The 288358-nt window shown below is 40.8% G+C and overlaps 1 protein-coding gene across 1 annotated transcript; it reads right to left on the bottom strand.

Moving 5' to 3' along the window:
- Positions 1–86863: 86863 nt before the first annotated feature.
- On the bottom strand, positions 86864–280622 carry LOC117267646 (leucine-rich repeat and fibronectin type-III domain-containing protein 2). Its single transcript, XM_033643663.2, has 6 exons — positions 279940–280622; positions 203397–203526; positions 171090–171214; positions 143344–143431; positions 93555–94951; positions 86864–87982 (listed from the first exon to the last, which is right to left on the bottom strand). Exons 5-6 carry the CDS (start codon positions 94928–94930, stop codon positions 86992–86994), a joined length of 2367 nt encoding a protein of 788 aa, XP_033499554.1. The 5' UTR covers positions 94931–94951; positions 143344–143431; positions 171090–171214; positions 203397–203526; positions 279940–280622; the 3' UTR covers positions 86864–86991.
- Positions 280623–288358: the final 7736 nt, after the last annotated feature.

The raw sequence follows: 288358 nt of genomic DNA, 5'->3' as shown, positions 1-288358 counted from the left end.
ATGATTATTTGGTACTTCAATTTTGCAGAGCTGGCAGTGAGAGCAAACAAATCTGTCCACGCACTACTACATTCTCTATTTTATTCAATTTACTTTTTTGGATTTGGCATCCATAGCTAACCAGCCACTGCTATCAAGGTTCAGCAACATTTGGATTCATAGAATGAATTTCCATAGAATTCTTTTCTCAAAGGCTCAAGGAGCCACTGGACAGGGGCTAAAGAGCCACATGTGGCTCCAGAGCCACAGGTTGCCTACCCCTGATCTAGTAGGTAAATATGAATTGTTACTTTTCAAGCAGGCAATGAATGCCATTAATGCTGCTGCAAACCCAGGTCATGGTGTATATGTGTGTGTGGGCATGGCTTCGTCCGTTTGCCCAACCCTAGTAGATAATATAAGTTTATCAGTTTGAATGGCAGTGTGTTCCATGTGATCCCAAGAGATTTGACAAATGTAGAGAGTTGTGTATTTTTTTGTTTTTTTGTTTTTAAAAAGTGTGGTTTAGAACCACAGTCTGAAGCCCCTTTTACACTGCCAGATTTTCTGTGAATGTTGGGCTGTTTTGCCGGCAAGCTGCGAGTGTTTAGACACACAGAGCCGGATTGGCAAGTTGATCCGAGGTGCCCAATTTTCCGCCTTGTAGGGTAGTCATATTGGCGGAACCCTTTTAGTTTAAACAGACCGAGGCGGCCTTCTGCAACGGGAGGGGCTGTTGATGACTTGTGGTAGGAGCTGTTGAAGACGCTGCACATGCAAGCCACTGGCGGTGGATAAACAGGAAACAGCTGATAGCAGGAATTAGCGAGCAGCTAGTAGCAAGAGGGAAACGCAAACCTGACAGACACTGTAAAGATGAGCAACTGGGGAGACAAGGAATTGTGCGCCTTCCTTGTCCTTGCAAACGAAGAGGCCATTAACCGTCACATGACGGGGACGGTGAAGAACGGGCCGACTTACGAGAGAATCGCAGAAGGACTGACCAGCCGCGGTTTCCCTCCCACGTCATTGTTTACGTCACGCGCTGAGCAACACGTTTTGTTACTTGCTCACGCCCCCCATTGTCCCAAAAAAGGTGCATTCTGTATAAACAAAAGTAGGTAGGCGGCATTTTGCCGCACTCCCCGATTTGTTTTTAAATTGCCAATGCTGAAAAAAGACTGATTGGGCTTTCCTGCAAATTTGCACAATTCCTATCTAAAAAGGGCTTGAGTGTAAAGCAGGTAATGTGCTTGTATTTTAGCTGAATTGGTTCAGGGGGGTTGGTACATGAGTTGCAGGTTTTGGTCATTGCGTCTCAACCACCAGTGTTAGTGTGTAAACAATTGAGAAAAACTGTAACACCAACAGCCAAGTGCCACTAAAATGGCCTCGAATACTACTAAACCTGCTCTCAGAACACTTGTTCAATCAATTCAATTCTCCCTCAGTGCATACAACAATGGACAATTCTTCCTCTCTGCCCACCTGTGAGGGAATATTCAAGTAAGCCCTAATGTGGCACTTGGTAAAGCTTCTCCCAACAGTTCCAGAAAAAAAATAAAAGGCATCGAATGTTGCATCAAAAAGAGGAAGAAGCAAATAGCGAAACTCCCAAGAGGCAACATCCTGTTTTCTTTACAAACTTGCTGCTAAAAAATAAACCATTTCCAGTAAAGTGGTGCTGCTTTGTGCTGTAACATTCTCGCTGAAAATGATGGCCATTGCAGCAGTACCTATTTCCTTTTTGATAATGGTGATGCTGACATACTTTTTCTTATAAACCTGCAAAATGCTCTACTCGCGTTATACAGCATGTGCCGGAAGCACTGAATTTTTAAACCAAAACTGTCGTTAAACTTTCATTTAAATCAAGGATGCAGCCATAATGATGGATCATAAAGCTTTGTCTCAAGATTTAAGAAGTGGAAGGTACCTTCATTATGTGGTCTTACCTGAGCACATACAGATGAAATACAGTATATATATGTAGTGTCTTGGAAACCTTTGCAGCACTTTGTCAGTTCAGCAGTACAGTGAAAAGATGTGAAACAAGCAGGTCTGATTGTTTGGACAAATGGGGGATAGAAAAGGGCAAGAACAGAGGGTAACGAGGAGCGGTGGGCTGGAGAGTGTTACCCCTCAGGTGAGTGTATAAATAAACGACAGGGCAGAAAGCCTATGGTGGCAGAGACTGATTAGTTTCATTTGGCAAAGGACACACAGCTGGAACAGATTAGATTAGAAACATCAGGACACAACAGAATAGTGCAAGAAAGTCAAGAAAATGTAATCTGCTATTGTTATCTGAGAGGATGGCAAAAGTAATAATGATATCTAATCCAGGACCATCAAATTCCACCTTGACAGATCTAACTGAAAAGTAGTCTGCACATTACCCCTTTTCATTCCTGATTTGCGAGCCATCATTTGGACATTAAAGTGCTGAGTGAACTTTCATGTCATTACCAATGTTAGGATTAGCACGCTAGCTAGTTTAGCTTTGGATATGAACCAGCTATTTCTCTCACCCATTCAGTGGCACGAACTCAAGGTTATGAGAAGGGACCTTGTAAGGTGAAAGACAATGTAACAGCATCATGCGTCCTCCCAGAGCTCTCATTAAAGCCTGAGCCTGGGATTACAGCAGACATAGGCTGTCTTCTCTGTCTCCTCTCAAAGTCCTATCACCTCATGCAGAATAAAGAATCCCTCTGACAGTGTCAAGCCATGTCCTAGCCATTAAATACAGTATCACAGTAGTGATTGAAGCGAGCAGGAGTGGGATGCACATAAATGATTAAGAGTGGATCCTGAGAAAGAGGAGTCTCCCATAGGATACACAATGTAGAAGAGTGGTCCCCTTTTCTCTATAACCAGACAACACTTACTGTATGTAGACAACATTCTGTGTCCAAGATAGTTTAAACTTATTGCAGTTAAATTAATGAAAATGTACTTGTTTAAGAAGTAAATCGATTTTGAAAAGCTCTGTAGCTCTGCCGAAGTAGCTACAATAATCATGACTCAAAAGAGCTCATTTTCTAAAAGCACATTTTTATTGATACATGATTTCTCTTCAGTTCTGCAATGCAATACCCCAAGTTATACTTACCCTGGGGCGGCACAGTGGTGTGGTGGTTAGCACTGTCACCTCACAGCAAGAGGGTTCCTGGTTCGATCCTTGGGGTGTGGGAGCCCTTCTGTGCAGAGTTTGCATGTTCTCCCTGTGTCAGCGTGGGTTTTCTTTGGGTACTCTGGCTTCCTCCCACAGTCCAAAGACATGCAGGTTAATTAGTGACTCTAAATTGTCCGTAGGTGTGAATGTGAGTGTGAATGGTTGTCTGTCTCTATGTGTCAGCCCTGTGATAGTCTGGCAGCCTGTCCAGGGTGTACCCTGCCTCTCGCCCAATGTCAGCTGGGATAGGCTCCAGCACGGAGGCTCCAAAATGGATTAATGAATGGATACCTACCCTACCCATAACTTTGACAGTATTATCCTGCTTAGTATACAATGGCTCTTGCCAAATAAATCTACTAAACAACTGTTTAAGCACTATTGACCTGTTTTTTTTTTTAAATCTCTTTTTTTGTTTTAAATATCTTGAAATATAGTTCCTGTACTTCCAAATTAATGGTCCTATTGCAAGGCATTGCACTAAACAAGAGGTTTGTTCATAACCCAGTCCAAGAAATAGAGTTTTCTTTCTTTGTATGAATTAATGAATGGTTAAGTTCATCACACATTCACTGCACTTGGCGCTCTGCTAATCACTCTTCTCAGACAGAGTGTCTGCCTCTCCAAGAGTGTGGTGCTCTGAATGGTATATTCCAAAAGTGCTCCAAACTAATGAACTGTCCAGTTTGTGTCAAAGTGTGTCCTGCCTCTTGGACGATCTAAGAACGCACCCAAGAACAAGTATGTTTCACAAGTTTTAAATTCCTCACACACCTTGTAATTAGGAGAGAAATATGGTTTTAAGTGCTTTCAATAGATAGAGTTGCACTGCATCCAGCTATAAATGACATTATCAAAGCTATCTTTTCAGCAGAGATAATATTACAGTATGTAACACTTCCTCTCGCTGTGTCACACATAGACACATTAACTCTCTATCTCTGTCCTTCTGTCGTTCTCATACTTTTACCCGCAAGTAGCCTGCAGCTGTCCCTCAGACTTTCAGGCTACTCGCTTCACCATAACGCAAAAGTTCAATGATTTTGGCTAGATTGTAACATTCATTCATTCATTTTCCGTAACCACTCAACCTGTTAGGGGTCGCAGGGGTGGTGCAGCCTATCCCAGCTGACATTGAGCGAGAGGTGGGGTACACCCTGGACAGGTCGCCAGCCTATAGCAGGGCTACAATGTAACAGTTAGAATTCAATAGTTAGCTTACTTTAGTGCTACATTATTATAGCTATACTGCACACAGACTTGCTCTCTCCTGGACTCTGTGGTTTACTCTCCTCCAATCACTAGCACACATTTGCCCACTGAAATTTGCATAAACATAGCCAATCAGGATGTGCCTTCCAAAACATGTGCAGATCACACAGTGTGTAAAGTAATACGACATTGTCTGTCATCCTGTTTTCTCTTCAATCATGGTGATTGGCCCACAGTCTATTGCTTGTTCTTCAACCCCTGCTTGTTTCTCAACCCCTCAACAGGGCATTCATTCATCAGGCTAAACCCACTGCACCCATGTAGTCCACTAGAGGAGGAAACATGTGAGGAAGACTAAAGGCTACAATATTGTAATCCTACAGATGAAGCCCTCTACCTAGGTGTCCTATCGTCCTTTCGTGATACTATCTATTGGCAGTGGTAGGTCGTCTTTGCTGGGGCTTTGTTTTAATTTGCTCCGTGCAATAAAGCGATCCATTGTCCCACTTATGGCTTTCTCCTTTTAATTGTTATCATCCCTCACACTGGCTGTCAATCAGGGCTTCTGATTTGCCACGCACTTATAGTTCCCATGCACGAACATTGCAATGCATTCATTAGCTAGAGTTTGCCTCAATATAAACGGGTGCGCACAACAAACTGATACAGTCAATTAAAAATGAATTCATAACTTTTTGTATAGGCCCAGTTGAATATTGCAGTAATAATGTGTGGTTATCCCAAAATTTCACGGCACACCTGGATTGGCATTATGGCACAGCATTTGAAAAACACTGGTGTAGCAGCATTCCCTTATATACCATGTGGTCAGCAGGTATTTGGGACGCACATTCTGACTGGGCGACCAGGTGTATTCAAGTACTGGTGGGTGAATGTGTATGTGAGTCCAGTAGAATTAGGGATACAATATCAAACTTTAGTTACATAAACAGGTATCTAAGCTAACTGTTATGTTGGCTACTCCGCTTTTTGTGTCCACCTCTTATTTATTTGGATGTCCAGATTCATGACCTGAGCACCATGCTCTAAGCCTTAAAATTGCAACTTAACTTATATTTAATACTAGCACATTGACTGACAAATGTGTCAAAGGTGTCCAGTTATACTACCTGCCGACAACCAGTTAATTTAGTGTTGCCAATACTTTCTAATAAAAGTAGCCAGCACAAACCCCAAAAGCCGCAAAAAGTTTCAAGATGACATCATCACACATTTGCATATAGGTGACATCATAGAACATGGATTTGCATACATCTTAGTGACTGTGTCGGTTGCAATGAGTGAGAGATCACCTAAAGCCATATAAAAGGCTCCACAACTTTATAATGCAAACACAGTCCTTTTTTGATGTGCCTATATATTTTTGCCTAATTTATAGTGTTAAACTGACATATGTAAATTCCAGTATTTTTAAATGCTGTTTATTATGCACGCTGTACAACTAACGAATTACATATTTACAAGGCTTTCAAAGACCTGCGTTCCATCGACTCCAAAGCAATTAGAGGTTGGCATTGGCAAACCGTTTATTTAAGGTATGTAATTAGCTGCATACTTTTTTTATTGTTGATAAATTACATGCACACGAAAGCATTTTGATGAGGCTACGTTTGCTCCTACATCCCAACAATTAATGAGGAGCGCAGCACCCAGCAGCTCCGCCAACGTGTTGTTCCTCATTATGTCATCCAAGCAAAACATCTCTCCCATTTGCAAGAATATCTTGACAAAGCAGTCAAAGCAGAAAAGCTGAAACATTGCAGGAGGGAATTTCCATCAGCTCAGAAGAGTGGGCCAAAAGATCACAATCAAGGACAAATCCAGCAGTGCATGAAATTGCAGCGATACACTCCGCTAAATTAAAAATGTCTGTTGTCACAATGACAGTTTTTAAGAAACTCGAGTTCATTTTATTGAACTGTAAATCAAGCAATGGTGCATTCATTTTTATATGTGAGATGACAGGAAATTAGCTTGTTGATGCAGGTGTTACATCACATTACTCACATGTTATGTGAGTAATGTAATGTCATTAAGTAAGTGACACATATGTATATGAAATATTGACCATGTAATATACAGTTAATATTTACTAATGCATAGGTGGCTTCACTGTCATCCACATCAAAGGTAGTCCACAAGGGCACATCATTTATATTGTGAATAAAATTTCCCTCAAGCTCACTTATCTCTGAATATTTCAAAATCATATATTTCCTTTGAGACAGTTGTCTATATCTATAAATCCCTGGTCCATATCAAAAAGTACAACTCAAAGGTAGTTAAAGGATTTCAGCCTTCTTACTCCTGCCTCGAAATCTACAATCTTAAGCCTGTCCATTTTGAGAGGCCGTCTATTGATCACTGCTCTCCTTGTCGAGTGTGGAGCTGTGCTGCCGATGCAATCAGTTCTGATATAATGGGCCCATGCATTTAATTGGGCCTGACCTCAGTGTTCTCCTCTATTGATTAAAATCTCTGGACTAAACCCCTAATCAAGCTCCAGCATTGGTTAGACTATTACTTCTTGACAAAACCTTATAAGACAGTCTTTAGAAAAATCCTGTCATGTTAAGGTGGCACATTATGGTCTTTAATGGCGACTTGATTCCTTGGTACTGTATATTGTTAAACTTTGTATATTGGTGTATGTGGTTAGACATCCTTAAAAAGCAACATAACTATGATCTGATATTGCAGGAAAAAAGTTATATGAGAATGCACTCATCTACGCCACCTGGCCACCCAGTAGCAACAACTGTGTGCCCACTGTTAGAAATGGCCCACAGGCTTAACTTATAGGCAGGGATGTGACTGAAAAGTAAAGTTAATTTTATTCATGAGGTTAAAGGAAAAGGACTGTAAATGGCTTTGGTAATAACAAAAATGAATACAGATTTATGAAAGCTGGGGCCGAATGCTTAGTGATGTAGTTACAAGGCTACTGACAGGGTTAATTGGTGAACTGCTGCCTTGGCATTTTGCTCACCATTTCACACATTTTGCTCAATAAAATTATTGTAAAGGGAAACTGAAGCTCTCCAAGTTAACTAGCTTGTTGAGCAAACTCCTAGATTAGCTTAGTTGCTAATAGGACAGCATCAACTCTTGTCTGTTAACTCTCTGCAAACCAGTGGTCTTTTGTGAACCAGTTTGTGCTTCGACAGGGGAGGATAAGTGAAGGGTGCAATAAAGCCTCTAAGTTATGATAGCTTCTTTTGGACACTCCATTTTTTTCCTACCTCTCAAAGGTCAGCACTTTCAAGACAGTTAGCTGTTTGTCAGGGTTCACCAAAGTTACAGTCTAGGTGGAACATTTGCACACATTAAATTTCCCTTTTAGATTGTGGCGAGTCTATTGGAATTAAGTGATTTCACTGCCAAATTTTGCCATCCTAAATCCTAATGTGTCCAGGCCTTAGGGCCAAACAAAGCAAAACTAGTTAAAACAGCATGAGGTAAAATCAGACAGAACAATGGAATACAGCATAAATACAGGAAAGCTGACCATGGTAAAACAGCCGTAGGTGGAGAACTACATGGGGGTATAGCAGTGGATAATATTGTTCTCCACCTGTATACATAAAACAAATCACAAAGGGGACTTACACATCAGGAACTTGGGCTCGGATCTGATTACGCTTGACCCAAAAGTCAGGTTCATTTGATTGGTGTAAACACTGTGTACGTACACTACTGGACTCATGCATGATACGCCAATCCGCACTCGAAAACGGTGGACAGTGGCTCCTCCTCCACTAAGCAGCAGAGCTTTGCCTCGCTGTAATGCAACAAAAATATCATGTAGACATTGACTCAAGTGTACTCTGGTACAAAGCAACATTACTAATGTGATAGCTGAACAGCAGGGGATGGATGGGGGTTCAGTTGTACTTTGGCATGGTACGAATCAATGGTACGTCACATGAGAACGCCGTAAGAGTTTGCCCCGCAGCCATATACCACCTATGCATGGAAGCTACAGTAGATACTGTTGGCTATTTGAATCTCACAGTGAGAATACCACACTTCATACTGTACCCATGAATGACACCTATAGCTAAAAAGCCCCGAGGCACTGCAAGACATGCAAGAGCAAAATGAAGCACAGTATGTCTGAAATATTCCTGACACTAATTTAAAATGGACGGCCTAGTGCAATCGTTCTCAACCTTTTTTGTGTTAAGGACCCCTAAATTGATACACATAAGGTCACAAATCCCAATTTGATAAGAATTTGCCTCAGGAATGTCCATTTGAAAAGACTGACCAGAATTCTGTAGTTGTCAGCTGCAGTGGACGAGATAACACTGGAGGAATTGAAATCTATGATAAGAATGTCACACTTATGACCAAGGGCGTAGGTTCTTTTTCAACATTTGGGGGGGCACAGGCATAAGCAGAGAGCCTGGGGGTCTTCTATATTTTGAACATCAAACACTTCACTCCCTGCATTCTGCACCTTTTGTGCATCAATCTATGATGGAAATGTCAAAGTTATGTCTGCTTCAATTTTACGTAGTTGCTTCATCTTTTTTCCATTTTATGGCAACCATTGCTTATGAGGCTGCATACTACCACCACTTACTTTACCTGAGGCATTGTTGCATCTTTAACTTGCCTTCAACCAGTTTGTCAAAATGAAAGTACAGCTACTTCTCTCATGTTTTCACTGGAGGGTTCAAATGCTTGGTTCTTCATATTGAGGGGGACATGTCCCCTGCATCACCCCCAAAATCTTCACCTATGCTTATGATTCTTATCCACATTGGGCTCACTTTTATGGTGAATTAAATAGTGAAAATAAACTATTTTCAATTTTTCTGGGGATCCCCTGTAACTCCCTCAAAGACCCTTGGGGGTCACTGGACTCCTGGTTGAGAACCACTGACCTGGTAAACAGGGCAGGACTTTGTTAAAAAAACAATGAAGGTATATGCGGAGAGCAAACAATACAACTTCCACAAGTCATATTTAACATGTCTAAACTCATAGTGAAGTGAGACTGAGTAGTCTTATCTACTTCACAGCAGTGCCATACATTCAATTAATCAGGTTTACGGCTGCTGAAGTCAGGCATCACTTAGAAACGTCAGTACTAATTGCTGACACACTGAATTCTGGTCCATGAAAATGCGCTTTAGCAAACAAACTCCAGGCAGACACTTTGTCAGTTTTGCTGGCTACAGCAAACTCTCCAATCTTCCATCAGATATAATAACACGTATATATGATTATTGATCCCTTCCCCTCCCCTGAGATCTAGCTGGACAGTTGATAAAATCAAAAACAATTTAGCTGCGGCCATTTCCAAAGCCTTTATCTTGATTGTTTTTTAAGAACTCGGTTTAGTACCACATCTCATCCTCCAGGGAGGCATCATTGTCCAGCGCAGACCTCTGAAGAGCAGGGCAGATACAACATGATTGCCTGCAGTACACATAATGTGCACTTTAACAAAAAAAAAAAGAAAAAAAAAGGCAGGTAGTTTATTGAGCATGGAAAACAATTACAGCACCCTTTGCCGCTAGGTTACCATGGGTGCGAAATATGCTTTGTATTCACAGAAAGTGTATCTATTTTTCATTAAGTACAGGCTTTCACTAGTTTATATAGTCATTATTCTGCATAAGCTCTTTTTGCTTGGAGTACACTAATGGAACATTTTAATGGTTTTAGTAAATCACAATGAATTTCTTCTAAATGTACTGTTTGTTTACTACTGTATTTGCAGTGAATACAGAGTGAACAGGCCTGCTGCCAGGGAGGCATCAACAACAAGTAATATGAAGAAATATCAAACAGCCTGCATGATTTCAACTCAGAATAAACAAGCATAAATATTCTTTATTCCACTCTGGACACACAATGGAAGAAAAAAAACTGTTACATCAATTATTCATCAGAACATTGAAGTAAATAATCCTAAATGACTTCTTTGAAATGGGATTTGAAGAACATTACATTTATATGCTTGATGAGACTCTCCATAAAGCTCAGTGGCAGCAGCCGAGGACACCCCCCATCCCTCTTCCCCAGAAAACAAATAAACAGAAATAAATAATTTTTTAAAATCAAACATCAGAGAAGAATTGATCAAAGTGTATTGCTAACAGTCAGCGGCCAGTCTGTAGTACGGGCACCCCCTCTTATCCTGCCAATGCACCTCACCCATGAATGAATTACTGAATAGACCTAAGGGGGCCCAAAGTGTCAGGGCTCCTATGACACACACAAAGACACAGACATGTACTTGAGACACGTACTGACAAGAAAGAGACTCGAAATGACCACAAAGAGATGCAAAACAACCACAATGAGACACAAAGTGGTTACGAAGAGACGCAAAGCAACTACAAAGAGTCACAAAACGACACCAAAAAGGCCACAAACAACTACAACGTCTGCGTGTCTTGTTGCAATGTAGGAGAAGTGGTGGGGTCTTCTATCTCTGTGTTTATCTGTGAGTGATCATCACAGTCAGAACATGCAAGAGCACTGATGGGTATGGTGGAGCAGAGTGTATGCGGAGAGCATTAGAGTAAGTGACAGTAAAAAGGCAAAAGCCCTGCAGGGTGCAGTATGAGAAAACAAAAACAAAAGAAGACAAAATCTGCACATTCCACATTGTTGGAGGGGCCTGCCTCGGGCACCAGATCTGCTGGGTCTGGCACTGAGAAAGCTATACCATAACTTGATCTGGGTACTGCAGCAGACTTAGCATGATAAATGAGTGCTGTGTAGCAATCTGATGACCACACACTGCATGCCTCGCCTCTTCCTCATATTGGCTTCACACAACACTGATGCGATGAGTAAATCTCGGTTTCTGCTGGTACGTCGGTTTTTATAACATTTATCTTTCATCTGCTGCCCCATATGTCACCACGACCCTATTTTAAAACTGAGTAACAAAATCAATACTTCAATAAATCAAGAGATATTGCCTGGCGCACCTGGTGATTATTTCTTTCATGCAGGTCTCAGGTCAGCGTTTTACGGTCCATCACAGACTCGGAGGACGGGCTGCGGAGAATCATCCGTTATCACGGTTGCATCTCAAAAATGCATTAAGGCCAGCATTCTTTCCTCATTAACTATGTTGACACTTTCCATTAGTCATCTTCAGATAAATTGATTTGGGAAACTGTCATAACTTGTCAAACTTGTGCAACATTCTGTGTTTCTGCAAGGCCCCAGAAACTGAAGTATAGGGAGCTAAAAGCAGCATTTTCTTTCTTTCCTCTCCTTTTTTTTAACCTCAGCATACAGCTTATTACAACCCAGAGAAATTAGAAGTCTCAGTGTCCAATCACGTGTAGAGCAACACTGGCATGAGAGCAAATAATTGAAATTCAGAAGGAAATTGTGCAGAGTACCAAAAATGCAGGGAAGTCCAATTTCATCAACGTGTCAGAAACATTACTTTGAAGTCACCCTTGAACTTTTTTTAAGGACCTTACTTCTCAGCACAGACCAGTTCTATAGTGTTTGCCAGCAAATGTTCCTGTCAAATCCTGTTTTTCTGTTTGCAGGGACTAAAATGAGTCTTCACATGGCATCTTTTTTACTGTGGTAGTGAAGGCAGTGGAGATTTCTGATACTTTTTTGCAGGACTAAATGTACGTCAGTCGACCAGTTTGGCTTTTTGATTTGTCTTTCTATGTGCATATAATTTGTTTTGTGTGCTTTAACATTCTTTACTCTCAAACATATGTGTCATTGACATATAAAATTATTTGCCCTATATCCCCTAACCTTGAAGGAGTACCTCTGACCTCATATTCCCACTGACTTATTTATGCCTCGAGCATTCCTCTCCTCTCTGTTGACAGATCTACACAAAGTGTGCCAACTTGCAAAAGCTGCCCTTCTAACTGATGCATTTGAAAGCGGAGATGGAGGTCAGATCAACAGCAGTGCGGTGTGCCACAGTTCAGTTACATCGCAGCCTCTGATCTTGAGAACCTTGCACTGACCTGAATCATTTAGAAATGACCCGAACTGTTTTCTTATTCAGCAAACAGACTACTTAACACAAAGATACTGGAGACAAGGTTATCATCCCAAATGCAAAACCCTGAGTGCTGAGTACTAGATTGTGACTTTGCAACACCAACATCTCAAACAAGATCCATCAATCAAATTAATTAACAAGGCATGGAATTGGAGCACTGTAGCCACACTCTAATGTAGAAACTTTTTCTCTGCACATTTTTGCTGTATAGCTATATTAGAGAAGCATCCTTAAAAGCTCTTTTGAATTTGAGTTTTCAGGTGACACATTTTACATTTGAATTCAGCAAAATCTAGCAGTATAACATATAATGCAGCAGAGACCAAAACTTGAATCTTGGATCTTGATGGTCTCTGTTTACCACTTGCAGGAACTTGTATGTCTCCTATGAGGTCGCTTTTTAGTGCAAAAATAATCCCACTCACATTCAGACACTCAAATAATATGACAGACAGTAAATGTAGTGCACTATATAGTAATAAAGATTGATTTTGAACAAGCCAGAGGAAGCACAAGTGCACATTTCAGTCTTAAGAATCTCCTGCATGTCCTCCGTGAAAGGCACAGTGAGCAAGTCTCTTTTAAAGGTTAAAGATCTGTTACTTAAACTAAAATAACTCAGCCAGATTCTTTCTGACAGATTCTTGGCATGGTGTGTTCAGAATGTGAAGAGGCACCTTTCAGTGAAATGCAGTACCACACAGATTGACCTCTCGTTACAAGTTTCAGTACGGTGAATGCATTTACTTTCATTTAGCCCCTCACGTTTAGGTTGAAAGTCACTTTAAAAGTGAAACTATGATGGCCGCATCCAGGGCTGAATGTAGAAGTACCAAAAAAACAGCAGGTCCTCGGCTGACCACTTGAGACTGGCTCCAAAAGTGAGTCAATCCCCACAGACACCTGTGATAAAATGCTTAACTTTCCAGCAGAAAGAAACACATTTACAGCCTGGTACAAATAATGGTTTTGGTCTTTGTAGCAGGAGTGTAGTGCTATTTGTTTAAGCATCGCAGTGTACCTATGAAGCACGTGCAGATATGCACATAAACAGTGAACTTGTGGCTTGTTTTGAAGGTTATGTAACCACTGTTCCTGTGTAACCACTGTTCCTGTGGTGGTAAGTTTACATGTTAGTCAACTATAACTATAAAATGAAAGGATGTTTTGCTGCCCTTTTATCTTTACTATTTATTTGTTATGAGTTTGTCACTGCATAGAATAACATGTCGCCAACCACCCAGCCAATGTTGAAAAATTACAAAACACGCAGAATGAGCCGCTGTGCAGCGACAGACTCTCGTTAGCAGCTAACTCAGTAGCACAGAGGCACACACTCCGAGCTTAAGAATGAGCCACCATACAGTTGCGTACTCCAGTTCAGCAGCTAACGGCTGCTAATGTTAGCACAAAGCACATACCCCACAGTAGTGAGCAATAAGACTAAAAGGTATGTTCATAGCAGCTATGTTGCTTGAGCTTGTTCAGTAGAGAAATCTGCCTCTCACACATGGGGTGAATGACGCCATTGATGCTATGTGCTCTAAAATTAGTTTTACTAAAGTGGGGGAGGGGTTATGATAAGAACCCCTCCCATGTGTTATCAAGTCATGATTTCAGGCCTGCCCGAAAGATCCTGGACTCAAAAAAAGTGAAAATGGTCTAACTCCACAACTCAGCACTGTATAGTTCAGTCTTTTGACAGGTTTTCAGTAATTATTTCCAACACGTATAAAGTGTTACAAAAGAAATCTTTGTTTTTCCTTTCCCCGGACTTTTAAGTTAGTAGCTATAGTCTGAGAAAAAATTCACTGTGCCACTCACAGGCTACCGCTACCTACTTTTAAGATGTTAATCAATGCATGAGTTGACCTTGTAAATCAATCAACACGACTTAAATATCAATGACCCCCCCCCCCCCCCCAAAAAAAAAATGTACACAAATTCCTAAAGCCGTACATGATAACTGTCTGTCAGGCGCCACCACACAGGTCACAGATCTACCTCCTGCTCCTCCACAGCTCCACCCTCTCGACCAAATATGGTCACCTCAGTCAATTCTGGCTCCAAAAACCCAAGATGGCGACGGCAAAAAAGTGCCAAGGCTTCGTCCATTAGTTTTATACAGTCTATGTGCAGAAAGGGAAACATGTAAACACAAGGAATGAGTGCAAAGACAAAATTCAAGACTTGTTGGATCTCTGACATATGAACCATTCACAGTTTAGTGGCATTTAGTGGTTTATATATCTAACCTGCTGTTTGCCCATTGTCACATTCCACTTTCAATGATCTGTAATTTGATGACGCAGTGAAACATCAGCTTTAAAACCCTTTTCCATTAGGACCAGCGTTTAGTCTTCAATTACTTCACCAGGCTAGATCCCATAACTCTGATTGGCAGAAATTCCACAATACGTGTCCTTTATGTGTATTTCTATGATGCTTGTCACGCCCCAGCCATTTGTCTTCTAATTTCTTCTCGATGTCTCTCTCCTCCTTTCATAGCTGCACTTAATCAGAGGAGACAGGTTAATAGTCAGTGGCCTGTGGTAACAGTAATAGCTTCACATATATGAAGAGCCATTGTAATGGCTGCATCTTCATGCCTATTAAGTTAAGACATTGTACTAATAACCTTCCACTCGGAGCTGCTTGATCATGCTCGGTGCTTTGAGGGATTCACAGTGGTTCCACTATCAAAGAGATATGTAGCATCAGTGCTCATTTTTTCCTTCAATTAAATTAAGTAATGCCTGGCTTAGTGATATCAAGCAAGGACTGTGCTTATCTAGTGTGAATAGAGGTGGACCAAATGTAATTTTTTGAGGTGTTAAAAAAGTTGAGGCCTCCTTTTTATTGGATCAAAAAACTGCAAAGGAAAAAAAAAATATTAGTTTGTATTGACTCTTTCTTTGCTTTCAGGTTCACTGTACCGGTGATTGGATTTTTCTCTTTCACATCTCAGTCTATGATCTCTTTTTCCAAAAGACATTTTTTCCAGCACACCAGCTGTATGTATTCATACTTTGTGAGATTAAATGTATGCTGTTTGAGCTGCCAGAGTTACAAAGTGGAAGTGCACAGCCGGGTCTTTCATGTAGAACATTGGAATGAAAGGCCTGTTTCAGCCAATTGCTATGAAATTACACTGTAACCTTCTCCTCACCACCACTAACTCACATGTGAACAACAGGAGCCTGAACTCGCTGCTTGAAAAGAAATGCCTCAAATGCAATATCGTCCACGAGAAGGGCGTGAAGAATAAGCTGAGGCGAAATCTCATTTTTTTTGGTGATGGTGTTAAATCAGAAGATGAGGCACATCATAGGAATTAGGCCTGTATGAAGACAAATGACCCAGTACATTTAATTCACATCATTACAGATCAGTCCTAACTATGACAGAGGAGATTTGTGCAGTGGTGCAGGGACTGCAGTGAATCACAGTAGCGGTGTTGTTTGGTTTGGTTGGTTTGGTAAAACAAGCCATGCATTTATTTTTATGCTTTAGCATAAAGTGGAAGCGGGCAAAGACCAACTGAAAAGGAATGTCTCAGCTCGCTTTGAAGTGAACCCTGGTGTAGTTTGTTTGTGGTGTGAATGTAAATGGTAGATATATGATTTTAGCAAAAACTCAAAAGTTAAAGTACTGATAAATCCATTTGTTGATTGATAACTGTTCAGGGAACAATCATAAAAGAGACATATTATGCTCACTGTCAGGTTCATGCTTATGTTTTGGGTTTCTACTAGAACATGTTTACATGCTTTAATGGTAAAAAAAAAAACTATTTTCCTTGCAAAATAGCAAACTATATTTTTCACATATTGTCTACCTTAATATATCTGCAATCACCCTCTGTTTGAAACCTTTGTTTTAGGGCCTGTCTCTTTAAGCCCCCTTTCCTGAAAAAGTAAAGTTGGCTCTGATTGGCCAGTGCTTGGAGTGGTAGTAGTCAATCCATAGGAACTTGGCTTGGTACTCACCCTACGGACCAAATATGGAAGTGGGACTGGTAGCTGGACAGGTGCCAGTTTGCCTCGTGGGCACTGCCGAGGTGCCCCTCAGCAAGACACTGTACCTCCAACTGCTCGGGCTTCTTATTCCAGGTCATCCACATCTGTCTGTAACATCGTATCGCGCCACTTTCTACTGTAAAAAATAACCTGCAAAACTTCTAAACCAAAACCTTCACAACCACACATTCCAGCAGGAATTTGATCCGAAATCTGGGAGAAGTTAACAACAAAGGCAACCAAGATTACAGGTTTTTGGTGTTAGCATGTGGCTACATGTAGCAGTGTAAGCTACATCATGTAAACACTTGCAGTAGCATGCCTGGAGCAGATTATCATATACAGATGCGATTTTAGCTCACAGTGATTACTTTTACATTCATTTATGTCATTATTTGAGACATTGTAACATTAGAACATCTATCTCTCCATCCATCCATCCATCCATCAGCCATCCATCCATCCATCCATCCATCCATCCACTGTTGCAGACCAAGGTCCCCCTCTCATGAGGAGGCCCCTCTCCCATGACAGTGCCCCCCCAGGAGGACAATGCACCATGCCACACCACAAAAACTGATCAGGAATGACCTCAGGCATGTGACAAAGAGCTGAAAGAATCAACCTGGCCTTCAAAATCCCCAGATCCCAATCTAATTAAGGATCTGTTGGATATTTAACAACTGGTGAACCAGGTGAGGGTGGACTCTGGAGACACTTCAGGTAAAATCACACAGTCTTTACTGGTCAAAAGGTAGGTTCAGTATACAGAAAGTTTATCAGTGGAGGCAAACAAATCCAATATGAGGCAATCAACAGGCTAAATCCAAAAGATCCAAGAGAAGGACACAGGGAAACAAAAGGCTGGACCGCTAGACACACAAGGTGCTAAGACAAACTGGCATATAGAGACAACAAGACACACACCAAGTACTTTGGTGAGGGTAAGGATAACGAGACACAGGTGAGGCTCATCAGGGCGGGACAGACAATCAGACACAGGTGAAGTCATCAAAAGGGAGGGAAAACACACAGGGGCAGGAAGTGAGGTGATCTGAAACGAGAGATGTGAGTCTCAAAATAAGAGGCCGTTTACACGTGGCCGGCTATTTTCATAAACGGACATTTCACCGTCTCCGTTTTCAAAAAGATCTTTGTTTACACTTACCCGTGTATATATACACAAGAGCATGCCAAACCTGTAGGTGGCAGTGTAACGAGAAGCTCAAGCCTTCCATGTATCCATTGTCACCATAGCAACATAGGTCGCACTTTTGACACAGGCGCAAGTTCCGGCACATACTGTGACGTCGACTGCCTATAACTCCGTTTATCTCCGTTCATCTCAGTTTACATGCAAACGCTCAACCGGAGTTTTCCAAAATCTCCACTCTGGCTGGAGTTTTTATAAAGACTCGTTTTCAAAGGAGAAATCTCCGTTTGCGTGTAAACAAAGGGCACAAACGAAGGAAGATGTCTCTGTTTATCAAAATCACCGTGTACGTGTAAACGGCCTCTAAAACAGGAAACAAAATGAATGAATAAAAAAAAAGAAAGCATGACCTAAGAACCTTGAGCTGTGACAGGATGTGCTGGTGCCCCACATCGCAACCCACAGGACTCCAAAGATCCAGCCTCAATGTCCCAGTGCCAGACACTACAGGACACCCTAGAAGGTCCTGGGTCCATGCTTCGTAGTGATTACAGTAGTAGATACAATACTTAATACAACTGATAACTAATTAATACCAAGATCTGTAACTATTTTTCATAATTCAAAATTACGAATTAGAAGTACAGCAAGCTAATCTATCCTACAGAATGCTAAAGGAAAGGATACCTGGAGAAGCCTGATCAGAGGATAACCCATAATTCCATTAACAGGAGATCCTAACCTTGGCTTAACACTTCCTATGTTCTCCTAGTACGTTTGAGCATCTGGCCCATTAGCACAGGAAACATTATTCACCTTCCTCTGAGCTCTCAAATGCCAGGGAAAGTTTTGCTCTGGAAAAGTGGCAGTGCAGTCTTTGTGAGGGCACTTGATGGCGTGGGCAGACGTGCGTTGGACTTGGTCAGTTTCAACACTGCAAACTCAACTCTAGTTTGTTTCTCTATCTCTCTCTCACAGTGGACAGCTGGATTATCTTCTGACACCTCATGTGGCTGAGGTGGGGTTGTGGTGGCAACCTATCAGACTTTGTTTCATTTAGAAAGTGTTTTGTACCACGGCTTCTCACGTCCTTTGCTCTGAATTGTCGTATTGGAGCACAGATGTTGCACAGGCTTTTCATACAGTTCATTCTTTTAAGGTTAAACAAACACAGCTGTCTGCATCTCTGAGCACAGAACAGTTCGACAGAATGACAGGCATCCCACCCCTCCTACCAAGGGAAGCAAAAAGCAAAAGCCCAAAAAGCCCAGTCTCCTGACTTCTTCTTGGTTATAAAGTCCTGTGAAAGGCACTGTGGTGGTTTGGCGCCAAGGAACGAAAAGTATACTACTCCGTCTATATCAACATTCAAAAGCATGATACATTCCACTGCTGACAAATTCCAAACCCTTTGTATAAGAAACCAAATCATCCTTCTGTAGTAGCTTGGCTTAACTGTCTAACATGGTAAATATGTGTGAACCTTGTTCCACAAACCTGTACATACATGATTATACACAGCAAAAGAATGACGATTGATAATACAGTGCTTAAATACTCTGTAATAAATAAAGGTAACCCATTAAAGTAAAGGTAAAACAGAATTAGCATCAGAATATACTGAAGAAAAGTACTCATTATGCTCAGTTGCCTAGAAAACGAAACATATACTTAGCACATCACAATTTGTATGATTATACAACGATTACAGCAAAGGCAAACAAAGATGTATGGTATGGATATAGATCTAATTAATAAGAGGATGATCAAATACAAAGGTGAGGCGTAAGAACTTGTATGCACATAAATGAAATGCGTAACTCAATGCAAGAGTCTATGCTCTCCAATGTGAGACAGCTGTATGTCTACCTAATACTTCAGTTAAAGTGATTTTAAGACTAGCGTGTTGGGGGGTTTGTTACTGCTCAGATAATGAATTGCCATTTCTCTCGGATTTCTGGCGCTTCGTTGCGTCTTCTAAAGAAGTTTGGTTATGGAGTCAGAACCTTATTAAACTGTCACTTTGGGTCCTGGACCTCCCTAGTCATTCTCTGTGGAGTCTCCAGAGCCAGTCATAAGGTCAGCTGGGCACTAAACTTCCATTAGTAAGAGTGAGAGGTCACGTAAACACCCTCTGAAAGAGATTTTAGTTTAACTAAGGATTTAAATTTTTTCCTATATTTGGTAATTTTCATCAGCATCCACTACAGTCTCAATAGGATCAAAGGTACCTCTGAGGTACCAGCCCAAATTACCCAGATCCCAATCTAGGGAATTCAGAGGCCAGTTTGTTGCCTTGAGCTCTTGGTCATGTTTCTCATTCCACCCCTGAACAGTTTCTGTGGTGTGGCATTTGTGCCTTGTCCTTCTCTGGGGGAAACTGCCATCGCTGAGTGCCGTTGCCACGAGGATGGGTTCTTGGTCTGCAACGGTCTTTGGGTGAGTGGAGTGCATTAAGTGGCATTCACATGAATGCCAACACCAAAGATTTCCCAGCAGAACATTGCATTGTAACAAGATAATCAATGTTATTCATTTCACCAGCTTTACCTGGTGGTTTAAAGGTTTTGGCTGATCAGTGTTTACACATGATAGAAAATAAGGAAAAGTGCAAAAGGTCCCTTTTTAATCAATCTGTACAAGTTAAGTGTATATTTATGTAAATCATTTGGTAACCACGGTTACACATGTGCATGTCAGCCCATGAGAGTGCAGATTTTCCCCGATCAATCAGACAGTCTGTAGCTGTTCAAACTCTGTGTACTTTGGCAGTCCATTGACTTAATTAAGAAGTATGTGAATCGCCCAGTATACCATCCCCTGAAGTAATTCTGCACAGATCGCCTCTTTCATCCTGTCTACTGGTTATTTTTCAGAACATACAGTGGATCTGCAGTCTAATTATACAAGCAAATATAAATATAGACACCAGAAGCCTGTGAGTTCCACATGAACCTGCTGTCAGTTACCTGTCAGTCTGTATGACTTTATGTTGACTCCTCTTAAAAGTCAGTGAGAACAGAAACTGGACCAGAACTAAAAGGCAAAAATGTGTCTTTTTCTTCTCTTTGTCCACACCAAATGAAGTTAACTACAGGTGTGAATGCACCCGCACTGTCAATAAGTGACCTTCAGGTCGGGATTGGACTGTGCTGTAGGTAAAGGGAGAATTGGAAGAATCTGTAATTTAGAATATTTATAATTTAAACCTTTTTTTGTAGATCTCTGATCAATATAAGCACTGAAATTCTATGATTCTCGTATTGTATGAAGCATTATAATAACCCCATATAGCATTAAGCAAGAATCATACAGTGTTACATCTTATTTCATTACATAGTGTATTAGTTAAAACTATATTGTTTAATTATGTTGCACTAGTATTACACATCCTAGCATGGCCATGGAACATATACATCTAATCACCCACAGATTATGTTGTAAAAGGTTGTGCCATATTGTCCCATGTTCAGCAGTACATATATTGTATCATTTTTATAGATTTGTATCAGCCTCATACATGTGATCATGTGCTACTGTATCATATGTCATATCTCATACAGTGTTATCTCGTACTGCTGTAGCAATGGGGTCGCACCAGTGAAACACAGGAACATGTTATTTGTTGAAGACACATAACTCTCAGTGGAGTCATTTATGAATTCACACAGCGTGCAGGTTAAAGGTCTTGCTGGGATGCTGATGGAGGGTGATGCTTGCGCTCGGAGGATGTGAGCTGAGCGGGGAGGGAAGGAAACACACAGTGAGGCAGGTGGTGCAAACTCCCTGGTGGCCTCAGTGTTTCTCAGCATTCTGAGCCTGTGTAAAGATGGAGAAGAGGATGCAATGCAGACTCATCATGGGGTGACTTTGCAGCAGGTTCACAAGCATATCTCACAATTTTCAATGTATCTTACAACATTTTGTGATTTCATCCACATAGTACAGTGATGTATTTTAGTGAAAAAAATAATTTGGTCATTTTATTGTGATATTAATTGTAAAAATTACAAAGAATTTTGATGACAAATCTGCCATCTTATCTTACTATCTTACTATATAATGACGAAAACTCTGTCTGTGTGTCTGTTCCATGTTTTTCTCCTAACTGTCAATCCATGTGAAATTTGGCACAGTGGTAGAGGGTCATGGGGAATGGGGAAATGCTGAATATGGGAGTATGTACATAAACATACCTTTCATTCACATAAACCTTTCCACCACCCCTCGCCCTTCTACCTCACCCCCTCCCTCAGTCCACCCTCCCTCACCCACCACCTCTCCACCCTCTTATCGTGTTAGATTAAGAGCAGCACACTGGCTCAGTGATTACCACTGCAGCCTCACAGTGACACCTCCACCTGTCCTGCTGTGGGGAGTGTGTATATTCTCCCTGTGTCTGCCTTTAATACAGGTGCTATTGGGTTTTCTCCTGGTGCTCAGGTTCTCCTGCTACAATCAATTTGGCAAAATTAAAAATTGGAATCATATTTCTGCATGTGTCTGCCTCTAAATATAAGACATACGGTTTATATGGAGTTGTATGACATTGTTTCTACAAAGTATCTCATCACATATTGCTCTTTGAGTTATGATTTAAACACTTAGAGGGTTTCACATGTGAGGTGCATTTTTGTAACAGCACAATCAATCATTCTTTGAGACGTAAATACAATGTAGACGTTCTAAAATCATGTCTAGCATCATGTTGATAGAATGCTGGAAAATGAATTAAAACTAAAGAATGCAATTTCTGAAGAAATTGCAGATGTGAATGCCGCATGCTGAACAATAATAATAATAACAATACCATTAATGTATAAATGATGTGGAATATTTAAGGTTTTTTTGACAAGCTGATGCTACACTGCAGTGCTGGCGTAAATGTGTGTGAATGTCATTAAATTGTTGCATGATACCAATACAGTGGAATATTCCAAGGTTTTCAAAAAGCTGACACTACACTGCAATGCTGGCTTAAACGTATAAAAAGAAAATGTAGAAATGGGTCCAATTAGTATAAATATCATTGATAAGTTGAATTATACCCATGGAATATAGACAATTAACTTCATAGAGATTGAGCTGAGGCTCACCTTCCATGTTTCAGCTTTCTAGTCAAAAACATAGCTTGTCTTGCTTTTATATAATATTATAAGAGAGAACACACCCTGATGAACACAGTGTGTGAAATGTGTGTGTGTTGTGTCAAAAATGTGATCAGGACAGCAGGTTAACTGCTAAGTGACTCCTGGATGAGGCAGTTAATCCCAGAGTTTTTGTTAAAGCACATCTCACAAACTACTGACCTTTCCTCAAACACAGTAACTCGGATCACTATAATTTGTATACTGTGAAAGAGAGGACAACCTGATGAATAAGCAGTGTGAAATGTGTGTCTGTAGTGACAAAAGTGTGAGCATGGCCGCAGGTTAGAAAACTGGTATGATCTGCTCTCCTCTAGAGATCTCTGGTCTCACTTGACAGTGAGTTAACTGCATCAGTTGATGGACTTTCTCTCACTTTCAGGCTCACTGTGACAAATGTGTACGTCTGTTTGCTTCTCAAGCACCATGTTTTAAAAGAGCAGTTTTACTCAATTTTGACCAAAAATGAAGTATGTAGAGTGACCTGTTTCAATAGCTACACAAATCTGAGACATGGGCAGTGATTCTGAACTCTGAAATGTTGCTAATATGATATGCCCTAAATGTATGAGGTCCTGATCCCACACACTGCTTTTTTTATTGTTGCTAGGCAACCAACCCATCACATTTTTACATTAACCTTCCTGTGTAATCAATGCACCATTAATTTCCCCAGTAATCTAGTAGCATCCAGTTGGATAGGCAGAGGGTAGGTACATGAGACCCTAATACAGAGGGTGAATCACCAGTTGGTCCAGGAGCTTCGCCTCAATGTTGGCCATTTCCAGGCATATGTAGCCCTGGCTAGAATTCATCTAGACATCAGGATATAAATAGTTTTCTAAAATGTTAAAAATCTCTAAATATGGTTAAAAATTACCTATGGATGGTTAAAAAGAATTAAAAAAGAGTTGTAATGTATGGTTAAAATACATAAATAGGAATAAAAATGTCTAAAAAGAGTTGTAATATGTACAGTTCATAGGTCAAATGAACATCCATATGTGCAGTCGGGAGAAAGTTTGTTGTGTCTCACAGCACAGTCTCAAGAGCATGGAGGAGATACCAGGAGACCGGCCCTTACATGAGGAGAGCTGGATAGGGCTGTAGAAGGGCATCAACCCAGCAGCAGGACCAGTATCTGCTCCTTTGTGCGAGGAGAAACAGGAGGAGCACTGCCAGAGCCCTACAAATGACCTCCAGCAGGTTACAGGTGTGCATGTTTCTGACCAAACTGTCAGTGGGACCTGTGCTCACAGCCTTGCACCATGCAGCTCGATTGTCATCTGCCAGAGAACATCAGAAATGGCAGGTCAGCTGTTGGTGCCCCGTTATCTTCACAGATAAGAGCAGGTTCACACTGGGCACATGTGACAGGCATTAAAGAGTCTGGAGATGCCATGGTGAACGTTATGCTGCCTGTAACATCATCCAGCATGACCGGTTTGGAGGTGGGTCAGTGATGGTCTGGGGGGGGGGGGCATATCCTTGGAGGGTTGCACAGACCTCCATGTCATAGCCAAGGGTAAACTGACTGCTGTTAGGTACCAGGATGAAATCCTCTGAGCGATCAGTCAGTCCATCATGACATTTCATCATTTCATCTCATATCATCTTATATCATATGAATTAAGCTACTTTATTTTTGGTCCTGATGACTTTGCTCATAATTAACAACTCCGCCTCGTACACATAAATGCACTTGTTGCTGGAGAGGAAAACCCAGAGTCCCCTGAACTAGTTCATAAGCAGCTTTGTGACACTGGTTATGCAGACAGTCAATGTTAGGGTTAGTCAAGCCAGATAACGAAAAGATATACTGGGTAAGTTGAACTGGTTTCGTAGTAAAGGCCTCAGGTTATTTAGAAGCAAATTTACATGAAAAAAAATTATTTTTCTGACACTGCTCTTCTTGGCAGGGACTGCTAACTATATTGGCTGACGCAAAAATGCAAATGTCAGTATGCAGAGCCAGTGTTTGGTCTGTCCAATCTGGGCTACTGTGGAGGCATGGCTGTGCAACATGGCAGACTCCAAAGATAGGACCAGCTCTCTGTGTAGATATAAATGGCTCAGTCTAAGGTAACAAACTAAAGAAAACACACTTAATATATTATATTTCATTTCTGCCAATGTACCCCCTAAATCCTACACACAAGACCTTTAAAAGACTGATACATTTTATTCTACAATATAAAATACGTTGGTAAATCCCCAACTCGTGAACTTGGAAGTTTTTACAGGTGTTTAGACAAGGTGGTTGCCAACACGCAGCTAAATGAGACTATAGAATGTCATCAGGCACATTATGTGAAAATGATAATGAAACCACAGACTATATATTTCTCTCATGTAGTGTAATACAAACATTTTGGCATGACATTCACTTGACTTTGGTATGATCTTAAAATAAAAAAAAGACTTTGATGTAATTCTATGATATCATTCCCAAAATGTATTAGCAGCCGTGATGTGATGGGCCAAAACAAGCCAAAAAATATTTCCTGTGTAAAAGGGATGGGCTTCAGGCACAAAAGCAACTCTTCACATCATAAACAGCTGACAGTGGCATGACACATATTTACAGCCGGTTTATTTTTTCCTCCTTTTTATTTTTGTTATGTTTTTTTTTTTTTTATATAATTTATTTGGGAATGTGGTTCTTGGAAATGTTTTAACTATCAGAATGGGGCCTTAGGTTGCAAAAGGCTGAGAGTCCCTGGTGTGAGATCACTTGGGCCTTCTCGGCACAGATTAAACTGAAACTGAAGACGTAGCTTTGATGCTTTTATATCATTTTTATGTGTTTTTTTATGATAATTCTTTCCTGTGACGGAAGAGAGTCAAAGTGCTGTATGGCAAAGATTCGGCTAGAATAATTCATGAACGTGGAATAGCTCAATGATTCTTCCTCTACCAAAGCAGGTGATGATAGCACGTGGAAAAACCATCATTGCTGCACTGAAATACATTATGCAAATATTACCATTTCCAGCGCTTAAAGGTTTAGAGGGAAGTAAGACACAGACAGATCAGGCTATCAGCATCACCTTTGGGTCCTCAGTGTACAATATCCTCTGTCTGGTAGAGAAAAACAAATGAGTCCACATCATTGACAGTGGCAGTTGGCCCATAAGAGCAGCAGGAGATAAGGAAGATGTTGAGGCTGGATGACTGAGAGGCATTGTCTGTGAAAACAAGCGAGTAACCGTTCAATACCCAAAGCTCAGATTCCCGGAGAGCGCCTAATAATGAATGTTCTCCTGATAATATTCTGCAGTGCTTACAATCATTTTATGAGTGCGAAGAGGTTCCATCAAATTACACTGGCCTGTATTATGCATGCAAAGCAACTCAGGTCTGATGACTAAACAAATGAGCACTGGTGTGAAGTCTGCACTCTCCCTGTCTCTCTAACCTACACCATTTCCCCCGTAGAAATACACAGAAATAGGTCCTTTTTTTCACTCTTTCCTTCCTCCACACTCACTGCACCTGTTCTCTCAGATGCACCTGTGCTCTCTGTCACTTTAACTGTTTTCATTGTTTTTTTTTTCTCTGGTTCATAGCATAGCCAGGGGACATGTTGTCATGCTGCAGCACCGGCCGGAGCACCAGAGGTGTTTTAAAGTGGGCCGCTAACTTAATCAAAGTCAGTGCTTTGTAGTGTACTTGAGTCTGGAAATGATTGGTGGGAAACTGTTTGTAAAGGTAAGGAACACCTCGACGTTTTGCCAGTTCATCATAAGGCAAACACAACTACAAACATACACACTCCCATTTATCTCAATTGGCTGTTTACAGCAGTTGTGTACTAGAAATTAAATCAAACTTAAATCAATCTGCTGTCTGTGCTAACAGACAGCATACACGTGACTGTATGATATGGCCTCTTAGCCCGTGAATACTTTAACAGCAAGAATCTTTGCTATATATTATTTTGGTTGCCAACCAACCATTTGAGGAAGTACAACATGACAGTTTTAGCTTTTATTGCTAATTCTGTCTTAGTTCAGCCCACTCACCAGAAAAAAATGTTCGCCAACCATAAATTCATAGCATTTTATACATTTTATTAGTACTGTACTAACATTTCTAAAGTGATGCAATACATAAGCAGTATTTACCAGCTGGAGGAGATGATGGATGGCCCATCAATAAGGCAAGATAATATGCCAAGCTGCAGACCACTAACCTGGAAATCCAGATGCCCCGCCCCTCACAAATTCGAATTTGCTCTGCACGGGAATCTGGCCCCAACGAGCAGAGCCCGTTGAATTGCCATCGGACCAATCAGATCAGTCTATCTGACAGAGGCGGGCTCTGGGCGGGAGTAACATGATGATGACAGCGCTGCGCCGTAGGAGTCGAAAAGTAAACAGCCAAGATGGCAGCTGCCGAAGGGCCGCGTCCATTCAATTTAGCTTTGGAAGAAACACTAAGCCAACTACTCTTATCTTTTTCCTTGAGAGGGGAACAGAAGACTGCCCTAGAAGCCTTCACTTCCAGGAAGGACGTTTAAAAGCATAATATATCAGTTAGCCCCACTGGTCGGCAAACAAATGGGGCTTAGTGCAATGAATACGTCATCTTGTTTTTCGCTCTTATTGGCCATCGTGCTATCCAATTGCGTGGAGCAGCATTTGAAATGCCTCAGTTAGTGCCGTCCTTTGGGTAGGAAGGGTGTATCGGTGAAGGCCAGACTCAAAATCTTTCTAGATTTGAGTCTGGATGTCCAGGCTAGCAGACCACTGTTCCAGACCAACAAACAACAACACCGGGTCTTTTTTGGCGACCCTTTGTCACATTTCCATTGGTGTTTGTGGCACCAAAACTGGGTGTTCTGGCAGCACATCACAGCATTTCCCAGCGGTGTTTGTGGCACAGAACCTGGGTGCTTTTTACCAACACATAGCAGCGTTTCAGAGAGGTGTTTGTGGCACCAAATCGGGGTGTTTTTACCAGCACATTGCAGTGTTTCCCAGCTGCATTTGTAGCACCATACCTGGGTGTTGTTATCTATCTATCTATCTATCTATCTATCTATCTTCAAAATAGTGTACTTAAGTATCATATACGTGGTTTGTGGGAGTGTACCATTCCAACATTTTTTCTGCCGATTGGGTTGCTTAATTTGACTCTCTCAGAAGTATGGCAGAAGAGCCCAGAGAAACCTAAGATTAAATTGGGCAGAATTTTTGAATTCCATCCAAAAAAAAAAAGAAAAATGCAAGATTGGTGTATGACAACAGTACTAGCCACTGTTCTGCCATCTATTCTCCTGCAAGCAAGCATGTATATTTAGTGGTTAGAGACACACAAATGAGCAGTTGCATTAGGAAACAAACAAACAATAGTCTTTTTACAATGACAAACATCCGCTGGCTGATATGTTAGTTTAGTATTGCTCCATATTCACTGAGCCATGCCTACTCTTGAGCAATTCAGTTAAATCTGTAGGATTTCAAATCTGTATTTGATTTTTTTCCCTCTCATGAACCCAACTCACACATCCTGTTTCACTCAGAAATATGTCACATTACAGAGGCTAAAAACACTTTAAAAGCCACTTCATTGTGCCTTTAAAGACAGCTCACAAGATATAATATTGCCTCTTCCTCAGTTATCTGCTTTCTTATATGGCAACACTGTCCTCTTTTATTAATAATCACAAGTCAGTATATGGTTCCGCATGGCTCTGCTCCTCAACACTTTGCTGAACATCTGCAGTATGGGCTTTATGTAAGTATTGAGTTTATCATTCAATTTGTAGATGAAGTGAAGCCGTCAAGTATAACCGCATGAGGTGTGGAACTATTTTCTTTTAATTTCTATATCAATCAATATGTAAATCAGCTTGAAACTGTTGACTGGATGTTAAATAAAGGAGCAGAAAAGGATGGCTTAGTAATACTGAAATACCTGTTCCATAAACACCTTGCCCATTTCTGCACTCAACATTCAAAAGCACTACAGTGCACTCATCTACGCTACCCTGTATTTACACTTAAGCTTACAGCTAGTTCACAGCCAAATACAAATGGCTGTGAGTCAGAACCTCTTCACAATAACTTAGCCAAAGCACTTTACGCCCTAGGAAGCCCTCTGCATGCATTTGCTAAGAATCACTCCAATAGCAACTGAAGTCACACTCACTGATTGAAAACATTATTACATTTCTCTCAAAACTGTCGAAAAATATTTTTCTCTGCTCATTTTACTTCATGCAGAGGAGTGGGCAAGAGGCCAGTTTGGAATAAAAAGAAAAAAGATTCCTACCAACAAAAAGCTAAACTTAAGCATAATATTCAAGGACTTACAATTGTAAGCTTGTAAACACTTTCAGAAAGCTGGAATTTGGATATTTGTTTGAAATATTTTCAATACAGAGTCAAAGATCTGGACCCAAAGTGGAGAGAACTGATATAATCTCATTCTGTAAGTTTCAGCAAACAAGCCTGTGCTTCATCATATCACAATCAACATAAAGGCCTTGTAACCAACCCTGTCTTCAAATTATGTTTGTATAATTTGCAATAACAACTTACAATCAATGCTATTTCAACACATTTTTTGCCAGTGCAAGAAGTTGTGTAATGTCCATATTTTGCACATGTAAATAATGGTGTGAAGGGTAACAGCAAAGCTTTTGACTTTGACACCAGATGGTTTATGGTGTGTCTCATAATGAAGTTCATAATGACTAACCTTATCCAATTGATTTTTGTTGCCTATCATTTAGCCTACTAACCATTCTTCAGTTACTGGGGTCCTAATCTTTCCTTACAGCTGAATTAAGTTAAGGTTGTTGTTTTTTGTTTTTTTTTACCATTTGGAGCAGCGCATCAAGCTTTACACACAAAAACACTTACATACTTTAAAAAGTTGATTGGATGAATGTGTTGGCAAACAGTTTATTTACATTTCCAGCAGTTGTGGGGCAACATTAGCGTTCATTTGAAGCTGTATTGTGTCCACAGGATGAACTAAAGTCCAATGTTAACTTTTGAGCTCTATTTTGGTCTCCACCAACTCCTGGGCAAAATATTTGACTTATTAGTTGCTAAGTGCGCCACCATATTCATCAGCTAGCCAACATTGTGGGTCTGCCATTTATGTCAGACGTGTAGCAAACAGTTTTTAGAGCTTTTTGCTAAAAAACTAACAAACTAAAAACATAGAAATGCTTACAAAAATGGTAAAAGTGAATCAAGTGGGTATTTCTCTGTGGGATCGTCACCACAAGCGACTCCCTTCGCTTTAAAGCCTACATAGTCATTTCAGCCCATTCTTAATCCCAAGTCATCAAATACTGCTGCTTTGTCAGTGACTTCAGTATCAGACACCAATTCAAAAAGGCACCTTTCACAGACATATAATACGCTGCAGGATGGCATCAGTCTATATTGCCGCCAGAAGGCATCAATTTGAAATACTGCAGGTAACATTGTTAGTACGATATGCTGCCGGGTGGTGTAAGTTTATAACACCACTGTACCGCGTTAGTTTGAAATGCTGCCTGAAATACCATAATATAAGGAGCTGGGAAGTCCCCATGGGGTGTGTGGGAAGGGGGGTGGACAGATCCAGCAAACCCTGGATTTTTACCCAGAAGGCCCTTGTTAGCTTTCCATGTGAATGTTGAGCCATAACATTATTTCTTTTTCTAAACCTAACCATGTGCTTTTGTTGCACAAGGAAATAAACATAAATACGACAAAAGTTTAAGTTGAAAAAGACCATGTATCTAATGAGCAAAAACTGTACATGCTCTGCGAAAATGGAAGTTTATTTTGAAAAGACACAAAGCGTGTAACAAGCTTTATTGACACGGCATCCCGGAATGTCAACAACAGACACAGGAGGATACCTAGCGCGTTATATGTAGATGTGAAAGTCATCCAACAAAACAGTGATATTTGAGGAGCTGAGATGAGAATGCGTTGGTCATTTAATCCATTTTCTTTAAAAAAATAAAACCACACCAAAAAAAAAAAAACTAACTTTACTACCTTTGGTCACCTTTGGTTTGACATTTTGGGAAATTCACTATTCACAGTCTTGCTGACAGTTAAGCTGTGTTTCCACAAAACATGCTTGGTACAGTACACTGGTACATAACCCGTACAGACATGTACCTAAACCCTAGATCTCTTTAGCTTTTCCACCACAGACAGTACCCTTAAATGTAGGCAGGGTTGTTACTATAGTTACTATAGAGTACTAGCCACATTTTCCTCTTCATGGTCAATGCAGAGAAACATCGACATTTTCAGAGAAGGCTGCAGTGTTAACAGTTACTGTCGCAATCAATTGCATATTTAAAAACAGCGGTTGTGTGCATTGAATCCTTGTTGTGCAAGAGTATGGATTCTCTATTGACCAATCAATGAACTGCAGTGTTTCTTGCTCCACTTTTTAGTATCGGATCAGTGCTAGGTACGTCAACAAAAAACGAAAAGGAACAAAGAAGTCATTGCCAAAAGATTGGTTGTACTGGTGCCATCCACAACTTTTGACAATGGAAATCTAAACCGTTATAATTTGTAGCCTGGAAATCCAGACCCAAATCTAGAAAGATTTAGGGTCTGGCTATGAGTAATGAAAATGGCCCAACTCGAGGGGCTGCACCAAACATGCATTTGAAAATATCACTGCACGCAATTGGATAACACTATGACCAATCAGAACAATACACGGGGTGACGCATCCAGAGCTTAGCTACCAGCGGAGCTAACTGGTAGATTAGACTCTTGCCATATCCGGTCGGTAAAACAGCAAAAACGTCCTTCTTGCAAAGGAAAGACTTGAGTGCCGTCTTCTGTTCCTCTTTTAGAGAAAAAGCCAAGTCTAACTCGTTCATTGTAGCGGCCAAAGCCGTTTCAAACAACTGGTGTTCATCCGTAGCCATCTTGCAATGTTTACTGATTGATTCCAGACTTCGTCGTCACAGCGCTGTCGTCATCTGTTTAGCTCGCCTCTGGCCCGCCTATATCAGATACACCGATGTGATTGGTGCAGCTCAGCTCCAACAGCATGGGTAATGAGCATCATTACTGATTGCCAGAGTGACTCGCTGAGCAAATTCAAATTGTGCTCTCACGAGAACTCTGGATTTCCAGGGTACTAACTGAACCAGATTGCTTGGAGATAATGAGGCTTTAGATAAGATAGTTACCTCTCTCATACTGTATCTGTGCGCTCAGTGTGAAGCTACATCCAGCAACTAATTAGCTTAGCGAAGCAAAAAGACTGAAACAGTGGTAAACTGAGATGTAACAATTCAATTCAATTCAATTTTATTTATAAAGCCCAATATCACAAATCACAATTTGCCTCACAGGGCTTTACAGAAAACGTTTCTGATGTGATGAGTGAGCTTCGCGGGTGCTGGTAGCCAGATTTTTGTTTTCCTTCAAAAGCAAAAGCTGTTTCCCTCTGTTTCCAGTCTCTTTTGCTAACACAAGCTAACTGGCGGCTCACTATAGGGTCATATTTAGCATATATACATAAAAGTGGTATCCGTCTTCTCATCTAATTTAAAACAAGTTCCCTTTGTTTAATATTTTATCAGTGAAGTTCAAAGTTGCTGTGATTTAGGTATTGCATATTACATTTATAGTGTCAAATCCTTACATTTCAGTTGGCTTTAAATCTCCTTTCCCTCACATTTAGACTTTTCCTGCGACAGTCAAACTGCAAATATTCCTCGAAGTACTTCTTTTATTCCGTCTTTAGCTTTTTACAGCATACAGTATATAAAACAGCTTTAATTTCCCACTCTCCTCTTTAGTTCATAGCCCTTGGACCCCTGGGAGGCAATTAGAAATTGTAAGACTTCACCTGATTGCTCTTTAATTAGCTCCCCTGAGTCTGTTGCTTGTTAAATGAGCCAATACCAGATACAGTCACCACTTGAGTCTTCAGTGGCTACTCGGAGTGGCTGGACATGACAATAGATGCCTGACTCCCAAGTTGGCAGCATTTTTTTCTGATGTCTCACCTACATCCCATGGATCTAAGCGGTAGATTTAACCCTTCACTCCTCCCTAAGGGGACTCCTCTTTTGTGAATTTCCCCTGTGAATTGATTTAGCTGGAATTGGCAGTGAGGAATGAGGAAATATTTAATGGTCCGCTGTGCTGCCATGGAACACTTTTCAGATCCCTTTTACATAGACAAATGTAAATCCTCTCCATATAAATCCTTTAGTGGTTGAGGTAAAAGGCTTTCCAACTGATCAAGCAAGCAAGACAATTGAGTCAAGTGGTAGAAAGAATAATTGCACAATGCAGGTTAAAGCCAACAGTCTGAAAATGATTGATGGTGTTTCTCTTTTATTCCAAATAGCACTAAGAGCCTACGGTTCAGAAATTGCTAATGAACAGTAGGAAAGAGTGAGTGCTGCATCAATCTGTTCTCTACCTCCAACCCTGTCATGTTAATTACTGTACTCGCGGTGACGTCCTCCTCTCACACCGTTCTTCATCTTGCTTGGTGAAAGTTTGCAGATCTATTTATGCCATACAATTCAATAGAGCATAGCGTGCCGGCTGATTGAGATAGATGTGGCGAAAGATGAGAGGGAAAACTAATAACCACCTCACCTGGGATATGCCGAGAGAATTATCAACTTTATTGTATTTTTTTTTTTTTTTTTACTTTTCCAACAACTTAAATCATGCATGCACTATATCCGACTTTGAGGCATTGCTTCCATATGTCACAAACATTTTCTTCACCGAACAAGACTTACATAGTCTTTTTAAGTTAACGTCATCTAGCACACTTGGATGGATGAACTAGACTGTTCTTTTTAATTTCATTTTTCCCTGCCTCCTGCTAGGTATAAAGACACACTAAGGTAACTAACTTTCAGCATGTCAGCAGCTTTGAACAACAAGTTAGATTTCCTCAAGACCTGTAAGGTCCCTGGGCTGCCCTTTACCACCTACCTTTGATCAGAAAAAACAAAACAAAAACAGAATAAAGACATCATGTTATCTTGGGCTAACAGTCCACAGCCACATTCGCGGCCTTAGTGAGACTATACCTTTGACTGTCATTATTTTTGTACATTTTGTACATTTATATTGTTTTTTTTGTTAGTTTAAGAGATATCTGTGCTATTTTGTTTCTGATGTGATTGTGGTTCATGGGTTGTAGCACTCTAGTGACAAGAGTGCATGTCAGTGGGGCAAGCCACACAGGGTGATCGAGGCAGGTGGGGCTGTGTTCTCTCGAAAGTCCAAAACCATATCAACTGTCTTCAGGGCATTGAGCTCCAAGTTGTTCTGGCCACACCAGGTCATTTCCCACCTGTAGACAGAATCTTCCCTCAGAGATGAGTCTAATGAGGATGGTGACCTCTACAAACTTTGAAAAGTTGATAGACTATTGTACATCTGTTCTAGTTTAAAGGTTCATGTGCCTTCATCTTTTCATTGCCTCTTTGCACTATTAAAGATGACAAATCTATTGGTGTGCTCCAGTCGCTGTTAACATATTCTCATTCTGAGATTTGGTCATGGACTTTCCACATCGAGATAAGATGTGCAAGGTACCCTGGGTGTGTTAGTTGTTGATATTCTGGGACGCTGTGCCAATTTCGGCCTGTTACATGCATTTTCTGTTTTCAAAATACACTTCAAAATACACATTCATTCATTCCTTTTCCTTAACTGCTTATCCTGTTAGCGGTCCTGGGGGGGGGCTGGAGCCTATCCCAGCTGACACTGGGCGAGAGGCGAGGTACACCCTGGACAGGTCGCCAGACTATCACAGGGCTGACACATAGAGACGCATGACTATTCATGCTCACATTCACACCTACAGCCAATTTAGAGTCACCAATTAACCTCACCTGCATTTCTTTGGATTGTGGGAGGAAGCCAGAGTAGACACGGGGTGAACATGAAATCTCTGCACAGATAGGCTCCCCCACCCTTGAGTTCGAACCCCCCACCCTGGGTTCGAACCAGGAACTCTCTTGCTTTGCGGCAGCAATTCTAACCACTGCAATATCATGCCACCCTGTTTGCATACAGTCTCCTCCAAAATAAACACACTACGTTGGTACAACACCTCAAATTGATGTTTTTTGTCCTTCAACAACAAATGCACATGGTTGAGTTTAGGAAAAATGAACAGGGTTTGGATTTAATAATACGGGAATCGAACACTGGCATTCCAGGTGAGTGGCTGTTGGACCCATCTATCAGCCCTCCTGCAAGCTCTACTCGGACTTCTGCTGCCTTAACTTTCGTTGTGGTCCCGCCATGTTTCTCCCTGACACCACCGGTTGCTGTTAAACAATAACGGCAACTGGCTGCGTATCATGCTGACGTTAAATGTGTCTGATGCTGGAAGTCATTGACCAAACGCCGGATTCTGATGACTTTTGCTGTGGCTCAGGAGGTCCAGCGGTTCGATTCCCAGCTCCTTTGGTCAGCTTGTCGGAGTATCCTTGGGCAAGATACTGAACCCCAAATTGCTCCTGATGGCTGTCCCATTGGTGTGTGAGTGTGTTTAAAAGTGGGTAGCAGGTGACACCTTGTATGGTAGTCTCGGCCACCGGTGTATGAATGTGTGTGTGAATGGGTAAATGTGATGCGTAGTGTAAAAGCGCTTTGAGGGGTCAGAAGACTAGCGAGGCGCTATACAAGTGCAGGTCCATTTACCTTCCCTGTTACCCCCAAAACTCAACAATTATGTAAATGAAAAGATTAGAATGAAATTCTATTACACAAAAATGTCATAATACACTCCAGGTTACAAAATATTTTGCTTACATTTTTGAAAATGACCAAATAAGGTTGGTTAGCTTGCATCTCTGATATTTCTCCCTCACATTAAAAGGCATTTAACTACTGCTCCAAAAAATATTTTTTCCCCAAATGTATGAGTAGATTAGAAGATAATGCATTTGTGTTATCTGAAAAAGGTGTAGTCATTATGAAAAAGCCATAGTAAAATAATACTGAGGTGTTCTGTTTTATATATAGTGCTGGACAGTGGTGAATGATGGAAGAGTCCCTGTGACACTGTGACCCGGATCATGTCAACCTATCAGCTCACTGTCTCCACCAATTAGTTCCCATCACAGTGTTGGACTCCCTTGTCTGCTCCTCCGCTCACGCAATATGTATCCCATCCTCGTGTAACTTTTTTTTTCAGTGTGTGGACAGACTGAGACAGGAGCAGCTGGTATTTCGGCCTATCTAAAGTAGAAAAAAAAGTGTCTAATAAAAACCCTCCTCCTTTTGAACGTCGGCATACCTGCAGTTGATCAATAATTGGGTCTGTGTGATAATTACATTAGGATTGAAAATTAAATTAGGGAGTTAAGAGAGATGTGGATGTCAGTCGAACTCGTTAAAGCTAATTAACCACCGGTGTCTGAACCTTCCAATCAGTAAAATAATCCACTGGCATACAGTCTATTATGGGCTAGATTAATTGGTTCTGAGGCATGAAAGCTCCTGGAGAAATTTGTGCGCGCGCACACACACACACACACACACACACACACACACACACACACACACACACTTCAATGTGTAACTTTGCTCAAACATTGCAAGGAATAGTATAGTAATAGGAGTTGTCACTTATAATTTGGGATGCATTTGTACACGATTCAAATGCTCCTCACAGCTCTCCATTAAAATTCACTATGGCACCGTGATGAAAATAGCATACGGATATAGTCGCTTTATTAACTACCTGTTCTGACAGGCACACGGTCAAAATAAAGTCCAGAATGTTAAAGTACACATGAAAGAAGTGTTTTTATCCCCAAAGTGCTGAGAAATAATTACTTAAAATGTATCATTCCCAATCTCTCCAAGTGTTATCATTTTCTTTATCTCAACGTAGTATACCTGCTACTCTTCAGAGAGCACTATAATTATCTGTCTAACTCTTATGCTGTCAGTCATCTTAGTCATTTTAATTAAGCTTCTGTTTGCGACATGGTAGATATCATTTTGAAAGAGAATATATCTCAGTTTTACATCCACAAACCCTCACATTTATTCAGTGGTAATGGTAATTGTACCATTCTCTTTGCTATAATACTGATGTGGTGTGGCTTTCTTTCATGATGTCTTGGTGAGAGAAGAATGGACGGTTTAATTTTAATTTTCAGAATCTTTTTTCTCACCTGAAATGAGAAAAAAAGAACTGCCTGCTGAACTGCTGCTGATTGCAAGGCGGTTTATTGACCTAATAAAGCCTATTTTATTCCATCCTCCCTTGTCTCCTTTTGGATTCAAGTTAAGTACCCCTTTTGTTGCAGTCATTTGGGTTATAAAATGTGTCAAATGAGATGTGTTCCAGCGATAGGATCAGAGACATTCATTGTTCTTGTAGTTCTAAAGATACGGCACCAACAAGTCCTTACACCTATATGACAAAATGGGCTGTTTCTAGGTTCTCCAAAGCCACCCACATGCCTGTTATAGACCCCTTTAGGGCTGACGTCACAATGAAGTCTGTTTGTTAGCTGCAGACAAAACATGACTCGCAAACACAGGGCTGTAGACTACACAGGAGTCTTAAAGGCACGCTAAGCACCGTTGGGCGTCACTTCTGTTTACGTTCAACAATGTTATCAAACTCAACAGAGCTAGCTCGCCCCTCCTCCTCCCCCTCCCCCCCTCGTCCTCCGTGACTCTGTCATGAACGCGCACTCAGACAAAGTACGCGCCAACCTGATGCTTTCAGGATTCAAATCAAACAAACTATGAATATGATAAAAGAAATCATACCGACAAACTGTCGCGTTAGTAGCTTGCCTCTACGTTGTTTAAATCCACTTCAATCCCCTTTGAGTGAAGGAAGGCAGCCACCTGTTGCTCTGCCGATCTGTCATCCTGCTCACCGGGCTCCCCCCTGTCGTCAGTTGTCACCATCCAGGTGTATGACCGGGGTTTGATGCGGAGCCCAGTAACAATCACGTCATTGATCCTGGAGTACTGCTCCAACTCCGCCACTCTGTTCTCCAGTTCCGCCAGACGCCGGTCCTTCTCGGCTAGAGCCTTCACCTCCTCCACCAGCTCCAGGATGCCTTTCTGCTGCTGTTTAACCGCAGAAATCTCCTCAGCCAAAAACTCCAGGGTCTTCTTGAGTTCATCTCCCTCCTCGGCTGTTGCTAGGTAACGCTGCCCAGCATCTGTCAGCCGTTAGCCTAGCCACTGGCTAGCTAGTTTGCAAACTAGCCGACTTGTGTTGCACTTCAGTCCGTGATCCAAAATCAGCGTTGTAAACCAGGCAGTGTCCAGAAGCAAGGGTATCAACAGTTAGTCCGATGGCCGTAATCTAGAATCAGTAGTAAAAAAAAAAACCCAGAATAGTCCAAGCCGAGCACCAAACACACAAGCGCGCGAGCACCATACAGGAAACAGGAAACTGTTTCTTACTAGCTAACTTTCTTCTTCACGGTCCTCTCATCTACTCTACTCCCCACCCCCCTTCATGTGCACGCACGCTAACCCCCAAACCCCACCCCGCAATCGGTGATTGGCTGGTTGGTGCAGCCTGGACCAAAACGTTTTTGTTGCCATTTGCAGACCGGACTTTTTCACAGCATATTCAGAGGACATGCAGCTAGCAGATCGTGAGAAGATGTTTGCTGTATGTGACAAAAACTTTTCAAGCTTAGGAAGACTTAGAGAACCTTTAAAATGTCGTCTTGTTGTGTTATTGGGTGCCAGAATAGAAGGAGTCATGGCTCAAAACTAGCCGACACTGCCCATCAACAAAAACAAAGACAACAATGGTTAAATGTGGTAAGACGACAGGACTGGATGGAGGTTATCATCAAAGATGCTCCTATGTGCAGTGTACACTTCATATCTTGTTAGGGAAAAAGAATTTAATGTTGTAGGGATGTATAATGTTATGTGTATTAAGGGTTATCATGTCCACCTAATCAGACATTGTGGAGGTATTAAGAGGAATATTGGATTTCTCCATACCGCTAACATTTTAGCACATTAGCTAACATTAGCTTAGATAGCAAAACAAATCACAGGAAACGCTTTAAGTGTCATCCTCCTATGTAAGATTGCCACACTAATCAACCACAAAGCTGGTCATCTCATCTTCAGCAGTCCTGTCAAATCATCCATTCACTGAGTGAGAGCATACGAGTCAGCCAGTCTGGTCCAGTTGGTCAGTGTTTACTTATTCAAGTAACACTCGCGGTCCTGGAGAGTGAGTGACCTGACATGGTGTGTTCATAAATTCAGTCTGATGCTCTATGCTAAAATGATAGCACTGTTGGTCGAATTTCTACATCAATTAACAAAAAGTTAAGTTAATCACACATTCACTCTGCTCTGCGCTTTGCTGCTCCGTGACTGTGATAACTTAATGGTACATTCGTGCGCTCTGGTACTAAATATTTTCAAACGCACCACTCAAATCATCTTTCTCCATTGTCAAAAACAAGCCAACAGAACTTGCTAGGTAGCATTAACTAATGTCTGTGGAGAATGGTTTTGCCTCCAGCTAAGCCCCACCCATAAAAAATGTTGTACTGTTTACTAACAGTGAAAGTGTCTATAGAAACGATTCATGTAAATAAGTTCTAATCTGCACCACTATGGCCAAGGTTTGGTTAGATACCAAAGTGTAAAAACGACAATTCGCCATTTTACTGGAGATAAAGCACCATTGAGTTGCAGTTGTCTTCAGAGCATCTTAAATTGATTATTTTTTATAAAAACCCTGAATCACACGTCAATGTGAGAACAATGCGACAGTGTGAAAGAGAATTATCACCTGAATCTGCAGCTCCCCACAGCTTTATGGAGCTTAAAAAGACTATTAATTGTTTCACAACTTCACTATTTTGGTTCACTGGTTGCTTTCTATTGCCATTTTAGACCACAGATGTTTTCAGAGAAAAAGCTGTAAAAACTCACACCTGCCCAGCACCCAACAATAGACACGTGCTTAGCGACTAGCTGGTGAACATTGTGAATCATTTAGCAAATAAAGAAGCAGATATTTCCCTCAGGAGTTGGTAGAGACTGAAAACAGAGCATAAAGACAGTGAATATTGTACTTAAAATAATCAAAACATTAACAAAATGAATAATAATCTTGCTCTGTAGCAGCTGGGTGTGTTAACAAGCAACTATTTGCTAACAAGGTCACCATATTATACGCTGATGATAGAGTGCTGCAATTAGTTCTAAAACACAGAAATAAGTTAGCATTTCTACACTTGTTCCCTTGTCTCAAAGTCAATGGGTTTGTGGTTTGATACCTAAAATAAGGTCTATTGTTAACACCAGATTTTCATGTTAGATTTTACAATATAAAATACGTCACCAATTAACCACTTGTGAATTTTCAAGCTTTGAGGTGTCTTAAAAAAGGCGGTAACGAGTGGCGAAATGAGACAACAGAATGTCACAATGATGAACATGACTTTACAGCCTAGTTGTGGTGGCAGCGTTAAGTCTTCTGATCACAGTGTGATTTGTTTATAGCCAAACCTTATCTTTTTGCTTCTGGCAATTGCAATTATACTTCATAAATCATAAAAGGAGTGTACATCTGTGAAGGCTATCTTTCTCAAAAAACTGTGAACTATCATGAACCTTTATTGCCACGGATCTTATTTTCTGCAATAATCCAAAATACAAAAGATAAATCCCATCGTCTTTTTGACGAGGGGACCAGGGTGATGTTTAAACTTATGTGTCTGCCCACAGCAAAACATCATCCCTGCGCTAGTCTATGTCCATGTCCTGTTCACAACTGGTTTCTGCTGCCCCCAAGTGGCCAAAAAATCAGCTATGTTTGCAGGTTTATCATTAAAGCAGTTAAAGTAATCTGTAAAGACTACATTTTTATTCAAATTTATTTGTGTGAACATCAGTTTCTTTCTTGCCTGTTGTTATAAACTGTATCAATAAAGAGTGTGGTCTCACTCCGAAGTCGTTGAACTCTGGCGCTTGGGCAGTGATTTGCGGCATTAGAAACCAATGAAAAAAAGGCATCCTTTAACGTCAGCATGATACGCAGCCAGTTGCAGTTATAGTTTAATGGTGACTGGTGGCACTAGGGGGAGATGTGGCAGTACAAGGATGAAAGTTAAGCCGGCGAAAGTCCAAGTGGGGTGGGCAGGAGGGGTGGTGGATCGGTCCAACAAACATCGACTTTGACCCAAGAGAGCAGTGTTCACGTCGCGTAAGATTCTAAAGCCAAACCCTGTTCTTTTTTCCTAAACCGAACCACTTCCTTTTGTTGCCAAAACCCAACCATGCGCTTTTGTTACCTAAACCTTACTGTTTTTTTTTTTTTTGTTGAAGGAAAAAAAAAGTCAATTTGTGGTGCTGTACCAACTGAGTACGTTTATTTTGAAAGAGACTTTATGTAAACATTAAATTTCCTGTGAAAAGGGAAGTGTCCCAGAACCTCAACAACCAACGCACCCAGGGTACCTTGCACATTGTATGTGGATGTGGAAAGTCCATGACCAAGCATGTCAATATGAGACGTGGTCGGATTGAGAATGTGTTGCAATTCCAGAGACTTAAATTCTTTATGAAGAAAATATGAAGTGCTATAAACATAAATTACATTGTCATATATATGTATGTTGTACTAAATATAGTGTGTGTCTTGTAATGTTATTTTACAGATGTAAATTCCATGCTTTAACTTAAAACCCATTCAACATTATGAAAATTCCTAATGCTGTTTGAACGTGTGTCATCGCTATTCCTAGTGCTTGTTCAGCACAGCAGAGATATTACAGAAAGTGCGAGTTTGAAATGTAATTGTGAATGTAAAGCCCTTTCTATTCTCTTGTGCTGCACTGTTGTATGAGATTAGGTAAACAAGTCGGCAGCACAGGATGAGATTGGACTGTTAATGACCTGCTGGTAGTGACTGTGGCTAGCAGATGAAAAAGAGCTAATTACATTCCCTTGGAAACCTTGTGAAAATGTATTATGATGGAAAAGAAGAAGATTGAAAAATTAAGTAATGACACCTCATAACACTGCAAGATTCCATGGCAAACTAATTATGAAAGTGTGTGAGAAGGTCTCAAACTGCTTGGCTTGTCCCACACAAACCAGCAGCACCCTTGAATTGTGTGAAATGTCACACAGCAAGAAGGGTTTACCCTGGACAAATTGCATTTTTCCAATTCAGACTGTCCTCATGTGCTCGAGGTCACTTATTACATTTCTTTCTTTCTGCTGGGAGAACCACAATGAGTCTGCTGCCTTTGTTTGGCCCCTCATAATTTACCCAGACACACAAGCCAGGGTATGATACTCATGTGTCTGCATGTGTGTGCTTTGCTGCTGTGCTGAGGTGCCTCTCAATAACTACTCTAATTCCTCATAGCCCAGAAAAAGGTCACGGACTAAGGTGTCAGCATCAAAAACAATAACAGGAAGTACTTTTCTAACCCCTACCCTATTGTCCCTCTCTGATGCCTTGATAATCATTTCAACTCTGGTGGCCCTTTTTTTGCTATTGTGACATTTTTGAAATTAAAAAACGATCACCATTTGTCATTTTTTGGTTAGATTGCTTAAAAAAACATTAGCCCTGCCTTTCTGTGTGCTTTTAGAGTTTTCAACAATCATATTAGGTGATTAAACTTTGTGGCTGGGAATGTCTGAGTACATATTTCTTTTCCCTTCCTGTTTTTTTTGCATGTGATTCTATACAAGGTAATACTTTCAGTTCATGCTCAAGTCCAGATTCTGTGTATTTTTCGCTCTTTGCTCCATCTCTGGGATTTAATCTACTCAAACCGCCCAGCTCAGCTGAAGTTCTCTGTGTCACGCTGACCCTACATTCTGTGCCACAACTTCCCTCTCTTTCAGATGAAGTTGGTAGCTAAAGCTGCAACCTGGAAAGCCACTTTAGGTTGTTCCCCTTAAGGCATAATTACAAAAGAGGAAAAGAAAAGTAGCCATAGGTAGAAGGGCCTTGGGTTATGCTCAGCTCAGACAATCTGTTCCCTCTACAGGAGCTTCTTGATCCATTATATCAGAGGAAAATAATGGAGCCTGAGGGAGGGTCGCCGGCTCCATCGGAGGGCAGGTTTAAGACGATGAGAAGGTTGCTAGTGTCACAGCACTGTCTCCTGACTCTGCAGGATTCAGTTGACCTCTGCTTGGCGTGGAGTGAGAATGCAGTCTTAAGCAAGGAACACAAACTCCCAAATGACTTTCCCAGAAAGTACTGAGTGTTGGTGAGATGAGCAATGTGGATTAAATATAGTGAGCACATGTTGTCCTTTTGAGAGCAAGTCATGGATGCTGATTCTTATATCAAATTATTTGCCATTAATTGCAACATTTGCGGAGTTTGCACTTCCTCCCTCAGTCCAAAGACATGCAGGTTGGTGACTCTTAATTGCCTTTAGGTATAAATGTGAGCATGACTGGTTGTCTGTCTGTATGCGTCAGCCCTGCGATAGTCTGGCAACCTGTCCAGGGTGTAACACGCCTCTCGCCCAACGTCAGCTGGGATAGGCTCCAGCCCCCCTGCGACACCTAACAGGATAAATGGTTACGGAAAATTAATGAATGCCACATTTGCATCCTATCAGGAGATTAGAACAATAGAATGACTGCAGACCTCTTGTCTGGGGACTCCAACTCAGCAGGCCAGTGGTGATAAGAGTAGGGTCCCCAGGGTGCATCTGCATTTCCTAAGATAGTGAAGGCATGTCCCACCCCACTCTACCTCTGATTGGCTACTATTCATTGTCTTTGTTGATTGGGTTGGTTAGATGTAGGCAAAAGGAGTGGGACTGGTTAAGGTAAGAATGTCAGGGTAAGTCAATCAAAGGCAGAAGGCAGAGAGGGGTGGGTCATACCTTTTCCATAGTAGGAAATGGAAATTTGTGTCCCTAGGCCTTGGATGCGTCACTTCGTTTAGGGTCCTCAAAACTGAAATGCATCATTTCCTTATCTGTCACAAAAGTAAAGTAAACTTTGCAGGATAAGAGAGTACTGTAACTTCTGTGTAAACATGACTAACATCTAAAGTCATGCTAGCAGCCATGTGAGACTTTATTTAGCCACAGCAGTCCTTTTACCAATATGCTAAGGCTACCATGCTAACATGCTGATGTTCAACAGATGAGTTTACAATGTGTGCTATCATGCTAACTTTTTCCTAATTAGCACTCAACAAAAGTACAGTTGAGGTTGATGGGAATGTCAATAGTTCTCCAGTATTTGGTCCTAAATCAAAATATAGGGAGGAAAACGACATGATGATGATGACACTAAAGGAAGCATCAAGGGATCTCCAAAGTCACTGGGATACTTTGTTTGAGAATCATAAATGTTTGTACCATGTCTCACTAAACAGGTGAGAACTTTTACGCACTAAACATCAGGGGATCACCGGAATCATTAGGAGTCACCATGGACATCCGTACTAAATTTGTTGGCAATCCATCTGACAATTGTTGAAATATTTCAGTCAACAAAGTGGTGGGACAACAAAAACTAGAATATGCTATGAATGAAGTAAATTCTGAACTTTAAGCCACAAAGAAAGAGAAATGATCAAGCCCTTCAGAGCAAATAGAACTTTAAGTCTTTGATGAACATGTTTGTAACCGATGCTAATATTTAGCATTAGCAAAGTATAGAAAAAATGGATCAGAGTTCAAAGAGCCAGCTAATATGCTGTTGGTGTGATTAGCTTGTTGTATACAGTGATATTGTGTTTGTCACTAAAGCAATGGTATTAACATCGCCTTCTCACTCTGAGTGTGAAGGAGATAAAAAGAGTTCAAGCACATCCTTAATTCACCAAAACACTGACAACACAAGAAAGGATTATATTTTCAGTTTTCTTTCAGAGGATATTAGATTCTGTTACACATTGTTTTATAGCTCTGGACTGACAAAAGCGTTAACTTATATTTTCAGAGAAAGAAAAACCTTGAAATAAAAGGAACACTCTAACAACTCTGTCATTGTGTGTTTGACAACAGCACAAAAAAAGTTATGGCCTGTCCAACTTGATTCTCCTCCATATTGGACATGTGTCTGAAGGGAAGGTCATGGTGGGTGTTTTAACTCTGGAGCTGTGCCCGGCTGTACCGTTCTGGCCACTGGTGTGAGTCAGCACTTGGGCCTGGTGGTCGCTCAGATTATCCTCATCCTGTTAAAGACAGGAGACTTTGGCCTTGGCCAATGACTTGGGAGCAGTCAGAGAAGATTTATTAAAGCAGGTTTGATGTAGTTGCTTCTCTCTGGCCCGGCTTGCACGGCAGGAAATGCTCCAGCACTCACCAAAATTGAAGTTTGTGTGCGATCCTGGAAACAGCCAATGGGAGTTAAGCTCAGAGAGGAGATGCAGGACTGAGCAACTTCAGTTTATTTCACATCAGACCACTTGGTCCTCTCTTCATAACTTGTTACACAATTTTGGAGAAATAAACCAGATATATATTGTTATAAATATATAAGTGTGCAGTAATGAGAATGTGCCTTTAAATAAAATAGTAATAACTGTGTTCCTATAGTAATTTCCCTTTTTATATACATTACAATATTGATGGAAATATGCATGGGTAAAACTTTAAAGGAGCTGTATGCGACATTCAGAGCATTAATACAGCAGCAAATAACTATTTTCTGCATAGAGATATGGTGGAGTAACAGCGCCCTGAGCAGAGAATGAAGTCATGCTCCCTCTCTGTTTGTTGTTGTAGCAACTGGTATGGTGGTGTGTTTATGCCAATTCCTAGCAAATAACAACCACTTTGCATTACGCTTATGTGATATTTATAATTGATAACGCAATCCCAACCCATGGCATTGTCTCGGAAGCATAACACCCACCCACCAGTTCCATCCCAGGTTAACACCATTATATCTGTCAGCAATATATCTGTTGTTAGCACTGTTCTTGCTGTCAGCACTGTTACGTGCTCACCGCCGACTCAACCACATCCATGTTGTTATTGTAATTATGCCCATTGTATTCATTAACAAAGTATTTTTTTTAAATCCCAAATACTCGTTATTTACCATCCAGGAAAACTAACTATGAGATGTGACTGAAGGCCCCAACAGAAATCCAGGAAGTGGACCTTGAATAAAAAGGTTTTTATCAGATTTCTTCCAAGGTCAAAAATTAACGTAGAAGCTTTGTCATTAACATGAACAAACATCTTAAAACCTTTGTGTGGAGGATTTGTGCAGTATAAATACTAGGGCTGTAGTCAACCAAAGAAAATCTTGGTCGACTAAAGTCGTGCATAATCTTCAACTAATCGATTAGTCGTGGGGAAAAAAATCTGCACGTTATTTTTACTTCTGCCGTGGTGTCTGTCACTCTGCAGTTACACCTCCATAACACTAGTCGGCGGTGGAGGACTCTGTTAAGTGATGTAAAGTTTCAAGACACACAAGATTCAAAACACACATTAAATGTCTTAATAGAGACACTTTCAAACACAAGTACATAAATTGGCTTCGCTATAAATCACAGAATTGACAGACAAACACTTGTCTTTATCTGCACACATTTCCCCCACCAATACAACATGCTAACATTATTAGCACAAGTCTATGGCATTTTACATTGTATAAATTAGCCTAGCGTCGAGCGATCTTTTCCTCTTCTCATATAAAACCAGGGACAACAGCAACATTCAACAAAGGTAACGGCACATAATTTGGCTCCATTACAACTCACTCAAATACAACATGCTAACGTTATTAGCACAAGTCTATGGCATTTTACATGGTATACATTAGCCTAGCAAGTAGTGATCTTTCCTTTATCTCATATAAAGCCAGGGACAACAGTAACATGTAACAAAGGTAACGGCACTCAATTTGGCTCCATTGCAGCTCACAACATTCACCGATAAATCAACCGTCACACTAAACACGTTTACCAAGCAAATACAACATGCTAACATTATTAGCGCCAGCCTATAGCATTTTACATTGTATAAATTAGCCTAGTGACGAGTGGAGATTTCCTCTGTTCATATGAAGCCAGGATAAACCCCGAAGTATTTAAATCCCTGAAGGATAAATCACACACACGACTTAAAATGCTATTTAAGTGGAGGCTTTACTGTCTTCACAATGTATTGTTTCTTACCTGTGAAATACAAGTAAATACAAGCTTCATTTCCACTGAGGGAAATGGTGTTGATACACAGAAACTGACAGGAGTTCTGCGTCACCTCGACGCTGAGCAGGGTGGGCGAGTTCAAATTTCTGTCAACAACGGAGGTGTTTTGAAAACACCCGCATTTTCACAGGTAACTTAGCCTGTCCCCCCGCCGCAGGAAATAATGGATTAATCCTGGAAAGCTGTTGATGTAGCACTTTCTCCTTATGAAAGTAACACAGGGATTATTCGACCAATAATCCCTGTGGTTTTGGTCGGACGAGAGCATATCGACCAAATAATCAACTAGTCGACTACTACAGACTACAGCCCTAATAAATACTTAACAGATATTTTGTATTGCACTGTAAGGATTTGAAAATATGTGTAGCTGTATATCATCATCATCATCATCATCATCACAGTTATAGCATTTGTGGATGCTTTGTAGGAGAAATTACAACAAACTGTTAGTAGTGAAGTACGTGTAATCAAACTAGCAGTTGAACTACAATTTGCAGTAGCTTGCTGGTAGTTCAGCTATATTCATATCTGCATAGTGATAAAAAAAGTTAAACTACTTTTTCTTTTGCCATTTTGCATGTAGTAAACTACTGAAATTCCCCCAAAAATTGGGCCCTAGAAGGAAAGGAAATGTTTTTAAATCGTATTTAACCATTGCTCTACTGTATTGAACCCCCTTTGACTGCAGTTGGTTAGAAGTATTGATTATTGCTATTCATTAGCAAATATTCAGAGAAGTCGTTGCATGCTATTTTAGAAGTTACCTGGCCAACTAGCTATCCTGCTTGGTGCAAGAGCCCCACCTCGATATTCCTTGCACTTCCCATGTTTTTATTTTATTTTATTTATTTATGTATTTATTTATTTGGTTTATGACCTCTAAGCAAGTAAGTGCAGCAGTGTTTTTTTACTGGCATGTGACTGATTTGTATTTATATGTTGTTATTATCACATTTAGTTTTGCTGTAATTCAGCTTCTTCCAGTACAAAGTATGTGGTCGCTTGTAAAGCTCTGTTTTTAAATCAGCTTCCCCAACACTGTTGACAAATGTATCATTAATTCTTTATTAATTAACACTTAATGCCCTTATTGCTGCTGCTAATAACAACATTAAAGTGTGTTAGAAACAGTTGTGTGATTATATACAGCCTATTAAGTAAAGGGCTACCAAAGATTCTGGAAAAGAATATGAACAAATTAGTAATTTATCATTATGTGTGATACATCTTCCTCATGTGTGATACTTTTTATTATCACCTTGCACTAACATGTTTTGATTAGCTGCAGTTCCTGTTTTGTCTTGAGATCACCTGACTCAGTTCATCCTGCCCTTGTGACTGTGATGGAATAGGAATGTGTTTTGTCCCATTCCAAGTCTATTTATATGGAGACTAAATGATTAACTACTGATTTATTCCTGCAAGAGCAAGCTATTGATGAATACAGATCCATTCCAGGCTGCTGGCTGCCTCAGTATTGAAGACAGAGAGACACAACATGGTAAAGTTCAGCTAAACTTCTGGTATCGAGCTGATCTTATTTTCCAACTGGCTAGACAGGATTTAGCATTAATGGAATTCTGTTAGAGGCATTAATAAAAAGATATTACTGTATGGATTACTGTCCCACCATGCCTCTCTGGGACCCGTGAGGCCAAATGAGTAATGATTTTCTCATACATCCTACAGTAGTATAGCTATGATCATCTTTGCTATGTACAGTAGGTATAAAATATTACAATATGCCATATATTTATTACCTGGCGTACACAGCAATCTTATCCCGCTGCTGCTTGCCAACAACGGTATAAAATAAGGCCATCAGGGCTTATGGAAGCTCATAACTGGACTGGTGAGCCTCATAAGCAATATAAAGTAATCTTTTTTCAAATGCAATAAGCAAATTCTCGCCAGTCCTCACGCATTTTAATGTGGAAAAAGGTTATGGATTTCATGGAGGCAGGCACGCAAAGACAAAGTCATTCAAAGTCCAGTATGACTAAAGTATGAATACAAAACTTGACCTGCTCCTTTTAGACATGACGGTTTTAATATGCTACGGCGGAGACGTCCACAAACACTGATCTAATAACACTATGTATGCCAGACTTAGATTGCCACACCTAGACTGCAGCGTTAGTCCTCACTAGAGAAATTCATTCTGTCTGCGTAAACATCATGCACGAGCTCTCTGGGTGAAATTAAAACATGGCAGCGCGGAAAAATAATGTTTGATTGATGATTAATTGATGTAGTCAGAACTAATCTCCTGAGGTGCACATCACCATGAGGACTTCCACCAGCTGTTTGACTGACAGCATGGGCCTCCATTAGTATACAAGATAAACACATCATACGCAGCCAACACCATCCGCGCACCGCACACCTACACTTCTTGCTAACGAAGCATGTTCTGTGTTTTAGGTGAGCATCCTTCAAAGCCTTCTATAGATCCATTGCATCTTGTGCTAAAGCAAATTAAGATGATCCTCTCTTATCCTCAAAGCTTTGTCACCTGGTCTATTCCCTGTCATTATGACAGCTATGAGCTGTGGCCTTTCCTTAAAGGGATTATCCCACATGTTCACCATAGGGGATGTGTAGGCTGCTGGGAATTATCTCGTCTGTGCACTGTGTGACCACATCTGTCTGCATCATCACTGCATAGGCCTCTGTTGATGATGAATTGCTGTAAAAACAGAGTCCATCTTCCTACATAACATACTTCCCATAAATTCTTACATTTATTTACCTCAGCTGCAGAGAGGACCTAACCTGTAGCGCCAGATGGTTTGTTACACAAAAACATTCGAGAAGCCATTATTGGAGACTGTTTGGAAAAGGGTAGGCACTTTCAAAAAATACTGGCAGGTGATTGGATGAACCATCTATTAACACCATCTATGACAGGCCAGTTGAGATAAGAGCAAAAACATCTTTTTCATTGAGAAAGGCCTGCAGTGCCATTCTTTGCTCTTCTTTCAATAAAGTAAATAAAACAAATATATTCTTTACTTCTGATATAACTGATGCTATTGTAGCATCTATGCTAACCTCATCAGGAGCAGGTATGTTGTTTTGAGCAGTCACGTCTCTCTATCGTGACACCACAGACATAGATTTCAGTGTTTCAGATTTCAGAGTGGACGAAGGGGACAAAGTCCCCTCAGTATTTACAACATGTGCATTTGTGTCCCCCAATCTAAACACAAAAGTAGCTGATACTTTTGTTTTGACAAATTCCACCATAAACTGCTGCAGTAAAGGCACAAATTGATGCATAAATTCACCAGAATGCAGTAATATTAGTGTTTGACACAGAATTTCCTGGGGGCAGACCAAGTGGCAACCTCCAGGGATGACGAGTGAAGCCAATGCTTAAGTGCCAAAAACTGCAGTTTGTTGAATTACCACTTGAAGTCAATCCCCATAGACCCCCATGTTAAAATGCTAAACTTTTCAGCAGAAAAAAAAACATGTTTACAGCCTGGTACAAAAAAACGGTTTTGGTCTCTATAGCTAATTTCCCCTTTCATGACAACTGTACAGGGGGTGAATTTTTTTATAACTCATCCGTTTAAATTTAATTAAGGCTTAAAGTTGCGCATAATAAAGGGCGTGGTCACTTTGAGTGACAGCTGGCGCTATCACAGGTGACTACCTAGCCGCTGGCTGTCTGCTAGGTGTCATCTCAGCTAATTCGCAAGTCATTGAACCTGACCTCTGAGCCGTGTTTGTGCCTTTTGGATATTTTGTTTCGTGAGGGAGCTGGCACCAAGCGAGAGCATGAGCGAGAGCAGCCAAATCACAGGGCTAGCCAAAGTAGTGTAGCTTGTTACCCTTGCTTGTTAGCCTTTGCTAACTTAGCAGCTTTGAGCGAGGTGGCCGTGTTTAAGCAACCAGGCTTCATTTGGCCCGCCTCTTTGCCCATTTTTGATTGGCCGGGAGTTGGGCAGAATAAGGCACTACTAAATTGCATGCATAATTACACTGTGGTGATAAAGGTTTATGTATTGTAAAAACATGGAGGCGGCTGATGACAGACACACAAAGTGCAGGACTATTACATAAGGACCCCATGTTCATGTCCAGACTCCTGACTGTTGTTAGTTTTATATATATATATATATATATATATATATAATACATATATATTCATATATATATATATATATATATATATATATATATATATATATATATACATATATATATATATAAGTGTTCGGTTCTTGTTCGGTTCTTGACGTCATCCAAATGTGAAGCCGGGTGAGACAGACACTAATGAGGAACATCCATAATAGGGTAGGATATCTGAGCCTTTGCTACTTTAATCTTGAGCTTTTTTCTTTAATGTTTCTCTTGCGAGTCCATTAACTTAATGGAAGTGCAACAGCGAATCCTCAAGTACTGCTTTGAGTCATAATGCAGGACCCACCTTGGGTGATTTGTGATAAAAAATACTCCAACAAATTCGCAGTTAATCAAATTTCTATGTGTTAATTAAAAAAAACAAAAATCAATTAACACAAAGCCTCTGAGGCAGGCTGGGGCAGTTGCCTATTTGCCTGGTCAGTAATCCAGCCTGGAACATACGTCTGCCGCTGTTATCGATTCATTTGCTTGACAGAAATACTGTCCATTCATCACAGCTTATTCTACTTTGTAGTGACTGAGACTCAAAATTTCCTGCAAAGCTGCGCAGATGTTTCACATTAAAGGCTTTCCAGCAGCTTAAAGGATATATTTTTTCACTTCCCCACTAGACTGATGAAAATAGTGTTGTGGAAATGTATATTATGCTTAATTTACCATGTAAGCCATTATGCTACAGGTAATGAACCTCTCCAAAATGTTCTTTATTAAGAGTCCACCTTTATTTGCCCATGTAAGCCATGAATACAAACTTTCACTTGAGTATACGTGTGTGGTGTTTGATGAAGCCTATTAAACGTTTAAGGGACATTCAGTCCTCTCTGACCTTTACTGATCTGTCTCCTGGCAGAAAGATTTCAAACAACCCCTAGAACCTCCACAACACAAATATGGCCAACCTTGACACACAGGTGAAAGACAAAAACCTCAGTGCCAGTAATTTGCTGTGTCATTAGTATTGATCAACTCCTGCAGATATTTTATGGTAATTTTCTGCTAAAGGGCAGGAAAATTTGTACTCACTGGCCCTTTCATACGCAGTTCACCCAGGCGCTTATCATGTGACATCATCTCAATGTCCTGCAGCCACACATTGAAAAACCACAGGAGGGTTTTCAAAATCTCTGAAGGACCTGAGGTGTTGTTTGTATTCTCATCACACGGTGCTGAACCTTGTCTCTCTTGCAAGTGGAAAGTGGCACTGCTGTCTCCATTCACCGTTATTTGGTATTCCAGCGGTCGCGCGGGCAGCTAGAGCTTGTCCGCAACTTCTTGTCTTTGGCGGCAAAGAAGGAGGTTTTAATGCCAGGGGATGGAACAGGCAGTGACAGAATCTCCCCGATGACTCTTTATGGAGTCTTCCTGAAAAACAAAGTCAATAAGACTTGGGACGCCGAGCCACGGATATTGATTATCTGTCTCTGAGTATGAGGCAGGGGCAAGGGTGGGGGTAGCGTGGGGAAAGGGGAGCGAGAGTAAAGCATGGTCAGGGATATGAAGAGAGAACGTGAAGGAGAAAGGAGAGAACAGAGAGGGAGGGTGGATGTTTTGATGCGTTTGGAATTCACAGACATCAGTGGGATGCAGGTGCTTGAGGGGGAAGCACACTGCTGTTTTCAGTTATGATCGTGGGAGAGGTTGAGCTGGAGGAGGAGGCTTGCTGGTACAAACCAGAGCAATGTGTAGATAGTGCAAAACACAGCATTCTAAAAATAATGTGGCAGCAGTGTGCTTTGTAGGATAGCATCACTGCTATCAGTTTAGGCTAATGATACGTTTGCATATGTACTGCTGACATTTTTAACACAATGATACAACCTGAACCCAGTCAATTAAATTTACACTTCTTTCTTGGCTAAAGTAGCATTAGCAGTGATAGCAACTATAGCTGAGCAGAAACATCTGAGTTTGTCCAGGATGTCCCAGCTCAGTTTGCTGTTTGTACGTTTTCCCTACGAAATGTAATGCACCTAAATTCGTATCCATATAAATTCATATTTTGAAAGGCTGCGATCATGTAACCAATGCGCCGAAGGAAGTAAAGAAGCAATCCCAGGCGGTCACAGACAGGTGAACTTTCCATCTGGACTTTCCCATGGACACGTGTTCAGAACCGTGTGAACTTGGAGCTATTTTAAGGCATGTTCCCATCATTTTCCTAAACCTAACCTATGTAACTTTACATTAATTACGCAACTGAACGTAAAGAACATAATGTCATGTCAGGCACTAATTCATAGGATATTTTTCAAACTGTTGTGTCTGCTTTTTGTAGGATATCACACGAAACGAAATGTTCTATGAGGGTACGTTGCCCAGTTTCAAGCTGTGTGTCCCAAGTCCCACCAAATATCTGTTAAACACTACTCACTTTTACCAAAATTAAAATAATTCTATAAGATTGTACTTGTTGATAGTATTTACATAGCATTCATGTTACATTCTGCACATACTGCACATCAGTAATTAAGACAGCCAAACATCACTGGCTACAAGCAGGGGGAATGGCAGTGACATCTATCTGAAATGGACAACCTGGACCGGACCAGACTCTCTGGTGAAACACAAGTGTTGCTTGACAGCTTTTAAGCAAAGAATGTTTTGGTTGATTTTATGAGACAAAACACAATTTTTTATCCATTGAGGAACTGTCCATGGTGTTTAATGGTGCAGTGGGCATGCTAAGCGCTAAAATGATTGTGCCTCATACTGATGAATATGCCTGTGATGCGTCTCCACAAACGTGCGGTGGTTTTGGGATTTGAAAATATGGTCACCCTAATCGTGCACTAGAATGCCAATGCAAACTGTCTTAAGTTGCAGTTGGCCATTTGTGGATGTGAAGCAACTGTAAACTGCTTGATCAGGGTTGGGGAAACATTGTGGTCATATAGACCCTTTCACTGTTAGTAAACAGTGTGACGTTTCTTGGTGTGCGGGGCTTAACTGGAGGCAAAACAATTCTCCATAGACATTAGCCAGCGCTAGCTAGCAAGTTCTTTTGGCTTGTTTTAGACAACGGAGGAAGATGATGTGAGTGGTGCACTCAGAACTACTCATTCTGAGTGCTGGAGCGAACTCTAGCACAAACTGGACCTTTTGTAAATTCAGGGCACTGTCGCAATGTAGTGTTCGGTTACTCCCAGAGTGGCAGAGCGCCAACCGCAGTGAATGTTTGATTGACTTGACTGTTTGTTAATTTATATAGATATTTAGCTATATATTTCTTTGTTCTGTAAGGATCACATTTTAGACTGTTGGTAAATTCACAGCACTGTCAGAGTGTACCATTGGGTTATCAGAGTCTCGGAGCAGCAAAGCGCAGAGCAGAGTGAATGTGTGATTAATTTAACCATTTGTTAATTGATGTAGAAATTCGACCAACAGTGCTTTCATTTTAGCATAGAGCGTCAGACTGAATTTACAAATGCAACATGTCAGGTCACTCACTCTCTGGGACCGTGAGTGTTGAATAACTAAACACTGACCAACGGGACCAGACTGGCTGTCCTGTATGATCTCACTCAGTGGATGGATTTACAACAGTAAATTTTTGATGATTGCCTTCGTCCAGTCCTTTCGTCTTATCACATTTAACCATAGTTGTCTTCATTTTTGTTGATGGGCAGTGGTGGCTGGTATGTGATCAAATTAAAGTTTTGATCCATGACTCCTTCTATGCTGACTCCCAGTAACACAACAAGATGACATTTTAAGACTCCTATGTAGTCTACAGCCCTGTGGTGGAAAGTCATGTTTTGCCTCCAGCTAACAAACAGACGTCATTGTGCCCTCAGCCCTAAAGGGTCTATCAAGTTGTCAACAACTTGACTGTCAGCAGAAGACAGGTTGCAAATAGTGTTCTGTGGTAGAAAGAGCTGTACTATACCAATAATCTGCATGTAACGCTGCATAAGCCATTGCTTCTCAGAGGCACCAGCAGCTCTTTGCATACCCTCAAGAAGTCCATGTCAGGAAAGTGTAAACGAAGGCTGTTTTCAGCATTTAAACCGATGACCAGTGCTATTGATTTTCTAGTGAGGACAGTCTCCAGTAGGCCCACACTGTTTGACTAGAAGGTGATTTCATGAAAGTGCAGTGTGGAAATATGACAGCAGTGAGAGTTGAACAGAGGTTGACCCTACAGCAGCACTGCATCTTGCTGTTTCATTTGAAAATCAAGCCCTGAAGACAAAGGAAGACAATAGAGTCCTGCAAAGTTTTACTGCAGCATTTAAGGATAATGAAAGTGTTAGTTCTTTTAGATTTTTCCACACTGTAATGTTTGCACACAGTATTAAATTGACATTGAGGATTGGGCTCATATTCCTTACTTTAGATGAAGCAATTTTTTTAAATAAAGAATCTAAGTCAAGTAAAAAATTTGGTAACAATCTGATGAAACCAGTACAACATCGTAGTTTAACTGATTACTTTAAAGGGGGGTTGGTGCAAAGTCAGCAGCTCACTGGTATTTTCACACATTTTGTCCCTTTATTTCCTGTTACTCGAGGCATTTTCTGAGCTGTAATCACTACAAAAGGTATGGTGTTTAATTAGTCTCAAAACCTGCACATATAAACCAGGCACATGCATGTGACACTAGCACACAGAAAATGATCTGCAAGCAGGAAAACATCCTCTTGAGGGAGTCTTTCTGCTCCAGGTGCAAAAATGGGGTCCCACAAGCATGGGGCATTGACAAATGCAAGACTGACCCTCCCTACAAGCTTGCTACTGCTGATCATTTGCTCGCTCTGACAATGACAAGCTGAAAATGGCTGATGTCTCTCCCTCTTGACTGGTTATGGTTTGGAATATGGTTCAATATGGTATCTTCAACTTCTTGCTGTTGGAAATAAAACAACTTGGATGTAAAAAATAAAATAAAATAAAATAAAACAGACCGAAAATCTGTCACACCCTATATTCTCCCTCTAAAGAATCTGGGAATTTTTCAATAAACATTAGTGAAAACTACAAACAGCCCTCTTAAACATATTGGCTCCTTGCTGTTGCAGTTTGTTTTTTATATCTGTGCTGCACTGCGCCACTTGCTCGTTGTCAATCAGCTGACAACGACAGAAAGAAATGGAAGTGTCAGTGAGAAAATAATCCCTCACAACATGTCACTTCACAGGCTTTATTGCCACATGTGTGGCTTCTTATTTAGGGTGTCTGTGAGCCGGGGCAGCAGGTAATTTATTTTGGCACTGTAAAATTGTTATCCTTTAAGGTGATGAGATGCATGAATGTCAAGAGGTTCAATTACATACAGCATGTGCTGGAAAATGATTGGAGAAGGGCTGAAACATAGACCTAGGAAAAAAGGAAAATGGGCTCAGAGGAGATTCACATTTTATTTTGAAATGCTAGATACGCTGTCACTGTCTCAGTTAGATGCAACCTCACCATACAGCAGGCTTTTATCTAAATCCAGATGACCAGCTGAACCCATTGTCTCTCCACTGTGACAATATCTCACAGTTTGAGTGGCTGCTTGAGAGGTCAGGCTCTGATATGGTAACTCAGAGAAAATCATAGGACCGTCTATGATGTGCGAGCCCCAGCATGGCTCCAATCCACTGGAAGTCTTAGGAGGCTCTATTTAAAAAGCACACTTCCTCTCATCCCTGGAAATCTGAAGGAAATAAAGAGCTTCCACTGCCCATGGCGTGTGAAATAAGAGCCAGGTGAGATCAAAAAAGTGAGCTGATGTGAAAAGAAACCACAGAGCGGAAAAGGGTGGAGGAGGTGTGCGGGCTGGATGAACCTGTTTCCCTGTCTATCCCCCAAATGATTAATCTGTAGCGCTCAGCTGCTACTCGCCAAGGTCACGTGTCTCAGTGTGACTTAATAAGTGTGAGATGTCTCACACTGAAAGGCAACACAAAGCGTTCGGATGGAAGATGAATAGTGGATGTTGGCTGCACATTCAAGGACCAAACAATACGTTTTGTGTCAGTTATTGTGCTTTGAGGAATAACAACTGTTTTTTATTAGCCTGCACTCTCCCAGTCTGATTTTATATTAACAGGGTCAGTCATCTGACAAATTTGGTTATTAAATTATTGACCAGTAATAAATGACACCAGGTTTTAACACGTACTGCACATACCAGTGATCATATGTCAGTCATAGAATGGATTCTGCTCTTATGTATTTCCACTGGTATTTTCTGTTGAACTGTTGATCCTTCATCTCTTTTCTTTGTGTGTTTGGTCACTGTGGCTAATACAGTTCATGCTAACTATTATACACTTCTAAATTATTGTCCCAAAGTATCTTCTCAAACACCAACGGCAATGCTTTCACATAATGAAATACAAATTCATTCTTGACCTTAGAAACAGCAGCTAAAAAGGTCAACCATGGCAATAGAGTGCTGCAGGGATGACGTTTAGTCATAGGCCAACAAGTTAACATTGCCCTGGCTCCCTCTGCTAAAAGCCAAAGAGATTTTTCGATTGGATTTTGGATTATTGCAGAAATTAAGCTCTGTGGCAAACAAAAGTTTAAGATACTTGCATATTTGTTCAACAACATGATCTTGACAAATGCAATCGCCAGAAATAAAAAGCGATAAACGAACTACACCACGGTTCCATGACACCCCCACAGCAAGTCTGTGAAGCTATGTTCATCGTGATAACACTCTGTGGTCTCTTTTAGCCACTTGTTAGCTGCTGCCTTTTTTAAGACTCGTAAAGGCTTCAACATTTACAAGCGGGGTATTTACTTACTAACCTTTTGCGTTGTTACGATTCATTGCCGGTCGGCCGGCACCATGTCTTGGCAGTATGATAGTCGCTAGATGGCATCAGGTTGAAACACTGGTTGTAACAAAGTACTATAAGTCCCAGTGGGGTGGTGGAAGGGTCCAACAAACCCCTGACTTTCACTTGGCAGCCTGGTGTTTGGCTCCCGAATGCCAAACCAAGATCCATGTGCTTGTATTACATCCCAGCACTGGTAGCACATCCTGAAACATCAACAGCAGATTCAGAGGGATAACTGGCGTGTGATATGTACATGTGAAAGGCCACTGACAAAGCGGCAATATGTGACAACTTGGGATAAGAACATGTTGACTTCTTACCCAACAACAGTTTGTATGATATCCTATGAATTAGTGCCCCATGAATGACATTACATTTTTGATGTAAAGTTACAGAGGTCAGGTTTAGGGAAAAGAAACATGGTGAGGATGTATATTAAAATGAAGTTCACATAATTTCAAGTGGTTCTAAACACTGGTATCCAAGGGAAAGTGGTGGGGGAAGTAAGTCCTGTGTTTTGTGACCCATCCACCACCCAACCTGCCTCCTAAACCACCACTCCTGGTGGCAATCTACCAAAACACATGCAGGGATTACTGGCTTATTATTGCATACAAAACATAAAACTTTAAAGCTACTTTCCGACACAGGGAACCTTTTAAGACAGGGCTCAAGTATAAAGTAGGACTTATCTTAAGGCCCTCATAATGTCAGTTTGTATTTTATTTAGTTGCACATACTGCGGTGCAAACTTTTCTTTGAATTAAAGAAACTAGCCAACTGCTGCTGATGGATTTAAGTTAGTACTGTCACTCAACACTCCCTACTGTGCTAAGCTACATGTTGACTTGTGGGGAGTGACAAGGTTAGTGGCTATTAGCAGAATATCTTTGCTCCACAAATTCTATATTCACATAATTATCCATTTTACATGAGCTGGCGGACTGAAATGTGCTCATGACATTGTTGATGTGGGAAATCTATTGGCAAGGCCACTTTAAAAATAGTGGTTAGATACTGTAAGAAAAAAAAAAAAAAAAAAAAAAGAATCATAATGGAATCAATGGTTGTGCCCAGAGAGACAAATTACAGCTACATGGTATGGTGTCAGTACTCATGTCATTGGTGCATTTTTCCTTATAAAAAAGAACATGAGGTTAGTTGATGTCAAAAGAAAAATTCCAAGGACTGTCTATTAAAGTTTTGTGGTGAATTAGTCAGTCTTTTGAGTATATTTCTGTAAAAAAAAATTACCTTTATTTTTAGTTTGATTAAATTACTTGTGAACATTTTATTATGGTGACAGATGTGGAGCATGTAGTCATACTGGTTCCATGTCACATGATCATTTCTATGTTTGCACTGCGAAGCATTTTCTCATTGAAAACCTTCACTTTTGTTGTTGCCCTTGCATCTCCACTCCTGCGAGGCCTGACCTTTCCATAACAAGTTAAGTAATACACCCGGGAGTTTATACTCTATATGGAAAAAGCTATACCCCCGCCCCACCCCCTAAACCCCAGCTGCACCATTACTAGGCTCGTCTTACACAGGGCCTTGGCGTGCAGTTCAATTTATTCTTATTTCATAAAGAGCCGTGGTGGGGAAGAGCCTTGGAGGATGGAAAAAAAAACATTCATGCTGCGAGATCTCTGGGTTCAGCGCTGCGGAGATCATAAACGAAAAGGTCATGACACTTGGGAGCAAAGGGTTCCCTCTGCTTTTGTTTGATGCCCTCTGTTATCACTGATTCAGCAGCAATTAGGTCACTTCATAAAAATTCTGTAAACATTAAACCTTGATCACAGAATCCGCATGTACATACTCATATTTTCCGCAGTCCTTTGAGATGAAAAGAAAAAACCTGACCTCTTTCCTGCTAACTGTTGCTTAGCTTTCCATTCATGCAAGTCAGTGCACAATAATAACAGTGGCACATATGTAACTTTTGAATTTTTTGTGTCTTTGATATCAGACAGAAATAGCCTATGTTTCATTTGACAATATTGTACCAAAAGCAAGCTTCTCATCTCTAGTCTCTGACTTGCAATCTTGCCAACTGAAATAACAACTGTTGCTGGCAAAGGTATTCAGCCGTAGCTAGCTAGCTAAAAAAGCTGATGTAAGCTCTATGAGTTGGTTGTCTCCATCTTATTAGTGACTACATACAGTATGTTCTACTAAGACTGAGGCGCCTGCATGTCCCCAAAAGTCAGCATCCATGTGGTAGCGATGGTGTAGAGCTAGTTAGGCCAAGCATTATAAGCACAATAAAGGGAAATGTAATTATTTTGCGCTAACATAACCCTGTTTGGCGGCATGGTGGTGTGGTGGTTAGCACTGTTGCCTCATAGCAAGAGGGTTCCTGGTTAGATCCCGGGTGTGGGAGCCCTTCTGTGCGGAGTCCGCATGTTCTCCCTGTATCAGCGTGGGTTTTCTCCTGGTACTCCGGCTTCCTCCCACAGTCCAAAGACATGCAGGTTAATTGGTGACTCTAAATTGTCAGTAGGTGTGAATGAGAGTCTGAATGGTTGTCTGTCTCTATGCGTCAGCCCTGTGATAGTCTGGTGACCTGTCCAGGATGTACCCTGCCTTCTACCCAATGTCAGCTGGGATAGGCTCCAGCCCCCTCACGACCCTCAAGAAGATAAGCTGTTAGAAAATGGATGGATGGATGGATTACCCTGTTTGGATGCTTAGTGTTAGACTTAAAGGTCCAGTGTAAGATTAAGGGGGGTATATTGGCAGTACTGAAATATAGATGTTCTCTTTAGGGTATTAACACCTGAAATAAAGAATTAAGAAATGTTTTCGTTACCTTAGAAGAAGCTGTTACATGGAGTCCACCATGTTATTTCTAGAGTAGCACAGAACGGACACACCAAACAATAGTTTGAGATGGGCAGTTGGTGTTTTCTCATCAGCCACCAAGTTATCCTACACTTTTGGCACATGGGAGAGATTTCATTCGGTTGCAATCCACAACCTCAACCACTAGATGCCACTAAATCATACACATAAGACCTTTAAGTTTTTTAAACGGTATGTTCCAGTAATGTTACCAGAGAAAAGCTTTGAGGATGTGATCTAACCAATGTATGATGATGTTCACAATCACGTCCATCCGCTGTCGACCTTACGTGGCCTCAGGTGGAAGAGAATCAAATCAAATTTAGTTTAGTTTAGAGCACATTTAAACATACACTTATTACACACAGATATGCAATGATGATTGCTGGGTTATATGCATGTTGATGTTAGCTAATGTCAAGACTCTGATCATGTGACGAGACAATACGTGCATGATAAAGCGCACTAGGGCTCATCATTACTACCTTACAATACTGGACACAAACCAAAGTGTAATTTTATGCTTCAGGCCCATCTCCTTCTGTTTCACCCACATAGCTGCAGTCATTGTGTTCTGGGCTCTGAGTGCTGCCAAAACACAGGTGACCTACACTCAATTATGTGCCTGAACGCATCCTGTGTAAAATCAAGTGGAGGAGCACTCAAGCTGCTGCTGCTGTTTTCGCTAACATGCTGCTCACACCATGCGGGCTGTGTAGACACAGTGTTGGGCAAACGTAACGCTATTTCAGATGACCAATTTGGCTGGGGTTGCTGGAGTGTAAGCTCCCCCAAATCTAATTAAGACACAGAACTGTGAATGCAATCTACACTCTGCACTAGGACTAGGACACCACCCTCCAAAGTCTTTAAATGCAAAGCATCGGCCTGCTGGAGCCACACTCACACTGCTTCAACATGTGGAGAAATCCAAAAGAATCTCAGGTCTGCCTGACAGTCAGTGTTTAGGGGACGGCTTAGCGAGCAGTCAATTCCATTTCATGATTTCTGTCAGACATGATGATCTCATTAAACCTTACAGGCACTACAAAAGATAAAATGAATCAAAATCCATTTGAATAAATTAAATTATGATCAAGATTTTCCTTCATATTGCATATTCAACCATTCCCACATTGCTTTTTCATTACAGGTTAATTCATAAACACACAGCTACAGACTTAAGCCAGTGATAGCTCATTGACTTTTAAATTCATTGCTCATTAGTGCTTCTTATTTGCCATTTTGAGATCCTTCCAACTGCTTTATTGAAGAATTGATTGTTTTCTTCAACAACCCCAAATATATGCTAATTTGTCATTGATTTTCTTAAACAGTGCTCGGGTGAATGTCTGGATTGACCTTTTGATAAATGACTTAGCTGGCACAGCTAAGAAGCATCATCTAGGATATGGATTTGAGCTGATCCTTCCAGGCCTTTTGTCATTTTTTTGGGTTGTCTTTAAATAGCACCCATTGGTTGTAGCAGTAATTTATTTTCCTGCGTTGCTCACAGTGTGCCAAAATAATACTTTCCTCTACATTTGTCCCAGTTCTGCCAGGAAATGCTGAACTTTTACTTGAGAGCGTTATGACTGTACAAGATTTTAAAATCCGGAATGTGACCTGCTCTTTTCAGTTTGAAGAAAAGTTGACTCAGTTATCTGAAATACTCCAATATTTTATGCATCACTGAAAACTGGTGGAAGGAAAAGTTGCTTTGTAGAACATAAAGACATCGCAAGTACATTCGCAAGCTATACTCAGCAGACTGCTGTGGGATAACACTTCACAATAAAGGCACTCGATGTCCCGCGGCCCCCTGTGGTTTTAGAGCTGCGCTGTTTTCCCAGCATGCACCATTAATGCTCAGTTGCCGGGGACCAGTGTCTGCTGGTTCCTGAGGAAAGGAGAATAAAGACAGATGTTCAATGCACCGTCTAATGTGAGCCATTAGCGCTGTCAATCAATAATTTAGCATTAGACTTTGGGACAGGAAAAAACTCATGAACAGCTGGATCCCAGAGTTCAAGTGATGTTGATGAAAGAGACGGGAGAAAAGATGGTTTTTCCTCTCTCACATACTTGTTACATATTTTCGAACTTTGTGTAGGCACACTGCAAATATTAGATATTTAAATATTGAACGTTGTTACAAATACAGAATTCATGACTGCTGCTGTGACTGCTGCTGCTATGCTTTTGCTTTGATTTGGTTTAGGCACAAAACTACTTTGTTTAGATGAGCAAAACATCATGGTCATGATTAAAAGGAGCTAATGTTGGCTATTAGTAGGGAATGGGACACATACAGTGCAATTGTGCATCATATGCTATTTGCACTGCTATGATAATGTTGTGCTTTTTCTGCCTTTTTGTCCTGACAGACTCACGAGAGACCCAACAGGTAAATGTCAACATGTCAGCACTTATTTTTGGCATATGAACAAAGAAAAAGATCTAATGGGGCTGCATTAGGTGCAGGGACAGTGATGAAGGTTAACAACATTTAAGTTCTAACTAGGAAGCTGTATAGATTACAACTTGTGGACTGTTGTAAGCCCGCTAACCACGCTTCCGCATCTTCCACAGTTGCTTACAACCATATTAGCACTGTTTTGCTGTACCTGCTCTCAGCATTAAACTTCAGACAAATTGAAATTTACTCATGTGTCATTTTCCCAGCCCTGTATTCTTTTCTTTACATCCATATTGGACTATCCCACACTTCACAATTTACATCCTATGCCAACACTCAATGCCAGAACAGGAAGTAATTTGTTCTCATGAAGCATATTTAGTTAATTTTTACCTGTGCACGTGAATTTAAATATATTTAACGCCTCTGCGCGCCTGTCGCCAGACTCTCTCTGCACCTCCTCAAGGACTGTGCACTGTGGTTTTGTTTTTTGAATGTTGCTGTTTAGTATCATGCTTGCAAATGAGGCACCAGAAACAGGGTTTGGGATTGTGGTTGATCTCAACCGCAGTTTGATTTCTCAGGAACATTCAGTAAAATCTCTGCTGCTGGCATCCCATCCTCAGCCCTACAAGGCAGGAGACAACTTTTTTAAAGAAATACATTTCTTACTTAAACAATAATTAACATAAAGAACATCAAATGAAAATAAACATAGCTGTCAAGGTAAACTAAACATTGACTAAAAGGAAAAAATTACATAAAACATAAAACATACATTCTTAAATAAGCTTAACAGCTAACAGAAAAGCTAACGCTCCGTCCCGCCAGGCTCACACAGCTCACTGTCTGCTTGTTTACAGCACACTAGCCACATTCGTAGCCTCACCTCATTAACATGTATTTTATTTATTTATTTATTTATTTAATTATTTATAGTCAAACCCATGGTGGACTATTTTCATGTGTTAATAAACAGCAACAGTGAACAAATTAGCAAAATGTGTGATATTAGCACTAATGCTGTAATATAATGCAGGACGCTGTTACAATGCTTACAGGACAAGAGACAATTAACTTTGAAGAACATGGCATCCTAAGCAAGCGGCAACCTCCAGGGATGACGAGTGAAGCCAATGTGGAAGTGCCAAAAACTGCAGTTTGTTGAATGGCCACTTGAGGCAGGCTCCAAAAGCGAGTCAATCCCCATAGACCCCCATGTTAAAATGCTCAACTTTTCAGCAGGAAAAAAAATGTTTACAGCCTGGTACAAAAAAACGGTTTTGGTCTCTGTAGCTAATTTCCCCTTTCATGACAACTGTATGGGGGGTGAATTTTTTTGTAACTCATCCGTTTAAATTTTATTAAGGCTTAAAGTTGCGCATAACTAAGGGTGTGGTCACTTTGAGTGACAGGTGGCGCCATCACAGGTGACTACCTAGCCGCTGGCTGTCTGCTAGGCATCATCTCAGCTAATCCGCAAGTCATTGAACCTGACCTCTCAGCCGTGTTTGTGCCTTTTGGATATTTTGTTTTCTGAGGGAGCTGGCACCAAGTGGGAGCATGAGTGGGAGCAGCCAAATCACAGGGCTAGCCAAAGTAGCATAGCTTGTTAGCCTAGCTTGTTAGCCTTAGCTAACTTTGCAGCTTCGAGAGACATGGCCGTGTTTAAGCAACCAGGCTTCATCTGGCCTGCCTCTTTGCCCATTTTTGTCAGGCACTGCCAAGATGGCAACGGCCAGAGTCGCCTACTTTGAGCTTCAAACCCGCTCCTCAGAAACCAATGGGTGACGTCACGGTGACTACGTCCATATTTTTATACAGTCTATGGTCCTAAGCAGAGAAAATCTCAAAGCTAGGGCGTCCTGCCAGGGACAAACAGTGCAAACTGCTACATTTGCTGCGAAATAGCAGGTTTATGCAGGTAGCTGCCTTAATCTACATATTTTTACCCATTACACAGTTTTTTGTGGGTTACCCATCGAGTACCCGACTCAGTGCAGGACTCTGATCCGGGACTCTGTAGAATCATCCAATATTAGTATATGCTTGTTTTCTTGTACTATGTTATTTTGTTCTACAGTAATAACCAATTTGTTTATCCTGCTTTTTACAAACTTTAGTTCCCCTTTTAAGACCTTTTCTAATCTCCAGATGTGGCTGCTACTGTGTATATTGAGGGATCTTCCGTGCACATCGCAGTGCTGCCATTGCTAAAGATGAATGTCAAAAAAGAAAACAAAAGAGGTGTAAACAACTCCCTCGATGCACACCACACTTGAAATTAGAATATTTTAATCAAAGAATTATAGGTGTGTGTGTGTGTTGGGGGGGGGGTTGCCTTCTTTCCAGTCGCTTGCTTGAATACAGTCCAGCTGTGACCCTGAACTGTGATTAGCAGGTATAGAAAATAAATGAATCAGCGTGTCAGGAGTTCAGCCTTGTGAAAGTGCAATTATGTTCCCTTGGCGTCAATAATGACGCAACTGAACCACAGTAAGCAGTAAGGTCTCTGCAGACCTATAATTTCCCTTTCCCACTCCAAGTTATGTTTGTTTCTCTAACTTATAAATCCGCTGTGTTTGTCAGCAGATTCCTCAGGTAGACCAGAGGGATTTCAGAGATGGCCGCAAGGTATGCTTGCAGGACAGAGGAAATACAGACAGCTTTATTCTGACCCAAACTGCATATCTGTCTGAGACACTCTCCTAACCTCTGCTGCTGTCTCAGGGGACCGGGAGATCTGACTGCTGCTGGTGGGTTGATACTTGATATACCCTGGACAGGCAGTTACTGAGTTGGTATCCATTTTGTTTCTAAAAGTTATCTTGTTTTAGGTAAAACTTTGTAGATGTTGCAGGAGATATTTGTAGCTCCTGGAAGTGTGCCCCATGAGTGCTCGAGAAAATCATACCATTTTGTTTGCTGAATGCTCTATTTTTGGATTGATTATTTGTGCACACCCCAGTGATATGCTTACTACTGCAAGTCTTCTCGAATGCTACTGCAGAACTGTTGAGGGATAAAAGTGGGGGGAGTTTTCTGATCTGATTTTGTTAAATTAAAGCCTTTACACATGACCACACATCCAGTAAAGTTAACATATAGACTTGAAATAAGAAAATATCACAGCACTAATTACGCACATGCACTGTATAGATGCCTGCTGTAGCTAAATGCTGCAGGGTTAATGACGCGAGGAACAGCACTAAACATCAGCCATATGGAGCTGGAGAGTGTGCGTTAATATCCTTATGTCTTTATTTCTTTGCCACACCAGAGACAAACTGTGTTATTGCATCTTGTAAGATTTTTCATTAGTGCTCATGTTGCTGCACACAGAGATGGATCATTAGTTATTGTTTGGGTTTCTGTCATTATCTCTCATCACTGTTTGCCAGAAGGATGTGTCTTCGGGAAATGTAGATACATTACGTCAACATTTTTGCTTTAGTTAAACTTATCTAAATGTGGTTTGAAGAAGAAAGGTCGACATCACAGCTCTAATGTACGAGGAGCAGTAACTACATAATTTAATTTGAGATGAAAGGGTTTGAATTGTTCAGGCTGGGCAAACTGCATCATAGAAAGGCTGTAATGCCTTCATTTTATACCTTTAAGGAAAATGATTTTACCCACCACAAAACAGTGACACAGACCATACACATAACACTTTAGAGAAACAGACACTGTGCACTGCCAAATCCTCATAAAACTGTAGTATACACAGGGTGTGTTCAGTTTTTTTCCCCACTGTAATAAGAAACTAGTCCATACCCATTGGTAGCTTTGTCACCTTCTACCTATGCCAGTCCTCAATGCATATGTGCAGTTTCACATAGATTGACCACGTCAGTGAGTAGAAAAACGTGGGACAGACAGAATGACACACTGACAGTTTCCGTGATTATGTACAGCATACCATACCATGACTTAGTCATACCAAAAGTTAGAAAAACAACAACATTGGGCCACAGGGGGAGCCACAGCAATCGGTTGCATTTTAGCCATTTTTAAGCATTTTTCTGTTGTTATAGCGCCACCCAGTTGCCAATTAGAGTTAAATTTCTCCAGTCACCTTGAGGTGTCCTGTTCTACATATCTACCAAGTTTAGTAAAAATCGATATGGTGGTTAGGCCTAGATAAGAAATTAGCTCTGTAGCGCCCCCATTTTGTTTGATGGGGTCAATAATGGAGGGGTCCCCTCAGATTATGTGTGGTCATATGCCTACAAAGTTGCGTGGTGATCAGTGAAACCCTTGAGATGTTATACACCTTTATGTGATGAGCCACGCCCTCTGCAATATTCATTGCCTTATAGAAGCTCAGTTTTAGTAAGTTTTCCAACTTTTGCCAAGAGGGAACTTTAGATATTGGTCCCTAGATTATGTTCACTGAGTTTCATGGAGATTGGTCAAACTTCCTAGGAAGAGATCGATTTGAAGTGTTTTTCAAAACATTCAAAATGGCGGAAAATCTGTATAACCAGAAGTTATGGGTTCGTGAGGCAAAATTGTTCCTCATGAGGAGAGGCATCTCTGTGCAAAGTTTCATGTCTCTACGACATACGGGGCATGAGATATGCCCATTCAAAGTTTGCAATTTCAATCGGTTGCTATAGCGCCCCCCTTTGGCCAACTGATGTAATATTGCTTTATTCGCATCCTCCCATGACCCTCTACCACTGTGCCAAATTTCACATGGATTGACCAAGTCAGTGAGGAGAAAAACATGGAACAGAGACACAGACAGAGTTTTCGTCATTATATTGTAAGATAAATTTAATCTAAGTGTATCTGTTTTGTCTATCCATCCATCCATCCATCCATCCATCCATGGGGGGGGGGGGGGGGGGGGGGCTGAAGCCTATCCAAGCTGACATTGGCCGAGAGGCAGGGTACACCATGGACAGTTCGCCAACCTGCATGTCTTTGGACTGTGGGAGGAAGCTGGAGTACCCGGAGAAAACCCACGCTGACACGGAGAGAACATGCATCAAACCAAGAACCCTCTTGCTGTGAGGCAACAGCGCTAACCACCACACCACCGTGCCGCCCCCTGTTTTGTCTATTGCTGATATTTATATTGAAATCAATACAAAAATGAATCTACACCTTTCTTACATTTTAGTATGTGATTTAAAGGTGACACACCAAAATGTGTGAAATCTACAAGTCATAGCAAGAGCAGATTATGAGACAAAGATGTGTACCACAAGGCAACACAGTCCAACACGCAGTACAAGCTGTGCGACCTTCTTTCTGAGCTACCGATTTCCACCATATTTGGATGTCCAGTCCACCCTGCTGTGGATAAGCTGTACAGCAAAGGCAGATTATGAGACAATGGGTCCTTGGGCACACATATGCAAAAGGCCCCGCTACTTCGCCAACATTGGAGCAAGACAAACAGACTTTGTAGGGGTTTTGCCTCTTTTATGTGGTTTGTTGTCACTTTGAGGTCATTCTGTGTCTCTGTGGTTGTTTTGCTCCTTGTTGTAGTTATTTTGTGTCTCTTTACAGTTCCTTTGCATCTCTTTGTGGTCTTCTGTTTCCCTTTGTGGTCATTTTGAGTCTCTTCCTGGTCGGTATGTGTTAATATGAGTGACATTTTGTAGGTGCAAACCAGGGGGGGCCCTGACGCTTTATGCCACTGGGCCCATTGAATAATACATCCATGGTCAAAAGCTAAGACTGCAGTTACTGCTCTGCTAAGCTCGGTTAGTGCTTTGTAGCTGAACTTGTTAAGCTGTTTTTTGTTGGGTGATAGGATTTAGCTACTGTCTCATTTAGTTGTATTGGGCAAATAATTCAAGATGTTGGTGATATTTCTTTTTTATGACAGAGACAGCTAAACTTTAACTTTAGCTTTAGGACAATCCATGGCTATCATACCGACTGCAGATTTCCTGTGGTTGATGGGTTATTGATTGGGGCATGTGCTAGCAGCACAAGAAAAAGGTGTTAGTTGCACTGGGAAATTCAGAGAGTAATATAAGTCGGGATTAATGCATGATTTAATATATCATATGATCCTGTGTTGCTGCAGTATTTATCATTACTCTACAATTCTCAGTCAGTGGGTGAATATCATATCATAACACGGTGGGGTTTCTTGCTAACAAAATGGCAGCAGAGAGATGAATTCTGAACAAGAAAGAGCTTTTTATTTCACCATAGCACACCTTCTTAATTTTCAGACATCTGCACAAGCAGGAGGTAACTAACTGTGTGCACAACTTAACTCATGGTGCAATATGTCTTACCACAACATAACCCATTACAACCATTGTGAAAAGCATGAACATTAATCACTGCATAATAGGTCACGTGAATGATTTAGAATATATTTAAACACAGTTTCCTTTGGCTTATAGCCTTAAACACATTGTCTCATGGCATGCTGGGAAACTGTTCATTTACTAACAGTGTTGTAAATGAACATGGCTGGAGGGTCCTTTATGTGGGGAGAGCCCTGTGGTGGCAACGTCACGTGCCTGGAGTGTGGGAAAACAACAATCTGCATGCCTGAAGCCTTTGACAGTGGAATTGGATGGCACAGATTTGGTGTCAAGTGTGGCTTATTGCCTGATGCCCGCTGCAGTTTGACTGGCTATTTGCCAAGTACACCTGCTAATGCTAATTGCTTGTAATTGCTAGAAGTAAGTGGGAATTTCTTTTAAAGAAGATAGTAACTGAGGTCACCATGAACAATGGGGATTATCTACTACAGCACACATTTAAAAGTCATCTGAAGAAATCTTGCCACACAATATTGTTATAAACCAAACTGTGGTAAAAAATAAGTAGATTAAGCATAGAGTGGTTCTCCAGGGGAAATGGCTGACTGCACCAATAACTACTTGGATAAGATTTTTTTTTTTTTCCTCGTGTGTGTGTAATTCAGAGAGTATAGTACCTGGTCAAGAATAAGCTTGTCAGGGGGCCAATTTTGTAGAAATGCAATTATGTGCCATTGACGTCAATGACACAAGTGAAATGCAGTAAGCGTTCCACACTGAGTCTCTGCAGACCATTAATTCCACCTTTGGAGTTCAAGTTGTGTCCTGTTTCTCTAACTTATCCTTTGTGTTTGTCAGCAGATTGCACAGTTAGTCCAGAGGGATTTCAGATATGGCCGGAGGGTATGCTTGCCGGACAGAGAAAGTACAGGCAGCTTTATTCTGACCCAAACTGCATATCTGTCTGAGAGACACTCTCTTACCCTCTGCTGCTGTCTCAGGGGATTGGTACATCTGACTGCTGCTGGTGGGTTGATACTGGATATATACTGGCCAGGAAGTTCCAAAGCTGTTATCCAGTTTGATCTCAAAATTTATATCCCCATCTTTTTTTATATAAAACTTTGTAGACGTTGCAGGAAATTTGTCACATGAGTGCTCTTGAAAATCACACCATTAAGTTTGCTAAATGCTGTATTTTTGGAGTGAATATTTGTATGCACCCCAGTGATATGCTTATTACTGCATGCAACAACAACAGGCTTTCAGGATCTCAAGCATCTTTCTGAGAGGATTACCAAGCATGAAAACAGCAAGACAACACAGTAAAATAGGTCTTGCATGACAGACTACCCAAATTGACTGAGCATACAAAGGGGAATCAAGCGGAATAACAAAGGAGAACAGGTACTGTGTGTGCCCAGTTGGATTATCACCTGTGATAAACTGTGTGGGAAATGTAGTTGTTGCTCCGCGGTATCAAGACAACACTGCAAATTTCATGGGCTGTTTTCCTAGAAATGATACATTTTGTATGCATACTATATTTCATGGTAAATACAGATGTCACTGAGTCAGATTCTGGTCTATTTTGATCAAATATGTGCTCTATACTGCATTCACTGGACTTCAGATGAACAAAGCCTGATTATCAATAATAACACAAAGTAGAGAAATAGAAGAGAGGAAAATGACAGGGAAAATATAAAAGAGTGTCCACAGTATAAATTTGTCTCCTGTCACCTGAGCACACAACAAGCACATTGGTCCTAATTAATTTTCCTGCTCATTTTCCTCTTTGGGAAATATGTGAAAACACCAGAATAAATCTGAATCGTTGCTGGTCTCTGTCCAATTTCCCTGCTGGTAAAGGCAAACAAAATAGATATAACGAGAGGATGAATGCTTACCTGGCAGATAGGCCTGAGAAAATATCATTTCAGTTAATACAGTTTCTGGATGGAGCTTATTTCCTGGACCATTTACGACTTGAAAGTGTGCCATAAAATATTCATAATGCTTGTTGTTGTTGAGAAAGAAAATCTCCCTCCTCAATTACAGAGGAAATTTTTATGCATGAGTTTTGCAAACAAGTTTACCACATATACCTGCTACAGTTGGATGCAATGATTTAGTCCCATTCATCATCCCAACCAGCTGGGTGACACGGAGGCGGATGCAGCCGCGCTGGGGACGGGAGCCACAGAGTGGTTCAAGGTTACACACACTTCCACTGCTCTATTTACTGAGTGACATTTACACAATGTTTTACAAAGGGGTGAGCTGAGGTGAGCTGCTGAGATGCATCATGCCGCGCTTCAGATGTCACACTGAGCTACATTATACTGAGCTCACTGTTGGTTGTTTGAGGTACAGCTCAGACATGAGTCAATACATTTCATTACTTTTCTTCTTTTCAAATAAAGCCTTGGATAGTACTCATATTTCATATTTCAGCTTGTGATTCTGCAGACGTGTCTCTGTCAACGGTGTTTCAGCAGGAAGTGTTAGCTGATGAGGGGTGGGCGGCTACATCAGGCAGATATTGACTGAAAACCTGCAAATCAGCTGGCACATTTGTGTAATCCGTTGCCAATATGACAGTCCCTTTTAGATAGTGGCAAACAGTGAAACCTAAAAATTATTTTCATTTCTGTATTGAATGTGGTTTGAACCCAATAGCACCAAAAGCAGGCAAGACAGTTTGTAATGGCCATTAATCACAGAATGAGCAGGCAGGTAAAACAACAGTGAGAGCCAGTTTCTTGGTTCGAGGCCTTCCAAGACACAGGTTCAGTCCAGCACTTTGGCGAAAAACCAAAGCAGAGAGCGGCTGAGTCACTAGTGTCCGCTGAATGCACACAAACAGCAAACAGATCAAAAGTGTGCAGTGGTGCCATCAGGAAGCAGACAGGAGACTATATCAGACATGCAGAGGATCAGACACCAGGAGAACACACGAAGAGAGCGAACACACCTGTTATGAGCTGGCTGCAGGTTGGTCGGAACCAGCGAGGAATCCTGTGGCGCAGGTAATTCACAGCACAAGAAATCACAAGCAGCAGAATATAGAGCTGACTGGCAGTCTCTCCACACAGCTACAAGAAACAGGCAAACAGAAACCAGGAAGGTGGAGGCAGAGCTCATGTTTAAGAACGGAGGGCTGACTGGTTTACCGGGGAGCAGGCGAAACAGGAGAGGACAGGAAAGGCAGGCAAGGTTGGCAACAAGGAAGCAGTCCATGAACATACGCTGGAAAGTCTTGCATAGGTATGACAAAGAAGAATCTGTCAAGCAGAGTTAGTGAAGCTGCAGTATTTATAGTGACAGAAAGTAATGATTCACAGGTGAGCGGAGTTAGCTTGATGAGGTGGGTGTGGTGGACTGGCAGGCAGTGCACACTGTGACACATTTTTACACACATCATTAGTGGAGGAAATGAAATTCTTTAGTTAAGTAAAAGTAGCAATATCGCACAAAAAATATATTTCAGAACTCCTTAATTTGAACTGTACGTCAAAACTGCAGTTGGTAACTTTTATCGAAAGTGAAACTGTCATTATATTCACACAGCAATAAATGGGACAGATAATCTTTAAAAAAAAAGAAATAGAATAAAATCATTCTCTCTGCCTACTCTATCTACCCTTGGAGCATTTCTAATGGCCTCCCTGCATGTGAATGAAAACAACCAACCAGAGCTGAGGAGTCTTTAACGCAGCTGTCAGGCATGTCAATGCTGGTAAAGTGTGGTCAGACCGTCAAACTGCAGCGCTGATCAAATATGAATTAAGATTCTGTTACTGCGTTGCCTATTTCTCATCTCAAATGAAGAAACATATTAATGTGACTGAGACTCCTTGGCTCTGATTGGTTGTTGCTGCTACGCCGCTGTCTGACACTAGAGGATGCCATAGAAGCAGCAGTACGGAAGGAGGGACATGATTTTTTTTCACAGATTATCTGTCTCATATACTCCTTTCGGACAATAGTGACAGTTACAGCTAATATGACACAAAGTTATTTTCATAAGAGGTACCTGTAAGTTAAAAGTTAACTTTGAGTCAAAATTGAGAAGTATGAACAAAATCTTTATTTGAAGAGTTGTGAGTATCTACAGATGTTAAAGGTACAATGTTTTCCTCTTAAAAGCATAAAGTAGCATAGTAGAAATTAAAATTGCAATACTGTTTAGATGTAAGATCATGTTTTCCTAGATAAATGAAAAAGACATTAAAGCTACATGAAGGGTTTTTTTGTGCCATTTTAGAGCCCTGGAACAAGCTGAACACACATTAACATGTTAATAACCTTTGTTATGACTCAGCAACCCAGTCTCACTCCGAAGTCATCAAAATCTGGTGCTTGAGCAGTGAGCTATGGCATCTGACATCGACGAAAAAAGGGGTCCTTTAACATTGGCAAGACACGTGGCCAGTTGCCGTTATATTCTAATGGTGCTTTCCAGCGTCAGGAGGAAACGTGGCAGGACAGCAACAAAAGTTAAGGCGGCAAAAGTCTGAGTGGGGTGGGCGGGAGGGGTTGTGGATCAGTCCAACAAACAAGGACTTTCACCCAGGAGAGTAGTGTTATTGTCCCATAAGATTGCAAAGCCAAACCCTGTTCTTTTTTCATAAACCCAACCATGTGCTTTTGTTGCCTAGGGAAGCAAACGTCAGTTCTTGTTGTTGGATTGATGTGGTGCATTTATTTTGAAAGAGACAGTATGCAAATAGTAAATTTCCGGTGAAAACGAAAGTGTATTTTGAAAGACAAGGCATGTAACATACAGACAAGGCATGTAACATACAGAACTTGACATGGCGTCCCAGAACGTCAACAACCAATGCACCCAGGATACTTCCATGTCAGAAATGTACAATGCCTATTGTTCTGGCAATTGGGCTGCAAACAGCTGTGGTCATTTAGAAACGTATTTCTTCTGATGGATAAATTAAGGTAAATATCCACCCTGCTGTTTGTCTCCACAAACTGCTGGCTCTTGTGCCATTTGTTCACCAACTAGTTGCTAACTAGCACTGCTGTTTGGTGCTGGGCAAGTTGAGTACAGAGGATTTTTTTCTGGAAACAGCTGCCCACTGCAGCTGGATTTTCTAATCTTGTTGCCATAACACACATGTTAATCTTCTTCAGCTCAATTAAAGTCTCACAGATTGTTAAACAATCCTTTGTCTCAAATTCTCTCACACAAAACTCACATCTCACTGATTTGCTGCTGAATGTCAACCTGTGTGACCTCTTACAATCTGTTCCAAAAGGAAACACATGAAATAAGAAATCAAGATGGTGTCCAAATGCTCTTTTTACTGTCACTCAAAGAGTTTTGACAGTTTAATATTCCAGTTTTCACTCCCAAACTACATGGCAATAACTACACTTTATCCTCTTCTGGGCAAATTCAGTAAACACAAATATTTGTAAGCTTACCTTTCGTCAGATTGTTATGATCAGCTGTCAAGTGAATGATGTATTAGCCAAATATTTATAGGTTGGGTTGGCAGGTGTGAAACTGCAAAACGGAAAAAAGATAAAGGGTAAAACCTTGTACCCAAACAGACTTTAATTTATCGAAATGTGTGTTTGTTGATAAGACTATTTGACAGGGAGATTTATGTTTTAGTTTAACGGAGATAAGAGCTTTACAAGTTGCTAGTTCATAGTCCGCAGCCAGCATTGACATGCTCACAGGACAGAGCTATCGACAGCAGGCAGAGGTGATTTCAGTGCCAAATCTCTCATCACATACGAGGTGAACAAAGGGTCAAAAATATTGCAGTAGTCCTTGAGCTTGAACATACTTTGAGTTGAAGAGAATGAGAAGTTGGAGGTGGTGAAAGAAGAATCAATTGAGGTGGAGAGGTGTTGATGCAACACCAGGCACACAATGATTGGATATTTGACGACTGAACGTCTCCCTGCAGGGAGAGGGATCTCAGGCGTAATGGAGGTGAATCGTGGAGGGGAAGTCTATCAGTCACTAGTATGAATCTCTTCCCCTGATTCTGAAAACTCACCAGATTTTATATAACTAAAGGAAATAGCTAAATAAAATAAATTAAAAAAACACCCCTTTCAATGGACATAAACCAGTGGGTAATAAAGTGCCTCACAGTGGTTGTGATATTAAGTGAGTGATGCCTGAGTTATACTGTGGAAACTCTGAGGTATTTGCTTTTTATTCCTTTATACTACCTCACTGCAGTTATCTGACAGATAATAATTCCAAGTTACTTTGCAGACTAAGGCTTTACATACAAAACATGCAATACGTTTACAGAATCTGATCCATTGCCATAGATACAAGAACCTAACAGGATATTTGGTCGTTAAAACGAGCTTCAACTTGACTAGCAGCAATATAGTTATGTTGCCAATAACCAGTTACTTTCAGTGGTTGTTGGATTGTAAAGGTTGTAAAGCTAAACCCTGTTCTATTTTCCTACACCAAAAAATGTGCTTTTGTTGCTTAAACCCAACCACGTGCATGTGTTGCCTAAACATAACCACGTGTGTTTATTGTTGAAGGAGACAAAAAGTCAAATTGCAGTGTTGTACCAAAGAGACAGGATGTCAACAGTACATTTCCTGTGAAAACAGAAGTGTATTTTGAAAACAATGCATGTAACAGGCTGAAGTTGATATGGCATCCCAGAACGTCACCAGCCAACACACCAAATGTAGCTTTCACGTCATATGACGACATGGACAGTCCATGACCAAACGTTGATTTGCAACCGGGTTGGAGTGAGAATGTTTTGGTCTGCTGTTTGGTGCTGAGCAGGTAGCATACAGAGGGTTTATCGGAGTGTTGACCCTGAAAACAGCTGCTTGTTGCTGCCAGAAACAGGGTTGAACAGAATAGTTAGACTGAACGAAAACATTAAAGTTATGCACCGTAAAACCATAACAATAACCTGAAAGTTGCTAAAAACCAATCAGCAACCTCTGGGGCCTGAAAAATGAAGCTAATGTGAAAATGCCATAAACTGCAGTTCCTTGAATGGCCACTTGAGGCTGGCTCTAAGAGCCCTTAGTCAATCCCCATAAACTTCATGGTAAAATGGCCAACTTGGCAAAAGAAATAAACAGGTTTACAGCCTGCTACAAAAGCAGATTTGGTCTCTATAGCTAATTTCCCCATTAATGAAAACTGTACAGGGGATGAATTCTTATATAACCTACCACTTTACATTTTATTGAGACTTAAAGATATGCATGAGGGCATGGTCGCTGTAACCCCCAATTTCCACATACTCCGTCTGCACCGCACAGTGCAGCGCACTGCGTAGCAGATACGCTCCCATTCTAATCAATAGCTTCATTTCCACAGTACGTGCCGCGCAGTGTCTCTGGAGAGTCCCAGCAGCCCCACGGTGCTCTGCTTCGTCGGAGATACGTGCCAGGTCTATTTTCCAGCGACTGCGCTTCCATTGCATGTCAAGCCACGTAGCTCAGAGCACACCAAACCGGAAACGGAACGCATACAGCATCCGGTAAATTTCAAAATACAACACAATGCACAGACTATGGATTGTAAACTCTCGATTTTTTGAAATTCGTGAAGTAATGTTGATGTGAACAGCAAGGCGATCTCAAGTTAAACTTGTTTTTTCTTGTCTTTCTCCTTCTGAATGAACTATTGTTTTGGTCTGGCTCACACTCTATCAATTGCTTTTTATGGCGTGATTTTGCAGTTCCCACGTGAGCTTGCGGCTCCGCTATATGGCGCGGCGCTCCAGAAACGCATCCAGTAGGCGAGGGTACGTGCCGTCGGTTGCTCTAGATCCATGGTGCTGCGCAGCGCGGCGCAGACAGAGTATGCGGAAATTGGGGGTAAGTAACAGGCTGTCCGGGAGTTGTCACCACAGGCTATGAGTCAGATCTGCTCCTCGCTCTTCCACAGGTCCACCATCTTGTCTTAAATCCAAGATGGCGATGGTCAAAACGGGAGTCCACAAACTTTGTGACACCATGGTGACTACATCAATTATTTTAATACAGTCTATGGCTAAAACACTTCGAAGAGCTGAGGGGAACGGCAGAGTTGGGTGACACCATTCTTTAACATATTGTTAACATAAAAATATTGACGATTACAGCTTTAAGTAAAGCTTTGAATGCTTTACTTGTCACAGTATTTTTACACTGTGGTATTATTACTAAAAGTAAACTATCTGACTATGTCTTCCACCACTGATTTTTCCATTAGTAAACATATTCACTGAGACGGATTAAAAATACTGCAATATTATTTATTCATGATGCCAGATGTGAATAGGTTTGGAATTACATCCATTATGATTACACCATTATGAAGAAATACCTTAAATGACAGTTAATGTAATAATGTGGCGATGTGATTGCATTTTCTCACCATCCAGAGGAGAATTTTATTGCATTCTGGCACATTATTACGCTATCCAGCAGGTATCACTTAATAGCTTGTTACAGAGAGTAAGAAAGAGTGACAGCGGATGAGATACTTATTAAGACAGAGAGGGGGGATACCAAGTTTCAGACAAGACTAAATAAACTCTGGCAGGCTCAAATTTCACTCTCCAATACTGCTGGAGAACTTTTCTCCAGCCAGAGAAGTTTGTCGGGGAAATAAACAAACCCCACACAGAGTCAGCCGTTCCCTCGGGCATTATTAATAATGAGGTTATTAATACAGGATTTTTTGAATAAAGAATCCTCATGGAAGCAGCGATGAGGCTGCAGAAGCAAACGATAGATAAGGTTTGCTTTCAGAGAGCTTTCTGTAGTGGACACCCACTTTTATGGGGAATATGAGATTCCCCCTGTGCAAACTTTTTTTGTCATGACCTCCAATAATGTGTGCTTCCCTTCTATGAAAAGACAAAATACACTGCTGTGGGCCGTGTTCAGGCATAAAAGATGATGGATAGCTGCACTGCGGGACTGCTGGTGTGAGAATGCTGCATAAAAGAAACTGCAGAAAAAGCACTTCAGAAAACCTAAAAGGGGTTACTGCCCTGCAAAACAAAACTGTGTTGTAGTTTTTAGCATAAAACGCTGACAGTGAAGGTCAAACATAAGAGAGGAGTAAGATAATTAGTGTCCCCAGTAGACAGCGCAGTCAAATTAACAATGATAGTCAACAAATGTACTGTTCTTTTTCTGTATGCATCAAACATCTGTTGTTCACAAAGAAGTATTTATTTTGATTTGTCCAAGCAGACGGGAAATCAAACCATTAATTCCGCTCAAGCGATGGCACTGACTCTGAGTGTGTGTTGGCACATGTGCAAGAGTGCTGTCAAATCAGTTGCCTCATGCCAAATAAATAGACTCAGGGCGTTTTCTCTTCAACATTTCTCTTTGACTTAGACTGAACTGAAAATGGCAACAATTTTCATGTTTTTAGCTGCGCTAACAGTGGGGCCCCAGGGATCGCAGTGTCGGCTGGTCAAGAGTCAGACTGAAATATCTCAACAATTATGAGATGGATTGCTGTGAAATGTACATCTATTTAAAGTCAGGAGAGACTGAATCCTAGTGAACTTTGTCATCCCTTCACCTCACACCTAGCATCATCATCAGACCAAAGTTTCACAATATGCTTCCGAACAGACTGAGCAGAGTGAACACCTGCCAAACATCAGCATTTTTAGCATGTTTGCATGCTGATGCATTTAAAGACCCAGTGTGCAGGATTTAGGGGGAAATACTGGCAGAATTGGAGTATGATAATACAAAAAGTATGTTTTCTTTGGTGTATAATCAGCTGGAAATAAGAATTGTTGTGTTTTTGTCACCTAAGAATGAGCTGTTTATAGCTACATAAGGAGCAGGTCCTTGTCTACAGAGATTGCCATGTTGCACAGTAGCCTAGAACGGACAAACCAAACAGGCTCTAGATAGGGCCGATAGTATTTTTGCATCTGCCACCGTAGTTGAAACCCCCTCCATGACAAGAGCATCAGAAAAACACAACTCTTCTTTTCTTACTGGTTTAAACCACCAGGACCTCTGCGGATGATCCAGTTTCCAGTAAAAACCTCCTGAACGTCTGCACCTTAAGTCATTAGAGAAAACAGGTGAGCACATATCAGCAAGTGCTGGGCTGGTGGCCTCTCTGCGACATGCCAAACTAATTTGTAACATCAAACTGCTTTAACCGATTTTAATCACCAGAGGTCTCATTTATTAACATTGCGTACGCACAAAACGAGGCCTGAAAGAGGCGCACGGCACTTCCCACGCAAAAGCTGTGATACATGAAATCAGACATTTGGTTTTTGTCGATATATACATTTTAAGAAGGGATCCTACGCATTTTTTTCATAAATGAGACCCCTGGTCCTTTTGTTTTGGAGAGGAAGAGACCTCTGCGGATAATTTGGAGAGTAAAAACCTGCTTAGGAGCACTGAAGGAATTCTAATGGAGGGAAGTTTCAGCTGGTGGCAATCTACAATTCATTAAACACTGCTGTACCTAAGTATAGCCACATGGAGCGCTAGCATGACTGTAGACCAGGGAGCAGTAACCTTGGGCTTGCGTGCCGCTATTGGCAAGTGGTAGCGTAACTAATGGTACACGACCAATAAGTATGCAAGAGTATTTTGAAGTGTTTAAGTGCAGGGTTTCCCACACATTCTTTTTTTTTTCTTGTTGCCGACCATGATAACATCTTCTGCCACCACGCTGACTTATTAACTGTCTAGTTTTGGAGCTGTTCACCAGGGGCTCTGTTGAAATTTATATAGCCTACCATTCGGTTATGTCATTGCAAATGTACCCTGGTCACAGACAAAGCAGCAGAACTCAAGGTGCAGTGAAAGTGAAATTAAGCTGTTCATTGCGTGGGGTCTAAAAGTTTGCTTTCACTCACAGTCAGCCGCTCCTCTCATCCATTGATCTGATCTGATTAACTGTTATTGGGTTGACTTGATCAATTATCCGCCCCGCAACTCAAACTACACAAGCTGATGCTGAGGATAAAAAGAACTCAAGAAGAGTTCTGCCAGTGCTGCGTTCACTGACCCGCAAAAACCTCAGAATTTAGAGAGACTACACAGAATAATAGAAAGGAAAGGACACACACACACACAGAAGGAAGGTGTTCAGCTTCAGCATTGCACCGACTAACAAGGAAATCTAAAAAAGGCACTTCATATCACAGGGATCGACGACCCCTGCTGTAGACTCTTACACCATATTTGCACTTGATGCACAAGAGCGGCGATATGACAGTTGTTGAGCAAAGAGTCACATCACACCAGAAGCACTTTTAGCAGGTGTTTTGCTTCTTTGCTCTTTTCTTATCAGACGTAGAGCTCTGTCGCTGTCTGCTTGTGTGTGTGTGTGTGTGTGTGTGTGTCTGCTTGTCTTTCTTGCTCTCTGTTTAAACACAACTGACAAATATGTGGAATAAGTAAGCATGGGATGCATATTTTACACTTTAAAAGAATCAGATCATTTTTACATTATATCCTTTATATATTATATTCATTTATGGATTATCAGATTGTTTTCTATGGACCAGGTGCCAAAAATATCACTGCAGATCAGGAGTCAGTCTGAGCTTGGTGCTTTTGAGTGTCCAGTGTGAACAGCCCATTTGATTAACACATGTGCCAAAGGGAAGTGTGAAGCCGGCGACCTTTTTTAGGTCCTTACACACTAAATACATGTGCCAGTAAATGGAAGAAAAGCTGCACTGTTGAAAATGTTCTCATGTAATATGTATTTTAAGTTGTTCCTGTTAAAAGGTGCAGAATCTGGGAGGATGAAATAGAAATTTATGCAAATAACCTCTGCACCTGATTCATCACCACAGACTGATCGCTGCTGGAGACAACAGTTAATCTGAGATGTAACGTCTGGGAAAAGCAGGTGTCAAATCCACCATATTTTTTAGAAGACACACACATGGAGGAAGAGAGACTAAGCGATGAGCAAGATGCACAATAACCTGTTTGTCACCTTTTTGTATGGATGTGACTAAAATACCCATTAGTGCTTGAGTTAAGTGGATCACTTGTTTTACTGAAATACTGTAGCTAAAGGATCTGATCTTGTTAAGCTGACGTCACAAACAGCCTTCCTCTTTCAAGATGAATGCACACCTGCAATTCCACAAGACAAGGTTTAAAATAACACAGCATCGTCAAGTCTTATCAGTCTTATTATCTGGGCTATTTATGTACTCTTCATAAATAACACCCTTAACTGAAACAACATGTCTGTTCCTTTGATGGTAATTTGCGACAGGCTTGTGAAACACCTTTTGTTGAAATTGATATTCTGGTTTTTTTTTGCAGCCAACCCAGAGAGAAACAGAGAGAGACATTGTGAGAAAAAGCAACAAGAGTGTTGTCAGCTTTGTTAAAGGTGCATTCTTACTGCCAAATCAAAAGCGCTTTCACATCAGGCAAGGTGAGATGTTCACACCTGCTCGCAAAATTTACCCGAAAAGAATGATGCAGTCACTGCTTTGAAAGTTGTACTGGTGAAGGCAAGTTTACTGAACTTCTTATAAGAGTGGTGTTGCTGCCAGGTGACTTCCAAACACACATTTTCCTTGAGCTGAATGTCTTCTGTATCTTGACAGCACGATGCCTGATAATAACAACCTTTCTACAAACATGTAGTCGTGTTCCTTCTAAGCCCTCAGCAGGTGCATATCGCTGTCTTATCATGCAACGCTTGGCCCTTATGGAGATTATATTTACTCTGTGCTGCCGTAAGCACCTTTCCTGACAGATTATATGAATTAAGGCCTTATTATGGGCTCTAGCCAGGAGCTGCATGTACCGGTGATTTGTAATAAGGGCAGCGCTGAGGTGAGTCAGCAGCGACTGGCCTGATTACAGCAGCTGGACCTCAGGAGGAAAACCCTTGGCTCATCCCCGGTAAACAAAGACAGCAAGACAGAAAGGACACTCCATTAGCTACTTTGTACTACGCAAGTAGGAACAGTAAGGTAACACTTTAAGCTCAGAGGGAAGAGGGCCAAAATGTGATTAGTTATGTAATCCAAGGCACATGCAGTAAATGAAATGTTACAAGAAGAGAAAACACAGAAGAGCCAGTTTGGTTCGTAGGAATGCATCAATGTTTTATATTCTTTTGTAGCAAAATGTTTTCACACAGAAACAGTTTTTTTTTTCTTGTTTTTGTCCTAGAACCTCAGGTGAGAGTCATGACTATGTCGAGTCAAGTACACACTTAAATTGTATTCTCAGTTAGCAGAGTGGAAGAGGATGTTACATGATTTCACAGGTAGAGAAAGCAGGTTTCGGGTGACTTCAACGAAATGACAAAAAAACATTTCTCATTTATCTGTAGTGGTATCCATCCATGAAGAAGCTTTAGTTTTATCCCTCCAGGTCGTGAGATATCTATCTCTGAGACTTCTGTGTCCACACATTTCAAATCAGGTGAATGGAATTTTGTCCCTGCAGGTCAAAGTATTTAAGATTTGCCTTTAAATGTTTTCGGAAAACAGTTCTTACGTTAGCAATACTCTTAAAACCCAATAAAGTTTCTTGGAAATTATGTGTGATTAATTCAAAGTTCATTTAGTTGTTAGTTTATAAGTTGTTGATTTCCAGAGGAATTTCTTCGACAGAGCTGCTCCATTTAAACTCAAGCCAATATTCAAATATTATCATGACACTTAATTCTCCATGCTTGCCTTTAGAATAATTTCACACTTTTACATGTTGAGCTAAGCACTGGCTAAAAGACTCTCATTACACTATCAATTATCAATTGGACACTGTCTCACTTCCCTTATTATTACTATTAAATTGAAGAGGTCGTTCCAGGAACCTTCTTATGAATATCCAGTTAGATATCAGTTAATTCATCAGAAATTATGTAAAACTATGCATGTTTTGTGGACGCCTCCATCCACCATTTTAAGAGTGGGCAATATGGATAAAATCCTGTGGATAAAAATCTTATTAACCAACAATGTGTTCGTCCATCTCTTTTTCTAACTTGTCTTCCCTGACTGTTGTACTTTATGAGGTCACGCTAATAATGAATATACAGTTTGTTCTTTTGACATTTCATAAAACAGCTGGGCACTGCTCAAGCAGGAGTAAATGGCACATTTGTTGAGGACTATTTTCAGTGGTGGATGAATACACATTTTGTATTTACTGCAGGAGCACAGTGTTGGGCATAGAAACAGAATGAGTGGAAAGGATATCAAACGGTGTCACACTCATGAGTTTGAGAACTCTAATTTGGCTTACCTTTATTTAGTTTTCTGGCAATCTGTTACTTACTTTGTAATGGAACATTACTATAGCTACCTTAGACGAAGAAGTGAGTGAGTATATTTTCACATCTAAAGGCCTTTGCACATTGAGTCCATTTTGTTTCATCTGAAATTGTCGCATGTCTGAAAATAAATACAACCTCATCTTTGCACACCGAGTCTAAAACTTTAGTCTGTCTTTGAAGCTTTCTAAACAGGTTCAATTTTGTGTGTTTTTCGCATCCATCAGAAGCCTTTAGAGAGTTGTTTGACCAAGAATAAGTGAAGAGAATGTGGCAGTGGAACACATCTGTAACAAGACAGAGGTATGGGTTGTACAGTATAGCTCATGTTCTACAGATCAGATGGTAATACTCAGGTGGATGATGATGACGAGGAGGAGGAGGAGGATGTGGACTGCGCACAGACAGAGAGACAGTGTTGAGACAGAGATGCAGCTGCAGTGCACAGAGAGAGAAAGTAGTGACAGATGAATAACTCCACCGGAAAGAAGCAAGAGAGGAAATATGCCTTTTCATCTTGTCTTGTATTGCGAATTTTCACAACCCATAGAACCAAAAAACACATCAGACTCAGTGTGCAAAGTTTCTGTGCGTTATGATGTTTTTCTGGATGACGGATTAAGAAAACGTATCCGGGAAAAACTTAACGTGCAGCGGCCTTAATTCTGTGAATTAAGGATTTATTTTAACCAAACCAGAGTTGGTGAGTTTTGGAACAGTGGACAAACTTAATAGATGACTAACACTAACACTAAGATGCCATACTGTCCAGTGAGTTCACAACTTGCTGCAAGTCAGCAACAAGTCATTTAAATGAAGGTTTATATGGAAGTTAGTCCGCTACAATGGTTACCATGGTGCACATAAAAAAAGGCTGATGTTGATTTGAATGGGAATGTCTGTTCTACTCTCATCATATTTCTATTGTGTTGGATCCACTCCAATTAAACTACAGTTGCAGTGTTCATGGTAATGAAGGGACATGTCACCTGCTTGTGTGTCTGGACAACAACTCTGTGTCTCAGAGGAATAAGATATCAGCCGTCAGATACAAACACAATACTTGTTAGGATACGCTCATTGATGGTTTTGATCTTTTCAAGGGATTTGTTGACAATGAGAAAAATATAGAATATTACCATCCTTTAAGGTACTTCATCACATTGATGCAAAAATTGAATAAATTCCAATATGGCTTTTAAACAGCCCTGCTCATTGATCTGCAAAATTGCCCACAAAGAGTTAATATACCCAGAGATGTTGAATAGATAGCTGCTGGCAAAATAACAACTGACAAATATTATGTCATGGTATATACTGTCATGTTACACACCCCAGCTCCACTGTATTGTCATGGAGATAAACATCCCATGAAAGGATTTCCCAAAATCTGGGCAAACTAAATCCAAGAGCATCTGCATGGCTGGATACCACTCGAGGTAAATTAGAAAATATGTATTTTTATCATTTGGGTGAACTGACCCTTTAAAAACAGCCAATATTTTACATGTAGTATCATGTAAAATCCCATTTCAGCGAGCCAACTAACAATGACCAAGTTGGTACACCACGGTTAAGCACCTTCTCACTGTTTGCTTCACATGAAAATAAAAGTACTACTGCACGATTTCCCCCCCTTTACATTCTCACCCAGTTATTGTACAAAAAAATGCCAATATACAGAACAGTACACCTAGGAATGGAAACAATAATTAAAAAAAAAAAGAAAAAAGATGACCACCCCACGTTTTGAAATGCAGCAGAGACCCACAAGATATTGAGAAAGGCATCAAAATGTGATTGAGATGTCTTGGTTGATCGTAGGCAGTAATCTGAAGAGCCACTAATTCAAAGTACCTTCCTGCAATGTACAGCTCCATATGAAAGACAGTGGAGGATAAATGATTAATTGATGAATCAGTTTAAATAATACATAAACCAAAAAGGGTTCTGTATCATGCAATCTGGTGAAACTGATTTCCAGAGAGTTTTCAGCTTTTTGGCCGTTAAAAAGTTTCTTTCTTTCTCCAATTTTCTCCACTTAACATCCTCTCATGAGCAGCGTAATGACCTTCATCAAGCTAATAAGAGTCAATTTGGACTCATTCGGCCATTTAACCTGGCTAAATGAGTAATTGTCATACTCTCTTGTTTGTGTTACCTAAAGAGAATTAGAGCCGAATAATACATCCTGCTGTGGGGATAAGCGAATGATTAAGTGAGCCTGATGGATTTCAAAAACTATTCCCATCTGGTGACAGTAATATGTGCTGATAGCATCTGAAACCATATCCTGAGGCAAACACTCTGTTTATATCAATGGCCTTAGAGCCTACAGGGACCGCTGTCACCAGCATTAGCCAATGGGGAGCATATCAAAGCATCCAGAAAGACATTTTTGCAACAGCAGGAATTCAACCTGAGCCGGAAACATACTCAATCTGATTGGCTGGAGACTAAATCATTCTTTGAAGCGTTTGCAAACAAGTAAAGAACATTGTGTTTTGAGCTGTTTGTGATCCTCTTGTGCATTTGGGGTTTTGTTGTATTTCCAGTCGCTTTCATATTTAAATAACCTCATATGATACATAACCTGAGGTAGAAATACAAGCCTGGCTTGTTGTGGTTCAGTGGTACTGATATCCAGAACACGAGACCATACTGTTTGAAAATAAGCCGTGTTTTCAGTTTGTGACTGATTGAAATTTGACTTAACTGTTGAGAGATATGAAATGGTTGTATGTGAGGGGGTAGCTTCTGTGTGTATGTGTTTATTATGACCTCATTAAAGAGCTGTGCCTCTGCCTGCTGATGAATCACCTCAAATAATAAATAGTAAAAATGATAGAAAAACCAAGATGAAAATAAAAAATGACTTTGTTTTAATTTTCTATTCGCTCCGCTGGTCCTTCTCTCTACTGTCGCAGTAGTCCCATTCATGCTGAGGGTCCAAGACATTGTGACGCATGTCCAGTTCACCACAGTCAAGGCAAATCCTCTTGGCATTCAGTTCTTTTGATAAAGACGTAGTAAATCCACTTTGAATTTCTCATCTTTCTTTTCCCTCTTTCTCTTGGAGACACTCTCACGTGCCCTGCAGATTGGAAATGATTCCCTCTGCACAATCCACGATTCGGCGTTGGTTTGAGATGAGAACAAGATTTCAAATACAGTTAAACACTGTCAGAGATTTGAGATCATGGCCAGGAATCTATCGATTTGAGTGTCTTTTATCACATAGTTACTTAGACAGTATTCACATGGAACTTCATGCAATACCCAAAGGCAGGTCCCCTGTGGATCATCCTGCCCCTGCACTCATCTTCCTTTAGTTCCTGATTTTTTTTGGCCATGGACCTCGCAGATAGACCCACTCAAACTGTGCTTTCCATCACCCACTCCGAGCTCTCAAAAGTGGGCTTCTCATCCTCCCTGTCATCATACTGCAGCAGCATGCCGTTAACAGACAGACTGCGCTTAGTCCAGATGTTACTGATCCTGCGAGGGTAGTTGCTGCGACACTGTGCAGCCCCAACATGACCCATGTCAAACGAGTGGCTCCTCTTGGGCTTACCCTCCTGGGGCATCCCTAGTAGACGCCCCAGCATGGTGGTGGACTCTGCCCTCCCGAGCAGGGGTTCTTTATCGGACGGGGGCAACATGGCCACCGTCATCATAGCACTGGAAGTGGTGGCGGGACCAGGAGCCCCATGGTGGTCCCTCGCTACTCCTCTCAGCTCCAGTGAGGTGAAAGCCCCTAAAAGGTGGTCCAGGTTTTGCCGTGCTTTGGCGCCGTGCCTGTGCCTCCTGAACTTGCTGCTGGGCAGAGTGCTGCATTCACTGCCCTGCATGCTGTAGCGGTCTCCAGTCCCCCTTCCTGTTTGGCTATCTAATGAGTTAGAAGAGGATGATGATGAGGAGAGACTGCTCTGGAGGGATCCACACTTGAACTCTACCATTTCCTCACGCATGACCACCACCGTGGATTTGACCTGTGGTGGAGCACCGTTGAACCGGTTCAAACCCCCATTGGTCTGTGAGTAGGTGTTGCTCACAGTGGGTAATTTATTAGTCTGGATGCCACTTGTCACCTTATATCGCACCATGAGGATGATGATGAACACGAGCAATGTGGCCACAATGATGCCACCAATGACCAGGATCATAGTGCCACCCAGGAAGCCACTGTGGAGAGACTGGCACTGCGGGTAGTCCTCCCTGGTGATAAACTGGACACAGCCTACAATGTTGGTGGCAGTGAGGGTGGTGGCGGTGTCATCCCAGATGGCCAAGACACACAGGTCATACTGCATCCCTGGGACAAGATTTGTGACTACAAAGGCTCTGTTATTCATGGGAATCATCCTGACAAGAAACAGAGAGAAAGAAAAATACAGCATTAAAAACACAGACCTCTTGCTGTGGGAGTTCTAGACAAGAGGAGAGAACTTTAGTGTTTAAAGCACCACTGGCTTACTGTATTATGCTGGGGCAGATCAAAGAAAGAGCCAAAATGAAGCATGCTAAGTAGCTTTTTATATGCATGGAGTAATTCAGAAAGATGACTCCATTGGTCCCAGTATATCCCATTCGATATGCATGAAGCAATAGTAATGAGATACGTATTCAATGGCCACTTTTTGAATACTGTTTTGGCTAAATGTAATTTCTTGTACATTCCATTTAACATGCATTCAGTTGTTTCAGCTCACTCTGTTATTATTCCAGTTGTTTAAATGTGACTCAATAACTAAGCCTCGCTGCTTTAGACTGAAATAAAAGTCAATGCTGCAGTGTGGGTTAATTCTCTGAGATGTATCGCCAATCAATGAAATGCTGTAGGATCCTTTGTGTTGTGTAGACAGGGAGTGATAGAAGCTTTCATCCATGAAATTCATCTATGTAGACTGCAGAGACAAACACACGCAACACGCTCGAGCTGTCACATGGCATAATAAGATATAAATACCCCAGACAATATTTCCTTGTGGTTGTATAAAAGGCTATGTATCAAAGCCTATGGATGTCAATTGGAAAAGACATTCTTTTTTTCAGATATTTAATGTGTTTATCACCATGTAATGGAACTCAGTTTAGATATTTTACCCCTAAAATCATGAAAGAATTCAATAAATGTAATTTGTCTTGACGTGCACTTTCTCACAGAGCTTGACTAGTCAAACAAGTGCCGTCATTACAATTTGAAACAGGGTTTTGAAGGATTCAATCAGAGCTGTCGCTGTTCTAGTTTTTGTACTGTCAGCAGTCTGCTAAGTGTAATTAACTCTACTGACCACATCTCATTAAATCAGAATGAAACCACTTAGATGTCAAACTTACATGGACCTTTGTAAGATATACTCTGTATGCAGCCCATTGCCCATTGCTCAAATTCGTACATGCTGGACAAATTGGATGACTAAGATTTTAGTCCATTGCCAAAGCAAATTCCTTGTAAGTGAAAAACCTACTTGGCAATAAATCTTACAATTCTGATTCAGTGCCACTTCAGGAATAATGTGTCCAGGTGGGTAACGTGTCTGACTTGCATGCAGAATTTGTGTCCTTGTGTCACAGACCTACAGCTAGTGTTTGCTTTTTATTAGCAGTACCCATGATGTTTCCCAGACCTTAATCTTAATTTATACTTCTGTGGCTACATTCATCGCCTCCATGGTTATGCCACAGATTACACCATAGCTACAACCAGGCTGATCTCATGTGCGGTTTTGTATGCATAACTACAAAAAGTAATCCAACAAAATTTTTATGTATCTCACTTAAAGGGATAGTGCACCCAAAAATGAAAATTCACTCACTATCTACTCACCCATATGCCGAGGGAGGCTCAGGTGAAGGTGAGTCCTCACAACACTTCCAGAGATCCAAGGGGAGAGTGGGTAGCAACAAAACTCCACCTAATGGAGGCATATGGTGCCCCAGATTCAAATGTCCCAAAACACATAGTTGAAACCACAGAATATCTCCATACTGCTCGTCCATAGTGATCCAAGTGTCCTGAAGCCCCGACATAAAAAGTTGTTTGGAAAAACGTCATTTGAACTCTTTTAGCTTGAACTTTTTTTGCCTCATTGTAGCCTGCAGGTCTAACTGCATCTCTGTGCACCACGTTCACGTGTGTGCCCTTGCGCTAGACTGTTAGACATGGGCACCGCGTTCATGTGTGTTTGCTGGTCTCGCACAAGCGCACACGTGAACGCGGTGCACAGAGAGGCAGTTAGAGCTGCAGGCTACAGTGAAGCTAAAAACAGAGTTCAAATGATGTTTGAACTTTTTATGTCGGGGCTTCAGGACACTTGGATCACTATAGACGAGCAGTATGGAGATATTTTGTGGTTTCAATTATGTGTTTTTGGATGTTTGAATCTGGGGTGCCGTAAGCCTCCATTAGGTGGAGTTTTGTTGCTACCCCCTCTCCCCTGGGATCTCCGCAAGTGTTGTGAGGACTCTAAAACTTCACCTGAGCCTCCATCGGCATGTGGCAGAGTGGATAATGGGTTAATTTTCATTTTTGGGTGCACTATCCCTTTAATCCTGAGCCAGTAATTCATGTCTAACTCACACATTTGGAAGGCTGTGATGACATGACCAATGCGGTGATGGGAGTAAGGAAGGAATTAGTTGGTGTAAAGAGGCAGGTTTGAGTGATGGATGAGACTTTTCCACAGGGAACCTGTGTTTGGAACCAACCTGCTGTTTCCCACTGTTAAGCAGACACATAGCGCCCACCCTCCAGCTTAACACTGTTAGGCAACAATTACTGCAACAGTGCTGACAGAACCATGGCCAGACAATTTATACTCTCTGACTTTCACATAGGGCTCATTTAAATTCTGCTCATTTAACTTGATGAAATGTAGAACATGATTGCTCAGACAAATCTATAATCAACAACCAAAGTTAAGTCTACCTTCAGTCATTAGAGGGCCATCTCAAGTCACAACTATGACATATCAACAGAACTACCCACCTGCCCCCCGCTGCATATCTGCTGTAGATGCATTGCCACTGCTTTATTACTGCACTGTGCTAAAACCACAGATGAACGATTAGTCTACAACAATGTGCTGTGTCGATTAGTGGCTTTGATAGTCGAATAGACGACTATTCTAAATTCTGTATATCAGAGATTCTCAACATGGGATACTTGTACCCCATGGGTTACTCATGCAATTGCCAAGCAGAGAAGTTCATATAAGAAGCTAAATTAATGCTTGATGGGTTCAGGGTATGTCATGGCATGTGGTAGTAGTAGGATTGCAAGCTTGACCAAACTCCACTTTTATGTAATTAATAGTGTCAAAATAAATTGGACATGGTGGATGGTATCAGTAAAGGGGGATTTGAGCTTATCTGATTAAGGCACATCTGACAAGGCAACCAAGTGGCTGAGAACCACTGCTATATATAATCCACTTAGGCTGTAAAACATTAAGTAACAATGTCTGTCACATACTGTAACTGTGGGTTAGGTATCTATAAATAGATTCTTCAATTATCAGTCGATTGTTGGCTTGCTGTTCTCCTAGAGTACATGCATCCATATCTTTGAACCCTCTGATTCGCCTCCACCACAGAGCCCAGACCCCAGTGGGGCCGCATTCCATTATTCATCCCTAATTGCCTTTTTCCATAACTAGGAAGAAGCTGCGTTGGCTCACATGTTGAGAGAACTCATGCAATATTTCTCCTCCCCCACGTGGCTCTGATTGATTTTTAATCATGCCATCGCTTGAGTGTGGGCAGTGCCCTGGGAAACTGTGTCAGCCAACTAGAGGAGCGCAGTAGGAGTGCATGTACGAGCAATGAAGTCATACCAATATTAATTCAAAAACAGTAGTTGGCCTCTCTGTGCACGTTATCTTTTCCCTCCAGCTCCTAATTTGTCTTCTGACATGCAAAAGGACTGCACAGCCGTTATTGTATAAGAGCATATATATCTATTGCTTTAGGGTCTGCTGCATACTGAGTGCACTCATTATGAAGTTGAAAATATTTTAAAGCATCAAATTTGTAGTAATGATTCTTGACTAACACCAACATTAGGAATGCCATTAAAATAATCACTTTTCAGGGAAATAATGTAGGTGCTGGAAGTCAGTGAACAACGGGGGGAAAAGTGCATTTCATAAAACACACATCAGTGTTATATTTGCAATTTTGTAGGCAGTAGATAAAATTTGTGAAAAGCATTAGCAAGAAATGCAGATGAGTCATCTGACGTTTTCATCACCAGGAAAAAAAAACAGGTACTGAAAATTCATATTGTTCTCCTTTTTTTCTGGCATGACAATCTGGCACAGCAAGCTGCGTGCAAGCAAGGAAATCAGATAAACACCTTATTACTGAATTCACAGGGATGGTGAGTTGCATCCACAGTGTTTGAACAAAGTAATATCTCTCTTCAATATTGTGCACAGTTCTAATCTCATATTCTCAGCTAATAACCAGACTTTTTCCCTTCTCTTATTCTGTCAATTATCTTTGATTAAACATCTTGCAGGAATGTGCAGTACAGGTGAATTGTGTAGGACTTTGGCATAGTATAAGTTATTGTGCTGTTGTGTTGTTGCTAAAGGGATTCAGCATCAATTGTCAGTGTTGAAGGAAGCATGAAGCTGACACAAAATTGCTGTAACTACTACTCACAACGGGCTACTTTAACAATTTTACACTATTCTGATGCCGTAAATACCATCTTTAGCATAGGGTACTCATTCTTTAAGTGCACTGAGCCTAAGGGGATACTGAACTCAAAAACAGTGTGATATGTTTTTGGCAAATATGGGAAAATATCTAAAAAGCTGTCTGATAAAGTCAAAACAAGGCTCATAAGAAATGGATCTATTTGTTCTTGCAGCACAGCATATTTGGCATTTTTTAACATCTTCCTCAAATTGATTTCATGTTAAACGGCGCGGCTGTTTTCTGTATTTCCAGCTCAATTATCTTGGTTGAATGTCACTACTTTTACTGTCTCATTTGACTTTGGAAATTGATTTCACAGAGCCCAGAAGATCTTCAGCTGCAGTCTCCAAGCTTACACTTTATGGACTTGAGCAGCTTAGGAGGGATACATTAAAATGAGGGTCTATAATCCTTTTTCTTCTTGGATTTCTAATTAATGGTTCAGGGCAAGGATTTCACTTTGGGCTCCACTGTCCTTAAAAATGTACAAACGCTGTTCATTATTTTTGGTGAAAGCAATTGTCAATTTAAAGGAAAAAATAAATAAAAATCTCAGGGATTAAGAAAAATGAATGTTGATCTCTGAGTAACCCTTCAAAGAAATTGACTGTCTCAAGCACTTACGCAGTAAACATTAGCAACTGACTGAAGAAGCTGAGCAGTGAGTGTGCTGAAGTTCAATATTATACCTCGGGCTTAATTTACCACTTTGACCAGAAAGGTCTCAGCTCTGTTTACCTACAAAAAGTAATGCACCGCAATTCGTATATAAACCCCATAATCATTAACCAGTAATTTGTGTATATCCCACATAATCAGGGAGCCTGCGATCATATTACCAATGCACTGACAGGAGTAAAGAAGCAAGTATAAAGACTGAAAGTCTGTGTAAGAAGGTAAGTAGAGTTGGTGGATTGGTCAAACAACACAGGACTTTACCCCAGAAGATCAGTGTCTCGTGAAACCATGTGAACATTGAGTTTGTAACTTTACTTGCCTACATCTAAAGACCCCCTAAATATATTTCTTCCTCTAAACTTAACCTATGTAACTTAATGTTTAGTACATAATTTTATGTTAAGTACGTAACTTTAGGTTAAGTATGTGATCTCATTTGTGGGGCACTGATTGATAGATATCATACAAACCCTTGTATATTCATTTTCGTATGATATCATATGGACAACTGTATGAGGATATATAATAAAATATCATTAATTATTCTTACCTATAAATGAGAACTTCATCCTCTGAACAATTGTACTGAAGCTGATACATTTTGACCTTTGGAGTTGATTTGCTTACAGTCCACTTGACCAGAGCAGAAACGGCAGTCACTTCTGACACAGACACCACCTTCTCTGGTAAAGGTTTAGGCTCCCCTTTGCTGATCTTAGTAGAGCTAGTTATGTCCGAAAGCCCTGACTTGGACTGTGTGGTACGGTTTGTACCATTATTCAGATGGGGGAGTTGAATGATTGACAGCTCAATGGAGGCTGTAGATTCTCCAGCAGCATTGGCAGCAATGCAAGTAAAGGTCCCGTAATCCTTGGATGTGGTGATTGTAATGTCCAGGGTGCCATTTTCGTAGACCGTTGCTCGGGAGGAGTTGCTGATCAAGCGGTCATCAGGAGCAACCCAATGCACAGTTGGCATTGGATCACCGACTGCTTTGCAGCGCAGGCTAGCCGTTTGGCCTTCCAGCACAAGCAACTTGTGTGTATGTTGTGTGATCAGAGGGGGCTCACAAACAAACTCCTCTTCACGAACAGACCAAAAGTAGCGCCCCTTTAGACTAGTTGGAGAAGCGCAGGTTTCCATGTCATCCTCACGCTCCAGTCTTCGAAGCCAAAGCACTTCACAGTTGCAGTGCAATGGGTTTCCGCCAAAGCTTAGAGAGAGAGGAGGTGCATAAGGAGTGCTCATTACTACATTGCTCTGAGAGCGCGCAAAGATGGGGTCTGGAGGGAGCTTTTGGAGACGGTTGGAGGTGAGGTCCAAGCGGGCCAGTTTATCCAGATCTGTAAAAGTCCCCTCTGCAATGAAGGCGATGAGGTTATGATCCAGACTCATCTGATGGAGGTTGACCATCTTGCGGATGGCTTCCCAAGGCACACTGCGCAAGTTGTTATATGACAAATCCAGATCCTCCAGTGTCAATAACAAGTCATCAAAGGCTGCGCTGGAGATCCGACTTAGCTGATTGTTGTTGAGGATCAGGTGCTGCAGGTTGACCAGCCCTCGGAGGTCATCCGGTCCCAGCTCAGTCAACCGGTTACTGTCGAGGTGCAGCGATCTGAGGGTTTCCAGGTCGATGAAAGAGAAAGACTGGATGGCGCTGATGGTGTTGCGAGACAAGGTGAGATCAACCAGACCTGTCATATTGGCAAAGTCCTGAGTGGTGACCTTGAGGATGAAGTTGCCGCCCAGCCGTAGCTCCACAGTTCGCCGGTCGATGTCCGGTGGGACGAAGAGCAGACCTTTGGAGGGGCACAGAGTCCCCAGAGACTCAGAGAGATTCTGGCAGACACAGTATTTGGGACATGCATGGACCATCGTAACTGCGGTTCCCAGAAGCAGGAGACTGATGACCACTTTGTCCATGTTAGTTCATACAAAGGGGACCTGCAAAAACAAAAGAAAAGCAAGATCAGTTTGAATTCAACCTTGAGATCAGCTTACATATTTTTGGTTGCCTATGTCAGGCAACATTTGGTTGAACATAGCTGCATGATGATTTTAATGTTTGATGCATAAGTCTAATCATTACAGCTTTAACATTTCAAACATTAAAGTCTTCACACCCAGAAAATTCTTCACTTAATCATCCCTCTTCCACAAAACTGAAACACTGCTGCAGTTTTGTGTGCTTGTGTAATTGCCCCCATTAACACAGGTCAGATACATCTCACCATGGACCTTGGACCACGGAGGCAAAAATTGCTCAGTTGATGAGCTGGTCTGATTATCATCCTTGAGGATTTTTTCATATTAATATTCTCCATTATAGCATTCATATGCATGTACTTTGCAATGCAAAGAAGGTGTGAGAAATCACATGAGGATTCTCTGAATGAAGCCTGGGATTAAACAGCTAAGAAGCTATTTTTAATGACGCACATACTTATAAGCTGTCATTACCGATATGCTGCTATGCATGCAGTGGAAAGTAGATCAAGTGGAGCACATGCATGTGTATGCTTTTAGCAACGGATGAATTATTAATGGAATGCTGCATCACCTTGCCAGTTTAAATGTGAAAATGGTGTAAGATTAAAGTTCTGGTTTGCATGTTTACTGGCAGTGTCTTCCTCTTTGGGTATCTCTGTGTATGTCATTTTCCTTTAGGTCCCCTTTCTCATTATAGCTGCACCCTTTTGACAACAGATAGTGCCGTTTGGAAAAAAAATTCTACATTCTGCAGGTGTCAGACTTGGCTGACGAAATCAGCATGCCTCCATGAACGTCTTAACAGAACTTTACACCTGGCTGACTCCTCCAAATGGCTTTAATTCCCCCAGACATTTGTATCATTAATTCCTAATACACTCAAAACCTAAAAATCAATTTCAATCTTTTTTCTTTTACACTAGCAACTTTTATTATTGGGAAAACTCTGCCTTATAGCCTGTGTGGTTCACACTAGAGCCATGTGGAGGAACTGTTGTAATGTTTTCATGTTAACCACATTCTTGTGCCATCATTCATCATTAGTCATAAGTGTATGAGATACTGGTCGCAGGACTCCTTATCTTCAACCACCTTGTAACACCCCTTCATGTGTAGACTCTATTTTTCAACAACTCATAATTACAAGAGGAAGTATGTATAAATAACCTCTTTCCCTCTCGATACCAATTTGCAATTATATCATGAAGTGCCACTGCATCTGGACTGTGTGTTACACAGAGATAATTGGAATGAAATTGCAGGCAGGAAAAAAAAAGAAAGTGAGTCATGGAGACTGTGCAATAATCATTAAAACTGAGGAAATTAATAAATCACAGCCGAGGAATTGACATTTTCACAAATAGTATGTTCATAAAATGAGCCATATTTACGATTGGACCAAATGGTAAAGACATTGGACAGTACTGTGCCACTATTTAGTGTTGTAATACCACAAACATGCTTTACAGTTATCACAATTACAAAGGGGCTCAGCCTAATACAAAACTTAAAAGGAGGCTATCTCAAAAGGAAAAAAAAGAACATTTGACAAATAAACAGCCGGGGCACACCAAGCTGATGGTCAGCCGTCGGTCAATGTCTGGCCATCGGTAAACATCTGTCGCTGTAGTTTTTGCTGCATATTACACACCATTAGCAGTAATCGGCCCTTGCCAGCTTTTTTTTTTTTTTTTTGCCAATTCAGCATGTTGAACATTGTGCCATCGTTGGCTAGCGCACAGTAAATATCCTTTAGTATTTCAACACTGGATTGTGTTATTAATGTGCTAACAGGCTAACTAGCATCTTGAATCCGTCCTGTCCTCATGCTGGGTTCCCTTTTTGAATGATGAACACAGACTACTGCCACCTGCTGGTATGTAGAGTTATTTCCTTTAATGCAGGTGAAGAACGAAAATGTTAGTTGGGTGTTGACTGTAGTCTTTGCTATGTTTTAAGCGCAATTTTTTGGCTGAGACACAGGTGACTTCAGGTGATGCAACAGTCAGACTTCATGCAATCAAGCATACTTTGTGACAGTACATTTACCCAAGGAGTTATTTAGCTTGGAGTTTAACTAATAAAACCTCCACCTTTAAAGCAACATTTTCAACAGCAGTCACTGTGGCTTTGCTGTAAAGTTGCAGTCAGTACCAAAAATTTACATTGTCCGAGAACACATTTTGGGGATGCTGTCACTGTAAATCTCTTCTCTTTGGTAATTACTACTAAAACAAATAACAACAACAAACACAGCATGTACTTATTTATTAGCAAAAAGTTAAATTTTGACTGAGGTGAAACAGGATAAATATAAATTGCCGTTTTACATTCATACCACAAATAGACCCTTTGTCTCAGCTGTCATGTTTCTGAGCAGCCCATTATATTAGGGTTCAATCAGCACTGCAGAGAACTGCGTGAAACTCTGTGAAAAAGGTGTTTATTTTAGCCAAATAATTGCAGACTTGATGCATACTGTTCTGACCCTCTCAGCACTCTGAAGCTAATCCCCACAAGGCCTCACGGTGAGAGCTGTCAGTGATGACAGACACTTTCTCTCATGGACTCATTTTAATGGACAGCATCTAGAAAAAGCAACTGAAAAGCCCCGCAAAGCCACAGAGGCTGCCTTTTTTATTTTCTTTTGATCTTCCTTCCCCCTGAAAATGGACAATTGTGGTGGGTAAGCATTTTTTTTAAAATATACAAATTTGCAGAAACGCACATAGTGCTGGCTGGAAGCAGTTGAAAAGTTCAGTATAATTCCAGTCTCGCAACAGTTTCCCATTAGAGCATACGTGTGTGATATGTTGTGGGGGTATGGTTGCTGGGCAGAGGAAGCCAGGCTGGGGAGAGGCAGAGGTGACCTTTAGGGGATAGAGGAGGTTCAGTCACAAAGAGATGGGAACCATGGATGATGTTTAAGGTCTGCATTCATTTACTCATGGCCTTTACCAGGCCTGCTACACTATCTGCAATTTAATGTAGGGGACAAAGATGCTGCTGAAATACCAACAAGCACACATTCTATACAGTTACACTGTGCATTAGCGGCGATGGCATATAGAAATAAGATTCCCATTATTAACCCATTTGAATGGTTTTGACATTCAGGCTTCTTTAGTCAGTACTGTGCCTGCCTCCATCTCCTCCGTGGAAAATATAGTAAGGTCCCCTGACTTTTCACGTAACATGTGGCATTTAATGCATAGCATAGTTATTTGTAAAATGTTGTGTTTATTGAATATCACAAGATTTAGCTTCACAGCTCACTTATTGTGTTATCAGTGCATCCTAGCAGTTGGTCCTTCTTAAAGCTCCTCCACTAATGAACAGTAGGTGTCTGACTATAGCTTAGCAACCGTGAAGTAGGCACAGCAGGGTTCTTAAGCTTTAGATTTCTCCACATGTTGCATAGTGTGTAAAGGGTGATACCCTGCATCTAAAGGGTTTTTTAATCACCTTTGTATATCCAAAAAGAATAAACATAGAGTAAATTAAAAAAAAGAGTAAAGAGGAATGGATTAAAATGCATAAGGGAAAAGAAAGGACTGATGCACACTGATCAGTTTATAGCTTTTAATAGTGTAAACTGGCTGAATGTTTCAACAGCAGTCATTAGAGTCAGTAAAAGCAAAGACTAACAGGTGACACATATATGGTCAACCTACAACAGGTGAGTAATTCTCACTGGATAATTGAACAGGATTTCAAATCTACTGGATGGTGAATCCACAAGTGTCATTGTCCATGCCATGTTTGCACACTCAAAGGCTGTAAATTGATCAGCTTGCTCCTGTCCCTTATAAAGTCTCTATGGCCACATCAGGTGCTTCTCAGCTCAAGAACATACTGATGGAACCCTATTTCAACTTAACTGTTCTAGTGAAAGCTACAATCAATTAACAATACAATTAGCATGTTTGTCTGACTGGCTTTGCACTTGTAGTGTTTTCTGCTCTGTCACTGCAGAATTATGAGTGCTGCTGCGAAAATTTCACACGATCATTAATATCATCAGCTTTCATGTTTCAACAAGGGCAAGGCTTACCCCCTCCACACACACATGGAGAGGAGCAGAGAAAAGACAGGTAAAGTGAAGACAACGTTGCTTGCACCAGTTACAAACAGGCAAACAGGTAGTGAATGACATGCCAAAATACTGACAGAGTTTATAGCCCTTTTTAGATAGGAATTGTGCAAATTTGCAGAAAAGCCCAATCGGTCTTTTTTCAGCATTGGCAGTATAAAAACAAAATTGGGGAGTGCGGCAAAATGCCGCCTACCTACTTTTGTTTATACAGAATGCGCCTTTTTCGGGGCAATGAGGGGCGTGAGCAAGTAACAAAACGTGTAGCTCAGCGTGTGACGTAAACAGTGACGTGGGAGGGAAGCCGCGGCTGGTCAGTCCTTCGGCGATTCTCTTGTAAGTCGGCCCGTTCTTCACCGTCCCCGTCATCTGATGGTTAATTGGCTCTTCGTTTGTGAGGGCAAGGAGGGCGCACAATTCTTTGTCTCCCCAGCTGCTCATCTTTATAGTGTCTGTCAGGTTTGCGTTTCCCTCTTGCTACTAGCTACTCGCTAATGTCATGCATTTCCTGTTTATCCACCGCCAGTGGCTCGCACGTGCTCCTCTCACAAGTCATCAACAGCCCCTCCCGTTGCGGAAGGCCGCCTTGCTGTGTCTATGGGCCCTAGGCATTTCTGGGGTATTTTTTACTGCCTTTACTCTTAAGCTCATATCACAGTCATTATAAAGGCTACATACACATGCTATATCTTTTTATCTTTTTTTTCCAGGACAATCTGGGCTAACCAGATTTGCCATCATTTCATGTCCTACTATGTGCCTATATTTTATATTAATTTTTATATCAATGAAAGAAACAAATCCGTGTTACTAAATTCTTACATTTGTATATGTATCTCACCATAGCAAGTTGGAAGTTGACATATTCTGCTATATATGAAGAGGGGAGACTCTTTGGAATCTGGCAATATAAGAACCATGATGGTGGGACATTCTGTCACTTCACAGCTGTCCAAAACATGTGGTCTGTGACATGATTGCCAGTATTTTTTCATTATTGCAAAAATGTGTTTTATCTGAAAGAAACATGCAATATTTACATCTAAGATCATAGAAAAATAGTCAACCAAGTGCAATGATGTCCTCCAAGATAATATTTGCCACTTTGTTTGCAGTAAACAAAGTTTGTTGTTGTTTTTCAGTTTCAGTTATATATTGGGGGGGCATTTTGGACATTGGGGTTGGGGGGCATGTCCCCCTCAGTGTATATGGTGACTACGGCCCTGTCAGATATGCATAATTAGGCTACAGTTGTCTGGGTGTGCAAAGGTGAAGTGGCTGGTCTTGTCATACAAAGTTTGATGGAGTGTCAACTGGACAATATGGAGATATTTGCATCTGGAAAGCCGGACTACAAATGTGGATCGACAGGGAGAAACACACGCAAGCCTAAGACGTGGTAAGATACGATATTCCTCACTATATGAAGTGACTGATAACAAGATGGATTGTAAAGAAATTCGTCAGGTTTTTATTTTGTAGACAATCAATCTGGATTTAAAGCATGATGGGATGACAGCACAATGATGTGTGTGGTATCACTGGAAAGCTCTGCTCCTGCACCTACATGTGATATGCGTGGCATTTCTGTGCGAGCCTGCATTTGCGAGTAATCCATCTAAGAGTAATGTGTGTGCAAAGCTGTATGAAAGCTCTGTTATACATCATTTTAGTGTAACTTTATCATTTTTTTTTTGCTGTGAAAACATTGGACTACCATCTTGTCGGAAAGCTACGATTCCACTGTTTCACATGATATGCGTGGCTTCTCGCTGTGACGTACGGTCGCGGAGAAAATCAATAGAGAAGAACAGGTGTGAATTTGGACGCACTATGCATCATTCGGGCCCATAGGGTTAAACTAAAAGGGTTCCACCAATATGACTACCCTGCGAGGCGGAAAATTGGGCACCTCGGATCAACTTGCCAATCCAGCTCTGTGTGTCTAAACGCTCACAGCTTGCCGGCAAAACGGCCCAACATTCGCGGAACATCTGGCAGTGTAAAAGGGGCTTGTGTTTAGCTGAGCTAGACCAGCGAATATTTGGTTAAAACAGATCCGTGATGCTGTTTTAGACTTGTTGTTCTGCATACATTTTGTTGGAAGTGATTTAATATAGCCCGGGGTCCATTTTATCTGACCACTGCACCAGACTACATTCAAAAAATAGCTTTTTAAATGCCATATTGTTTGTCAGCAACTGGTCATATGGTAACTGAGGAGGCAAATTGGTCCATGTGCTCTGATCAGTTTGGCATGCAGTGCACACCAGTCATAATTTTGTTTTGATAAAACCTCAACTCACGGCATTTGCTTCTGGTGTTCTGTTTGGAAGAAGCAAATGGCAAACTAGCTTTAAAAGTGACATAGTTCTCTTTAAGCAAGTGCTGTACACTGGATCTAATTGATGCTGATGAAAAGAGTGGTTCATGTGGATTCTGAAAAGTATTTTGATAAATATGTGGAAAAGTCATGAATTAATAGCCTGTTTACAAAACTAGTATTCAATTTGAGAATGGACTTGGTGTCAAGGCCTCAGCCTTTAGACTTTCAAAAGCTGATGCGCACATTATTAGGTAACGTTATATTATTTTTTGGAGTTGCTCTGTACAGGACTGGAAATTTTACAGCTTAGTCATTTGCGTGGGAGCCAGTCCCTCAAATACGACAGTTTAGGCTAATGTAAGCTCTATCCTAGTGCCATGCTGTTTTTCTAATGACTCATAAGTCCCAATAGTCCCAATATTCCAAAAAATGGACAACTGGAGTGGAAGGCCATGTGTCTGACAGCCCTGTTACCCTGAAAACAAATGTGCATTGCTCCAAATAGCCTTTTCCTCTAAAATAAGCCAACCAATCATCTAACCAATCTAAGCCTGACATTCTTACCCTAAGTCTAACCAATCTCTCTCCTCATGCCCATGCCTAACCAACCAAGACAACAAGTACTAGCCAATTAGAGTCGATGGCATCATTCTGGATAATAATTGTTTTCCATGTGCTTCGAAGAAAGCAAGGCCCTTCAGAGCAATGCACGTTTCTTTTCAGGATACAGGGCCATCAGACAAATTGACTTTTGGCCCATTGGTACATTTGTTGGATTATTGGAGCTTTGGAATTATGAGCCATGGGACAGTTTACACACCTGCATCTACAACCAAACTGAGACCCAAAGAGTGTTACATTTTCCAAACTCATACTCTCAAAATATGAATATCAAAGCATAAAGATAAGCATGTTTTTGTTTAGCAAGCAAGATTTCAGAGGAAGCATCCATCAGGAAACATTTGCATTCATTCATTTCCATGCAAAGAAAGTACAAAGACTGCAGCTTGTGTTTGCATATGAATTGCTCTAGTTCTTTTTTCAACACATTATTTCACTCACTTTAACAATAAAAATCAACTTGTATTCAGCAGTATGGAGTTAGACTTTTTACCACCCAGTACACTTTAGAAAATACAAATAAACACACTCAGTTGAACTAAAATGTACTTATTCTCAATTTGGGCAGCAACTTTGTTTATATGCATTCATTGCTTTAGTGTTTGGTGCAACGCTGTGAGGACACTGTATAATAGGCCTCCAGTGCAGACTGCAAATTGTTACATTAGGCCCTACTTCTGCTTTTGTGCACTCTATTAAAGTAAAATAAAATGTGCTGTTGTTGCTTCTGTGAATCTAAAAGGACATCACTTCCTCAGCAAAACAGGGGCTTCTTTCTCTTTTTTCAGAGAAAGTACCTCACTGGAACAGCAAATATAAAAGCTTTTAAGAATTGGCCATTGGTTGAATCACCTGTGGTGGTATCAGAGGTGCTTGCATCAATCAGATGGCGATGTAGAAAAGAGTAAACATATTTATTGCACACATCTATGGCTTATTGCTTTAAAGTACACTCTGACAAAATGGGAATTCAAGCTTTTTTTCTCTCTTTTACAAATGCTGATATTCTTTGACGAGGATAACAGTAATAATTTGATTCTTGATTGCGGGTTTCATCAGAGTCCAGAGGTCAAACTCACTTATTTCCTTGGTAGATTTTGAAGTCATTGTATTAGACTCATAGCCACATGATGTCTGATCTATTTAATCTGTACTTATTATACTGCAAATGCCACACATACACTGAAATGAACCCCCCAGCACTTAACATATTGTACACATTACAGTTACTAATGGATTAGTAATGTGTGCTTAGGGAGAAAAAAAATCATGAATAGTAAAGCCTATTCATTTCTTTAAAAGCTTTATGACATAAAATTATATCACACCATTAAGATGGTTTCAGAGTAACAACAGGGCATTCATCCTGCCACTCAAACATTGTAGGCATAGCTTGAGTTCCTGACTTTGGTTTCACATGCCTGTCTCCACACACATTTTACTCTTGTATAATAAATTCAGGTTACACACACGGAGAAACTCTGGATTACACTGATCAATTTTTCTTTGTCCATTTCCTGAAAGGGAGCATGTATTTATGGAACTGATTTCCTGTCAGACGGAGCAGAGCAGACAACTGTTATTGACTGTTGATGGACATCGATTGCTTCTAAGTTGACCAGTGAGTTTGTCAGGTCAGCTGGTGGACCAGAACGGATATTCAGTGAGTCTGAAACAGTGTGAAGAATACCCTGCAGAATGAAAATTGGTAAGTTCTTTGTCATGCACAGTCATTTCCTGTCTTAAAAAATATTTAAAAAATTGTTCTAAATTTTGCTAGCTACAGAGCTGTCCCTGCTCCCAACTAAGCTAAGTTAACATTTGCTTCATTTGACAGACATGGAAGGGGTATCCATTTTCTCATTTCACTGTTGGCAAGACAGGGAATAAATTCATTTCCTAAAACTGTTCTTTAAATGAAACTAGTCCATACACATTGAGTGCACAGTTGCCCACGAACAGTTTCACATGGTGTGTGTTTGGGATACAAGTCATAGGAAATTGCAGATTAAATAGTCAACTGAACCCATTAAGAAGAGCAATGTATTCAGACAGAGTTTTTGTGAATTTAATACTACGATTGCTTTATTGAAAGTACAGTAGTACCATTGCCAATAGTGGGATAGTTAGTGGGCTAAAACTGGACATTAGTAGTCGAGGTAGCACGTTGAAAGGCACATAGTTTAAGTGTTTATATGTGATATAGCACCCCCATTTTATTTGATGGGGTCAATAATGGAGGGGTCCCCTCAGATTATGTGTGGTCATATGCCTACAAAGTTGCGTGGTGATTGGTGAAACCCTTGAGATGTTATACACCTTTATGTGATGAGCCACGCCCTCCGCAATATTCATTGCCTTATAGAAGCTCAGTTTTAGTAAGTTTTCCAACTTTTGCCAAGAGGGAACTTTAGATATTGGTCCCTAGATTATGTTCACAGAGTTTCATGCAGATCGGTCAAACTTCCTAGGAAGAGATAGATTTGAATTGTTTTTCAAAAAAATCAAAATGGCGGAAAATCTATATAACCGGAGGTTATGGGTTCTTGAGGCAAATTTGTTCCTCATGAGGAGAGGCATCTCTGTGCAAAGTTTCATGTCTCTACGACATACGGGGCATGAGATATGCCCATTCAAAGTTTGCAATTTCAGTCAGTTGCTATAGCGCCCCCCTTTGGCCAATTGATGTAATATTGCTTCATTTGCATCCTCCCATGACCCTCTACCACTGTGCCAAATTTCACATGAATTGACCAAGTCAGTGAGGAGAAAAATGTGGAACAGACACACAGACAGAGTTTTCGTCATTATATAGTAAGATAGTATGAGAGCCCTACATACCCTGACCTCTTTATATTACATCACCTGACTTCCTCCTTTGCACCTGTATGTGAGGGTTGACAGCCTGCAGCACATAGGTGACATGATCACAACCTCCTGGATCACAATTTAGTGGTTATTTTTATTAAAGTACATTTCATTCATAGATATAAGTGCAGACTGTGAACGAGAGCCAAGTAGCCTTTAACCATGACCACTTGCATGAATCCTTTTTTAACATGCAGGTATGAAAAGTTATTGGAAAGTAGCAGGAGTGAGAGAATAAGAAACAGACCATCAGAGTAGTATCTGTACATAAGGTACAATTGCAGAATGGGGGACAGAGTGGTCTTGCCATTAAGAGGTAGAGGAGGTAGTAACAGTGCCAAAACAGTGTCTGAATTAACAGGGCAGTCTGAAGGAAAGGATCATGGGTGGCATGGGTGTGATGTTTTGACGACATATTATCCGTGCTACCCACTGCAGAACATTTAAACAGCAGCTGTTAGCAATTAGTGGCTAACTCAAAGAAGAAGAACAGCTGCCGCAAAGTGGGAAAACAGTGAGGTCCAGGAGCTCCTCACTCTCTGAGCAGACCAGATCAGCCGTATATAACAGGAGCAGTAAATTATTGTTATTGACACAATAAATTATTGTTGATGCCATTATTATATGTCACACTGGAGGCTGATGCTGCTGTGTTACATGTCACGCCTCTTTTGATTATGCAAAGCCGCAATGCAGTATATGATCACACACTGCAGCGGAATGATGCAGCCGTTGTTTGTGTCTCTGTGCAAAGGTGGCATAAAGAAGGGACGTCGTAGTGGCCCTATAATGCAATCTCTGGGTAAGGAGGGCTACGACAGGCAGGTATTGCAGAGAGATGGTGAGAGTTTGTCAAAAACAAGGTGTATTTTGTGAGTGGGAGTTTGTTGTACAAGGTTTAACCTTCACGTGAACATGACTGCACAGCTGTGTTGCCATCTGTTAGACAAAAATCCAAGTGTACTATTAGGCCCTGAGGGAGAGGAGGACGGTCATTCTGATAGCCTCTCCTTCCCTCAAACTAACAGACCTTCTATCTATCCGTCGAAGCATGACTGTGAACATACCATGCTGGAGAACCAAATAAATTGTTTGGACCCAATCTGAGTTTTAACAAACTTTTATTTCTAATGTCCTAAATCACGAAACGAGGCTGCAGCAGTGAGGACAGCCCCAGTCGTCCTAACTGAGACTGTCCCGACTGAGCTCTGCCCACTTTGCCTCAGTGCTATTTGCAGTTGTCAGCTGTGCTCAGTGGCGTAATCTACCAACACACACAGTGAGACGGGGGGGTGAAATACACTACCGCTGCCTCCGAAACAACAAGAGTGAGCACTCACCGGCATTACGTCTTTTACCTTTCTCTCTCCTCTGCTACACTTTGATGAAACGTGTCACAGGATGACAGCTTGGTAAACCCAAGTGTGATGTGTATAATCCACTGATGTCATGTTGCATCATTTGTCGGTGCTGACGCTCAGACGCTCACAATTGTGACAACATTTATCTCTCACTGCTATTTGGAGCTGCCAACACACATACAGGTGCCTCCTGCAACTTCAACCTGACAAACCAACAGTTTGTTTTCTTTTGTATGATTAAATTACAGTCTGGCGTCTTTAGGAAAACTACACTTGTAAACAAATATAAGCGCAAAGTGCTCGCAGAATTTATAAGATGAATCTTGGCAACAGAGAAAGTCTTGATGAAAGATGGAGATTATCAGAGTGGAAAATGGAAGCAGCACATCGTGGCTGAAACCTGACGCTTCTCTGGATGATAACCAAAGTAATCTGTCTGTTCGATCAAATGTAGCCTCACTCACATTGTGCAGAATCAGCTGCTGGATAAGACAGAACTACCTGAATGGGTCTACCTCTCTAGAACAGCAACAGGATTACATCAACCAGCTGTGAGCCGATCTTTCTGCTACCTTTTCTGACAAGCTTCTCAAAAAAGACTGTAAAATAGATGCAGAATTTTATCACTATAGAGCCTATAGGATAAGTTTGTACAGGTCTGATTGAACAGGCTAAGGATAGGCTGTCTATGAGCACTGGTAAAACTAGAGTTTGTATTTTGCTGAGAGAGAATCTGTTATTCTAAAGGCTGCTCCGATACACTTATGTTACTATATATAAGGTATCAACAGTGCCAAATGTTTTCTGGGCAGCATGCAAGCAGGTCATCATCAAGAGCATTAACACTAGCCTACTTCCATCCTCTTATTTCTGTGTAACCAAAGTGCTGTGGTACACTCTTTTCTCACAAGTGTGGAAGGACTTATTTCAGGCATCTAAAGTTCCAAAAGTAAATGACCAATTCCTTTGCTTGATTAGCTGTTGGAGCACTTCCAAGGACTGATTGGCCTCTCCCAGTTGAATTACCCATACAAAAGATTAACAGCTGTTTTAGAAAATATCTGGTTATATGATAAAAAGTCAAAAGGCACAAGACTGGGTATAGAAAAACACGAGGAGACAAGTAAACTATGAAGCTGAAAGTGTTTTTCAGTAAGAAACATCGAATCACAGAGCTTATGATTCTGTTGTTTGCACAGCCTATGGCAAGAGAAAGAAGTTCATACTTTATAGAAACTACATGATGCATTTAGCAACTTAAATGAGTTCAATTTCGGATTGTTTCCAACTTCAACTTTAAAGAACTTTGAAATAAAATTGAAGCTTTTGTTTGCTGGTATGGTTATGGCCTCTCAGTCCTGTTTCAGGGACATTTAAAGCCACACTGAATCCAGATAAGGGCAGTTTTATCCTGAGGGTAGTAACTATTGGTTCTAGAACCTGAGGACATTACATCCTCCCCAAGGATCCCATTAAAATAAAACACTGAAATAGGAATTTATATTGTAGAACAAGTTCAGACTATGTGATTTTTTGTAGGTATTAGGCTTTCGTTGGCCCTCAAGACATTACTATGAGTTTTAGGTGGGTTGGAGGTTGCAACTTCTCTACCTGCAGCACTGCTTTGTCTTTGTCTCTCTCTGCCTTTGTAAGAGTCAGACTTTATTATAATACATCCTTGGTCTTTGTATGATGCAATACAACTGAAAGAGCCAAAATGTCCAAAATGTTTAACCATCAAAGAAAACTCACAATACTCAAATTTGTTTTCCACAAGTCATTTGAAAACTCTGTAATCAGCCTTGAGTTTGCTTGTCTTTGACAGCATCAAAGCCTCTGCGGCCTGGTTGCCAAAATCATGATATGGTTGAGAGGGGCTCTGTAATTGTGTCTACATTTTTTAACAAAAGAACTGGATGAAGCTGAGGCTACAGTTCTATACTTTGTGGGAGTAAGGTAGATTTTCGTGAAGAAACGAAACTTTGTCCTGGCAGTTCTTGACCTGTTCCTCAGGGTTCCCACTGAGGTCTGACCCCAGATATCCTTCAGTAATTGAGAACTCAAAGGGAGTCAAAGTCGAGACATCTGCCCCCAAACCCAATGGTAAGAGTTTGTGTTAACATAAGTGTTGACGGGACTTAACAATGTCAAACAAATATTGAGAGTGCAACATGAGAAAAGTTAATATTAATGGATATAAATGGATTTTGACAGTCTCATCACTATCATTCATCGTCATACTTCTTTTGGGGGGATATTCATGCTCTAGGTTTTCAAACTCCAGTTCGTCTACATTTTTTGAGGGTCATATACAGGAAGTTTAATGTCTTCATAGAGTTTGTTAATTATGCTGTAGGCAACAACTTTTATTCCAACCTGAAATTATTATGACTTTATGTCCTTATGTTTTCAAGTTGCACGTCTGTTCATCTAATTCCCATGGTCCTGATGCCTTGTGATAATGTAAATTTCGCACAAACCTCCACTTAGACTCAAGGATGGACTGATTAGAATCTGACGGTCAAAGGTCAAGGTCACTGTGACCTCACTAAACATATTTTTGGCCATAACTCAAGAATTCATGCATTAAATATGACACCACACATGTCCAATAGAATAAAGTAAAGAAGTGGTGACGTTTTATTTTCTAAAGGTCAAAGGTCAACTTCCCTCTGACATCATAATGTTCTGCAAAAAGACTTTTTCTGTTGATTCAACACCATAACTCAGATACAGAAGGGGAAATATTTGGTTGGATACTGGATTGGTGACACTTATCTTGGGTGCCCACCTTGAAACCTTGATGATTGTATAGATTTTTTTTGGCTGCTGGGTTGAGGATGTGTGTGAAGCATCCACCTTTTAGCTTCTTTGGAGCAACATCCATATTTAAAGTATTGTCTACCGTCAAGGCTACATATGAGTCTGCACAGACATGGATGTAAACTGCAACTTGACTGGCTGACAGAGGTATCCAACTGTGATGCGGTTACATTTTGGCAAAGTCACACCATTGGAGGTATGCCTAATTAGCTATCAGTCTTTGCTTGCATTGAGCCCATGGATATACTGTCAGACAGCTCTCACAGGATTACTTGATTGCAAGTTGTGGAGTTACAAGCAGTGTATTTTTTTTTCTATGATTTATGGAAGTTTATTCACAATATAATCCTTGAAGTGTAAATCACGCAATCTAAAAATATCTCTATCATGTGTGTGTTAACATTTACTCAGGTATGTCTCAGAAAAAGAGTGTAATTTTTGACATAAATTGTGGCAATTGGGCGCTAAAGCATCTTAATTGCCTCCATGGGCTGTGTGTGACAGCCGCTGGTGCTGCTACGACTGCTCACTATGTTGATAAGCGGGCCAAACTACAATAACTAACTTCCTGTTGTTTTTAGAATAGTGGCATGCACTTGTACCTTTCACCTCATGCTGTGGCATTGCCTCACATCTCTTGAACGAGTTACTGAATTGTCTGCATGAGATGAACTTCAAAATGACACCAGGTATTTTCACTTTTCCTTTTAAGACTTCTTGTTTTGAAGTACGATCACAAAGATAATCTAGTTTCCAGATTTAGGAATGGGAAGGTCTGTGTTTGCCTGTCTCAGCTTCCAAATTTACACATTTGCGCAGGCTGCCATGTCAACATCTCCTCAGTATCATGACATTTGCTTGGCATGGAAGGGAATTTGTAAGAATTGCATGTGAACTAATGATGAGCACTATGTTTCATTGTTCATGTCTGATGTTTTCATTCATCAAATGAGACATCTGCCTCCTTAACAAGCCGTCATGGTGGGAAAGGTCAGACGTATTAAGACTGTGTACCCTCTTCATTCCTCTAGTTTACCATTGTCTTGAGCTAATTACATACATGCCTCTGACATCTGACTGCAAACACACACTGTCACACACACACACTGATTAATTGAACCAGACTTCACAACCCTACTTGGTATTTGATGAAAGCCCCCTGTGCACAGTAATGAATGCCAGCACAGGGGGGAGGTCTCCACAGCCCAAAACAGGATCAAATTAATTGATGCTGCTTGAGGCCATGCAGCAGTTAATAAATAAAACTGTTTTTTTTTGTTTGTTTTTTTTTAACCATTGCCGACCTAATTAACCTTTATCGGGTTAGACTGTGTCTATTTATCTTTGTTGTTTTGCCTGGCATAATATTTAGCTTGCTGTGGCTGTTATTTTTTTGAATGCACCTCATTCCTTAAATGTCTCCAATGCTTCATATCAATTTCCAACAGAAATGACATGACACTGTTTTGTATAGCTATTTAGAAGGGCCGTGTTAAGGTCAGAGAAGCAATTCAGAAATGCTGGTGGCTTTCAGATGAAAAATAATTAAAATGAAAAAATGAAAAAAAGGTGAATAATTTATTAGAGAAATTAAGATACAAGAGCTGGCGAAATCTAAGGTTAATGGCAAAGTAAGATGGGCTTTGTCGTGACGATATTACAATGTGCATTGGCAGTCTTGGATGTCTGATATGAGCTTAATTCATATTCACCAGCAAATGTTCCAGTGGAGGTAAGCTGATTCATCTGAGTGGAGCAGGTTGCACTAAATTGTCAGGGATATTCTGCAGCAAAGGTATGCCAGCGGCATGATTAAGACGTGGATCGTGCAGATGGAGAATTGGGCTTTGAGAGGGTTTTATTTTATTTTCAACCACCATAATGATGTAGGTTGCTCAAACCATCTGGAGTTTGTCACACGTTGACTGAACACTTGGCGTTACTCTACCTTGGTAATGCAATTAGCTGGAACTAGATGTGAAATCCTTGTTGGTCACTGGCATTTCAGGAACGTCACGTCAGTTTTTGCACATTTTAATTAATCTGATCATTTCACTGAATGTTTGACTGTTAGCAGGAGTTACCTGTTGTCAATAGATATCAAATTTTAGTATGTGTGTAGCTTTTCTGGAGCAACAAATTGGCTGTCAACACTTTCATTTGATGGCAGGCAGACAACGCTAACAGATTAAAACCAAAATCCATAACCTAACTTCAGGAATTCAATTATGTCTTTAAAACTTATGGGCTAGCTGAAAACATGCTGATATACTTTGATTTCTTATTTTACAGTTAATGTCCAATGTGCATAGATTAATACCGGTTCACTTAACCACTGGTGGAGGGTATACCCAGTTAAATAGGGTGGACCCAGCCAGCATTGCCAGGTGTACGATAATTATCATATTTGTACGATAATTTGACCCTCTGTACAATGTACGATCAATAATCCCAAAAAAGGCCAAATGTACGATAATTTGACCATTTCATGAATGTGTGGTTGTAATCAGTATGCCAGAGTATTTTTTTTGTGAGCCCTGAAGGCATCTGTTTCCATGTGACGTGTTTCCAGCCAATCGCACTTTGCTTAGCATGAGATACGGGTGACGTTTGTCTCTGAACAATGAGCACGATTGGCTGAATGGTCAGCTGTACCCGCCCCACGAGGCACTAGGACCCGTCGGGAATGAGATTCAAAACAGAAGAAGAAGAGGAAAAACAGAAGCAAGGAAAATGGAAAAAAGTAAACCAAAAAAGTAAACACTAGAGTGACTATATTTGCCTACAGAGCATCAGTAGGATTGTTATTTTGGTTATGACGGATGTACGATAATTTCCTAGCCTGAGTGTCAGACTGAAGCTCCCAGAACCTTCAGTCTGACATCGCCTCCATTGAAGGCGATTTACAAGGGGGAGGGAACTGGATTTTTCCCTAACCAATCAGTAGAGATCAACGACTCACCCAGAATCTGACATCATTAGTATCCATGCCTCGGGGATGCCGAAAAAACAAGCGAGCATTGCCCATTTAAAATGTCTCCGTCGTCGTGCATGCCCAGCTGCATCGCCGTTAAATCCAGTTTAGCAGCTTCCTTAATTTGGTCCTCCATTAATGCGAGTAGTGGCGAAATACCTCGATAGCATCGTTAATGTGGTCTGTAGGATCTGTAGCGGTCGCCATTGTTGCTATCCTCACCAGTTACCCACCAGTGGACAGCTTGACATCAGTGTGGCGCTGATTGGCTAATCGCTAGACCTGCCCCCACCCCTGGCGTTCATTGGTCCGTCCATCGTTTGGACAAGATAAATTGCAAATTCATTGCAGTATGCCAGACCAGAGATGCAAGCCTACTCAGTTGAGTGGGCGGGGTCTATGGTCTGGAACCAGGCTAATAATTTCCCTCAAAATACGATAATTTTGAGTCTCTGGTACAACAATCCTACATTTCCCACCTGGCAATGCTGGACCCAGCTCTTTTTCTGGCTGTTTACAGTATACCCTATTATCAGCCATAAAGCCACTGGAATATATGGGAGAGTACTACTACGTAGATGGGAGAGTACCCATCTACCTAGTCATACAATCACCTCCTCAACTACCACTACACTACTACAACAATCCTGTTTTAATGTGTTATGTGTTGACATGTTAGGCTATTTACTGTTCTTCAAGAAGGCACAATGTTCCTTGTGTAAAATCAGCAGTTTGAGGGGTGGTGGCCCAACCAGTGGCCCCACTGAGTACAACTTTGACTGTGAAGGGGAGCCAGTTGGTCTGATAAGGCCACATGTATGTGACAGGCAAACGATCTCTGGTGTAGATTCCAAAATGCTTTCACTTACTACTTAAAAAAAATGGTTTCAGATGATGTTATGTTCATTTGCTCAGTGTGATGGTTTCTCCATTTTATGTTGACAAAGAAAACCTAGTTAACTGACAGGGAACAGGGCATGCAATGCTTTGGATGGACAGTGTGTTTTAGGAATTTACAACCTGAAAATTTGAATTTGAACAGATAATTGGGAAAAAATACACATTCGTTCCTCAGTGTCTGAACAGTAATCTGAATTATGAAAAATCACTCTTTAAGCACTAACATGCAGAGATGGAGAGCGACTAAAAATATCAAAGTGGTTCCAGTTTATCTTCAAAGTATAAACTGACGACTTGCACATCCAAAAATGATAAATACTGGGTGCTGGACAGAAGAACAAGCACAAAAATACACACAAAAAAAACAACGATCCGTACACTAGAAACTGCTCCTCTTAAAATTTTCAATCGTATCACCCAGTGTTTCCCACAGGATTTTGGGAAACTATGGGGGGGGGGGGGGAGTTGTATACAAAATGGTAAAATCATCAAGTTTTGAAAAAGTATTGCAATTTAATTTTGTCTTTAATGTTATTAAATCTTATATTATCTTTGTAATATGATTATCTTATCTTATCTTATCTTATCTAAAACATTCTCTAGGTCCTCTGCAGGACTTATTTCCACCCTGCCCAGCAGCAGTACTGTGGCGAACAGTCCCTAACTGCGGGGAGAACGGAGCAGGCTTCCCCGGAGGTCTGCCGCTTTTCCTGGTGTCTCTTCTCCACACTTTGGGCTCTAGTTTCGCAGACCGGGCGAGGCAGGGGCGCAGCGCACCTGCGCTTCGCCAACTGGGTGTGGCCAGGCGGATTTTGCAAGTTTGGCACACCGTGCGTGCTGGTGCAGCTACTCGTCTGTCCCACCTCCATCCCTCCTACCTGCGCAAGTCGGAAAGAGGGAGGAGAGAAGGCGTGGAGTGGGTTTTACACACAACACACCAATCAAATGAGCCCCTCTCCTCACCCTTAAATGTGCTGCACAAAGGCATAATGAGAGTTTACTCAATTCGCCATGGCAGAAGAGAGCAGCAGCGTCAGACAGCCAAACTTCTCCCAGGAGGAAACTGATGTTTTGGTCCGGGAGGTCCAAGCTCACAGTGTCCGAATATACGGAACTGCGAGCAGACCTCCACGGGCTGATGATGCAAAGGTAGCCTGGGAGGAGATCACCACAATTGTAAATCAATGATGCGTTTCTCTCGTGCGCGCTCTCTCTCTTTCTCTCTCGCAGTCTCACTCTGTTTCTTTTCTTTTGACTTTTCTAAGATGGCAGATGCTGAATATATACTCCCTATCTGATGCTGTGGCTGTTTGTGGTTGGCTGAGAGGGATGTGAACTCATTAGTTTCCAGCTGTGTTAATCAGATCAGGTTGGGTTTCCATTACGCGTGCCAAACGTGCCAAACGTGCCAAACGGTGCCAATCCCCTTTGATCTGACATCAGATGTGACGGGACAGTCGATATAGAGATACATTTATGTGCTGATTGCAGATAGTTGCATTGAATAGTGGTTTTGGGTATTTATTGCATTTTTAATGTGCCTGATATTCTGGAAACCTGCCTGTGAGGTTTTGGTGATGTGTGCGCACTGTCCGCCGGTCAGCCAAACTTCGGCTTACACCGGCTGCGCTCCACCTGCGTTGACAGTAGACCTGGTTTCAGCTGGCAAGCTTTTAGCGCACCTTCGGCGAAGCCTTTTGGCACGAAACTGTCACTGCGCCAAGCTGCATCTGTCGACACCTCCCCCTGCTGCGCCACCACACCCATCTCAGCGCACCTCAGACTGCCAAACTACCAAACTGAGCGCACCTCGGGTTGCGCTGCTCAAAACTAGCTCTGCGCGGGGTTCGCCACCCTGCGCCACCCTGCGCTGCGCCGGGAAACTAGAGTCCTTTGACTTATTTCCACCCAGCCGACAGTGGGACTTAGATTCATTGTGCCGACAGTGGCTTGGAAAACCGCCCATAACCGTGTCACACCGGGAAGAGGGAAGAGGGAAGAGGGAAGAGGGAAGAGGGAAGGCGGCTGGAGTTCCTCCAACATTTGCGGTTAGATTATCATATTTTTTTATTGACAAAAATATAGGCTGCTTCGGCTGATTTTTTTTTATGCGCACATGTGCCCCTAAATATTTTTTACAGTTCGCACACACGTATTTTTAGTGGAGTGAAACGCTCCCACTGTCGAGCGCTGGATCTGACAGCCTGAGCACATCGGCACAAAACGCTACGGCATTCGAGATATTATTTATATCATGAGAAGTCAATACTTTCGGCAGCCTAAATCTTTTATTTAGAAACTATGGCGGGTCAAATTAAACTATGGCGGACCGCCATAGTTTTGTTAATTAATGGGAAACACTGTATCACCACATGTGACATTTTGGGCCCCAGCCAGGGCTGGTGTCTGAAACGTCACATGTGGTGATATGATTACAATTTCCAAAAGGAGCAGTTTCTGGTATGAAGACTTTTTTTTGTGTATCTCCAAAGCATGATTTGCTGTCTGCATTTATACGTTTCTGGGTCATCAAAGAGTTTTTTGGAGGTCAGGAACTGTAGTCCAGGAACAAAATGTTTCCTGGTTACCCCCACTTCCTCCAAAACACATCTAAAAGAGGTTCCTGCATTCTTAGAAAGTTCCCTGTTGTGGGAATGGTTATTTCAAGGCAGATAAATCAAATATTATCTGTGCTGTAACACTCTAGTTATCGCTACATCACTAACTTACTTTATTCCCCCATAGCTGCTCAGTAAGGGTGACTGTAGAGGTGCGGATATGTAACCTGCATATGGTATAAACCAGGATAAATATGTAGGGATGAGTCAGTTTGCCGTACAGTTTCAGACAACTCCCACACAAAGCTAGTCACATATGGTATAAAGCTGCAGTGGTGGATACGCTCCTGTATCCACCACATAACACCCCTCACACCTCCTGAGGCAAGCCACAGGTTCTGTGCTATATCAGCCATAAATGGGTAATTGACAAGTCATTGGCTGCGCCTCATGCTTTTTGCTCCCTTTATCCAGTCAAAGCATCTCACTTGTGTCTCTTCTTCATTTAATATTTGGTTGGCTCCCTGCCCGGCACATCGCATCTCTCCTGACTGCTGAACTTTCCGGCCAGAGACTCTGAACCTTTCAAGCATGAGATGGAGCAAAGGGTGAAATACCCAGGGCCGGAATTGTGTGTGTGTGTGAGTGTGTGTGTGTGTGTGTGTTTGCTCACTATTTGTGTTCTTATGTGCTCTATGATGTGTTTAAACTATGTCTAGCAGGAGAATCAAGACTCTGAAACAAAGGAGCCCTAAGGATGAGAGATGGATGAAGATCCTGAAAGGTTATTCACGAGGTGATAATGCATTTTATAGTGATTTGACTAAGAATGAATGGAAGGCCAGAGATCACAACTGAATGACATTACTATATGTAGTCTATTCTGCAGCTTCTGTGTTTGGGTCGACACTAATAAAATAACATTAAAGAAAAAATTTCAAAATATCTGTAACTCAACATACTGAAGTATTTTTGCCTTTATTTTAGAAATAGATTATAGTAGGATGACAAGAAATAACTGATGACATGTTTAAATCCTTTAGGCCCCCAGTGGTACATACTTTTCCGTTTTTGATACACACAAAAGAAAAAGGAAATGACATTGCACATATCTGGCCAGCTAACACTCTTATTAATTCAAGGCACCCTGGTGGCCTAGCGGAAATACTTCATCCTTAGTATAGAGGGATTCATATTGAACAAGACAAAAACCACTGACTGCAGACTCCACTAGTGGCAAGCTTATAAAATACTCTAGAGTTTTATGAATTGGGATATTGGGACACGTTTGAGTGGCCGATGGAGCCATAAAATGAAAGTGATGTAGCCAGCCAGTCTGACACCCCTCCTCTCCGATAACACTGCCAGCAAAACCACGATCTGTGGCCCATGATGCCTCACATTCCCGTGTGAGGCCTCACATGGATATGATTATAGCAATTAGGTATGTCTGACTCTTTCCCTCGAGTCACATTTGCAATTAATTGCAGAATGACATGGGGCTGTGGTTGTGGGGTATAGGGACTAACATTATTTGTCAAACACAAAATTAAGCCAGTGAAAAAGTGTAACAGGGGAGATACTTTCATTAAGAAGGGGCATGTACGCTATTCAGCAAAGCGGGGCCTCGGAGTTAAATTAATATACAGATGTTGCAGTATTTATCCACTGAGGTAAGCAATTAATTCTAAAACTTCCTAGAAATAGATTTCTAACTGTAATAAACAACAGCCTATGGCTCAGATTATCTATTCACAATCAGTTAGTGAAGGAAGTATGTGGCCAGGCTTTGCCTGGAGCATGTTCCAGCGAGACGTGAGTTGCCAGAAGCTGAAGCAGTATCAGAAAGATCTAGACTCTCCAAGGGCACTCGAAATCAAAACTTAAGTTCATGTTTTTGTAATAATAAAGTTAAGCCATGTATCTTTTTTTTCACCTCTGCGACTAAATGTGATAAATAGGACACTCTTAAAGCTGCACTAATTAATAATTTTATATTAACAAGGGATTAAAAGGCTATGTTTAATGTGCAACATTCTCACTCCCATCTCATCAAATATGTCAGCTTGGTCAGTGGCCCTCCACTTTAAACTTTGATGCCCTAGGTACCCCTATAGTGTCAGTTATGGACACTCAAGGGCAGTGTGTTAGGTTTTAAGGCAACAAAACTACTTGGTTAGGTTCAGAAAAAAGATCATGAATTAGGTTAAAAGAAGCATATTAATCACGTAACTTCACTGATGTAAGTATGTTAATGATTAACCTTGTTATGGGACTTAAAAAAAAAAAAAACCTCAGCAGCAGCAGACTTTTCGTTTCGCACGGGACACCAACAGCTGTCTCCTGGGTAAAAGTCCTGTGTTTGTTTGACCTGTCCACTAAATCCGCCCACCCCACCACCCCACACTGACTGTCTCGCTCTTTATACTATACTCTGTCATTGCTAGGAATGGGTTAACAGTGGAGCTAGCTGGCCCGGTTCTTCAGATGCTAAAGCGCCTTGTGCGTCTGTGTCAGATGGCCACAGACCAAGCTGCCATATTTGATGCCCGGAGAACGAGAAAGTGTTTCAGTATGAAAGGTAAGATGTCATTCTTTAGTGACAAACCTGCAAGGAGTTATCACCAAATATGCGGGCTCACATACCAACAGTGTGGTACCCTTTGACTCTACTTATCTTTATGCATCTTTCAGCTTTTAGCTTCATTCAGCTCATTGTTTTGCTTCAAGATCTCTGCCCAATTTCAAGCCACAACTATATGCTACTCGCCTAGCACAAGCAGGTTGCTGTAAAACTAAGTTAACTGGTTAAAGTAGAGAAGTATTTATCACCTAAAGGAGAGTTGGTGGAGACCAAATCAAAGATAAATGAAGGTGAATATTTGACTTGTGGTAGTGGACAAAAAACCCAAGTGAACGCTAATGTTGCTTGTGTTTTCATAAAAATGAGTTAATGCAGCTTTGAGATTTGGTTCAGTGTGAGGAAATCATCAGAGGAGAGCAAATAATGACATACCCTTACATGACATTTTTTAGTGGGGGCACATGTGGTCACTGCACTAACTCTATTGTGTAGTACTTTTTCTATAAGGTCCTTCAGACACAGTGGTCTCCCTGGACGACCAAAAAAAAAAAAAAAAAAAAAAAAATTAAAAACATCTCAGAAGGAATAGCACCAGCTCACTCGCTCTCTTATCAGAGGCTGCCAGATGCCAGCCCACAACACCATCCCACACACAGCCTGAAGGTGCAGCGCAACACGAAGCCATCGCATTGGGGAGGGAGAGTGAGGGAGAGAGGGAGATACAGTAGAGGGAGAGCAAGAGGGAAACCGAGACGTATAGCCTGGGAACATTCGGAAGGAAAAGTGGATCACCGTGCGGAGGAGGGTCGATTGGAGCAGAGGGAGGCTGGGAAAAAAGTGGATCGGTAGCGTCAAAGACCAATCTCTCTTTTTCCCCACCATGCCTGAGAGGCTGAAGACGAAAGAAAGGAGAAACAACTTTAGATGGGTTTTGACAGTGTGATCTGTTACCGTGAAAAAGGAGAAAAAATGTGGTTTGCGATGGTTCCCACGGCAGCTTTGTGGCAACAGTAAAGATGCAAATCACTTGTGAGTAACAAGCTCCATCCATCACCCTTGTTACAGCTCCAACATACACCACGGGCCCAGCGGCAAAACCAATCATGCACACATTGTATGCAAAAGCCTACAGGCAGTCTTTTCACTGTGGGTGTAAGCTTTCTAAATTTTATATATGGAAAGCAGAAAATCTTTTACCAGAGCGAGATACACTGTCTGATCAAGCCATCTGTGATTAGATTTTGACAGGCTGCTGAAAGTGCACTAGTTGACAGCCTCAAAATTCAATTTTGTTTCACTTTCTCATGTTCTCTGCTTAAGGACAACTATCTGTGGTGACATTCAGATGTGCGCACACTTGACAAATGCACCGGTGCACACACTCACGCACACACGATGGCTGGCAGCTGCTCGCTGCCTTAGCTGCTTTTTCAGGCTGCCGATGAAAGCTGATTACCAGCAGCCGTCCTTTAAACAAACAGCAGAGAGCTAGCAGAGTATGTGAGCATAACATTTGAGTTTGAGAGAAAGACGGAGCGAGACAGGGGCAAGAAGCTGTCATGAAAGGCACTGAGCCTTGTATAAAAACATAATTCTATCATGGTAAGTGAATGAAATGGAGAGAGCTAAATGTGGACATTTGAGGGGGTCGAAGTGAGGAGATAAATGGCAAAAATATGGAACTGGTTGAAAAATGAAGATAGGGTTGATTGATGATAAATAATGTCAGTGTATGAAAAAAATGAGAAATGCTTATTACACATTCAAAGAGGTCAGTGTGATTGATATTTGTTTTGAATGTCCAACAAAAGCTGAAGATATTTAAAATTTACAATGACATAAGAATCAGAAGACGAAACTAGTACATGTCAACATTTGTTCTTAATAAACCACTGCCTACATTTTTGTTATCGGGCTATCTCAGTCAGACAATGTAAAATGTGTAAAGCATTAATATTTAGCTTTCATACTCCCACTTCGTCACTCCCCTCAAGGAAACACCAAGCTCAGCGCAGCAGGGAGCGGGGAGTGATGGGAGTAGACCTGCAGGCATGGCAGGAAAAGAGTGAGTGGAGCACTGATGAGTAAGTACACCGCCCTTTGACTCGAGGTGACTGCCTGAACTAGATTGCATGCTTCATTTTATTGGCACCCCATGAACTAGCAGTGGAACCTGAAGCTGTGTTCATACACCTTTTAAAAAGGTACCACAATGACATACAAAGTCAATGGAAGGATGCAACTAGCGAGCAGACAGATTTGTTCCAGATCACAAAAATAACTTGAAAATAAATCGGAAATATCATACCTTGGAGAGACAAGAGGCAAAAGCAAAGAAACTGGGGGGAAATAAATGGCGGAGCATGATTTCTTATTAAATTTTCACTCTATCACAAAAACAGCAAAGGCATTGCACATATTGCTAGCTAGCTACAGCTAATGTTTGTACAGTCAGACATAACCTGTTCGGGGCGAATCAATGTGGAGTTCAAAAATACTGCAGCTGTTGAATTTGCTTGAGTAATGCAAGGTGAATATTCAATTTGTGCTTCATCAAACAGCACTCAAAAGCACAATTCTGGTATTTTGTCTTTTAAAAGCTCCTTAAAGGAGACCCATTTTGTTTTTTAACTTATTTTTTTTCTTATATATATCATGTTACAACATCAAATGTTTGTATTTAACGTGGCTAAAGTTTCAAAAAATTAGGTATACATATGTGAAAGTAATTAGGGCTGCCCCTAACTAAGAATTTTCCTAGTAGACCAATAGTCGTCATTTCGGGCCATTAGTCGACTAGTCGCCTGCATGTTTACGGATTTATTTAATTACTGAATGATATATTTTGGGTGGGACAAGACAATTGTTTGGTTTCAAAGTCTAAAAATAGTATAAGTAACATTGTTAACACTGCTACATTACAGAGAAATACACACTGTACTAATGAACCTTCATTAATATAGGCCTATATTTTATCTACAAGTGCACGTCACACATTGAGCGAGCCGCCTGTTAATGACACCATCGGCAAAGCAATGATTGTGCTAAGTGGCTAATGGGCATGTAGTTACTTACATGTTTCAGATGATACGTCATGTATGCCGTTGATGAATGATGGACAAACGTTTGCCTGCAGAGTTTACATATCACCTTGGGTTCATCCTTCACCTTCTCAAAATTATCCCACACTTTGGATTTCCTGCCCGACATGGCAATTACCTCAGACTTCAGACCATTTTGAGTACTCTGTTTCCAACGTCATTTTTCCACTTTGGAGACAAGCTAATGTCAGCTCTTGATGGCTCTCTGTATGGTTATCTGCTCAAGGCACGCTGCTGCAAGTGTTCATATTCCATACACTGCTACATGTAGCGACATGCTAACACCAGGGAAACATGCAAACTTGCGAAACATGCAAACTTGGTTGGTGATATTGTAAATTTCCCCGCAGTTTTGGATCAGTTCATCATCAATCATCATTACTGCTTGAAAATGTTGTATTGGTAAGATTTCGGTTTAGAGACTTTTACTGATATTTCTGTTGGAAGTGTCACTTTACTCCTCTACAGTCAGGCCACTAGGATCCTAAATGAGGACACTGCCTAAGGAAACTAATGAGTTTTTGGCGGCAAGATGGTGTATGTACAGTTATCTAATGATAAACTACAGTGGCCATGCTCATTTTAATGAGGGGACCAGTGCATCAATGGGCTCATTGATGTGTTTTTAGGTGTTTTTGGAAAACAATGGAGTTCCATGACACAAAGGAGTAATGTATACTGTGCCTGGCTTTAGCTACACAGAAAATAATTGCCAGTAGGCTCAATTCCTTGATCTTTTTACAAGATTAATTGATGTTAGCAAAAATACTGATTAGTTGTCTTATCCTGTAAGACAGCATTAGTATATGACATAACAAAGATAAAATCCAGAAGGCACTCTAAAAGTGAGACAAGTGAATATTTTAATTCATAAAAAGTTCCAGTAAAACAATAAAAGTGAGTCTGAAATATCTAGACAATGAGAGAAAGTGTTTGCAAGAGGAAAATAAAAGCCATCTGCAATTCAAACTTTACCCAACGTTAAAAACTCTAAGGCGGTAAACCCCACCCATCTGCCTCTCCAAGAAGGATAAAACAAACACCAAGAACTGTCGGCAAATAAATTTAACCCAGGTCTCTCCACAGACTGAGAGAAAGCTAACAGAGGTGGTGTCAGATTTGATACGGGGTGATTAGTCTCCATTTGCACTGAGCGAAAGCTCATGCAAGCAAGATGTGTGAGTGTTTATGCAGAGGGACTGTCCATATGGGGGACTGTTATATAATTCATACTGCAGGTGTTAAACAGCTTAAGCTTCCTGAATGAGAGACAAGCAGCTTTGAAATAGGGTCCCTCATATACAGTGCGCCTATGTGTTCACAAAATGGCTGACAGGAAGAAGTCATTGAGGAGAAATATGCCCAGCACAGGGATACACAATGGGAAGAGAATATGAAGGGCACAAAACCAATCAGCGGGCTGTCAGCCAGCTTTTTGTCAAACAGGAACATGTCTGATGTCGGCCTTCCCTGGTGGACAGAACGCAGTTTGTTTCAAACTTGTTTGATGATGAACTGCTTGGGCAGATTCAAATCAAGTCGAAATAATCTGCATGTGATTCAGTCAGCCAATATTCCGGTTGCAATAATAGGATTAACTTTTGTTCCCTACTCAATACGTGATTTGCTTTCAGAGCCTGATAAGGGTCCCTTTTAATTAGTTTCAGAAATGTTGATAATAAAAGAACTCAAAGTGATGTATGATTGAAGTAGGCTGTGATTTGGAGATACTGAGTGTTCCCTTTGATGTGAGGTGCACTTTGCTGTAGTCTGCACGGTAAACATCCCTGTCATAGTGCAGATGCTGCTGCCTCTCTTTGTCATACAACTGGCCAAAAGACAAGAAAAAGATCTCCCATCGGCAGAGGCTTGTACAACAAAAGCAGATGGTAATTTATGGTGCTTAGTGAACCTCTTAACTGCATGTTGAGGCCACTGAAACCTTATGCTAAACCTCAGCAGCAGGGACCTACCTTCCTCTGATCTCTGTGGTTCAGTCACCGACTGGTGATACTAGCAAACAGACACAGTGGTTGACTATTTTCCCAGGAAATTCCCTGTTTTCTCTGTTTTCAGGATTAGTCATAAATGTATGGTAATATAGGGCGAGCTAAGCATTTTACTGCATGTTGTGACAGTTAGGGCTGTCACACTGTCTCCTTTATCTGGGACTTGTCTTGATCTTTTTTTTTTTTTTTTTTTTTTTAAATCTCAGACATTTCTCGACATTGGTTTCACCTATTTCAATCTTCAGTCTGACCCGATTTCTGCTATTTTTCTAATTTTAGGCTCAGTTCATTGCAGTCTGCCACCAGCTCTTGCAATGCTGTCTCGAAGGTACAACAGGACTGATGAAATTGAACGATTGCTTGTCTGATTTTAGCATGAACAAAATGTCACCAGCATGAGAGGTGTGACAGAAGAGGACACAAGGTACACACCTATACTGTCACTTTACAAGTGATGTTTATGAAACACTCCCATTTGGTGTTGCAGTTAGCTGTTATTGAACCTGTGTAGCAGACTCAGATCACCAGAATGTTTGCAAGCACAGATGCATGGCTAAATTCCAATGTACAAGCTGCCCCCAACACAACACAGGTCATTTCCATCTGGTCATCTCACATATATCAAATGGATTGTCCTGTCCACTGATCTACCATTACACTCCTATAATGCTGTCGGACTCACGAGTCACGACAAGCTGGTATGTTAAAAAAAAGGCAGAAAAATGATGCAATAGATCAAAACAACAGCAGTCTTTTCTAAATTCTACAGTCCTCTTCCTTGTTAAAACCCGGCACCTACATTACCCATACCGCCTATCAACGTCCAAGAGTTTGGTTGGTAATTTGGGTGTATTAAGCTAGTAGCAGCTAATGGAGCCTTGAACTACTAATCTAAAGCAAAGATAAGAAGCAGGCTACAGAAGTTTAGTAAGACCACTTCATTTTATCGCCACACACAAACTTGTAGCTAGTCTTTGTTTCCCATAGATAAACTGATTCACACTAACTTGAAATGTATTGTGATGGCTTCCATCTTGTGACATCTTCACAGTGAAGGTTCAGGCTACTCTTTCAGTTTTTCTGTTTTTTAGGACTTTTGGGGCTCTGTCATTAACCAACCCGGTCTCACTCCGAAGTTGTCGAATCTGGCGCTTGGGGAGTGTCTTGCAGCGTCAGACACCAACAAAGACGTTGGCGGTATTATGCCGTAATACCGGGCACTGTTTATCTCCAACGGCAACCGGCCATGTCAGGGGCAAATGCAGCAGAACAAGAATGTGTGTTAGGGCGGCAAAAGTCCGAGTGGGGTGGGTGGGTCCAATAAACACCGACTTTCGTCTGGGAGAGCGGTGTTCACGTTCGGCAAGATTATAAAGCCAAACCCTATCCTTTTTTGTAAAGCTAACTATGTGCTTTTGTTGCCTAAACCCAACAATGTGCATTTGTTTTTGAAGAAAAAACACACCAACTCAATTTGTGGTGTGCACCATCGTGGTGTGTTTATTTCAAGAGAGAGAGAGAGAGACCGTAGGTGAGAATGTATGTAAATGGTAAGTTTCCTGTGAGAACGGAAGACAAAACATGTAACAGGCAGAACTGGACGCGATATCCCAGAACGTCAACGACCAATGCACCCAGGGTACCTTTCATGTTGTATGTGGACGTGGAAAGTCCATGATCAAACATTGATGTGTGATGAGGTCGGAGTGAGAATGTGTTGCATTAACATGAATGATTAAGGCCTTTGATAAGAAATGCAAAGTTAATAACTGTGACTTTCGCACAAAGGCTGTGGCTTAGGGGCACCCTGAGCCTCTGGGCCCAGCAGGCCTGATGGGTAATACACCATTTCTTCGCTTGGTATTATAAAAATATGGATTAGAGCAGCTTTATTTTTGAATATTTCAAAGCAGAATGTGCTAGAAAATGAATCTAAACTACAGAGTGGGAATATTGATTAGGAATGTCAATGCTGTATATCCACATATTGCTTCTACATGTTAATATTCACCCTCTGAGCAACAATACAGGGTGATGGTTGACCCATGCCCCTTGAGTCTGTACTGTCTACTGTACTTACTTACTGTTTTTTTGTAAGTAATTTGTTTCCATATTATTTGACATTTTCCATCAGTTTTTCATTTCACTGTACCCTCAAATGTCATAATTTAATGTCATATCCCATTGCATTTTTAATTACATGAAAAATCAATTTTGGGATCATTGCTGCAGACTGCAAAGACCTCATAGTGATTTGATAACCTCTGTGGTCATTGGGTTTTTGCTGCACTGACCAGAGACACACATTCAGCGGAGTCCATTGATTGAAACATAACAGTTAAGAGGAGTGTGAGTAGAGAGGAGTGTGTGTACTGTCAAACTCAGCCTGGTGGGGATGCAAGCTCCTGAAATCCATTTATTGATCTTTGTTTGCTGCTCACTGCTTCCTTTGACAAGGTAAGATCCTCAGAAGGACATCACTGACTTTGTACTTGAAAAATCCTATACCTTCACACCTCATTCTCCAAGGGAGAAAATATAACAGCATGAGATTGTTGTGTTCTCTGTTTGTCTTGCAATTCCATGTTTTAATCTCAGAAGAGTGGTTAAAAGTCTTTAAAGTCTTTAAAGTCATGTACTGTTAAGATGTATAGTACAAGACTGTTTGTTTATGTGGCATCCCCACCATGTTCTGTTATTAAAATATCATATGGTATTTGCCCAGAAAGCCTTAAAGGCTCTGTATGCAACATTCAGAGCATTGATATAGCAGCAAACCACTGTTATACGAAGATATGGTGGAGTAATAGTCTCCTAAGCAGAGAGTGAAGTCATGCTCCCTCTGTGTGTGTTGTAATTCACCTTCTGTGGTTTGCTGTGGTAAGGTGGTGCTGTTTAAGGAGTTAGCACCATTAGCTGCTAACTACAAGCTCAGCCACCTCCATGTTGGGAACCCATATGCAGACAAATCATATGCTTTACATAGAGCCCCTTTAAGTAACTGAGACTTAAAGGGATAGTGAACCCAAAAAATGAAAATTCAGCCATTATCTACTCACCCATATGCCGAGGGAGGCTCAGGTGAAGTTTTAGAGTCCTCACAACACTTCCAGAGATCCAAGGGGAGAGTGGGTAGCAACACAACTCCACCTAATGGAGGCTGACAGCGCCCCAGATTAAAACGCCCAAAAACACATAATTGAAACCACAAAATATCTCCATACTGCTCGTCCATAGTGATCCAAGTGTCATAAAGTGACATAAAAAGTTGGTAGGTAAAGTAGGTGGAGTTGTGTTGCTACCCCCTCTCCCCTGGGATCTCCGCAAGGGATGTGAGGACTCTAAAACTTCACCTGAGCCTTCATCGGCATATGGGTGAGTAGATAATGGCTGAATTTTCATTTTTGGGTGCACTATCCCTTTAAGTTTACACAAGTCATATTTTTCTTCTGAAGCTAGGTGAGGCTTGTTTGTTGCAACCATTCTTTAATATGGTAATTTGCTGTATGCATCAGTAATATCTCCACATGTTGGACTCAGCATATTGACATTTGTCATAAGATTTTCACCACTCACTCATCATCTGTGTCCATACATCAACTGAGTCATTGGTACACTGCTATTTATAAAGCATTCCTGGGCAAACTTCCATCAGCTGCCTCCACCAACTTAGTACATCACCTTCATTACAGGCATAAAACTGTTCTGCAGTCTGAACGCACAGACACTGGTGGGAAATACAGTCTTCATGTATTCTGCTCGTCATGTTTCTAACTGCTATGCGACTTCCCAAGGTAAATAAAAGTTTGAAGATATCTAATGGTGATAAGGGAATAGCTCATTGGGACATTTTGCATAATATATATAAAAAGAATGTTGGGAATGCAATGAGGAGAGGTCCAGATTAAAATAGGGTTAGTTTGAAATGTATATGATTGAAAATCTGACAAAAATCTAAAAAGCTGTCTTGGCTATTGTGCACTTTTGAGACGGCCCCCAATTTCAGCTTGTCAGTTCCCATTCACTATCAAGTCACTTAAGGTGCCAGACTTTAGTATCTGATCATGAAGTTAAAGAAGTAACAGCTGTGGAATGTCAGTCAAGATTTATCCTGCACTGATCAACACATCTGTTGAAGATTGCTGCTAAGTTGAGGCTGAATGCTGAATGCTGAACTTTTAAACACCTCTGTGTTTTCAGTGTATTTGTTGACATTTTGGCAAATCAGCACCATGAAAAGTCATGTTGCTCTGGACATTAGCAGTACCTGTTTGCTGGGTACAGACCTCATTTGAATTATTCTGATACTGAAGAACAAATTGGTGTGATGTTTGTGGAAAATTGTGTCAATGCGTGACAGGTCAGTGGGGTGGGTGGGTGTGAGCGTGGTGGGGGATATCACTGCCAAAATTTGGCAGCTATTGGTTTATGTTCAGAGCACTTTATATAGTTACATCAGAATATAGTTTAAGTATTCTTTCACATTTGTAGCTGCAAGATAATGTGCAGTAAATCTCACCTCTTTACATGCTTTTGATAAACCGTTTTACAGTTTGTATCAATGATGACGAAAGTAATCTTGCAATGAAAGTACAGCGGAGTGCAACTGCTTGTCAAGCTATGCAAGAGCATTAACCACCAAAGATCGAAAGGCTACCCAAACAAACTGACCTTGACAAATGCCGACTGACTTCTAGATCGGTGTGCTACCGAGTGGTGTTGCATGGGTTGACCAGTCAGGTTGACCTGTGCAAGTACTTTCTGTCTTACCACGTTTGGCAAACAGAAAGCAGAAAATACACATTTTGTATTGTGAAACATAGTGGAAATGAGCTTCAATATATCTGACAGCAAGTAGGCTGCTATAAGTGCTAGTCATTACTAGAAACGTAAGGCTCTGGTTTGCAGGTTGGGTTTGGGTCATTGGTTAACGCATATGTTTACGGCTTGGGTGGGCCGGGTTGGTTCTCACAACAGGTGAGTGCGTGCTTGAACAAACCCTGACCCACCAGTGAGAATTATAATTCAAGTCACTTACGTTAGATGTTATTACATGACATTATAACAATATCCATGGTTATGTACAGAATGGCAAATACCATGACATAAATTCAGAGATTTGTGTCCTGAAATCTGAAATCCTCCCTAGCTAAAGTCAAGGACACAAGAACTCTGCTTGTCTGCTTGCTAGCTGGCATTATTCAGAGCTTGATGATATAGTTGTTATGCAAACATGAACTCTGCTTCTGGGCAGCACCATGGTGCAGTGCTCAGCACTTGACTTTCATCTAGAGGATTCTGGGTAGGGACCAGCCAGCCAGCTGGGGCTCTTCCCTATGGAGTTTGCATGTTCTCCCCATGTCAGCGTGGGTTTTCTGCAGGTTCTCCAGCTTGCTCCCACGCTCCAAAGACATGCTGGTTATCAATTTGTGACTCTAAATTGTGAGTGGTGAAGGTTTTCTGTGTCTATGTGTAAGCCCTGTAATAGTACAGCGAACTCTCCAGGGTGTACCCAATCTCTCGCCCAATGTTTGCTGGGATAGGCTCCAGCCAACCACAACCCTGAGTAGGATAAGCTGTTACAAATAATGGATGGATGAATTCTAAGATGAGAATTTTTAATTGTTTAATAGCTTGCACCCATAGATGCCACTGTTGTTTTGGTTTAACAAGTGACCGGGTCTTTCGCCCAAATGCGTCCCTTATTGCTCATAGTGCTCTTATTTACATATCTGGGGTTGATACAGACACAGATAAGTATGTCACATTGATTCACCTGGATGTTATGTTCCTGTTTTCAACAGCTGCCGTTACTATGAGCAACCACAATGCATTCAGAGTCACCAGTTAACACCATCACTCAGTACGCCGTAAAATAATCGTGATCCCATTGGAATGCTGGAATGTGGAAAAACACCGCTCATTGCCAACATGCACGCATACGTTTGATGACATCGGCTCTAAATGGGTCTATATGATTATGTTCTGGTATGTTCTTCAGCAGCACAACAAAAATGTCATCATAAAAATAGAGGTGGTTAAGCCTTAAATGTGAGCTGCATTGCAATAAAACCAGTTTTATTAGTCTATCACTTCAGTCACAGGCTTTCAAAGTGCTCATGTTTCCTGCTACATGCTTGTGAAAAAACATTCTGGAGGATAATAGAGGACCTTGCGCTGATGAATCACTCTCAAAACATTTCCAAGGCTGAAAATAATGCTGATGTCATGATGCAATGCCATGATTCCTATCCTCGGCCACAAAAGCTTCACTCTTGCTGCTATAATAAAAGTGACACTGCTAATCATGGAGGGGAGACAGGTGAGGAACAACATGGAGAAAAAGAAGAAAAGTTCACAAAGTCAAATCGCAAATAAACAGGGAAGAAAGATAAATCTGCTCCTCCTGGTGAGATTTCAACAATGACATTGCAGAAAAGACAGCCGAGCTCTTTCTTCGGAAAGCCTGAGCTCTTCTGCTTTTTTGACTCGGCTCCGCATTCACTCACAAGACTTCTCTTCCCTCCATGGTGGCAGCGAGCGAGAAAACACATCAGACAAAAGCACATGGCGGCTGGTGCAGCTTTTTAACAGCATCAGTTCAGCTCCAGTGGGTTTGTCACAAACTCGCGCCGATTTAGCGCAGATCAATGTTCTCTTTTCTCAGGAATTGTGCATTGTGTTGGAGGCGGCAAAGCGTCAGAGGTGGCCTACTTTGCAATGCTTCATTTAAGCTTGTTTAGCTGATGGGCTCTGTTGAGGAGGAGTTGCATTTGTGGACTGAAACTGATTAATTATCATGTGAAATCATTTAACAAAAACAAAGTAATCCCACGTTAATAAGCAATTAAGCCAGGCAAATAAAGAAATGCATTTGTTGTTGTTCTAGTTGAATGCTACGATGATAATGTTCATTTGCATTCATTGAAACAACATGTCACTCGTTCATTAAGACGATTTGATGATTGTGCTAAACTAAAGACTGTGGTTGTGATTTCTCCGTCAGTGGGCTGAGGGATCCCTGCTGGGATCAAAGGAAAAAAAAAAGTCCAGATATGTGATTCACACTTGCATAATGTGCAGATACATCACACTGCCGGTGCATATAGTTAATTTCAGCTTGCAACATAAAACTGTCATAATATATACAATCATGGTGTGGGAGTGTTTACAAATACCTTTACAATGTTCCCAGCACCTCCACACACTCACTGATTTTAAGATGTGTGGGCATGATTGCAACAGAGGCTCAGTTTAGCCACCTCACTGGTGTTCCCAGCTAGAGCTTAACTACAATCAGCTCATTATAGATATAATTTTGCCCAATTATTGCTTTGTAATTATGATAATTACAGACCCATAAGACCTGATGTGGGGTAACTGCAACTCTGGACGTCAAAGGTACTACTTAAAGCTTCACTCATCAGTGTTTTCATATAAAGAATAGCTCACGTGACTGAAATGTAAAAAGGGTCTCTTGTAGTGGCTCCAGAGAAAGTTAGCACCCAACTTTTCTATTCCCCATGACCCTGAGGAGCGTTAGAGCCTCTATTAGCTCATTGTTTTAGTTTTCTGGACCACAAAAACAGTGCATCTGCCTACAATTCCCATAATGCACCCTCATAGCATCTCTGGTTAGACACTTCCTTCCTGATAAATCCTAACATTGTTGAAACTCTGTGCCCCAAGTATGTAGACTAACACACACTTTCCGTAAAAGCACAGCACGCTAGTTTTATACGTGAGGTCCCACTAGTGGTATGCGGAGGAATCTCTTTTTTGAAAATATAATACTATCAACTACAAAATTTCAAATGGAAATACTTCGACCATAAGATCACTAAAATGTAATTTAAAATAGTCTATCCTGTTATCCTGTTGGGGGTCGCGGGGGGGTGGAGCCTATCCCAGCTGACATTGGAAGAGACGCAGGGTACACCCTGGACAGGTAGCCAGACTAGCACAGGGCTAACACGTAGAGACAGACAGCCATTCACGCTCACATTCACACAATTTAGAGTCACCATTAACCTGCATGTCTTTGCACTGTGGAGGAAGCCGGAGTACCTGGAGAAACCCAGAACATGCAAACCATGCAGAGGAACCCTCTTGCTGTGAGGCAACAGTGCTAACCCCTTCACCACTGTGCCACCTGCCCATGATTACTCACAAGCTAAACTGTGATAACAAAATAGTAAACGAAGGTTACTGTACAACCATGGGTCCGAATTGGAACTAATGTTCTAGGACAGGAGGTGCTCTGTTGAAACTAAAGTGGATAACCATGTGTAAATGCTAGTTGCTACTTAAATAGTGCCAGTGAAGTCTCATTGCCCACCTGTTGGCAGCAAATGGCACAAAACATTAAGGACATATGACTCAAAATATTTCCCAATGACAGCCGAGGCAAACAAGCGGATGACAAACCCATTCAGCTTCAAAACCACTGACATGCCCAAGGATGTCAGTGTTGGTGAGCAGGTGAGCAGGAGAGTTTAATAGAATTGTCTTGCAATGAGGCATTGAAGTATGCTTTCAGAGGACAGTCATTGTGGACTTTTGGATACAGCGACACAGCAGATACATGGCTCTGCCAGACAAGGACGTGTGCTCTCTCTTTCCTTTTGCAACCACATATCTGTGCAAGAAAGGCTTCTTTTCACTTGCCGTCATCAAAGATGAATGTTGAGCCAGCATGGAGCTGAACTCAATTGACCAAGATATGGCAGGACAGCATTCACAGAGGCAGCAGATGCTTGTGTAAGTTATTTGTATTGAGCCTAAAATTTTTCAAACAGGCTGAAATGCCACTGTAAGTACATTCAAATGAATTACAGTGTTATTTACATGTATTGGCATTAATGCACCCTTCAATTCCCAGTCTAAACTTCTCCTCAGCTCCTGTGTTTTTGCTTTTATTATTTTCTTCTTGCTCTTGCAAAGACTTATATTTTGTAGCACACAAATATGGATAATGTTGAGGCCTATAGTTTAAATTTATGTAGTAATGAGAATAGGCAAAAACAAGTGCTACACCCACCCAGGCACCTCACCAATTTAGTTTGTATTCATCTTCATAAAGCAAAAGACAAGTGCTGTGTGGGTTTGCTGAGTGCTGTATCTCGCTAATTAGATCTACAATTGCATGGTGTACTGCAAAAAAAAACAACAAAAAAACAGTAAGTCAATTAATCAAGCACTGACTACTGAAATCTTCAGTAGATATATCTGCCACTGGACTAAGATTTTGCTGGTTCCCAATGCAAATCAGCGTCTCTTGTTTAAAGATAATGGCACACACCCACTCTCGTATCATATAAGTGAAATAAAAAAATAAAATCTTCAAGAACAAATGGCCTGTCAAGAGAGACATTTTTGCAGCAAAGCTTTGCGCCTCCATATGTAGCTTGATATCTGCTCTGGAAATCATAACGTGGAACATGGTACAGATCAGAACATTTTCCATGGTGCCAGTGAAGTAGAAAGAGCTTCTAAGCCTGATATAGATACTGTAATTGGTTGATCTTTGGTGTGTAACAAGACGGTGGAAATTCTCATACCTTAAAGTAAAAACAAGAAAAAAGGTTAGAAAGAGGCCATGTTGGTGCAGCCAATCAATGGCAGGCTGGGTGAATGAAGAAATAAATCAAATGGTAATTGAAAGGGAAACTTGGCCTTGCTCTGTATATTAATATGATGGATGCGTTTCTAGTCTGTCTGTCTTGTAAAGCATTGATCCATATTGCACTTGAGCTTACAGTGTACTGAGTGCTTTTTTAGGGGCTGAACACTGCAAGAACGGAAAAAAAAAACATGGTAAAAGCGAGCCAGGGAGGCATAAAGCCCATGATGTGTCTGTTTATTAACATTCACAGTCTACTCCATAATATCTTTATAGCTTTGAAAACTTCTGGTGAATCTCAAAAGCATCTATGCTTTAATGACCATTGTAAAAAATAACAGCAGCAACAACAAATCATATCTAAGAGGTGGTCTGGTTGGTGATAGAGACAATGTGTGTAACTGATGGAGCACAAATGTCTCTGTTTTAATCACTGTCACCACACAGTCATTAAAACTAATTACAGATAGATCCATTTAAATAGACAACAGTAAGACAATTTAATCAGGTTTATTCAAATTGTCTATAAGTCAGCATTTTAGCATGTTAGCATGTGGTCACAGACTCCCAGCATGGCTGTAGACTCATGCTTTGTCTCAAATCGCGTACTTCTGTACTTACACTTAATATTGCATAAGTGCATAAGTGCGTTCACACTGAGCAGTATGGAAAAATGCAGTGCACTATGAGTACCTGGATGGTGCACTCAAAACGGTCAAGAAGTTGAGTGTGGAACTATGGACACTTCTCGCCCTCAATGGTCGCCACCTTGGCTATGTAGCGGAAAAGGAGGGACCACTTTTCAAACTGGAAATGGCGGATGAGGACTGTGTGACCGTGAAGGTCACTGCATTGTATGTGTTTTTTGCACTGAGCACCATTATACTGTTGTCAGGTATAAGCCAGCACTATGTTTACTGGGTTAATTTAGCAGTCTGTAATGATTTGGTACAGTGAATGAATGCTAATGCTAGTTTGCTAAGTAGCTAATTTGCGATCGTCATTTCCGGTAAGTGCACAACGGCCGTGTTTGGTTTAAGACAACACTACCCTGTCGAAAGTTGCGCACTACGTCAATGAGCACATAGTGCACACGGTATACTACATAGAAGTATACTAATGGAAGTAAGTGATTTGAGACACCGTTAGAGTTTTTAATCTTTGGTGTTGGAAGACATGAAGTCAGCCAAGTCAAAATGTCCAAGAGGAGTTGCAGGTAATTGCTGCTAAAGTTAATCAAATTGTACCTCTTATCAGATCTCCTCAAGTCAAGTCAGCAGGCTGGCAAAGAAGGCTACCATAAATATATATATACATTAACTGGTTTGTTGATTGCTATTCACAATAAAAGAAAGGATCCAAACAAATAGTGAATAATATGTAAATAAAATGACATAAGACATTATAAAATGTTATATTTATTTATAACTATGAAATTTTCATAACATAGGACCTTTTAAAAAGTTAGCTTTCATTCATTTCTCCAATAATGTTTGTATTTCATGACACTTTTATTTCATAATGTCACTTTTTATCTCATTATGCTCCTTTGAATACCACCACTTTCTTTCAGAATGTCACTTTTTATTTCATAATGCCAGTATCTATTTTACAATGCCACTTTTTATGTTACTTTACTTTAATATCACTTTTTATTGAAAAAAAAACCCTCTTTTGATAATGTCGTGTTTATTTCATAATGTCACTTTTTATTTCATAATGCAGCTTTTTATTTTACAATGCCACTTTTTATGTCACTTTTTATTTAATATAACTTTTTATTTAATAATGCCTCTATGTATAATTTCACTTTTGATGTCATAATGTCACTTTTTATTATGCAATGCAACTTTTTTCATTGTGGCACTCTTTATTTCATAATGCCACTTTTTATAATGTCACTTTTTATTGTACCAGTTTTACTTCATGTCATTTTTCAAATTGTCACCTTTTATGTCTGTCACTTTTCCTGGTGTAAATTATTAAATGTAACTTTTCATCGTGTCATTTTTAATTGCATGATGTCACTTTTGATAGAGTAACGTTATATTTTATAAAGTCTTCAATAGGGCCGTAACGGTACATGTATTTGTGTCGAACCGTTCGGTACGCGACTTTCGGTTCGGCACGACCCTGTACCGAATTTTTGGGCGCAGGATATTATTTTATTTTATTTTGTTTTATTTTAATTCCGTTTTTGCGAGCCGAACCATTTAAAATATCTAGTTCCCCAACGGACATAATTGAGTGACAGACCGAGTCCGACCGTAAATCTCCGCTTTCACTTTGTGCAGCGCATTCTCGCATTTTGACAACATGGCAAGTGAGCCTGACGAACCTGAAGACCCACCCGCAAACCTTAAGTCCTCCGTTTGGGAACACTTTGGTTTCAAGGTAAAATACGAAGATGGAAATAAACAAGTTGACAAGACAAAAGCAGTGTGCCGACACTGCAGAACAGCGGTCGGGTATGTACTTGGAAACACGTCTAACATGCTAACGCATCTAAAGCGACACCACCCGAGTTTGAACGTTAACCGGCACGACTAGAAAGAGCAATCTGATGCAAACTACGATATCGTCGTCATTTAAAAAGAAAGAGTGTTTCCCTGACCATCGCGCTAAAGAAATAACCAACGCCATTGGAGTTGAGTAAAATTGTTTAAGCTGCACTTTAGATATAAGCATGTTTTGTTTACTGCACTTTAACAAAGTGGGAAAGCTAAGTAAGTTCCTAATAAAACTGAATCTGAGCAGACTTTAAAGCTGACCAGCTGCACTATACTTTTTATTTTAATTGAGTAAAACTGTTAAAGCAGAAATGTATATTTATATTTTTCATTCAAAAAATGTGTTAAAAAAAAGAGCAGGATTTTATTTTTCACTTTTATTTTTCTATTTTCATTCAAACAATGTGAAAAAGCAGGATTTTATATATATTTGTTTCATTCAAAAATTGTGTAAAAAAGAGTTAGCTGCTGTGGTGGTATGTTTTAATAAGGTTATCAATAAGTACAAGATATTTAATAGTTGTCTATTTTTTTCATTACTGTACCGAAAAAAAACGAACCGTGACTTGTGTACCGAGGTACATACTGAACCAAGATTTTTGTGTACCATTACACCCCTAGTCTTCAACACTTAGGTGCATGGACAACCATGTTTATTTATATAGTTTACTTAATTTATTAATATTTATTTATTAATATATGTATTTATGTATTTATTTATTTATTTATTTAATTTTAATATAAATCTTGAAAATCTTGGTTTCCCATAGATAAGATATTGTTAACCTCTGATCCAGGGATTCTAGCTGTATCCATTTAGTCCCAAGTCTGTTTGTTCAACATCACTTCTAAGGGTGTATACATGACTAAGAAAAAAAGGGACTATAGTTTATTCCTGTTCCCTCCTGTGTAAGATGTTTGAAGTGAGTTGTCCCGCACTGAAAACCAACAGTGACAGGATACTGGATGACTATTTCAACACAGTTTATATTGTTCTCAGTGGAAGTGGATCCCATAGCAACTCCAGCAGCTGACTTCTCTCTCTGTTTCTTTGATCACTATTCTTTCATCTTTTGTGAGCCTGTGTCTGGCACAAAATTGCTGCATGGCATGATATATGACATTCCATCTCAGCAGCGTATGAAAAATAAATTAGATTTCCCTACACCATTTCCTGATCAGCCCCCGCCACTCGCCCTCCCTCCTTTTATCGCACCTGCCTTGCTCTTCCTGCCCATCCACATACAGTAGCAGCTGGGCTCTAAAACACAAACACTGAGGGTGTGTTCATGCTGAGTGTTTTACACAAGCTTCTGTTCAAACTCTAGGCTGATTGCCTCTGATGGGTCTTTCTAGCAATGCCATTCCAACTCAGACTACCCCAAATAAGACCACCTAAAACTGCTTCCTGTGATATCTTTTGTTAAGAGTAAAACACATTGAAAGTGTAACTGCAGGCCCAAATTTAAAATGCGTGATTCACAGTGTCTGTATAAACAATCATTTGTGAATTTTAGGGGTAGTCATCTTGTTGGAACTCTCCTCACAAACAACAGTATCCATCTGCCCAGTATTCCTGTGCTGCATCTATTATCAGGTACCATACATTATCGGTGAGCATGGGTTTCAGTTTTACTCCCTGTACAGGCGCGGTGGTACCAAACCTGGTGACTTATTGCAACCACCACACTTCAGGATGCTTGCACAATCACAGAGCTGGGCTGTTGCTCACCCACGAATGCTCAAACAACTGAGTTCTCGCTTGTGTATGGGTTAAACCAATGACTTTGCATAAGGATGGATGGTGCTTCTTCACTTCCTCCTACTGTACGAAACTGAAGCCAAAATATCCCGGATACGGCCGCTGTCGTGTTGCATTGGTAACACAATTTCAAAGCCAGAAGTGGAGCCATGGTATTTGGTTCTCACCTCTGTCTGATCAGATCAGAAACCACTTAGGAAAAAATGGATTTGGCATGAACTGTGAACCTTTAGTTTAGGCCATGTCCCATTTGCTCATCTGCTAACATGGAGTGGGCATGGTTTATGACCAATACTGCAGCCGGTCACAAGGCGATTGATTGAGATATTTTGGCTTCAATTTTGCGGACTAGTGATGGACAAAGCAGTTCTTTAGATGTTACTGAATCACTAGAATCAGGCTGCATAGATCAGCCTCTCATTGGGCGGAACGAGCCACCCGCTGAAGTCCCGCCCTACCACCTCCAGTTGTGTAGCAGTTTTCAACTGTTTTCAACACGTCCTGTAGGCGATATTTTTGTGGGCGTGTTACACCAAAACCTGTTTCCCCCCGGCAATATTTTTGCAAGCGCACCGTTGCTGTGGCACCACCCAGAACGATTGTGATTGGTTGAAAGAAATACAAGCAGCCGGGGCGTTTTTTCCTCCAATCTTAAAGTGAGAGTCGGCCCAGCCAGACCTTTCGTTTCTTGAGAAAGGTCTGGTGAGCGAGACTAGACGAACCCTGACTGTGTACTGTGTAGTCCGATTCACTGAACTGATACACTGCTAAGCTGCTGCTGCGTCTGCCCTGCACTGGTGAGTCTCATTACTGGCCAGTTTTAAGTTTGTTTATCTGGAAACTAAATCTGTTAAAACAATGGGGAGGTGTGTGATTGTGTTCATGTGGCTTGACTCCTGGCTACATTAGCCGTTAGCTTGGAGAAAACGGTCCCTATGAAAGTGTATCGCAGAGAAGAAATGACTTGAATCACTCAGGGATCGGGGTTATGTCGTTCACCAAGTGATTCGTTCATCGAGTGATTCGTCATGCAGTAGGCAGTCCCTCCCTGCACCCTGTCTGCCTCGCGACTTGCAAGTGATTCATCGTTCGCACAGACCGAATCAGCAGTTCCACGTCCGGCCTGCACGCTCGCTGCTGAGCTCAACTGAGCTGAGAATTGAACAAATCAGTTCTGCAAGTGATTCAGTTCAGTACCTTCACTCAACAGATTGGTTCTTTTGAACGATTTGTTAGCGAACGACACAACACTATTGCGGACCCATCATGCCATACATCTTTGTACACAGTCAACAGTTTAAACTACCAAGATACCTGTTGATCAGCTCTACAGGTGTGGGTGGGTGTATTTTTGAGGCTTTGACAGAGTTAGGCTAGGTGTTTCTTTCCATCTTTATGCTAAGTTAGCCATGTCCTCATGAAAGCTCATAACGCAGACATTCAATCCTTTGGTCTTACTTGGAGACAGAGAATTAAAAGGCATATTTTCTAAAATGCTGAACTTTTTTTTCTTAAACCTACATTAATTGGTTTTAGGCAACTTGGGGGCAGCAGAACGAGCTTTGACATATTATCACTAAAGGTATATTGTCCAAATGAGGTGAAATGTCCCTTTTTAAGGGACATGTAGTGTAAGTGGTGTAGTGGTGGGTATAAGGATATATAAGAGGTCTACCCACCTCTTTTTTCTGGCCCTTTACATTATACCCACATATACCCACCTATCAACCAAAAAGCCAGTGGAATATAGATGAGAGTATGTCCACTTCCCACCTGCCTAGGAGTACACCATCCTTATCAACTACCACTACACCACTGTTTACAGGCCTTGGTTTCCTTTTAATTCTGAAGTCTGACACTTAAATACCTTAAAAAAATGCAATAAAGTAAAAGAAAAAACTGCTGATGTTATCAGACTTTAACAGAGGGCCCTGTCACACTCTGCATGCCCAGTAATTTGAAAGTTAACATCTACAGTGTATTTGCAAAGTGTTTTCATTAAGATATCAGACTTGCAGAATCCTGGGATGAAGGGGGGAACTAATTGGAAGAATGCATGATGGATTTCCCCGAGACATTCCTTAGAGGAAAGCGACTTCTTTATTGAGTCTCAGCTTGTCAGATCTCCTTACTGTTGGTCAGAAATGATTTCTCAAGCTTTCATTCATTGTGGTCTAAAAATATGTCTTAATCTGACTGTGTTTCATTCTCTCAGCCTCCGGTTCAACTCTTCACCAAAGTTAGATGTTAATGGAAATATGTGACGCACCTTCTCGGCGTCATAAGAGACGTTTTCATGAGTCATCCAGGAGAGGCATTTTATTGTAAACTGCTCACTTTATATTATGTTCACATACAGTGACTGCAATAGAGTGATGCACTATCCAATCCAGTCTGTATATCTCAGGGTCAAGAAAACACAGATTTATTCTTTTAATACAAGTTTGATTCTATTCTTCATTACCTCTCTCTCATATCCTTCATTTTTCTGTGTAGCTGAGCGCCAACAATAACCAGACACCACTTCAATCTTTTCAAGTATTATATGCTCTGAGCTAGACGTACTTTGGATCAAAATAAATCCCCCGCAGCCTGAGTGCAAGCATTTTTTAGCTTTGTCACAAGGTTTAGAAAGACTGTGACCAAACCGGCGAAAGTACTGCACAAAAAAAGTACAAATGTTTTGTTGTCAGAGACAAAATCAAGCAGGAAGCACATTTATTCTGCATATACTCAAAACACCCTCTTAAAATTTTCACATTTGTCTGACCTTCACAAACCCCTTGAGTGGGAATGCATAAAACTTCAAAAGCCTAAAAGCGCTCTTTGAATCTCGTGCATCAGACAGATTTAACAAAGTGATCAAAAGTGTTCGTCAAGAATGTAGGACAGCTTCCACTGAGGCTCTGAACTGCCACTGCTTTACACTTGTGACAACATCAGTGGCAGCTATTGATGCATTTGAGGCAGTTAAACAGCTGAGCGTCCTGCTGTGATCGCAGTGTCAAACCCATCATCATCATCATCATCATCATCATCATCTTCACATGCTGCTGCACCTGCAACCTCCTCGGCTGATTGCATGCTTTACATGCACACTAATTTGTAGGATAAATCCCTGCATTCATGAACAGTATGTTAACATTTCTTACACCTATATGTGTCTATTACATATAGGGTTGGGGCCAGGAGATACCTAGCTTAGCATATAAACTGGAAACAAATAGAAAACAGCGAGCCTGGCTCTGAAGTGCTTTGACTAGTCAACAAGTGAGATGTAGACGTGGATAAGTAGGTTTTGTAACCTTTTCATAAAGCCAAGCTGACTGTTCTGCCTGTTTCCAGTCATAATGCTAAGCTAAGCTAATCAGCTGCTGGTTCCACCTTAATATTTTGCATATACAGAAATGAGAGTAGTATTGATATTCTCCTCTTAGTCTCTGCAAGAAAACAAATGCATTTCACAATGTATTTCCCAAAAAGACAAGCTAACTATTAAACCAACCTAATTAATATTAGGAGTATTTTCTTCAGGACTCAACTTGTCATTTCTGACTGTAAATTGCCACTTAAGGTTCACTCGAAGCCTCGAGAATGAACGCAGTTTGAACACAATTGGCTGGAAAGCCTCCATGCTTTGACAAGACTTTGTCTCCCCATCACATGCTACACTGGGTGCTTCTATAAACACTTGAATATTCATGCCTCCAACAGCATCTGTTGTCATATTTCATGTAATTTTGTCATGAGAGACATTGTATAGGGTTTTCACAGACGGTGGAGTGCATCCTCTAGTAAATTGACTTAACAAGCACAATCGATGGGAATACATATCCCATTATGCATCCAATACCATATTTTTTCATTAAGCTGCCTGATAAATATCCATGCATTTGAACTCCAAACATCCAATTTGCAGAGGTTTTGTTCCAAGTTTGTGAGTCTAAGGGGCCTTTCACACCCACCTCGTTTGGTCTGGACTTTGTGACTGTTCAGTTTAACCTGAAATAATCTCTGTAGACAAATGTCTGCAAATGTCTGCAGTATCTGTAGGCAATGAGACAAGATTTTGATATGGGAAGCATTCTAATTTCCGTTTGTAGTCCGGCCACGTTTGAGTGGCAGGTAAACAGTCTGTTTGGCGAGATGAAACGCATTATCTGAAATTTCAGAACCAGTCAGTCTATTGTCTGATGACAGTTTAGTTTTAAATTAGTTTTTTCATTTATCTTTCTGATATCTGATATCAGAAATATGTGTATGGAGATAAGCTAAAATGACTGGTGCAAGGAAGAGGAAGTCTTGGCCTGGATATCTGCTTGCTACGCCGAATCTCCTGAAATATTGGCCATTGCCCCCAAAGGGTTATTGTCATAACACCGTGAACTGCAAAATTACAGATGTGAAACCTCCCCCGCACCATGAGGACCAAACAGCTGAGCCTCGGTCCAACAAAAAGGTGGTTTCTGTCCTCAAATTCTGACACTTGAATTATTTTCCAAGAGGATGAGAGCGAGGAGATATGGGAGGATGGGAGAGCAATGCCACTTGAAGATTAAGAAAGTGTGGTAGCAGTATACAAAGCTGCTGCTGCTGGAAATGCAATATAAGTAAAGCTCAGCATAAGTTCAATCAGTAAGACTTTCTTTGTAATCATCCATTCACTCTCCCTCCCACTCCCACTGCTTCCTCTAATCAGCTGACTATAGGTGTTAACTCTTCTAGTTATCCAATCAAACTTTGCCACAATCTCTATCAGGATGCTACTGCAAAATTTTAAATCTGCTCCCTCCTGTGCTTTTAGGCAGAATTGTCGCACCCTCCTTTACTCTGTTCACCTCCAGCCATCGTATCCACAAGTTAATAAATATTCTTTTCTCTATTCAATCAAACCTGCCAAACTGACAACACGCTGACGTGAGATGCAACTGCTGAAGGACCGTGTCCATTCAGTTTAGCTTTGGAAGAAACGCTAAGCCAACTACACCTATCTCTTTCCTTGAGAGAGGAACAGAAGACTACCCTAGAAGCCTTCGTTTCCAGGAAGGACCTTTTTTTTGCTGTTTTGCTGACGGGATACAGCAAAAGCATAATATATCAGTTAGCCCCACTGGTTGGCAAAAAAATGGGGCTTAGTGCAATGAATACGTCAACTTGTTTTTTGCTCTTATTGGCTATTGTGCTACCCAATTGCGTGCGGCGGCATTTGAAATGCCTCAGTTAGTGCCGCCCCTTGGGTAGGAAGGGTGTATCAGTGAGGACCAGACTCAAAATCTTGGATTTCCAGGCTAGTAATCTTCGGGTTCAAGCTGAAATGCCTGATGACATCATCAGGGTTGTTTTTCAGGAGTTTTAAAGGCTCCCTCCAAAACCACATGTGACATCATACAACTGTTTTCAAAAGCTGAGTACTATTAATGTTGTGTAAAATGACCTTTGTGTCTCTTCAGCTTGTTGTTAATATGAAGGTCATACTCAAATAATGTGTGATCCCTGTTCCTACACAATAAAAGTCACCATAAAAACAAGAAAGATACTGCTCAGATAGCATATGCATATGTTTTTAACATTGAATATTAAATTTCACTATCATGATAGGTAGTCAGTTGTACAGGAATACCAGTATTATTTTACTTTTTTACCAGCAAAGAGAGAGGTTACAGATGCAGGTAGGTGCTCACTGTGCTGAAAATATGAGGGCGTTATGTGAGTACAATGAAAAAATAAATATACAGTGTAAAGTTTAATATGCAGGCTCATAATGTGAGTGGGAGGTGCTATTAGCTTGTTTGATTTGTTTTTGTTTTGCACAGCGGTAATAATAAGCTGAAGGCATGGACCTGACTGATTCATCAATGTCATGTAGGAGATTTTTCTTTCCCGAGGCCATTTTATATGTTTTCAGGACTACTAATTCATGCAAAACACCACACAAAGTTTCGTTTTCCAGGTACTAAGTATCACTCCTGGGTGAAAGATAAAGCAGGGTTGAAGAAGAATTCGCCAACCAAATCCACCAATCTGGTGTGAAAGGCTCAAGTTTATCACCTCCCCCTGAGGTTTCTGTCACTTATATCGTGTTGAACGTCCTCTGTAACGGTGAATATATCCTGCCTGGGCCTGAGGTAGCTTTTCATATGCTTTGATAAGGTCAAATAATTTTCAGGGGGTGTTTTCAGCCCTCAGACTGTTTCTATGTTAAACAGAAAAGCTGGACGGAAGAGACAAACATTACCTATATCGTGTGGTATTGTGCCATATGGTCCCTCGGGAATACCTCAAGGCCACACATTCACACTCAGAGAGCACAACGAAGAAGCGACCTATAGAAAAAGAGCAAAAGGAAGAAACCGTTAAAGGCTATTTTCTGCGCCATTATTTGACTGTCTTTATACATTATTTCCCATTAACATGTTGGAGGTAAGGTGTAAGAAATTCAAAATGAAGGTCATGAGAGGTGACATGCAGTGCGGCTCTGCTGGCAAATACGATACTGAATAATGCTGCATGCATTAAACTACAGTTTGTGTGTATTTGATCTCTGAATGAATAACATAAATATCTGTATTGTGACAGTCTAAAACGAGGCCATTACAGGCACATCATAAACAATGCTTACAGATGTATTTGCTGCAAACAGTCATGCCACTAAGCTACGAAACCTTTTACAATTCAGGCAGCACTATTATGATTTATAAGGAATTATCTGCTTCTCAAACAAAAGCCTATAAAAATCTCCTTAAAGCACAGTGTAGGAGGGAGGAGAAATTAGATTGGTTTATGGAAAGTTATTGAAATAGAGCACAGCAGGGTGTTTGTGCAGGGCGCCGGCTCCCAAGTGACATTATAATCTCGGCGACAACTGAGCACACGTTCTTCGTCTCTTTTCTCATATTTTTGTGGCCAGTCGTCCCTACAAGCTGTTTGCCTTTCTAAACACACACGCTGAGAGCTGTATTGTTTGTTTGCTTTGCAAATATGTGCGGGAGAAAGAGTGCCGGTGTGCATACATGTCTGATTGTGTTTTTGCTCAGCTTCATGTATGAGCAACTGGAAAGGACAAGGTCATATATGTACAAATGGTAGAATGCCATTATCTGCTCTCAAAGGAATAGAAACATATGGCTTCTAAAAGTGATAAATGAGGGTGAGGATGTAGAGTCGTCTGAATGTGGCCCCACTGTATTCAGTGTTAAGGGAATGAATGACAGTTTGCTACTCTTTTCTTCCTCCATTGATAGCAAGCATCTTTATATTCCACTCAGTGCTCATCCTTTGAGGTGTTTATATGCTTCTTCTCTCACGCATTTGCCCTCCTACGCAAGAACGGCAAGATCCAGCCTTTCTTGTCAACGCTGCTGTTGACTGACTCTTTTATACACACTCATACTACTGTTCCCTCCACGCCTCTCTCCGGGGACTCATGACACACCTCCTTCTCTTGGTTCAAATTCATTGTGTGTCTTCCTGCTCTCCCTTCCCTCGTGATCTTGCAGAGGAGTGTCAGTCTGATGAGTGGAAGACTCGCAAGCGCACCCCCAACGGTGCTTTGATTTCTGGGGCAGATCTTGCTCATCAACCGTTTTCTGTCGACCAGGGGACCCTACAAAAGAACAATCTAAGCCTCTGTTTTTAGCGGGTCCCCGGATGGGTTTAGCCTGTCAATCGCGGTTTTAACAACGCCAACACAGCATGCGCCGCACACTCACCTAAGAGACTTGTAACTCAACTCAAACCTTTCCTGACTGGAAGCCGATATGATCTGAGAAGGTGGATGGCGGGTTGATGCATCACCTCAGGTTTGCCCACTCATGAATTCATTATTAGCTTTTAAGGCGCAGCAGCCAAAGGATCCAAATAACAGATTATTGACCTGCTGTCATTAGCTGTCTTAATTCAAACTCCATTTAAAGACACTGCTTCAAGCAATTACCTACTGTGATACACATTTAGGCTAACAAAATGACTGAGGGAATTGGGACTTCAAAAAGATGCCAGGAGAATGCTGTTTCATTATAACAACAGGTCTATTAATAGAGTTCATAATGCATTTGAAATCTGTTTGTTCTTGTAACACGCTGCATCAATTCGATCTGTAATTGGTGCATTTACAAATCAGTTGTTTGACAATATGATGGTTAAAAAAGAATATATCACAGAGGTAGGACCAAGTCGTTGTTTTGCAAGTCACAAGTAAGTCTTTGCTCTCAAGTACCAAGTCCAGACAGGCAAGAAGTCCTAAAGACGTCTTACTAAGCTATGAAGCTGTGATTGAGTCCAAGTCATAATGCACTGTTCACCAGACATAATGTCATTTTAAGAGTGTGATCGGATGGTTCAAACAAAGTGGATCAAGAGAATTAAGTGTCATCTGATTACGGAAATTAATTGATCCGTGGCACACTTTTTAAGTTATATACTTTTGAATCTTTGGTTTTGTGTGAAGGTTATAAGTATTTTCATATCAAAAGGTTCATGGGTGTGTCATGGCATACTGTTTTGTTATATAGTTTTCCTGTGTTTAGTGTCATTGCATTTCTATAAGCCTAGTTTCTTTATTTAGTAGCTGATTTTTTTTCTATTGGTCAGGCTTAGTCACATGACAGACGTAAACCAGGAAATGTTAGATTGCATATGACAGAATGCTGCAGCTGTAGAGTTTCCAAGCTGAAATAATCTTTCTTAACCATTCTGGCTCTGGAAAATGCTTTGTCTGTAAGCTGACAGTTCTTTTGTACATAACAGAGTTGTATAATGCTTATTTTAGCTTACTCATTTTACTTTTAAATTCATAAATATTTCGACGTTATACTTAGATATTTCTCTATGTTACAGTAGGCTAGCTAACCAGCCATGTGTAACAGTAGCTAGTAGCTAAATGCTAATGCAAATGTTACAGATTGCATGCACAGTAAACCTTGTAATTCTGTCCATTTCGTGTTTATTTTCCAGTTTTACAATACTACAATGAGTACAAATGTCTTCTGAGGCTACAACAGTAAAAGGTCGACTTTACTTCGGCGTCTGATAGGTCATTTCATCATTAATGTTAGCTATGTGTTGTAGTTACACTTCGGAACGTGTGATGGGAACACAGTAGTGTTTAAGTATAAGTTGATTTTGGTCAAGTTCCCAGATAGCACACATACATCTGGCCGACGTCGGCCCGATGTATCAAGTTTAGATCGTTAAGACGTAGCAGGGAGAGCGTTTGCTCATTGCCAAGACGTCGCTGAGACGTTGGCCTTTAATCGAAAATGACCACCACGCGACGTTCAAACGATCAATAAAATAAGCTGCACTCAGTAGGCGTTCCTTCATTAATATTCATATGCTTCGTTAACTACGACCTTTATTCATTTAGGTCGGACCTTTCAAACTATAAATATTTCACCATCCAATGTGAGAAATCAGTGCTAACATTCAAAAATAGCTGACTGTTACCCTATTTTGTGTGTAAGTGTGCACAATGAAGAGACAAAAGTCAATTTGACAAACTTTATTTTCAAATTTCCACAAACAATATCTGACGGCCAGTCCACTTCTCCTGGCAGCCTGCAAGACACAGAAAAGATGATGAGCACATAACTTCAAGAAACAAATCCCAACTTCACCACTGTATTTTTTTTTAGCATTTCAGCTGTCTTATAGCCAGATTGAAGGCTTTGGGTCCGTCACTCTGCTTAATTTAGTGTTGAAACGGTTAAATAACGGGATCCGTTAACTCCGTTAACTGTTAACAGCAGCTCAACAATCAGTCCTTCATCTTGGAAAAACTGTGGTTTCAAAAATGCTCTATTACCTGTAGCCACCGGGTCAGTTTGCTTTGCAGAGGAGGAGACCTCGACTGATAGACTGCCCATAAAATCACATTAACAACATACTGAAGGCATCCTTAAACTTCACTATTTCACCTCTGCGCTCCTCTCTGCTGGTCTCACCGACACTTCAGCACCTGTTCTGGGATACACAGTGTTGGCCCGCCCCGCCTGACCTCCGTGCTCCTCTCCGCTCCTCTCCCAGACACTTGAGCACACGTCCAGGGCCCTGGAGGTCAGGCCGGGGGCCGCGGGACCATGGGTGGCAGCTCCGGGCACTTCCACTTTAACCCAAAACGAGTGCTCACGATAACCAGATGAGCAGATAACGTCAACTAGGGAAAATAAAATGAAAACACCACAGTTGTAGCCTGTTAGCATAACATGAGCTAAACCGCTAAACTAGCTAACAGCTAACGAAAGATAACGTTAGTTGGTGGGGACATGTGCTAAGCTATATACACACAGTCATGCCTCACCACTCACCAGGAACCTCTTTTAACGGTCACAGAAGAAACAACAAAGCTATTTTCTGCCAGTTTATTCCAGTTAGCTTACCTGAAACCAACATGCTGTGTGCTGCGAGCTCAGTTCCGAACAAACATCACGGAGATGAAATCCTGCCTCTGCGGCGACTTCCGTATGTGGGCAGACATTCTACGGCACTGGGCCGACCCAAAGCCGACGTAACAGAGACGTTTGATGAGCTGGGACAAAAGAGTATTAAATTTAAAGATATCCGCTCATGCGGCCGACGCTTGTCAGACGTTATAAATTCAGGGCCAATGTGTCGTCCTCAGGCCGACGTCGGCCAGATGTATGTGTGCTATCTGGGTTGAGTCTCAAAGTCATTAACTTGTCACTTGAATCATGCGACTCGAGTCCACACCTCTGCTATATTTCTAAGTAGTTCTTAGCAGTTAAAAACAAGCCTGTATAGGATGGGATGGAACACTGACATGAACTCCTACGCACAACTCCAGGTCACAAGTGGTCAGGGAATAAAGGCACAGCCATTACAAATGTGCAACAGAAGATTTAAAGGGGCTGCACTGTTAACCACTCATCCCCAGTTATCGAATAACACTTATGAGAAAAGTATAATTTCTGTCCCTTTTTTGACTGAGGAATAATTGTTCTTTCATAACTGCTTCTGATTGATTGTCAGAGCATTTCCGTACAATGTACTCAGAGCAAGCTAGCATTAATGGCTGCCTGCCGATACATAGGTCATTAGCTAAAAACTGCATTCAGAATGACTAAATGTGTGAGAGCTCGATTTTGCATTATGTGTTCAGATGTGCTCAGAACCTGGGGCCATTGTAAAACTTCTGATGAATGGGATGTCATATGTATAAGAAGACAGTCATTGTGGTAGCATTGTGGCCTTAAATGAAGGAGTCTGAAAACTTGTTAAGCAAACAAATTGTTGGCTTGGCTGTTTCGAACTCAATATTGCAGTGAAAAGATTCCAATTTTCTTCAAAAAACATTTAGACTTGCAGCAGATGAGTCAGAAGTCAGGAGAACAGATTGCTTTCTCACAAAAAAAAGAAAGAAAAGGCAGAATGCAGGTGGAATCCACACTGATAAAGATTTTAATCAAACACTCTGCTGCTACTGATTAGAATTCACTTGAGAAGATAAATACAAAAAACAGGAAACACAGAGTTGTACTATTTCCTGAGCATGTTCCTTGATTGCCATGAACATGGGCACTGTAGTTAATTTTTAATTGATTCCACATACACCATAATGCTGTTATGACTTCAGCGCCAAATGTGTGTTAATCGGCCACTGAAAATAGTCCCCAGCTAATACACTACATATTCTAATTTGAGCAATGTTTGGTCAGATCTTAAGCGCTCAACTGTTTTTGGAACTTTTTTTGACAATGAAACTACATATTTCAAAACCATTGTAAAACTTTAGGATATCAGAAGAAATTAATGGGTTTGGAGCTGAGGGGCAAGGACAGTTATGCTCCAGATGTTGGATGGTAACCCTAGGACATTGTTGATTTTGGTCTTTTAACGGGATTTGTTAGCAATAAGCAAACAGGGTAATTTTTGAAATGCCAATGCTGAATTTTATTTATTTTTTTGGTAGAAATGAAATGTGTGGAATTCAGAATTAAAAATAAAAAAAATAATAAAATAAATAAAATTCAACTTCTGTTATGAACAGACTTCTGTTAAAAAATAATAATAAAAAAAAGAATAAGGAAAGAATTTTTAGATTGGAAAAATTCTTGCAGTTGTTGGAGCCAAATTATTAAATTAGCGTCATCATTTGTGAAAAAGCTCAGATAAGGCCCTTTAATGACATACTTCAGCATATTGAGTCTGAAAAGAAAGGAGCAAAAGAGGGTGATATTATGTCTACTGTTCAGATTAATTTAGTCAGTAGTATAACCAGTGTGTGGTAGAGGGAAGGGAGCAATGCTGCTGAGGAAAAAAAGCTTGACTAATTAATTCTACTTCTCTTCCAGGATGTAGATCAATGTTAGGTAGTTCCATTTTATTTCAAAGATCAGTTGTCATACCAGTCTAACTCTTCTAATACAATGTGAGTAATTCTTTGTTTTGTTTTTTTAAAGTAAAAATATGTATCAGTCACGAGGCTGTGAACAACAGCCGCTGGCAGCTGGCAGGCGTTTTGCATTCTGGCTCAAACTAAAAACCCTCTGCTTTGTGACCACAGTATGTTGGTGTTTTATTCACTCCGTATTCCAATTCCCTTCAACTTACTAGTCAGTTTACACCAAAGAGCCTACAACACATGGTGTCATCCGCATTATGCATCACTGAGTCATTAGCAACTGGCTCATGCTCAGCTTCAAAAGCAGACACAGAAAATGGACACAAACGCCTCTACCACAGTCCGCGGACATTACATGCGTGTCAAAGTTGTTGGTGGGCATGAGGCAACAGACAAACTGGGGACTCAGCGACAAGCCAAGTTCCCCCCCCTGCAACAACGTCCCACACTGCACCTCCTGTGGAGAAGTGTAATCACATTTTCCGCAAGGGTGGTTCTAGTGCCCGTGAGAAAAGGGTTTATCGAATTCACACACATTGTCATTACGCAGTCCATGTGGTTTCCCCTCAGTATCTGCGGCCACTCATATCAAGCCAGTGCGGTTTAAAGAGCATCAAAGCTAGGAAACACACGCACAAACACACTCACTTGTTGTTACACTAGGAGTGCTGTAGATAACACACAGAGGAAAATTACAAGGTAGGTTTTGGGGGATGTGTGTTGAATTTTATTTGGCAGTTCTGCGAGCACACAGTTGATTTATTGTTGAAGCAATTATTTTCCATTATACACTATTATACTGTTGTTTTACTGTCACCAATTGGTGCACAGTCATAGTGGTTATACCTACAATTTTAAAACCTTTTATCCATTTAACTTGTCATATGGCTTTATTCTTTTATTGAGCAGCTGTAATGCTAGCTCCCATACATGGTGTCTGTATCACATGTCATGGCAATCCATCTAATAGTTGAGACATTTCACTCAAAACCACAAATAAGAACCCCTGTGCCCCAAACGGCACAAAATCCTACACTTCCCATAATGCAACTGAATAGTGCCTTTTGTTAGGCCCTTCTTGCATGGTAAATGCCCATTTCTTTCTACAGGCTTTACTGTGGGCGTTTTATTACAAATGTGTAGTCTCCAAGCCCAGAGCGAGATAGCACTGATGACATCATCAGGGTTATTTGTTTTAGACTATGGGAAAGCTCCTTAGAGCGTCAGAAGACATTAACGATCTGTTGTGAAAAATCAGTGGAGTTCCCTTTTAAGCAACACATACTTATACCTAAACAACAGAATACATAATTTGCCACTACCACAATGACCATTAACACATGAGCTAATGGTCACAGTTTTAAACACATGGTTAACATTATGAAACAGTCTTAGTCACACACAAAACATACTTGGTTAGGTTTAGAAAAGAGATCATGGTTTGACTTAAAATAAGGTTTGTTACACCAACATTTGGTTTAATGTGGGACACAAACGCCAGTGTCCTGTGTGAAAGTCCTGTGTTTGTCTGAGCTGTCTACCAAACACTACCACCTTCCCACATGGACTTACATGGACTCCCAACATGACCATATATACTATGTCAATTGACTTCCTCCTTTGCTCCCATCATAATTACTACAGCCACTAAAACACTGCTGCTAGGCTGTTAACCAGATCCAGCAGGTCAACCCACATCACTCCCATTTTAGTTCCCTTACACTGGCTTCCCATCAGGTTCAGGATTCATTTTAAGATACTCATTCTCATGTACAGAGCCCTACATGGTCAGGCACCTGAATGCATCAGTGATCTCCTCCATCCATATATCGTCAGTAGGTCCCTTAGGTCTTCAGAACAGGACCTACTGGATGTTCCTCACTCCAGACTCAAAACAAAAGGTGATTGTGCCTCTGAAGTAAAGGCTCATACACTATGGAACTGTCTTCTATTAAGTTTATGGTTTGCCGTCTCCTTAGAAATCTTCAAAAAACAACAGAAGACCCATCTTTTCAAAATGATCTTTGTCACACCCTAAATTATCTACCGCTTGTTCCCTGGTGTGTTTCTTTTTGGGTCCTAAGCAGCCTGTATTTGCTCTTTGTTTTACCTTCTCATTAGGCAAAGATCTTGGTTACAGTTGAAAAGGTAAGTGTTAACTGCAGACTATAATTAATAATTCCAAGTCCTCTGCATAAAAATTGGGGATGGACTACACCTTCACCCAGCCTTTTTCCACTTCTCTAAATATAGAATATTCTACTTCTCATATTGACCATAAACCATCCAATGTTAATAAAGCAAACAGAGCTAAATAAAAGCTATACTTTCACATATCAATCAACCAACTCAAAATTACAAATGTAATCAAAATTCCCAATGTAAAAGTTTGATGGGATTGCAACTTACTGAGTTACCATAATATTCTAGATGTTTGTATTGGGACAACAACTTGACTAATGTGAAACTTTGTTGGTTTTCTGGAGAAAAATTAAACTAAACCATTTAAAATCAACCAAGCAGTGCATCACTTGTTTAATGTTCAGTCTCTAACCTCCATCCTTTCTCTGTTATACATCTAGAAGTAGGCTAAGAAGTTCTTTGGCCTGTTTAGAAGTGCAAACTATGTCATCCCTGACGTCTAAGCATGGAGGAGTATAAGTATGTTTACTCCAGTTTGAATGACACAGGCGGACTGGCCATCTGGAGACTTTTTTCCGCAGGGAGGTTGGTGGACGCGTGGGCCAACAAAGAGCCGAGTAAATTTTAACACGTCCCAGTGTGGTTGTGGCGAGTGGTTGTCTTGAGTACTGTGCAGCACCGGTCCATCTTTCTACCCCCAGGTAATGTTACCCTGGTGAAATGTGAGTGTGAAAAAGTGAAAATGAAATGTAGTGTAAAATTGAAAATAAATCAGCAGGGGAGCAGAAACACAAGGCAGGACTGAGAAATTTTTTTGGGGAGGAAAAAAAAAAAAAAAAGACGCAAAAGTGGCCTAATGCCACAAATTGATTCATTCATTTGGCAGGACTGCAACAACAGTCCTCCTTGCATCAGTGTGTGGCTGCACGTTGTCGTCACTGAGTCTACGCACTCTGTTCTCCTGCCTTTAAATGCCTCTGGGAATGATTCCCTCCTGGTGAAAGGTATGCCAACAAACATCCAGAGTTTCAGAATGTGAAAAAAAATTGTCAACTATGCATGCATTTAAAATGCTGCAGTGGCAAGTGCCCTCTTCAATAAAGTATCACTAAGCACAGGAGCTCAAGAAGATCTTTAAACTTTCCCTTTTTAAGTGTTGTGAGAATTTGTCTGAACAAAGTGGAGGTGACTGAAATCAAGAGGAAATGCTGCAAGGGTTTCTGGATTTTTTACCTCAGAAGTCTGTCTCCGAATAGTATGACTATAATAAGCCCATGACACTGCATTCAGACCAACAATAGCACTATGTCAAATTCTCATCCTTTTCTTGTGTGGTGAGACCACTGCATTCATCAGTGGGGATACACAGGAATCTGGCACAACTGCCCAGTTCAATATCATCCAGCAATGCAGTGTTGTTGCTCTGTTATATACTGTATGTTGCAGTATTGCGTGGTATAGTACAGTATCTACTTTGAAAGAACCAAGACAGAGGAGGGAATCGATAACTTTGCACACCCATGGCTACTTTCTGAGTTGTAAAATCCTGCCTCAAAGGAGCACAAACTGCTGCGCACTGCGCTGATGTCAGATACTCCTTTAAACTAGACTTCCTGGTTTGTGTTTCATCTATTCACCGGTAGCAACACGCCCACACCAATGCGGACCTTTTTTGATACTGGGCTATTTTTGATGTGAACGTGGCCCGAGAGGGCTCCAAACAATTCTACATGTGCTCATGTGTAGAAGAAACAGTCAAACAAATGTATGCCTCTGGATTTCTCTTCAGCAGTGTTCTTAAAAATATTGTGTGTTTTGGGTCTCAACAAAAGCCTATTGTTGCGCTGGAATCTCCACATGCTCAGGTGAAACAAAAGTCAAAACAGTAATCAGATATGTTTTTGGTTCAAATTTCAAGTACGTCTGTATGTTGAAAGCAACAAAACAAATCTTTGTTGAAAGTGGACTACAATCCACAAAGAAGATTTGGCAGCATGTCTTTATTTTTTTTGATTATTTTAATTTTATATACTTTATTAATCCCTGAGGGGAAATTCAATTTTTTCACTCTGTTGTCAATTACACACAGGTCCGAACACACACATGCACACATGCACAGGACCTATACATGCACTAAGTGGAGAGATGTCAGAGTGGGGCTGCCCATCCAAGCGGTTGGGGGGTTCGGTGCCTTGCTCAACGGCACCTCGGCAGTGCCCAGGGCGGGGCCAGGAGGTGAACTGGCACCTCTCCAGCTACCAGTCCACGCTCCATATTTTGGTCCGGTCGGGGACTCGAACAGGCGACACTCCGGTTCCCAGCCCAAGTCCCTATGGACTGAGCTACTGCCTTTATCAGTGTTCTACAGCTCAAACAGTACCACAGAGGCAATCACCAGGTACAATTATGACACCAGGTTACAGCTGTGTCCTGTCTGAAAGAGTGTAAATATGGATATAGAAGGATTACAAATTATTTCCATTTTTCCTGCTGGAAATATTCCACAGAGATTTTGGTCCATATTGACATGATAGCATCCCGCAGTTGCTGCAGATTTGTTGGCTGCACACCCATGATCTGCTCACTGGATATTTTCTCTTCTTCAGACCATCCTCTGTAAACCCTAGAGATGGTTGTGTGTGAAAACCCCAGTAGATCAGCAGTTTCTGAAATACTCAGACCAGCCTGTCACATTCAAAGTCACTTAAATCACATTTCTTCCTCATCCTGACCATGTCTTCATGCCTAAATGCATCGGACTGCTGCCACATGATTGGCTGATTATCCATTTGCATTAACGAGCAGCTGAACAGGTGTACCTAATTTAGTGGCCGGTGAGTGTAATCTCATAGGTTATAGGGTAATCTTGCTTGAAGTTGTATTGGAAATACTGAATGAAAGAAAAAATGGTCTGTACAACCACTCATAGATTGTTCCTTTGTTAAAAAGTCCCATTAGATTCATATCATGTAATGTTTTTTGAATATGATTGGTTTCTATTTTAGAAATATCAGCTTCTTGCATTCAAGATACTTTTGTTTTCCAAAATGTGGACTTGTAAGATACAATTCAGAGAAGTAAATCTTTTAACTTAGGGTAGTACTTTTTCTCATTTGGTGAAACTTTCTTTTGGAATCCAACAAAGCATATTAAAAAACAAACTTTAACCTCGACTGTATAATTTTGTTTTTTTATTTTTGCAGAGGGCTTTGAGAGATTGTTTCTTTTCCCTGCACTTTACTGTCCGTTCTTTCATGGCATTTGCCTGGTTTTAACTTATGCAAATACCATGCATAAAAAATACAAAGTTATTGTTTTTTTGTATTCATTTCTGAAGTACTGTTTGTCCATTTTCACTCACAGCTGTGCACTGTAACTAAGTGTGTTTTGTTGGGGATACATGCTGGGGAAGTTACAAAATGAGGAATGTTAAATGTCTATAATTTCTGGTCTTTCAGAGAGAACACAATTATGATCAATTGCCATGATTATAATTGCCTGTGTGTGTGGCCTATAGAAAGATCTTTTTGGTTACTGGTCTGCAACACTAATAGCCTGACTTTCTTTGTCCCATTTGTCCTTTGTTTCATAAGCATTTAAGTCTTTTGATGGGTCCCATGTTAAGGACATTATCTTATTGTTGTTTATGAAAGGTATATATTGTGGTTTACAAGTTCTTTGTCACACATGTGTGTGAACCATCATTCTTTGCTCCACAAAATATCTCTGACTCATCACTTGCACTGAAACAGGAAATGTGCTCTTGAATTCATCAGTCACTGGGGTTTCAAATGAAACCAAACGAAGCACAGAGTGGATATCCATTGAGGCTGGTGGATGTTAGACAGCCTTTGTTTCAACAGCGGCTCATTCTGTGTATGAAAGCCAAACATATTATTCCCGTAGCTGAATCACTTCATTGGCTGCCACTGTGTGATACATTGGGTGAGTGCACATTCATTTTACTGTAAAGCATGTAGAGTTTACTTGGAATTAAATATGCTATATAAATCACATTGCCTCGCCTTGCTTTCAGCACAATCGTGCAGCCTGTAGGTCAAACATGCTGGTCTAGTTAATGTTCTTTACTGCCACATAATGGTGAGTATTGTCCTTTTTCATCTTTCAAGGGCTGTCGAATAAATCTGACTGCACCGGTGGAAAAGCAAGTAAGGGTGAAGGAGTTTGGTTGCACCTAACCATGAATATATGTAGACAGGCATTGGAGCATTGGATTATATTGCTATGTATCCAGTTATGACACAAATCCTTCTATACATATCATTACAAATGAAAGAGCTGAGGTTAAATGTTAAGAGTGAGGATGTTCAAGTAACTGGAAATATAACATTTTGGGTTCTTTTTTTCTCACCATCAAGCACTAATTGGGCAAAATAAAAACAGATTTTCTTTCGATACTGACAATAATTCAAGCTGTGACATTTATTGGGCAGCGAAAATGGAAACCAACCAACTGATGGTATAAATGCCATTATCTACAGTACAGGCCAAAAGTTTGGACACACCTTCTCATTCAATGCGTTTCTTTATTTTCATGACTATTTACATTGTAGATTCTCACTGAAGGCGTCAAAACTATGAATGAACACATGTGGAGTTATGTACTTAACAAAAAAAGGTGAAATAACTGAAAACATGTTTTATATTCTAGTTTCTTCAAAATAGCCACCCTTTCCATGAGCTTCAAGAGGTAGTCACCTGAAATGGTTTTCCAACAGTCTTGAAGGAGTTCCCAGAGGTGTTTAGCACTTGTTGGCCCCTTTGCCTTCATTCTGCGGTCCAGCTCACCCCAAACCATCTCGATTGGGTTCAGGTCCGGTGACTGTGGAGGCCAGGTCATCTGCCGCAGCACTCCATCACTCTCCTTCTTGGTCAAATAGCCCTTACACAGCCTGGAGGTGTGTTTGGGGTCATTGTCCTGTTGAAAAATAAATGATCGTCCAACTAAACGCAAACCGGATGGGATGGCATGCCGCTGCAGGATGCTGTGGTAGCCATGCTGGTTCAGTGTGCCTTCAATTTTGAATAAATCCCCAACAGTGTCACCAGCAAAACACCCCCACACCATCACACCTCCTCCTCCATGCTTCACAGTGGGAACCAGGCATGTGGAATCCATCCGTTCACCTTTTCTGCGTCTCACAAAGACACGGCGGTTGGAACCAAAGATCTCAAATTTGGACTCATCAGACCAAAGCACAGATTTCCACTGGTCTAATGTCCATTCCTTGTGTTTCTTGGCCCAAACAAATCTCTTCTGCTTGTTGCCTCTCCTTAGCAGTGGTTTCCTAGCAGCTATTTGACCATGAAGGCCTGATTCGCGCAGTCTCCTCTTAACAGTTGTTCTAGAGATGGGTCTGCTGCTAGAACTCTGTGTGGCATTCATCTGGTCTCTGATCTGAGCTGCTGTTAACTTGTGATTTCTGAGGCTGGTGACTCGGATGAACTTATCCTCAGAAGCAGAGGTGACTCTTGGTCTTCCTTTCCTGGGTCGGTCCTCATGTGTGCCAGTTTCGTTGTAGCGCTTGATGGTTTTTGCGACTCCACTTGGGGACACATTTAAAGTTTTTGCAATTTTCCGGACTGACTGACCTTCATTTCTTAAAGTAATGATGGCCACTCGTTTTTCTTTAGTTAGCTGATTGGTTCTTGCCATAATATGAATTTTAACAGTTGTCCAATAGGGCTGTCGGCTGTGTATTAACCTGACTTCTGCACAACACAGCTGATGGTCCCAACCCCATTGATAAAGCAAGAAATTCCACTAATTAACCCTGATAAGGCACACCTGTGAAGTGGAAACCATTTCAGGTGACTACCTCTTGAAGCTCATGGAGAGAATGCCAAGAGTGTGCAAAGCAGTAATCAGAGCAAAGGGTGGCTATTTTGAAGAAACTAGAATATAAAACATGTTTTCAGTTATTTCACCTTTTTTTGTTAAGTACATAACTCCACATGTGTTCATTCATAGTTTTGATGCCTTCAGTGAGAATCTACAATGTAAATAGTCATGAAAATAAAGAAAACGCATTGAATGAGAAGGTGTGTCCAAACTTTTGGCCTGTACTGTAAGTAGATGTTGTTGTTTACCTTTACACATGCAAGAATCAAACAGAGAGTGTGGTTAAATATGAGCGGGCTGTGATGTCACAGTCTGTGTTACAAACAGGATGGCTGGCTCTACAGGTCCTTTATTAGACAGGAGTTAAGCAATCCAACAGATCCACTGTCTCTGATCACACTAGTGGCATCAGCTGTCAATGACAATGATGAGTGTAAAATAGTTTTTGTCTAACTCACCATGAAACACTGACACAATCATGAAAACACACAAGTATTACACACAACTTGGATTTAAAGGGATAGTGCACCCAAAAATGAAAATTCAGCCATTACCTACTCACCCATATGCCGAGGGAGGCTCAGGTGAATTTTTAGAGTCCTCACATCCCTTGCAGAGATCCAAGGGAAGAGTGGGTAGCAACACAACTCCACCAAATGCAGGCTGACGGCGCCCCAGATTAAAACATCCAAAAACACATAATTAAAACCACAAAATATCTCCATACTGCTCGTCCATAGTGATCCAAGTGTCCTGAAGCCCCGACATTAAAAGTTGTTTGGAAAAACATCATATGAACTCCGTTTTTAGCCTCATAGTAGCCTGTAGCTCTGACTGCTTCCCTGTACACTGCGCTCACGTGTGTGCGCTTGCTCGAGACTGTGAGACAGGGGCACCGCCTTCATGTGTGTTCACGTGCTTTCACTGGTCTCGCACGCAAGCTCGCACAAGTGAGCTTGGTATACACAGAGGCAGTTAGAGCTACAGGCTACAATGAGGCTAAAAACAACTTGGATTTAAAGGGATAGTGCACCCAAAAATGAAAATTCAGCCATTATCTACTCACCCATATGCCGATGAAGGCTCAGGTGAAGTTTTAGAGTCCTCACATCCCTTGCGGAGATCCCAGGGGAGAGGGGGTAGCAACACAACTCCACCTACTTTACCTACCAACTTTTTATGTCACTTTATGACACTTGGATCACTATGGACGAGCAGTATGGAGATATTCTGTGGTTTCAATTATGTGTTTTTTGGACGTTTTAATCTGGGGTGCCGTCAGCCTGCATTAGGTGGAGTTTTGCTGCTACCCACTCTCCCCTTGGATCTCCGCAAGGGATGTGAGGACTCTAAAAATTCACCTGAGCCTCCCTCGGCATAAGGGTGAGTAGATAATGGCTGAATTTTCATTTTTGGGTGCACTATCCCTTTAAGGTCAGACTCACAAAGTAGCAGATTTTAATTATAACAAATCAAACTATTAAGTTGAAGATAAAATACATATAGATTTTCTTATGCATTTACTGTGTCATAATAAAATGAAAGATGATAACTAGATGAATTGTTCACTGTGACCTAAATTTTTAATGCTTCATAAAAATAAATTCTTTTAATATTTAAGGCCGTCTGCCATGGCTGCCATCAACGACACTAGCACCCCACCCACAGGCATGCCCCTAAGCTATGATCATGTGGCAGGCATAGAAACAATGTTTGGAATATTAAAAAAAAAAAAAAAAGAAGAAAAACTTACAAAGTAACACTTTTGCCACAGAGCTTAAGAATAGATTGCAGATCAAACGCAAATGGCACAAATAGTTATTGTATTGTAATATTATATATATAAAAAAACATGTTTTACACTCTATACAAGCACTGGTGGATGACTGAAAGGGCTAACTGGGCACAGACCCAGGGGCCAAAAGTGTCAGGGCCCCCTCTGACTTTCACCTGCAAAATTTCACTGAAATTAACATGTACCAACATTGAGGACACTCAATAACAGAGACACACATGACCTAAAAAGACACAAAATGACCACAAAGAGATACAAATAAATTACAAATAGACAAAGACTAACAAAAAACAGACACAAATATGACCCAAAAAGACACAAATGACCTCCAAGATAGACAAAACAAAACAAAAGGGACACAAAATGAACTCAAATTGGCCACAAAGAGATGCAAAAGGGCAAAGTGACTACAAAGAGTTACAAAACGACCAAAAAGACACAAATATACCTAAAGAAAACACAAAATGACCTCAAAAGGGACACAAAACAGACACAACTATACCTCAGAGACACAAAATAACCTCAACAGACACAAAATGACCACATAGTGACGCAAATGAACTACAAAGAGACACAAAACGACTATAAAGAGTAACAAAATGACCAAAAAAAGACACAAATATACCACAAAGAGACACAAAATGACCACAAAGGGACAAAATGCAACCTCGAAGAGATGCAAAGGAACTACAAATAGACACACAACAACTAAACGTCTGACAAATTGACCAAAAAAGACACAAATACATCACAAAGAGACACAAAATGACCTCATAGGGACAAAATACGACCACAAAGACACTCAAAGGAACGACAAATAGACACAAAACAACTACAAGACTGACAAATTGACCAAAAAGACACAAACACACCCCAAAGGGACACAAAATGAGCTTGAAGAGATACAAAATAACCACAAGGAACTACATAGAGACACAAAAGTACTACAAATAGATGCAAAGAACTACAAAAAGACAAATTTACTGAAGAGTCACAAACGACCAATTAAAACACAAATATACCGCAAAAAGAGACAAACAACCTCAAAAGACACCTCAAAAGAGTAATAAAGTTACCAAAAAAGACACAAATATACCACAAAGAGACACATAATGGCCTCAAAGAAACAACAAATGACCACAAAGAGATGCAAAAGATCAACAAAGAGACACAAAACTACCAAAAAAGGACTCCAAAGAGACAGCCACAAGGGCACACGGAATAACCACAAGAGAAACCAAACCACAAAAAAAATGCATAACAGCTACAAAGAGATGCAAAACAAAGAAAAGAAAGAAAAAAAGAGGCAAAATCACCACAAAGTCTGTGTCCCACTCTTCTGTAGGAGAAGTGCAGGGGCCTTTTGCATAATTGTGCCCAGGGGCCAACTGTTTCATAACCCGCCCATGTACACAAGCACCTTCTCAAAAACACGGAATATTTTAATCAAAATATAAAGATAAACCTAACCAAATGTCGGAGTTACAAGCTTTCCACACAACAAAAGAGATGTGCTACATTTCATGCAGCGTATTAAAAAAAACTGTTAAGCTGTTATCACCTAGGACACCCCTGGTTCTTTAGTTTAATACCTTGTCGGACACATTTAACTCCTCTCTCTGGTACAGCAATACACACCCATTCCCCTCCCCGTCTTGGATTGAAAAGAACCCTCACTACAAGTCACTTATAAATAGAACACCCCATCACTCACAGTGTATTTCTGATAGAGAGCTAAAGCTGCTCGACTTTGTGATTCAGTCTCACAGTGGATGATTTGTATCCTTCAAACCCATCTTCCCGGTGCCTGTCACTGGAGCTTTAGCACCGTTTGTCAGAGGAACTTCTATGACTGGAAGTGTTGCCCCTGACGACACAGCTTCCAATTGGTCTCAGTTGTTTCCAAGATGAATCAGAAAGGCTTTTAATAAGGAAATCCACAGAGCTCATGGGGTGTATGGGTAACTTCAAAGCAAGGTTAATATAGATCCTCTGAGCATTTTCCACACTGCCACAAACTTTACACAAGCTGAAGAGCGGACAGAATTACTCTCTGTCAAGAAAACTCACTTTTTTAGGCCATAAAAAGTGTATTTGTTTTTCCGCTCTCGGAACCTTGGGGCGAGTCTGGCATACGAATACTGCAATAAGAACAGAAAACAAAGAGTAACTACAATAAATGCAGAGATGGATGCTGCCCTGAGGCTTAACCTGCAGTATCAAACACCACATGCACATAAAATATCATAACTATCCCTGCAACTCCCATTGATCCTGAAAAGCTTATCAAGATTATTAACCTGAGTTTTGGTGAATACGTGAAATGTTAAAAGTACAAAAAAAAAAAAAAAAAGAAAACATTAAAAGAGGTCTATGTGAACGCAGCATGAGTGCAATCCATGCAGTTTTTCCTCCACCACCAAGATGAAGCGGGAACAGCTGCCTTTCCACATGTTATCTGGTCCCGCAGCTGACAGAGACATCAAAATCCTGACACACATACTATATTGCACATGGCAAATTCATGACATGTGCACATGCTGCCAGAGATGAAAGTCTGGTACAAGGCATGTGGGAATAGATGTACAGTAACGAGAGCCTTGAGGCCTGGCTTAATGAGGAGGATTAGTGAACCATGATAGGGCTCTTGTGCGCAGCTGTAAGAGGGGCGGCGAGGCTGCTAGCAGCCAGGGCTGGATGGATGGGGGAGCAGTAGTCTGTCAGGTAGAGGACAGGCTCACCTCGGCTCCCAGGAACCTCTTAAACAAGACAGAGGGAGTGCAGACCGACAGATGAGGCCAGATTGTAAATGCTGACAAGTGCAATCAATAGATTGCACTGTGATATTAACTTGCGATCATCTTTTTGATATCCCGCTGAGATAGGTTGGAGGAGGAAGACAATTCCCAGGTTCAACGAATGTGATATGCTCAGCACCACAAATGTTCATCATTAATTTTTCAACACAAACACTGTGACCTTAGAGCGCTTTATGAATCTATTTCTAGTTAATTGCTTAATTTGCCAATAATATGCTATCAAGAGGCACTTTACTACATCGCTGTTCCCATCATAGCAGATGGGACAGATGGGTACAGATATTTTTGGGAGACAGACTTCTATATTAAAGACCAATAACGGCGACATATTTGTCTTGTTTATTAGGTTTTGTTCGCTGCTTTGAGTGCCATCTCTGCATTGCTCTCATGTGGCCAATTTTCTTCATCCAGTGGTGAGATTGATCTTTCAGTAGTGCGTATCTCTGAATCAAATTTGAGGCTGGCCAACATCCTGGCACCAAATGCTGCATTTCTGCTAATGTAATGTATCTTTTAAAGGCCCGCTTACACCAGAAAGTGGCACAGTGAAGGTCATCCGAGCATCCTTCTGGAAATAGGCAGTGCAAGAAGTCTGGTGACGTACACAGGGCTAGCTGGTGAACTGCTGTAGTTGGTGAAAGCCAGCTAGCATGCTGGCACTAGCCAGTCACAAGCATTTTCAGGTGAGTCAGCAAGCTATTATCAGGCCATTAAATGGATGTTTTCAGTGGTTATAAGCATCATAGATTTGAGTTAAGGGGGGCCTGCCACATCTTCTATTAGTTTTTACAGGCAATTTTCAGGCCATAAAATGGCATTTTACATTAAATGTAATAATTATGATAAGAACAAAGTAGAAAGTCAGGTTACATAGTTGAAAGAGCGAGAAAGTCTGTCAGCTGGGGGAGGTGGATAGGTCAACAAACACAGGATTTCCACCCAGTAGAGTGGGGTTCATGTTCCGTGCTCAACCAAAAGTCTACTTTAAGTTATTTTAACCAGATACAGTTGTTTAAATGTACCATGATACATTTTTTAAAGCTAACAACTTAGTTTTTGGGCCTAAACCTCGTGAAAGTTTAAGTTAAACCTAATGAAACTTCAAGTTTGATATACAACTAATGGCCTCAGAACCTACTGTTAAAGTAAGTGTGGCAGCCCCCTTTCTTCCATACCTATGATTCTTATGATCACTGATAATGGCCATTTAACGAATGGCTTGATAACATCCAAATCAGGTGGGCTAGCTAGCTGCAGATACCAAGCTTGTCAGCTCAGTCAGAATCCATTTTCTAACCACTTATCCTCTTGAGGGTCGCAGGGGGGCTGGAGCCTATCCCAGCTGACATTGGGCGAAAGGCGGGGTACACCCTGGACAGGTCACCAGACTATCGCAGGGCTGACATGTCAAGACAGACAACCATTCACACTCACTTTCATACCTACGGATAATTTAGAGTCACCAATTAACCTGCATGTCTTTGGACTGTGGGAGGAAGCTGTAGTACCTGGAGAAAACCCATGCTGACACAGGGAGAACATGCAAACTCTGCACAGAAGGGCTCCCACACCCGGGATCGAACCAGGAACCCTTTTGCTCTGAGGCGACAGTGCTAACCACCACACCACCATGCCGCCCTGGGACAATACAGTTCATTTAAAATGAGAGTAAATTTTGTTGAACAGTGACTGGAAAATTGTCAATTCTAAAATGTAGTGTACAGTACCACAAGAGAACAGTCAGCAAACTTTGAAATGTCAGTTGCACAGCAGTAGCTAAGGTTAGCTAACATTAGCTACCAAAAGCTACTGGTCAAACCAGGCTTGGTAAGGCTGTAGCAGAAGAATATCTGAATGTACTGAGCAAAGGTTTACGATTATAAAAGGAAGATAATGTTCTTTCTTTCTTTCTTTCTTTCTTTCTTTCTGTTTTTTTGTATAAGTTGCATAGTCTGACTTTTAGAAAAGTATGTGCACCACTGACTCCTGTCTCATTACTGACTGAAAAACTCTTGTGAAGCAGTTTGAACTTGAACAGATTTGAAGCAATCATAGCCACTCTACAAGAGGTAGCTTGGCAGACTTCATACCTTTTTAATTCAATAGCCTGATGGGCAAAAATACATTTCTATACAAGGCAGCAGTACAGTGGAATAATTTGCTCACAAATCTAAAACAGAGCATTTTACAGAGCACATTAAAAGTGGCCTTAAAGAAATGGCCTCAAAGTACCATGTAGCATATTCAATTCCATTTTTTTTTTAACTTTTTATGACCAAGAAAACAAGAGCATGTTGACATAGTTGTCCAGCTGCTTGCTATGTATTTATATGTTGATTGTCTTGTATGCACCTGATGTCTTGTTGATGTGATGTTTTATCTTGTCATGTGTCACAGTAAGTGTTTATTGGAAAAATACAATGGAAATAAGCTTTTGGGCTTTATTGTGTTTATATCCTCAATGACTTGTAATATTGGTAATGACTAAGGTGCAGTGCTATATGTGTTTTTATTAATCAGTTAAATCAATCAATCAATCAATCAATCAACAGATGATGATTAAAGTAGATGGCACACAGCTAATTTTGGCTGTTCTCATGCACTGTTCATACATTTACCTACAAAAACTGATGCACCCCAACTTCTATATAACCCTCGTGATCATGAGTCAGTAATTTGTTAATAATAATAATTGGGAAGGTTGCGATCACATGACTAATGCTTGATGGGGGTAAAGAAGTAAGGAGTTTGTATAAGGAGGCAGGTTGGGGTGGAACATGGGTCATACAACACAGGACTTTTCCCCAGGAGACCAGTGTTTGGAACCGTGTATAACAAAGTGAACTCTGAGTTATTTTAGTGATAAAACATCGGCACCATGTGGCTTTTCCTAAACCTAACATACATAACTTTACTTGCCTAAACCTAAAGATGCCTAAACTTGTTTCTTTACCAAACCTAACCAAAGCTAATTTACCTGCCTAAACCTTATCTACGTAATTTTGCTTGCCTAAACCTAAGCTATGAGCCTTTACGTTAAGTGCATAACTTTATGTTAAGTATGTCATTCAGGTGCTAATTCATTAGATATCATATGAACAGCTGTATGAGAATATGTTGGCTACTGAGCTAACATAGTTTCCTCCATTTTGGCCCAGCTGTCAGTTTCCTCAAAGGTTGGCACGTCAAGACAGTTTGATATTTGCCAGCAGCAAATGTCAAAGTTCATCTAAGCAACTCGCTCTGACCTCGTCACATATTGACATTTTGGTCATGGGCTTTCCGCATACGACGTGCAAGGTACCCTGGGGACGTTAGTTGTTGACGTTCTGAGACACTGTGTCAGGTTCTCTTCTTCCAAGGTACACTTCCGTATTCACAGGAAATTTAATGTTTACATGCAGTCTCTTTCAAAATAAACGTACTACGTTGGTACAACATTGGAAATTGACGGGGTTTTTTTTCTTCAACAACAAACACACATGGTTAGGTTTAGGCAACAAAAGGAAGTGGTTAGGTTTAAGGAAAAAAGGACAGGGTTTGGCTTTAGAATCTTACGGGTCGCGAACACCGCTCTCTCAGGTGAAAGTTTTGTTGGACCCATCCACCACCCCTCCAAACTGCCTCACTTGGACTTCCGCCACCTTAACTTTTGTCCTTGTCTTGTCATGTTTCCCCCTGATGCTGCTGGGCACCGTTAAACTATAACAGCAACTGGCCGCGTATCATAGGGACATTAAAGACCACCTTTTTTCGTTTGTTTCTGACGCCCTAAGTCACTGCCCAAGCACCGGATATCGACAAATTCAAAGTGAGACCAGGTTCATCTAAGTTGAACTCAACACAAGAGATTACTTCGTCCACTAAAGCATATCAACTGATCGAAACAATTCCAATGAGACAAATTTACTGAATGCACCTCAAAAGTGATGCAATCCATTTTCATGAAGTTAGGGGCCTTGCAAGAGATGGGTGGAAAAAAAACAGGTGGTCATAACTGATGCAGTTGAGGCCTAAAATATGTTATCTTTTAGTCTCAAGTATTGATCAAACTCCAAAAAGCCTGGATAAAACTGCACAGCATACATCATCTTTTTTGGAATGGGTAGGAGAGAGACTGAAAATGTGGCTTTACTTGGCAGACATAGGATTTGGATCAACTCTCTGTCTCTTCTCTCCTGGCTAATTCTGGTCTCTTAGCTATAGTCTGTGGATGTAATTAAGTAAGCTTAGTTTAGGTTCACAATACACCATATGATGTGGACTTGCTATAATTAGACTCCTGGAAAGAGCTTTATCTAAGACAGTGAGCTTACACATGACATTTCACTTTTCAGTGGAGGAGAGGCCAGATATTGTTTGCAGACAGTTCTCCTTCCAAAAGTTTCTGACTGAGGTCTTGTACTGCAGTATTTTAACATTACCTTATGTCTCATGGTGGTAATGATTGCAGAGATGTTGATGTTGAGGGAGGAGGTCTCTGCCTACACTAGTTTCCTTGGCCTAGATTTCATAAAATGTTCCTTTTAGTCTAACTGTGGTTGTCTTTTTACAGTATGTGTGCCTGACATACTGGCAAGCAATTTTAGTCTTTAGAAGTTCGTTCCATCAATCCCAGAGAGAAAACCTCTCAAGCACGCCCAACACGTCTCTGACATTTTTGGGGAAATCAACCCAATTTGCCTGGCAGATTGCATTTTATCTTTTTCTTAACCGTCCCAATCATTGTAGTCTGTTTTGCCTGGGGTATGGCGCCTCCTTGCCATCACTTACCTGAACTCCTTATCTGTTTTCTTCCTCTGGAAGCAAAATTGAAACAAGCACGGATTAACTCAATGTCACGGCAGCTTTGTCCCTGGGATAATGGGGGACAATGAGCTCTGCAGTGACAGCAGTAAATGATGCCAATTTTCTCACAGAAAGGGAGAATGATAGAAGGAGAAAGGAAAGGAAGAGTTTGTGGAGATAGCTTAAGACTCTAATCCAACTTAAGTAAATCAGAACGCTCTGGGTTTTGCTGAGTGTTTGTCCCGTTGAAGTGATTTATATCATCCAATCATTGTGGTGCAGGCAGCGCAAATGCTGACTGAAGATTTGTGACAGGCTGGGTTTAAGAAGATTTGGTGAAAAATGTCACATTTCTGTGAAAAGAAAATTTGACATGTTTTGTCTTACGGGGATAAAAAGTTTGGGTGAGCTTTTCCTTCACTGCGAAATGTGTAGACACTATTCATCCATACATGCCCAGTCAGCCATAGGCTCCAGTGCTACATGCTAACTTGAGCATTCACCATATCTCTAAATTCTGACTACAAGCATGGATGGATTACTGAATGGGCCTAGCGGGCACAGGCTCAGGGGCCTGAAGTGTCAGGGGCCCCTTTGTCCTTCACCTGCGAGATGTCACTCAAATTAATATGTGCAGAGAATTAAAATGACCACAAAGAGATGCAAAAGAAACTGCAAAGAAACAGGAAAAAAACTATAAAGAGGGGAAAAACAACTACAAAGAGACACAAGACGACCACAAAAAAAACACAAAAATGGACTCAAAGAGAAAGAAAATGACCCTAAAGGCGCACACAATTATCTCAGAGACACAAAATAACCACAAACACAGAAAAAACAACCAAAACAGGCACAGAGTGACCTTGAAGAGACACAAAATACCTCAGAGAGGAACAAAATTACCTAAAAAACACAAAGAATTACTGCCAGAGACACAAAATGACCCAAAAGAGACACAAAATTACCTCAAAGAAACACAAAACAACCAAAAAAAGACACAAAACGCAAATTATCACAGAGACACAATTATCTCTCAAATTATTTAATGTTGTGTCTCAAAGAGAGACAGAATAAAATAACCTCAAAGACACACAAAACAACCAAAACAGGCACAAAGTGACCTCAATGAGACAAAAAACCTCACAGAGAAACAAAATTACTGAAACAAACAATTACTTCAAAGGAGACACAAAGTCACCCAAAAGAGACACAAAATTATCTTAAAGAGACACAAAACAACCAAAACAATGCACAAAATGCAAAAAATACAAAGAAATGCACAAAATTACCTCAAAGAGACACAAAATGTACGAAAAAGACGGACAGAAAATGAACTCCAAGACACAAAATGACACGTTTTACCTCAAAGACACAAAGAGACGCAAACAACAACAACAAAACAGAGGCAAAACTTCCACGTCTCTGTGTCTCGCCCCTACGTAGAAGAGGTAGTGGGACCTTTTGCATGTCTGTGCCCAGGGGTCTATTGTCTTATTATCTGCCCTTGACTCCAGGGTTATCCAATGTAAGTCAAGTGATCTTTTGTAGGATAGTGATACCTCCGCTAAATGTCAAAGTGCCAGAACAGCCTTTTGTGGTTGATTTTGGGTTTGATTAAACTTTACATGAGCAAGAGCACAAACACATTCACACCTAACCATACATCACTGTATGGTTTGCAGATCTCAGTCATTAGCCATGTCCATCATTATCTAAAACCATGGCATTTTAATTATTGAAATGACATGAATAATTACATAAAATAATTATCTACTCCATGGTGTATATAACAGTATAGTCTACAGCTCTCCAGGTGACCTTTTCATAGCTGTCAGTCTTGTTATTTTCATCATTGTATGTGAAAAGCTGATATATATTCTAAAAAACTATTCACATATTGCTAAGATAATTTAATATGTTGCAAGTTTAAGTTTAGCATCCATCGTTAAAGTTAATGATGTAGACCACTGGTAGTTGATCAGTATGGAGCATATAAGTAACCAGGTTACCCAGAACAATCCAGTAGTCCCAGTTGTAAACATGTTTGTTTCTGCTGTAAAGCTGAACATTTTACCATGGGTGTCTATGGGAACTGACCTGCTTCTGGAGCCAAGTGGCCATTAGAGGAACTACAGCTATTTGGCTAAGTGACCTGGTGAGTTTACAGAGGTACTGCACACTTAAACATATTTTGTGAGCTGTGAACTACATTATATGAGTGTACTGCAATGAAACACATAAATGTTGGTTTTAATATTGACACCTCTTACCAAATGCATGGAGGTGCAGTGGTTAGCACTGTCGCCTCACAGCGAGAGGGCAAGAGGGTTCCTGGTTCGAACCCAGGGTGGGGGAGCCCTTGTGTGCGGAGTTTGCGTGTTCTGCCAACAGTCCAAAGACATGCAGGGTAGGTTAACTGGTGACTCTAAATTGACCGACCTGTCCAGGGTGTACCCTGCCTCTCACCCAATGTCAGCTGGGATAGGCTCCAGCCCTCCCGCAACCCCTAACAGGATAAGCAGTTATGAAAAATGAATGAAGGTATTTCCTGGTTTGAAAATGCATGCTCTACTGTTTTGAGTTCACCCTGAACCTTGCAAGGCCAAAGCTAACATAGAGTCAACTGGATCAAACTTAAAGCCACAGTGTGTAGGAATTTCTCCAATCTAACATTGAAATCATAAACGGATAGCGCACTCTAGCGCATCACTGTTTCAAATGCGTATTGCAACAACAGCAGCCGCTGTGGACCAAAAAGCTATGATAACATTGATGAAACCATGTCATCCAATACTTCATGGAGTATTCATTCAGGCTCCTACACAGACACACGCGACGCGAGTTGACAAACCCCCTCCTCACCATACTGGCTGTGTTTACAACGTAGGACTGCAAACCAATCACGTCTTCTCTTTTGACAACTGACAACTGACCAAGTTGTCCCTCGTTCTTTGAATTCGCCGGTCACGTTGCCTTTTTGATGCCCTTCTGCGCTTCCCTGGCGGCGAGGTTTCCATCTCCCGTGATGCTGCATATGCATGATCCTGCATTATGCTCAAAGAGTGGGACTTTGTTATGCTGCAGTCGTGCCGGGGTAGTAGCGAAGCGCCTCTTGCTCCTCTCCTTCAGCTTCTCAGTCACACAGCGCTGGCCTGGCTCTCAATGAAAACGCTGAAGGCGGGGCTATTCCCTGGTAGTGCTATATGTCCCTTGCTGGCGGATGTATTCTCAAGATGGCGAAACATTATGGAACCCCCCCAGACGACTTACCTGCACAATGTACAAACAAATCCAAAATTCTCCTTTTACGAGAATAAGTCAGACTATTGGTGGAGGTAATGATACACCAATGATGACATATTTATGAGTGCAGACATCAATTTTTGCCAATAAACAACTGAAAATGCTACACAATGTCCCTTTAATAACTTTTTTAAATAAGAATGTTAAGCCTCCTCACTCCCACCCCCCTCCTTGCTGCCCTCTCAGCCCCCTGCCCACTTTTTAGCATTTTTACAAATGTCTACAGTGGGTGGGGTTAGGCAGAAAACTAGAGGGTAGTTGCATCTTAAAATCTACTTACACATCCAGCAGGTTAGGAATCCGATTGCCCTTACTTATTTTAAGTGCAATATTTTGTGATACAAGACACTGCTTCCTGACTTCTTCTGAATGTGTATGTTGGAGGGCTGACAGTACTGCAGTAAGAGCAAACAAGTTTTCTTTACAACACAAATTTGTCTTCATTTTACACAGTCAAAAGTTAGGCTGTGAAAACCCAGTTATTCAAACTTAAGCAACTTTGTATCAATTTCAGTTATACAGTGAATTTGAATTCAAGAATGTATATATGTAAAGATCTTTGTGAAGTCCATGTATTTATGTAAGAAGATGATTAGAAACCCAGTCACACAGATACAGCACATGGCCAAGACATTGTCTTTCTCCGATACACATATATCTGAGGAAGTTTGGTTTCTCTGGACTCCTACTCTGGTTATCAGGTTTCTAATAAACATGATGTTTAGGAAATCAGGTTGAGCTGAAAGCTGACTGTAACTGTGGTAAGTGCATGTAAACACACTGATGGACGAGTGCCATTGCTTCATCAGGAAACAAATGAGTAAACTGGCCATGACACAGTGTGCTCCTTCAGTGGTGTGCTTTTAAATGCTAGAGGTGGTTAAAAATTGGGGAATTTGTACACTTTACTCACAGTAACAGGATCAGTGGTTTGGTCAGGTCAGGTATCCAAACACATAGTGATTCATGTCACGAAGGTCGTACAACACCTCTTATTGACAGCTGTCACATTTGGCTCTGATGAATCTCTAAGATCACCTAAACAAGAAAGAGACACAGTGGGACAAGTTAGTGAAAGGAAGTTACTAACCTGCAAGATGCAGGGCTGTATGAATACAAAATAGTAGGAAATTGGCATTTCTATGATGAATGATTTTGAATGTTGAAGATTTTCAGCAAAACAAACTGTGGGTCTTTGCAATTTCAAGGCATTAAATACAGAAATAAATGGGATTTGAAATATGAAAAAAAAGCCCTTTTTGATTTGATTTGCCTGTCCTGACATGCATCTGTTACCAGGAGCACATGGTTGGCCATGACCAAAGTTGAATTAAAACATCAAATGTAAAAACTGCACTTTTAAGTGCAGGAGGGAGCAGGAAAAAAAGGAATTTTGGCATTTGAGTTGGTAATTAAACCCTTCTTGGTCTCTGATTTGAGTTTGTAGAATTAAAGGATGGATAATTGAGTTTGGGGGAAATATAAGGATAAAAACACCAGGGTTAGACAGAGACAGATTCAAATGCATGATGTTTTTTATACAAGGTTTCAAAGGCAAACTCTGAAAATAACTATAGCTTCATGAAAAGAATGAAAAAGCTGGTGTGTAATAATACGGTATTAATACATCTCCTCATTAAAATTCTGTGACCGTGTCAGAGCACATGCCCTCCCAAAACCCACCGCTGCGTCTCATCGTAATGGGTGAGGATGAAAAGCACACAGAGGGAAAGGTAGACACAACAAGGTTTCATAATGGTTATTTTGGTGAAAATGGTGTGTTGTGGCTCCAGGCTGCGCCAGCCCAGGTGAATAAACAAACACAATTTTGAAACCTCAGTGCAATTAGTGCTCTCTTTACACAACAATACATCTTTGTGCTAAAACAAGGCTCCTTTTAATGTCTGCATCTGCCAGATGTTAGTCTTTGCCAAATGAGATGGTTGGGCTAGAACACTAAATGACACAAAATCCAACTGGCTAATGGAAAAGACTTTGCAGTCTTATGGCAATGGACAAAAGATACCAAATTAAATAGTGTCAGTGTGATACTGGATAATAAGCACTGTGTCACAGCAGTCTCGCATAACTAAAAAGCAGATTGTCTGATCCCTGAAAATGGCCGTTGTTTTGCACTTTCTCCATTAAAACCCAACTCTAACCCCAGAGATGTACAACTCATTTTAAGGATGTATACATAATATACGTATATATATATATATATATATATATATATATATATATATATATATATTTATATATAAAATTTCCTAGAAGAAATCGTCAAATATACACTATTGAACGCGACCTCTCTGTCATGCATTCTTGTGTCAGCACGGTGGACTCGGAGCCTCCAAGCATTCCTACGAGACAGCGCTGAGCAGGTTTTTTTCATGCAGCAAAGTGAGACGGCCATTGGATAAATGTGACAAAATCGTCACAGGCTCAGCTTCCCTGGGACCTAATGGAGCGGTAGGCGGGAGAGGACGCTCGGTGTATGCATGATGATTGGAGGAATTGTCTAAAAGGCTGAACCCCTTTGTCACTGAGAGCTCCATCCCATGTGGATATTTGCGAGTGGGCTCTTCTGACAGAGTGCCATCTGGAGTTCCTTGTTTCCATAAGCAATATAGCTCATTTTCACCGTTTGTACACAGTTCAGGTGTTTAAACCCATCTGAAAATCTTTTAAGTGTGTTTGGCTGTGGTTCTATGGCATGAGTATGGAAAAACGGCTTCAATTAAATGTTCCTTTTATAAGTTACTGCCTCACTACAATCGCTAGGAAAAAGCCACCCTCAATAGATGTCTCAAAAGAAAATTAGGAAATCAAATGTCAAAATATTTTGGACCAAAAACCTTGACGACAATATTTGTGACAATATTGTAGGATTGACTATTGGTGAAGAATACACCACATTAGTGATGAATAATCATCAGTCATGTGGACATATATTACCACTTAGCTAAAGGCAAATAATAGAACAGCCAACAGTCTGCTAAGTTCATAAATTACATTATTGCAATGCAGCTTTTAAACCAGAACAATATATTACAATATCTAAAATCTTAGATGATATCTAGTGTCATCATGATATTGATATCATATTGGTATATTGCCAAGCCCTACCTGACACCACTGTCCAGAATTCTCCAACTGGACTGCCATTTTGTTCCCTCTTCATATCGCCATTTTCTTTAATATGATGGTGTATTTTGCCCTAACCACTTTATAGTGACCAACACACAGTTATCAATGCATCACTGCCATTTTAAGTTTACAGTACTGGCAGTAGCAGTTGCTAAGGCTACTGTTTACCATGAGAAAGGATGCTCGCTCTGGCACAGGAAAATCACACCTACAAGGCCCTTATTGGCTTAGTTATATCTCCAACTGGGGAAATATCAATAAGCACAAAACCAGATCTTTTTAAATCACTAAAGAAGACCTCAGATGTCCAACAGTAACTCAAAGGTCTGGAACACAGCTGAGATACCCTGAGGTGAGAAAAGAAAGAGCCTTTCTTGAGTACAAACTGTCCCAAAATCAGACTTTTCTTGGGCATCTGCTCTATAAATTAAAACAAACTGAATAGGTTGAAAAGCCCACAAGACTAAAATTTGTTCTCTCTGACAAACCATTGCAGTTATGTCATGTGATTTGTGCCTCTGTGACAAGCTGCAGAATATCCTCCCAAAATCCCATTGACAAGCTCTTTCTGCAATGTGGGGTGTTACTAAGCCACAGAGATTTCCTGACTTCCTTGGTTGTAGCGGTTAGCCGTTGCCAAGTACACCTCTGCTTTGATTCTGGCAACACAATATGCTTAACGAGATTCCAGAGCCTGCAAGCGGCGGCTCCACCTACAGCAGCCCGAGTGCCCACACTGCCTTGTGGTGGGCTTAACATTGTTTGAGTGCAAACGGGCATGAAGCTGTAAAAGTTCAACCAGAATTCAGACAGTTACAATTTCATGCTTTATAATTGAGACACTGCTGTTGCGTGTCGCGTAGGTCATCACACAGCTGTCACTCTAGATTACGGTTGATGTAACAGAGTGAAACAGTGAAAAAAAAAAGGGTTTCTCAAGCTGCGTGTGGACACGATGTTCCTTTTTCCACTTTTAGGTGTCTTGCATTGGTGCTCAGGTTGTTTTTAATGCAGATTCACAGCCTGAAGTTACACAGGGAGATAAGAGACCTTGAAGGTGATGAATATGTAAATCAAGAATCTTCCACCTTAACGTTAGGATACATAAATTCATCTGTTTTTATTTCACACCCAAAATGCGACAATACCTCTGCTGTGGCTGTCAGTTTCTTCATGTAAAATAAGCAGTCTGCATGCTCATAAATGTCAAATATTTCGAATAAGACGTGAGTTACTGAGTGCCTAAAAGGAAAGTAATTAAGCTGTGTAGTCTCTGAACACGTCAAAGTAATCAATCAAGAACGCACCCTGTCATTTATGGACTCTTTAAGGGGTCAATCAAAGCGGATGAAGGAGGCCGATAAATCGTTGAAATTCAAAGTGTTTAAGCTCTGTGCGTCTAGTCTTTACAGTCGGTTAATTATAAGCAAGACCGCACAGCCAACATCCCCTGTCACAGCCTGAATTGTGTTAAGGATTTATTCACAAGAATACAGCAGTATAGGGAGTTGCTGATACACTGTGAGTAACATTTCTACAGTACATACAGTAAGCCAAACACAGATGTGTACACACAGGAAGGTCCACAGCACATTAATGAGGCTGCCATACAAGATACGACATAGAGCATAAACTACATAGCAAACACACACACACACACACACACACACACACGCACACTGTTGCTTCAGATGATAAATTTAAGTCTTGTTAGTCATCTGATCCGAGCCACAGAGAACACATCTAATCCCACACCAAAGCCACAACTAGACTCCTACAAGCAGCGAGCAGACTGCTGTGTTCCTCGAGAATTCGATTATATTTACTCTTCTTGCATATGAGTCACTGAGAGCAACATGCATTTCGAATAAGCAGGGGAATGGTGGTTGATTAGTGGAATCCAGATCTAAATGTAATTGTTTTCAGGGTGTGTTTCATAGTGGTTTCTGTACATATACTGAATACTATGTGAGCCAATAACTTACAATAACACTTATGCCAAAAACGTTTTGAAGTCATTTAAAGACCTTGTCAGAATTCTTAATAAATGATCATTACAAATCGATCAAAGGGATCCATATTGCGCAAACATCCTTGTGTTTCCCCTTTTTGCCGGATGGCATGAACAGTTAGTCAGCTGTCTTTCGAATCACGAACATCTTTCCACAGTATCTTTTAGAAGTCTGAATCTTTTTGGAAATTATGCACCTTTTTGCAATAAGCCACTCCTATCTCCCATTTGCCAACCCCCTTCTTTCCTCACCTCCATGCCAGATATAAGTAACATTTTTGTGGACCAACTGCCTGACCAATTAGGAGTGTAAATCCAAAGTTTTATCACAATACAATGTTGGATCAATTTTTTTGGAGATGATATTAGTAAATACCCTCAGTGTCTTTTTCTTGATCTGCCTGGCATGAGGCCACTTGTATTGTTTGATTGCTAAAGGCAGTGTGCTTTGACGGAAGTGGTTGACACAGTTGGGCAGGGGAATTTTAAAATAAAGGTGTGTCTAGAAGATGGCAATAAGTATCAATGTTTTCACTTTGCATAGATAATATTGGATCGTTGATCATATAATCGATATATCAATTCAGATTGATGTTTTGTGACACCCCCGACAACAAACCAACCAACCAACTAACTAACCAACCAACAGAGGGAGCTATAGAGCTGCTTGTTGCAGCTAAAATCAAACTAATAGTCTACAGCCATGCTGCTGTGTGAGGCTGTACTTGTGCATAAAAATGCTTTAAGCTAAATGCTAGCTGCTAGCTTATGTTAACATGCTCACAATGACAACGTTTACCATGTTCACCACCTTAATTTAGTTTGTTGATGCCAACATTTGGTCATTAGCGCTAAACACCAAGCAGGCTACAGATAAGGCTGATGGGAATGTCATTACTTATGCTTGTATCTGGTCTTGAACTAAAGGACTGAATACATTTTGACCTGATGATGGTGCTAGATGAAGAGGTAAAGGATCATCTACATTTTAACATTAATCCTGAGAAAGTTATTCAAAATCAAAAATCAACCTTGTATAGTGCTGGAGGATGAGTCGAGGTATCACCAAAGTCAGTCGGATGTATCCTAAGATACAATGAATTTGGGCAGAAGTGCTAGCATGACTAAATATGGTCAAAATAGATACAGAAGATGCCAAAATATCCTAACTTTTAGCCCCTAATACGAGTCAAGCTCCAAAACCACCGGATCCTGCACTTCCCATAATGTAACTTAATATTTTAAATTTAATTCCCCTTGCCTGGCAAGCACCCACATTTGCAATGCAGACTTTCTGTTAAAAAATCTCCAAGCCAAAATACCCCGGGTGATGAAACTTGACAAAGCTCCTTCAGAACCAGAGAAGACATCAGACAACTGTTTTCCCAGGCTGAGAAGTACTAACCATGATTACTAAATTGAATTTGACGTGTAAAATCGTTGGAGTGCCTCTTTAACTTTAACTCAACAGAGAGAAAGTTCACAGAATGAGTCATAAGGCCTGGTATTAGTCTGCGGTACACTTGCACAAGCCAACATTTAAGGGCTGAGGAAATCCATAAGTCCTGAGAGTTTCCATTGACTTTGTCCTGTCTTTCACAAAGTCTCAGCACAGCCTACGTACTCTTTCTTACCATTATTACCACCTGGATCTGGATCATCAAAGAGCTGCTGTACTGTCCTTCCAAATCAGATCCAATCTCTCTCTGCAAACAGACCTGTCATAATAACATGACAGGTTGCTGAGTATACCACGACATTATCTATCTGGAGGGATTTCCACATGACACCTGAGCTGCAAATGAGGCGTCTCAAAGACTGAAGGTCAGAGAGAATTCTACGCACGTCCTTCTGCCCTGCTGTTGGCAATGTTTTGATCCGAGCACTGGGTGGTTGGACCAGGGCTGTCCCTTTGAATGCTAATGAATGATGTCTTCAAAGAAGCAGCGTTCCCTAAAGTCACCTTACACTATTGGGCCTGATGTAAAAGACGACTTCACACAAACAGTACGGTGTGTGCAGACATTAAAGTACTGGCGTTTTGCACAATAGTAACTCTCATAGTTCAACAAGACACTGTGAGAGCACATCCCGCATCCTGGCTCAACCCAGTGGTGCGAACATGAAATGTTTAACTTGGGTGTGAGTAGACTGAGTTTGCAAAGTAGGAGAAATATATTTTGGAGCAAACTTTAGCAAAGTTCGTGAAACAGCACTGTTACACAGAGAGCACATAAGCTAACACATTGTCTCTCCCACTGAAACTGTTATTTTCACAGACCAACATTGCCATAAATCTTTTAACAATATACCACACTTCTCACACCTTTCTGATGTGCATGCATTCAGTGTTACATTGCTTTATGCTGTATGTGTTCTACGACAGGGCTGACACCTTCTCTGGCTTTCTGAACCTCCTCTGGATTGAACCTACTGTGTTTTTACAACACTGTAGGCTTTGTGCAGGGGAGGTAAACCTGACCTGTTATTGGTTCTATCTTTAGCTCTGCAGCATCGTTGACACATCTTGTGGATTGCTTCAGTGGGCCTTAGCTACATAATTCATCTGTGCTTGAGCAAAGTCTGCTCGAAAGGAATTAGTGTTGCCCTGGCTCAAACCACCAGCCATTTAATCATTATCATGGTGCCTCCCAGTCTCACTGCAAGGCCTCCCACCAGATGGATGGAGGGGTGTACTGTAAGCAGCATGTGTGGGTTGTTGGGCTGCCTATTGGTCAGAGATACTTGATATGTATTCCACATATTAAACAAAATATGTCACATTACATAATGACTGTCACCAAGCCATAATTTTGGGAGAAAAAAAGGCTGCAAAGGTATGTGACAAAGGCTCTCCAAACTGGGAGCGTATGCTTTACCCCTGGGGCTGTCCCACGGTGAAGTATGCACAGACAACACATTCTCACTCTGACCTCGTCACATATTGACGTGCTTGGCCATAGACTTTCCATATCCAACAAAAGGTTAGGTTAGGTTGAGGTAAAAAGAACAGAGTTCAGCTTTAGAAACGTACGGGACATGAACATGCAAACTTGGTGTTTGTTGGACCCATCCACCACCCCTCCCGCCCGCCCCACTCAGACTTTCGGCGCCTTAACTTTCACCCTTGTCTCCTTTGACGCTGCTGAGCGGCGTTAAACTACAACAGCAACTGGCAGCATATCATGCCGACGTTAAAGGACGCCTTTTTTCGTTGGTTTCTGATGCTGTAAGCCACTGCCTAAGCACCGGATTTCAGTGACTTTGAAGTGAGACCGTGCTTGCACAGAAAGTCTTGGGGACACTTTTATTTTGTCGCCAGCAAGTTAACAAAAACAAGCATACCCAACAACACAATGCAGGAAGACAAGAAAACATTGTTTATATCAGAGGAATGGCAGTCTGTTTGACGGATGAAGTTAGCATACAGTTAGCAAAAAACTTCAGATGACTAAATTCACAACTTAGAATAATTTTATGAAAACCCTTTTGATTCTTTTGATCAGTGGACCTTTACGGACTAAAAGAATATACATTTAATTAAGGAATGGACACAATCGGACTAAATGACCGCTTTAAAGAGGGGGGGGGTCAACACTTCTTTCATCTCTCTTGTTTACCAGGCCGGTGTTCTGTTAATCTGAATGACTATACTTTGGTGCTCATGGTTTCCTTAAAGTTAACTGGTGAGAATCTAACCAAGCTTAATATTTAATGTTAAATATTTTGATGCGCAATGATAAGCCACTTAGATCTCAAGCAAATCACCAGTGGTGACTAGTGTTGTCACGATACCAAAATCTTTGTTTCGGTACCAATATGAATTTCGATACTTTTCGATACTCTTTGGTACTTTTCCTAAGGAAAAGTCCTTTTGGATACAAACCTTTAGAACAATAAATAGTAGGGGTGTAATGGTACCAAAAAATCATGGTTCGGTAAGTACCTCGGTACGGACGTCACGGTTTGGTAACTCAAATGTCCCACCAAGTTTGTGTTGTCTCGTGTTGTCTCCCTTTGCGAGGCAGACTTTCGCTTGTCTTTTTTCATATGCACCAGCTGCGAATGTTGATACAGGTGTTGTCATACACACCACTTGTGCAATCTGTGCTCCAATAGGAACAAGAAAGGTGTTTGTGTACATAAATGAGTAAAATAAATTAATGAATTGAATCAATTTCAAAGTACCGGTATTTTCCAAATGCAGTATAGTTCCGTTTGGAATACTATTTTAGTACCAGTATACCGTGCAACACTAGTGGTGACCCAGTTGGTTCGAAAAGGTTTTGACATTCTGAAAGCCAGTACTTTATTTGAAATCTAGTCTGAGTGGGCGGAAGTTCGCTGCATAGATCAGCCTCTCATTGGGCGGAACGAGCCACCCGCTCAAGTCCCGCCCTACCACCTCCGGTTGTGTAGCAGTTTTCAACCGTTTTCAACACGTCCTTTACTAACTTTTGTGGTGTTTGATCTTGTGGGGATGTAGCCATTTTTCTGCCATGGTTCGCGTCCTGTAGGTGTTATTTTTGTGGGCGTGTTACACCAAAACCTGTTTCCCCCCGGCAATATTTTTGCAAGCACACCGTTGCTGTGGCACTGCCAAGAACGACTGTGATTGGTTGAAAGAAATACAAGCAGCCGGGGCGTTTTTTTCTCCAATCTTAAAGTGAGAGTCAGCCCAGACAGACCTTTCTTTTCTTGAGAAAGGTCTGGTGAGCGAGACTATTTGAAATCAGACAAAAACTGGACTCTACCTTGTTACTATAAAGTTAAGCCTTTCATTCATACTTTCAAAACAGCATGAGGAAAAGTGAGTGAGTAGCACTAGATTGCAGTTGACTCGTTTTTGCTGCCAGCTTGTCCTCATGCCTTTACAAGCTTCAAAATCGTATTTATCATCTGAATTTGGCAATAAGAATTTCATATTCCAAGAGCCAAGACTTTTATTTAAAATAAAATTAAACCCCAAAAATCTAGATGTTACTATAAAGCCACTTATATCTATAAATGAGCCATTTCAACATCCAGCTGATATGAAAATATTTTGTGAAAAAAAAAAATTAACTATTATAATAAATGGATGTCTATTAAATTTAAAATATGAGGATTTTTACCCAAGGATTTGTGGGGATGGGACCCAAGGACAGGTATCTGTAGTCTACTACTATATGTACATTATAGTGTGCAAAACAAAAAGATGGTAATTCATTTTTTTGTTCAAATTTAGTTCAAACCAGCACTTGAATTTTTGGTGTCTGTTTTAGCACCATTACATCAATAGTAAAGTTAAACATTGCTTATCCGTGTCTTATCTATTATAGTATGGCACTCAATGTTAAAACTTTAAACCCATTTGTGTTTTCTTTTACTTCACTTCTTTCGTCGCCTCAGCCTTTGAAGAGCAGAGGTTCTGACATTGCATGATAGAAAAGTAAGTTTGCACGTCTCATAGCGTGCGACTGAGGCATTGTGAAGAGCTGCAACCCAGTGAGAAACCTATAGTGTGTCACAGCGTACTGTTTAACACTCTGACAGGGTGATACATCTGAGAGATGAGTTGGTGTATTTATAGTCTCATTTGCATGCAAGATATATGATGAAGCCGCATACAGTAATTGACTGTGTAAGTTGAGCCCTCCAGTACAGAGTACAAGATGAAATATTTTAGCTCATGACAAGTACAAAAGGGGGGGGGGTACATTATGTATACAAAAGTAATAACACATTTTGAATTCCAAAATACTTTGTTGTTGTAAAAATCTGTTTTGGGATAAGGCTTACATAAAGAGCCTCGGCCTGAAGCTCATGTTTGTCTCCTGTCAGGTTGTAATGTACTCGCTTATGCATGCAGGATGTAAATGGTAAGCTAGCTGGATTACATCCAAAACAGACTTCGAAAACAAGCTTAATATGACATCACTTTATCTCGAATCATACAGCCATGCAAAGCCGCTGCGCATTATCTTTCCTGTTTACACAAAGCAATGTTTAAAAGATCAACTGACTGTGGATTAGTTTTACACCGTTTCTCCCAAAAATGTGTGTTACATTTATTTTGCTGCAATATTTCTGCCTATTTCTGGTTTTAAACCACAACTTAGAAAGTTCTTGGAAATCCTTTCACCTCAGCAGAAGGACTATTCATGCACGTAGGTGGTTGTGCCATGGTGACACTGCTCTCCTGTGGCACAGGGTCAGTCCTTGACGACAAAGGATGGCATTTTAAAAGGTCAGCCCATACAGCATGAATACATTGTAACCTGTCTTTCTTATAATGTCTGCACATGGTGCACCATGAGTAGACACACTTTATTTTTCTTTTCCTCCGGCAAACAACCACTGGAGCAAGGCTGTAAATTTAATATACAAACCAATGAACAACCACATTAGTGTTATGTTGTATTGACTGTTGCATTTGACATAATTCAGAGATGTTTTCAAATCTGATGTGTAATGACATATTTGCTAAATCATAGGGTTAGTTTATGGTTTTAGTGTTTTTGTAACAATGGTGCTAACTTGTAAGCAAAGTTGCCAACGCCTGTGGCCTGATGTCAGTTGCTAAGTGCTTCAGTGTGACAGCCAGCCACCAGACTCTGCTTCCTGTCAGAGTTAATCTCCGATGATGAGGGGAGTTGTCACATTTTGATGCTGACATCTGAAAACACTGAAAACGCCTCATTCAGCACAGTACAACATGGTTTACAAGTATTCCACAATCTCAAACAAAAAAGACCTCAAACACACAACCAAAAAGGGTCAGTGGTTTGTTTTGGTGTACAGTTAATTAGGTACAAGTAAATGCTTCTCGACACTCGATACTCCGGCTTCCTCCCACAGTCCAAAGACATGCAGGTTAATCGGTGAATCTAAACTGACTGTAGGCGTGAATGGGGTATACCCTGGACAGTTCGCCAGAATATCGCAGGGCTGACACATAGAGACAGACAACCATTCACACTCACATTCACCCCTACGGCCAATTTAGATTTACCAATTAACCTGCATGTCTTTGGACTGTGGGAGGAAGCTGGAGTACCCAAAGAAAACCCACAGTGACACAGGGAGAACATGCAAACTATGCACAGAGGGGCTCCCCACCCCAGGGTTCGAACCCCCCATCCTGGGTTCAAACCAGGAACCCTCTTGCAGTGGGGCAACAATGCACCACAGTGCTATCCCTACTATTCAACAATTTAAATACTACATTACATTACATTTGCTTGAGATTCAGATCTTTATATCTTGTCTTTGCTTTCATAATTTCCTCAAGAATTGTAGATTCGCCTGCCATTTGTTGATAAGTGATTTGTAACCACACACAGGGTGAATGGAGCTGGTCAGCGTGCTTGCTTTATGGAAATGAAAAACCTTTGTATGTCACAACCTTGCATTAGTGTAGGCGTTAAATACATGTCAAAGCTTAAAGTCCTCAAGCGGTGCATGACACATTTTCTGATGTCTGACACAAGATGTAGGTTGTGCACTGCGTTCAAAACAGAAAATGGATACAAGGCCGGGGAATCCTTTGTGCTTTCTCTCCTGGCACTCTGCACTGAGGCAAATTAGCGGACTCCTGAGCCAATCAGACTGCATACAGTGCAGTACAACAGGGACATAATTGAGGAGAAACAATGAAAGGTTTCAGGCTGTTAGCTATAATGGCTGTACCTCTGATTGTAGTACCTGGTAATTATGTTGTCTTAGCTGAGCTGTGTGTGTGACACACAAGATTTTTTTTTTTTTGCCAACACCAGAAAGTATTCTTGGCTGCCAACTTGTACGGTCATGGACATATTTCAGTGCATCACAAAGCTCACAATACACCCACAATACTGTCTGAAAGCTTTGCATATACCACAAGACTTATAGAGGGTGATAAAGGCTTATTGTAACCATTCATGTAAGCTAGAATATAATGCATATACTAAGCATTAACTGAAGTTGCTTTACCTGTAATCTTAACTCAGTCACATAACAGTTTTTAACAAATGATAATTATAAAGGTCTTTTGTACCCGTATCAGGGTGTTAAAGTGTAACTTTATTATTTTTCAACCTGGAGCGTATTTTCCAATGTTTTTGTTTAAAAGTAACCAATGAGAACATAAAAAAAAAAAATGGTCTAGTATTGAGCAAGAGGGCTGCAGCCAGCAGCTGCCTAACAGGCTGCAATGTAACCACTCTGGGCAACATGCACTGTCAATTCATGTCCACTAGAAGTGCTTGTTTTTGCCACTGACAGGTTCAGATTATTTAAAATATCTGACAAGATTATAGAAATCTAGTCCATACCCATTATGTACAGCATACCATACCATGACTTAGTCATACCAAAAATTAGAAAAAAAAAAAACAACAACATTGGGCCACAGGGGGAGCCACAGCGATCAGTCGCATTTTAGCCATTTTTAAGCATTTTTCTGTTGTTATAGCGCCACCCAGTTGCCAATTAGAGTTAAATTTCTCCAGTCACCTTGAGGTGTCCTGTTCTACATATCTACCAAGTTTAGTAAAAATTGATATGGCGGTTAGGCCTAGATAAGAAATTAGCTCTCTAGCACCCCCATTTTGTTTGATGGGGTCAATAATGGAGGGGTCCCCTCAGATTATGTGTGGTCATATGCCTACAAAGTTGCGTGGTGATGGGTGAAACCCTTGAGATGTTATACACCTTTATGTGATGAGCCACGCCCTCCGCAATATTCATTGCCTTATAGAAGCTCAGTTTTAGTAAGTTTTCCAACTTTTGCCAAGAGGGGACTTTAGATATTGGTCCCTAGATTATGTTCACCCAGTTTAATGCAGATCGGTCAAACTTCCTAGGAAGAGATCGAACCGGAAGTTATGTGTTCTTGAGGTAAATTTGTTCCTCATGAGGAGAGGCATCTCTGTGCAAAGTTTCATGTCTCTACGACATACGGGGCATGAGATATGCCCATTCAAAGTTTGCAATTTCAATCAGTTGCTATAGCGCCCCCCTTTGGCCAATTGATGTAACATTGCTTCATTCGCATCCTCCCATGACCCTCTACCACTGTGCCAAATTTCACATGGATTGACCAAGTCAGTGAGGAGAAAAACATGGAACAGACAGACAGACAGACGCACACACACACACAGACACAGTCACACACACACACACACACACACACAGCAGACAGAGTTTTTGTCATTATATAGTAAGATGGAGTCTGGTGGCTTTGGCGATAGCAATTTCAGTGCTGTTTGTGCAGAATGTAACTGGTTGAATTAAGGGTTTATTTCAACCAAACGAGAGTTGGTCACTGTTAGAACAGTGGAAAGACAGGATGATTTTTATGAGTTTTGTTTTGTCCCTTTTGACTTTAGTCAAAGTCTTGCACTTTGTATAACCAACCATCCACCTGTCTTCTTCCCTGTAACTCCTGTGCAGTATGATCTGTCATTCTGATCTTGAAAAATAAACATTAAGAATCATTTTATTGTGGAACAGATGGAATATATTTTCATCCAGATGGTTAGAGGAGTCTTTGAGGATTCTGGGAATACCTTCAGAACAGCGGCAAGTGTTGCTAAATGACCTTTAGGGTTTTTCAGAGATTGCCAGCTTTATATCTTATTATCATTAATATCAAATAATACATGCTGTGTTGTCTGGCACAAACAAGGGCTAGACTGTCAGGCTTATTTATTTATTATTTAATTATTGTATTTCCTGCCCTGGTAATCATCTCAGATCTCCATGGATGTAACCCATGACCCCCTGTGGGCATTTTGACCCCCAGGTTTAGAGCAAGGAGATTGGGTTAGATCTGATGATTAAATAATGAATTAAAAGTATACATATTAGATGTTTGACACACTGCCATCATTAATTTCCTAGTTGGTCGAATGTTTTATCAGTTAGCTTATTAGCTGAATAGCAGATTGCATAATGTTAGCCAGAGTTCACTGAAATAAATCCCCGATCGGTGTCTAAAACAAACTGGCCTGCCGCTGACATGCTGAGGTGCTGCTCTGTCTGTGTCACATCTGATTAACTTCCTGAAAACACATCATAACATATTCAATTAAATATTCACAATGCTGTCAGTCAGTGAAATATGACTGAATAGCTCGGGTTCTCTTTGATAACGCTGATGTTTGTTGATGCCATTCTGCTGCAAACCAGCTGCTGATGGCAATAACAAGAAAGATCCCAGAAACACCCCCAGAGAGACATGAATGGAGAAACAGGGCCAGCTCCGCATGATGCACTGATATGGCGAACGGAAAGTTGCTCCATATTTGCATGAAGGGGGACTGTTGTTGTCTGGCAGTACAATATATGTCATTAGTTAATTAGATGGAGGGGAAAAAAAGCACATCAGTCTATCAATAGCTACTTTGATCAATAAAACATGAAAAGCTTTGTCAGCAATCGCTCATATTCTATAAAAAGAACCGAGGGTTGTTATTTTCTTTTCTTTTCTGTGTGATTACTGGAACTGAGAGACTGGATATCCAGTTGTTTTTCTCCACATTTCTGAGTTAATGTGTGCAGATCACTAATATTTTTAATTAAGTTTGAACAATGGCTAAGTGCCTTGTTTTTTATGTCAGTATTAATCATCAGCTATTTTCTACTGTGGCCTCTTGAAACGATCTTGTTTTTTTCTCTGTTTTTTCTACGAATGATACGGTGCTTCAAGGGTGTCGATATCACACTGGCAATACTGACGTTTAATGCAGTTCCTTCCTGAGTAGGAGGTTCTATATTGTAAAAATCAGTGTTCAGTCTTTGCGTTTATGACACATTGGTGTGTATCCTTGTATCACCCTGTGTCTCATTTCACCTGGGATCTCCGACAGTGATGCTGCATACGATGTAATTAAGAGCTTGTCATCTAAATTATCACCTGTTGTGTCGAGCAGTGCTTATGCAATAATCTTTAGCTGCTGAGGATTTTTGTGCATCATTAAACCCGGGCAGTGATTATAGATAATGCTGTATCAGTCTGTAATTCATTTGATGATAACATAATCTTTACATACAGCGCAATTAACACAACTGCGAGTCTGAGAAGAAAATGAAGAAAAAAACAAAAGAAAGAAGTGTTATTCTCATTACAGCAGTTAACATAATAAAAAGTCCCATGAAGCTGTTTTGCAGAAGCTTCCCGAGACAGCATGAAATGTCAGTGTACACCCACACTTTACATTGATTGTGCTTCTCCTTGCTGCTTCTGTAAAGAGCTTTTTTCAGGTAAAGATGGATTTCAACATTTCAGATACTGTATTCAAGATCCCTTGCAGAGATACAGAGAGAGAGAGAGATAAAAAGCAGCTTAATGCACCCGTGTAATTTAAGAAAGGGTTTCCTTAGATGGGATTTTGCATGCTAACAGTATCTAGAATTTTATGAAGTGCATCTAAAAACACAAGCCTTGAGAATCAAAATCAAAATAATACAAGCAATATTGACCAAAACCTAAGTTATCTGTTATTATATCCTATGTAGGAAATAGAAGATAAACTTTTAGGCTTCATTAGGTGCTTAGTGCATCATATAATGGAGAGTTGAACCAAAAGCAGCATCAACAAAAGGTACCCACTGTAAAACATGGTGGAGCTGTGCAATGGCGCACCAACAGGATTCTATTTCATATTACGCACAAGAACTACTGGTTGAGGTTGCACACAAGCTGTCTACTCAGCAAGTGGGTGAGAATGTTTAATTCATTCATTCATTCATCTTCTATAACCACTACCCTGTTGGGGGTCATGGAGAGGCTGGATGCTGTCTCAGCTCACACTGGGTGAGATTCACACCTATGGCCAGTTTTGGAATCACTGATTAACCTAGCCTGCATTTTGATTGTGGAAGGAAGCCAGAGTACCTGGAGAAATGGGGAGAACATGCAAACTCCACACAGAAGGGCTCCCCCACCGTGGGGTTCAAACCCCCTATCCTGGGTTTGAACCAGGAACCCTATTGCTGTGATGCGACAGTGTGAACCACTGCACCACGGTGCTGCCCAGAATGCTTAGTATCATGTGACATTTTCTTGTGAACAGAAGTTATGTCTGGTGTATCCTTTAGGTCTAACAAACAACCTAAATATTTGCATATTTTAAATTGTTTATATCCACGTTTGTCTTCTTCCTCCCTGCCTTTGCTAGTATGTTGCAGCCTTTCTCTGTCCATTACCTCAAGATCAGTGTGAAACAAATGGCAGGAATAAGAATGGCAGCAGCCACATGTGTGGCATGTGCGTCCTTGTGCACATGTATCTCCACAAAATGGAGGCCTGTACATTGAAAAACTGCGCTGCTCATGTCACCTTTATTATATACACTGCCATGTTCTTGTTATACACCATATTATTCAACAAACACTGACTTTGACCTGGGGGAGCGGTGATCACATCCTGTAAGATTATAAAGCCAAACCCTGCTCTTTTTTCTCCTAAACCCAACCATATGCTTCTATTGCCTAAACCCAACCACTTGGGTTAGTTGTTGAAGGCAAAAGAACATCAAATTCTGTTTTGCCAACGTAGTGCATTGATTTTGTATGCATGCAAACAGTAAATGTCCTGTGAAAACGGAAGTGTATGTTGAAAGAAGACAATGCAAGTAACAGGCATAACTTGACACAGTGTCCCAGAATGTCAACAACCAACACACCCAGGGTACCTTTCACATTGTATCTGGACGTTTAAAGTCCATGACCAAACGTCGATATTTGACAACGTCATAATGAGAATGTGTTGATCATTGACTCTTGCACTATATTAATACAAACACTGAGTGCCATCATCTAATCATATCACGTATTAGCCTGGTGTACACAGTTTACATAGGCATGTTGACTCTGCTGCTACAGTATTAATCATGCCACTGTCTCTTTATCATCACCACTCACTTTACCATGCCATTTGTCTCCAAATGCTCTTATGGAGTTTCTTTTTCAGTCTATTCTTATATGACTTTATATAATATAGTTCTTTTTTGTATTTATGTTGTAATGTCATTTTCCAATGAAAATGAAAGTTGCATAACCCAAAGACTAATGCAGGGGCCTTCTATACTAAATTTTAGGGCAATCTGACATGTTGTTTTGGAGATGTCTTGCTTTGGACTAAAGCCTTTGACATATAGACCAAACAATCCAATTAATAATTCTTCAGACCCCACCACTTGCTGAACAAACGCCGTCTCAGTGAGAACATCTGAACTGCATGAATATTATTAAAACAGTGAGCACATTTTAATGCGTCACTTTTCACAACTGGGCCAGTAGTAGACGAAAGTTGATAGCACATTAGATTTAACACATTAGATAGATTAGATATATTTGAAGTCCCGAGTCATTGCTCTGAGAGAACAAACAGCTGTTCAACTGAAACTGTCAACTCCAGTTATAGTTTTTTTACTTTGCCAAAGGAAAAAAACATATCCAACACTTGTTTAGCAATCAGAGTGTACTAGATACATATTCTAGTGTTAAACAAATTTCCATTCATATGCCTTCATAATGAAAATCATAGATGACTCCATTTAAAAGACTGTCTGCAAATACGTCTACCACACAAGGCCTTGGGCTTTCAACAGGCTAAATAGAGAGAGTGAGACGGAAAGTACAAGTCATAAAACCATAGAAAGCTGAGAGTTTGTGGAGCGCAGCTGGGCTGTTTTTCTCATGGCTCATAGAAAATAGCCCGGCTGCCCTTCTATTCTCAATCAATACTTTTTAATCAAGGCAGGCATTCAGGCGGCTGCCATCTTTTTCATGATGACTGTATGCTGAGAGAACTTTTGCTTCAGCTGTCTGACACTCTCGAATGGGGGTTAACCCTGAGATAATTTTACATTCTGTAAGTGTTTGAGGGGATGATGGTTCAGGAGTGATTGTGAGGTGTGGGATAATATGCACTTATGAGTCAGTGGTTGGGTTTTCTATCTGAAGTATAGAGCAAATTCGAACCAAGTATTCAGAGAATTGGCAAATTTGTGTTTTTTCTTTCCACTACTGTTATGCAAATTTTGGGAGTTGGTTCATTGAGAAGCAGTGGGTGGCACTAATTCTCCAGTCAGGTGGCATTATACCACTGCAGAAGAAGAGGGTGCAAGGAGATGACGTAATTGAAAGAGTGCCAGTAAAACCTCAAACAAAGGAAAACAATTGATGAATAACAACAGAGAGTACACTGGACAATGGAAATTAAAAGTTCTGAACGACTATAATTATTGCTAGGTGCTCTTGGAGGAGTTCTAGTAACAGCCCTGTGTGCGTAGGCCTACACAAGCATGTTAAAAGCCATCCAGAGATGAGAAAGAGAGCTTGGCCTGACCATTTATGGTATGTCATAAATGTATGTCAGATTTATTTGCTGAATCTGTTTCCTTTGCAATTACAGTAAAACTCCAATTAATAGCCCGGGCTATTATTTGCTTAAATCACTGAAATTGACAGGCCTATATTAGGTACAGGCATCTCTATGGGACAGGCCTTTAATTCTTAAGAGAGAGGGAGTGACGGCACAAAGAGAGAGTTACAGCACCTGGCATACCGACACAACACCATTTTATCCTGTTAAACAATACTCAAAACTTGGATTAATTTTTATGAAAAACCCTTTTGATTCTTTTGATCTGATGCCCTTTATGGATTTGAGGAATATGAATAATTTACAGGAAACTCGAGAAATAGACACATCAATTGAGGCAGCCAACGACCTGGTTTAATACATCCAAAGAGCTTCTATAAAAAAAGCAATTGCTTGGTTACCAGACTATGCTTCTAATTTAGACAGGCATTTATTTGTCAAAATGGTAAGCCACACTGGGCTAGTAAAAGGGATGGGGCATTTAATTTGGACCAGGCTTTTAATGGTAATCCCATTTACTTGTTTTTGTTAATCCAACTGTTTTACCTCCCCCAAGTGTCACAATTTTTTTTGCGATGTTTCAAGATTTTTTTGGAGTCTCTTTATTTTGATGAAATTGAAAACGCACAAAACACTAAAAACTAAAAAAATTGGATTTTCAACCAACTTTTTATCGTAACAGTGTGGGTAGTATATGTCAGTGAACTGTGGTAAACTTCCCTACAAGTGCCTATATCTTCCTGCTCCCCTCCCTGTGAAACTCAGGTGGATGGCCAACCTGGCCAGTCGACATTATAGTTTAATGGCGCTCGGCGTCATCAGTGGGAAATTGCAGGACAAGAACGAAAATTAAGACGAAGGAAGTCCGAGTGAGGTGGGCGGGAGGGGTGGTAGATGGGTCCAACAAACATCAACTTTGACCCAGGAAAGCGGTGTTTGTGTCCAGTATGATGAAAAGCCAAAACCTGTTCTTTTTTCCTAAACCCAACCATGTGCTTTTGTGCCTAAACCTAACCATGTGCATTACTTTTTTGGAGGACAAAAAAACATCAATTTGTGGTGTTGTACCAAGGACAACGCTTTTAACATTAGCCATTTTTAAACAGGAATTGTGTAAATTTGCAGGAAAGCCCAATCAGTCTTTTTTCAGCATTGGCCGTATAAAAACAACATCAGGGAGTGCTGCAAAATGCCGCCTACCTACTTTTGTTTATACAGAATGCACCTTTTTCGGGGCAATGGGGGGCGTGAGCAAGTAACAAAACGTGTAGCTCAGCGTGTGACGTAAACAGTGATGTGGGAGGGAAGACGCGGCTGGTCAGTCCTTATCTCGATTATCTCGTAAGTCAGCCCATCCTTCACCGTCCCCTTCATCTGACGGTTAATGGCCTCTTCGTGTGTGAGGGCAAGGAGGGCGTGCAATTCTTTGTCTCCCCAGTTGCTCATCTTTACCTTTACTGTCTGTCAGGTTTGCGTTTCCCTCTTGCTACTAGCTGCTCGCTAATTCCTGCTATCAGCTGTTTCCTGTTTATCCACCGCCAGTGGGTCGCACATGCGGCAGCTCCTCCCACAAGTCATCAACAGCCCCTCCTGTTGTGGAAGGCCGCCTCGGTCTGTTTAAACTAAAAGGGTTCCGCCAATATGACTACCCTACGAGGCGGAAAATTGGGCACCTCGGATCAACTCGCTAATCTGGCTCTGTGTGTCTAAACGCTCACAGCTTGCCGGCAAAACGGCCCAACATTCACGGAAAATGTGGCAGTGTCTTGACACGGCACCCCAGAACATCAACAACAAATGCACCGACGGTACCTTGAATGTCATACCTGGATGTGGAAAGTTCCTGATCAAATGTCGATATGTGACAAGGTTGGAGTAAGAATGTGTTGGGATAACACATCATTTGGCTTTGTTGTTTGGCTTAGTTTTGCTAGCTCTTGGACTGTTGCTTCAAGTACAGTCTGTACTTCTGCATTTTCGTATTGCTTGCCACCCCTCAAATGTTCTCAGAAACATGTTTTGGCTTACATTTAACTGTGATACAAGATTGTTTGTCACCAGCCAACTGCCACTGCATTGTGTCAAATAGGCGACTTCATGTTACATCACCTACCAGTGGTAGTGTTTATTCATCCACTGTGTCGCAGTGCATTCTGATAGTTCTGATTTTCAACCTCTTGGGCAAAAGTTAATGCCACAGTTCTTTGGCACCAATTCAAAAAGTATCTGCATCTTTCTACTGCTTAGACAGCCTCGTTTTATGGAGAGAGCATCTTTCCAGTGGTGATGTACTTCTCGCGACAATAACTAATATAACTGACTGGTTTAATTTCATACCATTTTACATGTCTTCCCTGGTGGCTACGTTTACTTCTTTAGAGCTTAAAATTGTATCATAATTGCATAAATAAAATAACTTGAAAGGCCATTCCTGTATTGAAATTAAATTCAACACTACTTCTCCATGACAACACATAGCTTTTACATGAGCACATCAACCACACTAAGCCTAATTATGGAGCCACCAGGACATTTTGAGTACATTTCTGTGAAATGACTTCGCTGCTCTCCAAAATTTGTAATGTATCAGCGCTAAACATTTTGGCAGCCTGTCTGATAAAATAAATGTTTGATGATAATTGTTCATAAGTTTGATGTGTAATTATGCCTGCATAATTGTTTGAGTTTCTCTAGTTCATCTAATCACTTTGCTGCTTTTCCCCCTCTTACTACTCAACACAGTTTTTATCAGTGTACTAAGTGTGTTGATGTTGTGGATTGATATTATGACTGTTGAAAAGGTTGCGTGTCAGCACAGAGGTGATTCCAAAATGATCGAGATGCCTACTTGATCAACACTTAATATTGTTTTTATGTGTGTTAGCCTTTGTGTGCAGTGCCTCCTAGTGCATGGATGCTGGCGTAGACAATTTGATGACGTGAAACAAATACATTTTCCCAGGTTGCCTGGTAACCAAACTTTCCAGTCTGTGTTTTTGGGAGGATTCAGTGTCCCACAATCACCCATGGGATCAATTTTAGGCCCCAAATGCTCTGCAGGAAGTTTTCCAACTAGCCTGGTTAACACATTGATTCAGAAGAAACTGAGGGGGAAGAATGAGCGTGTCAGTCTCTGAATTGTAACTCCCAGCTGGATATATCAGGAATGTTTGATGGATACAATATAATTTGGTAAGAATTACAGCAGTGCCTACAGACTTACAGTAAAATGGCTGCAAACAATCACTGGCAGTTACATCTGAATAAAATAAGCTTTAATTTAATTGATATAGCGAATTAAAAAGATGGTACACTCATGTACAAATAGCTAATTGTGTCTTAATTTCCATTTCTGGTGTGACTGCAATGAAGCTAACGATCTAGGAATAATGTGTGAACATTCACAAATCAGAATAGAATGGGACTTTCCTTTTCCTCTCATTCTGCTGCCATGATGTGAATGCAACATTAACAGCCCTTTCACACCAGCACTGAATTTGGTGGAATCACCTAATTTTAATGCAGTCTCAGGGGTCAGTAGTCCTGCAAGTAAATTTGTTCAGTCATTTAATGTGTAGTGCAACTTTGGTGACATAGAATTTCTAACTGTTGACCAACAGCAAGCCATCTTCATAAAGCTGTCCTTTGAGGGAATACAACAGACTGGCATTGCGTCAATGCCTTGCCCCCTCTTGGGGCAAAGAATCGCACTGTTGCACAAGCAAGGAGACAGGAAAATGTGCAAAATGATGCTGTTGACAGCTAGCTTGAGTGGGAGGCTGCTGCAGTACAGTATAGCAGCATTAGACTGCCATCTCCAACTAAATCTCAACCTATGTTAGATCAGCAGTTAGCTATTAACAGGTCACTTAATTACAGACATCCCTTGGCCTAACACTACCTGGTGATTCAGTCAAATATGTATATCTGTCTAAGCAATATCCGGCCACTGTGTTGGGTCATTGATCCATTTGGATGGGGTAAGACTGAGGGTACATGACAGCAATCAATCCTTAATTTATTGTGGTACAGCAAATATTTAGGTTCAGACAAGGTTGCAAAAATATTATTAGACATCTCTATAAAACACGTGTGTTTGAGAACACCTGTCAAATTGCATTGACATGTATGGGATCTTCTGTTCTCTATCCCCTCAAAAGGTGCACAACCTTGACGTTTTGCAAAGTACCCATATGTGACGGTCTGGTCTATGGAGAGCCAGAGAGTCCAGTTTGGAGAAAGCACTCATAGCTATTACCTGTCTTGCACCATTCACTTATATTTAATCTACTTCTGCCAGGGTATAAACTGCTCCACCAAAAAAGATGCATGGCTTCTAGGCATTAATGAAAATTTATGGACAAAAAGGCTTCTCGAAAACAACGTCTTTAAATGTGTGAATGTATGTTTCCTTTAGTAACCAAGCTTTTCACTCAGAGAGCTATTATAACAATGATAGTGACTGACTTCCATTAGCATGTCCCAGGTCAGCTGTTAGCTTACATGCTACAGTTGTTAACCAACTAGCCATGTAAAAAGTCCCCATGTCGCTAAGCCTTGAGCATCACTTACTGGGAAAGGACAGATTAACTTCACGGTGCCACTTTCTGGGGTGATAGTACACCAAGTCAAGACTCTGGCAAGCCTTCTTGGTATATTATGGTGATAATGACAAGGATATGTCCTCTGACCATACAGTAAGGTCCTGCTTCATTGCACACTGCCTTTTGAAGGTGAAAAAATATAACCTAAATACTCCAAAACCTAATGCCCATGAAAACTACAATGTCATGTATGTTCATCTACTCTGGCTTACATGGTTGTAATTACTGGCAACAGTATTTGCACTTGTTGAATTTGGAAATCAATGTTTCACGCCAGCCAGCTATCAAGTCAGCTACCTCTACAGGTATAGCTACATGTACCTATACCTGTCTGGTATTTCTTGTGGGGAGTAGCCAGTGGTGCCCCAAGAAATTTCAGTTCAAGGGGCCCGTGAAAATGGCCATGCCAGTTGTTCCTAACTTTGGAGCAGGTGTTCATTCAAATATGAAAACCATTAGAAGTCATTGACTAAGTGGATACTGGAGAATTCACAGATATAACATATCAACAGCCACAGACTTCTCCCCCCAAGGACTAAGAGCCGCACACTGGGAGATCGAGCCTTCTGCTCCTCTGCTCCTCGACTGTGGAACACCCTCCCAGAACACCTGAGGGTTCCACAGTCAGTTGATTGTTTTAAAAAGGGCCTTAAAACGTACCTTTTTAAAAAATCTTTTAATCTGTAATTTTTGCTTGTGTTACTTTGATAACTGCTTTTAACTCTTGTTTTAATTTATTTTTTTCTTTTCTTGCTGTTGTAGCACTTTGAGATTTTTCGTTAAATATAAAGTGCCTTACAAATAAAATTTATTATTACTATTATTATTATATCACAAGCCAACCAGAACAATTTCAAGCATTTGAGGGCACTGGTTCGTTTATCACAAGTTCTTGCTCCCAGGCATCCACTTGGTTAAAAAGGTTAGCACGTGTACACCATCAGTGACACCATGTGCTTCAGTTCACCTGAGACATCTGCTTCATTTCTTTCTTCCTACCTCCATCCCTCCAGTGTATCTGTATCCATCAAAGAAAACCCCCATGTAACACTTCATTAAATCACAGCCTACTGAAACACAAATAAAAGTATTTCTGGGTAGCAGCACACTGCGGAACCCCAGGCACTGTCTAACCACCCGACGCTTTCCTTGTCTCCACCGTAATGACGCAAGCGTGAGAAACAACATGCATGATCACAGGGCTGACTTACAGTTTCATCCACACATGAGAGGCAGGTGAACGTGATTCATAAATCAGACAGCTCCAGGGGTCGCACAGCTAATACACAGGAGTACTTAGACCGTTGAAAGATCATTGAGTAAGGGGCTGATGTGATCCTGCACTCTTTATCCGTGGGGCTTGTGCTACTGTTCATCAACGAGGGTGACAGTTTTGGGACAAGTTCATAAACAGCTGCTGGAGGAGGCTGAGCTATTCAGGGATCTCACCATCCAGACATTTTCTGATCAAAGCTCAGTCAGAAGAGGTAAAAAAATATTTTCCAGCACAGAAGATTCTTTGCTACAGTTTCATCAGCCAGCTTTTATATAATCTGCACGACTGTGGGATGTAGCAGATTTTGTTTGACTGTCAAGTTTGCTTTAGTTCTTTGAACTCAATTTGTTTGGGTAATGTTTAAAGCACATCACATATTTCCCCATATTCTTTTCATAGATCTCTCAGGAAAGGCTTCCAAGCACGCCCACTCTAGAAAGATATCTGCAGAGGAAACAATGCATCTCTGCGTTATTCAAAAAAACGATGGCACATCACTTTCATTGCAGTGGGTCATGTGCCCCACAGTTCTATTTTCTTCCTGTCACAGAAAGTAGGCCTTTTGCTTCTTGACAATATACAGTTTTATTCTGTGTTCAACAGTGCATCCAAGTGGGATTCCACACTACATATGTCCCACCAGCTGATTTATGTTCCAGGCACTGAGCTACTCAGTTGACAAAGAAAGAGAGGGGACATGAAAAATGACAACCAATACCAGCCTGTCTTGAAGTTACATTACCATTGGACGATTCTGTAGCGCGCAATTTACATCCAGTGCTAACAGTCAGTGGCAATGCAGGAGGCTATACCATTTACTTAGCATTAAAGTTAGGGTTTGGATGGACATGTAGCACATCAAATATGGTACCTAGACCCTAGCGTTTCCACTGCAAATAATACTCTTAAATGTGGGCGGGGTTGTTGTAACTCACTGCTCCATCCAGCACTCATTGTATTTCATTACCAGTGACACAGATGGAAGTCTGCTCCTTGTTTATTGTCCATAGAACAGGGTTGTACGCCAACATTTTCAGCCCACAGGAACGACACTCCACGACATGTAAGGATTACAATATATGCAACTCACATAACCCAGCTGATATTACTATATATAAATGTGTGAAGATCCACTCATTACTGGGGGTGTAAATCACCAACTTCATCACGATACGATATTATTTATCAATTTGTTTGGATGACGACACGATGTTTGCCGATATCACAAAGTCTGTCACAATATGATTTTGATTCAATTTGATTCAGGAGCCTGCAATCGATATGACGCGATATCATATGCCCATCTAACACAATCATTTACATCAGCTCACAAAAACAACTAGAATATGAGTTGACCATTTTATTTCTGAGCTCTGTTTGTTGTTTGAGCGGAGACGCGCTTGCCCAGAAATGGTGACACAGACGTGCTATGTGAATTTCAAAATAAATGTGTATCTTTAAGATGACGATATGCATCGATATAATCGGATCGTTACTCAATGAATCGATGTATTGATGTAGATCGATGTATCGTTACACCCCTACTCATTACTAAAAGTGTATGTCATATAAAAACTAAAGTAATGGTCAAAGTTGTTAAAATTAAATTTAAGGTGTGTTGATGGAGTCACGTCGTCGACTCATCAAAACCAGCCACAGCTCAGCCCTGAGAAGAGTGATCATCCGCTATTGACCAATCAACAGACTGCAGTGTTCACAGCTCCACCTTTTAGCACCAGATCTGTGTGCTAGGTACCCCAACAAATGGGGAACCAAAAATGGGGACCGTACGGAATGGTTCCATTGGTACCATCCACAACTTTTAACAGTGGAAACAAAGCATGTGAGTTACCTAACCTTAACCATACCTAACCTTAACCATACCGTAGCCAAAGTTTAATAAGCCAGCTCATATGGAATGTATTGTTATGTAAATGTAATGCTTTGACCTTGTCACTCTCCAAAAGGAAACTTAGCATAGCTGGGAATGGGGTGTGATGATAAAAACTACCCCCCTAGGAGAACATAGACTCTACAGGTGGATGCTTGGGTGATGGGGCATATAGAGCTGATAGCGTAAAGTAGCTTGTAAGTTTTAGTTGCCATGCACAGATATTGTAGAAAAAAAATCATTTGAAAATATCATAGCATTTCATGTTAAAAACATTACTGGTTATAATCCATGGTTTTGCAGATTTAACCAATATAAACACTCTGTGTGGTGATCAGATTGCCAAAACACTTGATATGCTGTTAGCATCCTCTGTGCTATAATCCAAGGAGCACTTGTATACAGGCACATTTCAAAGTGAATCTGAATGATAAGCAGCCATGCAAATAACGCACGTACCAAAACAAATGTCAGGCCGTGCCATCACAGCTCAAAGAAGCACCCATCATACACCATCTGACAACTCGAGCTCACCCTTAAACCCTCCAAAATCCATTCAAACATCAAACATCATGTCAGCTTCTCAATAGCAATCACGCTTCCTGAAATAGCTGGATGAGTTTTTATTTCATTTGACTTGGAATCAACAAAACTAGTACTTGTTAAACTGGTGGCTCATTATTCAAAAGTAACAGATGTCAACACAGTCATGACTTCAAAAACAGGAAAATCAAATTGAAAATTGAACATGAAAAATAGTCCATACAACCCTTTAGTCAAATAGCCCCAGCTCATTACAGTGTAATACAATCAGCCCTCAGAGAGTTAGACTTCACTTACTCAATAAGTTGAGGAGTGACATATTGAGACCACATCAATATTCCATTGCCTATTATTAAAATTCATATTATGGAGGATGGAGTGTGTGTGTGCGGGGGGGGGGGGGGGGGGGGGCACTGAAAGAAGATCTTTATTTGGCAAATCAATTAGTCTGTGTTTAATGTGATAGACTGAATATTGTCCTCCTCCAGGCAAGGAGCCTGTTTCTGGATAGATACAAAGCAGCAGGAGAATTAGACATTTCCTCGAGGACTACATCACTGATTGTTACTACTACTGATATTCACTGATTACTTACAAATGATGCAGTTATTTTGTTTTTGATGTTATAAAGACTGTGGTTAACATATTTCTTATGAATAATCAGCTGTGTTCCTGTGAAATGGCCCCCAAATCTGTGACAATAGAATAAATGAACGCTTTATAAATGTTACAATACTTGTTGATATAGTGTTTCTGAATGGAGTAATGCTTGCATGTAATACACACAGACCCAGGAGGCACTTAAGCATATTTATAGAGCCTCTACTTGTGTTCCTCCATAAATGTTTTATTTACATCCTGGATAAATACAATGCATATAAGTATATAAGTATATATATATATATATATATATATATATATATATATATATATATATATATATTTATAGTCACTGAAGGTCATTCAATATGTCTTTTTCAAACAGTCCTGCTATATTATAGAACACGTTTCTCCATTATCTTACTATATAATGACGAAAACTCTTTCTGTGTGTGTTTCTGCTCCACATGGCGCTTTGGAAAGCAGAGCTAGATGATAAACAAACATGGCAGCACATCGGTAAGGTAAGACAACACGTTTACATGTCATTTTCTATATGTTCTCTGACATTTATCCTAACAATATGAGGCGGTCTTTGTGGAAAAAAAGCTTGTTTAGTGGACTAACTTTGCAATTGAAGGTATGCCCGTTCACTTACATTTTAACAGGTCTGACGCTTCTATGCGCCCCAGCTGTATCTAGGCTAACAGCTAACATGCTAACCATTATTTTTATGTCACTAGTCACTTGAAACAAATTTAGGAGACAATAGGAGACAGGTTGAAATAAACCAAAATTTCCCTTTAAAATCGATCTCTTCCTAGGAAGTTTGACCGATCTGCATGAAACTCCGTGAACATAATCTAGGGACCAATATCTAAAGTTCCCTCTTGGCAAAAGTTGGAAAACTTACTAAAACTGAGCTTCTATAAGGCAATGAATATTGCGGAGGGCGTGGCTCATCACATAAAGGTGTATAACATCTCAAGGGTTTCACCCATCACCACGCAACTTTGTAGGCATATGACCACACATAATCTGAGGGGACCCCTCCATTATTGACCCCATCAAACAAAATGGGAGCGCTAGAGAGCTAATTTCTTATCTAGGCCTAAACACCATATCGATTTTTACTAAACTTGGTAGATATGTAGAACAGGACGTCTTAAGGTGCCTGGAGAAATTTAACTCTAATTGGCAACTGGGTGGCGCTATAACAACAGAAAAATGCTTAAAAATGGCTAAAATGCGACCGATCGCTGTGGCTCCCCCTGTGGCCCAATGTTGTTGTTGTTTTTTAAATTTTTGGTATGACTAAGTCATGGTATGGTATGCTGTACATAATCACGGAAACTGTCAGTGTGTCATTCTGTCTGTCCCACGTTTTTCTACTCACTGACGTGGTCAATCTATGTGAAACTGCACATAGGCATTGAGGATTGGCATAGGTAGAAGGTGACAAACCTACCAATGGGTATGGACTAGTAATACAAATATGTAAAGAATTCCACTTGTATTCTTATTTCAAATGCATGATTAAATGGACTTGGCTAACAAAGCAACTTAAAGTAAATACACATTAGGGAATTTAGGTATAGAGATGTTTCCTTCTTTGAAATCCTCTGCACTGTCCTGGAGATACATTAGTAGGTAAATGTGATTTGTTTAATGCAAACTGAAACGAATGTGAAACCTAGTTTAGTAGTTTATATGGCAACACATCACACAGCTCATTGCTTTTATTATTTGGTTAATTAGCACAAGCCTTAGCAATACTGCTCTTTGTTTGTGTCCTCTGCGCCCATGAGCATGATTCAGTGAATGAGTAACAAAGATATCTGAAAATTATTTGGAATATTCAGGAAGATCAGCCAGCATGATGAGGCCAAATCAAATCCTCTGTGAGTCCAGTATAAACTCATTTTCTCATATATTTGAATAAACACCGGCCCACCCTGCCAATGAAACACAATTTACAGTCTGTCTGTGTTTTCACTTGACCCTGCTTGTCCTTTGCAGTGCCCTGGGATTCTCAACCTATAAAACAGGTATTATTATCCTCAGCTAGTGACGTAATTTGGCGGAATATTCTACAAGGACACTGTGCCTGGCATCGGTCCTAAGGGGAATGTCACGGCCCTAACCTCATCTCCAGCTATCATTGGCTCTGTGTTCATATTCACCAGGAAGCAGAGCAGAAAGGAGGGAAATCATGGGTGAGGCAGACAGACAGAGTGATGAGGAAAAAGAGGAAGGAATAAAAGACAGAAGAGAAAAGACAGAAGAGAGGAAGGAATGAAGGGAGGAGGAAAGAGAAAAGGAAGGGGGGTCAAAAGAGGGAAAAAACAAAAGACAGACGACAGAAAGAAGGAAGGAAGGAAGGAAGGAAGGAAATATGTAATGAGTAGAGAAGGAAAAAAGGAAGGAGGGAAGGCAGGAACAGAAGACATATGAAAGAAAGGTATTAGGAAGGAAGGATGGAATTAGGAGAGATGGGAGAGGAGGAAGAAGAAAAGGAGTAAGGGAAGGAACAGAAGACAGAAAGAAGGAAGAAGGAGAGATGGAATAAGGATGGAGGAAGAGGTGGAAGGCAAGACAGAAGGAAGGAAGAAAGAACAGAAGGAAGAAAAATAGAAAGGGAGAAGAAAAGATGGAATAAGGAAGGAATGGAGAGGAGGAAGGAAAAGAAAAGGGTAAGACAGAAGCAAGCAGGAAGGAAAGATGAAATTAAGGAAGGAAGGAAGGAAGGAAGGAAGGGGGAGCAAGGAAGGAAATATGTTATGAGTAGAGAAGGAAGACGAGGAAGGAGGGAAGGTAGGAAGAAGGGGGGAAGGAAGAAGGAAAGTAAGGGAAGGCAGAGGCAAGGCGGAAGGACATAAACAACAAAATACACAAGGAAGTGGGGGAACAAAAGGAAGGAAGGAGGAAAGGAGTGAAAGCAGGAACAGAAGACATGAGAAAGAGGGGAATGAAGAAGGAAAGATGGATTGAGGAGAGAAGGAAGAGACGAAGGAGGGAAGGAAGGAACAGAAGGTTGAAGGAACAGAAGACGGAAAGATGGAAAGTGGAGGGAAGGAGTGTAGGACGGAGGGTTATGTAACAAAAGACAAAAGGAAGAAAGAAGAAAATATGGAATAAGGAGGGAATGGAGAGGAGGAAGAGGGGAGGGACAAATCAAAAATGGAAGGAAGGAAGGAAGGAAGGAAGGAAGGAAGGAAGGGATGAATGAAGGAAAGGGGGAAGGGGGGAAGCAAGGAAGGAAATATGTTATGAGTAGAGAAGCAAGATGAGGAAGGAGGGAAGGTAGGAAGAGGGGGGGGTGGAGGGAAGGAAGAAAGGGCAGAAACAAGGAGGAAGGGAAGATGAAATAAGAAGGGAAGGGAGAGGAGTAAGGGGGATGCACAGAACCAAAAATGGAAGGAAGGAGGGAAGGAAGGAGGGAGGGGAGAGAGGGAAGGGGTGCAAAGGAGGTGAAAAACAATAGAAAGAAAGGGAAGGAAGGAAGAAAAGAAGGGAGGAGGGGGAAGCAGGGAGGGAAATATGAGTAGAGAAGGCAGATGAGGAAGGGGGAAGGCAGGAAGAAGGAAGAGGGAAGGAAGAAAAGACAGAAGCAAGAGGGAGGTAAAGAACTGAAATAAGCAGGAAGGGGGAGAGGGTAGGAACAAAAAAAGGAAGGAAGTAAGGAAGGCTGGAGAGATATAAGGGGCTCAGTGAAAGCTGATACCTTCCTCCCCCCTCCCACTGCCTGAATATATATGCATAAGGACGACTGGCCCTCTGTCCTTTAAAATTACTCCTGAAGACAGGAAGAAATAACATTTAGGACTGAAACAAGAAAAGAAGTATTGACAGACTAATCATCTTGGACATTTTAGTTTTACTTTGTATTTACTCTTCACCCTAAAGCAACTTTGATAAGTCTAATCAGCCCCTAGCGGGATCCCAACACTGAACGACTCCATATGCCTCACGCCCTGACGCTGACACACGTAGGCTGAGGAATTACACAGGAAACACGATCCTGTCACGACAACTTTGCAGGACTGACACTTTAAAAGCTTTTCGAAAGTGATGTCAACATTCATATAAAACAGGCAGCCATCCTGGCGATCACCTTGTTTTTTTCATCGCCGTGGCTAAATAACCTGTTAATGCAACACTGCAGTGCGCACGCCGCAGTAGTTGGCAGCATTCAATGAAGGTCGCAAGTGGCTCTCTCTTATGCAATTAACCCAGTTTCTCAGTGAGACGGCAATCTATGGGGAAGCAATTAAAATCCAAATTCTTCCCAGTGTGTGGACTTCACAGAGGAAAAAAACCTTGGACAGACTAACATTTGTTTGGAGGCGTTGATTAACAATTTTCTTTAGATATCTGAATTCTAAAAAAGAAAAGGTTAAAGAAGGAAGGAGGCAATGCAAGGAAAGAAAACAAAATATGCAGGACGGAAGAGTGGATTAAACTAAATGAGACGGAAAGAAGGAGGAAGTGAGAACAGAAGGAGCAAAATGACATTTGGGAATTGTCACTTGACTCTTTTCTTTCATCTGAACCATGATTTAGCTAAAAATCTATTATTCTGTGTTCGATACTGAACCGATTTTTAATTTATTCCCCAATTATTTGTTCATGAATGCAAGGCAGCTCATGCATAAAATCGTATCAGCTCACTTGACTCCTCTTAAAACAAACACAGCCAATAGAAAAGAAGATGCTCCCTCCATCTATGTATTTGTTCTCAAACCTGACTCTGCGTGTGCGTGTGTTGTGTGTAAGCGTACTGTGTACTGACCTTGAATTCCTCCTGCGGGCAACAAACAATCCCAAGTCTTTTCCCCTCCTCCCACAGATGAAGGTTGCAAGGTGAAGTCTCTGTGTGTGCCGAGGAAGAAGTCCTCCACCTCCTCCGTTCACTCTTTCACCTGCAGGAAAACAATGAGGAGAGGCAGAGAGCAGTGATATGAGAAATTGCACAGATGTCAGACTTTTGTGTGGCATCTAATCCTTTTATTTTAGAGAAGACAGAACACTGGGTCGGCCCAAACCCTGACTGAGGTCTGGAGTTAGATCCATGCTCTGAGGGTAGCATTGTGTTTGCTTTCTACACTTATTTTTTTGGTGATTATTGTGATAAATATCTGCGTTCGCTGAGTTTTTTCTGAAAAGAAAAAGGCATAGTGTCACACAGGAGGGATTTTAATTCAGCAGGGCTCCTTAGAGCTTTTATAAATTGGGTTACTTAATCAAAAAGAGCTTTTTTTATATATATAATGCAAACACTCACATACTGTAAATATACAACAGCAAGCTGTGGGCGTTACATGCTGTAACATTTCTGTTTGTGTGCAGGTTTAACAAATAAGATAAGATGAGTTAATTAGTGAGGTTTGAAGGTGCTGGTTCATGTTTTTTTTTTCTTTTTAGCGTGGACTGAAGCAGGCAAGCTGTTCCCCGTGTCTAGCCTTTATGCTAAGCTAAGCTTAATGCCCTCCAGCTCCATACTTAATGCATACATAAGATTATTATCGATCTTATCATCCAGTTCTCAGAGAGAAAGCAAAAACATCTTTCCCAAATGTTTTCTTTTTAAATGATAGACATTTGCAGTGGACGGTATGTAGGGCTGGGTATTGCTTAAACCATTTTCAAAGCAGTACTAATACCAGTACCCTTAAAGTGATGACAAGAGAGTACGTCATTTGATACCCATAATGTGAATGGAGCGGCATGTAGTATAACCGTACTTTTAAACCTTTTGCTGGTATCTCGGCACTCTCTACGCTGAGTACGAGGTTTTACCCTTGGGCTAATTATACAGGATGCTCAAATTTAAACTGAACCGTTTTAAAAATTCATTTGTGCTAACCTCCATTAAGATTTTAAATAATGTAGCTTGATGCTTAGGGGTTGTGTTGTGTTTTGCTTATGGTGCTCTGGTGTGTGCTGGTGTTATGTGCAATACATGAGTGGCTGATGTGCAATACTGTTGTAGTATGTGTTTTTATGTTTTTTTTTTTATGGTGTATGCTTTTCATTTCTTCTGGACTATTATTGTAAGGGAGCAGTTCCTGAGTGCAGGACAAATTTCCCTACTGGGACAATAAACTATATTGTATCGTCTCGTCTCATCTCGTCTTGTCTCGTCCCATATCGTATTGTATCGTATTGTATCATATCATATGGTAAACTGCCAACACTGTCAAATACACCAGGGACAATTGTCAAAGTCTCCCTGCACACACACTGTCAGGGCTAACTATTAGCATCACATGGCTAATGCTACCAAAAGGCTACTAACAGTTTAATGACAGTGCTGAGCCGTTTCTGTGGCAGAATGACTTTGTTGGGAACATTTAATGGCTTGGTGTTGGATGTTAGCCCCTGCTGAGTTGTTAGCTCTTGCTAACCAGGCAAACATTAAACTGACTGTTTGACGGGAGAATAGCGGCTCTGGAGATGGCAGCAACAGAAAGTTTGCTGATCCAGTGGAAAGTGGGAACAGACCAGGATCAGACCCTCTGCGCAAAAAAGACTTAAAGCAGATATTGTTTGACTGGAGACCTTTTGATTGTACTTGGTACTGAGTTATAATAGTAGATACCTTAAAGGTATACAAATACTGAATCCTAGTCTTAATGGTATCTCTCATGGTGTGACAGCTATCTAGTATGGCATTGTATGTCTGTGAGGGCTTTTCAAGTTCTTTCAAGAGAAAGTTTTGATGTAGAACTTTCATGACTGGTACGACTGAGACAATTTTTCTAGGGAAACATATTGCCTTAGCAGAATAAACCAGCTGTATCTGCACAGCTAAACACCACAAGGCTGAGCTGTCCCTTGAAAAAGTGTATTTGAAAAATAATGAAAACAAAACAATGTTAAAAGCTGAGCAACATTACTGTTTGTCAGGTTTCAGTACAGACAGTACATTTTTGAAAGTACTAAAGGCTTTTTCAGCCAGAAACCTTTGATCTTGCCATCAGTAAAATGCACCATGCTTGTGCCTGAATTTCATCTTCTTGGCTGACAGAGGCTTTTTCTCTCATTTTAATTCATCCCATGTGCCAGTGACCAAACCAACATCTGAAACAGGTTAAAATATGATATGTACATTGGCATGAGCCAATTTTTAGTGTTGCACTACCAGTTTGTAGGTTATTTTAATATAACAGGTGTATTTCTGACATAAGAGTATTTTCAAGTGCACCTTCCATCATCTCACGAGGCTCCTCTAACCTTGGACCCACTGCTGCTCCCCACCATGCTGCCTCACAGGTCATGCAATGAGGTTGCCACATCATAGAGCCTTGGGTCAACATGATAATTGGGGGCGCCTCTTTGTGTCACGCTGACTTTACAAATCACTTCAACGTGTTTTCGGGGTAGGAGCCCACAGCGTACATCACTCAGCCACCAGCCAGCTTCACTCGGAGCTAAGTGCTGTGCCAATTATTGCATGACACCGCCATCCATATCTGTTCTCATGGAAATTCATAATTTATGACACATCCTCGCTTCTGCCTCCGGGGACCTGAATGCTATTATCCTACTAAAGTGAGATCTGATTGGGCAGCTGCTATCTCACTTGCTTCTTTGAAGTCATTTCTTCAAGTGCCCCTCTATAGCCCCTATAATGTATCATCGTCCAGCAGAACAGACATACCGGGAGCCAGATCAACACCAGCTATCCTTCTCTCAAAATGGCAACTATAGAGTTTGACTGCGAAATAACCCTTCTTTAGAGTACAGCCTTAGTGCTGAGATATTTGAAGCCACATTTTCTGTTGTGTTCCAGTTCCTCCATCGTCCTTTCTATTTTGTAGATGGATAAATGGGTTCATGAACTGTTCCTGTGCTTTAATAAACTTAGTCCACACACAACAATACACACAATCTCTGTGCTGCATTTCACACATATGCAGTATCATTCAATGGTGAGAAAAGGCTATAACATTAAAAATACATTAAAGGGTAAATTTAGTATTTTTCAACCTGGACCAAATTTCCCCATGTTTTTGTGCCTAAATGACTCATGGGAACAACATTTATTAAACTGATCTGACAATTTATGGCGAGTATCCCTATAGAGACAGCTCTTTTTTTCTAAAGGGTAAGCTCATTTTTTTAAAAAAAAACAGAAACAGCCCAGAAACCACTATCACCAGACCCACCAGACTCCATTTATATAAACAGTAATTTTATCAGTATGAAAACACACTTCATTCAGAGCTGACAGACACAAAATAAAACTCACAAAAAGTGCCTTGGTTCATTTTTCCAGTGTTCCAACAACCGCCAGCTCTGGTTTGGTTTAAATAAACCCTAATTCATCCAGTGAGATGTGAAATTATGCTGGCTCTATACATGCTAAAATTACTCTTTACTTAAATGGAGTTTGGTGGAATTGGCAAAGGCAAATTTGGTGCCGTTTCTCATTTAACATAGAGGATTTTGCTCTTTAACAAAAAGGGACTATCTCTTTTTAAGCTAAACTTTATTATGACTTGACTTTTCAACCTACCAACTTAACTTAAATAGATTCCTTCAACCTAAAACTTCTATGATTAGCTTGATTTTTCTCCCTAAAACTTATATTATAAGCTTGAGTTTTCAACCCACCGTTATTTGCTTACATGAGCCTCTTTTTCTTAGGGGTTGCTTTGCCTTTTACTTATGTTTCCTGTGTCCCCTGTCTCATGTTTGCTTTCAGTCTGTGGCTGAATCCAAATCTCCACCCTCTGGACTTGCAGACTGAGCCCTCGCGGACTTCAGGCGTACGTAATGTGTCTGCAAGAGCGGGAGTCTGCAGCATTATAAAAGGAGCTAATAGACAGGCTTGGAGTCTGTTTCACTCGTTTCCGTGGGAACATTTGAGAGACTATCATGTATATGGTGATCACTGCAGCACTCGCCTATGTGATCAGATTGCACAGCTTTTATAGGCTATAAGCCGCAATATCAAAAATGCATATTGATTATCTCCATAGCCTATACTTCTACATATTTCTGTATCAATATGTTGTTGAATTTTATATCTGGCCTACATTACTCAAGTAATGTTTTAATATTACAATTTATAATAAGTTTATGGGGTTTTGTGTGTGTGTGTTTTCTGTCAGCAATTTGGAAAAATTAAAACGACACATCTGTATTGCAATGAATTGTGGGTAATTAAACTAGTGAAGTCTGCTAAAGTCTGTACCCCAAGCGGACTCTCTGGAAGTCCACACAAAGTCCGCTTGAGGCCCCTTGTAGACTGAATGATTTGTGGATTTGGACAGCCCTAAGCACTCCCGGACTTCCAGTGAACGCGCCAGTAAAGTCCACGAGTCTGCAAGTCTGGTGAAGTGCGGACATTTGGATTCAGCCTGTCTCTGTGTGTCTGTTGGGCTTGGCCTCCTGGTTCCTTCCTCCTGCCAATCCCCGAGTGCCAGCAGCTGCTGCCTGAACCTCATCAACAATCAAGCAGTTGCTGTATAAAACCATGGCTCAGACGTCCACACTCAGATTGTTCAGTCTCCTCTGCGGTACAGATGTCAAGGCCAACTTCTAAGTTTTTTGACACCTTGTCTCTTTTTGCTTTTTGGACCTCAATTCACCACGCCTGCTTCCACTATAACCATTTATGTCCAGCCTCGTCTTCTGCCTCTGTATTTGGACTGCTCGGTCTTCAGCCCCTCTGCCTGCTCTGCTTCACCATTCCCAGCCCACCTCAGCCATCATTTCACTCAAGCTTTCAGCCCCTCACCTTCAAACTACTGTACAATAAAGTGTCTTTAACCATTCACAGTTTCCTGGTTGCGTTTGCGTTTGGGTCCTAAGCTGAACTGTCACAACACTTTGCTTTCAATTCAGGTGTGTTTAAATCCATCAAGCAATGCTAATAAAAAAATAATAATAATGATGTGATATGGTATGAGTCATTATATCTAGGGATGGGAATTGATAGGATTTTATCGATATCAATGCCCTTATCGATTCTGCTTATCGATCCGATTCTTTATCGATTCCCTTATCGATTCCTCCTGTGAATTAATGATATCACCTCCTGTTGTTTGTAACCCAATACATCCGCTTTCAGAACGTTTTATTATGAACCTTAAAGCCATGGTCTAGTTTAGAAAGATGATGAGAAAGATTTGAAAAAAATCATCCCCAGCCTGAGTGTGTCAACATCACGCAGCTAGTGCAGCTAACTCAGGTGAGGCAGCTAACGCAGCTAGCCCAGCATATTATAACAACAAATAGCGTGCAAATCAACTCAACTGCCCTCATCTTACCATCCTTGGTGTTCCCATGAAATCCGACAACAGGAGCGGGGATGCGCCGAAGCTCCACAGTGGGCTAGCAGCTCCAGGGAGGCTAACAACAGCTGAAGTGAAGCTATGGTTTTGACCGCTTCTGTCTCTCTGCCATTACGTCTTCTTTGTTGTTGAACGGGCTACTGACTGACGAGCATAGATTCGACGTAATGAAAAGAATCAATAAGTGAATCGTTAAGCATAAAGGCTAATGATGTCGATGAATTGGACCAGTTGGAACCGGTTCTTAACAGGAACCGGTTCTCGATTCCCATCCTTAATTATATCCCTACAGCTTTGTCAGCTAGCACAGCCAGGTTAACAAGGAATATTACATGTTTTGATGTGTCATTGATTAATATGTGAGTCAGCAGTTGGTTGTAATATAATGAATCATATTGGCAAGCTTTCAAATAAGCTATGCTATACATTATCTCTGTCTTGTAGCTCCTAATAGAGCTTCCTCAGTGGTAGATTTCATGCCTCTCTCTAACAGAAAAACAGTTTGAGTGGTGTCAGCAAAGAACGTCATTATGCATCCTCCCTTTCTCTGAAGAGCGCAGCGGAGAGATAATGACGTTGCATTTTGCTACCAGATGACCTTGTGTGATTGTTTCACTGCTGAATAAAGAATAGATTGTGTTGTGTGAATCACACAACACCAGGACGTCAAGCTGTAATAAATGGCAATAGTGATTATGTGGTACACTTCAGCTTTGGTGGTGTGAAAAAGCCGGGTGTCTGCGATTTGGTTTGTTGCACAGGTACCTGAAAAATCAAACTGACAAGCTTTTATGTTGACATCTGTTAAAGAACTTACCTTTTATGCTTTTCTCTGCACCTGCCCATAGTTATTACCTTAGTCAATTGCTCTTGCACTCTGACAATAAACTCACTTGTCAAACGCAGTCCATTTACTTCACAATAACACTTCAATTGAAAATGAAAGTTGCCCCAATGACAAGAATACGTGATCTTAACCACAAAAAGATGGATTTTTACTCATGGACATGGCTCAGAATTCATGCCTTTTGAGGCAACATGACCGCCCCAAAAGTTGGACAAAACCAGTTAAGTGCATCGTGACCGAACTGCAAGCCTTCCTCTGAATCCCTGTATGAACCTCTGAAACCCAGCAAGACCAAAAATCACAACATCTGAAGGCATGTTTGATTTCTCAGGATTTTTATGGTAGGACACAGGTCGTGTCTACTTCTTTATGCATTGGGGACTTACAATGCATTCGCCCACAAAGATTTCTGCTGGGAGCCCGCAGTGGCGAATAAACACATCAGCTTGAGTCCATTCCCCTCTCCCCGTCTCATATTTTCCAGTCTATTGCCTGTCATTCCACTGCCTCATTTGAGCCTCTCTCCCCTCTTTGCAGGAGACAGTTCTGCAACTCCATTAGCAAAAAGGTTGGCTGAGAAATCTGCAGGATTGCACCAACTCTCAGGGACTTGCCACTTACTAGTTACTCCCAAAGGTGATGCCATAATTCCTTCCTCCCCTACCCTGTAAGATACTTGTGAACTTTTAGTGGAAAAATTTGCTGTCAAATGCATTCAATTTCACTTGTCAAACTTGGTCTCCTTCACTTCAGAACAACTTAGGAGGTTAATCTGTTTAGAAGACTCATCTATTTGAGAACACAGATGAAAATCTGCATAAAATATTGTTAAGAATTACTTAGCATTTAGCCTTAGACCTCACTTGTGAGAATACATTGGTAGCATAAGGTTCAGTATGCTTGAAACAAACTAGGTCATACAACATGTTGTTGTTCAGCAATCATTTGTTGCACACTGGCCTAATTACTCAGAATGTATGCTAAAGCATTATGTATCAGACTATTTCTTCTAGGGACAAAGGGAGACATTTTTTTCTTGCTAATGTATTAACATCCGGCCTGTGCTGAAAGTCTATAAAGTCTCTGTTGGCAGATTTTGATTCAGATTTTGAAGTCAGTTTTTAAATTGTGATGGATACAAAGAAACAGATGGGGTGATAACTTTACCACTGGCCTGCATTTTCCTCTTTGTAAACTGTCCAGGACATCACTACCACTGTCACTCACAGTTGAGCAACCTAAGGGGTTATTCACACCGCCGTGTGGTAACTTGTTGACAAGTCATTTTAATGAGGGGAAGGCAGCAGAGAGGAAGCAGATTCCAACACAGCTGTTGGGGTGTGAAGTTCACCATGTTGAATTTCAGGTGGTTGCTGCCTGCCTGGCTCATCAATTAGTGGGCATCACAGAACCCCAAAGAAGACAAGATGGAGGAGCTGATAATGCCAGTGTCTGAAAACTCCAAGCTATGGCACTAGCAACTTATAAGCACAACCAGAAGAAAAACCAGGCCTGAGAAAACATTTCCACCAGACTTCAGATAACTGGTAAATTGTCCAAATATGTAGAAATCTTTGGTGATTCCAGTGATTTCCGTTGTCTTGCTACAACACACAGCTACAAGCTGCTTTCAACCTCTGCCAGTGTTGTGCACAGTGCCCAGCCCCACCCCAGTGTGTTGGGGTTGGTTCCGAACTTATCTGACCATCTGAGAACATTGGCAGCTTAATTAGGGGTGGGAATATCTAGGCACCTCATGATTCGATTCAATTCCGATTCTGAGGGCAACGATTTCAATTATAAAACGATTCTCGATTCTAAAACGAGCCAATAAGAAAATTTACACTTGATATTGAAAAACATTATTGTAGTAAAATTGGGATTACATATCCAGTGCATACAAACTGTAGGCCTGTTACTTACTGTGGTTGAGATGACTACACCCCACCAGTCTCCTCCGGTCCATCCTCCTCATCCACAAATCTCAACTGGACTCTCCTGTCCCTCGACCTCCTCGACATTTCTCCTCCAGTATTTACAAAACTATAACTGACTATAACTATCTATTAACTATAAAAATATGAACTATTGCAAGAAAGACAAACAATGGCAAAACTACGAACTATGGTGAAAACACGACAAAAACATGGCCAAAAACACCAAAATCACGGCATAAAAAACTGAAAAAGCTCTCAAAAAAACAGAAATACAATAATTTACAACACTTAATATTATTTACAAAAAAAACGCCACCCAAACTCCACTAAAACTCACCAAAACTCCGCTAAAACACCGCTAAATCACTCCAACTTGCAGTCTCCTCGTCAGCTGTCACTCCGTATGTATCACTACCATATATCACTGGAAAGCCCCGCTTCTCAGCTTTCAGTATCCGTTGGAATTACGTCGATACCGTGAATGGTTGAGGAGTTACGGTAATTTGAAAAATTAATATAAAAATAAAACTAAGATCGATTATGAGTTTTCCACATCGAAACAGAATTTCGATGCATCTAAAAATCGATTTTTCCCCCCACCCCTCAGCTTAATTCAGCATACTGTACTTTAAATGGGGCAGCACAATGGTACACTGGTTAGCATTGTCGCCTCACAGCAAGAGGGTTCCTCTTGCCCGGGTTGGAAGCCTCGAACCCCAGGGTGGGGGAGCCCTTCTGTGCATGTTTTCTTTGTGTCAGCATGGGTTTTCTTAGGGTACTCCGGCTTCCTCCCACAGTCCAAAGACATGCAGGTTAATTGGTGACTCTAAATTGGAAGGTGTGGATGTGAGTGTGAATGGTTGTCTGTCTCTATGGGACAGCCCTGTGATAGTCTGGCAACCTGTCCAGGGTGTACCCTGCCTTTTGCCCATTGTCAGCTGGGACAGCCTCAGGCCACCCTGCGACTCCCAACAGGATAAGCGATTTTCGAAAAGGAATGAATGAATAAATGTGCTTCAAATGTTGCATGCACGTCAGGGACAAATTGATAACTTGGTGTTTTCTTTGCTAACATATGCATATAATGACATAGCCTAATTAAGCACCACCCATTTTGACAGGGATCTTGATATTCCGCTGAGAAATCCTGTCCAACAGTGCCTACATATATTGTGCACAAGGTTCTCAATAGCAAACCCTCAGCCCAGTCAGGCTTTGTGAGTGAGCATTGCCCATTAAGCTCCTTATCACATCTGCCTGCGCTTTTTCTCGCCTGACAGTTTTACAGAATAGGAATTGTATGCACGGTTACAATAATGTGGCAACCGCTAATTCCGAGCAGCTGGGAAGCACAGGGGAAACATTTCTGTATGGGCTAAGGGGCCATAGCAGCCATCCACTTTTAGCAATTATACTCCACCAAATGATATATTATTACACTGATGGTAATACAGAAACAAGTTATTAGGTGAAATAAACACTTGTTCCTTTTGAAATTGGGGTCTTAAAGGACATTTTCATGCACCATACTGTCTCATTCAGCCCTCGGGTATAAAGAAACTCATCTCAGCCACAGTCAGCATTCCCCTACCACCCACTGACGTCAAAATACATCTGTAAATGGGTGGACTGAAGCAAACTAGGCTGCTGCACACAACCAGCCACAGCAACAGACGTGCCAACCCCATGACTGGATACAAGATTAACAGTTTGTGAATGGGTCACTCTCAAAAACTTGGGGGGTACTTTAAGAGTGAAATAGAAAGAGACACTCTGTTGGCCTTTCAGATTACCCAACATAAATCATACATGTCTTCCACCTGAAAGCATTATGTCTGAGTCCAAATATACTCCGTCAGTCTCCTGTTTTTTTTTTTTGGGCTGAAACAGATACACCTACTTATGGGTTTACTGTGTTCCTGGACATTTCTTAGTTCAAAGGCTTGTTTCTCAGGCTGCTGCCATAGAGGCTTTAATACTTGTCTCCACAGCCAGCCGCGCCCATTGATAATGATGCATGCAAGCTGTAATGTGATTTCCATGTTCTGCTTGTCAGCGTTACCTGACAAAAAGCCTGTGGACTCATTTAGATCGTGCATACTACAGATCTGTGAGCGCACAGACAGATCACAGCTGCAAGCATTTCCTGATAGGTAAATGGAGATTTTTTTTTTCTTCCCGCAAGTCTAAGCTGAGAGGTTTTGGCAGATCGTGTCAAGTGCAATGCTAAAGGCCATAGTGAACTTGATTTACACCTCTTGATTTAGGTGCCAAGTCTTTGCTCATGGAGCTACTGTTAAGCAAGCCGTGTATTAAGCCTGAGGTGGTGTTAAGAAGTACTTGAGAACTACTCCAACCAATGACTTCACAGACCTCTTGGATCATGGCTCAAAATCTTCTCACAGTCAAGGACCTTGCTTCTATACATCTATTTGTCACGCTTTAACTCAACTTAAAGTATGAACGCCTTGAAACGACTGAAAACAATCCAATCAGTTTGTTTTTCTCCTCTTATGTGATCACTGGAATGCCACTCCGCACATGCCATGAAATGACATTTCTGTCAGCAGGATAAAAAGCACAAGGTGACAAAAAAAAAAAAAACAGAAAAAAATGAACTGTTGTGTGCTCCGGCAGTTACTCACAACCTGCAATGAAGTGTCAAGCCACAGGGAACTCTAACCTCTTTGTCCCAGTGTCCCAGTGCACAGCCGGACAATGCACAGAGGAAACAGCAGGAGAATAATGAGGAGGGAAGGCGAGAAAACAGGTTTTTCTGTTCGATCAAGAGCTGAGGTCAAAGAATTCACTTAAATGGCTTTGCTGCACTGCACAGCCGAGAACAGACACTCCTGCAGGAACGTGCACACACAAATATAAACACATCTACCTCGCTGCTGCTGACTGCTAATGAGTAGCAGTCTGTGCCTGACAGTTGCTGGAGATTCCTACAGCAAAAACACATTTAGTCTATCTCTTAATTTCTTTTTATTTTCATCCATAGCTGATTAACTGACAATGCAACACATCCCTTCTACTCTCAGTTTATCTAATAAGCATATTGTACACGGAACACTGGAGGAACATGCCACCTACACATGTTAACAACATGCCAATAAACATATGTGGGATTCTGAAGCTCTTTCAATGTGTGCAGTTAAATCCCATTTTCATCAACAGAGAGGAACGCCTTTGCAGAGAGTGTAACGTGTGGCAACTCATGTCAGCTTGATACTGTTTATTCATAATAATAATAGAACATAGGCTGCCATCAATGCCTTTCCCCTTCATTTCATTTTATGGTGTGGAGACATGATTGCACACACTGTTTAAGTGGGTAACACGCTGTGTCATTTTCACATAAATCACCCTCTGATTATCAGTTGTGCTGAGGGGGGAAAGTCAGTCTATACTGAATTGCATGTATTGCTCCATTTTAGAGATATCAGGCAGAATTGTCAACTCATTACACTCTGTTTCCATCTTCCGTCTGACATTGCATCCACTCTGTGGGGGAGGAGGATTCGATTTTTCCTAGCCGATCACTGGAGCCCATCATGTTTGCTTGAATCTGAAGTCATTTTGAATCCACACTGATGCAAACGTACCTGTTTTGCTGGACTTTTAAGAGTGGAGCAGAGCAAAGTAAAACAAAGGAGGATGTGAGGTGACATTGAGAGAACATGTGAATTTGGAACAGCCTCAGCACCTGGGTCTATCTTGTCTGCTGGCCGTTGTTGTTATTGCTCCTCATTGGTTCCAGTGCACGGCACAACAGTGCTTGACAACGCTTGACAACAGCCTGACAACGGTGTTAGTCCTGCCCGTGGTGCTGACTGGCTAACTGAGTCCCATCAGCATTCGTTGCTTGTTTATTATTTAAACCGGGACACTGCTGTTTCGTGTCACAGTGCAGGATGAATTAGTAAACTCGCACTCAGTGGAGTGGGCAGATTCAAAGGTGTAGACCCAAGCAACCATTTTAGTGGAGTGAGTTTTTTGAAACTACTGCTCAATAGAACTTGAGCACCATCAGTAGCTCTGTTCATAATCTACCAGGCATGATTACACTTCACTCACTAAAGCCATTGCTGAGATCTGGGCATGCAGAGTCATCATTAACAATAGATCTATAGGAGCAAGAATCACCACAGTAAATATTGGCATTGTACATTTCTGCAAACACATCTGTACTGGAGCTGTTATTAACCCTTTATGACCTACCATAGAACAAGTCCTCCAGAGCATATCTTTACATTTCTACATGCTGTAGTGCCATTTTTGGAGTAGTTTAATCAATACAACCCTTATATCCCAGATTTTAATAATATGTATGGCCTTATGTCCATACTAATGAAATGAATTGCCGAAACAGTGCAATAAACTACAATAAAATGAAAATCTTTTTTTTTTTTTTTTTTAACACATATTTTTCTAAATACGTGCAAGAAAGTCAGTTCATGCTCACAACCTGATGTCGCTTATGCCAACACAGGAAGTGCTGTGAATACCCGCGGTCTGGATTCTAATGTTTTTGTTGTGTGCGTTTTTTACTGGATCTCTACAAACCGATACATGCAAGCAAACAGCGCTCTGGGACACAATGAATGCATGATATGTTAGTGTAACTCCTCCAGTTTTATATGCGAAAAGAATTATTGCTCTATCTTATTTGGTTGCAATTCTACCAGCGTTTAAAAATAGACATGCAAATGGGATCGGGGGTGCTCCCGTAGGTTTATGTTGAAACTTTACAATTCAACAACGCTGTGGTCAACATTTACTTACAGGCACAAAAAACACTTGGTTAGGGTTCAGAATAAACGATCATGCTTTGGTTCATAATCCTGGCTGGAAATGGCACCTTTGTCTCACTAAAAAACAACTGGCTACGTTGTTTGTTGGTCTCAAGCAGTGGTCTGCAGCTTGGCAGTAGTCTTGCTGAGGTGTCACACCATCTAACATCCCCTCTACCTGGTGACAACAAAGTCAGCTTGCATGCAGGCAATCAAAACAATGTCACTTCACAAACCTTGACATGATGTATGAAACATGCAAATGTTACATATCTGTGGTTTGCAAAAATGTCCAATACCAACATTTTCTTCTGATGACTGGGGTGGCCAGTGTAGCCAGATCACCCACCATCTTATTTGGATATGGGAATAATTAGCTAAGAATTTTACCTACAGCATTTTGTCTTTCAAATAAGTTTAATGATGTCACTGTTTTTCAGGATCTAAAACTTGACAAAACAACATGACAACTGTTATTTTTTAACATTCAGATTTTCATTTGTCATTGTTGTAAGCCTAAAGTGATAATTGCATTCAACAATTGTAAAAGTGTGTAGCCTATACATTGAATCAAAATATTTTTAACATTTCATTAAGTAAAATGAGTGTTATACGTCTATGACCTGGTGCCTTTTCCTCTAAATTTTGCTGAACTTCACTAGCGGTGGTTAGCCTGGTGTTTCTCTAGCAAGGCTAGCTATGGATTGCAAATCCAACAAAGAAAACGTCTTGCAGGAAAATAAAGGATGTATCAGTGCGTGGGTAGATCCATTTGCTTTCACCACCAAAGCTGCAAAGTCAAAGTACGAAAAAATTGGCCCACTGCAGAATAGCCACCTTGTAGTAAATCATATTAATGATTGCTCATTAAGACCTATTTGTAATGTTGATTTAGATTTAATAGGTTGTTACCTTTGTTCAAATATGTTTTGCAGCTCCAGACAGATTTTTTTTTTGGCCAAGAATGGCCATTTAACACTAAGGGTTGCCGACCCTGATCTAAGCACAAATTTGCTCAATGCAAATGTTATATTACAGGCAGAACTGACCAATGTAACCCAAGTTGTGGTAAACTGAAGCATTACCAAACCAAGAACATTTGTTTATCTTTGGCAAAAACAGAATGCAGCACCATCACCAGGGTGGCATTTTATTGCTGATTCAGCTTATCAAATGTCATTGCTTTTTGAAAACCCTTATTTAATCTGTTTAGGTTTAGGTTTAACAAGAGCAATGTAATACTAAAGCCTTTTCAAACATCATGTTTGGCCTATTTGCTAATTAGCTAAATGCTACCTAGTTGTTTTGAACATTACTTTTTATTAGTTAAAAAACTTAATAAAGGACTTGTTGGCTTAACAATTCCAGGTATTTACTGGGTAAAATAGACCTGTTTATCCAATGCCAGCCCTTAGCTCTACTACTACTGAGCAGTTGAAACTCTTCCATCATTTCACTTTGATGGTCTCAGTGTTGTTTCATAAATGTATGTGGGCCAGCCTTTGCGATGCTTTCCCCACGCTCTGAACAACGCTACATCCTTAGCTTACACCCACAGGAACAGAGTAAAGCTGACACTCTACAATTGAGACATACTATACATTTCATGGTTGTGTGCCTTTTCCTGCACTCATTACTGAGGCACCAAGAATCCATCTGCCTGAGTCCCAGTTATAGTCACATTAGCACACAAATGTACATCCAGCAGAAACTGAGAGGGACAAATGCAAACATGGGAACAAATCACAATCTCGCATGCAAGTCACTTCACTCCTCTAACAGCACACACTTACTGCAACCCAGCCACGCCTGTGCAACACACAGACACAATAATCATATTGGCCCTAAGTGCCTGCCTGTGACTTTCTCTCCACGTGAGGTTTAAATCATGTGCCTGGCTCTTCTCATTAAGCTAATTCAAGGCTTTACTCAGTGGCCAGCTTTAAATCCCAAGCTTAAGAACACTATGTAGCACAAAGAGGTAATGAGGGGTGAATCTCTTTTGCAATGCCACGAATACTACTCTGGGCCATGCCAAGATCTTAATAAGGCCACCTTTACTCTTTTTACTCATCTAGCATTGCCAGTAAAAGGTGCCAGTGCCCAGCAGCCACCTGTTTATACCCATAGGTGGCTGTGGATAAAAGGAAGGGTGCCTTCTGCTCTCTCTGGTCGCAAGTCAACAGCCTCCCATCGCACTTAATCTGTCCTGCAGAAAGTTCTCATAAATCCACAAGTAGACTTTCTAGGGGAGACTTTGCCATCACAGGATGGCCTCATCTTCTATATTTCAGTACTTTTTCTGCAACTATTATATCCAACCGCTGAACGCTGCAGGTGAATAACTGCTCTTTCTTCTCTTTTCTTCTCTCGTGTTTTCACTCAGCTCTTCCTTCAGGCAACCCAAATTGAGCCAAGCTTGGCAGCCAGAAAAGCAATTTGTTAAAGGACTGTGGAGTGCTCTCGTCTAATGTTTCATTAAATTATCCCTATTCACCCGCCTCTAGTCTGTAGTAAAGCCTCTTATGGTGGCACTGGGATTTCGAGCAGCGGGGCCGAGGTCAGTTGCAATCTGATATTTCTTTCCGCGGATTGAGAATGTTACGGAGCCACTCCAGCTGGGGTTGTAAGGGTCAAGGCTTTGTTTTTGCCATCATACGTGACACCCTGTCCTTCCAGCTGCCCAGTAGAGGCTAACACCGACAATTAGGGAGCTGATAGCAACATGAGCAACACAGCATGCTTGTCTTTGTTATTTCACACATCAATGTTTTGCCGTACATAATTATTTTCACGGTTGTTATTAGGCTCCTAAGAAGCTCATTAATTTTCATGCACATACACTGTTACGCTCTCACATATTCTCACAGACACCAAATACAAATACAAACACAAACACAAACACAGAGTGAGTAACTTCAAGGATTTACCTCCCCTGGATTTAAACCGCTCCACATTATCTCATTCCTATTAAAGTGGCACCCTTATGATGAACGTAAACCAATGCCCTGCACCTAACCCCTAATATGCAATATGTGTTTTCAAAGGCAACGTATCACACAACATATGCAATAGCTGCCTTTATGTTGGCCCTGAGAAGCTTTATGCCTTGCAAAAAAGACATAAACACACAAGCAGTTGAGAAACATTCATCAACTTTTTCCACACATATTACAACATACATCTATCTCAAAGTGAGTGTCACCAAGTTTTACATTATCGCAGAAACACGAAAACACAACATAAAAGCCAGCTGCCCCCAACCCCGACATTCACCAACTCGACGACACACAAAAACATCAGGTTGATGATGACACATGTGCAGCATTAAGAAAACATTAACCAACAAGAAAACGTACATTTGACAACACTCAAAAACATCAATTTGACAACACACCAATACGTCTGTTCGATGATGACACATGCATGGTATTTAGAAAGCATCAACTTGAAGGCAAATATAAACATCAGTTTGACTACACACACATAAACATCAATTTGGCAGCACACAAAAACATCAACTTGAGGACACACGAAAACATCAGTTTGATGATGACACATGTGCAGCATTTAGAAAACATTCACCAACTTCATGACACAGGGAATCATCAAGTTGACAACACATGCGCAGCATTTAGAGAGCTGCAAGTAGCTGACAACACATCAAAAACTCTTTCCAGGGGTCATTAAAAAGTGATGCACACAGCTGGGAAACACAGGTTGCTGGCATGGTTTTTGGTTTATGAAGTTACTGTAGTCAGCTTTCTTTTATATCATCCAAATAACCTAAAATGTAGGGAGTTTTTTTTTTTGGCTTGATTGAGATATGGTTTCATATCTGCTGTTAGCATTAAGTTAGCATTAGGTTCTTTTTTTCATTATCAACCTGTTAATTCAAAATATCTGACAAAGTTAATTATGAAACAGGCTATCATTATGATAGCTGGTTACTAGTTAGATAACTTTGCCATTTGCTTTGATTTGGAAGGCTAATAATGAGCAAAAGGCTAATGCTATGATAACAGTAGATGCAATGTCATGGGATTACAATCTCAAAATAAACCAAAAAAGTTTTTCCACTGAAAAGCTGAGATTCTCCAATTCACGAGACTTTTTAAATTAGCGGTTCAAAAGTTATTAAACATTTAAGGACCATAGCTATTTTTAGTTGTGGGCGGCTGTCTCATGCTGTGTCTCAAAACACGTACCTCTGTACTTACACTTAATATTTTGAGTGCATAAGTGCGTTCACACTGAGCAGTATGGAAAAATGCAGTGCACTATGAGTACCTGGATGGTGCACTCAAAACGGTCAAGAAGTTGAGTGTGGAACTATGGACACTTCTCGCCCTCAATGGTCACCACCTTGGCTACATAGCAGAAGGGGAGCGACCACTTTTCAAACTGGAAATGGCGGATGAGGACTGTGTGACCGTGAAGGTCGCTGCATTGTACAAATACATGTGTTTTTTGCACTAAGCACCACTGTACTGTTGTCAGGTATAAGCCAGCACTATGTTTATTGGGTTAATTAAGCAGTCTGTAATGATTTGGTACCGCAAACGATAACACGAATGCTAATGCTAGTTTGCGGTTGTCATTTCCGGTGAGTGCACAACGGTTGTGTTTGGTTTGAGACAACACTACCCTGTCAAAACTTGCGGACTACGCCAATGAGTACATAGTGCACACAGTAGAAGTATACTGACGGAAGAATGTGATTTGAGACGCACCATCAGTCTTTGATGGTTCAATTAAATAGCTAACTAGTATCCGCAAACTTAAGCTAATTTCCTACTAGCAAGGTAGCTCATGAACGTTAATGTTTATTGACTGTCTCTTGCTTGTGGTGAGTCGTTGAAATTTGAAACGCATCAATAAAATAAAATCACTTTGTGTAATTAGTTCATCTATTAACAATTAGGCAACCATTGTTGTTGATCCTGAAATTAACTTGTTTCTAACTGGAGAATGCTAATACTAGTTAGATTACTTTGCCGATAGCACGAAACATTTGCTTGAATTGGAAGGCTAATAATAAGCAATAGGCTAATGCTATGATAACAGCAGATCTCCACTGTGCAATGATATCTGAATCATGGGATTACAATATTAAAATAAACAAACAAAAAAACAACACCACTGTCAGAAAGTTGACTCCAATGACTTCAAACGCCAAAACTATGGCAACAACAAGCCATTTGCATCACTTTTTAGTTTCCCCTAGAAACACTTTTTGTTATATTGTGAGCTTTTTGCAGCCTATGTTCTAAACACTGCTGTGCATGCTGATGTTCTTGTGTGTCTTGAAGTTGATGTTTTCCTGTGAAGTCAAGTTGGCCCAAATACTCATTCATTTGCTGGTGCTTTGTCTATTTGCAGTGCACTGAGCTCTCAGGGCCACTGTACGCCTGCCCCCTGTACTGCACGGTTGCTCCAACAAGGCAGAGCCGTTAGAAACTATAAAGGCTGTAAAGCTGCTATTTCTAACATAGCTGTAGTGTGTCCTCAGGCAGTTGATGGTGTTTCCTACTGTTTGCTTAACAAAAACAGAAAAAATGCTTCTCTAAGGCCTAAGGCAAAGTGGTATCTCAGAGGGGAAAAGCACATACTGAACCATGTTCCTACAACATTACGCCTGAATCACGTTTAACTCTCAGATTTATATATGCTGCTTACCACCTGCATGTATATTCCAGATGACTCATGTTGAGTCCTGTAACTCAAATGTGTTTAAATATGATCACTTTGTGTTGTATTAAACATTTTTACAGCTGATTTACGGATAAAATGTTCTTTTTGCATTAACTTCCTTTAGTAGCAGGCAGACAGCACTCACGTTACAGTACGCACGCAACACTGTCACCCCGATTCATTTTCAGTGATTCATGCCGCCGTAATGGATTCTCTCATTTGAAACTAATAACTTTCCATGGCTGAGTAATGAATTTCATGTATGATCCTACATTAGTTTGTGGACTGTCCTGCGTGTCTTCACTACTTTTTAAGCTCTGGAAGTAGGTACCATGCCCGCTTGCCCTCTTTGTATGTACACAACGCATGTTTGTGAGCCAATCACTTTAAGCAGCTCAAGTACATTTCACTACCACCCAAACCAGTTTAGAGCAAAGAGGGTAGGTGTGATGGCATGTTTCCAAAGAGAGTGCTCTTTTTCCTCTACTGACTACAACCCCATGACAACAATGATTTCCGTTCCAGTTAGTACATGTGTGGTGTGCTAAAAGCCAACTAAACATAATGACGCTTAATTGAAGGACAACAGCAGGCACTTAAGGCTTGCATCACAATCCCACTGCCGTTTGTTTCCTCTTATTGACTGTACGATTACACATCACTCTTTTCACCTTCTCCCGTAAACAAGAAGAGAGAGAATAATGTGCACCTGAGTCTGAGACAAATGCAACACAGTTAGAACATATTGGCTCTGCGACCTTGAATATTTCTGTGCACATATTGCTGGCATGACCAGACTTACAATCTGTCATTTGCAGGGAACCCTGCTGATCTGCTGCATAAATTGTCAAGGTGACAATGTTTTACATCGGCAATTGAATGCACATAAATTAAAGCTACGCTATGCAGCTTTACATATCAAGGTACCATCATGTAACAGGGAAACAATTAAGAAATGTGTCATGTGCCATATGTTTACACTGCATGTTTACATTTATCAGCCATTGCGAGAAGTTTTCTTTTTTCAGACGGATTTTGTTTCAACCACAGTGACTTGGTTCTATATCAGTCTACTGGTTCACCACTTTGGTCCAGACTGAAATGTCCAACAACTGTCAGTTGGATTGTCATCAAATGTTCTACAGACATTCGTGGTCCCAAGGGGTTGAAGCCTACTGACTCTACGCATCCCTCCACTTTGCCACCAGCAGTTTGGTAGGTTGGGCTTTGGTGAAATGTCTTGACATCCGTGAAATGAATTGCCATGAAACTTAAATGAAACATTCATTAAACATTCATGGTCCCTCAGGGTAAGTCCTAATGACTGTAATGTTGCCTGATTTTTATCTAGCACCAACTGGTCAGAGTTTCCAGTTAATATTTCAACATCTATGTGGTGGCAGAGAATTTTGTACCGACATTCATGGTTCCCAAACGACAAAATACCTTGGGTAATGCCACCAACATGAGGTTCACATTTGGATTTGAGTAAAAAGTCTCAACAACTACGAAAGGAATTGCCATGGAATATGAACAGACATTCATGTTACCCACCAGATGAACCGTCTTGACTTTGGTGACTACCTGGTTTTCGATTTAGTGCCACTTAGCTTAGTGCACAGCTCAAAACATGGCATGCCTACATACTCTACTTTTCATTTAGTTTAGTTATGTTTCTTTGACAAGAATTCAAATAAAGCATTAAAAAATACAGATGTATAAGACACTGTCAGGGATAATAACTCCAAGACTTATTTCCATGTTGGTGCCTGATCCATCCATCAGACCTTCCACCACACAACATGATGGACACAGCCATTCAACACCAAAGCTGAAGTCGCTCGACCACAACGTGCCACTTCCCAACACAAGAACCCATCTGCAGATATACATGCTAGTAAAAAACAACAATACATATCTGTACATTCTTTTTTAAGACACCTGATTTTAAAACAAGTACAAAACAAGTTTAGCCTTGTTTAGAAAAGGTATGAATAAGGCACAAACTGAATCTGTGATGCTGTGTTTCCCAATTAGGAAAGAGAAACAAAGCTCTTTCTGCATACTGGCTGGCTGAACAGATATATAGTCAGCTTAATTTCTGACCATACGTGTGCTTGGACAGATAAGGTCATGGTGGTTTTGTTGAATAGCGTTCTTTTGCCTCCTGGCAAAAAAACCCAAAGGTCTGAGAGGAAAGGCATTCATTAATGCGTCATGTTTTCCCATTTACCGTTGTTTATTTCTCAACAACACATATTGAGAGATGAATGTGGCCTGATAATGAAGAAAAAAGTGCCTGAGAACATAATTGAAAATATTCATGAACAAGTAATGACTTTACCCTTTCTCCCGAGTTGCCGTTTGCCTTTAGCTGTATTGTCTGTTTTTCCTTTGACAATTTTCTTTGAAATGCTGCCAAAGTCAAGTGAGACCCGGCAGAGTGCCCTTCAAATCAGACTGCTTCCTTGTATCCTCTGACCTTTTGTCAGTACAGAAGCCATTGCTTATGTATGTACTTGGCAGGCTGGACACTGCAACAGTTGCATTGCTCTGTGAAATGAGTCTCACAGTCGAGGAAACTGATGCACATCTGCTATGTGGGTCTTTGAATTTTCTTCTTCTTATTTCCTAACAGCTTTATTTATTTATTTTTTTAACTTTTTTTTTTTTTTTTAAGAAATAACATGTTGCATCTTCTCTCAAGCTGAGAACACAAATGCTATTGCTTCCAAGAAAACAGACTCTATGAAAGAAAATCTCCCCAGACAGTAAATCATGAGCAGTATAGTCAAGATTCATCAACATACAGTCCCTAAAGCCCCAAACGTACTGAGAAATGCTCGTAAGCACCAGTATATTGAATTATAAACTACATCTTTATACTTACACAGATATTCCTGGCTTGCGGTTGCTTTTAAATGCCACTCGACAAGATGCTTCCTCTCACTTCTCACTCAGCAAAGTGTAAGAATATTTGGCAAATCATATGAACACCACCCACATGAACAGCATCTGTTGCTACATTTCCCACAGCCACACTGTTTAGCCTCACCAGGCATCCTGGGACTAAGGGAATTTAATTGAATCTATATCGCTCTTGGATTTGCTTAAAGTAAATGGTTGATCAATGATTGACTTTTCTCCCCGAAGAAAGCTGGAGAGGTCTAAATATCAATTGGCACAAGCACAGGAGAACCATACCCAGGAGACATAGTTAAAGTTGGTATTAGTATTACTGCAACTAAGGAGATGATTTGATGGCCTGATGTAAAATCTTTTTTTTTTCCTGATCCAATTCAGACATTTTGTCTGCCTCACTATCTCTGATATTAACAGTGGTGATAATATCCTGAAGCCTGCATCGTAGGCCTGCATAGTAGCACTGTCGTATAGAGGTTTCTTGATGTGCCTATAATGTTAGAAATAATTTATCCACATCAGGGTCTCCATAACTTTAAATGAATTAATTATGTATCCCACAATCTCAAGGATATCTCAAAGAAGTCTTAAGAGAAAAAGTTCTTCACAGATTAAAATTGCTTACTCTTGGTATCTAAACAAGGTACACAATTACAAATAGCTTAACCTCCTGAGACCCTGTGTCCTCATATGAGGACTTAACATTTTGGGTTTACTTGACCTTATACTTCAATCTACTAAACTTAGACCTATTGTCCTCATTTGTGAACACTTTTTTGTGCCATCTAGTGGTAGTAATACACTAATTCATGTAAAAACAAGATGGCAGCCATCTCTGCCAAGTCAGTCTGCGGCTGTTCCCAACACAAAAGTGGAAAAAGTCCAAAACCTGATCACATTTATTGGTTGAAACTTGTTTAATTGTGATTAATAATGTTAGTAGTTTGATATGGCAACATATTTGACCAATTTTAGCAGCAGTAACAACATAAGACACTGTTAATTAGGAAGTACTTGTTTGAAGACATTGGGACTTAATTATCATTGACAATATTGTCGATGTTTTTATACTTATTGGGTCCTACTGATCCCAAATAGTTAGGAAAAATTAAAAATGCATACCAAACAAAAGTTCAGGTCTCAGAAGGATGTTATGAAGATGTGCAGTTTTAACTTTGCTAATCCTGATTTAAAGCTACACTTATCAGTATTTTCTTAATTAACAATGAACCAAATGACTATGTGAAAGGTATTGCTTGTTGTGACCTAATGGCAACCTCCGGGGCTGAAAAATGAAGCCATCACAAAGTGCCACAAACTGCTGCTCAAGTGGCAATGGCAAAATGGAACATGGGGTGACCATGTTCCATTTTCCAGGTAACTTCAGGATCCAAGAATCCAAGATGGCAAAGGCCAAGCTCAAGGATTCAAAACAAGAGCCTACAAACTAATGGGTGATGTCACGGTGGCTACAACCATTATTTTATACAGTCCATGGTTTTGATGAACTAGAGATAATTAACACCCAAAATGCAGCTCCCACCAGCTCCATGGAACATTTAAGGATCCTTCAGCTCACTGCTTTGGTTATATTGCCAACTTTACTGTTTTGGTTCACTCTACGCGCTCTCATCAACCTCACTTCCACTCACAGGCAGCTGTTCTCAAAGAAAAACCTCTCTCAAACTGACGATTGCCAGGAGCTGTTGGTGAACATATTGGAGCCTTTAGCAGCTAAAAGGCCAGATATTCCCCTAGGGAGTTGGTGGAGACCAAAAACAGAGCAAACATTCATCTGAAACACAATTCCAACTGAATGTGATGTGATATGTCAGTGTTGTGTTTACAGATTAAGCAACCCCACAGTGGCCAAAAAAATAAAAAATAAAACAATAATAATAATAATAATATTTTGTGCAGGTTCAATTTCTACCACCCTTATGTACATTTGTTGCATGAACACAACAAATGACTGAATAAAATATACCAAAACTGAACATGATGAAATATATGGGAAAAAAACAGTTGGCCTCCATTTACCATTTGTCTCCACAAATGTATCATCCAAACTCTGATGCATTGGAAATGCGGAGGTATTTTTCATTCTGCTTCTGGATCATTTCCAGCCCTCCCAGCTCATAGCTGTAGCCTTGACATTTGTGTGGTTCTGGGATTAAATTTGAGGAAAGTTGGCCTTTACTCGAATATGGCCTTATAAATCTTAAAGTGTATTAAATCTAATGTGCTTAAGTTTCAAATGCATTATAAGAAACCATGGTGTATAATGGCTGCAGCATGTACCCTTTGGCAGCAGCCTGAGCTGCTACCTACAGTGTGCAGCTTTGAAGTAAAATTACCCATGTGGGTTCGAGGTGTATAATGGCAAAGTATGATATAGTACTGTTGCTGTTAGCACAGACCACACAGACTAATAAACCCTTATATAGATTCAGACACAGTCCCGATTTAATGTGCTGTGGTTCTGCTGATTTTAAAGAAACACATATCAGAATTTATTACTCTCAACTTCACACGAGTCTTTTTCAGACATTTCTGTGGACTACGTACTCAAAGCAATTTTGACAAATTTTAGTTACATTTTCGAGTCCTGAGAGCACTAAAACTGCCTTTTAAGTCTTTATTGAGCTACTGTACCACCCTTTGGAGTCATTCCTGATCTACATACATCTTACTTGACCAACCTAGAAAATGGCACTGCAATCACAGCTCTTTTAAGCATTTTAGTTCATAGATGTGTGTGTGTGTGTGTGTGTGTGTATGTCTTTTCTCCAGGTCACATTATTCACATTAACAAGAGCCAAATAAATATTGCCCTCCTGACATCAAGTGTTAGATATCCCAACATTTACCCCATCTTAAAAACAATATCCTATTGGTTGAATCATTTAATACTTGACCCATCAAAGCTGCTCTATAGTGGTTTGTGTATCTTTTTTTTAGACATGATTTAATGGGTCAACCACAAGGTTCGTGCCAGACTATCATCCAGCTATATCTTTGACCTTTTAATCTTTTATGAGCCTAATTACAGCATGATATCCTCAGGCAGGGTGCAGTTTGTAAATTCAGCCTGACAATGGAGATTAATTAGGCTCCAATGTATCAGTGGAGCAAGATGCCGGAGGATATCAAGCCTGCCTCTACACTCACTTCTTTTAAATTACTCCTGAAACCGTCCATCCATTATCTAAGCCCAGTGATACTGCGCAGGGTCACAGGGGGCTGGAGACTATCTCTGCTCAGGTCTGGCAAGAGGCAGAGAACACCATGGACAGATCAACATACTATCACTGGGCTAACACATGTAGAGAGACATGAATTCACACTCAAAATCAGGCTATATGGAGTATCCTGTAAACCTAGTCTGCATGTTTTTGGACTGTGAGAAGACATCAGGGAAAGACATGCAGGCAAACACTGTACTTAAATGCTTAATATCACTTTGCATATGTAATGTCATCATTCTGTGTTATTGTATTTTCTTTGTGGCCATTTTGCTTATCTAATTGTTCCATCTTGTTTGATGGAGACACAGCGAAGTGACATAAATGAGTTCTGAAGGCACTAATACAATAAGCACAGCCTCCATAATGACCTATCAACATACAATCTCATTAAAACAAACAAATAAAGCAGAAACAAGCTCATCAAAACAAACAAAACGGAAACAAATGTGCCAACATCTCTGTCGTAGATCGTTACAATATGGAACTGAAAACTTTTAAATTGTTGCAAGTCATCAGCACAAATACAGACTGAATATCAAAACTCATCTGCCCCCATGTTCTATACTATGGATACTCAACTTACTTTGCCGGGGGGGCACTTTTGCAAATTACAAGAAGGCCAGGGGCCAGTTAATAAACAAACATTAATAATTAATATCCTCCCCAGGCATTTTGGGGGGATAAACAGGCCCTATTTTAATGCTTTTGTATGCACTTTGACATCATATTTACATTCATAGTACAAAAAAAAATCCCAGTGTGAATTATTTTAAATTTTATTATGAATTATAAAATGGTCAGAGGGCCACCTAGCACCCTACTGTGAGCCAGATTTGGTTCATTATCACTGTTCTATACCTTTAACCCCATAGCTACAGTAAGAACAAACAACTAAATGTAAATGAGGAGACTGTGATTATTATCAGACTATTTTAATATTGGCCCTCTCCTATTTTAAACATGAAAAAAGGCAAAGAAAAAAAAAGAGCAGGTTTTTCAGGACCTTGGACAGCCACCTTTACAGCGAAAGTGAAGCTGCTGCATGAGAGGTCATCAGTGCCTAGCAAAGTCATCTGTCAGCTGCCTTGGGTTTGAAACTCTCATTTCCTGCTCAGCTACATACCTACATGATTATAAGCCATATTATCTCAGTAGAGTTTTGCACCCTTATTAAAGATCTACAGAACCAATGTTACTCATGAGTCTTAAAGGGGAGCTCCAGGGATTTATCGTTGCATGTCCATGAATTTGGGCAAAATAGGTAAAGATTTCTATTGACATATGCAGTCTCCAAGCCCAAATGAAAACAGCCCTGATGGCATCTTTGGAGTTATTTAGACTTCCACCCCTCCCGAAAGCACAAAAGGACATTTTACAACAGTTTTCACAGCTGAGTACTTCCAATCACAACTTGTAAACTGATCATCACATCTAAAATATTCAAAGTAAGCCTTTCATCCACAGACAATATTTTTCTCACCTGTTTGTGAAGAACCTAACTTTCATTCTGACACTCTAATAAACTCCTCTGTCTATCTTTTTTTTTCTTAATTCATCCATTATTAAATGTCAGGTTGTATCTCATTAGCTGAGTCTCCAGCACACACAGCAGCTCTGTGTTAGCTGTTTGACACAGAGGGTGCGTAAAGGGCAGACAGCTTACTGTCACAACATTGCTATTAAAACATCAGACTCTCAGCTTCTTTTTTTGGTGTCTCAGTTGTGTTGTGCAAAAAAAAAGCTCATATCTAACTCCTTAGTAGTCTTTCTGGCATGATCAAGTCAGTGTGGTTGGCGTTTGCTTGAAGTTGTGCAGGCCTATTTATGTGGACAAATTTGTAATTACCAAAAAACATAGATTACATTTTTCTTCTTCTTCCTATTTTCTTTTTTCTTTTATTAAGACAGTCTAGGTATTTGCTATCACAGCTAATGCTGCCTAGACCCCCTCCTTTGCATCAAATAGGACCAACACAACACAGAGTGTGTGGGAACTGGCAGTGACTCAGTAAGGGTTGACATAACTTTAACAAAAGGGACATCAAGTGGGAATCAGTGCTAATGCTAAACTTAGCAAAGCAAGCTAGATGCACTAGCTTCCACTCAGTCAGTGAGAGCTAATTAGCCCAGCATGCTATCCTTCACTTTCTGAATGTGATACAAACTTAGCTGCTCAACATGTACTGAATGTTGTAGAGGAATGCAAAGTTGCTAACAGTTGCTAACACTTTTAAGACGAAAAATCCCTTTCTTTTGGGTGTCCCCCATGGAGCTTAATTTGGAAAAAAATATGTAGGCTACGCTAGTCAATTGCAAGAGATTATTTTATCCCATTTGAATTGTGCCATGAACTACAGATATGATGTCTGTCAAATCAAAACATGTTTTTTAAAGTAAAAAAAGACACCGTCTGATGGAGGCTTGTCGAAGTACTATTTAGTTTTTTGTGAAACCACCCAATGAACTACGTCTCTCATCTCGCAATTCATATCAGCAACACCAGCAAAATGATCTCGCTCACCAAGGTAACAATATCTTATCTGATGTGTTCTATTCAGCAACTCGTGGTCTTTTTATCAGCAGCCGGGAAGTGAAACAACAAGCAAGACCCTTTGCTGGCTTAACTACATTCTGGCATGAGCTTCAGCAAAAGAGAAAGTTATGATATCACCTATGACTTGTGTAGTCTTTCTAAAAAAAAAAAGTACTTTGACAATTTTTATCATGCAAAATTCTCTTTTAAATTGACAAACATAATATGCTTAATGGCACAATATGAATGGAAGCAAAAAAATATGTCTCTCCCCACTGAGTACAATAGGACTGCATATTGTGGGCCTCAGGCAGTATAACATTCCTCAGTAGGGGAGACCGGGGTAAGATGAGCCACTTTTCATATTCAGGATCACTACATCAAGGCTATTATAGTTTTGTTGCTAACTAATATATGTGCATATATTTCAGGATGTTGTGCATCCCTACAAACAAACAGAATGGGTGTAAACATAACTGTTTTGATAATATAGCATGTCCAAAAAAAGTGGTCTCATGGCACAATTTACCCCGTGTCTGGGGTAAGTTGAGCATAGGAGTGGGGTAAGTTGAGCCATCTCCCTCCTTCCCTCCCCCTGCCCTCACCTTCTCTCCTCTCCCTCTCTCCCTCCCTCCCTGAGTTAAGATATTCCAGTTATACATGTCTGTACTGAATTAAATAAGACGCTTCTTCAAATCCATGTGTATTTTTATTTATAATACACAATTCAATAGGTACAAATCTTTTTTTAAATTATTATTGCATATAACAACTTTAAAACATTTTAACATAGGCCTGAGAATGCCTTAAAGTACGCTTAGCAAGAGAACCTTAACAGCTGTGTTTTTGGAAGGAAAACACTGAACTAAATCCTTAAACGTGAATCCTAGTTTGGTGTCCTTGCTGACAGGAGGGCCTCCTTCATCCTCTCTAAACTCCTCCTTCCATCTTACTCTCGTTCCATCCACCCCCCTCCCTCCTTCCATCCATATCCCACCTGCCCCTTTACTCAATATCCCACCTGTCCAGGTTGCAGGGGAATACACAGTGCTGGGACTCTGAGGTTTGGGGAGTTTTGCGATTACATCGCTTCTTGGGAAGAATCTCTCATCTTTCTCCTTGAAAGTAAAGCTTGGTTTACCATATCCAGCTTTGCCTCTTCTCAGAAACTCACGGCTCAACTTACCCCTGTTCAAATTGCTCAACTTACCCCATAGCTACCATATTGACTTTATTAGCCCCCACAGCTAAAATGGTGCACTTTCATGCTAGCTGTACTACCTCATTTTGTAGTTAATAGATACCACAATTGATGTATAAAACAAATTAAAAATGATCTATTTTGGTCTAAACACAATCCCCATTAAACTTATGATAGACTAAATTCACTTTCATGAGTGAAAACTGCTTTTTTGGACATACATCTCTAACAACTTAACTCATGTGGTTCTTACCTTCACAGACTCCATAAAATGATGCCTTCCTCCTAAATATGTGGTCACATGCTCAATTTTATTTATGATTTCCTCGCAACAAAGGGTGGCTCAACTTACCTTTTGGCTCAACTTACCCCAGTCTCCCCTAAGTAGTCTCCTGGCGCAGGCAGCTCTCAAATATTAGTGGAATGCTGTCATGGGAATCACCCACCTTGAGGCTTAAAGCTCAAATATGTCCAAAAACTGTTTTACCTTCTAAAAAGTAGCCTATGCACATAAAATAGCTACAGTGTCATTTTCTTTTTTTTATAGAGAGGGGAAAATTCAAATTTAGTTCGACCACAAGTGGTGTTGTAAAGCAATGTTTTGGCAACAGGGTCTGAATGTAAGCTATAAACTGTCAGCTGGGTACATTTAATTTACTAGCGAGTCAGACTCACGCAACACATCCACTCAGTAGCACTCTTAGCTCACGAGCTCATTCCTTTGTTGCAAAAGCAAACACATCTCTAATCCTGCACACCCTACTGTGGGACTGTGAATCCTTGACTTGACCTCCGCAGTGGAATAAACTGGCAGAAGGAAGAGGAAAGCTTTTCTTTCACTCCTCACTTGCATTCCACAAGCACATGTGATCACTCTTGAATTAAACATACACAAGTGAGCTCTTGCAGAGATCCAACAGGCTACGCCTTACAGACAAATCCCAGTCCGGAGATGTGTGTTTTCCCTCAAGGCTTAGTTTATTCATCCATAATTCCTTTAACCTCAATTAGACATCTGCTGACTATAAGAGAGCACATAAACGATTCTAAACGAGCCAGATTGTCTGCAATAGTTGAATAAAATGCACAGTGTATCTGCCCTTGAGGTCTCCCATTCACTGTGGAACAATGAAAATAAAAAGCTGCGTGGTGCCGGTGCTCCTAGCAGCCCGTAGAGGCTATGTGGCTACATGGAGCATTTCCAAGAACAGTCGGAGCACATCGAGACTATTTTTACTCCTCATTGTACGTGAGCGATGCAAGCTGAAGCCTTTCCATCTTACTGCCTGTCTGTAGGCAAGTAATAACCAAACCAAACTTTGTTTAAAATAGCAGCTACCTCTGAATGTGAAGTTCTGCAGAGGTTAAGAGTCCAACTGGGCTAGAATTCAATCCCTTTGTCTCAACTCCTATTCATCCTTTTTAACCTTTGTGGTAAATGGTCATAGTGCCTCGAACAGATTTGGACTTGGGCTCTTTTGTGCCATTATCTCCAAATGTTAAACTGCTGAGCTGAACTGAGATGACCAAAATGGATGGACCAGATATTACTCCACTGTGCAGAAAAAGAGAAAAGTATTATTGCTGCTTCAGGAGCAGTTGATAATAGTGCACAGTTCCATAAGAAAAAAGGCTTATTTGGGACCATGTTTGCTTTCTATTGCGATCAGTCTTGTCATAAGATATGCCTCTGAGAAATGTTTAGTGTCTGCTTAATTCAACAGTCCTGAATAGCAAAAGACCTGTTTCTAAAGTCAATTTTCATACCCAGTGTACCCAAGCATATTGGAGAATGTCATAAATTCCATGCGCTCAATGGGAAAACTGTGAAAATTGATTCTAAATGTAATTGCTCTGTCCTTCCCTCTTTGAAGGAAGTGATATTAAATACAACACTCTCAGTCTGCAGCTGTGCTAGCAACTCTGCAAAGCTGTACTTAACTACAGGTTGGGCTGACAGAATGCTATTAGGTTTGAAGGTTTTGGGTAATCAACCAAGGTATGTGACAGATCATGATTTTTATTGTGCTAAATGAGAAGCAAGATGATAACGCTCATACAGTGAATCCTGAAGGGAGCTATCGGAACCGAATTCCATGGCCATCCACTCAATAGCTGTGGACGATTATACTCAAATATCAAATGTGAACCTCATGGTAGCACAAGAGGAAAATTCAGGCCATCACCAAATCCATAGCGACAAATTTCATGGCATATTATCCAATATTTGTTGAGAGTTTAGCCTGGAGAAAAGTGCTGGACCAACCAAAGAGTAATTTTATAAGGCAGAACTGCACATGTACAGTATGGAGAGAAGATCCTAACAAACAAAGGTCATCAATGAATACTCACCTAAAGTTAATACAACTGGCTGATGCACAGGTATGTTACAAATCTCTAACTCTTTAATTACCCATACATCACACAATCAAACAGCTGGTAGAAATGAACCCCTTTAGGTGACTGGATTGAGGAAATGGCATCATGCAGCCAGTTCTCGTGCACTGTTTGTACATATACCTACAAAAAGTAATGCACCACGTTTTGTATATAACCCACGTAATCATGAGCCAGTACTTTGTGGATATCTGCGACCAGTGACCAATGCACTGACAGGCGTAATGAAGGAAGTAATATAAAGACTCAAAGTCCATGTAAGGATGCAGGTTGGGTTGGTGGATGGGTCAAACAACACAGGACTTTCCCCAGGAGACTGGGTTCAGAACCATGTGAAACCAAATAAATCTTGAATCATTTAAAGGTCTTGTCATGTATCTTTTCCGAAACCTAACCTACGTAACTTTACATGCTTAATGTTGCATTTACATGGAATCAGGGAGACGGTAGAAGGCAAACAGGATATCATTTTAACGGCGAGCAGGATGGTATTCAGGTGAGGCCAGTAGAGAATATTGGCAACGGTAACAGTAGATGTCATTGAGATTAAAAGTTGAAATATTTCAACTTTTTGCTGTCCTTTGGGACTGAATTTACAACCAGATGTTAGGTAGCTCCCTCACACATGGAGAAAACACAGGGCAATGTGGACAATTACTGATCATTACTTGAAATTATTTTAATATGTGTTATTCCATTCTTTGTTCATAATACAGCATCACTATTGCAACATATCATCATATAGGTTTCATTTTACCCTGCTGCCCACAAAGTGTTGTCCGTTTGCTGTCTTCCTAATGCCTGATTCCACATGAATGCAGAAAAACTTAAAGATGCTGAACTTTTTTTCCCCCCTAAACCCAATCAAAGTAACTTTGTTTGCCCAAATCTAACCTACGTAACTTTATGTTAGGTCGATAAAATCATTTGTGGTGGTGCTAATTGCTTTAATATCAGACAAACTGTCGTGTTAGGATACATTGCATCATGTGTGGTATCAGAAAAAAACTACTTACTATGATGGTGATTTCATGAAGATAATCAGCTAAAAACGACCAGTATGAAATTGATGCTGCTGTGAAAACTTGGTCTACCAGCTATAAGCCATTTTTGCCCATCTATTGCATATCTGATGAATTAAAATGAAATCCATGCCGTTTATACAGAAGAGGATATGGGATATATGGCACTTATAACTGGTCTAGTCATTAATGGCAACACCCACGAGCTGCTTCCAGGCCATGAAAATGATCACACACTAATGTCCTTCTGCTGCATATTTCTTTGATATTGCAACCTTCATACATTGCTGAAATACTTTCTGAAATCTGTATGAAAAGACATGTCCGAGGCTTTGTCGCTGAGCATAAGTGATCACAGCATTCAAAAGAGCGGATGTTATATAAAAAGGAAATGGAATAACTTGAGTCCTTTGTATGTCAAGATGAGCACAGAACAAACACCTGAGGTCCACATCTAGTGAAGGGCTAACACATGGTACCTCTGTGGGTGCTGATGTGATGTTTTAGCTCTGTTAACTATGATACACTGCACACAGCCTGACGGAGCCAGAGGAGATGCAAACAGTCAAACACTGACTCAGATCGAGGCTCGGGGTGATGCCCGCTCCCACGGTTCCAGAGGGTCAAAACTATGTGAGCTACCACGCTGTAATCTATCGGGGGAGAAATGCCTGAACAAAACATAATGAGAAAACTATGCTTTTAGAGTAGGCTAACGCCTGTGAAGTCAAATTGTATAACTATGGGGCTGTTTAACTATATTAATCCATTGAGAAGATTCAACACTGCTCCAAAACCAAATCAACAAGACAGCTGAGCCTTGTCACTGTGGAGATTTAAAACACATTAATAGAAACTGTTAATTTGGATAAGTTATTCACATTGACGTAAAAGAACAGCATGATATGCAATCATAAGTAGATGCACAGTACATTTTCTGACACACTGTGCTATAACAAATGTCTGTCTACAAGCAGGACTGTAAAACTCGTTGTATCTGTGAGAAAGTATGCTGTCCCATTAAGTTAATTACATTTATGCATTGTTTACAGTCAATACTATGTGCTGTATTGCTTTTGGATGATTGCCTTGCTTTCATGCTTCATCTGCTCTTATCCATTTCAGGTGAACAGGCTTTCAATTGACAGTCCATCATCACGACTGGCTGTAACATCAAGAGGAAACACTCCGAAGAGACCATCCATTCCAGCAAACACTCCAATTTTTACTATCATCCTTAAAAGTCATCCATTGTCAGGCTTTCATTTTGTTCTTCCTCCAAGAAAACTCCCATAATTCCCCCGACTCTCGAAGGAAATAAAGAAAACGACAAGAACACATCGTGCTTTGTTTACCAGATCAGCAGAGTTGACAGCTTAGATTGTTTCAAGTCACACTTAACACTTTTTGGATCTTTTTTAATGAAACCAGGCGACCGAAAAATGGCAGACTTAAGTAAAAGGAGGCTTCAGCAGCGGCAGCAGCAGCAGAATGCAGGCTGTCACCTGTCAATCAGTGTCAGCTCAGCCAGGATTTCAGAGATGGTTGAAGGCGTTTGACACAAGAAAGCTAGTTATAGTTGGTTCCTCACTGTCATTTAGCTCTGCTGACAGTTCTTATTTATCCTCCTGTAGTAATCATTATATGATACATATCACAGTTATAAATGGTTTACATTAAAACTGTGAATGTTTTCATTGTTGTTTTTGTTGTATATTTAGAATATGGGGTGAATGGTTAATGAATGGTTTAGTGTTGCATTGAGATGTGATCCTATGTTTAGTAAGTCCTTGTAGAGGTACTAAATATCAAGATTATGAATGCACTAATTAATGAGAGAATAATGATGACCTTGTTTATTTATTCAACAGATAGTGCTCTGATTTGTAATTTCTTTCTGTGTATAAATACTGTAGAAAAAAAAAACATCCATCCACTCAGTGAGGGTCATATACTATATCGTATGTTGGTCGATGCACGAAAATACACACCCAGTAAACAAACGGTGTATGAAGGTTGAGACCACTCGTCTCAAAGCTCTCAGATGCAGAGGGATTGTGACCTTCAGCCATTTTAGAAGTTGAGATCTCAAAACCCTATTAACCTATGTCACTCCTCAAGACTCTGGAATCCTTGGCCAACTTTACTGTCTTTCAGAGGCTGTAGCAGGGTGAGTTTTAAAGTTAGAGTGAAGATACTGGTATCATATGAAACAAGATGACCTAAGAAATCCAAAGGTACAATGCCATGCCATCTGTGTCTTGAACTCTAACCCTAAGATACTGTATGTGAATGAAAATGGGCTCTATAAATACCCACAAGTCTCCTGTTGAGAGATATGCTCACTTTATGCTAGCCCCATGAATTCTGGAGCAAAAAGAAACATGCAGTTTTTTGCACGCAGTACAAATGGTCTCTAAACAGTTTTGGAACTGCATTATTGGGTATGACTGGAAAGCTTGTGGCTTCAGTGAGCCCAATTTTATTCATGTGTGATGTTGTTTGCCCCCATTGGAGTCATTTCATTGTAGTGAGATATCTTTTATTCATTCGTTCATTTTCCATAACCACTTATCCTGGTGGGGATCGTAAGGGGGCTGGAGCCTATCCCAGATGACAATGGGGAAGAGCCGGGGTACAACAGACCCTGGACAGGTCGCCAGACAATGGCAGGGCTAACGCATAGAGACAACCATTCATGCTCACATTCACACCAACGGGCAACTTTATGATTAACCTAATCTGCATGTCTTTGGACTGTGGGAGGAAGCCGGAGCACCCGGAGACAACCCATGCTGAAACATGGAGAGCATACACACTCCTCATCCCAGGGTTCAAACCTAGGATGGGGGGGTTCCAACAGGACACTCTTGCTGTGAGGCAACAATGCTAATCACTGCACCTCCATGCCGCCTGTAGTGAGATATGACCTAGGATAATCACAGCCTCATTAAACTTTACAACCCGAACTAGAGACTGTGAACATAAAGAAGATGAATGGCTTTCATAGGTTTATTGACAATTAGGGGATTATGCAGTGGTTCCAGAACAGAAGTGCTCGCCAAAAATTGCAATTCTCTACAGAAATCTCCAAATGTCAAAAGTTTTGACACCATTTCACAGTATGTTTTTTTCCTGTACAATTTCCCAAGGCCTGTGTGTCTTAGAGCGGTATTTTGGAGGAATTTTTGATCATTTTTATTTATTCTCAAGTGGTTAAAAATACTTAAATTCAGCACCAAATCTCTGTAACAAATGGTATCAACCCAAAAATTGCTGCACAACTGAAGCATAATTGAACATGACAATTTCTAGATTGAAGGAATTAAAAAATTGCTATGTGAAGAACTAGAGGTGTAATTTCATCTGGAGTATAGCATGACCTCACACAACTTCTCTCTGTGTTGATCTCCAGCCCCTCGTTCATGTGAATCCCGAGGAGAGCTGATAGAAGCGCTCCATAGCTGCAAGCTACTCCAGTAGCCGTAGTAGCTCTAGTGCTAACTCTGGGAGCTAACACTAACGTGCCTATTCTTCTCCGTGAGCCGGAGCCATGAGCCCACCAGGCTCACGGAGAAGAGTAGGAACGTTAGCGTGGCAGCCGACTAGTGCTAACGCTAACAGGAAAGCAGGGAAATAGCTAAACACAGCAGAGACTGAGAGTGAGTGAAAGACATTGCTAACTGCTAAACTAAGCCAAACAAAGTTGGCTGTTTAGGTTTTATTTCCTCGCCCCTGTGGCGAGTGAATCTGCCTGTAGTGAAACCGGGGCTAACCGGTGCTTCCTCCTCAGGCTCCACTTCACTCAGCTGCCAGCAGAGCCAGTTAGCCTCCGCTAGCTTCCCAGCTAACGTTAGCCCTGGCTCTCCGTTTGGATCCAACCAGAGCACCAAGCCCTGGTTTGTTATTCAGGTTAATGTGGGAAGAAGCAGCGGGTATATCGGGCAGCTGAGCGAAGTGGAGCCTGCGGAAGAAACACCGGGACCGTCTGGATGTAATAGTCCGTGGAGATGCTGTGGTGCTCGGCTGCACAGACGAGGGGAGTGGGGTGGGGGGTGGAGAGCAGAGGTAGAGGGAGGTGTGGCTCATGACACACTTTGTTTTGGTGTACAGGCAGTGCACAAAAGCAAACCTAGCGTTGAAACGATTTCGCTTTTTGCCCCTTTAAGATTATGTATACCACTTATGGGCCATACACTGTTTACCTTCTTTCTCCCCCTTAAGGTCCCCTGCCCCCCTTAAAATAATGCAAAATGGGTCTATAGTAGGGAGGGGGAAGTAGAAAAGGTTAAGGCACAAAAAAAGGAGCCAATCCTCGAGAAACAGTTCTCTTTTGTCAATGGCCCTCTATAATCACTGTGGATGATGACCATACGATGTGATTGAAAGCTCTCGAAGAATAAAATGGCAGTAAGAGCACTAGATAAGAGGACTTTATTTTTGGTTAACCTACTATTTCCATGGTCAAGAATGAACTTTAATGTGCTAGAGAAAAGCATGACATCTTCGTTTACCTGTGGTTTATTTCTCAACTCTGCTAGCAAGACACTCTCCAAAACACATGCAACCCATTCTCATTCCCAGGTCATCATACTGACACTTTCTTCTTGGCATCTCAAAGCAATGCGCAGGGCATCCTATGCATCTATGTGACTGACACACAGCTGAAACAGAGACAGTGAAAAGCTGGACAGTTAGCCTCATAATGAGTCATTACACTGACTGGGCAAAGTAGAGGTGTCTCATTCATGACAGATCAACTGTATTTTCGAATTGTATTCATTCCTGTCCGTTGCACAAACAGGCAAAGCTTAATGTGATGCAAAGAGTGTTAAAACTGTTACAAGCCTGTTGTGGGAAAATACTCCTCTATAAAAAGCACAAAAGAGGTTTCTTAACAGGCCTACACTTACTGACACATTGAGCTTTATTACTATGCTATTTTTACCTAACTACTCTGGGGGATGATAACCCCAGTTACAGTCATACACATCCTTGACTGTGTAGATTCCACCCTCATAAACTGTATATTTTCTATGCAGACCCAGGCTTCAGACATTAAAGTTGCATGCTTATAAGCTGACCCTTTTACTGTGATATCAGCCACCTTCTGACGAAAGCTTCCAGTCAATTCAGCACTTCAAAAAAGATCTCCTCACGGACAGCTGACGTTAAAAACTCTGGCCAGCGCTCACGGAAAAATGAAATAGCTTTCAGAAAATAAAAGCAGGTTATGAGCCTTGCGCCTCATTAATGTGTAATGACATGATGTTGACTTGGCACAGCCAAAACAGTGTGGCGCCTCCATTGTTTTTGGTATATGTATTCCCAATCCACAGGGCTTTCTATTATTTATAAAAGCCTACATCCAGACTGCAGAAGCTGGCAGTGGATTTGAGTGCTGGGCATGCTGGGAAAAGGACAGATGACACCACTTCGCTGTTGCTGTTGTTGTTGTTGTTGTTGTCAAGCAATCCATTGTACAGTATACTGTTGACATGCTTGATCTCTCTGCTGGGGGAGGATGAGTGCTGAGAGACAGTCAGCAGTCTGGTTCATACACTATATTTAGGTATAACGTGTACTGGCCTTCTGCTTGACGAGCACTTTGAGCTTGCCTCCATCTTCCCTTGCTCATGAGTATGCTTACATGAATACATCATTATACACATGTCTCTGTGCAGGTATTTTGTCACTTCATAATGAAAGTGCAGATAAAAGAAATGGGGTTTCAAAGAAAGATAGGTAGCTCTTTTCATTTTCAAATATAAGCTACAATATCACATAAAGCTGCTTCCTCCGACTGCATACAAGGTTTTATTTTCCCATACTAGATGTGGTTTGTATACCAGGTAGCAGGCTGTTCTCATGCACTGTTCGTACCTTTATCTATGAAAAGAAATGTACTAGAATACATAACCCATGCAGTCATGAGCTAGGAAGATGTGTAACTCCCATATAATGGAAAAAGCTGCAATCACGTGACCAATGCACTGACAAGGGTAATGAAGTGTCAAGACCGAAAGTCCGTGTAAGGATGCAGGTAAGGGTGGTGAATTGGTCAAACAAACACAGGACTTTCCCCCAGGAGGCCGTTCATGTCCCTTGTGAAACCAAGTGAACTTTGACTTATTTTAAGGTACATCATCACCATGTTTCTTTTCCTAAACCTAACCTACCGAACTTTACTTTCCCAAACCTGAAGACGTCCATATGTTATGTGCATTTTGTCATTTGTGGGGTGCTAATTCGTTAGAAATTAGACAATCCATTGCATGAGAATATATTGCAGGTAGCAAGCTGTTCTCACAAAGTGTTCGTAAATTTTAATTTGTACATGTCACACAAAGTCATGAGACAGTATGCTGCGCTCACATGACCAATGACAGGAGCAAACAAAGAAGCAGTCCCGAGTGGTCCCTCGAGAGGGAGACAGGGGTGGTAGATGGGTCAGAAAAACAAAGGACTCTCCCCCAAGACCTTCCCTGGGAGAAAGGTGGTCAGTAATGTGTAAACTTGAGTCATTTTAAGGTTCGTCCTCACCATTTAATTTTTCCTAAACCAAACCACAGTAACTTTACTTGCTTCTACCTATGTAACTAAACCTTAATTATGTAACTTTATGTTAAGGATGTAACATCATTCATGGGGCATTTATCCGTAGGATATTATAAAAATTGTTGTGTGTGCATATTTGTAGGATATAACAAACCGTTCTATGAGAGTATGTTGCAAGAATCCACTTTGATTGCACTAATATTTTTATCCACTGGATTTCTCACACTAGAGATCCAAAGTACCAAGTCTCGACATATATCAAAGACCTGCTGCATGTATAGGAGCTTTGAAAGAAAAAAACAAAAAAACAAAACAAAACAAAAAACAGAATCAAATGAGGTTGCACAATTATTATCAATGTGAGTGTTTGCACATTTATCACTAGATCTCTAGCTCTCCAAACATTAAACTCCAGGGTCCAAGTACCTCTCATTAGTGTGATTTCCTATATCAAAACTAAAATCAAACAACACATTTTAGGACCTGAAATTATTTCAATGCCTATGTATTTTTGTAGAATTTGACATTTATTCCTCTACTGGTAAATGCATGATGATGTTATGTTTGTTTCTCTTTTAACCTTATTTTGAAGAATGCCAGATTAGGAGCGAGTGGCTTAGGACTTTCATGAGAAAACCTTGCCTGACTGTAAGGATGAAGTCTGCTTTGATTAAGTGATTAGCAGTGTTTCTAAGGTGATATCCAATTTTGGCTAGTCGTAATGGTTATTTTTATATTGCGCTACAGTCACTGATCATCAGCACCAACAGTCACCAACCCCATTGTTCTGATCAGGTTTGTGTCATTAACAGTCCAGGCGACAGCTAATTTCATATATCATACAGGTGCTCATACGACTGGGGAATATGGATTCTCAAGTCTGGTACTTTGTGGTGTTATGACATTATAGTGTGGTTGTCACCTTAGAACCATAGCAACCAAAACCTAAATATAGCTGCTTCATGTAAGCTTTGCTTTACACAAGCCTTCCTTTTAATGATTGGGTATTATTTCTACCATTTCTACAGCTTCTTATTCTTCTTCTTGTAAAATCATACATATTTTTATATTTTCTGCTGCTGTAGTAATCTGATTTTTTCCATCTCGTATACTCTTGATATTGATTAGATATGTAATTGGCTTCTAATTAAAAATGTGCTTCTCTCACATGAGCGGATTGGAAAACCCAGCACTAACTGAGTCAGTTGATAATGAGATTTGTAATCCTGGATAACCTCATTAAAGCCAGGTAACCCAAAGGGAACCAGACTAAGTCTTTTGCTAAAAAGGTTGCCAGCTGCCTCACCTCTCACTTCACTTATTGATAAAATACTTGAAACTTAACTTATCAGTCCATTTTGACCCCCAGTTGTTGTGTTTGATTGGTTGTATAAAATATTTTAAGGGGTACTGAATGATCAAAATCAAAGCAGCAGAGGCTGTATGAGACACCTCTCCAAAACCCTGAATCCTACATCTTCCAAGATGTGTCTTTAGCCAGAACCTGTTTGCCTGATTATTGGTCCTATCTTTTATACTCCACAGTAGAGTCCTGAACAGATCCACAATGATGGACCTAAACCCAAATGACCTGGGGACTTTGTTCAAGATCCAATTGGATCCAATAATCTTTAAAAATATAGTGGTCTGACCTGGTTTTTCCTGAGGTATTACAGACCCAAGAGACCATTAGAAACTAGACAACCATGTTACACTCATTGATAAACATACCCACAACTTGATAGAATGTGACCCATCCTAGACCTGATTGACCACTATAAATTGGGACCGTTACAAGTCCTGGGTTGGGTCTTGGGTCCTGGAGTGTGGGTCCAGGTAGAACAAGAAGACCTCTACTCCACATTCATGTTTATAACACAGTCTTTCTGTAACATAGTTGAAGTCTCAAGTCAAAATGGAATAACCCAGATGACATCATCAGGGTTATTTTCTTTGACCTAGAAAAGCTCCATTCATTACTCAACACTTTTCATGTGCTCATTAGTTCTCGTCATAATGATTCTATTTTGTGAGCAAAATTGAATAAAACAGACTCCTTTCATTCTTCTCTTGATACTTTTCTGGTTTTGTTTCAGGGTAGAAAATCCAATGAATGAAATACTGGACCCTTCAGCTCCAGTCTGACGGCATGTCATACAGCATTGAAATTCCTCTCTTGAGATGCTGTAATGAAGTATTCCCAGCTGCGGCTGCCACTGCCTTTTAAAAATGTGGAACTGTCAAAAACTTCCAAAACTCACTTTGGTTGTAACGGGGCTGCATTTAATCAATCAAAACTCCTGCTGATTGTGGCTGAAATTTGTCTCCCAATTTTTACCTCTCTCGTCCAGTCTTATTGAACATCAGACACCTCGTTATTAATCAGCCCGTATGAAGACTTGTGCTGAATGGCATGAATCAAAGCTCTCCCTCTTTGAAGACATCCACAGCTGCGTGAAGACATTTAGAGTTTTGATGCGTACGTCTGAGATCTGTATGGACAACCAGCAGAGAGAGGAAGCAATCGAAATCAGGCAAGCACCCAAGTCGGTCAAGCCTTGTTATCCAAGGGAAAAAATCAATGTTCTCCCTTCTGAGTGGGCATGCTGCTCTGCACAGCGCTCACACACCTCAGCAGTCTCAGAAGTACAGCGGGGCCAGGCTGACTGACATCTAACAAGTGTAGTTAGAGGGGATGCGTTTACTCTAACTGTTAATCAAAAGTGCCAGAGATGACTTTGGATGCAAGCAGTTTTTCAAACGTGTTTTTGAAAACAGAATATTTTGATTTTTGACACATTTTCATGTCATCATATATTATAACCATTGCGATTTAAAAATATTCAGCACATCAGTCAGTTTTTGGTCTCTAAAGCAATATTCAATCTACAGTTAACTTAAACTGTTTATGATATTACACCAGTACAGCAGGGTTTCATTCTTTATAATATAGCTTTTATTTGAATAAGTAGAACTTAGGGACTGTATGGTAATAACTGAATAGGGGAGGGATGTGAAATCTTACAACACCCCCCCTCAGCATTACTAACAGAAATCTCTTTACTGAAAAAAAAACAAAACTCTGCAACACACTTCAGCTATTATCTTAAAATATTGTATTGTATATTGCATGTATATATTTATTGCTACAACTTTTTTCACCATTATTGACGAAACAATGAAAACTATAGTGAATTTAAAGAGTATAATATGATTTAACCCTAATATTTTTGAAATAATACTTTCTACATCAGCCACAAATGATAAAATTACTTGGAAAAATGGAATACTTTATTTCTTTTTAATTCTATGGAATATCTACCAAAGGCCTTACTTAAAATCGTAATATAGTAAGTAAGTAAGAAAGATTTTATAAATATAGCCCGTTTAAAACAAAGTTACAAAGTGCTTCAGAGGATACAGATGCAGAAAAGTAAGACAAATACATACACAGCTATACACAGAATATGCAAATACAAAGCACACATACACACATACAAATTAAATTACAGTTTACAGACCCAGTAGATTTAACAGGGTTTGGGGAGACAGTTCCAGAGGGATGGGGCCCTAAAGTCAAAAGCGCAATCACCCTTGGAACTGTGAAGGATGCTGAGTATGAATAAAAGAGCCCGGTCAGATGATATATAGTGATGTAAGAGAAGGGGCAAAAGCATGTAGAGCCATGCAAGTGATAATATAGATCATCTTTATAGGGCAATAGAATTTAAATCTGTGCTGTGGAAAAAGAAAATGGCTGTCATTGCTTTCCCAGACAAAGTCAGACAACCCTCCCATTATCAAGATAAATGAAGGAAAGAAGGAAAAAAGCAGCATAGCCCTTTTCCTTTTTTGGTTTTCCCTACCCCCCCAAATAATTTATGTACAGTCCCTTAATTCAACAGTGGTCGTAAAGAGCATGAGTGGTACAAATAGTGTTTGTTTGTGGTGCAATATTACCAATTGAATCCATAAAAATAAAGTCATACTCCTTTGTGTTCTTGCAAACAATCAGTTACAGATAACGATGGATGGAATCAGTATTATGTACAGTAAGGGATTGAATCTAAGGTTATCATATCCCAAGAAATCACATGTGGGACGAAAGGTATCTTTGTAAGTTGTTTCCCAGTCTTTGTTGAAGCTGCATTTCCATTTCTTTGTGGTAGTTTCCATCATATTCTGCATGAATTTACATAGCTTTTGATTTTACGGTGACTCACAATGTCCCCGTTGGGCATAGGGTATACGATGTTGACAGGTTCACCTGCACTTGACCTGCGTGTGCGTGGTTTGATTGACATCAAACACAGCCCTGTGATGACAGCCTGCCCTGGTTTCTCTACAGCCATTGGATAAAAGCCATAAAGCCTCTATCCTGCAGCAGTTTGACTTTTGAAAACTAGAGCCAATGAAAGCACAGGACATTGTCTCAATATGTGTGTATCAAATGTGGGCTAAGAGTGCTGTCCACTTCCACATAAAGCGGAACACCTGGTCACCCTAGTAGGATCACCACGGCTCTTGTAGTGACCTGGTAAGCCTCCAATTCATCTCTTGAGATTACTCCTGCTGTGTGATTTCAGGACACAGTTGTGCACAACTTGTAACACAGGCACATCTTTATTAAAATTTATACATGAACATTTCTGAGACAGAGCCGCTGCAGAGTGGTAGAAAGAATAACATTAGGAGAGTTAACACTGAGTCAACACAGCTAATTATAGATTTTCATGGCTAAGAAATCCTGCTGAAAAATAGAAAGTTGCTAATCTTGTCGAGCGCTGCCCTATTATTAAACTAAACAAATGAAATGTGGGTAAAACAGTTCACACACGGCTACATTTCACAAAAAAATGTTACACTGTCTTGCTTCAATTAAATATCAGTATAGGTCTGATGAATGTGTTAATCTGTACTTCACACTAACTACTTTGTGATGTGCTATCATCTCAGCATGAACATTAAAACGCATGTCAGAGAGTTTTAAATGGGATAGTAGTTCCTCTATTATCTGCCATTCTGTTGCACATAATTCATATGAGGTAATGTTAGGTCTTGTGGTAAGTCAGTTAATCTAATTCACTTTGTTTCCATATGGACATAGAAACCGCCCCAGGCATGCATTCATGAATTAAATGGTCTGCAAAAAAACACTTGAAAGTTTCTGTGCAAAGGAAAATTACAGTTACATTGAATGAAACTCAATTTAAACAATATCCAGAGTAATAACTTAGTAGCGAACAACTATTTCCTCTGTAAAGATGGAGTGGAGTAATGGCCTCTGTGTGTTGTGTCAAGATGGTACCATTAGCTGTTAGCGCTGTTAGCTGCAGCCATGTGCCAGTGGCAACACGACTGCATGTTTATTACCAAAATGCAAATAAACAGCCTAGCAAACAAGAAAAAATAAGATAAAAAAAAGGACTAGCCTACAAATGAACTAGTTCAGAAGAATAAACAATAAAATAATATACGACCTTGTATTATAATAATAAAATGTACAAATTAACGTTGTCATTGAACCAGGGATGCACCAATTTTAAAATTCTGGGCCGATACTTACTTAGCAGATACCAGTGTTTATATATTGGCATTTGTTTTGTTTATTGTTATTTATTCTTCTTTCATGTGAGGGAAAAACAGAAATCTACGCTATAAATAAACAGTTTTCAGTCACTCAGTCCTTCATTACACTACCTTTGAATTAGCACAAATTCAATAACCTGGAAATCCAGATGCCCCGCCCCTAGCAAATTCGAATTTGCTCTGCACGGGGATCTGGCCCCGACGAGCAGCCCGTCGGACCAATCAGATCAGTCTATCTGACAGAGGCGGGCTCTGGGCAGGCGTAACATGATGATGACAGCGCTGCACCATAGGAGTCGAAAAGTACACAGCCAAGATGGCAGCTGTCGAAGGACCACGTCCATTCAATTTAGCTTTGGAAGAAACGCTAAGCCAACTACACTTATCTTTTTCCTTGAGAGAGGAATAGAAGACTGCCCTAGAAGCCTTCGCTTCCATATATCAGTTAGCCCCACTGGTCGGCAAACAAATGGGGCTTACTGCAATGAATACATCACCTTCTTTTTGCTCTGAATGGCCATTGTGCTAATTGCGTGCAGCACAGCATTTAATATGCCTCAGTTAGTGCCCGCCCTTGGGTAGGAAGGGTGCATCGGTGAGGGCCAGACTCAAAATCTGATTTGAGTCTGAATTTCCAGGCTACAAATTCAATACATTTATGACACAACCTTTCTTTCACATAAAAAACATCTTTAAAAAATAAGCAGAAAGCCTTTTTACCACATGTGACACATCATAATCCCCTCTCTAGTATTCATTTCTTAGTGCTGTGAAAACATCAACACAGTTCTCCTTCAAACAGCTGCATTTATTCAAGTTTCTCACCAAAAGCTACATTTTATAAGATTACATTGAACACACCATGAGAACGTTATAATTTCCGGAGTAGGCATCACAATGTAAATCAATGCAACCTCTGTGAGCTGCTTAGAGGTAACAATAAGAGAGCAGGTAAAGTGCAAGGAGCTGGGGAGGGCGGGCCTGGGGGCAGCAAGAACCCAAAAAAGGCCTCTCTATCTAGTAGGCTTTGCTATGTAGTTATGTTGTTGTGGCCTTATGTAATATCTCAAAACAATAGTAGTAATATTGTCAGTAAAAAATAGTAAAAGATAAACGTTTTGATTCTTTTTCTTCCCCCATTTGTGTTGCCCCTGATGATGATGATGGCACCCTTAGCATTTGCCAATACTGCCTATGCCACAGGCTGGCACTGCTGTGTGCAGACAACCTCTGAATCATAGATACACTCTGAATACCATGTATTCAATATCTATTTGAATCTCTTTAGCTTCTAAAGAGATTTGACCTTACACCGGTGCTTTATCTTTCTCCGTTTCTATACACCACATCCAAACAGTCAGAGGTATTTTGTCAACCCATAGTTTGCAGTCAAAGAGATACATCCGTCACATGAAAGCACAAAGAATGAAACATGCGGTATTTACTCCAAAGGTCAGGTGGCTTTTATCTGAAGTTGATAGAAATTTCAGTTTAAATGAACATTCACATAATGTCCACAAAGATTAATTTTCGATGCTTAGAGAGTTTGCAGCTGCATCTCGGAAAGTGCTGCTTCACTTTTTCCGACATGAATGGCAGGAAAAAGTGTTGAGTAAGGTATAAGCTGAGCTCCAGGGGTGCCCCTTTAAACCCCAGCCCCCCTGACAACAGCTTAACAGCTCTGACGAAATTAGTTCCTATAACCACTGGCATGTTTCACCGCTGTTGTTTACCTCTCAGCTCCGTGAGTCATTCTGCGTATGCTGAGATATTGCAGAGGGGTCAAAGTCAAAATCAGTATGATCCTTAAGGTTTAATCATTTAGTTTCAGGGTCCTTTTATTGTGCATGCTGACTTACATTAACGAACACTTTAATAATCTTATTAATAACACCTGTGCTTTTCTTATTATGACACCAGTCAAAATGTCTGCTGTGAAAGAATTTAAAAAGCCTTACCAGAGATTCATTATTGTCATTTGTTTAAATCATTTGTGAAAAACATCCAGTTGCAGTATTCTTTTCCTAATATTTTGATAGCAATTTAAATAATAATGTCAGAGTTGTCAGCTTTGGACTTAAGCTGCTTAAGCTAATGTTAATGTTAGCTTTACAGACTGACAGGACAGACTGCTGCTCACCGCTGCCTTTTATTAAATAAAATCATTATTCCTTACACTGCTTTGTGACTTTTATTATTGTATTTTACACCCGTCTTGGTTTGTTTTAGCTTGTTTTTATTTTCTGCTCTCCTGGCTCTTCAATTACTGTTTCTAATTGTATTTAAATGTCCTTTTTTTTAATGTGTTTCTTCTGTGCTCAGTCTTGATGCATTTAGTGTTTTGTGTAGAGCACTCTGAATTGCCTTGTTGATAAAATGTGCTATATAAATGAACTTGCCTTGCTGCACAGCTTGGAGTCCTGGAAGCTCAATTCAAAGCTTTAAAGGTACAGTGATAAACTTTAAACAATGACACGATGACCTTGGAAACTGAATTGGACACTCTGACAACGTAAACCATCAACTATTTATTCTTGACCCCTACTACTTCTTGCTAACTCATGTACCCCTCAATATTTCAAATGTTAACATTGATATTAATGACATTGACACTATAAATTGATGCAATAGGGCACAGGTTGGTGCATGAAAACTCACAAGAATTCAGGAAATGTGTGATATTCTTTAGCTACAGCCAGTGTCAGCGAGACTAATTTGAAAATGTAGGTTGTTAAGCTTAAAGCTGCTATGATGGATATTTTTATATAGTAACAATGCATCAAATGACAATGTGAAACCAATGGGACAACAAGGTTGGGTCATAGTGATGAAACTACAGAGAATTATTAGCTGAATTCACAGCTGCCCTCCTCTTAACAGAGCGTTTTACTGAGTTACAGCTCGCTGTCCAGCTGTTCCACCAACAACTTTATTGTTCTCATTCACTCTCGCTGCTCTCATGTACTCAACTAAACAGCAGGCAGATGCAGTTACCAACTGCCTGTTGAACATAGTGGAGCATTTAGCAGCTAAAGAGCCAGTTATTTCCCTCAGTGGTTGGTGGAGACCAGAAAGACAGCTACAAGTGAGAGACTATTGAACTTACATTCAACAGGTGGACCCAAACACACCTCCAAAATGAAGGGAAATGCTTCTCCAACTTAAAAGGTGATGATATGTCAGTGTAATGGTCACAACTTGTTTCTGCTGCCCCCAAGTGGCCAAAAAAAATCACCTATTGCAGGCTTCAACTAGCAACACTATACTACAGTACGACGCTACAAGCTACTCAGAATGCTGCAGCTTACTGAAATTGAACCCATCCATCCATCCATCCATCCATCCATCCATCCATCCATCCATAAGCAGGCTAAGCTAGGTATTCCAGACATCCTTCTCCCCAGCAATGGTTTCACACTCCTCCTGGGGGATCCTGAAGCCCTCCCTGGCCAGATAAGTTATATAATCCCTCCAGTGTGTTCTGGATCTGCCCCGGGGCCTCTTACCTCTAACATGAGGCTCCCAGTAACCATCCTGATCAGACCTTAAGTGGCCCCTCCAAGAATCGACACCTTAATGTGGTGGAGGGGTTTGTGTGTCCCTGTGACCCTGGGATTGTGTTGTTGGAGCAATAGCTCCTGGTACGGTTTCCCAAAACAATGTGGTCCCAGGGGAGGGGCCACACTAAGAACAAGTCAACAGACCCTAGTGGATGAGCAAAGAAGAAGCAACAGCACCCCGCCCGGAAGAGGAAAACCAGGGTCCCCTTCTGGGAGAAGACATGGGATGGGGAGCTTATGGTGACCAGGTCTTTACCCGTAGGGCCCAGTCAGGCACAGCTGAAAAGACGCAGCCCTGTGGGCCCACCACTCACAGGCATGGGCACTGCTGTCGGGTGTATTGTGAGGTGGGTGGCAGCCATGGTGGGGACCTAGGTATGCTGACCACTGGATCCCAGACTGAAATAAACCACCTACTCAAATTAATTTTGTAAGTGCTGTGGTTGAGCTCCATAGCCTTGATGTTCTGCACTTCACACATACCGTACAAAAAAAAGAGAATCTAACGCATTCAAAAATGCAAGTGTGCACACCGGCTACACACAGAGATGACAACAAATGCAGTGATACATACACTGAAGTGCACCCACCCACATATTTGCATTTATCTCATGCACGAACAGCTCCGGCATACTCTCCATCCTAAATGCTTTTTTGCCTCTCTTCATTTACCCGAACAGGACAAAGTGATCCGTGCTTGGGGCGCTACCTTTGAAAGAGATAATTTGCTGCGCACCTGCCAAAGGCCAACTTTAATCCATCTCCTTTCCATTTGCACCGTCACCAGTCAGTTCCATTAATGCAGGTAATTGAGCTCATTCTGCCCCTGTGAAAACTCATTTGACTTCTAATCATAATCTGACTTCTCATTTGATGCAGCAAGAGATCCGTGGCTTCTCTTTGTTTCACTAGCACCGCTGGACTCGTTCACTTCAGTGTGAGAAAAACTACTTTCCTTTTGAACAACAAGCCATTATCACAGCCGTTATAAAAAACACGTCAGCCTTGTTTCTCCTGTCTTTGAATTATCACCCAGAGACGATGTTTACACTAGCACTTCAGACTAATTGTGAGGAAATACTTGCCTGGTGATCTAACATCTGTCGACTTATTCTATGGTGTTCACAGTTATGTAAAGCAATAAGGCTGGCATGATATAAAGTCTCACATCCAGTGTGATGGTGGTAATTCTTCATGTAACGTTTACGTGTCACCTCAAAAGCAGTTGGAAATATTGCCTAAAGAGTGTGAACTGTAGCTCATAGCAGACTTTTCAATAATAACTGCAACCTTTACATTGCCTTCCATATTTTTTCCTCCCCCAACAAACATTTTCTGCTTCTGAATAAACATAATGAAACACTTGCAACCCAATCTAAAAGGTCATACTAGCCATTCATAAATGCCAGGGGTATTAAGCACGTTAAAGGGTGTCAGAGCAGCCGCTGGGGGAGAGTCAGTGAAAGAAGGGGGCCATTCAGATAGATAGACATCGGCCTTGTCAGAAACCAAACCACCACAGCTATCAATTCAGGCCTCCGCACAAAGACGCTGTGTGTTTTTGTGGCCTGGTCTGAGCAGAGCTGGCACTCTGTAATGTTTATTAGTCAGTAACAGCTCTCTTTGCAATCCTGTCAGGGGCGACAGACACGGAGGATGAAGTGGCAGTAGACGGCTAAGGCTGTCGGTGGCGCGGCCATGAAAGTACGTCCACAGCTTTATTGCAAGCAATCTTCAAGCATGTCACTGTCATCCATGATGCTGTCTGAGTCTGCTCGCCACTTTGATCAAAAATTGGCCTTATGGGCCTGTTGTGGCTTCAGACAAGCACTGCTCTTTGAGAAAGGCTCTTCTAATGACTTTATCAACCCGCTGAAACATTTCATAAAAGTGATGTCGGCCGTAATTTTCTCCAGCAGTAGAACTGTTGCTGAAAATTGGATTCTGGCAGTGTGGTGGACAGTAAGTGCTTTTATGAACATACATGATTTTTACTTGGGTATAATTATCTTAAATAATCAAAACACTTCATGTTTTCTGCCACAGCAGAAAAAAACACTAATTAGTGAAAACTAGTTGAAAGTGTCTCAACAACAGAAACTGACTGGGGACCAAATCGTGTGCAAACAAGCCAAGAAGTTCCACTGTCATTGAATGTCCGTCAAGTTTGGAAAATGAAAACAGCCGTATATATTTATATATATATAATTTAGGCATACTAAGAGTTTGAGCATTTAAGCTTTTCCAGACAGCAACATAAGCAGCCAAGTCATCAGATTCTGCTCCAAAAATTACTGAATTCTTATTGGTGCAAATAACATGTGACATCAGCTTTTTTCAACAGAACCACTTCAGCAAGAGCAGCAAAGAAAAATCAACACAGACTGACAGAGATTTCTTAATTGTAATTACCAAAACTTTGGCAGAAAGTATGAGCCAATCTCAAAAATGCTGGCTCCGTCACCTTCCATAGAGTTACCAAGGCAATTAGCTTCTTTTCCTTGACCACACACACACCGTACACACACACACACACACACACACACACACACACACACACGCCTCTTAGTAAGGCCTACATCTATTAAACTGTGTCTCAACCAGAAAGTTGCAAATTAACACATTGCAAAGACTTTAACCAACAGTCAATTAGCACGTACATTCAGCGCCTGCATGAGAGGAAATAACTCTCCATACCAGCAGGTGGCGGTTATCTGTATTTGTCATTAAACAACCAAGCAATCTGATTGGTCAACAGGACATTTAAGCCCCTTTTACACTGCCAGATTTTCCGCATATAGACACACAGAGCGAGTTGATCCGAGGTGCCCAATTTTCCGCCTCGTAGGGTAGTCATATTGGCGGAACCCTTTAAAGGTAGGATCTGGAGGATTTTCAAACAAAACAAAATATAGACATATACAAATGAAATCCTGCCTAATCATCACCTATGGGCTTCTACTCATGAGTGGTGGTGACTCTGTTTGCAGAGCTCCTGCCCTTTAACTGTATTTTGATGTTTTTGTGAGCTCGGACCGCTTCTGGGCGGAGATTTCCCCAGCCAATGAGAGAGTGCAGGTGCTGTGTCCAAGCGTGTCCGAGCGTGCACCAGCACAAGCCGTGCCTGAACCTCTTCTGTGAAGCCTTTTTCCGTACCTCCAGGCTCCGTACACCCAGGAGAGTTGAGCCTGATAGGAGGGGCCAAATTTGAATGTGTGTTTACAAACAGCAACTGGAAAATCCTCCAGACCCTACCTTTGAGTTTAAAAAGAATGAGGCGGCCTTCTGCTACGGGAGGGGCTATTGAAGACTTGTGGGAGGAGCTGTTGATGACGCCGCATGTGCGACCCACTGGATAAACAGGAAACAGCTGATAGCAGGAATTAACGAGCAGCTAGTAGCAAGAGGGAAACACAAACCTGACAGACACTGTAAAGATGAGCAACTGGGGAGACAAGGAATTGCGCGCCCTTCTTGCACTCGCAAATGAAGAGGCCATTAACCATCAGATGACGGGGCCAGTGAAGAACGGGCCGACTTACGAGAGCATCGCCGAAGGACTGACCAGCCGCGTCTTCCCTCCCACGTCATTGTTTACGTCACACGCTGAGCTACACGTTTTGTTACTTGCTCACGCCCCCATTGCCCCAAAAAAGGTGCATTCTGTATAAACAAAAGTAGGTATGTGGCATTTTACTGCACTCCCTGATGTTGTTTTTATACTGCCAATGCTGAAAAAAGACTGATTGGGCTTTCCTGCAAATTTGCACAATTCCTGTTTAAAAAGGGCTTTTTTCAGCACACCTGGCTCATCACTAAAGATATTACTGCGTCATTTCCTTGGCAACGTTGTAACTACAAGAGCAAATACCAGGAGGCTGCAAAACTACTACAGAATGGATCGTTTTGGTGTTAATTTTGATCCCAATGGTGGATTTAGTTTGATGAATGGTTGGAAGAAGATGTGGCTGCTGCTGCTGCTGCTTTGGTACATACTAGACACACACACACACACACACACACACACACACACATACACACACACACTCACACGCTCTATATGTGTTCATGTACATGGGCTAAAATCTATACTCCTGAAAATATTATAGCCTAATAAGCACACTGGAAGTCAACATTTTTATTTCAAATCACCTGAAAAGGTGATTAGCAAATGGATTACTAGGATATTTTTGTAACAACTGATCCGACAAATGCTCATGGCAGCCCATTTCTTGCAACCATTATAGTTACATTTATAGAATAATTCACTTAAATAAAACAATCCTCAGTGTCAGAGCTAGGGTCCTGACATTAAAGCACATCCTCTCATGCAATATTGTTTAATTCCAAAACAGAAACCGGAAGAATGACAGTGCGACTTCAAGATGCTAATTAGCCAATTAGCACAATAACAACACAACCCGATGCTGAAAGAACAAAGGATATTTACCATGCACTAGCGAACAGTGACACAAAAACTTGTGAACCGGTTATGTAAAAGAGCTCAGTGGCTTAAAACATAATATTAGCTGATGTAACATGCTTGTTTTGATCTCACGTCCTCTTGTGCACTGAACTGAACCACCAATCAAAGTGTCTTCACACACTGACAAGCCTGCCAGGTCCAACCCTGACTCAACATGACAAATTAGCCAAAACAGCGGCTATAAGTCTTGTTTTTTTTGCTGATGTCTAGTGGTTTTACCTCGCTACATGAATCTTTCAAACAAAGATGGCAGTAAAACACAGTTTCCAGACTGTAACTTACCCTTTAAAATTGTGAAAAAATAAAGTCTCCAAGCACATGCTGAGATGAACACCCCTAATGACATTATTAGGGGGAATTTCTTGAAAACTTGAAAAAGCTTCTTGAGAGACATGAAACCATTATACACTGTTATTTTTTTATAGGCTGAGTAATACTAAACATGATGAACTGATTTATGAGTACATCTACTGAATTTCCTTTTAAGTACTTCTGTTTATCCGGTGCTGTTACTTTCACCTTGCTCACTAAAGCTCTTATTTTCTTGTAGTGTCTATTTTAAAAATGTAAAAGAAACGCTGCCGGCATCACTGGAGAAGAACTTTAATTGATCACCTAGTATCTATTTTTCGTTTCCCCTGCTATCAATGGCCCTGCGTCTGAGACAGCTTTGTGCACACTGTGATGACTGATGCATGGGGGCTCTTCAGGATCACTGGTGGATGAAAGACCAACTACACAGGCTGAGATTGGAGCTTGACTAAGATCAGCGGGTGCCTTGTTTGCGAGGAACAGTTGACGCCACAGGGCCATGCCACACGCGGTGCCATGCAGAAAAGAGCATGCAGGCAAAAATTGTTCCCCTAAAATGAGCCGCATGATGGATGGGAGAGGAACATTGAGTGACACGTTTTTTTGTTTTGCCAGTATGCTGAGTCTCTGTCAGTGAGACAGCTATTGTTGAGAGCGAGAGGAGAAGCAATTTATTCAAGCTGAAGAACTGAGCAACAGTTTCTGGGATAATTTGCCTTTCAGTGAGGCTGAATCATGTGGACAAAGTGGAGCTCAGCGCGGGTCAGGCAGGGCATTGTTCACTGATTATCTGCTGATATCTTCACAGGGTTATTTCATGGAGAACGGCTCAATGCTATGCAGCGCTCAAGGCTGTTTAAAATATTATACCAAGTGGATCATGGGAAGGATCATGACATAGTTATCACAAATGAGCAGTATGATGGATGCCCCACCCAAACCACATAGAGTAAATACACATATCTTATTGCTCGGATGTGTCTAACAGCTGAGTCATCCTACTTACTGTACAATCATTGTCACACAATGACGAGCTTTTATGCACCACTATTTCCCACCCAAATCCTCAGACTCAGGGGGCAGCAAAGCAGAGAAATAGTCCATCATTTCAACACATTGTATTTTCTCAAGCAGCTCTTTACTTTTTTTTTTCAATTGGCAACTAACATTTGCAATATATATGCATATACATACATTAAAAGTGGGAACTCAGACAGAAATCAGAAAAAAAGTCCTTGTAAATTAATTCAAATGATTAGCTACATGAACAAAGTGCCATCTTTAACACCCCAGAGCAGCTGAGCAATACCTCAGTACTCATTTAATTATTCTATGGGGAGACATTAGAGATGGAGGCAGGAAGAGAAGCAGCAGAGGAAAGAACACAAGCAGGAGACCCCACCAATCACTATGTATGTAAATCTCTACACACAGACTCTGCATCTGTAGGCGGAGGGACAAGACTTTGGTATTGCACGTGTTCTTGGGATCTGTTTGTAGTCCAGGTAGTATTGACCAATCAAGTGTGAACAGCAGGTATATAATCCATGTGTACAGGCGGAATGCACTGGGCAAAATGCAATCTACGCACCCATATGATATTGGCTGTTGACAAGCTAGCTTTACATTAGATATCTGCATTCATATTCAGATATCTGTTTACGGAGCCGAAATGACTGCCGCACAGATGAGGAAGTCTTGGCCCAAATACTTGTGGCTGCACTGAGTCAGCTGGAAATATTGACCCTTGCACCCAAAGGCTTAGGGTTTTCAGACCAATAGCCGATTGATTCCAAGCCTGTTGTTTCGATTTACTATTGTGGAGACGTGAAAGATGACAGTCACATGACTCATAGAGGTAGATGAGTTAACCCCAGCACTAGCAAGCCATTGTTTACACTGTTCTTTCACAGCAATATTGGTTGTGTGAGCTATAATGGCACTGTTTGCTAAGATTACAGTTGGCTGTCAGCTCAACTCCATTTTGTTCTCAAATAAATCTTTAAGTGGCTACATTCTGATACAGACTTGAAACTGAAATGGTGACTGAGCATTCTGACCGACCAAGGGTATAGGTCTGGTTTCAGAAGGGGATGAGGGGGTGGCTCAAAACAGCCTTCATTGACAGAGCAGACTGTATGTTGCCAGAAATCCAAATTGCAACTGCAAAACACCACGCCTGCATGCATTTCACTAGCACGACTCGAAAGCATTCACCGGCCGAAATTGAAAGCAGCACCTGTGACAAAGTTGTGTAAAGCCTTTTGTGTCTCCAAGGCTGTGTGAAGTCTGATAAATTGCCTCAAGTGACATCACTTGAGGTGGGAACTGGGTCATACTCTGGTGGCCTATAAACAAAGGCATAAAGCACACAGCAACTGTCTGGCAGCAACAAATAGAACTGGGCTAGTATATGCACAGAGAGGCTGATGAGGGAATGAGTTGCAGGCAAGGGGGTGGGCAGGGAAGACCAGGCAACTGCAGGGCGTGTAGATGGGTGGGACTGTCAGGTGTTTGGGGAAGGAGGGAAAGTCCAAGGGCATCTGGTAGATAAATGGAAAGTTGCAATGAGGGGCCCTGGGGAATAGGGGATGTGACTGGGAGAGCAACAGTGAGACAGACCGTGACAATAATAAGTAGATGCACAGCTCCCTGAGGAAATGAGCAAAGAAGTATAGCAATGAATCAAATTAAGCAAAAATATAGCTTCGGGTCTTGAGTTGGGTTTTGGAGGTCAGGTTCAGTTGGGTAAGTTCTTATAGCAACCAGTTGCCAGAACAAAATGCCTTGTATGTTTCTGCCAACAACTGATATGTCACATTTGTACATTTCATACACATTACCAACATTTCTAAAGACACAGAGATCAGATTAAATTAATTAGCACTGAATTTCTCATCAGGAGAGGGACGGGATGGTTGCTGAGCAGCAGACCACTGTTCAAAACCACTGCCATGTCCAGTTGTGTTGATGGCGAGAGAACAAGGTTTTTTTCAATCAGACATCAGGACATTTCCAGCTGTTTTTGGAGACCAAACTGGATATATTTTAATATGATGTTGGAACATTTCCAGCCATGTTTTTGGCAACAAAACCAGTTTGTTTTTTTAACGAGCCATCTGGACATTTTCAGCTGTCTTTTTGGTTACAAAACCAGGTATATATATATATTTTTTTTTTTTTTTTACAACACTTTGGGACATTTCCAACCATATTTGTGGCAACACAACCTGGTATATTTTAACAAGACATCAGGATTTTTCCAGCTTTGTGTGTGGAGACCACATTCGGTGTGTTTTAATGAGTGTCAGGACATTTCCAGCTGTGTTTGTGGCACCAAAAGGGTTTTTTTTTTCTTCTTTTTTTTTAATGAGACATTAGGACATTTCCAGCTACGTTTGTGGTAGTCTCTATATACAGACTCTACATTCAGTGAATGTAGAGTCTGTAGGCAAACCCTGGAGATCTTGCCTCCGGAAGAAGAGCGGAAGAGCCCTGGTTTCCGGTTGTAGGCTGTTTGTAGTCCACGCGATATTGACCAATCACGTTTGAGCTGGCTGCAGTTGTTGCCAGGTTAAACGGTCCGTGCGGTGAACTAACGAGGCGAAACATAATTGGCGTCACTGCAAACTCTGAATCCATCACAATGGTTCAGCATATTTACTTATATATAAACGGAAGTCGGAAACAGAAATTCGCCTCCTCTGCCCAAATCAAACCGGAATGCGAAAAAGTCGGGGTCTGCTCCCAGAGGCTGTATCACCGTCTGCTGGAAGTCAGACGCCGAACAGCCGATGGGTTCCGAGAATGCGTTTCTGATAACCGAACTTGGTATTTTTTTTCCAAGGCATCAGGAGTTTATCAGCAATGTGTTTTGAGACAAAACAGGGTATTTTTTTTCTTAATGAGATGCTGGGTCATTTCCAGCCATGCTTGTGGTGATCAAACTGTGTATTTTTTAACAAGTGTCAGGACATTTCTAGCTGTGTTTGTGGAGACAAAACCAGGTATTTTTTAACACGACCTCGGGAGTTTTCCATCTGTGTGTATGGAGACCAAACAAGTTGTTTGTTAACAACACATTGGGACATTTTCAGCCTTGTTTGTGTCAACAAATCGAGTATTTTTTAACAAGCGTCGGGACATTTCCAGCCATGTTTGTGAATACAAGTCTGGGTATTTTTTTAATGAGTTTTTGAGACATTTCAAGCTGTGTTTGTGGAGACAAAACCAAGTAATTTAACAAGACCTCAGGACCCTTCCATCTGTGTATGGAAACCAAACCTGGTGTTTTTTAACAACCCATCAGGACATTTCGACCCGTGTTTGTGGAGACCAAATCGGGTATTTTTTAATAAGCTTCAGGACATTTCAAGCTGTGTTTGCAGAGTTTCAGGACATTTCAAACCACGTGTGTGGTGACTAAACTTGGTATTTTAAACTGAAACATGATGTTTTCCTCACCCTACCTAAGCAGAATTTGTGACTAAATCTAACCGCACAATAATCGCAGCACCAAACCATTAAATTGAAAATTTGAGAAACATAACACTTCAACATATTCACTACATGTGAAACATATAGACATATCTGTGGTTTGCAGAAACACACAATTCCAAAATTCAGTCAGGACTGGATTGGTTAAAGACAATGAAGAACTCTTACAAGAAATGACACAAGCATTGGCAACAATAAAACAAAAAGACACGGTCACTTCTCGGTCCACTCCAACTGAGAAGTGACCTTTAAAAAGTGCTATAAAACACTGCACTGATGAGCACTTTGCACCAGAGATGCTACAAAAACATTACAGCAAAGATCTCAGATTGCAGCGATTGACTCTATGGCCTCAACATGTCAATAGTTTAAATACTAGTAGGAACTCTGACCACCCTTAAACTGCTGCATTAAAAGAGCCATTGTTAAATATTCATAAGGTGCCAATTTATCAAAACAATTTGTCAACATTATCTTTTCTACTGGCCCTGCCTTTGTCTTTGTGCCTCTATTCAGCACCCACTTCATACAAGCAACAAATTGAGGCTTTGTTGCCACTGTTGACATCTAAAGGATAGCCTGCTGTGGGATTATATGGGCTCAACAACTGAGGCTGCGTGGCTTTTTTTCCTGTATTCGCTTCACCAGCAAAAGGAAAAACATAATACTAAGATATTGTTTTTTTTCTGGCACGGATCTCTCAACATCTCAATCCACAATAACAATTCACAGCCATCACTGCATACTGTGCATACTGACTAAGGCAGGTCACCGCCATTGGTTCATCAGATGGGATTAGCAGGGATACGGTAAGCATTCACTATCACACTGACTGATATTTGCTGTGGGCTGATTTTGTTTCTTTGCACTTTCAGTGTGACCTGCTGTTTTGTGTTGGAATTTTCAGTTGCACAAAATGATCATCAGAGGCACACAGCGCTGCATCTTTTAGCTCTCATCTAATTTTTCTATTTTTGGCAGTTTTCCCTGCATCCAAGGATATGCTTGCCAGCAGCTTATTATAACTAATTACAACACAATTACACCACTTCATATAATCATGTGGAACACAAGGCATGCAGTGCAACACATCTTAGTTACAGTTAAAGGGAAGGATGCCAACCAAATGACTGTGTTCACACTATAGGAACAATATAGACTAATATCTGACTGGGATCGGTGTAATCACAGACTTTTGTCGACACATCTCTGTATTACAAGTCCTCAGGATTAGGACTAAATTACACATAATTAACCGAGGCAAAACAATAATTCACTCATCCACAAACAAAAGGCTCAGCATGGCCAGGACTGTTATCTTTTTAATTGTGATCATCTGATTTATGTATACACTTTCACTAAGTGTTCAGGAGAGAGGATGCAGGCATTTCCTCGAGTATGTGAAAAACCATAGCAGGGTCATTTCAAAGGGGAAAAAGACACACTGATGTCCACCCAAACAAGCTCTTCTTTCTTTCCCTATTGTATTGCATTTTTGTTGATATGACCTTCCTGCTGACAAACAGCCACACCTCATCTCACAGCTGGCCACAATCCCATCATAAAATGGAAAGCAAGACTGTCTGTTCTATTTTATGGTGCAAGTGGACCAGTGTAAGGTGGTAGATTTGAGGTCTGTTTCACCCGATCTGCAACATACAGTGTGATTATTTCATCTTTTAACCAATCAATAGAAACACCATACTTGTGACTCGTGCATGAGCATGCGAGTCAACTGTAAGACATTCAACTTTATCCGCAATTTAAGAGCAGCAGTCATTTGTGAAACGGAACTCTGGCACCATTAGCAATCTGTGAGTAAATAGTGCTCGCTGATTGCTTTTGTGAAATGGGCCCACTGCTATTTAGCTTCATGTATGTGCAGCAGCTCAAAGTGCAAAATGGTTTTGTGAGGCAGAGTGTAATTTGGAGGTTGTGGCGATTCATTAATATACTGTCAGTCAATCATATTGCTGGTCTCATGACTCCAAAAGTGCTTGAGCCAAACACAGTGATGCATAGTAGCTCAACAGAGGGTAAAGGCATCATCAGGAAACTGTATCCTCTGCAATTAATTATTGATAATAGTAATAAGTTAAAGTTAAAGTCCCATTGATTGTCACACACCTGAGTGTGTGAAGTTTGTTCTCCGCATTTCAGCAGTGCCACGCTCGGGAATGATGTGGCGATCTAACCCCCCTAATTCTACAGAGGACCGAATCCTTCCTTCAGAGAATTTCAAAGGATGCAGGTGTGAATCCTCAGTGGGTATGAAGTACCCACAATTCTTTGTGCAGGATTTACTGGAATTAAAAAAAAAATAAAAAATAAAAAAATAATGTAGGTTATTGTCTCCAGGAGTTATCATACAAGTATAAAAAACTACTGACAGAAATCTCATAATTTACACTTTCAAATGTGTCCACTGCCAAAGAATATTAGCTTTTAACTTTTAAAGGCCGGTAACGTAAAATCTGAAATTATCAACAAAAACCCATTATACATTTAAGAAAATACGTGCTGATAACATGAAAAATATGAAAAAACTATACAGTACTGAATTGCTGAGTTAGACCGTGAAACACTTCCTTTCTATGTCCAGCACTTTTTTTTACTATATAAAGATTAACTGGCAAACTCTAGCTAGTTAAAGTTTGCTATCTAGCTATGCCCTCCTTATCTTCCCACAAATGCATCTTCCCTGGATGCCTGAATTTGCAAAAAAGCTCAATCACCATATTTAAATTTCCAAAAAATCAGAACAAGAAGAAGAGATGACCTAATTTTGTGAAGGGCCACGTTGACAGAGAGATGAGGATCACCACCAACACCTGCCTCTGCAGTAAACATTTTACACCAAATTGTCCCAAAGTCATACTTGAGACTACTTCTACACAGTGTGCACTACATACTAATCATTGCAGTATACTGTTTAAGCAGTGAGTATACAAGAATATCAATACGCTTCACGGTAACACTTAATGGTAAGGTACACAAAAAACAAGTAGTTTACTAAGGACAAAGGAAGAAAGAATGAGTAACTAATCATTAGCTAATGGTCAGTTCTTGTAGCCTGGAAATCCAGACCCAAATCTAGAAAGATTTAGGGTCTCGCTATGAGTAATGAAAATGGCCCAACTCGAGGGGCGGCACCAAGCATGCAGTTGAAAATGTCACTGCACGCAATTGGATAACACTACGACCAATCAGAACAATACACAGGGTGACGTATCCAGAGCTTAGCTACCAGCGGAGCTAACTGGTCGATTAGACTCTTGCCGTATCCGGTCAGCAAAACAGCAAAAACGTCCTTCTTGCAAAGGAAAGACTTGAGCGCCGTCTTCTGTTCCTCTTTTAGAGAAAAAGCCAAGTCTAACTCGTTCATTGTAGCGGCCAAAGCCGTTTCAAACAACTGGTGTTCATCTGTAGCCATCTTGCAATGTTTACTGACTAATTCCGGACTTCGTCATTGCAGCGCTGTCGTCATCTGTTTAGCTCGCCTCTGGCCCACCTATATCAGAAACACCAAAGTGATTGGTGCAGCTTGGTTTCATGGGCATAGGTAATGAGCATCATTACTGATTGCCAGAGTGACTTGCTGAGCAAATTCAAATTGTGCTCTCGCGAGAACTCTGGATTTCCAGGGTACTGTTCTTGAGTAACTCTCAATCAAATGTGATAGAGTAGCTAATCATCAATTAATAAGTAAGTTAACTGATGATGACTGAAGGACTTACTCATTTTTGTGTACCTTCTTGTGAAGTATTACCCACTTAACTGCTTTACACTAACAAGAAATGATATGTGTGAAGTCAGATGTCAAACAACTTCTGAATGTTGCAGCCAATTAAACTTTCAGAAGGGACATCGAAATAATGGTTCTAAGATTTTTTGCCACCACCTGCAGTTTATTTAAATTTGTTAGTAGTGAGCAGCTTTTCCATTAACTGTGTGCATTGTATTATGAAGCAGTAGTGACTATGAACAGCACCTACAAACTGGATCATTTGGTATTCTCACTGGATTTAGACAAAGAGTTATAGACATATGAGAAGTTACAGTTTCACATGTCTTCCTCTACTGATGCAACAAAACTGCACGTTGGTCCCTTAAACAATGTAACCTCGTCAAGGTCAACCTCCAACCACAATCGATAACATCTAACTGCACTGATGTGCGTGAATAGTTTTTGTGTGTGTGAGTGTGTGTGTTTTAAGAGCCACAGAGTCATATGGTGAAAAACATTTCACAGTCCAATCCTCTGCAATTTCTCTCAACTGAATGCCTAAGAAACAAGCAAAAGGAAAGGTTGGCGTTCAAAAGCTGTGCCGAGGGAACACTGTGTGCATACTGTAGGCTCGTGCTGACTAAGAGATGTAAACTCACTGCTGTGAGACAAGGACAGCTCTTTGCAAAGAACCCATCAACAGAGCAATCATTGGGGAGGACCCCAAAGGAGCACAGTGAGATTAAAAGACCTGCTATCAATTTATCAAAGACGCTGCTGAGAGGGAACTTCAACTTTAAAGCAGAATTGGGACATTTTCTGCCTAATGACTGCAATTTATAACAGAGCATGGACAACTCTGAAGCTGAAATCTTGAGAGACAATTATAATGAGCACTTAAAGTTAGACCCCATGTGAATTTTACGTGTCGATGGCGCTTGTGATTCTTCTTTTTCAATATATGTACAATATCTCCTGAGAACTCAAGTCAAAGGAGCCACATAAAGCTATACCTTTGTCCTCAAGGACACAGTGTAATAAATCTCAAATGGAGTTTAAAGTGATAGTTCACCTCAAAATCAAAAATGCATATGTTGCTTCTTAGCTTTAGTGCTTTTATCAGTCGAGATTGTTTTGGTGTGTGTTGCCGATTGTTGGAGATATCAGCCGTAAAGATGTCTGCCTTCTCTCCAATATAATGGAACTAGATAGCACTCAGCTTGTGGTGCTCAAAAAAAAAAAAAAAAAATTAAATAAAAATATAACTCAACAGCTATATTTCTTTCCAGAGTTCATGGCCTGGGTACTCGAGATAATCCACATACCTTATTGTGAGCAATTCCATACAGGAACTATTTTATTTCTATCAAACTGTCACAACCTCACTTTGTAACATGTCTTTTGTTGGTTTAAGAGTTCATGCACCACCATAAGGAGCACAGGGTCTTCATCTGAATGCTTTTTTGGTGGCCACCTCATTGCTAAGCACCTGGACAGGCCTGTGGATGAGCTGCTGTTGGTTAGCTGTAGCCTCTGGATGGTAAAATGCACCCGCTCTTAGAGGGTTATAATTCGGATCACATCCTAGCATCTGTAGCTGAAGTGTCTGGATGGCAAAAGCCCTGACGCACAGAGGCTGGTGATATGGATCCCTAGACACCTTCTCCCGGCGTCCGTAACTTGCTAGCCTCGATGCTAGCTAGAGCACCTGGATGGCAAAAACTACATCTGCCAATTGTATCACTACACAGAAGGAAGCGTACATCTACTCATGGACTTGTGCTAGTGACACCGCAAGATGTTAATATTAATGGTGTCCTCCTCGGCTAAGCTGTAATGTTAGCTAGCTCAGTGGTGCTAGGTGAGCTAGCAGTAGATGTATGCTTCCTGCTACGCATTGATAGAGTTGGCAAGTGTAGTTCGGTAGAAAGAAAATAGCTTCTACATGAAAGTGCTCACAACAAGGTCTGTCAATTATCTTGAGTAACGGGGTCATGATTTCAGGAAGGAGACATTGCTGCTGAGTTTTTCAAAAGTGTTTATTGTTGCCACATTGAGCACCACAAGCTGAGTGCTATTGAGTTCCATTATATTTGAGAGAAGGCAGACATCTCTACTGCTGATATCTCCAACTCACACCAAAGCAATCCAGACTGATAAACAGCACTGCAGGTAGGAGGAAAATATGCAGTTTTTATTTGATGTGAACCTTTTCTTTAAGGTGTTTTTTAAAAAAAGGCTCACTACAGAAGGCTAACTACGCTGTTTAGCATTTAGTGAACCAACAGCTTAGTCTTTGCAAGACAAGCAGAATATGTTCTCTCCCTTTTTGTGTCCTGCAGCAACAACCGATCCAGCAGTATAAAGACAGTTGCCTATGTTTTGCAGCAAATGACCTTTCGGTGACACCCAGTTTTAACAACAATTCGATGAATAATAAGTGGAACTGCTCACTTTTTGACCACAAACCCTTCATTTTTATACTCCTGTTTCCACCGACAGTGACTCATTGCCTCTGTGTTGTTGTTTTTATTCCCCCCCCCCTTCCCACTATTTCTTTACTTTGCTCTGAGGCTCAGGAAGATAAGCTTTCCCAACCCCTCTCTAAATTACAGCTTCTTCACAATAGCGACATCTCCAGCAGAGCCTGAATGTTATCACTCCACAGCGGCACGAGGAGGTCTCCATTTAGATCTCTGGAGCTAAACACTTTTTGTTGCTAACCTTGGGGGCTCGCCGCACATCAGCGAGTCAGAGGAAGGCAGCCTTAACGGAGCTGCCGTCAGGCTCTCAGTGATAACTTGGGCGATGGCTGTGTTTTTCACAACACAGTGGGACAAAAGTGCAGGGTGGTTTTGTGGGAGTGTTTGAGTATATGTTTAGAGAATAATTATCCACCAAGTGTTTTGTACTGCAGAAGCCACATTAATGCAACACATTAAAATACTGTAAATGTGGATAAGTAGGTCTGCAAATGTTTGCTTATTATAAGCAAATGACTGCAGTGAGAGAAGTAATGAAACTATATCAGGCATTTCCCACACATAGGTTACACATGTGCAATCTACAATATTATGCTATGTTAATGACCTCCCCTAACACAAATGCACATGCTTCAGTTATATATATGCATTAATTCTAGTTATGCTGATTTACGCTAAAGGCTGATGGCCCATAGTAAGCATTCATTAGGGGAGTTGCAAATTTAAACACATCTAGATCTCATGATATCTCACAAAAACTCTCCTTTCAGCATGTTATACATTATACTATTGAATGTTATTACTTAATGTTGTAATTTTCCAACCAGCAACACCAACTTCCCACTTTGCAGGGACCTAAAGTGGACTTCAGGGTGTGTCAGTACATCATGACATCACTGTTGGGTGTGCTTACAGTTGTAATAAAGATGCAGTAAGAGAGACTTCATTGTCATTCATTTGTTTACAGTGCAGAGCAATGAAACCGTGTTTCTCGTGGTCCCCGGTACCAAACAAAAAGAATGAATGATGATGTAACATTCAATGAGAGTAAAGCAACGTTCAGACTACACACAAGGCGCAAAACAAGACACAGAACAAGGCTGTGTTTAATAGAGAGTTGGATGGAGAGGGAGATGAATTTTCAACGGGTCAGGTGCAACTTAATGTTCCTCATGTTTCGTAAATGGCACCTAATGAGTGTCCATCCCACAAAAATCTATCCAGACAGAGAATGTCTACGGGTTTTCTTTAAATACATAACCTGCTAACTAATCGGACCCCAAATTTTAAGCTAATGCTAGCTGCTATGGCTAACATATCTGTGACATACATATATTGGTAGTAGCTGATGGATGATCTCAAGCTATTGGATTTTATTTGGTTATTGAAGTAGTCGGTGCAGTGTTTGTCACACAATATTGGGCCTTGAGATTGAAAAGACGTTCCCCCATTGTGGCGGCAAGCTAGCTATGACCTGGAGTTATGACATCAGCAGAGTTGGGATTAGTTTTTGCAGTAACGAGTAACCTAACGCATTAGTTTGCTGTTTGAGTAATCAAATACTTAAGTACATTTTCAAACAAGACATCAGTTACTTCCGTTACTTTTAGAACGCTGGTCCTTCAGCTCCGAAACAGCAACGGCTGTCGTTTGGTTCTAATAACGGAGATAACGTTAAACCTATCAGTCTGAAAGAAGCCACGAAGCTTGTGGCTCGCTACCTGGTTGGAGAAATGCTGCCGTTGTCTATGGTAGATCTAAATAGGTGGAGTAGGACTCGCTGACAGACATATTTCAGACTCAGGACTTGCATTATGCCTGGTACACGCTACACGCTGGTACTCACCAATTATCCCCGGTCATCTTTCACAGCGTGTGTGATGTCATCAGGTTATTCTTGTCCTATTTTTATTACTGTCACTATTATTTGAGTCACTGCCAGAACTGTGTCTATTCATGTACCAGCTGACATGTTGTTGTAGTCACCTAAAAGCGTCAGCAGATGGCAGGAGCTACATTTGAAGCACAATACGTAAACTGTCAAGCTACTGTATCTTCCACAGGAAGTTCTGACAAATGTTTCAGAATAAAAGCCTATTTAGAAAATGGAGGGATTCTCTCAGCTGAGGTTATAAGGGTTTTTAATTTGAAACAAGTATTGAGTTTGAAATGATGGTGCGATATGTTAACTTTACAAAGACAACGGAGCGGATAAAAAGTAAATATATAAACACACAGAGGGATTAATAAATAACGGACCGTCTATAATGTAGTTTGTTTCAAATGAAGCTGGGAGCCTTGGCAGTTGTGGTGAGTAAAAGCCCCGCCGCTATTTGTTAATGTTATTACTTTATGTCCGACCGTGAGGATGTACCATTGTTTGCTAGCTTGATGATAATGACAGTAACGTTAAAGGGCCAGTGTGTAATATTTGACATGGTTTATTGTCAATCTGAATCTGAATCTGAATATTCTGCCCATTAATATGTTTATACAAGTGTATGATCGCTATAAAATAAAATTTGTTTGGTTTTCGTAGCCTTATAATTATGATTTTATATATATATATAGCAAGGGCCTTGCTTTAGAAAAGTCGCCATCTTGCACCGCCATGTATGTAAGGCAGCCCGAGCGGACAATCCAGCCAGCCAGAGAACGCGTTTCGCGAGTATAAATGAACCAATGAAGACAGCGGACGGAAGGAAGAAGGAGGAGGAAACAGCAGAGAGTGTTAGTAGTTCGTCGATAGAGAGTAGTGAAAAGTTTTTTTAGTTATTAAGTTTGCGAATGGACCACACTTACCACGCAACAGGAGAGAATGAACCCACACCGTCATCTGCGAGGAAAAGAAGATGCAACTTCACTCCTTGTGATGCACTCTCTACGGTGCTTTTCCTCCTGATGATATATCTCCCCAGAGATGGTAGCACCGAATCCCATTCTGTGCATTCAGCTTCTCTTCTCGCCCGCTCAGCATCAAACACATGGAGTTCCTCATCTGTATGCTCCGGCTCAAAAAGGTATGGCTCTGGGTCTGTGTCCGCTACAAGAAACTCTTCAAAATCGCGTTCAAAGTCTTCCATTGCAGCTACTATAGTCCAGAGATATCGCTAGGCTAAATAAACAGCTGAGCTCTGTTTACAGGCTACGCTGTCAGTCAGTGTGCGGGCTGGAGATTGAGCAGAGAGGGGAGGGGCGTCCCCACTTAGCATGGTAAACGAGTATGTGTGTAAAGTTATGAAGTGTGTCTGTTACGCTAGAAGAGTCAGAGTTTGGGACGGAGTGGAGTGTTACCGGAGTTTCTGGAGTGCTCAAATAAACTGGCCTTTTTCCCGAACGCTCCTCTGGTCTCCTGCTCATGAGGGATTCATTACAATATCGTAACATGGCTTAGATTTCTAAATAAACATTCACCTCGTCGCTAGATAGACCTACTCCTGAAAAAGTCGTGCGCAAGGCTTTTTGTCCCTACGAGGCCACCGTCATTTACCCGATGGGAGGGGTGAGCAAGTGAGCCCTGCAATCTAGAATTTGACCACTGATGTCACTGTTTTCAACCCATTTTACACACTGGGCCTTTAACTCAGCGGGTTGACAAAGTGCCTCTGCTGTTTCACACCATCATTTCCCCCTTTTACTCTGTGTGGTAACATCCCTAGAGGAAATATTAAAAACGCTGGGGTGTTGTTGTCATACAGTTGTCTACGGCAACAGATCGTTCTGTGTTTCTACTGGTCAAAGTGACGGCTGTGATGGGGGAATTGGATCTCAGTGAAGGGCAAGAGACAAAAAAATGTAGGCTTAGCGCCCTGTGGTCCATTGCCCAATAGGAAATGTAGAATACTCAAAAGTACTTTAAAAGTGCTTGAGTTACTTTACTCAGGGAGTAACGCAGTAAAGTAACTGGTTACTTTTTTAAAATGTAACGCAGTAACGTACTTTGATTACTTTTAAAGTAACCCTTACCCAACACTGGACATCAGTTGAAACAAAGGATTTTATTGGTCAAACATATATTTCAACAAAGGGGAATCGGCTGAAATTGAGGTCAGTCTGCATATTTCAAGATGTTCAACTTGGTGTGCAAGCATCCATAAGAACCCACAAAACCAGTTTTTCTAAATTTCTGTGTGAATTTTGTGGACAGAAATTCATGCTTTAAGTTGTTGCAGTTCCCAGACCTGGCCAGGTCAGGACACTCTCAGTGGTTCCTCTATAGACAGACAGGTGAAGGGAGGCTGGCTCTTTTTTTACATGACCAGCTGAGGTCATCAGAAATGTGCATAACAAGAAACCTCCTGACTCACTCCACTAAGAAGCTGTTTAGAGAAGAGGATGCTGTGCTGCTTCCTTCAGTTGTCATCGGTTAGCATGTTGCCAGACACTGACACGATGACATGTCACCTTTATCCTCAGAGGCTGTGAACCGCGGAGCTAGCGAGCTGTAAATAACTGTAAAAGGTGAGGGTACATTACACCTCAGGTTTGGTGATGGAAAGCCATGTCACAGTCAACTAGGCAGTGTGATTCATTCAATTCCTGTTTAAAAAAATCATGCAATCTTTGTAAATAAATTAGTCTCGGTCACATGCACTTGTCACACACCCTTTAAAGTGTATTTTTGTCCTCTGTGAGACACTCAGCATCATGTGACAGCAAAAGCCCAAACTCGGAGGCTTTTAAAATGTAAAAGTTTGTTGAGATACAGTAGCCTGAGTGGGGTGGAACTGCTGACTATGATGAATGAACCCGCCATTAAATGACGGGGGCCACTGTATTCCAAAGTGCAACAACAACAACAACAAAGAATTCATGTGGGAGTGGAAGAAAGGGTGACGGCAAAATTAGAATGCCAGCTCTCAGTGCTCACAGGCCTGTTGAGACTGGGGACCAAACAAAAGAACACGAAACATAGAGGGGGGGGAATAAGATGATTTTAGCCTTTGTAATCTGACTCACAGTATAATTTTTCCTAATGTATTTAAAGTGCCTCGTTGTGATTGTAACAGGAGTTTGAGTCATGCCCCAGACACACTGTTGTCCAAGCTGGTTCCATAATTACTGCGCCAGCGAACGTCTTCCCACTGACTGGAAGTGTTCTGAAGTTTCACATCCGTGGTTGCTGCTGTATCTCCGTGTCCCTGTGGTCATATTGGTCAGTCAGCAGTGACATCTTAATGTTCCGACTAGTGTTTCACAAAGGGAGGGAGCCGTCGCCTATGCAAACTCCCCGAGGTTCTCTCTAAAGCTCCACAATGGAGCTGCCCTCTGAGCGCGCGGCTTACTTTGATATTCTCTGGAGTCAAGTGCTTCCTGCTGAGACTACCAGGAAAAGTCACATCACAGCATAGCTGAGCAGCGTGGCCACGAGGACACAGCACAGGCAGGTGAACTAACAGCAGCCACAAGGGCTCTTTGTCAGAAAGTTAAGCTGCTACCCAAAGGCAAAGCAGCTGTGAAAGTGTCTGCTCTCTATTCTCATAAATATAGTGTTGCATTATGTTAGAGAGTTATTTCTGAGAGTGTTGTGTGCTATTTATTTGGATGAGCTGAACTGACATGTTTATGGAAAAACAGAGGGGCATTTGAGAGTTCATGAACTCATTAGAATGACAGTATTTCAATGTGATTGCAAAGTACATGGTTGCATTAACATACTGTAAACCTCCCTTAAAAGCCTAGCCCCAGTGAATCACCCAGTCCCTTTTACTAGCCTGGTATAGCTACGTAGCAGTTCATTTTTATAGAATTATTTAGATGTATAAAACCAGATTGTTGACTCCCCATTTGAGCTGCTTAGATTGTGCATACAAATATAAACGTTTTATGTCATGAAGTCAGGACATGTCTCCATTACTCAATTACCCGGTATTTACATTTCTTTTGTCCATAAAGGTCCACCAGTCAAAAGAATCAAAACTGTTTTTCATAACAATTAGTCCTAGTTATGAATATTGTTTTAACAGGATACTGGAGACAAGTGTCATAACTTAACACATAGTTGATATGTTATTCAAAACCTAATTTTTATACAAGTAATATTCTTACTGGTTTAAATACACACTTTATTTGATCATATTTTCTATCTTTGCTGAGCTAATATAAGCCTGTTGAATTCAGTGATTTAAGCAAATAATAGGCTACTAACTGAAGTTCATCACCAATCTAACGTGTCATGTTTTTAACCGTTTACCACCCACTATTCCAACAAGTACTTCCAAGGTGCATTAGGGAAGAGAAAGAGTCAAAAAAACTGAAGCTACAATGATTTACTGATTAGCTGTCAACTATTAAAAGTCAAAATTCTTTGATTCCAACTTCTTAAATTTGAATATTGTCTGGTTTCTTTACTCCTCTATGACAGTAAGCTGAATATCTTTGGGTTGTGGACAAAACAAGACATTTGAGAACATCCTCTTGAGCTTTATACACCAAACCAACTAACTGATTAATCAATATGACATGTGATATTAAAACATTTATATCATGATACTTGTGATGTTTCAGCTTGTTGACATGTTGATGTCGTACTGTTACCCACGGCAACAACAAGCATGGCTGAAAGCAAAATTATTAGCAACTCCGTGGTGGTTCCAAAAAGAGGAGCAGCTTCAGTAGTGTGGAATAAACTGTGGCGTCCTGAATGTTTTATGTACAGTTCCAGACTTCTCAAACTCTTTTAGCGACACACCGCTCAGAGGGAACTCATTCAGCGGCTCCTCTGGCAGCAGCACATCGTCTCTCCCTCTCCTCTCTTGCTGTGCACCACAGGAGTCAGTGTCGTCAAGTGATTTTGTCCTAAACCTTTGCTAATGTAAACCTATGTGATGCTCACAGCTTGACGAAACACTACATATATGTGAATGTGCGATAGTTATGGTAGCATAACAGCCTGTCACAGTTTACAGTGTGATGATTAAAGGAGAAATGGCAGAGCATAAAGGTCCAGGTGGAAAGAAAAGGAAAAATAATCAATTATGTGCTAAAAGAGAGGGAAATCACCTGTTGATTTATATATTTAGATCCCAGGGTACATGTGTTTTGTGTTTGGGAGCTTATTAAATGTGTAATTTGCAGTAGATTTTATTTTGTTGAACATTTAATAACATTTACAAAATCTGAATCTCACTCTAAATAACTGTTGTTGATTACAAACTAAAGAAATTAGAGATCATTTTTATTTAGTTTTTACTGAATATTTAAAGGTAGACTGTTATGTAAGACTGTATGAATTATTTTGTTCCAATTCTATGTTCTTTAATTAATAATATATTTTTTTTACTAATTTGTCATATCAAGACTATCATCGCAAAAATACGGAAGCGTATTGCATTCACTTGACAAATAAAAAAAGCCCTGTTTTTCTGAGTAATTTTTTCTGTTTTTCGGAGTAATTTATTTATTTTTCTGTTTTTTGGTGTAATTTTTTCTGTTTTTCTGAGTATTTTTTTCCCTGTTTTTCGTGGTAATTTCTTTCTGTTTTTTGGGGTTTTTTTTCTTCTGTTTTTTTGTGGTAATTTTTTTTCCTGAACGAGGAGACGAGATAGTTCAAAATCTCGCGGGAAGCTCCCACCTGGCACCTGCAAGTGACCGGTGCCCGCGTAAAGTCGACAGAGTGGTTAGAAAAGTCTGGTAAGCTCAGGTAATTACCTCACTTTACTGTAATTCAGCCTTTATAATCAGGAAAACACAAAGCTTTCAATATCCTAAATCTAAGACAATATCTAGTCTCATATCATGATGTCAATATAATATGAGCTCGTTCTGATACTTGACAGAATAATCAACAGATTGATCAACAATGAAAATAGTTGTTATTTGCAGCCCCACTCCAGCATCTCTCACTGTGCCACGTGCAAGACACTAGAACTATGTAGAAGTTTCACAGACTTTTGGCACTTAATATATATTCTAATGGTAAAACATTTTAATTCAGTCAAATTTTATATGCAAGACCTGTAACAAAGTATTTCTACACTGCAATAATGCAAATTTCACTTCAGTAAAATATCTGAGCTTTTGTTCCACCACTGTTCATATATATTCATGAATGCTGACTGCTGTGGTGTTGGGAGGTTGTAAGGTAATGCACATACAGTAAAAAAGCAAACAGTGTTTTGAAAAGGCTTCAGGGGAACTCCATTCCAGCTCAGCTGGTGGGAAGCTCCAGGTCCTACACTTGAGACTTAGGAGGCAGTTGGCAAAGAACAGCAGCTTTTTTTAACTGCTGAAAAGCTACCTATTCCTTTTCACTACATCTATGCTTGAGCTTTTGTTTGGAGTATTTACCCAGTTTGAGAATGCATTGCTCATCAGTACACTGTTGTTATGTAAGAATCGCTTGGATATCAGAATTTCCCAGCAGTAAATGAATGCACCACTTGGATTACTGCCACACTAGTGATACTCCTCTCACCTGCATCGACCTGCAATAATAGTGTATCTTTGAGAAAAACAGCGATGAAGTGTTCAGTGTCATGCATCACCTATCTCGAGCATAGTAAGAATTAGGAATTAAAATGAAAAGCAGGAAATAAAACTTGGATTCTCTGTAAAATGGACGGCTGTTTGTAGTTAGTGATCTAAAAAATAGCAACAAAAAAAGGCAGTATAGTTATTTAAGGTTTTCCAAGCTGCTATCTGAAAGATCCTTAATGTCAGATATGCCCTTTATGAAAGCTAAACAAATTAAAGCTAATTTTTTCTATATTTTACACCTTAAAAAATATGGTTTAATTCAAATGATAAAGCTGTTTGATCTTCAGTAAATGTTACCCTGTATCACCTTGAAATCCCACATGCTTAATCATGAGATATTTGAGGATATCTGTGACATGGAAGGAGGCCGAGGATTATTTTTTAAGGGCAAGGTTATGTTGTTTGTCTGCACTGATTAAAACAAAAAAAGGAGAATAAAAAAGCTCCCTAGATCCACGACTCTATATTACCAAACAAAACCTTCCTCAGCATGGTGTTGGGGCTCCACCCAAGCAGCTGAATCCTCTACACACTGCATGAAGAGCCAGCTTCACCCTGCACATATGCTGCACTCCAGCAGCTGGACTTTAGTCACCAGGCAGGAACATAAACAAAAGACCAACTTGGTGACAACAGGAGCGATGATTAAATTCATTACGGAAATGTTTCCCTCTAATGCGCGGCAATTTGAGGTGAGGTAGCACATGAAAGTGCCCTGCAGCTGCGCCCCATTCCCAAGAAGTGCTACACTGTATATTCATTATTTTACAACAGATCAAACACATCTAACTGCCTGTGCGTCGGCTCTTCCTAGCTGCTGTTTGGGATTTATTAATTTATTTCATCGTTGCATTTTCTGTGCACCTGGCTCGTTGTGCTGGTGAAGGTGAGTGAATGGAGCCATAAGGGAGAGTTTTCTGGAAAGGAACCAAGCTCTAGTTCTCTTCACGCAGCAGACTTGGTGATGAGAGTTGTGCAGAGAAGCCACAGAGGGTTTAAGGCTAAATCCCAAGTTATTTTCCACTTAATTTTTGAACCCCGATTGCCTTCCATCCAAGCTATTCCATGCGAACGGGAATTGAACAGGAATTGATCGGCCCTCTATTATTTCTCCGTGTGTGGTGTCTAATAAAACAGTCCTCCGATTCCCATTCCTCCCACCTCTCTCTCATAATTTCCCTTGCAAAACAACAACGCTCTAACATTCTCTTGGAGCCTTCTGTGCATGTCGAGCTTCTCCCCAAGGTAAAACTGGCCTACTTCTGAGTGCATCCTCAGCATCCATCTGCCGTACCCGTAAATTGCGTTTGCCTGCAATCGCAGGTTATCTCATCTGTCAAGGCAGGCCTATCAATTTCACCGAGCAGTCTCGACAGAAGGCATTAACCCTCAAGCATCATTTCTGGCATCAAGCATTGACAGACAATAACTGCGAGTGATATCAACATATCAGATGAGCACTGCTGACAGTTCTGTTGTGACTGTTAGCGATGAGAAACTAAAGGCCTGAATAATAATGAATACAAGCTGTATAAAAAACGAATTAAATAGTCGCTGCTCACGTTGCTCTCCAGGAAAGCATAGCCATCTAGTTTAAGACAATAAGCCACAAGCCGATATGGGAACAACTTGCTATGTAGCCGACAGCCAACAGGTGATACAACTGAAGGAGTTAGTTTAATTCAAAACCAAAAACAGAGCGTTGGCTGAACATTTGCAACAGTTGCTTGTGTAATTATCAGACGAAGGACAATTTCATTCAGAAAGTCTGTATGAATGTACAGCATTAAGTGTATGGAGAACTGTGTGGAACCCATTGGAACATCACTTTGTCACAAGTGTCAAATGGACCTGCACCTTTCTAGTCAAGTGCTTTTTACACTACAAGTCACATTCACCCATTCACACACACATTAATGCACTGGAGGCTGAGGCTACTTCACAAGGTGCCACCTGCTACTCAGTTTTAAGACACTCACACATCAATGGAACAGCCATCAGGAGCAATTTGGGGTTAAGTGTCTTGGTGAAGGATGCTTCAGCATGCAGACTGGAGGAGCCGGGGATCGAACCACCAATCTTCTGCCCCCTCTACTTTCTGAGCCAAAGCTGCCCCAGTGGTATGGAGTTTCTCCCATAAAGTATTGGGACTTACAATGGATGGATTTAAAACAGAATCTTCCAAATTGAAACAACAGAGGTTGAGAAATTCTGACTTCAAGTCTCAAGTTTAGCTCAACCTCCTAAAACACTGGATCCTACATTTCCCATAATGCAACTCAGTGAAATCCCCCAGAGAGTTAATGCCCATGTCATTTTCAAATTCCATGTCTCCTTTTTGTCACGTGGCTCTCTGCCAAAATCCCCTCATAGTGATGAACCTGCAGTGTGTTATTACCTGGACCTGCTGCTCCCCTCAGCTCTGCAGAGCTTTGTTGTGACTTTCAGCTCATTGTTCAGCTGTTGAACCCACAATTTCCCTGTTTTGGTCTCATGGTGTCTTTTTTGGCCACAGCAGCAGATGTTTTCGGTGAAAAGGCTGTAAAAACCTCATTGTACCAGCTCAGCAGCAAACAGCAGACAGACACAGTTAGACACTAGCTGGTGGACATAGTGGAGCATTTAACAGCGATAGAACCAGATATTTCTCTCAGGGGTTGGTAGAGAACAAAAGCAAAGCTAAATTAGAGACTGGCTGACGTCAGCTGGGGGCGTAAAATGGGAAGCCAATAACATCTTCCCTACTTCCGGCCCCCTTGCTTGGACCACGCCCATCTTTGGACATGGCCATCTTTGTGATTTCAACTATACCTGCAAAGTTTTGTGAGCAAGGGGCTAATTCAAGCCCCCTTGCATGGATCACACCCATCTCCAAACCTGACTTTCATTTTCTAATCTTAGCTACACACCTGTCAGTCTTTGTGACTCCATCTTGCACAGTTACAGCATCATAATGTTGACAAAATCTGTCCACAGACACACAGATGGGTATATAAGCTCCTGCCAACATACTCAAAATGGCTTCTGTTGTAGTTCCAGCTACTATTTGTGTCACCAGGGCCACATTGTGCCATGATGTCACACACACACACACACACACACATTACCAGCCGTTGTGAATATTGTACACAGGCTCTAAATTATTAATGTTGCTCCATAACTGTTGAATGTGTAAATAAGCAGCTGTTTGCTAACAAGTTTGTCACATCAAATCAACTACACAGGTGCTATGTTAATGGTTTGCTGCCCCCTAGTGGCCTAAAAATCTGCTTTTGCTGGAATAAATATTATATAGAAATACTAAAAAAGTAATGCTTTCAAGGGTTTTAGGGAAATGTTGAGCCTATTGATCAATTACTTTGGATGATAACTTAAAAACTAATGTTGTCTTGAAGTTGTGCAGTGATCCGTGCTGTAAACAAAATCAAGTTTTCAACTCTTTATTCTTCTTTTGGATGAGCTATTTTTGGTTTTATCCACAGACCTCCACTGCAGACTTGAGCAGTGAAATCCAGTGACATAAATTACAGTGGCCATGGCAATAAATAGTAAGGCCTGGATATAGAGTGCACTTGTCAGTGAGTCATTTGGCGTCACAATCATCCTGCTTTCATGAATAAAACACAGCCGAATCTCTTCAGTAAACTACATGGCTTTGCTCAGAAAAAAAACCCTCCACACTCTCCACATTCTTCAGACAGATCCTTCACAGTGTGGTTTTTAGGAGAATACCAGCCATTCAAATGTCGATAAATGCCCCATTGTGGGTGTCAAAGCTCTCCCTCCTACTGCAGCTCCATACTTCTGTGCGCTGTCCATGGTGCTGAAAAGCCTTCCACCACCGACCGAGCGCCACTTTCTACCTCCACACTCGGATTTCTCCTTGTGATGATCCCGCAAGAGCCATGCTACCACTTGTAATCCACAAGAGGGTGGTGATTACAGTGGGTGGTGGCGTTACTCTGCTTCCCATGGTGTCTCATGGCCGCCATCGATCCCTTAACCAGACGCGCGCACATATGCTTGTGCACACACATGCACACACAACCAAATATTTTCTCAAGATGCAAAGTAACCTAGTTTAAAGTAATCAGCACATAGGGGACAGATGATATAATCCTCTCTCACACACAGCGGTCCAGTCGTACAACTTAAAGGGAGTTTAATAAACGTCTTAGCTACTGTAATCACAAGGGAGCATTTTTGGAAAGAGTAGGCTAATCTCTCCCTCCTCTCCCCTCCTTTCCCTTTCTCTCTCTCTCACACACACAACACACACACACACACATTGCAAGACCCCCCCAAAAACGCGCACGTTTAAACACACCCAGGATTAGTATGCGTCGGGCACAACTATCCAACCTCTCAGCTTTCTTCATTTCCATGCAGCGCTGCGACCTTTCCCCACATATGCATCATTGCAGAAATTAAAAGAAATGAAAACAACAGCTCCACTGCGCTGCACACGTTCACACCGATCAGGTTACTTTCTGTGGATACCTGTAATTGTCCAAGAGTGCGAGGCACCTTTCAGCCCATTAACACACCGCCTGCCGCTGTCAGCAGCAGAAAGCCAGAGCTTGGGAAACGTCAGAAACTGTATTTTTGGCATTAAAAAATCCAGTACAATTGAAGGTGAACTGTCCCCAGCAGATGCACCACATATAAATGAGAAAAGCAACATAACTGAGCAGTAAACAGTCAGAACTCTTCCATGTATCAGACTATTAAGGTTATCTCTTACCTTCAGAGACGGACCAGTATCCATTGTGTGCCACCGCGGGCACTATACAGTATATTCTGTTTCCCTGGTTCGAGGCTACAGCCGCTCCCTTCCCATTCATCCACTAATTCCAGGAGACGAACTGCAAAACCAGCTGCCTACCGAGCCGCATATTGCTTCTCCTCTCGCACTTCTTCTCTCCTAGACAATTTTTCTTCCACCAGCAGATGCTCTGGAAACCTGCGCTGCTTTCGCCGGGAGCCAAGCTGCGACGAAGAGCTTCACAGCATATTTGTAGTTTCCCCTTCAAGTAAAAATAACTAGCTCGCTGGTGTGTGGGCTCCTCTAGCCTATGTATTTCCAGGCGGGTTTTTTTTTTAAAGAGAGTGCTGCTACATGGCACAGGCGTTTTTCTATTTTCTCCCCGCGGCGCTGTATAGTTACTTGTCAGTGAGAACAAAAAGACAATATGTCCTTGTAACTGTTTGCTTCTCTCTGGCTCCTAAACACGCATCCAAGCCCAAAGTTAAAAAAACGTGAAAATAGTACATCCAACAGAGCGTTTTGTTGTTTGTTTTCAGGAGTTGTTTGTCCGAGAGCGGGAAGGTGGAGAGGTGCGAAGTCTCTGCGCTAGAAAGACTGCAATGGAGCGGCGGATAACCCTAGGTGGCACAAACACCATGAGGCATCACAGAGCCCACCCGGGGGGGAGAGGCAGAGGGGACAGAGGCGGGCAGGTCAGCTACAACTACAGCGCCTTTACGCAAACACACACCGGAGCGAGATTGCAGTGATGGTTGTGCGTAAAGAGCCACTTTGGCACGGTCCGCAGCGAGCACCGTGTTGTCTGCAGGTGATTAAGGACCGACCCTGGATTAGTGTGTGCTTAGCGGTGTTTAGCGCTCACAGCAACAAAGTAGCCAATCAGGGGTGTGGGCAGCGTTGCTCTTATATTATGTGTCAGTCGTTTGTAAATGAAAGTTACTGTGTCGGTTGTTTCTCGTAGCAGAGAACGATCTATAGATGCGATCTTCATCAGTCCCCAAACCTGCTGGATGCATCCTGTTTGACCTTCAGAAAGCAGGAGAGTCACTTCCGCGTTGGAACACTGACAGAGACACACACAACTCCTGAGTGGGGAACAAATCAGGAATTCACTCATCAGTAGTGAATAGTTAACGAGTAGTTCCTCAGACTAAGTACTGAATACATGTAGGCTACTTAAGTGCCCTTAGTACAATTTCGTTTTGATTTTCTTTTGCTGTTGTTGTTATTTTTTTTCCCGGTAATTAGACAAAAATATGATGCTTTTTACTCTTTTTTTTTCTTTTTTTTTTATAGCAAACAATTTTTCTAAGGAAGTGTGATGCATTCAATGGAGAATCAATAAATAAATAAATTTGCAGTGTTTTTCTAATTTACTACGATTATCGCGAAATATAAGAAAAGTATTCATCCTTTTCCAATCCTGAAAAACAGACCAGATTTTTTTATATATATTTAATTTTATGGCCAAAATAAGTACATACATATAAAGCATAATAAACTGCTATATGCTGAACTGCCACAAAGTAAATACTGTAATAATATGACACTGATAGGAACCATTCTGCATAATAAGTACATTTTCTTGCTAACAGGCTACTTCTTACGACGGAGTATTAGGGCTACATTGAAGAAAAAAAATTGGAGATTTCGAGAATAAAGTCATAATATTACAAGAAAAATCTCATAATAGACCATTAAATTACGAATTTATTCTCATAATATTATGATTTTTTTTCTAATTAAATTACGACTTTATTCTCTTTTTTTTTTTTTCTTCAATATGGCCCTAATACTCTGTCGTAACTTCTGTACATTCACTTCAGTGTAATATTTAATACAGGGCTTGTAACTGGGTATAGTGTGGTGTTGCTACTTTTATTTAACTAGCCTAACTGATCTAATAAATCTTCCACCACTGCTGTTTCCCAACCATTTTGGCTTGTGACCACTTAAAACAAACTATTGTCTACATGTGACCCAAGGTCACTACTGGTTGTCACCATTCATTATTTACCCACTAACTGCTTATACTGTTAAGGATCAGGGTTGACGTTGGGTAAGGACAGGTCACCAGACTATCACAGGGCTGACACATAGAGACAGACAACCATTCACGCTCACATTCACACCTACGGACAATTAAGAGTCACTACTTAACCTAACCTGCATGTGTTTGGTCTGTGGGAGGAAGCTGGAGTATCTGGGGAAAACCCACACTGACATGTGGAGAACATGCAAACTCCACACAGAGTTTATTTTTAAAAATTTGGTTTTGGTGATTAGAGTCAGTATTTTAACATTATGATTATTTAAGGCCAAAATTGGGCCTTATTAGCCTCATGGGAAAAAAAAAAAATTATTTACAAAATCAACTTTGTTTGTATTTTTTAAAAGCTATTTTATATTTTTCATTTGTTTTTTTTTTTCAGAAAGTTCAGTCAGGAAGGCTACACTGTTGCATGCTTAGGTCTGTCATTTATTTCTCATACCATCTACCATTCACTCCTCACATACATCCTCACTCATAATTTCTTGTTGTCATTATTGGGGGCTGTCAATTGAGACATCTGTTGTTCTGTCAGCTGATCACATTTAACCAATAGCACGGCGACATACATTCTCTGGTAGCCTATCATCGTACTGCTTTTTGTTATACATATGGTTCTCTTTCGTGCTGTCATGCTGCAGTTCACCTCACCTCCCCATCACCGCCTAGTCTTCGCAGATTCATCAGCCTCATCAGCTTCATCAGCCAGCAGCCTCAGAGTCATCAGCCGCCACCACCACCACTATCTGAACTCCATGGGGGATTTATGTTTCTAATACTCTGACACCCCTCGACAACAAAATCCCCCTCTGGTGTCCAAGCGCCAAAGTTTCCGTCAAATCATCTTCTGTTAATCTGTGCACCTCTAATATGGTCGAACAATTATCATTACTGCATTCACCTGTGCAGTCTTTACATGGTAAATGAGCTATGGAGAAATGCATCGACATTTCCACACAGATAAATAATGGAGCAGTATGTTATCCCACAGACCGATGATGTGAGACCTCTAATGAACAAACTGTTAGAAAAGTCCAATGACAGAAATCCAAATAGATTTATATGGGATTTGGGGTGAGCTGCGCAGCATATATGAAGTATCTGAAAATCTGTTATTTAATGTGGTTAAAGTGATATAGGATTCCTGCACCACTGTCACACCTGGGCCTGTGAAAATTGCTTTAAAAGCATTTAGACCATCCTATGCTGTGCTGGATTCATGACCTCAATATTTGTAAAATCATGGCTACAGTGCTGCTCTGCATCTGCAGGATGGTGGTCTTTATCAGTTGTCCCTGATTAACTCTGACTCAGCCTCTAAATAGCTCACAACTAATAACACACAATTAATTACTCACATATTTGTTGCTATTTTTGTCTCAATTAAAGCTGTCCATCATGCTGAGGTAGTGCCATGCAGAGATGCATCATGATTACTTCCCCATTAGGGGAAGTTTGTCATCATACTCAGATCACATATGCAGTGATACTGACACCCTGATGTTATATTAGTGACTCGCACACCAAACTGATCCTGTGTTGCTCTCAAATGATCCCCCATATATTTACCAACTTTATTTCTGCACAAGAATGATTCCTGTATTCCATGTTTATAATCAGAAGTACATATTGCCTTAACTCTGATTGGTGCGTACATGACATCACCTTTTACCAATGGAGCCCACCTACTGTGAGGAAAGCAAGGACAAAAACAAATACAAAACTTTATGAATTCTCTGTCATAGCATTTCCCATGATCCATAATAAAAGATTGATTAAGAAAATGGGTTTTCACAGACTTTAAATAAATACACTTACATGCACTTCCTGAAAATTAGTCAGGGTCCATTATGGTGGACGGTGGCTGTTAGCGTTTAGGGGAGGTGATAACAAACCAGTACAAATGTATGGAGAGGATTTGCCCACTTTCCCCCACTTGTAACCCAACAGTGAACAGTGGGGACAACTGTTTTCTGTTCATATATATATATATATATATATATATATATATATATATATACTAGTCCATACCCACTGAGTGCACAGTTACCCATGTACAGTTTCACATGGTGTGTGTTTGGGATACAGGTCATAGGAAATTGCAGATTAAATAGTTAACTGAACCCATTAAGAAGAGCAATGTATTCAGACAGAGTTCTTGTGAATTTGATAGTACGATTGCTTTATTGAAAGTACAGTAGTACCATTGCCAATAGTGGGATAGTTAGTGGGCTAAAACTGGACATTAGTAGCTGAGGTAGCACGTTGAAAGGCAGTTACAGTGTTTATATGATGTATTGACTTAAAAGTGGGATGCAATGGTAGAATGACTGACTGAGAGTTTCCGTGATTATGTACAGCATACCATAACATGACTTAGTCATACCAAAAATTAGAAGGAAAAAAAAAACATTCGGCCACAGGGGGAGCCACAGCGATCGGTCGCATTTTAGCCATTTTTAAGCATTTTTCTGTTGTTATAGCGCCACCCAGTTGCCAATTAGTTTTCCAACTTTTGCCAAGAGGGAACTTTAGATATTGGTCCCTAGATTATGTTCACCGAGTTTCATGCAGATCGGTCAAACTTCCTAGGAAGAGATCGATTTTAAGTTTTTCAAAAAATTCAAAATGGCGGAAAATCTATATAACCAGAAGTTATGGGTTCTTGAGGCAAATTTGTTCCTCGTGAGGAGAGGCATCTCTGTGCAAAGTTTCATGTCTCTACGACATACGGGGCACGAGATATGCCCATTCAAAGTTTGCAATTTCAATCGGTTGCTATAGCGCCCCCCTTTGGCCAATTGATGTAATATTGCTTCATTCACATCCTCCCATGACCCTCTACCACTGTGCCAAATTTCACATGGATTGACCAAGTCAGTGAGGAGAAAAACGTGGAACAGACACACCTACAGACACACACACACACACACACACACACACATCATTATATAGTAAGAAGATATATATATCTATATATATATATATATAGATATGTATATATATAGATATATAGATATACAGTACAGGCCAAAAGTTTGGACACACCTTCTCATTCAATGCGTTTTCTTTATTTTCATGACTATTTACATTGTAGATTCTCACTGAAGGCATCAAAACTATGAATGAACACATGTGGAGTTATGTACTTAACAAAAAAGGTGAAATAACTGAAAACATGTTTTATATTCTAGTTTCTTCAAAATAGCCACCCTTTGCTCTGATTACTGCTTTGCACACTCTTGGCATTCTCTCCATGAGCTTCAAGAGGTAGTCACCTGAAATGGTTTTCCAACAGTCTTGAAGGAGTTCCCAGAGGTGTTTAGCACTTGTTGGCCCCTTTGCCTTCACTCTGCGGTCCAGCTCACCCCAAACCATCTCGATTGGGTTCAGGTCTGGTGACTGTGGAGGCCAGGTCATCTGCCGCAGCACTCCATCACTCTCCTTCTTGGTCAAATAGCCCTTACACAGCCTGGAGGTGTGTTTGGGGTCATTGTCCTGTTGAAAAATAAATGATCGTCCAACTAAACGCAAACCGGATGGGATGGCATGTCGCTGCAGGATGCTGTGGTAGCCATGCTGGTTCAGTGTGCCTTCAATTTTGAATAAATCCCCAACAGTGTCACCAGCAAAACACCCCCACACCATCACACCTCCTCCTCCATGCTTCACAGTGGGAACCAGGCATGTGGAATCCATCCGTTCACCTTTTCTGCGTCTCACAAAGACACGGCGGTTGGAACCAAAGAGCTCAAATTTGGACTCATCAGACCAAAGCACAGATTTCCACTGGTCTAATGTCCATTCCTTGTGTTTCTTGGCCCAAACAAATCTCTTCTGCTTGTTGCCTCTCCTTAGCAGTGGTTTCCTAGCAGCTATTTGACCATGAAGGCCTGATTGGCGCAGTCTCCTCTTAACAGTTGTTCTAGAGATGGGTCTGCTGCTAGAACTCTGTGTGGCATTCATCTGGTCTCTGATCTGAGCTGCTGTTAACTTGCGATTTCTGAGGCTGGTGACCTGGATGAACTTATCCTCAGAAGCAGAGGTGACTCTTGGTCTTCCTTTCCTGGGTCGGTCCTCATGTGTGCCAGTTTCGTTGTAGCGCTTGATGGTTTTTGCGACTCCACTTGGGGACACATTTAAAGTTTTTGCAATTTTCCGGACTGACTGACCTTCATTTCTTAAAGTAATGATGGCCACTCGTTTTTCTTTAGTTAGCTGATTGGTTCTTGCCATAATATGAATTTTAACAGTTGTCCAATAGGGCTGTCGGCTGTGTATTAACCTGACTTCTGCACAACACAGCTGATGGTCCCAACCCCATTGATAAAGCAAGAAATTCCACTAATTAACCCTGATAAGGCACACCTGTAAAGTGGAAACCATTTCAGGTGACTACCTCTTGAAGCTCATGGAGAGAATGCCAAGAGTGTGCAAAGCAGTAATCAGAGCAAAGGGTGGCTATTTTGAAGAAACTAGAATATAAAACATGTTTTCAGTTATTTCACCTTTTTTTGTTAAGTACATAACTCCACATGTGTTCATTCATAGTTTTGATGCCTTCAGTGAGAATCTACAATGTAAATAGTCATGAAAATAAAGAAAACGCATTGAATGAGAAGGTGTGTCCAAACTTTTGGCCTGTACTGTATATAAACAATATCACACGAGAGGGAGTGATGTTGAACTGTATATCGTCATGGCTGTGATTCGGTCTTGGGCAAATACAATTACAGCCGTGACGATATACTGTATAACGTCACGACCTCGAGTGTGATATTGCCTTTATACAACAGTTCAACAACAGCTTAAACAGCAATGCTGAGTAAGGAAATGTTAACTAAAGGTGATGAAATAAATTATTTAAGTATATAGCTCCGCGAAAAAAAAAAAACAGTTCCCCCAGTCTGTTGCTAGGCAACACAGCACACACACCAGGAACTCACAAGCTAGCCTACTTTGTATTTACATTGATCTGCAACTGTGTAACTTCGTCCAGTTCGGCTGATGAAACGCTGGCAAACCTGGATGTTGGCGGTGCCGTAGCATTGTTCCGACCTCTCATTAGTCCGACGTCCCGTTGTTCTGATATGTGATTATACTAGGCTATACTGTATTTGTGTACCATAGAGGATCAGCAAACGCAACAAAAGTAGGCTACTGGTCGAGATACAAGTGTCATAGAGAGGAGAGAGTGAAACACCATAACCTCCTGTTATTAACTCTGGGGTCGGGGTTGAGTGGGGAGCTCTCCGCGGTGCTGAACGGCTCCTGGTGGGCATATTTCTGCCTTGATGGTGCGCCGCGACCGGCTCTGGGTCAGCTGGGAAAGGCTTGAGGCGAAGCAGGCTCACAGCTTATGTGTTTGTCACTTTCTTTTTCATTTTAACCCACACCATGATCTTTTCCTAACCCTAACCAAGTGGTTTTTGTGCCTAAAACTAACCAGACCTTAACCACAGGGCATCATGATGATTTTGGAACAGACTTCGGAACAATGGGTTTAATATGGTCGGAACAATGGGATGTTGGACCAATGGGCAGACCCCGATGTTGGCACGGCCGGATTCAGCTTCCACTCTCCCACATCCTCATCAGTAGGTACCTCATCAGATGATCATTGATAATTCCTGACCGTGTTCGCTTAATTTTTGCTCCTCTCCAGTTTGTCGAGGTCGGCTGATGTTACACAAACACACCTGGAGGTCTGCACAGAAGAGTCCTGGCTTTCCATTTCCTCATCCTCTCCTGACGACCACTCATAATTTAATTCAAATGTAATTTGGGGGAAAATATCCATCTTTTTGGTGTAACGCTATAGTGCCCGTTTGCATCAATGTAGCGAGTGTGACAGTTAATGGTTGTATTTATATTTATAACACCTGTGAGTGGAGTGAGTTTACTGTTACATGTCCCAGTGATGTTACAGCTACTCTCTATCAGCACTCACGGAAAGCCTCTCGTCCAATCAAATTACTCGGTCGGAACTAACTGTTGTATAAATATATATATATATATATATATATATATATATATATATATATATATATATGAACAGAAAACAGTTGTTGGATATCAAGAATGGGTTGGATGATGCAACATTAATATCCATTCTTGACCTTGGAAACAGTTTGAAAAAAATAAATATTTCAACATAATGTCAAAATGATGTTTTACGATACGATATGATACGATGCGATACGAAGCGATATGGTACAGTATGATACAGTGCAATATGATACATATTGTCCCTGTAGGGGGATTCGTCTTGGACTCAGGAGCTGCACAAGAAACTTACTCCATTACTCCTTTTTTTCACTTTCTTTTCTAGTGAGTGGTAAAACT

This window comes from Epinephelus lanceolatus, chromosome 15, assembly GCF_041903045.1.
Source record: "Epinephelus lanceolatus isolate andai-2023 chromosome 15, ASM4190304v1, whole genome shotgun sequence".
Taxonomy (NCBI): domain Eukaryota; kingdom Metazoa; phylum Chordata; class Actinopteri; order Perciformes; family Serranidae; genus Epinephelus; species Epinephelus lanceolatus.
The sequence above is the reverse complement of the archived record's forward strand: the minus strand, read 5'-3'. Positions and strand labels throughout refer to the sequence as shown.

Excerpts from the sequence above, each read along its gene's own strand:
- LOC117267646 (XM_033643663.2), bottom strand. The coding sequence starts at position 94,930 with ATGGACAAAGTGGTCATCAGTCTCCTGCTTCTGGGAACCGCAGTTACG. Across the intron at positions 87,983-93,554 it reads GATGAAGTTCTCATTTATAG|GATGATTCCCATGAATAACA; the intron begins GTAAGAATAATT and ends GTTTCTTGTCAG.